Genomic DNA, 223307 nt, shown 5'->3' with positions numbered 1-223307 from the left:
GACAATGCTTAACCACTAGGCCACCAGAGTACCTCTCTGCCTGGTCAGTTTTACATTCTCTTGTTACATCATACTTCCAATATCTTCTTTTATTTCTTTTTTTTTTTTTTGTCTTTTGTCTTTTGTCTTTTTTGTTGTTGTTGTTGTTGTTATTATTGTTGCTATTTCTTGGGCCGCTCCCGCGGCATATGGAGGTTCCCAGGGTAGGGGTTGAATCGGAGCTGTAGCCACCGGCCTACGCCAGAGCCACAGCAACGCGGGATCCGAGCCGCGTCTGCAACCTACACCACAGCTCACGGCAACGCCGGATCGTTAACCCACTGAGCAAGGGCAGGGATCGAACCCGCAACCTCATGGTTCCTAGTCGGATTCGTTAACCCCTGCGCCACGACGGGAACTCCTTCTTTTATTTCTGTAAACATACTGTTTTCTGATCTATGTGAAATAACTCTAATAGCAGTCGCCTTTGAAGATCTAACTTTGCAGTTAATTATTTCTGCAGTTCTTTGTCTCATGCTCGCTTGTTTTGTTGTGTTTGATGTTTTTTTTAAAACTGAGATCATCTTATTTGGAAGTTAATTTGTGGGGATTCCTTGGGGCCTCAGTGTAAGTGCCTTCCTGCAGAGGGGATGTGTGTTCACATCTGCTGGGTGCAGGGATACTCCTCATGGAGAGTCACCTCAGTGAAAGTGTGGGGTATTCTTCAAGCCTCACAGGCAATGTGAATCCTGGCCTAAACCCTTGAGAGTGTGCGTGAGGGTGAGGGATACTCCGGAAGCTATTTTTCCTTCTTTTCTCTGCAGCTGTGGCTGAAGAATCAATCTCACTCCCTCCCCTTCATGGTGGCTCTTTTCCTTCTAACTCAGTATATGAGGGTCAGTGTTTTAGGGGCCTGGCTTTATGCAGAGGTCTCATCTGATTTCTCTCTCCTGCTCTGGCCCAGACTTTGTCTCTTGTCACCGGGGATGCTGGTTGACATCCTTTGGATGATTGATGATTGATGATTGATGCAAGGTGTCTTCCAGGGTACATTCATTTGCAATTTGCCTTTACTCTAGCAGTATTGTGATTGGTAAGAAAGACATTTTGTCATTCACATGACTAAGATATATTTCTTATATATATCTGGCCTTCATCCACAGTTCCTGAATCACAGCTCCTAAAACCTTAGGAATTTCCTGAGCCCTAAGAGTCATGACAGCATCTTTTCTTATAATATTTGATCTCTTGTTCTCAGTTCTTGACATTGTTTCAGAGCCATAAAGGTGAAATGGGTCGAATTTCACCTTTATGCATTTGAACTTTTTGAGATTAATTGTTCACCAAGCTGGGTTTATGTTAATGAGGTTACATTTAGAAATCACCTGAGGAGTTCCCATCATGGCACAGTGGTTAACGAATCCGACTAGGAACCATGAGGTTGCGGGTTTGATCCCTGCCCTTGCTCAGTGGGTTAATGATCCGGCGTTGCCGTGAGCTGTAGTATAGGTCGCAGACGCGGCTCGGATCCCGCGTGGCTGTGGCTGTGGCATAGGCTGGTGGCTACAGCTCCGATTCGACCCCTAGCCTGGGAACTTCCATATGCCTCGGGAGCGGCCCAAGAAATGGCAAAAAGACAAAAAAAAAAAAAAAAAAAAAAGAAATCACCTGAGGATGGGGGCTAGTTGCCAGGGGAACCAACCATGAATGCACCCCTTATTTCTGTGGTAGGTGGAGGTACTGGCTGTTGAATTAATCACCAAGAACCAATCCTATTTACATAATAAATGTTCCAGGAATTCCCATTGTGGCTCAGTGGTAATGAACCCATCTAGTATCCATAAGGATGCAGGTTCGATCCCTGACCCTGCTCAGTGGGTTAAGGATCTGGCATTGCCATGAGCTGCAGGGTAGGTTGAAGATTTAGGTCAGATCTGGTGTTGCTGTGACTGTGGCATAGGCCGACAGCTACAGCTCTGATTCGACCCCCTAGCCTGGGAACTTTCATATGCCACAGGTGTGGCCCTAAAGAAAATAAGCAGTCCATGACACCCCAAAAGTTTGAGGTTTGTAAGACTTCTGGGATGGTGAATATGAGGAGGTGGCTGGAATAGCACTCTGAGAGAGCATGGAAAATTCTTGCCCTTCCCCCATATCTTGCCCCAGCATCTTTTCTATCTGATGCTCCCTCAGTTATATATCCTTTCATGCTAACCTGGTGATCCAGGAAGTAAAATGTTTCTCTGAGCTGCTCTAGCAAATTAACCAAACCTGAATCACTGAAACCTTCGGTCCATAGCTGAAGGGTCAGAAGCCCAGGAGGCAACCTGAACTTGGAATTGGCACCTGAAGTGGGGTATAGTGGGAGGAGGTCTTACAGGACTGAGCCCTTAACTTGTGGAATCTGACCCTGTCTTAAGTGGATTGTGTCAGAATTAAGTTGAATTGTAGGATATTCAGCTGGTGTCAGAGCATGGCTTGGTGTGTAGGGAAAACCCACCCACACTCAGAACCCTTTTTAAGCTTACACTATGATTTTGAGATGTTTATCCCATGTTGACAGATGAACTGGAGTTCATGTTAAATGCTGCTAAGTACTTCACTGGGAATATTTACCATGATCCATTTATCTGTTCTCCTGTTGATGGGCATTTAGTTTATTCTGTTTTTGACTATTGTAAATAATGCTGCAAGAAACATTTTTTATATGTTTCTTTGGATACATGTGCAAGAGTTTCTCTAGTGTATATACCTAATTGTGGACTTTCTGGATCAGACTATGTGCATTTGAACTTTTTGAGATTAATTGTTCTCCAAGCAGTACCAAGACATGCTCCCACTACTGTTCACATTGCCTCCAACATCTAACAAGCCAGACACTTAAATTTTTATGCGTCCGATGTGTGTTAAAATGGCTGTTTTTGGCGGCGTGTCCTTGGTGGTGAGGGAGAAGAGCCTTTCTCAGGTTTTCACCCATTTTGGTTTCCTCCTCTGTGAATTGCCTCTTTGTATTTATCTTTTGTGGATTTGAAATTGATTATAATTCGATCCATTATGCCTGTAACCTGCCTTCACTGCTCAAGCTCCCTTCAACTGTTGCTCCTTTAAAAGGGTTGCGTGTCCTTCAAGCCTCAAGCCGCCTTGACAATAGAAATATTTGCCCACGTTGTTTTTAAGGAACCCGGGGTTGGCTGCGTCCAGTTTGAGCTTGAGCCAGTTAACACGGCTAAGAGCCCTGACCCTCCAGTGGGCATGTGTGAGTGTCCACTCCGGGGCCTTCAGACCCCCGAGGGCCCAGAACTGCCCTCTCAGGGCATGGTAACACCCATAGTCCCACCATTTTCTGAGCTCGTGTCGGGTGAAGAAGCTTAGGAGCTTATCGCACCTGTGGCAGGAGGCCAATCGCCTCACCTTTTCCTTCTTCCCAATCGCCTTTCCGAGCTCCACGTGCCTCAGCTTTACCCCATCCCTCTCCTGAGCCCCTCCCCTTCCAGGAGGCATACTTGAGGGCCCTTCTCCCCTCTCTCCTTGCTGCTGGGCTGCCTGGGGAAGAAGCGTCTTCTGTGCTGCAGATCTCGGCGTCTCCATGTTTGGCCTGCTGCCTTCCAGCAAACGAACCAGGTTTGGAAACATCTTTTTCTGTCTTTCAATTGGTTTGCTGTCCATTTGCTATTTTGAATTCTACTTCTTTGTCAATGACATATGTTACAAATGTCCTCTTTCTGTTGGTGATTTGTTATTTTACTTGAGTGTATTTTGAACTATAGAAATTTCTTTGTCATTTTAAGAAATCCTGTCCTACTCTTTTTTTTCTTTTTCTTTTTTGGTGTTTTTAAGGCCAGGCCCATGGCATATGGAGGTTCCCAGGCTAGAGGTCGAATCGGAGCTGCAGCCACTGGCCTACACCACAGCCAAGATGCATCTGCTACCTATACCACAGCTCATGGCAATGTCGGATCCTTAACCCACTGAGCGAGGCCAGGGATGGAACCCACATCCTCATGGATACCAGTGGAATTTGTTTCCGCTGAGCCACGCCAGGAACTCCCTGTCCTACTCTTAAGGTCATGAAGGCAGTCTCCTGTATTTTATGCTAAAGACAAAGTTTGCTTTTCATATTCAATTTTTTATCTAATTGGAATTCATTTTAGGGTGTGAAGTTGGAATTTAATTTTTCAGGATGGATAGTCAATTATCCTGGCCATCCTTTGTCTGTAGAATTGTAATGACATCTCTCTAATATGCACAGATTCCCCATGTGCATTGATTTATTTCCAGGCTCCCTTCTCCCTCCCTGCTCTGTTTGTGCCAAAGCACATTGTCTTAATTTCAATAACTCTAATTAGTACCAATATGTGAGACCTGGTATATAAGACCCTTAGCTAATTTTGGTTCTTCAAAATCTCACTTAGGATGTTCCCTCATGGGTCAGCAGGTTAAGGATCCGTCATGGTTGCAGCTGTGGTTCGTGTCCAGCTGCAGTGCTGGTTCGGCTCCTGGCCCCAGGGATCTTACATGTGCTGCGGATATGGCCAAAAAAAAAAAAAAAAAATCTCATTTAATCTAGGTGTTTTGCTCTTCCATTTGCATTTTAAAATCCGCTTGAGGTTTGCATGATAAAAATTGTTGTGGTTTTTATTGGAATGGTTTACATTTCTGGACTAAATTTCAGTAGTTTTTGAAACAAAAGTTCTCCATATCTTTTACATTTATTCATTTCATTCCTATTAGCACTTTTCTTGTTGTTTTATATAGTTGTCTTTTATAAATTGAGGCCTATTGTGGTATAATTTATATACAGTAAAATTTCTGCCTTTTAGGTATTACAGCTCAGTGAGTTTGAAAAGGCATAAAGTTGTGTGGCCACCATCACAAGACACAGTATATTTCTCTACCACGAGTTGCCTTGTGCCCCTTTGTAGTGATTCCTCTCACATTTCTAGCCCTAGGTAATCCTTGCTCCAAATTCTGTCTGTATAATTTTGCCTTTTCCAGGGTGTGATATAAATGGAATCATACTGTAAGTAGCCTTTTGAGTATGGTTTGTTTTTTACTTAGCAAAATAACTTCTGCCGTTGTTGTTCAGGAGGCCAAAATTTAATAGATTTGATTACAATGGTTGTTCTGTTCAACAAACAGCACCATGAACAAAATTAATAGACGATGGGGTTCCCATCATGGCTCAGCAAAAACGAATCTGACTAGTGCCCATGAAGACGTAGGTTCAATCCCTGGCCTTGCTCAGTGGGTTAAGGATCCAGCATTGCCGTGAGCTGTGATGTAGGTTGCAGACGTGGGTGGGATCTGGCATGGCTGTGGCTGTGGCGTAGGCTGGAGGCTACAGCTCCAATTAGACCTCTATCCTGGGAATCTCCACAGGCCCTAAAAAGGTGCAGCCCTAAAAAGACAAAAATAAAGAAATTAATAGATGAATGACAAATTGGGGATATATATCTGCAATATATGCAAGACAGGAGACTAATAACTAGAATACAGAAACTCTTGAAAATCAAAAAGAAAAATCTGTCCAGAAACCCCAGTCCATCTACATCAAAATATATCCAGAATCGGAACACTTCTCACTCCCTTCACTCTGTCAGGGTGGTCTGAGCTGCTGTCATTTCCTACCTGGATTAATCAAATTCCCTTGATCACTTTTTTTTGGTGACTGTCATCAGTAGTCTTTTTATTGAAGCATGATCTTTGAGATAGTTGGTGAGAAGGCATAGGAATTTGGAATTAGGAACTATAAAAATCCAAGTTTGTCTCATTTTTGTGAGAAAGGAAAATTGCATAACCCTCTGAATGTGTATATTTTAAGGAGTAAAACAGCAGTGATGTTTAAAGTGGTCGAGAGGATTACTTGAGGTAAAGCTTTATGTGTAGCGTGCACGCACATGTTTCTTTCACTTTCTTCTCTTGACGCCTGCATATAATTAAAGCATTCCCATGGTGTGTAAATATTTGCACTAAATTCTTGTGCGTTCCTTCTGCCCATTTTTTCGTTCTTTTTGTATGTTTGATTTTCAAAATTGGTGTATAAAAGCAGCACCTGAATGCATGCTCTTGGAAGAGATTCAAAACAAGACAGTTCAGAAGCATGTGGAGTAAAAGTAAAAGATCCTTTTTAGCCTGAATTTAGCATCTTATTCCCACCACTTCCTCTCTTTCGAGATAACCATGATTATAAATTTGGAATATTGTTTTCAGACTTCTTTTTTTGGTCTTTATTTATGCGTGTATGGCATTTACCGGATGGAATTCAGTCAAGCATGTTACTGTAATTTTTTTAAAAATTAACTGTAACTGTATATTTTGGCGAGCATTCTGTGTGACTATACGTGAATTTACTGTTTTATTTAAGCACTATATAGTATTCTATACCTTGGAATTTATTTGACCTTCTTCATATTGCTGTCCAGAAGCTCAGAAGTAATAAGTGAAATAGGAAAGTAATTTTTCAAATACCAAATTAACATATTTTAAATTTCAATATGCCATATTTTTAAGAAAGTATAATAACTTCTTACACATTGATTATGAGAGTATAACTTGGTACACTGATTTTGAAGGGGAATTTGTTGGTACTAATCAAAATTCTGAAATGCATAATTTTTAATATAATGTTTTTTTCCATTTGAGCTGGTTTACAGTGTTCTGTCAATTGTATAGCATGGTGACCCAGTTACACATACGTGTATACATTCTTTTTTCTCATATTATCATGCTCCGTCATAAGTGACAAGACATAGTTCTCAGTGCTACACAGCAGGATCTGTTGCTAATCCCTTCCAAAGGCAATAGTCTGCATCTGTTAACCCCAAGCTCCCCCTCCATCCCACTCCCTCCCCCTCCCCCTTGGCAACCACAAGTCTATTCTCCAAGTCCATGACTTTCTTTTCTCTGGAAAGGTTCATTTGTGCTGTATATTAGATTCCAGATATAAGTGATATCATAGGGTATAAAATGGTTAATTTTTAGATTCAGCAATTCTACTAGTATGTTACATAGAAATTATACTTCTAGGTATTTGTGATACAGAAATACTTGCACATGTGTAAAAAGATCATCACTGAAGCATTATTTGAAATAGTGAAGTGTAAGCACCTTAAATGTTGATGTATATCATACTTTCTACTAACTGTACATATTTTTCTGGATTCTTTTAAGATTTTTTTAAAAATTGAAGTATAGCTGATTTATAATGTGCTAATTTCTGCTGTACAACAAAGTGACCCAGTGATACCATATGCATACATTCTTTTTCTCATTATCTTCCATGATGTTCTAGCCCAAGAGATTGGATATAACTCCAATCCAATTGCATAACTCCCTGTGTGAAACAGTAGGACTTCATTGTCCAGATAACTTTATTTATTTATTTATTTTGCTTTTTAGGGCTGCATTGGCAGAATGTGGAAGTTCCTAGGCTAGTGGTCCAATTGGAGCTGTGGCTGTTGTCCTACACCACAGCCACAGCAATGTGGGACCACAGCTCACGGCAATGCCAGATCTTAACCCATTGAGCAAGGCCAGGGATTGAACCTACAACCTCATGGTTCCTAGTTGGATTCGTTGACCACTGAGCCACGACAGGAACTCCTACACCACAGCCACAGCAATGTGAGATCTGAGCCATGTCTGTGACCTATACTACAGCTCAAGGCAACGCTGGATCCTTAATCCACTGAGCGAGGCCAGGGATCAAACCTGCATCCTCATGGATACTAGTCAGAGTCATTTCTGCTGTGCCACAATGGGAACTCCCCAAAATAACTTTCGAGGTTTGTCCATATCATCATGAGTATTGGTAGTTGACTGCTTTTACTACTAAGGAATATTTGTTGTATGGCTGTACCACGGCTTGTTTACACACTCAACAGATGACGGAAAAATTTTTCCTCCATTTCAGATGACTATGAAGAAAGTTGCTGTGAATATTAGCATACAAATTTGTGTGAGAACATGTTTTGATTTTTCCTGTGGTTCGTTGAGTCAATATAGTCATTGTATTTACATTTATAAGAAATTGTTGAAGTGTTTTTTGACATGGTCATCCTATTTTGAATCCCCATCAACAAAATGAGAGTTTCATCTTCACCACTTCTCAGTATTGTTGTGGTAGGTCATTGTGGCTTTAATTTGCATTTCCCAATTGAATAATAACAAAGTTGCCTAGTTTGAGCATTGTTTTGTGTGATTGTCATCTGTATCTCTTTTTTTGTTGTTTTTTAAATTATTATGATACTATGAGACATTTAGACATGAGAAAGAGCTGGGGGGAGGAATGTGGGAATAGGATGAGTTAATATAACAATGCGCACTGTTGACCAACAATTAGCCATTTTTTGAATAAATGCTCCCTAGATGGCTGGTAGCCGTTGGTTGATTTTCAGAGCTATGAACAGATGGGTTCTGACAATTTCTGCCAGGGTTCTCGCTGTCTTGATGGAGGAGAGGGTTTCTGACATCCTTATTGTTTCATTTTCACTGATATTACCGCCTCATTTTTGTTTCTGTATTTCTTGTAGTGCGGTTTTGCTGGTAATGAATTATCAAATTTTACATGTCTGAAATTTGCCTATCTTTATTTTGCCTTCATTTTTGGGATATATTTCACTGGACATAGAATTCTAGTTTGATTTCCCTGTCCTAGTATTTATTTATTTATTAAAGAATAGTTAATTACAATGTTGTGCCAATTTCTGCTGTATGGCAGAGTGACTCAGTCATACATATGTGTGTGTATATATATATATATACATATATATTAAAAATATTATTTTCTTAAGTATTCCTTTTAAAATATTATTGTGGTCTATCACAGAAGATTAGATATAGTTTCCTGACTGATACAGTAGGATCTTATTGCTTACCCATTCTAAATGTAATCATTTGCATCTATTAACCCCAAACCCCCAGTCCATCCACTCCCCCACCCCCTTGGAAATCACAAGTCTGTTCTGTCTGTGAGTCTATTTCTGTTCTCTAGATAGGTTCATCTGTGCCATAGTTGAGATTGCACGTATAAAGGATATCATATAGTATTTGTCCTTCTCTTTCTGACCTACTTCACTTAATCTGAGAATCTCTAGTTCCATCCATGTTGCTGCAAATGGCATTATTTTGTTCTTTTTTATAGCTGAGTAGTATTCCATGATGTATATATACATCGCATCTTCTTAATCCAATCATCTGTCTTGGACATTTAGGTTGTTTCTATGTCTTGGTTGTTGCGAATAGTGCTGCAATGAACATATGGGTGCATGTGTCTTTTTCAAGGAAAGTTTTGTCTGGGTAGGATTGCTGGGTCATATGGTAGTTCTATGTATAGTTTTCTAAGGTACCTCCATACTGTTTTCCATAGTGGTTGTACCAATTTACATTCCCACCAACAGTGTAGGAGGGTTCCCTTTTCTCCACACCCTCTCCAGCATTTGTTATTTGTGGACTTACTAATGATGGCCATTCTGACGGGTGTGAGGTGGTACCTCATAGCAGTTTTGATTTGCACTTCTCTAATAATCAGTGATGTTGAGCATTTTTTCATGTGCTTGTTGGCCATCTGTATATATTTGGAGAAATGTCTATTCAGGTCTTCTGCCCATTTTTTCAATTGGATTGTTGGCTTTTTTGTTGTTGAGTTGTATGAGTTGTTTTTATATTTTAGAGATAAAGCTCTTGTCCATTGCATTGTTTGAAACTATTTTCTGCCATTCTCTAAGTTGTCTTTTTTTTTATGGTTTTGTTTGCTGTGCAAAAGATTGTAAATTTGATTAGGTCCCATTGGTTTGTTTTTGCTTTTATTTCTGTTGCTTTGGGAGACTGACCTGAGAAAACATTTGTAAGGTTGTTATCAGAGAATGTTTTGCCTATGTTCTCTTCTGGGAATTTGATGGTGTCTTGTCTTATATTTAAGTCTTTAAGCCATTTTGAGTTTATTTTTGTACATGGTGTGAAGATGTGTTCCTATTTCACCAGTTTACATGCAGCTGTCCAGTTATCCCAGCACCACTTGCTGAAAAGACTGTCTTTTTCTCATTTTATATTTTGCCTCCTTTGTTGAAGATTAATTGACCATATGTTCCTGGGTTTCTCTGTTCTGTTCCATTGGTCTGTATATATGTTTTTGTACCAGTACCACACTGTCTTGATTACTGTGGCTTTGTAAGATTGCCTGAAGTCTGGGAGAGTGATGCCTCCTACATGTTTTTGTTCCTCAGGATTGCTTTGGCAATTCTGGGTCTTGTGGTTCCATATAAATGTTTGGATTGTTTGTTCTAGTTCTGTGAAAAATGTCAGGGGTCATTTGATACGGATTGCATTGAATCTGTAGATCGCTTTTGGTAGTGTGGCCATTTTTACAATATTAATTTTTCCAACCTAGAAGCATGGAATATCTTTCCATTTCTTTGAATCCTCTTTAATTTCATTGATTAATGTTTTATAGTTCTCAGCATATAAGTCTTTTACCTCCTTGGTTAAGTTTATTCCCAGGTATTTGATTTTTTTTTTTTGGTTTATTGCCATTTTAAACTTTGTTTTCTAGTTGATTCTGTTTCTCCTTTGTTCTTTTCTTTTTCTTTTTTGTGGTTTGATGATTTATTTTATGCTTGTGTCCTCTGCTTTTTGGTTTTCATGAATCTATTCATTTTGGAGTTGTGGTCACCCTGTTTTTCAAGTGTGTTAATTTCTTCCTATATTTGCTTGCATTTTAGACTGATAGGCTCAAACATATTCTAAAAAAAAGTCTAGATTTTTTACCCCTTTCCCCACATTTTATGATTTTGATGTTCTTTTTGAAATCTTCCTGTTTATCCTTTTGCTGTTATTTGTATTTATCATTGCTTTCACAAATAGGTGTTTTTTCTAAATTGTATACTGGTTTATTTAAGTGATTACTTTCCAGTTGTGATTTCCTCCATCCTATATCTTGCTTCTTTCCTATTTTTAACTTTTAATTTTTTTAATAAAAATTATAGTTGATTTACAATGTTTTGTCAAATTCTGCTGTACAGCAAAGTGACCCAGTCATACATACATACACTCTTCTCACACTGTCTTCCATCATGTGACGCAGTCATAAATAGATACACTCTCTTCTTTTCACATTATCTTCCATCATGTTCTATCACAAGTGATTTGGATATAGTTGCCTGTGCTATACAGCAGAACCTCACTGCTTATCCATTCTAAATGTAATAGTTTGCATCTATTAACCCCAAACTCCCAGTCCATCCCACTCCCTCCCCATCCTCCTTGGCAACCACAAATAAGCTGTCCATGTCTGTGAGTCTGTTTCAGTTTTGTAGATAGGTCTTCTGCCAATTTTTCAAATTTTTTTCAATTTTTTTTTTTTGCTGTTGAGTTGTATGAGTTGGTTCTGTATTTGGATATCAAGCCCTTGACGATATTTGCAACTACTTATCTCCCATTTCGTAGGTTGTCTTTTCATCTTTTTTATGGTTTCCTTTGCTATGCAAAAGCTGATAAATTTGATTAGGTCCCATTGGTTTATTTTTGTTTTTATTTCTGTTGCCTTGGGATACTGACCTAAGAAAACATTAATTAGTACAGTCGATGTCAGAGAATGTTTTGCCTCTCTTCTTGTCTAGGAGTTTTATGATATCGTGTCTTATGTTGAAGTCTTTAAGATACTTTGAGTTTATTTTTGTGCGTGGTGTGAGGGTGTGTTCTATTTTCACTGATGTTACATGCAGCTGTCCAGTTTTCCCAGCACCATTTTATATTCTTGCCTCCTTTGCCAAAGATTGATCATAGGTTTCTGGGTTTATATCTGGGTTCTCTATTCTGTTCCATTGGTCTGTATGTCTGTTTTTGTACCAGTACCACACTGTCTTGATTACTGTAGCTTTATAATATTGTCTGAAGTCTGGGAGAGTTATGCCTCCTGCTTGGTTTCTTTTCCTTAGGATTGTTTTGGCAATTCTGGGTCTTCTATGGTTTCATATAAATTTTAGGGGCCCTTGGCAGTAGTAACGGCAGGGTATGTGTGTTCCCAGGGAGGTGTGGGCAATGGGTGGTGCTCAGTTGCAGGGCCATCTGTGGTGGTGACCCCTGGGGTGAATGGGGTGGCAGGGTATGCTTGGTCATGAGGCCCTGGGTGGTGGTGGGCCATGCTCACCTCTGGAGTCTGTGATGGCTGCAGCAGTTTGCACTCACACTTGGAGCCCACGTAAGAGGCACCCTGCTGCCTGAGGGCACGTATGTGTGCAGGGAAAGAAGTTCCTAAGGCAGTCCCATCTCTACTCATCTTGCAATGGTGACTTGCTTCTCTGGCAGGCCCAGGCTTCCTCCCACACACCCTCAGCTGTGGCACACTGCTCCCTTAGCCTCTTCAGGCTGTTTCCACACAGCTAACCCTAGTCTCTCCTTGGAACTTACCTCTGAAGCCCAAGCCTCAAAGCTTAGCCCCCACTGGAGTGTTTCAGGCTCTGGTGCACCAGGCGGTGGTATCAATCATCTGTGTGATTCTATGCTTTACGCTTCTCAGACCAACTGCTGTGCTTCTCTCCTGTGACTTGAGGCTCCCCCTTCATCCTGGCTGATCTACCTGTCAGGTTGCCTTCCACTGCGCAGATTCCTTCCCTCTTTTATAGCTCCCTCTCAGGAGTGCTGGTCCTGTCCAGATGTCTTTTTTCTCTTTTCTCTCTCTTGTTTCCTCCTTTCGTTCTACCCAGTTATGTGGAGGGGTTCTTGCCCTTTCAGGAAGTGTGAGGTCTTCTGCCAACATTCAGTAGATATTCAGTACAAATTGTTCTTTATGCAGATTTTTCTTTTTTTGGTGTGTTTGTGGGAGAAGGTCAGCTGCACATTCTACACATCTGACATCTTGTGCCAGGATCTATATCTCTTCTTTGATTAAATATTTGTTCAGGAGTTCCCATTGTGGCACAGTGGTTAACAAATCTGACTAGGAACCATGAGGTTGCGGGTTCGATCCCCGGCCTTGCTCAGTGGAAGGACCCGGCGTTGCCGTGAGCTGTGATGAAGGTTGCAGATGTGGCTCGGATCCCGTGTTGCTGTGGCTCTGGTGTAGGCTGGTGGCTACAGCTCCGATTGGACCCCTAGCCTGGGAACCTCCATATGCCGCAGGAGCAGTCCAAGAAATGGCAAAAAGACAAAAAAAAAAAAATTTGTTCAAATCTTTTGTCCAATCTTAAAAAATAGGGATTTTTGTTACTCAGTATTGAGAGGTCTTTATATGTTGTGATTACAAGTGTGTGTTTTACAAGTATTTTCTCTAGTTTGCAGATGATTTTTAAAATTTTAATAGTGTCTTTTGAAAAGCAGAAGCTGATAATTTTGATAAAGTCCAGTTTATCAATATTTTTCTCTAATGAATCATGATTTGGGTGTCAAATTTAAGAAAGCTATGCTTAACTCAAAGATTTTCTCCTATTTTTCTTTCTAAAAGTTTAGTAATCTTAGATTTTACACTGTTTATAATCTAAGTTTTAAAAATAGATAGTGGAAAGTATGGGTGAAGGTTCATTTTTATTTTTGCACATGGATATTCAGTTGTCTCAGAACCACTTGTTAAAAAGAATATTCTTATCCAATTACATTGGCACTTTGATTGCAAATCAATTGTCTATACAATCCCTTGGTATCTGTGGAGGGGATTGGTTTCAGGACCCTCTCTGAATTAAAAAATCCCAGGATGCTCTAGTCCGTTATATAAATGGCATGGTATTGGCATGTAACCTACATAACCCTCCTATAAATTTTAACTTTTCATAAATTTTTATTGAAATACAACTGTATAATGTCTTAGTTTCAGGTATATGACATTGGCATACGTTATTAAATGATCATCATAATTCTAATGACCATCTGTCTCCATACAAAATTACTACAATATTATTGACCATATTTCTTATGCTGTGTATTACATGCCCATGAATTATTTATTTTATGAAAGGGGGTTTGTTCCTCTTAATCTCCTTCACCTGTTTTGCCCTCATTCCCAACCTCCTTCCCTAAGCACACATTTATTCTTTGTATTGATGAGTCTGATTTTTTTTTTTCAGATTCCACATATGCATTCATGGTGTTAGTCTTTTCCCTGTCTGACTTATTTCACTTAGCATAGTACCTTGTACATGCATCCAGGTTGCTGCAAATGGCAAGATTTTGTTTTCTATGGCTAAGTAATATTCCATTGTTTATATATACCACATCTTCTTATACTTTCATCTATTAACGGGCACTTGGATTGCTTCTATATCTTGGCTATTGTAATTAATGCTGCAGCGAACATGAGGGTGCATGTCTTTTCAAATGAGTGTTTTTGTTTTCTTCAGATAAATACCCAAAAGTGAAATTGCTCTATCATATCCAGTTCAAATTTAATTTTTTGAAGAATCTCTAAACTGTTTTTCATAGTGGCTGCACCAGTTTACATCCCCACCAACAGTTCATGAGGGTTCCCTTCTCTCCACATCCTTGCCAACACTTAGTTGTTGTCTTCTTGATGACAGCCATTCAGGCAGATGTGAGGTGTTATCTTGTAGTTTTCATTTGAATTTCTCTTCTTAGTAATGAGCATTTTTTTCAGTTGTCTGGAGGCCATCTGTAGGACTTCTTTGGAAAACTGTGTATTCAGGTTTCCTGTCCATTAAATTCTTTTCATGGTGTTGTTTGACTCTTTTTGGGGGGGGGAGGCACTCCTGTGGTATATAGAAGTTCTCAGGCAGTGGCGCAGTGGTTAATGAATCCAAATAGGAACCATGAAGTTGCGGGTTCGATCCCTGGCCTTGCTCAGTGGGTTAAGGATCCGGCGTTGCCGTGAGCTGTGGTGTGGGTTGCAGACGCGGCTTGGATCCTGCGTTGCTGTGGCTCTGGTGTAGGCCGGTGGCTACAGCTCCTATTAGACCCCTAGGCTGGGAACCTCCATATGCCTTGGGAGTGGCTCCAGAAAAAGCCAAAAAGCCAAAAAAAAAAAAATACCATCAATGCACGGAGCTGGCAGTGTGGCTCAGTATTTCCATACAAATTTTAGAATTATTCTAGTTCTGTGGAAAGTGTCATGGGTGTCTTTTTTTAGGTGCACTTACAGCATATGGAAGTTCCTAGGCTAGGGATCTAATTCAAACCACAGCTGTGACCTGTCACAGCTGCAGTAACACCAGATCCTTAACCCATTGTTCCAGGCTGGGGATGGGTAATTTGATAGGGATTGCACTGAATCTGTAGATTGCCTTGGGTGATCTGGTCATTTTTAAAAATATTCGTCCATTCCTGGACATGGTATATCTTTATATTTGTTTGTGTCATCTTAATTTTCTTTCATCAATGTTTTAGTTTTCAGAGTACAAGTCTCTAACTTCTTTGGTTAAATTTATTCCTACCTAGGTACTTTATTCTTTTAAATGAAATTGTAAATGGAATTGTTTTAACTAAATTTTCTGATAGTTCATTTTTATGTATATTAAATTTGTATCCTTGCACTTTGCTGAATTCATTAATTGTAAGGTTTTTTTTAATATCATTTTAGGATTTTCCATATGCAGTATCAATCATGTGACAACATTGATAGTTTTACTACTTCTTTTTTTTTTTTTTTTTTTTTTTTTGTTGTTGTTGTTGTTATTGTTGCTATTTCTTGGGCCGCTTCCGCGGCATATGGAGGTTCCCAGGCTAGGGGTTGAATCGGAGCTGTAGCCACCAGCCTACGCCAGAGCCACAGCAACGCGGGATCCGAGCCGCGTCTGCAACCTACACCACAGCTCACGGCAACGCCGGATCTTTAACCCACTGAGCAAGGGCAGGGACCGAACCCGCAACCTCATGGTTCCTAGTCGGATTCGTTAACCACTGCGCCACGACGGGAACTCCAGTTTTACTACTTCTTTTGCAATTTGGATTCTTTTTATTTCTTATCTGACTTCTATGGCTAGGTTTTCCAATACATTATGTTGAAAAAAAGTGGCAAGGGTGGACATCCTTGTCTTGTTCCTGATCTTAGAGGAAATGTTATCAGCTTTCAGACTTTTGGTGTGGTGACCTTTTTGCAGACAATAGAGTTGTAGCCTCTCTTGCTTCTGATGTCTGCTCCCCTTGTGGCTGAAGTTGGTGCAGGGGCTTGCTGTAGGCTTCCTGATGGGACCGGCGTCATCTCACTGGTAGGTGGAGCTGATTCTTATCCCTCTGGTGGGTGGGACTTTGTGTCTGGGTGAGATTTGAGGTAGCTGTGTGCCTTGGGGGTCTTTAGGCAGCCTGTTTGCTGGTGGGTGGGGCTGTGATCCTACCTGGATTATTGTTTGGCCTGGCGTGTCTCAGTGCTAATGGGTGTGGTCAGATTTTTCCAAAGTGGCCACCTCTGGAGGAACACATGCTGATGATTTATTCTGGAGACTTTTGCCTCCAATGTCCTTCCCTCACAGGGAGCCACAGTCACTTAGCCATAGTTTTAGCACGAGCTTCTCCAAGATCTGCAGTCAAGTCTGACTCAGATTCCTATGGGGCCTCTGCTTTTCCCTGGGACCCAGTGTACATGAAAGACTGTGTGCACCTTTGAAGAATGGGGTCTCTGTTTCCCCCAGTCCCACAGAGCTCCTCTGCACAAGCCCCACTGGCCTTCAATGCCAAATGCCCTCAGGGCTGCTTCTTCCAGTGCCCGATCCCAGGCGTGGGGACCTGACGTGGGGCTCAGAACTCTCACTTTTGTGGGTGAGTCTCTGTGATACAGTTACTTTCCAGACTGTGGGCTGTCCACTTGCCGGTATGGGGTTGCTTATATCGCAAAATCACTCCTCCTACAGTCTTGATGTGGCCTCCTCTTTGTCTTCTGGAGTATGATATCTTTTTTGATAGTTTCCAGTCTATTTGGCTGAAGGTTGTTCAGCAGTTGGTTGTAATTTTGTTGCTTTTATGAGAGAAGGTGAGCTCTAGGCCTTCTACTCTGCCTTCTTAATCACATTTGTTTGTGTGTTATGGAGATTAGGCCCTTGTTGGTTGCATGTTTGCAAAAATTTATTCCAATTATGTGGTGGTCATTTTTTAAAATGATTGCCTTTGCTGTGCAAAAGCTTTTGAGTTTAATTGGGTCCCATATTTGTTTTTTTTCTTTTTAGGGTGGCACCTGAGGCATATGGAAGTTTCCAGGCTAGGGGTTGAATTACAGCTGCTGGCCTATGCCACAGCCACAGGAATGCCAGATAGGAGCTGTATCTGTGACATACACTGCAGCTTGTGGCAACTCCAGATCTTTAACCCACTGAGTGAGGCCAGGGATCAAACCTGCATCCTCATAGATACTAGTTAGATTCTTAACTAACTGAGCCACAACAGGAACTCAGATTTATTGTTGTTTTTATTGTCATTATTCTAGGAGGTTGATCAAACAAGTTGTTGCTGTGTTTTATGTCAGGGAGTTCTGCCTATGTTTTCCTCTAGGAGTTTTACTGTATGTAGTCTTATGTTTAGCTCTGTAATCCATTTTGAGCTAATTTTTTTATGGTATTAGAGAGTGTTCTCATTCCATTCTTTTACATGTAACTGCCAAGTTTTCCCAGCACCACTTATTGAGATTGTCTTTTTCTTCCACTGTATATTCTTGCCTCCTTTGTCATAGATTAGTTGATCATAGGTACTTGGGTTTATTTCTGGGCTTTCTATCCTGTTCCACTGATCTATATTGCTGTTTTTGTGCCAGTACCATACTGTTTTGATGACTGTAGCTTTGAGTAGAGTCTGAAGTCAGGGAGCCTGATTCCTCCAGTTCCGTTTTTCTTTTTCAATATTGCTCTGGCTATTTGGGGTCTTTTGCGTTTCCACACAAATTTTACAATATTTTGTTCTAGTTCTGTGAAGATGTCTTTGGTAATTTGATAGGTATTGCACTGAATCTTTAGATTGCCTTGGGTAGTGTAGTCATTTTGACCAATTCAAGAGCATGGTATATCATTCCATCTGTTTGTGTGATCTTTGATGTCTTTCATCAGTGTCTTAGAGTTTTCAGAATACAGGTCTTTTTTCTCTTTAGATATGTTTCTAGGTATTTTATTCTTTTTTGATGAATAGTAAATGGGATGGTTTCCCTAATTTCTCTTTCTGATCTTTCATTGTTAGTATATAGAAATGCAATACATTTCTGTGTATTAATTTTGTATCCTGCAGCGTTACCAAATTCATTGATGAGCTCTAAGAGCTTTCTTATAGATTTTTTAGGATTTTCTAGGTATATTATCATGTCATCTGAAGGAGTGATAGTTTTACTTCTTTCCCAGTTTAGATTCCTTTTATTTTTCTTCTGATTGCTGTGGCTAGGACCTCCAGAGCTATATTGAATAATGGTGGTGAAAGTAGAATCCTTGTCTTGTTCCTGATCTTAGAAATACTTTCAGTTTTTCAACATTGAGAATGATGTTGGCTGTGGATTTATCATATATGGCTTTTATTGCGTTGAGATAGCTTTCCACTATGCCCACTTTCTGGAGAGTTTTTAAATCAGAAACATGTGGAATTTTGTCAAAAGCCTTTTCTGCATCTATTGATATGATCATATGGTTTTGTTTTTCAGTTTGTAATATATCATACTGATTGATTTAAGGATATTGAAGAGCTCTTGCATCCCTGGGATAAATCCCACTCGATCATGGTGTATGATCCTTTTAATGTATAGTTGGATTCAGTTTGCTAATATTTTGTTGAGGATTTTTGCAACTATGTTCATCAGGGGTATCAGCCTGTAATTTTACTTTTTTGTTGTATCTTTGGTTGTGGTGTGAAGGTGGTCTAGTGGTCTCCTAGAATGAGCTTGGGAGTGTTCCTTCCTCTGTGATTAAAAGAGTTTCAGAAGAATAGGTATTAACTCTACTCTGAATGTTTGGAGTTCACCTGTGAAGCTATCAGGTCCTGGACTTTTGTTTTTCTTGGAAGCTTTTATTTTATTTTATTTTATTTTTATTTTCCCACTGTACAGCAAGGGGGTCAGGTTATCCTTAGATGTATACATTGCAGTTACAGTTTTTTCCCTCACCCTTTCTTCTGTTGCATCATGAGTATCTAGACAAAGTTCTCAATGCTATTCAGCAGGATCTCCTTGTAAATCTATTCTAGGTTGTGTCTGATAAGCCCAAGCTCCCGATCCCTCCCACTCCCTCCCCCTCCCATCAGGCAGCCACAAGTCTCTTCTCCAAGTCCATGATTTTCTTTTCTGAGGAGATGTTCATTTGTGCTGGATATTAGATTCCAGTTATAAGTGATATCATATGGTATTTGTCTTTGTCTTTCTGGCTCATTTCACTCAGGATGAGATTCTCTAGTTCCATCCATGTTGCTGCAAATGGCATGATGTCATTCTTTTTTATGGCTGAGTAGTATTCCATTGTGTATATATACCACCTCTTCCGAATCCAGTCATCTGTCGATGGACATTTGGGTTGTTTCCATGTCCTGGCTGTTGTGAATAGTGCTGCAATGAACATGCGGGTGCATGTGTCTCTTTTAAGTAGAGCTTTGTCCGGATAGATGCCCAAGAGTGGGATTGCAGGGTCATATGGAAGTTCTATGTATAGATTTCTAAGGTATCTCCAAACTGTTCTCCATAGTGGCTGTACCAGTTTACATTCCCACCAGCAGTGCAGGAGGGTTCCCTTTTCTCCACAGCCCCTCCAGCACTTGTTATTTGTGGATTTATTAATGATGGCATCTCATGGTAGTTTTGATTTGCATTTCTCTTATAATCAGCGATGTTGAGCATTTTTTCATGTGTTTGTTGGCCATCTGTATATCTTCTTTGGAGAAATGTCTATTCAGGTCTTTTGCCCATTTTTCCATTGATTGATTGGTTTTTTTGCTGTTGAGTTGTATAAGTTGCTTATATATTCTAGAGATTAAGCCCTTGTCCGTTGCATCATTTGAAACTATTTTCTCCCATTCTGTAAGTTGTCTTTTTGTTTTCTTTTGGGTTTCCTTTGCTGTGCAAAAGCTTTTCAGTTTGATGAGGTCCCATGGGTTTATTTTTGCTCTAATTTCTATTGCTTTGGGAGACTGACCTGAGAAAATATTAATGATGTTGATGTCAGAGAGTGTTTTGCCTATGTTTTCTTCTAGGAGTTTGATGGTGTCCTGTCTTCTATTTAAGTCTTTCAGCCATTTTGAGTTTATTTTTGTGCATGGTGTGAGGGTGTGTTCTAGTTTCATTGCTTTGCATGCAGCTGTCCAGGTTTCCCAGCAATGCTTGCTGAATAGACTTTCCTTTTCTCATTTTATGTTCTTGCCTCCCTTGTCAAAGATTAATTGACCATAGGTGTCAGGGTTAATTTCCGGATTCTCTATTCTGTTCCATTGGTCTGTCTGTCTGTTTTGATACCAGTACCACACTGTTTTGATGACTGTGGCTTTGTAGTATTTCTTAAAGTCTGGGAGAGTTATGCCTCCTGCTTGGTTTTTGTTTCTCAGGATTGCTTTGGCGATTCTGGGTCTTTTGTTGTTCCATATAAACGTTTGGATTGTTTGTTCTAGTTCTGTGAAAAATGTCATGGGTAATTTGATAGGGATTGCATTGAATCTGTAGATTGCTTTGGGTAGTATGGCCATTTTTACAATATTGATTTTCCCAATCCAGGAACATGGAATATCTTTCCATTTCTTTACATCTTCTTTGATTTCTTTGGTTAAAGTTTTATAGTTGTCAGCATATAGGTCCTTTACCTCTTTGGTCAGGTGTATTCCGAGGTATTTGATTTTGTGAGGTACAATTTTAAAAGGTATCGTATTTTTGTATTCCTTTTCTAATGTTTCATTGCTGGTATACAGAAATGCAACTGACTTCTGAATGTTAATCTTATATCCTGCCACTTTGCTGAATTTATTAATCAGTTCAAGGAGTTTTGGGGTTGAGTCCTTAGGGTTTTCTATGTATAGTATCATGTCATCTGCATACAGTGACAGTTTGATCTCTTCTCTTCCTATATGGATGCCTTTTATTTCTTTTGTTTGTCTAATTGCTGTGGCTAGGACTTCCAAAACTATGTTGAATAGCAGTGGTGAGAGTGGGCATCCCTGCCTTGTTCCAGATTTGAGTGAGAAGGCTTTCAGCTTTTCCCCATTGAGGATTATATTTGCTGTGGGTTTATCATAAATGGCTTTGATTATATTCAGGAATGTTCCTTCTATACCCACTTTGGCGAGGGTCTTGATCATGAATGGATGTTGAACTTTGTCAAATGCTTTTTCTGCGTCTATTGAGATGATCATATGATTTTTGACTTTTTTTTTGTTAATGTGGTGTATGATGCTGATTGATTTGCGTATGTTGAACCATCCTTGTGAACCTGGGATGAACCCAACCTGGTCATGGTGTATAATTTTTTTGGTATGTTGTTGGATTCGGTTGGCTAAGATTTTGTTGAGAATTTTTGCATCTATATTCATCAATGATATTGGGCGATAGTTTTCTTTTTTGGTGGTATCTCTGTCTGGTTTTGGAATGAGGGTGATGGTGGCCTCATAGAATGTCTTTGGGAGTATTCCTTCTTCTTCAACCTTTTGAAAGAGTTTAAGGAGGATGGGCACCAGTTCCTCTTTATATGTTTGATAGAATTCACCTGTGAAGCCATCTGGTCCTGGACTTTTATTTGTAGGGAGTGATTTTATGACCTCTTCAATTTCATTTCTAGTGATTGGTCTGTTCAGTTGGTCTGTTTCTTCTTGATTCAGTTTTGGCAGGCTGTAAGATTCTAGAAAATTGTCCATTTCTTCCAGATTGTCAAAGTTGTTGGCATATAGTTGTTCATAGCATTCTCTTATGGTTTTTTTGTATTTCTGCTGTATCCGTTGTGATTTCTCCTTTTTCATTTATAATTTTGGTGATTTGGGTTCTTTTTCTCCTCTTTTTAGTGAGTCTGGCCAGGGGTTTGTCAATTTTGTTCACCTTTTCAAAGAACCAGCTCTTGGTTTTATTAATTTTCTCTATTTTTTTGGAGTCTCTATTTTATTGATTTCTTCTTTGATCTTTATAATTTCCTTCCTTCTGCTGACTTTAGGACTTTTCTGTCCTTCTTTTTCTAATTCGTTTAGGTGGAGGGTTAAGTTGTCAATTTGGGATCATTCTTCTTTTTTGAGAAAGGCCTGGATTGCTATAAATTTCCCTCTGAGCACTGCTTTCACAGCATCCCATAGATTTTGAGAGGTTGTGTCTTCATTATCATTTGTCTCAAGGTATTTTTTAATTTCCTTCTTGATTTCCTCATTGACCCATTGGTTTTTTAGTAGCATGTTGTTGAGTCTCCATGTAGTAGGTTTTTTCTCTTTGCTTTTCCCATGGTTGATTTCTAATTTCATGGCATTGTGGTCAGAGAAGATACTTGAGATAATGTCTACGCTCCTAAATTTATTGAGATTCGCTTTGTGTCCCAATATGTGGTCGATTCTTGAGAATGTTCCATGAGCATTTGAGAAGAATGTGTATTCTGATTTTTTTGGATGTAGTGTCCTGAAGATATCAATGAAGTCTAACTTTTCTATTGTTTCCTTTAGGATCTCTGTTGCTTTATTGGTTTTCTGTCTAGAGGATCTGTCCATTGGTGTGACAGGGGTATTTAGGTCTCCTACTATGATTGTATTCTCATCAATATCTCCCTTTATGTCTGTTAATATTTGTTGTATGTATCTGGGTGCTCCTATATTTGGGGCATATATGTTTATGACAGTAACATCCTCTCCTTGGATGGATCCCTTAATCATTAAATAGTGTCCTTCTTTGTCTTTCTTTATGTCTTTTGTTTTAAAGTCTATTTTGTCTGATATGAGCGTTGCGACTCCTGCTTTTCTGTCATGTCTATTGGCGTGAAATATTTTTCCCCACCCTTTCACTTTCAATCTATATGTATCTTTTGTCCTAAGGTGAGTTTCTTGTAGGCAGCATATTGAAGGTTTTTGCCTTTTTATCCACTCAGCCACTCTGTGTCTTTTGATTGGGGCATTCAGTCCATTGACATTTAAGGTGATAATTGATAGATGATTATTTATTGCCATTTGAACCTCGTGTTCCAGTTGATTCTATGGTTCTCCATTCTTCCTTTCTTTTTTTGGTTGGATGGTCTCCTGTTATTATCTGCTTGAGTGTATTTTTTTTTCATTTTTTGCAAATGCAATATTTGGTTTTGGCTTGTGGTTGCCCTGTTTTTTAAGTATGGTAACCCCTTCCCATAATTGTGTGTTTTAGCCTGATGGTCCTGTAAGTTCAAACACTTCATTACTATATTAAAATTAAGAAGAGAGACATACATATAAACAAAAAGGGTTATTTACCTCCTGACATCCCTTGCCCACATTTTATGGTTTTGATGACTCTTTTTTATTTTTTTCTTTTTAATTTTATTTTGTTTGAAGCATGTTCATGATTAAATCTGTATGCTGGCTTATTTGAGTGACTGCTCTCTGATTGCGGTTTCCTCAGTCCTAGTTCTTCCTCTTCTTCTTCTTCTTTTTTTTTCTTGTCTTTTTTCTTCCCTTTCCTTCCTTTCTTTTTGGTTTAGAGGATCCCTTTCAATATTTCCTTTAACCTGGGTTTTGTGTTGCTGTATTCTTTAAGTTTTTGTTTGTTGGGAAAAATTTTTATTTCCCCTTCTATTTTAAATGATATTCTTGCTGGACAGAGTATTCTAGGTTGCATATTTTTTCCTTTGAGCACTTTAAATATCTCTTGCCATTCCCTCCTGGCCTGTAGTGTTTCTGTAGAGAAATCAGCTGATATTCTTATGGGGGTTCCCTTGTAGGTAACATTCTGTTTTTCTCTTGCTGCCTTTAGGATCCTCTCTTTATCACTCACTTTTGCCATTTTTATTATGATGTGTCTTGGTGTGGGTCTGTTTGGGTTCAGTTTGTTTGGGGCCCTCTGTGCTTCTTGTATCTTGAATCCAGTATCCTTTAGATTTGGGAAGTTTCCAGCAATAATTTCTTCAAATATATTTTCCATTCCCTTATCTTTTTCTACTCCTTCTGGAATTCCTATTATGCGTAGATTGGCCCGCTTTATATTATCCCATAGGTCTCTTATATTGCTTTCCAGTTTTTTGATTCGGTTTTCTGTCTGTTGACCAGATTGAGTGATTTCCATTATTCTATCTTCCATATCACTGATTCGTTCTTCTGCATTATTCATTCTGGTTTTTACTGCCCCTAGTTCAGTTTGCATCTCTGAAAATGAATGTTCTAGTTTTTCTTGGCTCCTCCTTATATTTTCTAGTTCCTTTCTGAGGGTATCTGCATAACTGTTCATATCTTCTCTTAATTCCTTCAGTATTCTCACTATTTCTCTTTTGAACTCCAGGTCTGTCAGACTGCAGAGATCTGTTTCATTGTTGACTGTTTTGGGTGAGTTCTCCTGTTGGTTTGACTGGGGGTGGTTTCTCAGCTTCTTCATCTTGCTTGTTGTTTTCTTTCTCCTGAGGGAGTTGTACTCTCCTTGATCGGGCAGTGTTTGCCTTGTCACTGCCGTGGAATATTTCCTGAGGGCTGGTGTTGTTGGTCAATCTTTTTTGAGGCAGTGTGGCTTTTCTGAAGTGTTGATGGAGCTAACAGTGTTTCTTTGAAGCAAAGGAGGACTTCCTGAGGCCAGACAGGACCGGGAGGTCCGCACCACGATGGTAGCAGATTTCACTTGGTCATGCAGAGCTTGCTCTGGTGTTTTTAGGCTGTGGGGTTCTTGCAGGGGGTTGGCGGTGTTGGGCAGCTGCTCTTCAGGGGTGCATCACCCCCTGGGGGCTGGAGCAGCTATCTGGGTCACTGAGAACCTAAGAGGCTCTTCCCTAGGGTAGCCCAACTCAGAAGGACAGCCTGAGAATGTGGGCGGATCTTTTCACAGTCTGGCCGAGCTTGTTGCAGCTTTTCTGGGCTGCAGGGGCTCTTCCAGGGGGCTGGTGGTGCTGAGCAGTTATTTCACGGGAGTGGGGCACCCCCTGGGGGCTTGGGCGGGTAGCAGGGCCGTTGGAGATCCAAGAGGCTCCTCCCTGGGGCAACCCGACTCAGAAAAACCGTCCGAGAATTAGGCCAATCTATTCACAGCCTGGCTAAGCTTGTTCTAGCTTTTCTGGGCTGCAGGCCTTTTCTCGGGGGCTGGTGGTGTTTGGTGCTGCTCTGCGGAAGTGTAGCCCCACCAAAGGGCAAGCAGGCCTGTGCAGGGACAGCCCCTGCGGTGGTAGGCTTCAGGCAATTGTTGAGGCCAGCCCTCCTGGATGGCAGGCAGCCCCAGGTCCCTGAGAGCGTAGGGCGTGGTGGGGGTGGGGGGAGGGGATGCACTGGGAAGCACAGTTTTCAGCTAGCTAGCGGGCCTGTAAGCTTGCTGTGGCGTGGGGGGTATTCTATGGGGACCCACCCCTTCTTTTCTCCCCTCCCCAGCACGGGCACAGACCAGGCTCTTCTCCCAGGTTCCCTCTGATGTGGCTTTCCACTTCCCCGCCCCTGGAGTATTGCTCCCTTCCTCTGCGACAGCTTTGTTTTCTAGTCTCCCAGGCAGTCTCTGCCCCGTCAAATGGTTTCTAGACCTCCCAAGCAGTTTCCGCTCTGCCCCGCCCCCCTAGCCCGGGGACTAATCTCTGGAGCCGAGGTCTCAGTGCCCAGCCCCCACCCAGGCGGCGCCCCCCGGCCCTTTCTCGGGGACTAACCTTCTGCAGCGAGGTCTCGGTGCCCAGCCCCCCTCTCAGGCGTCCCCCGGCCCCCTCTCAGGGACTAACCTTCGGAGGTGAGGACTCGGTGCCCAGCCCCCACCCAGGCGTCTCAATTTTTGGTGACTGTGCCCGTAGTTCAGATGGTCCGTTGGGTTCTTGATCGGCTTTTCCGTACTCCAACTTACTGCTACACTCTTCTCTGCATCTGGAGATTCCTCCGGTTCGTTTGGTCTTTCGCCCGGTAGGTGACTTTCCAGGGTGCGGGATCCCTTTCTCCTCTGCAGTTCCCTTTCGGGAGCGCCCGTCCCGCTCGGATTCACCTTCTCTCACTCTCCTCTTTTCTCCCGTTCTGCCCAATAATGTCAGAACGGAATTTCTTGCCGTTATTGGAGTTTAAGTTCCTCTGCCAGCGATTGGTTGCTGTTCTGTGCAAGTCATTTATTCTGTAGATGTGCTTTTTTTGTTGTTTGTGGGAGAGGGCGAGCGTGTCCTCCTACTCCTCCGCCATCTTGTCCTCCTTCCTCCTTGGAAGCTTTTAAATCACATTTTCAATTTCACTACTTGTTATTGGTCTGTTCATATTTTCTATTTCTTCCTTGTTGAGTCTTAGAAGGTAGTGCCTTTGTAAGAATCTGTCCACTTCTTCTAGGTTGTCCATTTTGTTGGCATATCATTGCTTATAATAGTCTCTTATGGTCCTTTATATTTCTGTGCTGTAATTTGTAATTCTCCTTTTTGATTTCTTTTTTAAAAATTTTTTTAGGGCTGCACCCATGGCATGAGGTTCTCAGGCTAGGGGTCCAGTTGGAGCTGTAGCTGAAGCTGCTGGCCTACACCACAGCCACAGCCACGGCATATCTGAGCTGTGTCTGCAACCTACACCACAGCTCATGGCAATGCTAGATCCATAACTCACTGATCAAGGCCAGGAATCAAACCTGCATTCTCATGGATACTAATCAGTTTTGTTTCCACTGAGCCATGATGGGAACTCCACCTTTTTTCCCCTAATTTTATTGATTTTGGTTGAAAGAGAGAGGGTTATCCTTTTTTCTTGATGAGTCTGTCTCTACCTCATGCTCTGATCTTTATGATTTCTTTCCTTCTGCTAGCTTCTTGAGATGTTTTAGATGTAAGTTTATGTTGTTTGAGATTTTTCTTGTTTCCCTGAGATAGTATTGTATTGCTATAAATTTCCCTCTTAGAACTACTTTTGCTGCATACCCTAGGTTTTGGATTGTTTTTATCTTGGTTGTCATATGTCTCTAGGTATATTTTGATTTCCTCTCTGGTTTCTTCAAGGATCCATTGGTTGTTTAGTTGCATATTGTTTAACTCCCAAGAGTTTGTGTTTTTTGCTGTTTTTTTTTATAGTTGATTTCTAGTCTCATAGGAATGTGCTCTGAGAAAATGCTTGAAATTATTTCAACTTTTAAAATTTTACCAAGGCTTGATCTGTGGCCCAAGATGTGATCTACCCTGGAAAATATTCCATTTGCACTTGAGAAGACTGTATATTCTTCTACTTTGGGATAGAATATTCTATAAATATCAGTTAGGTCTATCTGGTCTAAGGTGTCATTTAAAGCCTGGGCTTCCTTGTTGACTCTCTGTCTGGATGATCTGTCCACTGTTGCAAGTGCGATGTTAAAGTCCTCCATTATTAATGTGTTCCTGTTGATTTCTCCTTTTATGGCTGTTTGCAGTTGCCTTGTATATTGTGGTGCTCCTATGTTGGGTGCATGTTTGTTTACAATTGTTATATCTTCTTGGATTGATCTTTTGTCATCATTATGTAATATCCTTCTTTGTCTCTTGTAACCTTCTTTATTTTAAAGTTTAGGTTGTCTAATATGAGTATTACTATTCCAGTTTTCCTTTGATTTTCATTTGCATGCTATACCTCTTTCTATCCCCTCATTTTCAGTATGTATGTGTCCTTATGTCTGAAGTGGGACTCTTGTAAACAGCACATACATGAGTCTTGTTTTTGTGTCCATTCAGCCAGTCTATGTCTTTTGGTTGGAGCATTTAATCCACTGACATTCAATGTAATTAGACAAGTATGTACTTATTGCCATTTTCTCAATTGTTTTGGATTGTTATTTTAGGTCCTTTTTCCCTTCCCTTCCTCCTTTGTTGTCTTCTCTTGTGATTTACTGATGATCTTTAGTGTTCTGTTTGGATTGCTTTTTCGTTATATGTGTGACCATTGTAGTTTTTTGGTTTGTGGTTCCCATTAGATTTTGATATAACCATCTACGTGTTTACAGACTTGTTTTTGGTTGCTGGTCTCTTAATTTAAAATGAATTTTTAATGTTCTGCATTTTTCCTTTCCTTTTCTCATGCTTGCTAGTTTTGATATCATATTTGTCAATGAGTGATTTTCTACCTTTATATTATTTTTGCCTTTACAAGTGAGTTTTCTCATTTGTAATTTTCTTGTTTCTAATTGTGGCTTTTTCTTTTCTGCCTAGAGAATTTCCTTTAGTAGTTATTGTAGAGCTTACCTGGAGGTGCTGAATTCTTTTAGCTTTTCCTTATCTGAAAAGCTTTTGATCTCTCCATCACATCTGAATTAGAACCTTGATGGATAAAAGTATTCTTGGTTCTAGGTTCCTCCCCTTCATCACCTTAAATATATCTTGCCATTCCCTTCTAGTGCAAAGTTTCTCCTGAAAAATCAGATGTTATCCTTTTGGGGGTTCCCTTTGTAGTTTTTGCTTTTACCTTGTGGCTTTTAATATTTTTTATTGTATTTAATTTTTTCAGTTAGGTTAGTATGTGTCTGCAGCTGTGTTTCTCCTTGGGTTTATTGTGTGTGGGATTCTCTGTGCTTCTGGAACTTGAGTGAGCATTTATTTTCCCATATTAGGGAAGTTTTCAGCTATAATCTCTTCAAATATTTTCCCTGGCCCTTTCTCTCTCCCTTTTCCTTCTGGAATCCCTATGATGCGAATGTTGGTGTATTTAATGTTGTCCCAGGGCTCTCTTATACTCTCCTCTGTTCGTTTTGTTATTTTCATTATTTTTTCTTTATTTTCTGTGGCAGTGATTTCCATCACTCTGTCTTCCATCCTACTTATTTGTTATTCTGCCTCTGTTATCCAGCTACTGATTCCTTTTCTGGTATTTTTCATTTCAGATACTGTGCTATTCATCTTAGTTTGCTTGTTTTGTGAATTTTCCACCTCTTTGTTAAATATTTCTTGTGACTTCTCTATCTGTTCCTCCATTCTTTTTCCAAGATCTTGGGTCATCTTTACTATCATCACTGACTTCTTTTTCAGGCAGATTGTCTATCTCCTCCTCATTTAGTTGTTTTTGTCTTTTTCCTTTGGAAGCTAGTTCTTTGTCAGCTCATATCCTCTAACTTATGTTGATGGTCCATTTGATAGCAGGTACGTAGATGCAGCAGCTTGTGCCCAGTCCTGGAGTTCTCTGGGATGGTAGCAGCTCATGTGTACACAGAGCACACGATGGGAGCAACAGTTTCAGGCTACCTCCGCTGGCACCAAGTGCCTGCTAGAAATAGGGTCTGTGAGAGAGGTGACAGTGGTTCACAGTTCACAGAATTGCTTTTGTAGCAGGGGGGCAACAGTGACTTCACTATCAGTTCACTCTCAGAACAATTTTCTGTAGCTGGCAACATCAGCAGCTACTCCTGCAGCCCACCCCTTTGCTAGGGAGGCTCTTTGGACTACTCTCTGTAGCTGCAGAGGCAGGCACCATTCTGCAGTCACTCCCTTTGTTTAGTTCTCTTTACCCCAGGGTCAGAGGCTGCTCCCTAACTGTTGCTAAAAGGCTCTCAGTAGCTCTAGGACCTGTGTTGTTCCTGCAGTTCTCCCCGCCACCTGCTGCTGCCCTGATGGCAGATTGCTCTCTGTAGCTTCCTCAGAGCAGAAAGTGCACCGGTGTCCCCTTTGGCCAGCTGAGCAATGTATTCCACTTTCATGTTCCCTGCTTGGCCACTGACAGGAGTCATGGAGCTTGTGCTATTCCCGAGGTTACTCCACCTGTCCACTGGGCTGTTTATGGCTGCCAGGGCCATTTGTGGTGTTTCTGTCATCAGTCTATCTCCCTACCAGGGTTTTTGTGGCCCTTCACCTTCCCACCAAGTCTTTTGAGGTTTATGGGGCCATATGTACCACCTCCAGTCACTCTGCCTGCCCACTGGGCCATTCGTGGCTCCTGTGGCCAGCTGAGGGACATACACTGCTGCTGCATTTCCTTCCCCAGCCACTGGAAGGAGTCATGAGGCTTGTGCTACTACCAAGGTCCCTCTGACTGCTTCACATTCTCTGTTGCCCTGATGGCCGGGGCCTGTTCCCCACTGTTGCTAGGCAGCTGCTACTCCCAGGTGGCTCCTGGAGCTGGAGCAGTTGGTGTCTTGCAGCCTGAGATCACGTGCAGGAAAAAAGGATATAGTGATGGATCCTGCCCCTTCCCTCCAGCATCCCCAAATAATGACACCTAGCCTCTAAGCCTAAATGGGTTTCCTCAGATGTGGTCAGTCACGCTAGACACCAGTACCTCCAGGCTTTCTCTGTGCGGCCATTTGCAATTTTTTTCCTACATCACCAGTCCTAGTGCTCTTTCAGAGTCTGATCTCCGAAGCTGGGGTTGCAGTTCCTGGCCTCTGCCCCACACTGGCACACAGTTGGGAAGTGCAGGGATCGTTTGTGGAAGACTATTTCCATCTTAACTGCTTCACACCGATTGCTGTGTTCTCCAATATTCTAAAGTTCCTCCTCTGTTCTGGCTGATCTCCTTGCTGGTGGGGGGACTTGCAAGGTGCAGGCACTTTTCATTTTTCTAGTTTCTTCCTAAGGGTGCAGGTCCCATCTAGTCTCCTTTCTTATTTTCTTTTTCTTTTTTCTTCTTTCTTGTATCCTACCCAGTTTCATGAAGTTTTTCTTGCTCTGTAAAAATCTTGAGGTCTTTGTCATCATTCAGCAAATGTTCTACACAAGTAGTTCCACATGTAGATTGATTTTCAGTGTATTTGTGTAAGTAGGTGAACCTCACGTCCTACTCTGCGACCCCCTGACATTCAAAGTGATTATTGATATGTGTGTACTCATTTGCCGTTTGTTACTTGTTTTCTTGTTGTTTTTGTGGTTCTTCTCTGTTCTTTTTAGTTTCTTCCTTTTTGGCTTGATTTCCTTTAATGGTATGCCTGTGTTCCTTTCTCTAGTTTTTTGTATCTGTTGTAGATTTTTATTTGTGATTACCATGGAATTCATATGTTGACTTATAGGCTATACTTGTTTTAAACTGGTAGTCATTTAAGTTTGAACACATTCTAAGTGTTCTGCATTTAAAAAATTCCTCTCTACAATGGAATACTACTCATCCATAAAAAAACCCAAAATAATACCATTGGCAGCAACATGGATGCAACTAGAGATTCTCATACTAAGTGAACTAAGTCAAAAAAAGACAAATACCATATGATATCACTTACATCTGGAATCTAGTATACGGCACAAATAAACCCTTCCACAGAAAATTGGAGAATAGACTTGTTGCTGATGGGGAGGGAGTGGGATTACTGGAGTCTGGGGTTAGTAGATGCAAACTATTGCATTTGGAATAGATAAGCAGTGAGATCTCACCGTATAACGCTGGGAACTATATCTAGTCACTTATGATGGAATAAGATGGAGGATAATGTGAGAAAAAGAATGTATGTGTGACTGGGTCACTTTGCTGTGCATTAGAAAATGGACAGAACACTCTAAACCAACTATAATGAAAAAATAAAAATAATTGAAATGCAAAAAAAATTCCTCTCTGACATTTTGTGATTTGGGTGTCATATTTTACATCTTAATATTTACCCCTTTGTTGCTTATTGTGCTTATAGTTCATTTTATATTTTTTCCCCTTTAATCTTTGTACTAGCATATTAAATGGTTAATCTTCCATCTTTACTATATATATTGCCTTTATTTTCTTTTCCACTTAGAGAAGACCCTTTAACTTTTCTTTTAGTATAGATTTACTATTGACGAACTTTTAGTTTCTGTTTGTCTGAGAAGGTCCTTATCTCTCCAATTCTAAATGATAATCTTGCTGGTTAGAGTATCCTAGGTAACAGCTTTTTGCCTTTCAGGACTTTAAATATATTATGCTACTTCTTTCTAACCTGTAAATTGTGTGCAGAAAAATTAGCTAATAACCTTAGAGGGATTCATTTGTATCTGAATCTTTACTTTTCGTCTTGCTACCTTCAGTAGTCTATGTTTAACTTGGGCCATTTTAATTATGATATGTAGTGTGGGTCTGTTTGGGTTCATCTTGTTTGAGACTATCTTCGCTTCCTGTACCTTGTTATCTATTTCCTTCTTCAGATTTAGGAAGTCTTCAGCCATAATGTTATCAAATACTTTCAACTTTTTTCTCTCTTCTCCTTCTTGGGATCCCTATAATGCAAATATTAGTACCCTTGATGTTGTCCAATAGGTCCTTTAAACTGTCCTCATTATTAAACTTGTTTTTCTTTTTGCTCTTTTAATTGGGTGATTTCTATTATTCTAGTTTCCAGACTACCTGTATGTTCTTATATATCAGCTAGTATATGCTAATTATTTCTAATGTGTTTTTCACTTCAATTATTTTATTCAATTCTGGCCCTTTTTTTTAATATTTCTAGTTCCTTATTAAATGTCTGTTTTAATCTATTCTTTTCCCTAATTCAGTTAGCATTCTTATTACTAATGCTTTGAAATCTTTATCTGGTAAATTAATTTCTGTTCATTAGTTTTTTAAGGGATTTTCTCTTTTTTAAAAAACTGAAACAGGGAGTTGCCATCGTGGCTCAGTGGAAACAATCTGACTAGCATCTGTGAGGAAGCAGGTTCAATCCCTGGCCTTGCTCAGTGGGTTAAGGATCTGGAGTTGCCGTGAGCTGTAGTGTAGGTTGCAGATGTGGCTCAGATCCCACATTTCTGTGGCTGTGTTGTAGGCTGGCAGCTGCAGCTCTGATTTGACCACTAGCCTGGGAACCCCCATATGCCATGGGTGTGGCCCTAAAAAGACAAAATACAAAAAAAAACAAATTTGTATTCATTTTTTGTTTGTTTTTAGGGCTGTACATGCAGCATATGGAAGTTTCCAGGCTGCAGGTCAAATTGGAGCTGCAGCTGCTGGCCTACACCACAGCCACATCAATGCCAGATCTCAGCCATGTCTGCAACCTACACCACAGCTCATGGAAACACCAATCCTTAACCCAGTGAATGAGGCCAGGGATCAAACCTGCATCCTCATGGATACTAGTTGGGTTCATTACCACTGAGCCACCATGGGAACTCCCAGTTATTACAGTTTTGAACTTATGTTCTTCTGTGAGAACATCCCTATATAATATACATGTGCCCAGTGGCTTAGGTGGGAGAGCTGGATCTGATATGAATATGAGTCATGTCATATTGGTAGGGTGTGCTTGCAGCTATCACCTTGGTAAGAAGTGGGGCTGAAGATGGAGGGGTTAGAGCCTGATGCGGTTGTGAGCCAGGGCTGCTTCTCTGCTCAGTATCCAACATCACCCTATTAGGGAGTACTGGAGCAGAAGCCCTGAGGGTTAGTCTGAGCTGGCTCTGTTTCCTCTGTGCAGTCTCTCTTCTCCAACCACTGGCATATTTGCCCCAAAGTGAGGCAGTACTGGATCTGGGCATGAGCTGGCCCCAGTCAGAGTGCCAGACGGCTTGTGATACAGTGCTTCTGTAAGCCCAAGTAGTGGCTGTCCCTGATCTATTCATATGCTCTTCCAGGTCTGGGTTGTCTCTGCCCGCACCCCTGCCCCACCAACTGAGCACTCCCTTCAGCCACTGTAGCCTTCACCCTAGTGTAGAGCTGCGACCTGGAGCAAGTGGGACTGGTGCAGGTGCTTGGCTCAGGCTGGGGTACATGCCAGGGTGGCTGCAGGAACCTGGCTAGAGTCCCATGTAGTTTCAATGGTGCTTTTTCTGCCTTGTTTTGAGCAAGCAAGTGTGTGCACCTTATTTATGAGAGGCATCTAAGTTTCTCACAGCCCTCCTGTCATCCCCCTGGTTTTCTATGAAGCTAAGAGAACTCATCTTCCCAGTGTTGGCCCCTGGGGCTGGGGCACTATATATGTGGCTTGTACGGCTCATTCTCCTGTGTGGATTCCCTTCTTCTTCTGTGTCCCCTCCCAGGGGACATGTTCTGGCATGATCACTTCTCTTTCCGTCCCACCCAGTTCTGTGTGGATCTTTCTTACAGCTTTGGTTGTATTAGTCTTTCAGCCAGTCTCTACTTGGTTATTGCTGGGAGTTGCTCCACGTGTAGATGTATTTTTGATAATGTTTGTTGGGTCAGGTGAGTTCTGCATACTTTGCTCCACCATGTTGCTCTTTGTCTTCCCTTTTATGTTTGTTAATACTTGGTTTATGTATGTAGATGCCTCCGTATTGGAAGCATATATATTTACAATGTTAAATCTAGTTGGATTGATCCCTTTATCCTTAGGTAATATTATTGTCTCTTGTTAGTTTTGTTTTAAAGCCTATTTTGTCTGATACAAATATTTCTTTTTTTCCCCTGCCTTTTGCCTTTTTAGGGCCACACTCAGGGCATATAGAGGTTCCCAGGCTAGGGGTCAAATCAGAGCTGTAGCTGCCAGCGATGCCACAGCTACAGCAATGCTAGATCCTTAACCCACTAAGCAAGGCCAGGGATTGAACCTGCTTCCTCATGGATACTAGCCATGTTCCTTAACCACTGAGCCATGATGGGAACTCCAAAATAGTTTTCTTTTTGTTTCCATTGCATGGAATACCGTTTCCTATCCTCCTTTTATTTTTCTTTTAAATATGGGCTGTTTTTTAAATATCTCTCAATTTCTATTTCTTTAACTGCAATTCATTTAAAATTTTTATTTATTTGTTTGCCTTTTTAAGGCTGCACCCACAGCATACAGAGATTCCCAGACTAGGGGTCGAATCGGAGCTGCTGCTGCTGTCCTACACCACAGCCACAGCAATGCTAGATCCAAGCCACATCTGTGATCTACACCACAGTTCATAGCAACACTGGATCCTTAACCCACTGAGTGAGGCCAGGGATGGAAACTGTATCCTCATGGATACTAGTCAGACTTATTTCTGAGCCATAACAGGAACTCCCCCATACTCTTACTTTCAGTTTGTATCTTTAGATCTGAAATGAGTCTGTTGTAAGCAACATGTATATGGGTCTCGTTTTTATCCATTCAGCCATTCTCTTTTGATTGGAGCATTTAATCCATTTGCACTTAAAGTAATTACTAAGTATGCACTTACTGTCATTTTGTTAATTGTTTCTGGTTGTTTTTGTAGTTTTTTCCTCTTTTGCTCTTTTCTCTTGTGATTTTATGACTCTTTAGTGTTATGTTTCAGTTCTTTTTTTGTGTGTGTACCTATTACTGATTTGGAGTTTGTGGATGTCTTGGGGTTCATGTGTAACAACATACATATTATGATTTATTTTAACTTGGTGATCTCAAGTTTGAGTGCATTCTAATAACCCTACATTTTTACTCCCTGCTCAATATTTGTTTTCTTTGGCTTTTTAAAAAGTTTTGTTGAAGTATAGTTGATTTACAGTGTTATAATCTACTGTACAACAAAGTGATTCAGTTATACCCAGACACACATCCATTCTTTTTCAGATTCTTTTCATATATATTATCACAAAATATTTTGTAGAATTCTCTGTGCTATACAGCACGTCCCTATTGGCCAGTCATTCCATATACCACTGTATGCATGTGCCAATCCTAAGCCCCTAGTCCACTCCTCCCCCACAACTTTTCCCCTTTGGTAAACATAAATTTGTTTTCAAAGTCTGTGAATATTTCTGTTCTGCAAATAAATTCATTTGTATCCCTTTTTAGATTCCACATGTAAGTGATATTATATGATGTTTGTCTTCCACTGTCTAACTTCACTTGGTATGATAATCTCTAGGACCATCCATTTTTCTACAAAAGGCATTATTTCACTGTTTTTATGGCTGAGAAATATTCCATTGTATGTATGTACCACGTCTTGATCCATTCCTCTGTCGATGCACATTTAGGTTGCTTCCATGTTTTGGCTATTGTATAATAGTGCTGCAATGAACACTGGGGTGCATGTATTTTTCAAATGATGGTTTTCTCTAGATAGACGCCCAGGAGTGGGATTACTGGATCATGTGGTAGTAGTTCTATTTATAGTTTTGTGTGCAACTTCCATACTGTTTTCCATAGTTGTTGTACCAATTTACATTCCCACCAACAGTGTAAGAGGGTTTCATTTTCTTGACATCCTCTCTAGCATTTATTGTTTTTACACTTTTTGATAATGGCCATTCTAGCTGGTGTAAGGTGGTACCTCATAGTAGTTTTGATCTGCATTTTGTTAACAACTAGTGATGTTGAATATCTTTTGATGTGTTTTTTGGACACTTTGTATGTCTTTGGAGAAATATCTATTTAGACCTTCTGCCCATTTTTTGATTGGATTACTTTTTGATACTAAGGTTCATGAGTTTGTATATTTTGGAGATTAATCCTTTGTCAATCACTTCATTTGCATATATCTTCTCCCATTCTGTGGGTAGTCTTTTGGTTTTGTTTATGGTTTCCTTTGCTGTGCAAAAATTTTAAGTTTAATTAGGTTCCATTGGTTTATATTTGCTTTTTAGTTTCATTACTCTAGGAGGTGGATCTGAAAAGATATTGTTGTGGCTTATGTCAGAATGTTCTGCCAGTGTTTGCTAAGAGTTTTATAGTATTTGGTCTTACATTTAGGTCTTTAACCGATTTCGAGTTTATTTTTGTGTATGGTGTTAGAGAGTGTTCTAATTTCATTCTTTTACGTGTAGTTGTCCACCTTTTCCAGCACTACTTTTTGAAGAGACAGTCTTTCTTCCCCTGTATATTCTTGCTTCCTCTGTCATAGATTAGTTGACCATAGGTGCATGGATTTACTGCTGGGCTTTCTAGCGTGTTACATTGATTTTTATTTCTGTTTTTGTGCTGGTACCATAATATTTTGATGATTATAGCTTTGTGGTATATCTGAAGTCAGAGAGCCTGATTCCTCCAGCTCTGTTTTTCTTTCCCAGGATTGTTTTGGCTACTTTGGATATTTTATATCCTTACAAATTTAAATTTTTGTTGTTGTTGTTGTTCTAGTTCTGTGAAAAAGGCCATTGGTAATTTGATAGGGATTGCATTAAATCTGTAGATTGTCTTGGATAGTATAGTCATTTTGACAATATTGATTCTTCCAATCCAAGAACATGGTATATCTTTCCATCTGTATCATATTTGCTTTCTTTCAACAGCATTTTATTGTTTTCAGAGCACAAATTTTTTGCCTCCTTAGATAGGTTTATTCCTAAGTATTTTAATCTTTTTGATTGGGCATGGTAAATGGGATGGTTTCCCTAATTTCTTTCTGATCTTTCATTGTTAGTATATAGAAATACAAGGGATGTCTCTGCATTAATTTTGTATCCTACAACTTTACCCAATTCATTATGAGCTCTAGTAGATTTTTTGTTTGTTTGTTTTGTCTTTTTAGGGCTGCACCTGAGGCATATGGAAGTTCCTAGGCTAGGCGTCAAATTGGAGCTGTAGCTCCCAGCCTAAACCACAGCCACAGCAATGCCAGATCCTTAACCCACTGAGGCCAGGGTTTGAACCTGTGTCCTCATGGATACTAGTTGGGTTCGTTACCACTGAGCCATGATGGGAACTCCTTGTTTTGTTTTTTCAAATGGCTGCACCAGCAACATAAGGAAGTTCCTGGGCTAGGGGTCAAATTAGAGCTGCAGTTGAGGCCTATGCCACAGCCATGGGAACCCTGGATCCAAGCTGCATCTGCAACCTGTGCTGTGGTTAATGGTGAAGCCAGATCCTTAAACCACTGAGGCCAGAGATTGAACTCCATATCCACAGAGACAATGTTGTATCCTTAACCTACTGAGCCACAATAGGAACTCCACATCCCATAGGTTTTGGATCATTGTGTTTTAGTTTTCATTTGTCTCTAGATAGTGTTTGATTTCCTCCTTGATTTCTTCAGTGATACATTGGCTGTTTAGTATCATATTATTTAATCTCCAATTGTTTATGGTTTTTATTTTTTGCAGTTTTTTTCCTGTTGGTTGAGTTCTAGTCTTAGTGCATTGTGGCCAAAAAAAGATACTTGATAATTATTTCAATTTGTTGAAATTTACCAAGGTTTGATTCATGGCCAAATAAGTGATATATCTGGAGAATGTTCTGTGTGTGCTTGAGTAGAATGTATATTCTGCTGCTTTCAGATGGAATCATGTAGGAGTTCATGTCATGGTGCAGCGGAAACAAAACTGACTAGGAACCATGAGATTGCAGGTTCTATCCCTAGCCTTGCTCAGTGGGTTAAGGATCTGGCATTGCTGTGAGCTCTGGTGTAACTCACAGACATAGCTTGGATCTGGCATTGCTGTGGCTGTGGTTTAGGCTTGCAGCAACAGCTCCAATTAGATCTCTAGCCTGGGAACCTCCATATGCCACAGGTGCAGCCATAAAAAAGACAAACAAACAAAAAACCAGACAGATGGAATCTTCTATAAATATCTATTAAGTCCATCTAGCCTATTGCATCGTTTAAAGCCTATGTTTCCTTGTTGATTTTCTGTCTGGATGATCTGTCCATTGCTGTAAGGTGGGGTGTTAAAGTCCCCCACCACTGTTATGTTATTGATTTCTTCTTTTATGGCTGTTCGCAGTTGCCTTATGTATTGAGGTGCTCCTGTGTTGAATGTATTTATTTATATTTAAAATTGTCACATCTTCTTGGATTGGTCTTTTGATCCTTATGTAATGTCCTTTTTTGTCTCTTGTAACTGTCTTTATTTTAAAGTCTATTTTGGTCTGATAGGAGTATTGCTATTCCAGTTTGCTTTTGATTTCTGTTTGCATGGAAAATCTTCAATCCTCACTTTCGCCTATAAGTGTCCCTAGAACTGAAGTGGATCTCTTGTAGACAACATATATCTGGGTCTTGTTTTTGTATCCATTCAGCAGTCTATATCTTTTGGTTGGAGCATCTGGTCCATTTATATGTATTTTTATTTGGGGGAGGGCACATAGATTATTTATTTATTTTTAATTTTTTTATTTTTTTTAATTTTATTTTCCCACTGTACAGCAAGGGGATCAAGTTATTCTTACATGTATACATTTTTTCCCCTGCCCTTTGTTCTGTTGCAACATGAGTATCTAGACATAGTTCTCAATGCTACTCAGCAGGATCTCCTTGTAAATCTATTCTAGGTTGTGTCTGATAAGCCCAAGCTCCTGATCCCTCCCATCCCCTCCCTCTCCCATCAGGCAGCCACAAGTCTATTTTCCAAGTCCATGATTTTCTTTTCTGTGGAGATATTCATTTGTGCTGGACATTAGATTCCAGTTATAAGTGATATCATATGTTATTTGTCTTCCTGGCTCATTTTACTCAGTGTGAGATTCTCTAGTTCCATCCATGTTGCTGCAAATGGCATTATGTCATCCTTTTTTATGGCTGAGTAGTATTCCATTGTGTATATATACCACATCTTCCGAATCCAATCATCTGTCGATGGACATTTGGATTGTTTCCATGTCCTGGCTATTGTGAATAGTGCTGCAATGAACATGCGGGTGCAAGTGTCTCTTTTCAGTAGAGTTTTGTCCGGATAGATGCCCAAGAGTGGGATTGCAGGGTCATATGGAAGTTCTATGTATAGATTTCTAAGGTATGTCCAAACTGTTCTCCATAGTGGTTGTACCAGTTTACATTCCCACCAACAGTGCAGGAGGGTTCCCTTTTCTCCACAACCCCTCCAATACTTGTTATTTGTGGATTTATTAATGATATCCATTCTGACTGGTGTGAGGTGGTATCTTGTGGTAGGTTTGATTTGCATTTCTCTTATAATCAGTGATGTTGAGCATTTTCTCATGTGTTTGCTGGTCATCTGTATATCTTCCTTGGAGAACAGTCTATTCAGGTCTTTTTGCCCATTTTTCCATTGATTGATTGGTTTTTTTGCTGTTGGGTTGTATAAGTTGCTTATATATTCTAGAGATTAATCCCTTGTCAGTTGCATCATTTGAAACTATTTTCTCCCATTCTGAAAGTTGTCTTTTTGTTTTCTTTTGGGTTTCCATTGCTGTGCAAAAGCTTTTCAGTTTGATTAGGTCCCATGGGTTTATTTTTGCTCTAATTTCTATTGCTTTGGGAGACTGCCCTGAGAAAATATTCATGATGTTGCTGTCAGAGAATGTTTTGCCTATGTTCTCTTCTAGGAGTTTGATGGTGTCCTGTCTTCTATTTAAGTCTTTCAGCCATTTTGAGTTTATTTTTGTGCATGGTGTGAGGGTGTGTTCTAGTTTCATTGCTTTGCATGCAGCTGTCCAGGTTTCCCAGCAATGCTTGCTCAATAGACTTTCTTTTTCCCATTTTATGTTCTTGCCTCCCTTGTCAAAGATTAATTGACCATAGGTGTCAGGGTTTATTTCCGGGTTCTCTATTCTGTTCCATTGGTCTGTCTGTCTGTTTTGATACCAGTACCACACTGTTTTGATGACTGTGGCTTTGTAATATTTTTTGAAATCTGGGAGAGTTATGCCTCCTGCTTGGGTTTTTGTTTCTCAGGATTGCTTTGGCAATTCTGGGTCTTTTGTTGTTCCATATAAATGTTTGGATTGTTTGTTCTAGTTCTGTGAAAAATGTCATGGGTAATCTGATAGGGATTGCATTGAATCTGTAGATTGCTTTGGGTCGTATGGCCCTTTTTACAATATTGATTTTTCTAATCCAGGAACATGGAATACTTTAACATTTCTTTACATCTTCTTTGATTTCTTTGGTTAAAGTTTTATAGTGCTCGGCATATAGGTCCTTTACCTCTTTGGTCAGGTGTATTATGAGGTATTTGATTTTGTGAGGTGCAATTTTAAAAGGTATTGTATTTTTGTATTCCTTTTCTAACATTTCATTGCAGGTATACAGAAATGTGACTGACTTCTGAATGTTAATCTTATATCCTGCTACTTTGCTGAATTTATTAATCAGTTCAAGCAGTTTTGGGGTTGAGTCCTTAGGGTTTTCTATGTATAGTATCATGTTGTTTGTGTACAGTGACAGTTTTATCCCTTGCTATATGGATGCCTTTTATTTCTTTCGTTTGCCTAATTGCCGTGGCTAGGACATCCAAAACTATATTGAATAGCAGTGGTGAGAGTGGGCATCCCTGTCTTGTTCCAGATTTGAGTGAGAAGGCTTTCAGTTTTTCCCCATTGAGTATTATATTTGCTGTGGGTTTATCATAAATGGCTTTATGTTCAGGAATGTTGCCTCTATACCCACTTTGGCTAGGGTCTTGATCATGAATGGATGTTGGACTTTGTCAAATGCTTTTTCTGTGTCTATTGAGATGATCATATGATTTTTGACTTTTTTTTTGTTAATGTGGTGTATGATGCTGATTGATTTGCGTATGTTGAACCATCCTTGTGAACCTGGGATGAACCCAACCTGGTCATGGTGTATCATTTTTTTGATATGTTGTTGGATTCGGTTGGCTAAGATTTTGTTGAGAATTTTTGCATCTATATTCATCAATGATATTGGGCGATAGTTTTCTTTTTTGATGGTATCTTTATCTGGTTTTGGAATGAGGGTGATGGTGGCATCATAGAATGTCTTTGGGAGTGTTCCTTCTTCAACCTTTCAAAAGAGTTTAAGGAGGATGGGCACCAGTTCCTCTTTATATGTTTGATAGAATTCACCTGTGAAGCCATCTGGTCCTGGACTTTTATTTGTAGGGAGTGATTTTATGACCTCTTCAATTTCATTTCTAGTGATTGGTCTGTTCAGTTGGTCTGTTTCTTCTTGATTCAGTTTCGGCAGGCTGTAAGATTCTAGAAAATTGTCCATTTCTTCCAGATTGTCAAAGTTGTTGGCATATAGTTGTTCATAGTATTCTCTTATGGTTTTTTGTATTTCTGCAGTATCTGTTGTGATTTCTCCTTTTTCATTTATAGTTTTGTTTATTTGAGTTCTTTTTCTCCTCTTTTTAGTGAGTCTGGCCAGGGGTTTGTCAATTTTGTTTACCTTTTCAAAGAACCAGCTCTTAGTTGTATTAATTTTCTCTATTGTTTTTTGAATCTCTGTTTTATTAATTTCTTCTTTGATCTTTATTATTTCCTTCCTTCTGCTGACTTTAGGTCTTTTTTCTTCTTTTTCTAATTCATTTAGGTGGAGGGTTAAGTTGTCAATTTGGGGTCTTTCTTCTTTTTTGAGAAAGGCCTGTATTGCTATAAATTTCCCTCTGAGCACTGCTTTCGCAGCATCCCATAGATTTTGAGAGGTTGTGTCTTCATTATCATTTGTTTCAAGGTATTTTTTAATTTCCTTCTTGGTTTCCTCATTGACCCATTGGTATTTTAGTAGCATGTTGTTTAGTCTCCATGTAGTAGGTTTTTTCTCATTTCTTTTCCCATGGTTGATTTCTAATTTCATGGCCTTGTGATCAGAGAAGGTACTTGAGATAATGTCTATGCTCCTAAATTTGTTGAGGTTAGCTTTGTGTCCCAATATGTGGTTGATTCTTGAGAATGTTCCGTGTGCACTTGAGAAGAATGTGTCTTCTGATTTTTGTTTGGATGAAGTGTCCTGAAGATACCAATTAAGTCTAACTTTTCTATTGTTTCCTTCAGGATCTCTGTTGCTTTATTGGTTTTCTGTCTAGAGGATCTGTCCATTGGTGTGACAGGGGTATTAAAGTCTCCTACTATGATTGTATTCCCATCAATTTCTCCCTTTATGTCTGTTAATATTTGTTGTATGTATCTGGGTGCTCCTGTATTTGGGGCATATATGTTTATGATAGTAACATCCTCTCCTTGGATGGATCCCTTAATCATTAAGTAGTGTCCTTCTTTGTCTTTCTTTATGTCTTTTGTTTTAAAGTCTATTTTGTCTGATATGAGTATTGCAACTCCTGCTTTTCTGTCATGTCTATTGGCATGAAATATTTTTTCCCACCCTTTCACTTTCAATCTATATGTATCCTTTGTCCTGAGGTGAATTTCTTGTAGGCAGCATATTGAAGGTTTTTGCCTTTTTATCCATTCAGCCACTCTGTGTCTTTTGATTGGGGCATTCAGTCCATTGACATTTAAGGTGATAATTGTTAGATGATTATTTATTGCCATTTTGAACCTCGTGTTACAGTTGATTCTATGGTTCTCCATTCTTCCTTTCTTTTTTTGGTTGGATGGTCTCCGGTTATTACCTGCTTGAGTGGTTTTTTTTTTTTCTTTCATTTTTTGCGAATGTAATATTTGGTTTTGGCTTGTGGTTGCCTGTTTTTTCAGTATGCTAACCCCTTCCTATAATTGTGTGTTTTAGCCTGATGGTCCTGTAGGTTCAAACACTTCATTACTATATTAAAATTAAGAAGAGAAACATACAAACAAACAAACAAAAAGGGTCATTTATTTCCTAACATCCCTTGCCCACATTTTATGATTTTGATGACTCTTTTTTTTTCTTTTTAATTTTATTTTGTTTGAAGCATGTTCATGATTAAATCTGTATGCTGGCTTATTTGAGTGACTGCTCTCTGATTGTGGTTTCCTCAGTCCTAGTTCTTCCTCTTCTTCTTCTTTTTTTCTTTTTCCTCCCTTTCTTTCCTTCCTTTCTTTCTGGTTTAGAGAAGCCCATTCAGTATTTCTTTTACCCTGGGTTTTGTGTTGCTGTATTCTTTTAGCTTTTGTTTGTTGGAAAAAATTTTTATTTCTCCTTCTATTTTAAATGATATTCTTGCTGGATAGAGTATTCTAGGTTGTATATTTTTTCCTTTTAGCACTTTAAATATCTCTTGCCATTCCCTCCTGGCATGTAGTATTTCTGTAGAGAAATCAGCTGATAATCTTATGGGGGTTCCCTTGTAGGTAACATTTTGCTTTTCTCTTGCTGCCTTTGGGATCCTCTATTTATCACTAACTTTGCCATTTTTATTATTATGTGTATTGGTGTGGGTCTATTTGGGTTCAACTTGTTTGGGGCCCTCTGTGCTTCCTGTATCTTGAATTCAGTATCCTTTAGATTTGCGAAGTTTGCAGCGATAATTTCTTCAAATATATTTTCCATTCCCTTATCTTTTTCTACTCCTTCTGGAATCCCTATTATGCGTAGATTGGCCCACTTTATATTATCCCATAGGTCTCTTATATTGCTTTCATGTTTTTTGATTTGGTTTTCTGTCTGCTGACCTGATTGGGTGATTTCTATTATTCTATCTTCCATATCACTGATTCGTTCTTCTGCATTATTCATTCTGGTTTTTACTGCCCCTAGTTCAGTTTGTATCTCTGCAAATGAATGTTCTAGTTTTTCTTGGCTCCTCCTTATATTTTCTAGTTCCTTTCTGAGGGTGTCTGCATTACTGTTCATATCGTCTCTTAATTCCTTCAGTATTTTCACTATTTCTCTTTTTTTTTTTTTGTCATTTGTCTTTTGTCTTTTTGTTGTTGTTGTTGTTGTTGCTATTTCTTGGGCCGCTCCCACGGCATATGGAGATTCCCAGGCTAGGGGTTGAATCGGAGCTGTAGTCACTGGCCTACGCCAGAGCCACAGCAACGCGGGATCCGAGCCGCGTCTGCAACCTACACCACAGCTCACGGCAACGCCAGATCGTTAACCCACTGAGCAAGGGCAGGGACCGAATGCGCAACCTCATGGTTCCTAGTCGGATTCGTTAACCACTGCACCACGACGGGAACTCCACTATTTCTCTTTTGAACTCCAGGTCTATCAGACTGCAGAGATCTGTTTCATTGCTGACTGTTTTGGGTAAATTCTCCTGTTGGTTTAACTGGGGGTGGTTTCTCAGCTTCTTCATCTTGCTTGTTGTTTTCTTTTTCCTGGTGGAGTTGTACTCTCCGAGGCCGGGCAGTGTTTGCCTTGGCACTGCCGTGGAATGTTTCCTGAGGGCTGGCGTTGTTGGTCAGTCTTTTTTGAGGCAGTGTGGCTTTTCTGGAGTGTTGATGGGGCTAACAGTGTTTCTTTGAAGCAAAGGAGGACTTCCTGAGGGCAGACAGGACTGGGAGGTCCACACCACGATGGTAGCAGATTTCACTCGGCTGGGCAGAGCTTGCTCTGGTGTTTTTGGGCTGTGGGTCTCTTGCAGGGAGCTGGCGGTGCTGGGCAGTTGTTTCTCAGGCGTGAAGCACTCCCCACGGGCTGGAGCAGCTATCTAGGTCACTGAGAACCCAAGAGGCTCTTCCCCAGGGCAGCCCACCTCAGAAGGACTGTCTGAGAATGTAGGCAAATCTTTTCACGGCCTGACCAAGGTTTTTGTAGCTTTTCTGGGCTGTGAGGGCTCCTGCAGGGAGCTGGCAGTCCTGTGCAGCTGTTCTGTGGGAGTGCAGCACCCACCCCCCCTTGCCCCAAGGCCTGGAGTGGCTAGCTGGGCCACTGCAAACCCAAGAGGCTCTTCCCTAGGGCAGCCCGACTCGGAAGGACTGTCCGAGAGTTAGGCAGTTGTTTTCATGGCCCGGCCAAGCTTGATGTAGCTTTTCTGGGCTGGTTGGGGGAGGGGGGTCCTGCAGGGAGCTGGTGGTCCTGTGCAGTTGTTCCGCGGGAGTGTGGCTCCCTGTGAGAGCTGGAGCGACTAGCTGGGCTGCTGCGAACCCAAGAGGCTCTTCCCCAGGGCAGCCCGACTTGGAAGTAGTCCATTTATATTTAAGGTAATTATCGATATGTATGTTTTTATTACCATTTTGTTAATTGTTTTGGATTTGTTTTTGTTCTTTTTTCTTCTTTTGTTCTATTCTTCTGTGGTTTGATGGCTGTCTTTAATATTGTGTTTGGATTGGTTTTTCTTATTTATGAGTGTATCTCTTGTAGATTTTGTTTGTAGTTACTATGAGGTTTTGAAATAGGAGTCTATATGTATATGCAAGATTGTTTTAAGTTGTTGGTCTCTTAATTGCAAATGCATTTCCAGTACCTTGCATTTGTATCCTCCTCATCTCATTGCTATTTTGGGGGGGTTGTTTTTGTTTTTGCTTCCACTTGGCATATGGAGTTCTGGTCCAGGGATCAGATCTGAACTGCAGTTGTGACCTATGCCACAGCTGAGGCAACACTGGATCCTTTAACCCACTGTGTCCTGGTGCTGCAGAAACACTGCTGATCCCACTGCACCACAGTAGGAACTCCATGATTGCTAGTTTTTATATGACATTTTGTTTTTGTCTTTTTGCCTTTTCAAGGGCCGCTCCTATGGGATATGGAGGTTCCCAGGCTAGGGGTCAAATTGGAGCTACAGCTGCCGGCCTATGCCAGAGCCACAGCAAAGCGGAATCCAAGCTGCGTCTGGGACCTACACCACAGCTCATGGCAATACTGGATCATTAACCCACTGAGCAAGGCCAAGGATCAAACCTGCAGCCTCATGGTTCCTAGTCAGATTCATTAACCACTGTGCCATGATGGGAACTCCTTGATATCATATTTGTGTGTGGATGATTTCCTACCTTTGCTATGTTTGCCTTTACCCGTGAGACTTTTCATTTGTAATTTTGTTTCTAGTCATGGCCTTTTCTTATCCACCTAGAGAAGTTCCTTTAGTATTTGTTGTAAAGCTGATTTGGTGTTGCTGAATTCTCTTAGCTTTTGCTTGTCTGTAAAGCTTTTGTTTTCTACTTCAAATCTGAATGAGGGCCTTACTGGGTAGAGTATTCTTGGTTGTAGAATTTTCCCTTTAATTGCTTTAAATACATCATGACACTGACTTTTGGCCTGCAGAATTTCTGCTGTTAACTTTATCTGGGTTCCCTTGTTGTTATTGTTGCTTTTCTCTAGCTCCTACTTTCAATATTTTCTCTGTTTAATTTTGGTCAGTTTGATATGTGCCTTGGGGTGTTCCTCTTTGGGTTTATTCTATATGGTAATCATTGTGCTTCCTGGATTTGAGTTAGTGATTGCTTTCCCATGTCAGGAATGTATTGGCTATTACCTCTTCAAATATTTTCTCTGCCGCATTCTCTTTTCTCCTTCTAGAACCCCCTATAATGGGAATGTTGGTATTATTGTAGTCCCAGAGTTCTCCCTCTCTCTCTTTTTACTTAATTATTTGATTTTATTTTCGCTTCTTTAAATGATTTTTACTTTTGCCATTATAGCCGGTTTACAGCATTCTGTCAATCTTCTACTGTACAGCAAGGTGACTCAGTCACACATACATATATACATTCTTTTTCTCACATTATCATGCTCCATCATAAGTGACTAGATATAGTTTCCAGTGCTATACTGTTGTCCCAGAGTTCTCTTAGACCATTCTCATTTCTTTTCATTCTTTCCTGTTCTGCAGCAGTGATTTCTGCCAGTTTGTCTTCCACATTGCTTAGTTGTTCTTGTGCCTCCTGTATTCTGTGATTTGTTCCTCCTAGTGAAATTTTCATTTTGATTATTGTGTTCATCTCTGCTTATTTAGTCTTTATTCTATTTCTTTGTTACACATTTCTTGTAACTTACCAATCTTTGTCTCCAGTTTTTTTTTCTTTTTTTCTTTTTTTGACTGCACCCCAGCATATGGAAGTTCCTGGGCCAGGAATTGAACCCTGTGCCATAGCTTTGGCAATGCTGGATCCATAACTCATTGACCTGAGCTGAGGATTGAACCTGTGCTGCCACAGAGACAAGGCCAGATCCTTAATCTGCTGCACCACAATAGGAATTCCTGCCTCTAGTTTTTTTCTGAGATCTTGGATCATCTTTACTATCATCACTCTAAAGTCTTTTTCATGTAGGTTGCTTATCTCGACTTCACTTAGCTGTTCTTCTGGGGTTTTGTCTTGTTCTGTCATCTGGCTCATATTTCTCTGCAATTTTTCTGTGTAGTCTTTTTGCAGGGTACAGCATTGTAGCCTCTCTTGCTTCTGTTGTCTGCCCCCTTGTGAGTGAAGTTAGTAAAGGGGCTTGTGGCCAGCTTCCTGATGGGATACTGGTGCCTGCCTACTGGTGAGTGGAGCTGAGTCTTGTCCCTCTAGTGGGTGGGGCTGTATCTCTGGGTCTGATTTGAGGTGGCTGTGTGCCTAGGAGGACTTGAGGCAGCCTGTTGGCTGATGAATGAGGCTGGGTTCCCACCCTGTTGGTTGTTTGGCCTGGGGCTTTTCAGCCTTGATGGGTGGGGCCAAATTTTTCCAAAATGGCAGCCTCCAGGGGCACTCATGATGGTGATTATTCCCTGAGACCTCTGCTTCCAATGTCCTGCTCCCATAGCCAACCACAGCTGCCCCCTGCTTTCCCAGAAGATTCTCCAAGACCCACAGGTAGTTCCGACCCAGATTCTTTTTTCTTTTCTTTTTATTTTTTAAGGGATGCATCTGCTGCATATGGACTTTCCAGGCCAGGGGTTAAATTGGAGCTTCAGCTGCCAACCTACACCTCAGCTCACAGCAATGCCAGATCCTTAATCTACTGAGCAAAACCAGGGATCAAACCCACATCCTCATGCATACTAGTCGGGTTCATCACTGCTGAGTCACCATGGGAACTCCCATGACTCAGATCTTTATGGAGTCCCTGCTTTGCCTTGGTACCCAGTGCACATGAAACACTGGGTGTACCCTCAAAGAATAGAGTCTCTGTTTCCCCCAGCCCTTTTGGAGCTCTTGCACTCAAGCCTCACTGGCCTTCAACACCAAATGCCCTGGGAACTCCTTCTCCCAATGCCAGACCCCCAGACTGGGGAATCTGACATGGGGTTTAGAACTGTCACTCCTGTGTGAGAGCCTCTGCAATATAGTTATTTTCCACTTAGTGGGTATGGGATTGCTTATATCATGGAAGTGCCCCTCCTACCATTTTGATGTGGCTCCTTCTTTGTCTTTGAGTATGGAATATCTATTCTGGTATTTTCTGGGCTATTTTGTGGATGGTTGTTCAGCAGTTAGTTGTAATTCCAGTGTTTTCATGAGAGGAGGTAAGCTCATGTCCTTCTCCTCTGCCATCTTATCTGGTATCTGTTTAAAGTTTTGTTTGTTTGTTTGTCTTTTTAGAACCTCACCTGTGGCATATGGAGGTTCCCAGGCTAGGGGTCCAATCGGAGCTGTAGTTGCCAGCCTACACCAGAGCCACAGCATTGTGAGATCCAAGCCATGCCTGTGACCTACACACAGCTCAGGGCAATGCCAGATCCTTAACCCACTGAGTGAGGCCAGGGATCGAACCTGCATCCTCATGGTTCCCAGTCAGATTAATTTCCGTTGCACCACGACAAGAACTCCTGTGTAATGTTTTTGACATCCTATTTTAAATGTTTTTGTTTTGGGTTTTCCCTAACTACTTATTGTGGATATAGATGAATTAACTACTACTGTTTTTAACCTTCCTTCTAGCTTTGTAAGTGGTTGGCCTACTTCCTTTTCTCTATGTTTACCTTTACCTGTGAGAGCTTTCCTCTCATAACTTTCATATTCTAGTTGTGGTCTTTCTCCTAGGAGAAGTTACTTCAACATTTCTTGTAAAGTTGGCTTCATGGTGCGGAAATCTGTTAGCTTTTGCTTGTCTATAAAACTCGTAACACTGCTTCAAATATGAATGATTACCTCGCTGAGTAGAGTATTGGTGGTTGTCAACTTTTTCCTTTCATCCTCTTAAGTGTGTCAGGCCACTCCCTTCTGGCCTGCAAAATTTTCTGCTGAAAAGTCACCTGATAGCATTACAGAAGTTCCCTTGTATGTAAGTAGTTACTTTTACTTTTTTTTTTTTTTTTTTTTTTTTTTTTTGCACACCCCCTGCTCCACCAGCGTATGAAATTCCCAGGCCAGCGATCAGATGTGAGCTGCAGTTGCAACCTACAGCACAGCTGTGGTAATGCTGAATCCTTAACCCTGTCTCCTGCACTGAGGATCAAACCTGCATCCTGGTGCTCCAGAGATGGTGCTGTTCCCTTTATGTTGTGCCACAGTGGGAACTCCTACCATTCATGAGATCTTCTTTTTATCTTTAATTTTTGCTGTTTTAATTGGAATGTGCCTTGATGTGGACCTCTTTGGTCTTTGATGGGACTCTGTACTTCCTGAGCCTGGATGTCTGTTTGCTTCTCCAGATGGTGGAAGTTTTCAGCTATTATTTCTTGAAATAAATTCTCTGCCCTGATCTCTCTCTTGTCTCCTGGGACTCCTTTAATGGGAATATTGGGCGTCTCTTAAACTATCTTCGTTTAAAAAGTTTTTACTTTCTTTTTTGTTCAGCTTGGATGATTATTTCCACCACTGCCTTCTAGACGGCTGACTTATTCCTCTGTATCATCTAATCTATTGATTCCTTCTAGTGTCTTTCTTATTTCAGTTACTATATTCTTCGGTTCTGTTTTTCTTTTATTCTAACTTGTTGAAATCTTACGGCCTTCATCCCTTCTTCAAGTTCAGGAAGCATCTTTATGATCATTACATTCAGTGCTTAACCAGATTATTTATCTCCATTACATTTAGTTCTTTTTCTGAGGCTAAGGCTTATTCTTCATTTGGAACATTTTCTCTTCCATTTTGCCCAATTCCCTCTGTTTATTTCTATGTATTAGGTAGGTCAGTTACCTTTCCAATCTTGGAGAAGTGGACCTATGTAGGAAATGTTCTATGGGGCCCAGCAGCAGGCTCCCCTCTGAGGCATATGTTCTAGGGTGCCCCCTATATGTGCTGCCTAAGCCCTCTCGGTAGCAGTGGGACTGACTACTATGGGTGTGCTGGTAAGCAGGGCTGGTCCCTGGCCTAGTTGGCTTCAAGGCTGTGCCCTGTGTGGTGGCTGTGACCCACCAGATAGTGAAGTAGATTTCCACTGTGATGGGTTGTGCAGCCTGAGGTGAGACCTGAGGCGGCTGCTGGTCTATTGGTGGGCAGAGCGTGGTCCTCAACATTAATAGGTAGAGGGAGGATTCCAGAATGGTGCTTGCCAATGCGGGTGTTATCACAGTAGAATGAGGTCCACAAGTGGCTGCTGCTAGCATCTCCATCCCCAGGAGGTGGGGGGGTCCCAGTTGCATTCTGTGCATTCAGGATCAGCAAGTGGGTCTGACCTAGGCTCCTTTGAAATGACTGCCTCTGTGCTGGGACTCAGTGTGAGATTTTGTGCTTGCCCTTCAAGAGTGAAGTCTGTTCCCTATAGTCCTCTTGATCTCCTGAACCTAAGCCTGCTTGTTTTCTTTTCTTTAAAATTTTTTAGGAGTTCCCGTCGTGGCACAGTGGTTAATGAATCCGACTAGGAACCACAAGGTTGTGGATTCAATCCCTGGCCTTGCTCAGTGGGTTAAGGATCCGGCGTTGCCGTGAGTTCTGGTGTAGGTCACAGACACGGCTCAGATCCCACGTTGCTGTGGCTCTGGCTTAGGCTGGTGGCGACAGCTCTGATTAGACCCCTGGCCTGGGAACCTCCATATCCCGCAGGAGCGGCCCTAGAAAAGACAAAAAGACGAAATAAATAAAATAAAATAAAATAAAATATTTTATTATAGGAGTTCCCATCTTGGCTCAGTGCTAACGATCCCAACTGGTATCCATGAGGACGCGGGTTCGATCCATGGCCTTGCTCAGTGGGTTAGAGATCTGGCGTTGCTGGGAGCTGTGGTAGAAGTCACAGATGTGGCTTGGATCCCACATGGCTGTGGCTGTGGCGTAGGCTGGCTTCCAACTTGACCCATAGCCTGGGAACGTCCATATGCTGTGGTGTGGCCCTAAAAAGAGGCAATAATAATAATAAAATTATTATATTTGATGTGCAGCGTTCTATCATCCTGCTTGTTTTCACAGTCAGGTGTTCGAGGGGTTGTCTGCCCAGGGCAGACCCTCTGGGAGTGGGGAGCCTTATGTGGGGGTTGGAGCTCCTCCTCCTTGGGGAGGGCCTCCAGGATTGTGATCCCCTTTCCGTTTGTGGGTCGCCGAGCTGGGAGTGGGGGTCCTGACTGTATCGTGTGTCTGCCCCTCCTGCCCTCCTTGCTGAGGATCCTCCTTCATCTGGAGTTGAGGAAAATCTTTTCTGCTGGTCTTCAGGCCGTTGTCATAGATAGTTGCTCTGGAAGCAGTTGTAATGTTGGCCTACCCACGGCAAGAGGAGAATTCAGGGTCTCCCTTCTCCCCCATCTTGGCCACCTCTCTCCCATACACTTGAAATCATCTCTGCTTATAATACCTAATACAAGGTAAATGCCGTGGAAATCTTTGTAAATATAAGTGCTGTATAAACAGCTGCTCGTATGTGGCTATTTCAACTTTTGCTTTTTGGAACTTTCTGTAATTTTCCCCCAAATATATTTGATCCGCAATTGATTAAAATCTGCAGATGCAGAACCTAAAGACACAGAGGGCCGTGTGTGTGTGTGTGTGTGTGTGTGTGTGTGTGTGTGTGTGTGTGTGTGTACATGCATGTGCAGGGATCTATTTCTGCACTCTTTATTCCGTTCCATTGATCTACGTCTGATCTTTGTCCCTACACCTCACTGGCTTGATTATTTTAGCTTTATATATAAATTTTGAATTCAGTAGTATAGGTCTCCAACTTTGTTCTTTTTCAAAATTGTTTTGGCTTTTCCAGTTACTTTTGTTTTTCCCTCTCAGTTTTAAAATCAGCTGGTCAGTTTCTACAGTGCAGCCTTGGCGAATATCAATTAAGAGTTCTTTGATTCTGAGAGTTCTGGCTCAGCAGAAATGAATCTGATTAGCATCCATGAAGATGCAGGTTCGATCCCTGGCCTTGCTCAGTGTGTTAAGGGTCCGGTGTTGTTGTGAGCTACCGTGTAGGTCGCAGGTGCAGCTTGGATCCTGAGTTGCTGTAGCTGTGGTTTAGGCTGGCAGCTACAGCTCCAATTGAACCCCTAGCCTGGGAACCTCCACATGCCATGGGTGCAGCCCTAAAAAAGACCAAAAAAAAAAAAAAAGCTTTGATTCTGTAGATCCATTTGGGAGAATTAATCTCAACAATGAGCCTTCTGGAGTTCGGGCTGTGGAGCAATAGGATCAGCCTCATCTCTGTGGTGCCTGAATGCAGGTTCCATTCTTGCCCGGGCACAGTGGGTTAAAGGGCTCCAGTGTTGCCCCAGCTGTGGTGTAAGTCGAAATTGTGGTTCGGATCTGATCTCTGGCCCAGGAACTCCATATGCCTCGGGGCAGCGAACTAAACGGAAAAAAAACCCACAACAAATAAAATGGCCTTCTGCTCTATAAATATGGTATTTCTCTCCATTTATTCAGAACTTTGATTTCCCTTTTTGTTATTTTGCATATAGTTCTTGTCCCTTCTTAAGACGCTGCCTGAGCTTTGTGGAGGCACTGCCATGCCTCCATGTAGTTTGTTCTCAGGCATCTCAATTTAAGATGACTTTTTTATTCTCTAGGGCTGCACCCATGGCATATGGAAGTTTCCAGGTTAGGGGTCGAATGGGAACCAAGCTGCCAGTCACAGCCACAGCAATGCCAAATCCAAGCCACGTCTGCAACCTACACCACAGCTCGCAGCAACGCCAGATCCTTAACCCGCTGGGCAAGGCCAGGGATTGAAACCTGAGTCCCCATGGATCATAGTTGGGTATGTTAACTGCTGAGCCATGAAGGAAACTCCCTCAACTTAAGCTTTTATTGGCCCCTTGTCACCCCTCTCCTGGAACACGCTGCTCTCAATCTTGCGTCTCAGTGAGTGGCATCTCCCCCTACCAGCTGTTCAAGCTAGAAAACTGGGCTTCCCCTTGAGACCATCCAGATCCCCTCTTCCCACAGCCAGAAACAACTAAAACTACAAAATGCATTTTGAATCCATCTACTTCTTTGCATCTGCATTTTACAAGACACCCCATCTCTCAGTGGCTTCCTGATTGTTCTTACTTCTCTTACTTCCTCTGTCTCATCAGAGTGTTCTCTACTCAGCACCAAAGTAAATTTTCTATAACATGTAAATCTGATCACTTGAATTCTCTGCTTAAAACCCAACAAGAGTGACAACTGCCCTCATAATAAAGTCCAAATCCCTTCTGTGGGCTTTGCCTGCTGCTCGCGCCTTGTTTCAAACACACTGACCTTCCTTGGGCCATGCCAGTGGCAACTTCTTTTTAACCTGAGGGCATTTGTACATGTCTTTTCCTGCCTGGAGTGGTCTCCCTGCAATCCTTCCACTTATGTTTAGGTTTTAATTTTTTTCTTTTCACCATATCCATGGCATATGAACATTCCTGGGCCAGGGATTGAATCCAAGCTGCAGCTGCAACCTACACCACAGCTGCAGCAATGCTGGATCCTACTGGCCACAGCAGGAACTCCCAGGTTTTACTTTAAATGTCACCTTGCAAATCAAAACCACAATGAGATACCACCTTACTTTCACCCGCCAGAAAGGCTGTCACCAAAAAGACAACAAATAACAATTTTGGTGAGGATGTGGAAAAAAGGGAACACTTGTACACTCTTGGTAGGAATGTAAAATTGGTGCAGCCCCTGTGGAAAACAGTGTGGAGTTTCCTCAAAAAATTAAGAATATAACTGCCATGTATGATAGAACAATGTCATTTCTGGGTATTTACCCAAAGAAAGTAAACACTAATTTTGAGAAAAGTTTATGCACACCAGTGTTCACTGCATCACTATTTACAATAACTAAGATACGGAAGCAACCTAAATGCCCATCGATAGATGAATGGATAAGGCAGATGTGGTGTGTATATACCATAATGGGATATTACCCAGCCATGTCACAAATGAAATCTTTCCATTTGTAACAACATGGATGGATCTAGATGGTATTATGCTAAGTGAAATAAGTCCAAGTCATATGGTATGAAATATGAAAATATGAAAGCAGGTTCATAGGTACAGGGAATAAACAGGTGATTACAAGAAGGGGGGTGGTGAAGGCAAAATAGGTGAAGAGAATTGAGTGACAGACCTCCAGTTATAAAATAAGTCACGGGCACGTAATATGCAGCATAAGGAATATGGGCAATAACGCTGTAATAACTTTGGAGAGGTTGTTTCTAGACTTACGGCGATTAATACCCAAGTACGCAAATGTCGTCACCACATAGTACACCGGGAGCTACCGTAATGCTGTTCGCCAATTATATTTCATTTTTTCCCCCCTTAACAATGATTCCGCTGGTAAATTTTATGTTACATATATATTTTCCACTAAAAAGAAAAAAATCAGGAAAAAGTCATCTCAGAGGAGCCCTACCATTCCTTCTCAGAGCACCCAGATCTTTTTAACATTTGTGATGTCTGTTTATTTACTTTTATGGAAATAGCCCAGCTTTCTGACCCATGACAGATACTGAAGTGAAGCTGGAAATTCCAGATAGCACTGCCCCCCTCAGTGGGGTTTGAGTGAAACCTGAGGCTGGAAAGCTTCCCCGACCCATGGCTGGGCCGACAGACCTAGTATTCTGTGCTTTCGTGGGTCCTTGTGTTGGGGGTGGGGCTCAGCATGTGGTTTTTCTCCGGGGAGTTATCTCCCCTTGAGGCCTGGGAGAGGCCCGGGGACCAGGAGGGAGGCAGGAGGCTCTCGTAGCTCAACTCTGGCCCCTTCCAGCCCCCAGCTCATCCTGGCCAGCCCTTCTCTCTGTGCCCCGCTGGCGGAGCCTTCAGACACCCAGGATCCTCTCTCTTCTTGCTAAGTCCCAGGCGCTTCTCTTCACTGTTGAGGCCAGACCTGACTAGGGGTGCCCGGACCCGACTAGGGGTGAGGCTGTGACGTGGCCCAGCCTCTGTAGTGAACCCAGCCAGGGTCTGAGGCCCTGTGGGCCCCCAGGCTGCCTGAGGTCACACAGTGGGTGGGTGGCCGAGATGCCCAGGGTCCACGGCTCCATATGGCCACGTGTCAGTGCGAGGCGGCAGAAGCTGAGAGTCCAAAGCCGAGACAAGTGGCCCCAGCGTGCTGAAGGGAGGGGAGAGGCGGTGCCGGTCCACCGGGGCCAGGGGCAGGCGCTGACGGGAGCTGGGGACCACAGGGACGGGGTGGGACCCGAGTTGGGAAGGGCTGTGGTAGGCTAGGGAGTGGGGCCAGTCTGGAAGTGGGGCCGCGGGGCCAGCCTGAGGGTGGGTGGAAGCTGGACTCCAGGAGGGCACCAGGGTCACTGAGGGCAGAAGGTTGGGGTGGGTGCGTTCTCAGGGACCTGCTGCTGGACCCCAGTGGGGTGAGGGGGGGAAGCTGATGGGGGTTGGGGTGGCCACTGGGGAGGGAGGGTCCTGAGGCGGTCTGGGGAGGGTTGAACTCTGGTGGGACTCCTGGGTGGGTCACCCCTCCGTCACCGCTCCCACCACCACCCCTCTTGGAGTGCCTCGCACTTGTCCTTCCTCAGCCACCCCTGAGGTGCCTCTAAGGATGCTCTTCTCTCCGGCTGGGCTGGCATTTTCTGCAAAGGGACCTTCTGGGATGCCTCACAGGTGGCTGCATGGTCATATTGGTGGTGCCACCTGGTGGCGTCCACGCTCCCGGCCCCTGGCAAGATGAGGCTGGGAGCCTAGCAGAGTGTCTCCAGGGCCCGGGTAGTGGCGCTGTGTCTCCTCTCTTTCTGCCTAAAACACCCCTGCCTCCCTGGCTGTGCCGTCTTGGGCTCAGGCTCCTCATCTGTTAAATGGGCTTATGACAACCTCAAGGGGTAGGTATTTTTGGTCAGTACTAAATCCGCCACTCCATGCCAAGGTGCTTAGTCCTCGGTGCCGGCTGACGATCTTCACATTCCCCTCAGGGCTCGCGTCCCCTGTGTGAGGAGCAAAGCCGAGAACCACTCAGGGTGGAGGCCTGAACCTCTTGGAGGCCGAGAAAACCACTCAGGGTTCCACGGCCAGGGAGCGGCCCCCGGGATCCAAGTCAGGTCTGTTCAGAGCCAAGTCTCATGCCAGATGATGCTGAGGGCATGTCCTGGATGCCTGGTGGAGCTGCTGGGGCGGGTTCTGTCTTGTTCTCTTGGGCAAACCCTCTCCTCGTGGGCCTCCATTTCCCCACGTGTTGGATGAAGGAAGAGGACAGCATGACCCCAAGACTGGGTTCGGAGAGCGGCGCCTGGATGCTGCTCCTGGGGGCTGTGTGTGGGCCCTTCAGTGCTGCTGGTCCTGGCACTTGGGGAGCAGGGGAGATTGCCCGGGTCCGAGGATTTATTTAGGTTTCATGTACTGCAGGATCAAATTGGGCTGTGGCCTCCGGAGCTTGTGGGAGATGGCTCGGGCCAGGGGGTTCTCCCCTGACTGTATGGTGGGCAACGGCCTGGCTGGGAGCCCTCAGAGCTGCCCCCCTTGTCCCATGAACTGTCTCTTCCTAAGGAAGTGAGGCTTTCTCCAAGCCCTGCCCTGAGCCCCGCTGCCCCCACACTCCTGTCCCTGGTCTCGACATGGTTCCAAGGCTGCCTGGCCCCCAGCTACTGCCTACCTTACTTGACATCTCCCTGGCTTTCCTTGGGGACCTCCATAGCACCCTCCATTTATCTCCCTTGAACCTCTGGCCCTGCAGGGACCACTGAGCCGACCAGGCCAGTGCTGAGAGCTCCTCGGGGGATGATGGCCACCACTGGCTGAGGGGCGCAGGCCTCATGAGCCTAACCGCCTCCCCGCCCTGTCTGTTCACCCTCTCCCGAGTGTGGCCTAGAGCTGGTGGCTGGATGGGGATGGGTTCTGGGAGCACCATGTCTGAGCAATGCTGCAGTAGTAAGCTGAGTTTCTGGAAGATTCTGTGGTTAGACAGCCTCTGGGCGGGCCTCCCTAAGCCAGTGTGTGACCACTGGGGAGGGGCTGGAAGACGCCACTTGGGAGAGCCGAGGAGGGTCCCCTACCTAGGAATATCCTCTCTGTGGAGGGGGGCATCGGGGCCCACCCCCAGGCCACCTCAGGGAGCCCTTGACACAGGGATGCCCAGTCAGACCACAGGAACTTTTTTCTGGGGTAGAAGCCCCATAAGCCCTTGCTACTGTCCTAGGATACAGAGGGATGTGAATATGAACCATCCTGTCTGGGGTCCAACAGCCCCCAAATGCCGTCTTCCCACTTGGTGTCCTTCAGCAGGGTCTGCAGGACCAGGACCTCCCTCCCGCTTCAGGGGGCAGAGGCGAGATCCTGGTGCTGAGGCTCCCTCCCCGTCCCCTCCCCTCCCCTCCTCTCCCTCCACCCCCTCCCCTCCCCCTGTCCCCTCCCCTCCCTTCTCTCCCCTCCCCTCCCTCCACCCCCCTCCCCTCCCCCTCCCCCTCCCGAGGCGACTCCCGCCCCCCAGGGGATGAAACTCTCTCAAACCTCTACACACACACACACACACACACACACACACACACACACACACACACACACACGAGCCCACACTCGACCCCTCCGCACCCCCACCTGCCCCCTAGAGAAGAAAAGGCCCAGCCAAGGCCCAGGTCAGAGAAACCACTTTTGTTGACTTCATTATCACCCTCACTTGGAAGCGTTGGGGACTTGAAAACAGGAAACAACCTGGGACTGGGTTTTATCATCTCGCATATGCACACTTGTGCACACAGGGGCACATGTGCTGACCACATCCGCAAGTGGGCCCGGCCGGGTTGTGTAGACATTAGAAACCTAAGGACAAAACACGCTGTGCCCAGACAGGACGCAGACACCGCGCCCAAGGGGGTCCCCGAGCCCCGGGAGGCGAGAGAGGTGGACCGGGTTTGGGTCCTTCTCAGCGAGCCGCTAGGTCCTCCTTGGTGGCCCTGGGCCCCAGAGGGCCCAGGAGAGGGCTGGGGGTGGCACGGGCGTGGAGCGGCCTCGTTCCTGCCTGAGCATAGAGCCAGTTCTCCATGGAGACGAAGCTGCTGCGCACGGAGCCGGGCGGGGGCGCCCAGCGGGCCAGGCTCTGGGGACGACGTGCCGGGTGGGCGGGCAGCGTCGCCCACTTGGGCAGTGGCTGGGGCGGGAGGACCGGGTGCAGACTTGCCGGACAGAGGTAGCTGGTGCTGATGGTGGCGCAGGGGCCGTGGAGAGAAGTCAGGGAGGCCTGGCCGGCTGCCTGCAGGGGTGTTGGGGAAGGAAGCCCGCGTCAGGCTCCACCTCATGGCCCCCGGCCTCAGCCCGTTCTGGTCGGTCCCCTCTCCAAAATGATCCCCAGCCCACTCTGGTCCCCTCTCCAAAATGACCCCCGATCCTTACGCTTGCTCGCCTCTGTGTCTGGGGGCTGTTCTGTCTGGGTGGCTGAAGCTTGGTGACAGACCTGGGAGAAAGTTAGGAAGGTCAGAGGCAGAGCCAAGGCCGGCCCAGTGCCGTGGGGCTTTGGACTGGGTCCCGCAGGGGCCGAGTCTCACCAGTGCCTTTGTCGACGCAGGAGGTAGAGGAGGTAGATGGAGCCGAAGAAAAAGACCCCGGAGACCCCCAAGATCCCTGCCAGGTCAGCCCGCAGCACAGGGGCTGGAGTAGGAGCAGCGAGCCCTGTGCGCAGAGAGACGAACCCGTCAGGTGGCTGGTGCCCCAAGTCCCTCCCTGTCCTCCCTCCTCGCCAGCCCCACCTTGGTCTGTGCTGAGGGAGAGGTTCCCACAGGCCTCCTGGGAGCCCTCCGGGAAGGAGGTAAATCTGCAGCAAAAGGTGGTGTTGTGTCTGGAGCTTCTCCCCTCAGACGCTTCCAGGGTGAGGGAAATGCTGCTTCTGGTCTCCCAGTGGGCCTGGCAGGCTGGGGCCCAGTGCTGGGTGCCCAATGTCGGGTGCAGCACTGCCAGCTTGGTCCCTCCGGCACCATCAGGGCCCCCGTAGCTCACAGTCACCAGGGAGATAGAGCCGGATCCCAGGAATCCACAGCGGACAGTGAAGGACAGGGACTCGGTGGCCTCCATCCGAACTTGCACCCACACCTCAGGAGTCCCTGGGGGATACAGGCATAGCACTAAGGCCCAGGGCTGGTCTCCACCCCGCCCTGCAGTCTTTGGGCCTCTCCGGCCCCCACTCACCAGCGGTGATGCAGAGAGTCAGCAGCGCCAAGAGCAGGCCGAGGGCCCGGGGCCTGTCCATGGCTCCCCTCCTGCCAGGCTCGGGGGCTGCCGTGGTGGGGACAGCACCTGGGTTTCCGTTCTCATCGCAGGAAGTCTGTGTGTGCGAGGAGGCCCCGGGAGCACTGCCGAACCTGCCCCACTTCCTTCTGTCTCCCTCAGGGTGCCGAACCCAGGCTGAGGACCCCCTCCCTCAAGAGACTTAAAGGGACAGGGACAAGGTTTTCCCTGTCCCCATGCCGAACTTGAGTGTGAGCAGGGTGGGCGGCTCAGGTCCCCGAACCAGCCCTGGGTGGGCCGGACCCTGAGGAGGAGCGGGGAGGGGCCCTGGCTTCCCCTTAGGAAGGAGGCCCTGACCTCGGGCCTCGCCCCGCGAAGCAGGGGGAGAAGGCGGCAGAATTTGGGAAGAGCAGGACGTGTGGGTGTGGGTGGGTGTGTGTGTGTGTGTCAGGGGGACACCAGCAGGGGGGCTGCCAAAGGGCCAGGCGTAGCTTGACCCATCGCTTGCCTGCTGAGGACACCTGAAGCTGCCGGCCGCAGCACCCAGTCCTGCGTGGACCCCCCCAGCCCAGGCCTCCCTCCCGAGGCCCCTATCCAGCTGCCCCACGGAGCACCTTGTCCTGAAGCCTGACCTCAAACGGCCCCCAACGGACCTCTGCCCCCGCAGCCTCCCCGGCCGCTGAGGGCTGCTGGCTTCCAGTTGGTCAGGCCAGAGGCGTCGTCATCTGTGGCTCTTCTCTTATCTCCAGGCCACGAGGAAACTCTGAAGGCTTCACATCCTGACCACCTGACCTCGTTTCACCACAACCTCAGCCACCTCGCTGACTCAAGCTGTCTTTCCCCCCCAAGCGCGGCTCTCAGTTGCTTTCTTGTGTTCGTTGGTTCGTTCACATACAGAACGCGAACCGACTGGAACACTGCTGTAAGCAGTAACAAGTGAGCCTGGTGCTTCGGTCCTGTCTTATCCTGGGCCGGGCTTGCATCTGGGGTGAGAGTAGCTTGGTGAGCTCAATGTTAGAGCCACAGATCCGTGTTGAAGACTCTCGTCCAGGGTGTGGTGAGACCTGAGAGGTGGCCCAACCTCAGGGCTGTGGGCCCCCGAGGCCTACCCTGTCCACGTGCCCCTGACCCAGCATCGCTTTTAATCCTGTGGTGCCAGCTGTAAGCCACTGGGTCTCTTGAGTAAATTCTTGGTTGCTCCATCCACACCTGAGAGCCTGGATAATCAGACCCTCCAGGTTAATAACGACACTGCTCCTGTCCAGGGAGCATTCATTCTCTTGACCTCCAACCTTCTCTCAGGCCAGGTGGACCAATCGCCAAACCTGACTCAGACCTGCTCTCACCACTTCCTCCTCCACTGTTCCCGACTCCAGGGAGACCTGGGCAGGGCTTACCTATTTCAAGGAGGCCCAGCCTGGTGTGGGGGCTGCCGCTCCTGTCTCCCAAGCCTGGAAGACTGGAAGTCTCCCTGTGTGCAAGGCCCAGGTCAACGCCCACCCCCTCCAGGAAGCTGTCCCCAGCGACCATTTCCTTCCTGGACAACCACGGCACAGAGGGCAGGCCCTGGGTGGCAGCTCTGCTCTGTCTTTTATTCAACCTCCATACATTCCAAGTACATAGGGGAGCTCAGTACTTGGTGATCAAGGGATGAAAAGCCTGGCACAAAGTTAACTACTTACCGTTTTCCACTTTTTCAGTCTTGTAAGCCACCCTGTCCCCAGTAAGTTTTCACTGTGTAAGATTCAGGCAACACAGAAGAGGAGAAAAACATCACTGTTCTCCTTCACCTGCCTGCCCATTCCCCTTTCTCTCCCCATTTTAATTTTCAATGAGGTTAAAACTGTCCATCTTTCATTATTTCTGGATTTCAATCTTTCACTGTTTCTGGATTTGGAAGGTCAAATTATGAAAATAATTTATAGTTTTGTTTTTATGCTTACTCTATGGGTTTGTTTTTAGCCCATGAAGAATTTTAAACGAGGTGGTATTATTTTGCAATTTAGGTGGAAGCCAGATGTCCCCAAACCATTATTGAAGAGTCTTGCCATATTTTTTGTTACTGTTGTATAGCTGAGTTACAATATTAGTTTCAGGAGTACAGCATAATAATTCAAAATTTTTATAGATTATACTCCATTGAAAGTTATTATAAAATACTGGCTGTATTGCCTGTGTTGCAAAGTCCTTCTAGCCTTATTTGATACACAGTAGTTTGTATCTCTTTATTCCCTATTTCTACCTTGTCCCTCTCCACACTTTTCTCTCTCCGCTGGTAACCACTAATTTGTTCTGTTTCTGTTTTGTTATTATTCATTCATTTATTGTTAGATCCTGCATGTAAGTGATAACCTACAGTATTTGTCTTTGTGACTTATTTCTCTGAGTATAATACCCTCCTGGTCCATCCATGCTGCTGCAAGTGACAAAGTTTCATTCTTTTTTATGGCCAAGTAGTTTTCCATTGCTTATATGGAACTTCCTTATCCATTCATCTGCTGATGGACACTTAGGTTGACTCCCTATCCTGGTTATTCCAAATAATGCTGCTATGAACACTGGGGAGCTTGTATCTTTCCAAATTAGTATTTCATTTTCTTTAGATATATGCCCAGGAGTGGAACTGCTAGATCAAATGGTAGTTTTAGTTTTTTGAGGAACCTCCAGACTGTTTCCACCAATTTGTTGCACCAATTTTCATTCCCAACGACAGCGACAATGGTTCTCTTTCCTCTACCTCCTCACCAATATTTGTTATTTGTGGTCTTTTTGATAGCCATTCTGATAGGCATAAGGTGGTATCTCACTGCAGCTTTTATTTGAATTTCTTTGATTAGTGATGTTGAGTATCATTTCAGGTGCCTGTTGGCCAATGCTTATCTTTTTTGGAAAAATGTCTATTCAGATTTTCTGCTCTTTTTTTTTTTTTTTTTTAAAGGGCCATACCTGAAGCATGTGGAGGTTCCCAGGCTAGGAGTCAAATTGGAGCTGTAGCCGCCGGCCTACACCACAGCCACAGCCATGTGGGATCCAAGCCACGTCTGGGACCTACAGCATAGTTCACAGCAATGCTGGATCCTTAACCCACTGAACGAGGCCAGGGGTCAAACCTGCATCCTCACAGATACTATTCAGATTAATTTCTGCTGAACCAGGACGGGAACACCATCATTTTAAACCATTTTTTATATTGAGTTATATGAGCTGTTTATCTATTTTGGATATTAACCCCTTAACTAACAGTCTTATCATCTGTGAACATTTTTCTCCCACTCAGTGGGTTCTCCATGTTGTCAATGGTAGTTTTTTACTGTGCAAAAGCTTTTAGGTTTAAATAGGCCCCATTTGTTTACTTTTACTTTTATTTCCTGTGCTTTAGGCAACAGACTGAAAACTACACTGTTACAACTTATATCAAAGAGTGTTCTGCCCAAGTTCCCCTTGTGGCTCAGTGGCTTAAGGACAAGATCTGACATTGTCTCTGTGAGGGTGTGGGTTTGACCCCTGGCCTTGCTCAGTGGGTTAAGCATCCAGCATTGCCACAAAGCTGCAGCATAGGTCAAAGATGTGGCTCAAATCTGGTGTTGCTGTGGTATAGGCCACAGCTGCAGCTCCAGTTTAACCCCTGGCCCAGGAACTTCCATATGCCATAGGCGCGGCTATAAAAAGGAAACCAAAACAGTTCCGCTTGTTTCCTTCTAGGAGTTTTATGGGTTCCTGTCTTATTGGTGTTTTGTTTTGTTTTGTCCATGCCTGGTGCATGTGAAAGCTCTTGGGCCAGGGGTCAAACCTGTACCACAGCAGCAAACAGAACCACAGACAGCAACGACACCAGATCCTTAAATAGCTGCACCACAAGAAAACTAGTTTCTGGTCTTATGTTTAGAGTTTAAAAATGTTCTAATTTTATTCTTTTACATGTAACTGTCCAGTTTCCCCAGAACCACTTATTGAAGACATTCTTCCCCCACTGTATATCCTTGCCTCCTCTGTTGTAGACTGACTGTAAGTGAATGGGTTTATTCTCCGCTCTCAACTCATGTCCATTGATTAATGTGTCTATTTTTGTGCCGGTTACTATAGTTTGTAGTATGGTCTGAAGTTAAGGATTGTGATACCTCCAGCTCTGTTCTTCTCAAGAGTATTTTGGCTATTCGGGGTCTTTGTGTTTTCATACAGATTTTAGAATTATTCTATGAAAATGCCTTTAGTATTTTGATTGCAACCATACTGAATCTGCAGATTGCCTTAGGCAAATATGGTCATTTAAACAATATTAATTATTCAAACCTAAGAGCATGGTGTATCTTTCCACTTGTTTGTGCTGTTTTCAACTTCTTTTATTCAGTGTTTATTTACAGTCTTCTGAGTACAGGTCTTTTATCTTCTTAGGTAGACTTATTCCTAAAAATTTTATTTTTTTTTCTTTCGTGTTTTTAGGGCTGCGCCTATGGCATATGGAGGTTCCCAGGCTAGGGGTCTAACTGGAGCTGTAGCTGCTGGTCTATGCCATAGCCACAGCAGTGTGGGATCTGAGCCGCATCTGCGACCCCCACCACAGCTCATGGCAATGCTGGATCCTTAACTCACTGAGCGATGCCAGGGATTGAACCCACAACCCCATGGTTACTAGTCAGATTTGATTCCGCCGTGCCACGATGGGAATGCCTAGAAATTTTATTTTTTGATGTGATTACAAATGGGATTATTTCCTTAATTTCTCTGACAGTTAGTGTATTGAAATGCAGCACATTTCTGTATATTGATTTTGTATCCTACAACCTTTCTTTTTCTTTTTTTTTTTTTTTTTTTTTTTTTGCTTCAGCATATGGAGGTTCCCAGGCTGGGGTCTGATTAGAGCTGTAGCCGCCAGCCTATGCCAGAGCCACAGCAATGCCAGATCCAAGCCGCGTCTGCGACCTACACCACAGCTCACAGCAACACTGGATCCTTAACCCACTGAGCAGGGCCAGGGATCAAACCTGGAACCTCACGGTTCCTAGTCAGATTCGTTAACCCCTGAGCCACAATGGGGACTCCATCCTACAGCCTTTCTGAATTCAATGAGTTCTAGTAGATTTCTTGTGGCATCTTTATGATTTCCTATACATAGAAAGTCATTTATCATGCCAGCCGCAAACTTGGCAAGGACTTCCAATGCTATGTTGAATAAAAGTGGTGAGAGTGGGCATCCTTGTCTTGCTTCTCATCTTAAAGGAAATTCATTCAGCTTTTTACTATTATGATGTTAGGCCTTATTATTACGTCAAAGTATTTTTCTCTTCATGGGGAGTTTATATTGTAAAAACATGTTGAATTCTGTCCAAGTGTTTTTCTGCATCTATTTAGATAACGTGACTTTTATGCTTTGTTAATATGGTGTAACACTGATTTTGTAGATACGGACCCATTCCTGCATCCCTGAGGTAAACCCCACTTGATCATGGTGTATAATCCCTTTACTGTATTGTTGGATTCAGTTTGCTAATATTTTGTTGAGAATCTTTGTATCTATGTTCATCGGTGATATTGCCCTGTAGTTGTGTGTGTGTGATATCTTTGTCTGCTTTTGGTATCAGGGTGATCTTAGCTCCATAAAATGAGTTCAGCAGCATTCCTGTCTCTGCAATTTTCTGGAGTAGTTTGAGGATAGGTGTTAACTCTTCTCTAAATGTTTGTTAGAACTCATCTATGAAGACATCTGGTCTTTTGTTTATGGGAGTTTTTTTTTTTTTTTTTTTTTGTCTTTTTAGCTATTTCTTTGGGCCGCTCCCACGGCATATGGAGGTTCCCAGGCTAGGGGTTGAATCGGAGCTGTAGTCATCGGCCTACGCCAGAGCCACAGCAACGCGGGATCCGAGCTGCGTCTGCAACCTACACCACAGCTCACGGCAACGCCAGATCGTTAACCCACTGAGCAAGGGCAGGGACCGAGCCCGCAACCTCATGGTTCCTGGTCGGATTCGTTAACCACGGCGCCACGGCAGGAACTCCTGTTTATGGGAGTTTTTAAAATTACTAGTTCAATTTCATTTGTGGTCATGGGTCTGTTCCTATTTTCTATTTCTTCCTGGTTCAGTCTTGGGAGATTATGTATTTCCAAAACAAATATTGTCCATTTGTTTTAGGCTATTTTATTGGCATATAGTTTCTATGGTAATCTCATAATCATTCTTCTGTGGCATTGATTGTAACTTTACCATTTTCGTTTGATTTTATTGATTTGAGCCCTTCTTTTCTTTGAGTCTGGCTAAAGCTTTATCAATTTTGTCTTTTCAAAGAACCAGCCTTTAGTTTCACTGATCTTTTTTATTGCTTTTAAATTTCTATTTCTGCTCTCATCTTAATTTCTTTCCTCCCACTAACTTTGGGTTTTGCATAGTCTTTTTCTAGTTTTAAGTGTAAGGTCAGGTTGAGATTTTTATTTCCTGAGGTGGGATTATATCACTATAAACTTGCCTCTTAGAATTGCTTTTGCTGCATCCCAGGGATGTTGGATTGTTGTTTCCAATTTCATGTATACGGTTATGGCTGATTTCTTCTTTGATTTATTTCACTCACCCACTGGTTGTTTAATAGCATTTCTTTAGTCTCCATGTTTGTGTTTTTTTTGCAATCGACTTCTAACCTCACAGCACTGTGGTTGGAAAAGATAGTTGATATGATTTCAATTTTTAAAAATTTACTGAGGCATTCCCATTGTGGCTCAGCATAACAAACCCAACTAGTACCCATGAGGATGGGTTAAGTATCCTGCTCACTGGGTTAAGCATCTGGTGTTGACGTGAGCTGTGGTCACAGATGTAGCTTGGATCCTGCACAGCCATGAGCAGCGCTGTAGGCTGGCAGCTGCAGCTCCAATTCGACCTGTAGCCTGGGAACTCCCATATGCCATGGGTGCAGCCTTAAAAAAACAAAACAACACTGAGACTTGTTTTGTGGCGTAGCATGTGATCCAACCATAAGACTATTTCATGTGCCCCTGAAAGCATATTCTTCTGATTTTAGGTAGAACGTCACATACATGTACATTCTTTGTGTGTGTGTCTTTGTGTGTGTGTACACACACACACACACACACACACACACACACATATTATTTATGTATATTAGTGTGTGGAGCTGGTTCCTGACTTGTCTGGCTGCAGGTTATAGGCTGTCCCAAAGCTGGTGTTGGCCTGCTAAGTGGGCCTGGATCCCCAGCTGGCTGACTGAAGAGTCCATGGGATCAGAGCAGGTGTAGTCTGCTGGTGGGTGGGGGTGTGGCCCAGGAGGCCCTGAAGTTGGTGTCAGCCTACTGGTGGGTGGTGCTGGATCCTGGTTCTTGGGCTAAGAGGCTGAAGAGTCTCAAAGTTGGAGTTGGCCTGCTGAGGGGCAGGGCTGGGGCACAGGAGATCCCAGGGCTTGTGCCTGCCTGCTGGTGGGTAGACTGGGTCTTGTCATGGCAGGCTGCAATGATGCAGTGGTGTGTGGCTGGTCCTGAACCTAGTGCCAGCTCACTAGTAGGTGGACACAGGAACTAGAGTGTTCTAGGTCTGGTACCTGCCAACTGGTGGGTGGATCTGGGTCCCAGGTCTAGTGTGTGAAGTAAGGCCAGGTTCTGTGCCACCTAGTGGAGAGGGCAATGTCCAAAGGGTGGCCATAGTTTCAGGGGGTCTTAAGGCAGCCTGCCTGCTGGTGGGTGGGGCTGCCCTGGACCCCAGTCTGGTCCACTAGTGAGCAGACACCAACTCCAAGACCACCACAGCCATGGAGTCTGCTGTGAAAGGACCCAGCCAACATACCAGCAGCAGTCAGGCACCTACCCCAGGACCCCCAAAGGCCTCCCAAGCCATGGCTAGTTTGGTGAGTAATGAACTAGTGGAGGACTCCAAAATGGCACCTGCCAGCAGTTTCCATGTGGCAGAACAAGCTCCCTCTAATGGTTGCTGCCAGGATTATGTCTCCAGGGTGAGCTCCACCTGCCTCTTGCCTCTTAGGGAGATGTTCCAAAATCAGCAGATGGGTCTAACTTAGGCTCTTTTCCCATTACTGCTTCTTCCCTGTGTCCCAGAGTGTGTGAGATTTTGTGTGCACCCTTTAATGAGAGTGGAATCTCTTTCCCACAGGCCTCTGGCTCTTTGAAAAGTAAGCCCCATTTGCCTTCAAAGCCACTCTAGAGGGGACTCATCTTCTTGATGGCTGGGAAGCCCGATGTGGGCCTCAGACCACCTGCTCTTGGGGAGAAGCTCTACACTATAATCATGTTCTTTGGGTACTGAATGTACTGCAACTCTGCCTCTCCTACCCATCTCGTGGTTCTTTGTATCTTTAATTGTACCCATCTCGTGGTTCTTATTTTGCATCTTCCTGGTAAATTCTGGTCTTTGTCATCAAGGACTGCTTTGTAAAGAGCTGTATTTTTTGTGTTCCCATGGGAGGTGAGCTCAGGGTCTTTCTATTCCACCACCTTGGCCAAGTTCCCTCAGTCTCCTGATGTATTAACCATAAATTCTTACAAACGGGTCTACTTCTGGATTCTCTCTCTTAATGCATTCCCTGATTTATTTAGATATTCCTGTGTCAGTATCACATGGGCCTAAGTAGAATGCTTTTATTTTTTATATCTATACCGGAAGGTCCTCATCCTTTCTCAGAACTTTCTGGGCTATTCCTGAACAGTCTCCAGAATTTTGAACTCTGGAGACACAAAAAGTCATTAAACCTAACTACGCAAGCTCTGTGTTCATCAGTATGCACTGTTGGCCTTTCTTCTTTGGCCTGGAGGTACAGGTTAAGTTGACACAGGCCTGGTAATAGCCACTTCCTGTTCTAACATTTATTCGTGAAATCTCTGCAGCCACAGCCCAAGTCCTGTTGCAGAGAAAACAGCCCTGTGGCCAGTGTCTACCTAGAATTAGGCCCTTGAGGGTTTGAATTGGTGCCAGAATTTCATAGATCATTAAGTTTAAGCAAAACAACTTAACTTCCCCCAAAGCAGCAATACTCCAATAGGGACCACACTCTGCTTCAGTGTAACTGACAGTATTAAGTAAATTAGCGTAGGTGTAGCACTCTGCTCCTACTAGCTCAAGCCCTCCCTCAGGGAACCTTCATGACCATCCTTTTCTATGAGATATTCCTTATGTTGAGTTTGTGGGGTGGGACTCATTTTATTTTTACATCTATTTTCATGTTATGTAAAAAGCTACTTAAGTTCCCACATTCAAATAATGTAAACAATAAGAGAGAACATACAGGTATGTGACAATTTTTTAACTATGAAGCTAACATATTTTAATCACTCACAACGATCACCTTATGAGTAAATAACTTGTCCAGAGGTACAAGGCTCGTACACAGTGAAGCCGGGGTTTGAACTCATGACAAACTATCAGTCCTGAATCCACACTAGTAACAACTATGCTGAGCTGCTTCTCTCAATGAAAAATTTAAGCTGAATTACAAGGGTTCTGTCACAAACGCAGCAGCTCCTGCCACATCAGTGGAGAACTTCTGCTGAGTTCCCAGCTTGGGCTGCCTCCTCATCCCACGTGAGAGGCTACTGCAACACAAGATGCTTTATTTTTGAGCTTCTCCTAGACCACAACCTCATCACTGGGTGTAATCTACTGAATCAAATACATGTTCCTTCAGGTTTCCCCCGGATTCTGAGCTCCTGTTCTCTACGGTTTCCTGAGGTTCATCTTTGGTGGGTTTGCTGATCTTCTCACTACTTCTCTGCTCCTTCTTGACCATTCTTTAGAGCCTGGTTCTCATCCATCCCAACTCAAATACAGTCAGGGTTTTCAGTGAATCTGTGCTAAAGAACGAACTGTTGTGTGGATCCTTTCCAGGATCCAAATGTTCCATCCACCCTATTCCCTGGGGAGGAACTACAGAGCTCAAGGAAGACTTCAAAGCGTCTTCATGTGAAAATTACCACCCCACCCTCACCAACCCTAGCACCTTATCCTCTCATGTCATCCAACCACAAATTCTTTCCTCCTCAGTCAGTACTGCCTAGAGTTCAAAGGACTAGGTGACTTCCTAGCTGAAGACTTTTCTCAGCAGTTTGGAAAAAACCCTCTTCAGTTTGTAATTTAGGAGAGAACACCAACAACTCACCTGCTGGCTCAGTACATGGTTACAAGGGTTAAAAAAGAAAAAGCTTATTGAAAAATACTTAAAATAATTTAAAAGCAATGATTCAACAGTAAGTTAACAGGCCACACACAGCAATGCCAGCCCCCTGAAGAGCATTCCCTGGTGTCACTTACCAACACAGGGAAGGTTAAATAAGCCCTGATCTGGGCCTGACCAATGGGAGCTGCTGCTTGTGAGGCTGACAGCCCTGCCTCTGCCAGCAAGGGGCTTCTTGGCACAAAGCCATGGTTGTCAAGGTGGGGTGTTTGCACCCTCAGATGACACGAAATACACACTGGTGTCATGAAGGAAAAATGATTAACATTTCTACTTTTTAAAGGATACTATAATACAAGTTAACTTCACTGTATTTTTAAATGGCACTAGTGCCCTCACTGGGATCCAAACGTCATGGTTCACCTCTTACAAGATCAGTTAAGTATCCTAAGGTCAGAGAGGCACACTCCTAACTTACTATAACCAACTGCGACATATGCGAGACAGGATGTAGTGGCTTTCTGGTCCCAAACAATGTGTACCCCTCCAAGAATGCTATTATTTTTATTTGGAAGCCATTTTCTGACATGGTGACATGTCTTCCAAATGAAGAATCTCAGTGGATTATGGCTTGTCTATTTAAAAAGTAATAAATGCAGACACAGCATGGCACCTATTCCATTTGGATTTACATGTTTGAGAGACAGACACTCTTCAGTTACAAAGATCATTTAAAACTATCAAGACAGAAATTCCCTGGTGGCTCAGAGGGTTAAGGCTCTAGTGTTATCACTGCTCTGGCACTGGTTACAGCTATGGCATGGGTTTGATTTCTGGTTTTGGAATTTCCACATGCTGTGGGTGCAGCCAAAACAAAACAAAACTATTAAACTGAATTTTCAACTAGAACTTCATAAAATGTTAAGCCATGATTTTTAAAAATGTTTCTCACTTTGCTTCTGCTGTTTCTTTAAAGCAAAAACAGGGTTGTTTTGGTACTGTAAACCAACAAATTATTTTAAAAATTTCACCCAGATTTCCCACTGTGGCTCAGCATGTTAAGAACCTGACACGTTAGTGCCCATGAGGATGCGAGTTCAATTCCTGGCTTTGCTTAGTGGGTTACGGATCTGGCGTTGCTGCAAGCTATTGCGTAGGTTACACGTGTGGCTCAGATCTGGCGTTGCCATGGCTGTGGTGTAGGTTAGCCGCTGTACCTCCAATTTAACCCCTAGCCCAGGAACTTCCATATGCTGTTGGTATGGCCATAAAAAGAATAAAAGAACTTATTTCACCATAACTCATCCATTACATTTTAAGGTATATGATAAATAAAACAAGTGGTAAATGTTCACTCAGTATAAAAATAATTCTCTTTTAAAGCCATGCCCAGGGCATGTGGAAGTTCCTGGGCCAGGGATCAAACCTGATGCCAAATCTTTAACTGCTAGGCTATGAGGAAACTCCTATAAGTAATTTTTAAACTGATAAATACATCGAAACTTCTGGTAACTTTTGACTCTAAAGTTCTGTTTCAGTTACTAGTGCTACATAACAAACCACCCCAAACTTAATCTTATAAATACCACCATTTTATCACACTCATGGATTATGTGGGTTGGGAATCTGGAAAATGTACAGGAAAGATGGCTTGTCTCTGCTCCCTGATGCCTGGGACCACCTCAGCTGGAAGACCCCAAATCTAGGTGTTGGAATCATCTGAGTCACACCTATGTCATGCCTGCTGGTTGACACTGGACATGGGACCTCAGCTAGGGCTGTCGGATGGACATCTACATGCAGCCTTTCCATGTGGCTGCTGGGGATTTCTCACAGCATGGTGCTTCACTGCCAAGAGGGAACATCTTGAAAGAAACAAAATTTGGAACCTGCCAGTTTCTTCAAGGTCTGGGCTCAGAAACTGGCCCTGCACTACTCCACCATATTCTGTGAATCACTCACAGAGCCCATACTCAAGGGGAGACGACCTAGACCCAAACTCACAATAAAGAGTGGCCAACAATCTAGGGAGCATGGTATAAAACTTGGACAGATTCTAAGGTTGGGGCTCAATCCACACACTGGTGTCTGGCTGCATAAAGATCTCCATATTTACAGAGCTTCCAAGGACTCTCATGACTGTGAAGTACTGGCTTGACTGGTTATTTAAATAACTTGGGACTCTTGCCCTGGTGACCTCTACATCTTCACCTTATTTTTCCCACTCTGCTTTCAGACCCACAGAAAAAAGGCTCCTCTCAGAAAGGAAGGCTGTCACTGGAGATCAGATTTGGAAAAGAAGGAGCAAGAGAGGCAATCTGAAGAAAGACAGCTGTAGATGCAGGAAAGAGCTAGTTTTGAGTCTCCAAGGAAGGAGGGACCTCCCTGACCTGTTTGAAGGATGCAAGAAGACAAAGTATGGACCACAGTGTCATGGTTTGCAGAGGCAGACAGCAGTGGTGGGCTACAACTCAGGAAAATACTTGGTGACAAAAGCTCATTTATAGCACCTCTATGGACCAGACCAGTGCCATTACCAACAGCACCAAGTACTGTCAGCAGTATGTCTCCTATTAATGCAAGAGGTCAAAGCTGTTGAACACCTCACTTTATAGAGGGAGACAAGATGGCAGAGAAGAAGGAGTTGGCTCATCTCCTCTCATGAAAACATGTAATAGTCACTGCTGAACAACCAACAAAACCACTGAAACCTACCAAAAAAGCTATTTTGCATCCAAAGATGAAGAAGCCACAAAGAGATGGTAGTAGGGACACGATATAATCAAATCCCATATCCACTGGGTAGGCAACTCACAAACTAGAAAATAACTATCTCATAGGTACTCCCACAGGAGTGAGAGTTCTGCGCCCCACATCAGGCCCAGGCTGAGAGTCTGGTGTCAGGAGAAGCCCCCAGAGTATTTGGCTTTAAAGGCCAGTGGGGCTTGAGTGCAGGAATTACAAAGTACTTGGGAAAACAGGGACTCCACTCTTTGAGGGTGCATACAACAAGGTTTCACATGCACTGGGACCAAAAACACAGAATGTTAAAAAAAAATGGCAGAGAAATATGTTCCAGATAAAGAGATGAAATAAACCCCCAGAAGAACAACTAATTGAAATGAAAATGGGCAATCTCTCTGAAAAAGAACTTAAAGTAATGATAGTAAAGATGATCTAAGATCTCGGAAAAAGAATGGAGGCACAAATCGAGAAGAATTAAGAAAAATTAAGAAGCTAGAAGATTTAATGATCAGAGATGAACAACACAATAACTGAAATGAAAATCACACCAGATGAATCAATAGCAGAATAAAGGAGGCAGAAGAATGAATAAGTGATCTGGAAGACAGATTGGTGGAAATCACTCCTGTGGAACAGAATAAAGAATATACACCACTGTATATATTTATCCATAATTACACTGAATTTAAATGGATTAAATGCTCCAACCAAAAGACACAGACCGGCTGAATGAATACCAAGATGAGACCCACGTATATGCTGTTTCTAAGACACCCACTTCAGACATAAGGACACATATAGACTTAAAGTGAGGGGATAGAAGAAAGTATTACATGTAGATGGAAATCAAAGAAAAGCTGGAGTAGCAATACTCATATTAGATAAAACAGTTTATGAAAGTCACAAGAAACAAAAAGGACACTAAATAATATCAAAGGCTCAATCCAAGAAGATGTAACAATTGTAAATATATATACCCAACACAGGAGTGCCACAATATAAAAGGCAACTGCAAATACCCATAAAAGGAGAAACTGACAGTAATACACTAACAGTGGAGGACTTTAATACCCCACTTCCAACAATGGACAGTTCATCCAGACAGAAAGTCAACAAGGAAACTCAGGCCTTAAATGATATCCTAGAAGATAGACTTAACTGATACTTATAGAATATTCCAACCCAAAGAAGCAGAATACACTGTCTCCTCAAGTGCACATGGAACATTCTCCAGGAGAGATCACATCTTGGGCCACAGATCAAGCCTTGGTAAATTTCAAAAAACTGAAATAATTTGAAGCATTTTCTCTAACCACAGTGCTATGAGACTAGAAGTCGACTAATGAGGGGGAAAAAAACAGCAAAAACACAAACTCCTAAAAGCTAAAACAATATGTTATATTAAACAACCAATGGACCACTGAAGAAATCAAAGAGAAAATCGAAAGATAGAGACAAATGACAATAAAGACATGACAAGCTGGAGTTCCCATTGTGGTTCAGCAGTAATGAACCTAACTAGTATCCGTGAGGATGTGGGTTAGGTCCTTGGCCTTGTTCAGTGGGTTAAGGATCTGACATTGCCATGGGCTGTGGTGTAGGTCACAGACACAGCTCAGATCCTGCATTGCTGTGGCTATGGTGTAGGCTGGCAGCTGTAGCTCTGATTTGACCCCTAGCCTGGGAACTTCCATATGTCATAGGTGTGGCCCTAAAAAGCAAAAAACAAAAAGATATGACAATCCAGAACCTATGGCACACAGCAAAAGCATTTCTGAGAGGGAAGCTATAGCAATACAATTCTGTATCAGGAAACAAGAGAAAACTCAAACAACCCAACCTTCACACCTAAAACATACACAGAAAGAAGAACAAAGCTCAAAGTTAGTGGAGGAAAGAAATCATAAAGATCAGAGCAGAAATAAATGAAATAGAGGTAAAGAAAACAATATAGAAGATCAATGAAACCAAGAGTTGGTTCTTTCAAAAGATCAACAAAATAGATACACCTTTAGCCAGACTCACCAAGAAAAAAAGGGACAGGGTGCAAATCAATAAAATTAGAAATGAAAAAGACGTTACAACCAACACTGCAAAAATACAAAGGATCACAAGAGACCACTATAGGTAACTATATATACTAAAATGAAAAACCTAGAAGAAATGGACAGATTCTTACAAAGGTATGACCTTCTAAGACTGAACCAGGAAGATAAAAGATGAACAGGCCAATCACAAGTACTGAAATTGAAAATGCGATTTAAAAACTTCCAAAAAACAAAAGTCCAGGACCTGACAGCTTCACAGGCAAATTCTATCTAACTTGTAGAGAAGAGTTAACACCTACTCTTCTGAAACTCTTCCAAAAAACTGCAGAGGAAGGAATACTCCTAAGCTCATTCAGAGGCCACCAGCCCCTCATACCAAAACTAGACAAAGATACCACAAAAAAAAAGAAAATTACAGGCCAATATCACTGATGAAAATAGATGCAAAAATCCTCAATAAAATACTAGCACATCGAATACAACTCTACATTAAGAGGATATACACCATAATCAGGTGGGATTTATCTCAGGGATGCAAAGATTCTCTCAGTATCCACAAATTAGTATAACACACCACATCAACTGAAGAATAACTCCAATGATCATCTCAATAGATGCAGAAAAGGCTTTTGACAAAATTACACACCCATTTTTGATTTTTAAAAACCCTCCAGAAAGTGAGAATAGAGGAAACCTACCTCAACATAATAAAAGCCATGTATGACAAACTCACAGCCAACATCATTCTCCAGGTGAAAAACTGAAAGCAATTCCACTAAGATCAGGAACACGACAAAGATGTATACTTTCACCACTGTTATTCAACATAGTTCTGGAGGTCCTAGCCACAGCAATCAGAGAAGAGAGAAAAAAACGGAATCTAAACTGGAAAAAAAGAAGTAAAACTATCACTGTTTGAGATGACATGAAAATATACCTAGAAAATCCTAAACACACTACAGGAAAACTGTAGACAAAAAGACCTGTACTCTGAAAACTATAAGATGCTGATGAAAGAAATCAAAGATGATATAAACGGATGGAAAGATACATCATGTTTTTGGTTTGGAGGAATCAATATTGTCAAAAGAACTATACTTTCCAAGGCAATCTACATATTCAATGCAATCCCGATCAAATTACCAAGGACATTCTTCCTAGAAATAGAACAAAATATTTTGAAATTTGTATGGAAACACAAAAGACCCTGAATGGCCAAAGCAACACTGAAGAAGAAAAAACAGTTCCTGTCATGGCACAGAGGAAACGAATCTGACTAGGAACCATGAAGTTGTGGGTTCAATCCCTGGCCTTGCTTAGTGGGTTAAGGATCCAGTGTAGCCATGAGCTGTGCTGTAGCTTGCAGACGCAGCTCAGATATGGCATTGCTGTGGCTCTGGCATAGGCCAGCAGCAACAGCTTCAGTTAGACCCTTAGCCTGGGAACCTCCATATGCTGCAGGTGTGGCCCTAAAAGGACAAAAGACAAAAAAAAAAGTAAAAGCAAAAGAAAAAACAGGACTTTAGGAATCAGGCACCCTGACTTCAGACTATACCACAAAGCTACAGTCATCAGAACAGTGTGGTACCAGCACAAAAACAAATACGGATCAATAGAAAGGATAGAAAGCCCAGAAATAAACCCAAGCACCTATGGTCAACTAACCCATGACAAAGGAGGAAAGAAGACACAGTGGAGGAAAAACAGTCTCTTTAATAAGTGGTGCTGAGAAAACTGGACAGCTTACATGTAAAAGAATGAAATCACAACATTCTCTAACACCACACACAAAAATAAACTCAAAATGGATTAAAGACCTAAACATAAGGCCAGATACTATAAAACTCCTAGAGGAACACATAGGCAGAATGCTCTTTGACATAAGTCGCAGCTACATCTTGTTTGATCCACCTCCTAGAATTAATGACAACCAAAACAAAAATAAACCAATGGGACCTAATGAAACTCAAAAGCTTTTGCAGAGCAAAGAAAACAATTAAAAAGTGAAAGGACAACCAACCTAAGAGTAGAAAATCTTTTCAATCAGTGCAACCAACAATGGCCTAATCTCCAAAATATACAAAGAACTTACACAATTCTACTGCAAAAAACAACCCAACTGAAAATGGGCAGAAGACCTAAACAGACATTTCTTCAAAGAAGACAGAGAGATAGCCAATAGGCACATGAAAAGATGCTCAACACCTCTAATTACTAGAAAAATGCAAATCAAAACTACAATAAGGTATCACCTTGCACCAGTTCCAACAAGTCTACAAATAACGAATGCTGGAGAGGGTGTGGAAAAAAAGGAAATCCTCCTATATTGCTGGTGAGAATATAAATTGGTTTTTCATTTCCACTATGGAAAACAGTATGGAGCTACCTCAGAACAGTAAATATATGACTACCATGTGATCCAGCAATCTACAATTCAAAAGATACATGCACCTCTATGTTCACTGCAGCACTATTCACAATAGCCAAGACATGGAAACAACCTAAACGTCTAACGACAGATGAATGGATTAAGAAGATGTGGTAATTCTATACAATGGAATATTATTCATCATAAAAAAGAAAATAATTCCTTTTACAGCAACACAGATGCAGATAGAGATTCTCACACTAAGTAAGAAAGAGACAAATACTATATATATCACTTACATACAGAATTTAAAATATGGCAAAATGAACCTTTCCACAGAACAAAAACAGACTCACAGCCACAGAGAACACACTTGTGGTTTCCAAAGGGGAAAGGTGGGGAGGGATATATTAGGAGTTGGGATTAACATATACACACTACTATTTATCAAATAATCAACAAGGACCTACTATATACAGCAAATGCAATGTTCTGTAATAACCGATATGGGAAAAGAATCTGAAAAAGAATGGACACATGTATACATATAACTGAATCACTCTGCTGTACATCTGAAACTAACACAACATTGTGTATCCACTGTGCTCTCAAAATCTAAAATAAAAATTAAATCAAAAAAGAAAAGGCTCCTCTCTCTGGAGTTGTTCCACTGATTATAAGGTAATGATCCCTAGGGCACTGGTAAGGCTGGCTTTCCAAAAGAGACTCACAAAAAGCTTCTAGCTTTTATCTGGGAGGGAAGGAAAGGAAGGCTGAAGGAGGAATAAATGAGTCTGACTGAGTGACCTAATCACAGGAAACGATGGTTCCTTCTGCAGAAATCACTAGCTGGATGACTGCTGTCTGGCCTGGGAGACTATACAGATAAGCTGATATTAAAGCAGATGCCCAGACAGGGAAGAACTGAAGCTCGTGTCTAAAAGAAGAAGCTGAAGAATTCCTTAAACCACTGAAGCAAACAGTGAAAGTACAAAGTGACAACAGGATGGAACTAGAGACGCTCATACTAAGTGAAGCAAGTCGGAAAGAGAAAGACAAATACCATATGGTATCATTTTATCTGGAATCTAATAAATGGGACAAATGAACCTTTCCACAGAAAAGAAACTCATGAACTTGGAGAAGAGACTTGTGGTTGCCAGAGGGGACGGGGAGGGAGTAGGACGGACTGGGAGTTTGGGGTTAATATATCCAAACTATTGCATTTGGAGTAGATAAGCAATGAGATCCCACTGTATAGCACAGAGAACTATATCTAGTCACTTGTAATGGAACATGATGGAGGATAATGGGAGAAAAAAATATATGTATGACTGGATCACTTTGCTATACAGTAGAAATGGACAGAACACTGTAAATCCCCTATAAAGGGAAAAATTAAAATCTTTGAAAAAAATAAAGTGACAACAGCATCTTTATGTATTAGATTGCTTTTCAGAGAGAAAGGAAAGAACAGAGGTTCTGTGCTGTTCCAAGAAGCAGAAGGAGAACAAGTCAGCTTCAAGGAGGCAAGGACCCAGAGGCTATTTTGTGGCAGTCTAGGTGAGAGATGATGGTGGCACAGAGAGAGGACACAGATCAAAGATGTACTTTGGAGAATGACTTGCCAGTACTGGTGAGAAACTAGCTGGGGAAGCAAAGATCAAGAGAGGGTGGGGTTGAGGACTTGGGCATTCAGAATAACTTATGAAAGTTCAAGTTATGACAGGTGTCTTTGGGATATGGGCAGGAAATCATTTCTGTAAAGAACCCTTAGGTGAAAGCTACAATGATATGTGGACTGCCCTGGCCTCAGTGGAGATGAGATAGGAAGGTCTACCCTACATCCAATCCAATGCTACCTACCTCCCCTCGTTGGCCTACACTGTCTCCACGAGATAAACTACTTTAAGGTAACCAGTTTCCCAGTTACAAAGCTGTATGTCCTTGAGAGCCAGCCTACCTGGGTGGTGTGCAGTGCCGGCCCCTGTACACTGGACCATGGGGTAAGGCAAAGCCACTTAAGACTTCAGCAAAGAAACTGACCTCCATCAGTTTAACAATTTCAAGCCACATCCTGGAACTGACTCCAATGTGTTTATTCAGCTAACCAGAAGTGCACAAAACAGGCCAGGAAAGATGTTCCCCAAATACAGAAAAACTATCAGGTTCCTTTCATTCAACACAGGCAGTGACCCTCTCCAATGCTGAGGTAAAGCGCCTGCCCCTCCAAACAGCAGAAAACAGTCACTCTGCTCAAACACAGAGGGACAGAGCCACAATGCATCAGGGAGGACCGGGGCTTCTGCTTCTCTATCCCAGCATCATCAGAGAAAGGTCAGGTTAGAAAGGCACAGCCCACCTCTCCTTCCCTTGAGAGATGAGGGGAGGGGAAGTAATGATTCCTTTCACTCTCTCTCCTGTTTGCCTTTTCCAAGTGGTCATGTCGTGGAGATGGGAGGGGCACGGGGTCATGTCAGAAATCCTGTGATGAGAAAGATAAAAGTAAAATACAGAGGCATGACAACAGACCAAAGGGTAAAGAGATGACTGCAAGGTCCTCTAGATAACAATTCTCATTCTCTTCCTGCACAGCCCCTCCCCCCAGGATACCCCTACAGCCCTAAGACAGCAGAGACAGTGGGCCAGGAGCTGTGGCCTTTCTTTCCACCTATGTGACAGGTACGTGGGTTCCTTGCCAGCATCTCCCAAGGAAGCACGACTCCTCTTAACTTGCTTTATAGTCTGTTTTGGGGACACTCACCTCAATGCTCAGTTCTGTAGAATCTAAGAGGTCCAGCCTGTGCTCACTGGAGGAAGACTGCTAGAAAGAATGGGGTCAAAAGTCAAAAAGGTCCCTCCCCACTCCCTTCACCTGCAAACAATAACAAAGGTCCTTTCCGGTCTCACGTGACAGGGAGGGAAGAGAAGCAAAGTCAGAGTGAACAGCAGGATCAGAGTCATCAGAGAAGTGCCTCCTTTCCTGGCCTGCTGACTGCAACTCTTATTAAATTCATTCATTTCTGGAACTACAGAATGGGATTTTTCCTAAGGGGACTTTAGGAAAGACTACTTTAACAGATGCCCTGCTGTCTGGTCTTCCCTTTGCACATAAGACCTCCACTCGCCTCTGCTCTCTGTGCCCTTTCTCCTCAAAGAGCAGACAACAGAATGTAACAGCAACATAACCTTTTCCTGTTTAAAAGGTGCCTTCACTTTGTATTTTGTGTAAGAGGTCCATTTTAAAGATAAGATTGAGAGGGGTTAAGGAGCTAACTTGGTAAAGTGGTGGATCTGAAGACTCTAAGGTCCCCTCACTCTGACTCCATGCTCTTCCTACTGAACTGGCAGCATTTCCTCCTCCAACTGATCTACAATGTTGTACTAGCTTCAGCAGGCAAGCTAGGGCAGAAAAGGGAGTGAGTGGAGGAAGAGGCACTGCGGCAGCCCATCAAGGGGTGTGCCTGTTGTGCGCATGTGTTATGAAGACTTAGTGAATGGGCTGCAAGGCTGGACTGGGTGACCTTCCATCCCCAGCTCTAGGAGTACCTTTAATTCTTAACAGAGTCAGAGGCAAAATATTTATATGAGGATTGAGAGGGAGACTGCTACCTCAAGTCCCTTTTGATAACTAAAATTTCCTTTCTCTATTTCTTTAATAAAAGTAAGGTCCACACAAAGTGAAAGGCTACTTACAAACCTCCCTCCTCCTTTATGATTCTTTCAAAAGATCCTGGGCAGTTTCTAGGATAAGGCATCAGCGAGACTGACAGAGGAGAGTGATTCTAGATCCTCAACTGCTTCTACTTCTAGAAGAAAAGGGCCCGTCACTCTGCTTACCTTGGCTGGATCTTGCCACTCTTCACTGGACTCATTCTGAATTTCTACCTCTTCATCGTCTTCCATCAGGCTCAGTCTGGAAGCGGTAGCAAAGAGCAGGGGTTTTCAAGAACCCCTGAGAATTTCGCAGAGGCACCCAGGGGAGCAGGGTGGGCAGTAAGCAGAGTAGGGCTCCAGGTCCCCACCCGTGCTTCAGTCAGAGCAGCTCTATTTATATCAGTTTTACACACTAGGACTCCATATTATACTGGAAGGAAGTGTGTGTTCTGTGGTTAAGACAAGTCCACAGAGACCATCACAGAAGCACTGATGAGAGGAGAATCCCCTCACAGTGGGTGACAGATCTGAAGTGAGGACAGAAAATGATGGGAAAGGCTCACCGGGTCAGTCGGTTGCCCAGCCCAGGGCCTGAAGGGTTGAGTGGAGTCTCAAAATGCTGTGGACTTGAGGGCCTTGACCTCTGGGTACCTAAAGGGGGCTGGCTGTGGGAATGAAGTAGGATCAACGACAGGGGTTAAAAATAAAGAGTAAAAAAAGGAGGTAAAGCGACCATCAAAAAGGTGAGAATGGAGAGAAAAAGAAAATATTAAGGCTAAAAAAGTGGGGAAGGACCAGAGAACGTGAGAATGAAGGGGTGCTGTAGGAGGGAACAACACGAAAGAAATGGTGAGACACCAAACTGGGAAATCACAGCCAGGCTCTCCCCGGGGTGTACCTTTGGGTAAACGCCAGTTCTGAGTTGCCTTCTTCTTCCCTCTCTTCCAACCCCACCAGGGGCTGCCTACTCTTCACAGCAGTCGAGGTGAGGGTGGGTGTGGGTGGGATGCTGATCAGCTGTACGCTTTCCTCTTGGGATGCAGAGATGTCCTCTCTGTGCTGCCTGGAGGGGTCTGCAAAACAGCAGAGGCTCAAATTAACTGTAGACCAAGTACTGCCACAGATGCTTTTAGCTTTTCAAGACCTGCTCAGGATTGATAAGGGAAAGTTAGGAAAGAAGAGAATGGAAAACCTAGATGGCCTCATTATGTTATGACTAAAAAATGAGCACAGCCTACGTACTAAAAAGTAAGGCTTCTAGAATGCTATCTAGGACCTGTCCAAGAAAAACTCACTACACAGCTTAGAAAACAAGATGAAAGAGACATAAATATGCATTCCACCACACAAACAGTAACATACAAACCTAAATGTGAGCAAACACTTGAGTCCCTGAGACTGAGAGGTCTTGGTTAATCAATGAAGACATTTGAGATCAGGATTTCATTCAAGAGTTCTACAGTGAGAAAAGCTTAGAATGGCCAAAATCTAGGGAGGAAGTATACAGGCTAAGGAGAAAGAAAAATGGGAGACGGGACTTTATAAAAGCCAGAAAAAAATGAGATGACTGCAATGTCAGCATAGTTCTAATATGAAGGATAAGTGGAAGAAATGGGGCTCAAAATGTTGACGACTCTTCTGAAGCCATCTAAGGAGGTGGAGGAGGACAAAGAAGCCCTAATGTCTTAGAAAATCCAGGTAATGATAGTTTAAAACATAAGTCAAATTGATATTAGTTATCTGTCAACTTTAAATATTCATACCCCCACTATCTTCCCTCCCATGGCCTTTTTGGACACCGAAACAAATAACCAGAAAGCGAGCTGCTACTGGTTTAAGCAGAAGGCTATAGAAACAGGGAAGAGCCACACCCATGAACTTGTGTTCCAAAGAAATCTTGGGCCCCCACACAGCTCCTCCTAATCTCCCCAACCTATTATTATTTGGGTAATATCAAAGGATTCAGCTCTGGAACCTCTTCTTGTCTCCATCTTCACTGGCTTCCTCAGCCATTCAGGTTCAGAGCTTTAAAATACCAACTTCCACATCTAAAGCTTCTGCCTCCCTCTTACACTCCCCGCCACTTCGCTCTAGGTTCCTATCCCCAGCTGCCTGTCCAACATCTTCACTTGAAAAAAACATGGCTCATGCCAAAGCCCTGATCTTACTTCATACAGCCTTCCCCACTTCATTTGCTATCAATTCTATCCTTTCAACTGTTAGGCCAAAATCCTTGGAGTCACCCTTAACCGCCTTTCTGTCTTATCTCCCACATGCACTTTGTCAGGGAGGTACTATCTGTGATATCTTGGAAATATGTCCAGAATCTGGCCACTTCTCACTACCCTGCCACCTCACCCTCCTGCCTCCCCCACCCTCCAGTTCGCCCACTCTCATCTCTTGCCTGGGCCCCTACTGCAGTCCCCTCACCAGCTCCTTGGCTTCCACCTCTGCCCCTCCTATAGTCAGTTCTCAAAATATCAGTCAGAAGGAACCCCTTAAAATATAAAGCAGATCGCTCTCTGCTCAAATCCTCCAATGTTTGCCCATTTCACTCTGAGTTTTATTCTAGCTCATAGGCTCTGGACTCCCACAACCTCTTTGGTCTCATGTCTATACAATCTCCATTCAGCAATATTGGCCTTCTTGCTATTTTCTGAACATGCCAGGCACATCCCACCATGGCCTCTGGACTAGCTGCACCCTCTTGCCTGCTATTCTGATATACACCAGGCATCCCCCTCACTTCCTTTAGTTTTTTGTCATTAATTCATGTTCTCTGTGAAGCTTTCCCCTGATCACTCTTCACAAGGTTGTAATCCCCACCTCACCAGTATTTCCCCATCTTCCCTGCTTCACCACCACTGCACATATCACTACCCTACATGATTCTAAAGAACGTTCCCTGCTGTATTGCCAGAACAAGGTGTTCATAAGCACCTGCTGAATGAACAATGGAACTAATCTTTTCAGTTTTATCCTACCTTTACAAACCCCCTGTTTCAGGTAGGCCAACTACATATCTATGTGCTTGGGTGAATGCTTACCTTCGTTTTGCTTATGCTATTCTACTAGCCCATCATACTCATTTTTCCACTATTTAGCTTATATAAATCTTACACATTTTTCAAGCTCCAGCTTAAATTCCATCTTCTTTATAGATCAACTAAACTTGAAATGATACTTTCCTTCCCCGAATTCTATAGCATTCATCTGTCAAACCCTCTCAAACCCCCAGGAAATTATCACTTACTGGTGACATAACTCAGATTTTCTATAAATGTATCTTCTTTCCTATTAGATGGTAAGCTGCTTGAAGAATTTCATGGCCTCTAAAACACCTAACACAATATCTTGCATATAGTAGGTCCTTAACAAGCATTTGTTAGTTATTAAAGACAGAGTTTCCTGGTATATAAAGGATAATTTTAGGTGGTATACAGAAACCATTACAAAGTCATGCACTAGGAGTTCCCATTGTGGTGCAGCAGAAACAAATCCAACAAATATCCATGAGGACATGGGTTTGATCCCTGGCCCTGCTCAGTAGGTTAAGGATCTGCCATTGCCATGAGCTGTGGTCTAAGTTGCAGTTGCGGCTCAGATCCTGCATTGCTGTGGAGTAGGTCAGCAGCTGCAGCTCCGATTCAACCCCTAGCCTGGAAACTTCCATATGCCACAGGTGTGGCCTTATAAAGGAAAAAAAAAAGAATCTGGGTCAGACCTACCTGTGGGTCTCTGATGGTTTCCTGGGAAAGCAGGGGTAGGCTGTGGCTCACTATGGGGGCAGGACATTGGAGGTAGCAGTCCCAGGAATCATCATTGGAGTGAGTGCCCCTGGAAGCTGCCATTTTGGAAAAATCTGGCCCCACCCATCAAGGGTGAGAAGTCTCAGGTCAAACAACAAACAGCATGAGAACCCAGCCCCATCCAACAGCAAACAGGATGTCTAAAGTCCTTCCAGGCACACAGCTGCCTCTAATCACACCCAAAGACAAAGTCCCACCCACCAGAAAGCAGGCATCAGTCCCTTCTAATCAGGAAGCCACCACAAGCCCCTGTATCAATTCCAACCACATGAGGGCAGACGCCAGAAGCAAGAGAGGCTACAACTCTGTAGCCTGCAAAAAGGAGATCACACAGAAAGCTAGACAAAATGAAAAGGCAGAGAAATATGAGCCAGATGAAGGAACAAAACAAATTCCCAGAAGAACAGCTAAGTGAAATGTAGATAAGCAACCTACATGAAAAACACTTTAGGGTAATAGTAAAGATGATCCAAGATCTCAGAAAAAAAATTGGAGGCAAAGATCAATACATTACAGGGAATGTTTAATAAAGATATATAAGACTTAAAACCAGCAAAGATGAACACAACAGCCACAATAAAAAATTTACCAGAAGGAACCAATGGCAGAATACTGGAGGCAGAAGAATAAGTAAGCTGGAAGACATATTGGTGGAAATCACTGCTAAGGTACAAAAGAAAAAAAGAATGAAAAGAAAGGAAGACAGTCTAAGAGAACTCTGGGACAACTTTAAAAAAACCAACATCAGAATCACATGGGTGCCTAAAGGAGAAGAGTAAGGGCTAGAGAAAACATTTGAAGAGGTAATAGCCAATAACTCCCCTAACACGGGAAAGGAATCATTTATTCAAATCCAGGATGCACAGAAAATACCATATAGAATAAACCCAAGGAGGAACACCCTGAGACATATATTAATAAAACTGACCAAAATTGAAGACAAGGAGAAAATGTTGAAAGCAGCCAGGGAAAAGCAACAAATAACATACAAGATAACCCTGATAAGGTTACCAGCTGATTTTTCAGGAGAAACTCTGCAAGCCAGAAGGAGCGATATTATAAATATATTTATATTTTATATTATATTATATTTTATATTTAAATATAAAAGTGATGAAAGGAAAAAAATCCTACAACCAGGAATACTCTACCCAGCAAGGCTCTCATTCAGATTTGAAAGAGAAATCAAAAGCTAATTCAGTACCACTAAACCACCCTTACAACAAATATTAAAGGAACTTCTCCAGGTGGAAAAGAAAAGGCCACAACTAGAAACAAAGTTACAAATAAGACGACTTACTAGTAAAGCCAAGCATATAGTAAAGGTAGGAAATCATCCATACACAAATATGCTACCAAAACTAGTAGGATACATGCAGGATACTGCAAATGCATTTGCAATTAAGAGACCAGGAACTTATAACAATCATACTACACACACACACAGACTCCTATATCAAAAACAAAACCTCGTGGTAACTGCAAACCAACCATCTACAACAGATACACAAATAAGGAAAAAACCAATCCAAGTACAACACTAAAAACAGTCATCAGACCACATGAGAGGAGGACAAAAGGGAAGGAAAAATAACAAATCCAAACAATTAACAAAATGGCAATAAGAATGTACATAAACCATAAACAAAAGGACAACCCACAGAATGAGAGAAAATATTCGCAAATGAAGCAACTGACAAGGGATTCATTTCAAAATATACAAACTCACGCAGCTCAATATTTAAAAAAAAGATCTAAATAGACATTTCTCCAAAGAAGACATACAGGTGGGGAGTTCTAGTTGTGGTACAGCGGAAACAAGTCCGACTAGTATTCATGAGGATATGAGTTCAATGCCTAGCATCATTCAGTGGGTCGGGGATCTGGTGTTGCTGTGAGCTGTGGTGTAGGCTGACAGCTGTAGCTCTGATTCCAGCCCCTAGCCTGGGAACATCCACATGCTGTGGGCACAGCCCTAAAAAAGCAAAAATAAATGAATAAGTAAAGTTTTTAAAAAGCTAAAAAAAAAAAAAGACATACTGATGGCCAAAAAACACATGAAAATATGCTCAACATCACTAATTATTAGCAAAATGCAAATCAAAAGTGCTATGAGGTACCACATTACACCAGCCTGAATGGCCACCAACAAAAATCTAACAAATGCTGGAGAGGGTGCAGAGAAAAGGGAATTCTCATACACTGTTGGTGGGAATGTAAATTGGTACAACACTATGGAAACATTATGGAGGTTCCTCAAAAAACTAAAAATAGAACTACCAGATGATCCAGCAATCCCACTCCTGGGTGTTCATCAGGAGAAAACCATAATTCAAAAAGATGCATGCACCCCATTGTTCACTGTACCACTAATTACAACAGCCTAGCCATGGAAGCAACCTAAATGTCCACTGACAGAGGAATGGATAAGGTTGTGGTACATATATACAATGGAATATTACCCATCAATAAAAAGAATATTTTTTATAATGCCATTTGTAGCAACATGGATGAACCTAGAGATTATCATACTAGATGAAGTCAGTCAGTGAAAGACAAACATGATATCACTTACATGTAGAATCTTAAAAAAAGGATACAAATGAACTTATTTGCAGAACAGAAAGAGACTCATAGACTTGAAAAGCAAAACTTATGGTTACCAGAGGGGAAAGGTGGGGGGAGAGGAATAAATTAGGAGTTTGGGATTAACATATAGACACTACCACATATAAAATAGTCAACAAGGACCTACTGTATAGCACAGGCAATTCTATTCAAAATTCTGTAATAAACTATATGGGAAAAGAATCTGAAAAAGAATGGCTATATGTATAATCGAATAACTTTCCTGTATACCTGAAACTAACAACACTGTAAATCAACTATACTCCAATATAAAACAAAAATTAAATTTTAAAAGAATAAAAAAAGATAAGGTGAGTATCATCAAAATTAAGACCTTTTGTATTTCAAAGGATACCATCAAGAGGATGAAAAGATAATCCACAGAATGGGAGAAAATTTTCTCTATCTGGTAAGGAACTTTTATCTAGAATATACAAAGAACTCTTACAACTTAATAAAAGACAACCCAGGAGTTCCTGATGTGGCGCAATGGGATTGGCAGCATCTCTGCAGCACCAGTAGGTAGGTTTGATTCCCAGCCCAGCAGAGTGGGTTAAAGCACCCAGTGTTGCCACACCTGCGGCACAGGTCACAACTGTGGCTCAGATCTGATTCCTGGCCTGGGAACTCCATGTGCTGTGAAATGGCCAAAAAACCGGGGGGGTGGGGGGGAGAAAGATGACTAAATTTTTAAATGAGCCAAAGATTTGAACAGACATTTCTCTGAAGGAGACATGCAATACCTAACAGCATGTGAAAAGATGCTCAATACGACTAGTTTTTAGGGAAATGCAAATTTAAATCACAATGAATAAGACACCAATTCACTAGTCGATGGGTAACATAGACAATAACAAGTGTTGGCAAGACTATAAAGAACCTGGGGCCTCATATGTTGTTGCTGAGACTGTAAGATGATATAGGCCCTTTGGAACACAATTTGGTAATTTCTCATAAAGTTACATGCATAGTTTCCATATGATCTAGCAATTTCACTCCCAGGTATATCTCAAGTGAAAACTTACATCCATGCAAAAACTTACACTCATGAATGTTTATAGCAGCATTACGTATAACAGAAAGTAAAAACAACCCAAATGTCAATAAACTGATGAAGTTACAAATAGAAATGTGGCATACCTGTACAATGGGATATTATTTGTCCATAAGAAGTTATCAGGGGAATTCTCTTGTGTCACAGCAGGTTAAGAATAGGCAATGTCACTGCAGTAGCTTGGGTGGCTGCTGTGACACAGGTTTGATTCCTGGCCTGGGAACATCCACATGCTGTGGGTGTGGCCAAAAAATTAAAAAGTCATGAAGAGGAGTTCCCATCGTGGCGCAGTGGAAACAATCTGACTAGGAACCATGAGGTTGCAGGTTCGACCCCTGGCCTTGCTCAGTGGGTTAGGGATCTGGCATTGCCATGAGCTGTGGTGTAGGTCACAGACGCGGCTCAGATCCCACATTGCTATGGCTGGCAGCTGTAGCTCTGATTTGACCCCTAGCCTGGGAACCTCCATATGCCATGGGTGCAGGAGCTAGTAAGAATAATAATAATAATAAAGTCATGAAAAACTGGTAATTGCTAAGCATGTTTGAAACTGGAAAGCATCATGCTAAGTAAAAGAAGACATACAAGGCCACATATTATATGATTCCATTTATACAAAATGTCTAGAAGAGGCAAGCTCAGGAAGTAAATTAGTTATACTGTCTAGGCTGAGGGAATGGGCAGGATGGGGAATGACTACTAGTATTTTCAAATGTACACTAGAAAACACTAACACATCAACGTGTGATTTCTAGGATATTACTGCTCAAGATGAGACTATATTAAAAAAGAAAATTTAAAAAACAGGAAAATTACAACAGGTAGTGACCCGAAAGTAAAAAAAAAATGAAGGTTGTGTAAAAATCTTTAAAAATTGGAAAATAATATGTCAAGGAGGGGCATCCTAATTATACAGATTTCTTGTTCAATCTTTGGTTTTATCATTAGTTTCTATTTTATTTTTCATGTTGGCCATCTTTAGTTAGCTAGATAAACCATGACAAAAATGAGTACCCTTAATGATATCTGGTGCTCAATGGGATATATGACCAAACACAAGACTTTGAAGGAAGCAAAAGCCCACATGCTGCTTTTCTAGGTAGCAGTGATCAGGAAGCGGCTCTGAGCCCCCGATACCCACATCCACAGCACTTTACCTTCAATGCGCCTCTTCTTGGAGCGGGGGTAGCCCTGAGGACTGGCCTCCGCTGTGTTCTCCACAGGGCTGAGGGAGTGGCAATAGGTGGTGACGGGGCCCCATGGATGGCCAGGGGCCTGGGAGACACGATGCAGACACTTCTCCAGGTAGGACAGTCTAAGGAAGAAGTGGAATGGAGAGGCTGACATGGTCACAGCCACCTTCTCTAACCCACATCTTTACCCAATTACCCTCTGACTTACAGCAGCTGCTTGTCCTGATGGAAGAGTCGGGGGGAGAACTCTGAAAGGAGCTCCAGGAATGCAAGATTTGGGGGCTGACTGGTGGAGCCAGCTGGAGGAAGCTCTGACAAGGAGAACTTGATGCCTTCCCTTGGTTGAGCAGAATCATTTTAGGAAGATCGTCCCTCCCCACTTCCCTCCCAAGGCTGAGGCATCCTGTCCAAGTACTTCCTTCCTTCCTGGTCCAGGACCCAGTTTGTCTTCCAGAAACTACCCCCTCACCAGCTCAACTGCTGCTCCTCGACATGCCTGCCCCCTCCCTCCTCCCTCCTAGCCCTCCCTGTACACAGCCTCTGGCTCAGCCCTCTCAGGAAGGTTCAAGTACCCTGCCTTCCAACCGATACTTCCTTACTTGTGTAGTGTGACCACAAGGTCACGGTTCTGTAGCTGTTGCGGCCCAAAGCTCAAGGCAAACCTCCTGGCCAGGTCCCTCATCTCGATGAAGGCCGGAAGCTCATTCAGGCCCTGGGGCCCCTGTTCCTGCAGTAGTTCTGTGTATAACTATATCCAGGAGACAAGGCATATGGCACATTTGGGAAAAGGAGAAACAAGGCAGAAGTAGAGAAGTACAGCATTCCCTTTTCTGCCGAGAAATCCTAAAGGGTTCGGGAAGCCATCTGCTATTTTTTTTAACTCCTTCTTTCCTCCCAGGACACTGACCCTATTCCTCTATTCCTGATCAGCTGCAGCAGAGAGGGGCTTCACCCTGCTCTCTAACAATAAACAAATATGTCTGTAGTAACTGAAAGGGTGAGAAAGACCAGACTTGGAAAGAAATTAGGAATTCCCTGTCACTTGATTGTTGGTGCTCCCATGTTCTACCTGACATGGGGTTTGTATGGATAGGGGTGGAGACTGCCCACTTAAAAAAGCCTCTTTTTACTGGTCTATTAGTTATGAGGGAGACTGTCATGTAAAGTAGAAATCAAAATAAATTAGGAAGTTCCTGCTCTGAAGGATCTCACATTCTGAAGGGCTAAGCACAGGACAGCTTGTGGGCTGCAGGAGGGCACATCAGGTCTGAGGCTCTCTAGGCAGAAGAGGGTACCTGCTTGAGGCTCAGCAGCAGAATTCGGGAACAGTGACTTCGGTCAATCTGCCTTGCTCTAGTTAATGTTTCCTTGATAATGTCACCATAGTCATTGTAGAACTGACGGAGAGGAAGTGGAGAAGATAATGTCTAACCACAGGAAGAGACTGTTTCTGCTTTGTTTCATTATTCATAGCCCTAATCATGTCTCCTTCCAAAGGAGCCTTAGGTAGGAAAATGTGAATCTATGCATTAAACAACTCATACCAGATCACATCTCTAGAGTTCAGGCAAATAAATAAGAAGCTCGGCCCTGAGCTCATTTCTTGGAGAAGAAGGGTCGTAAGCCTGCCAGTGCCCCCTGTCATCTTGCACTGAAGTCTTTGCTATTTGCCTCTTCCCACCAAAACAGAAGCTCCAGAAAGCAGGAACTATTGTCTGTTTTGTTCACTGAGGTGCCTGGGATAGTAGGTACTCAAGAAACAGCAATCAACACAATGGTGGGTTGAGGGAACTGAGGTACATTATCTAGGTATCTTGTGAGGATTGTACCCTGGTCCATTCTTTTTTCCTCTTCCTTACATTACCTTATCCCATAGACTAGGTTCAGAGAAAAAAAAAAAATTTCTAGCCAGGAAGACTAAGACATTTCCTCTCCAATGAATTTCTTCCTCCTAACAGCTTTTTCTCTGTAATTATTTACTGCTAACTCTCTTTGACCTTTTATTCTCAACTCCTATTGGTCCTCCCCCGCTGCTTCTCCTTAAAGCCTGATACTGTCCTCTCCGCACCCTCCTTTCTGTAGTGTCCTCAGTGAAGGCTGCGCTCAGCTTGGAGCCTTGGTGTACCTTGTTGTAGTGTTTGAAAACATCTGAGGCTGCGTCCATCTCCAGCACCCCATACAGCAACAGCTTGCAGAACCCAGCCAGGAGGCGGCGCCGCTGGTGCAGCTGCTCGATCTGTAAATGATCCTCCTGGGAATGGCCTGGCTCACCTCAAATGCAGAACGGAAGTATCAGAATCACAGATTTAGGCTTCCTGCCCTCTGTGCTCGAGGCAGGCCCAAGCCCCCAACCCTTCCTGAGCCCCAAGTATAGAGTCCCAGTACCACTGCCCAGTTCTCCTGGCTGGATAAAGACATGGTCCATGAGGAAGCTGGCTAGCTCTGACTGGAGAGTGGCTTCAGGAAAAAAGACAAGTGGTCTAAGAAAATCTCGTCCCCCTACGATCATCTGAGGGCTGAATATGAGAAGCAAGTCACTTAACAAGACAAAAGCCTGTTGGAGAAAAAAAAGAAAAAAAATGTTTAAAAAGGAGAATACTGACCAAAACAGAAATGACATTGTGATTTCCCCTCAGAACAGGGTTTCCTCAGGCCCAGGCAAAGGTGGGGAGGGGCACGGGCAGAGGGGAGACTTGTGCTCTCCGTCCCACTTGAGTAACCGCTCACCTGCTCCTGGATCTCAGGATCGACATCTGAGAGGCAACTCTGGCAGAGCTCGCAGAAGGCCACCATCCTGCCCTTCAAACTCAACAACTGCTTCTGTGGAAACAGTGGCTTCAGGGGGAGGAATGAAGGAAGACACAGGCTCAAATATTCCCATCGCCCCTAATCAGATCCATACTCACCTGGGAAGCACCTGATCCAGAAATGTGGGTTAGCATCCAGAGAATGGAAAAATAAACAAGAGTCAAGGCTGGCAGGGTCACCTGTAACAACCAAATGTTACAAAAATGAGGCGTCAAGAGAGTAAAGGGCAGGCGGAGAGAGAGAGAGACAGGGGGACACTCACAAAGCAAGGAAGAAAAAAGCAGCTAAGAAGAGGTAAAGTAAGATTAGGAGAGACCCCCAATTCCTTTTCTGGTAGAAAAGAACTGATTCTGGACAATCTTCAGAGGATTCTATCCTGGGTAGGAATACCACCTCTCCCTAATTAAAGTCTCCTAGAATCCTGAGAGTTAATAGCATCCTTGTCTCTCAGGAAAGCAAAGAGAATGGATGTTTTCAGGTGTTTAAAAGTACCTCCACCTTTCAAGAGTGGGAAGGAAGGAAGGAAGGACACACATGCTTGATCGATCTCTCGTCCACTCCACACCCCTGGGACTGGAACTGCCTGCGGGGGACGGCCGCCTAGGACATAGGGCCCCTAAACCTCCTCCCCTGCCTCCACATCTCAACTTGTCTACTTGCCTGGTGAGGAACCTCTCCTGTGTCCACGGCCTTCCGGAGGAGTTGGTAGCAGGGCTCATAGAGCTCCCAGCGGGTTAGGTCATGGGCACTTGGGGGGAGGGAGGGAGAAGAGGGACATGTTACACTTGGACAGAAAGAGAGGAGGCAACTCCACAGACACCAGAGGAAATAGAAGGTAGGGAGCAGAAACGGAGCTCCTCACTTGTAGAAGGCAGAGAGGCGCTTCAGAGTGGCCGCCAGACTGTACACCTCATCCTCATCTAGGAAGGACGACTAAGGAAGAAAGAATGTCCATGACGGGCTTTTCCCAAGAACTCAGGTCCAGGTCCCCATCTCATGGCTTCTCCCACACGAGTCTGGGGTGTCCCATCTTGCAGCCCCACTTCCTACCTGCAGCAGCTCTTCAAGCTCCTGCTGGAAGCGGTCAGTCAGCAAATCCACCAGTTGGCTTCGGGCAAAGTCCACTCGGCTGAAGAAGGTGAACTCAGGATTACAGAGCAGATAGAGGGCGTGAGCACCAGCCTCGAGCACTGCAGGCTCCGCATGCTTCACCACTACCTCCTGGAGCTGCTGCAGGAGCAGCTCCAGGTGCTGAGAGAGAAAAAAAGTGGGAGAAGACAGTGCTGTAGGACAACTCTTCCCGAGGGGACGAGGGGTGGGGAAGAAAAGAAATAGAGCTGAAAGCATTAAACTTCAAGAATAAAATGCCTGAGAAAGGGAAAGCTTATTGGTTTTTCTGGAACCTAGGTTTTTTTTTTTTTTAAGTTTTGTGTGTGTGTGTGTGTGTGTGTGTGTCTTTTTGCCTTTTTCTAGGGTCGGTTCTGCAGCATGTGGAGGTTCCCAGGCTAGGGGTCGAATCAGAGCTGTAGCTGCCAGCCTACGTCAGAGCCACAGCAATGCGGGATCCAAGCCGCGTCTGCAACCTACACCACAGCTCACGGCAACGCCAGATCCTTAACCCACTGAGCAAGGCCAGGGATCGAACCTACAACCTCATGGTTCCTAGTCAGATTCGTTAACCACTGCTCCAGGACGGGAACTCCTAGAACCTAGGTTCTTGAGAAAACCCAGATTCTGGCAGTAGAACCTTTGGCCCTAAGATGTAAGCAGCAAAGTATAGGGAAGGTATCTTCCTGTCTCCTCACCTTCTCCAAGCGCCTGGTGCAATAAATATTGAGGTCAAAGTAGTTGAGAAGCTGCAGCAGTGGAGCAACCTTCTCTGCATCAGCTGAGAACTGTGGTGATTGAGAGGGAAGCCTACTTACTACCTGCTACACTGCTCCTCTGGAGGCACTGCCTTCCACCCGCTCATTCCCAGAGGCCGCGCAGTGGGGCAGGGCGGCTCTACCTTGGCCAGGAGTTGGGGGAGCAGAGGGATGAGGTGCTCAGTCAGCTTCACCTTGTCATCGGCCTGGATCTTACGTTCTTTGAGGGTTAAGCCCTGGAATGAGAGTTATTTGAGGGTGGGAGTAAAGGTTTCTTTACATGTATATAACAAGCTTATCTTCCCAGGACAGAAAAAGAGAATTTAGCAGTTTCCTTCAGATTTCTTTTTTCTAGAAATGGAACTCTCTGAGGGGCAGAGGAGCACATCCTAACATAAGACTCAAAGACAAGGACAGACAATACCTGTCCAGATGTTTTTGTTGTTGTTGTTTTGTCTCTTCAGGCCTGTACCCTTGGCACATGGAGGTTCCCAGGCTAGGGGTCTAATCAGAGCTGTAGCTGCCGGCCTACACTAGAGCCACAGCAATGCCAGATCCAAGCTGTGTCTGTGACCTAAACCAAGCTCACAGCCAACACCGGGTCCTTAACCGACTCACCCAGGGATCAAACCCATATCCTCATGGATATTAGTTAGGTTTGTTACCACTGAGCCATGATGGGAACTCCCTTGTCTGGATTTAATACTGGTAACCAACCCACCCCCACTCCTCATGCCATACCTTCCTCCCTGTCACCCGCCCCACAGGCGGGTGACCCTCTGAAGCTTGCCGGACGCTAGACACAAGGATTTCTATCAGCGTGCTCTCCTGCACATCGCCCAGGTCTAAGTTGGCAGAAGGATGAAAAATACAGAACAACAGATTAACCACTCTCTAGCTCCAAGGCCCCCTTGCCTACATCCCCACTGCCCACGACACCTATGCTTTTTACAAAGTCAGGAGAGAAATCTCTCTGGGTTTCCTTCTAGGAGGTAAAAGGCCCCGACCCCTGGCTACCAGGCGGCACACACTCTGGTCCTTCTCCAGTAGCAGGCTTGTCAGACTCTCCCAGTCCTTCAGCTGAGGCCCTGCACAGTCCCACAGGCTGTCTACTAAGTATGCAGCGTGATCATGGAGCTGTGGGAAAAGGCAAATGTTAAGTCACTAAAGCTACATTTTATCTTTCATTTAAATTTTTTTTTTTTTTGCTTTTTAGGGCTGCACCCACGGCACATGGAGGTTCCCAGGCTAGGCGTCAAATTGGAGCTACAGCTGCCAGACTACGCCAGAGTCACAGCAATGCCAGATCTGAGCCGCATCTGCAACCTACACCACAGCTCTTGGCAACGCTTAACCCACTGAGCGAGGTCAGGGATCGGACCCACAACCTCATGGTTCCTAGTCGGATTTGATTCCGCTGCGCCACGATGGGAACTCCAAGCTACATTTTAAAACTCCAGTAAGTGGCTACTGATGAATCATTTTTCTCCTTCCTGCAGTGCTAGCTCCCATCCCTCCCTACAGGTCTTATGCACAACAGCCAAAGTGCTTCTTTCCATACATCACCTCACTCTCCACAAAAAAGGACAGGAGAAGGTGGAAAAAAGTCCTCTGGGCGCGTGGACTTCGGCGTCGCTCTCTCCCACCCATCATTCTTGTCTCACACTCAGGATAGAAGAGCCTGGTAGAAGGGACACAGGGAAAGAGCACAGCACAGGAGGCAGTAAGGAGTGCAATAATTACTATGGACAGAAGAAAACAGTCCTAGGAGAGGAGTGAAAGAAAGAGAGGCCCAGAGCTAAGGAAAGCCCCAAAGAGTTGAGAAAGGAAAGGGGATCTCCCCAGGGGGATTTTTCTAGGTATGGGGAGCCCTTAGGAAGAACAGCAGCACAAAAAAGGATGGTGCTCGAGGAATGAATGAAAGGAGCCCCACTCACTTCCAGTACAGAAACTCCCCTGCAGCAGAGGCCAGGGCTCTGTTAGAGGCATACACAACAGGATAGATGCTCTCACAGTCTGTATCTGTTAGCACCCCTTCCATGTTCCTGCCAGGGGAAAAGCAGAGCAGATATGAATGCTGTCCTCTAGCACAACTAAGGCTAGAGATGAAAAGGCAAAACCAACAAGAATTAACTCACAAAAAACTTTCAAATGGGAAGTGTGGAAGACAGAGGGATATGGAGAGTTAGAGAAGAAAGGGACTGTCCCCCCCTCCCCAGAGATCTTGCACTCAGGAATGACCTCTGTTTTTCAACCTGTACATAAACAAGAGTCAACCTATAATTGGTGGAGGAATGGGACTCTGGAAGGGTCTGGTGCTGAGAAGGTAAGTCTGAGATGCTTGTCTCTCCATGTCCCAGGACTCACTTAAGGATGACTGTTAGTAAACTGACGGCTTCCACTGCCACGTCGTACTCTCGGTCCATGACCATGGAAACCATCCGCTCCTGTAGGAAGGAGAACATTGCTCGATACCTCACTGCACCCATCGCCAAATACTATGTTCTCTTAGAATCTGAGGGATTCCTAAAAATGAGGTGTAGAAGCAGATACTGGGAGTGCTATGGATATATAAAAGCACAGAAATGGGAAAATGAGGTGGGGAAATGGGAACCACAGAAGCCAAGCACAGGAACACTCCCAATTTTACCTTAAATCGGCTGGTAAAGAGCTCCAGGCGTGCAGTCAAGTCTCTGTTGCTATACAGCCCTTTAAGAGCCTTCAGGCATTTCAGACGGACTTCTCGATGCTATTAAGGAGAAAAGGAAATATGAGTGACTCCTCCTCTACTCTCCCCCCACTGGTCCTCCAGACTCCCCTCGCCCATTCTGGCCTGGGTGTCCTCTCATGGCGAGGACTGTGAGATGTCTCAGAGACAACAAACAGCTGCTGTCTCACTTGAAGTCCAAAAGGATCACAGCAGAATTTAGCAAGGGTAATGGAAAGGCTCTTTTGGCCGCTGCCCTAACACTTTATTACCACTCCATCAGTAACTTTCTTGCCTTTATACAGGGAAAGTCTTTCTCCCTGTGGTTTTGAGGCATATAATTTCCTAGATATGGCATCTCTCTCCTAACTTATCCTACCCCTCCCCAATACTGGGGGAATTTTGAAGTTCAGTGTCTTGATGAGTTTGATCCAGTGGCAGGACCAAGAAGAGTTGAAGCATCCTAAGGCCAGAAAGAGGACTGACCCAACTCTTCACCTTATCATGCAGGGTCCAGCCAATATATTTTAAATAGCTGTCAGTGAGGAAAGAAGTACTGTAGCTTTGCATCCAAGACCCAATCTCCTCGATGCAGATAGCACGGATCTCAGGAAGGACATCCCTAGGCACAGAGGGAGAAATTGACTCGTACCACCTTCTCTCCAAACTTACTTTACATTCTAGCAGGTATCTCTTTGTCACAGAAGAATCTGTTTTCTTGACTAAACACCAGATACCATGACTTTCATTTTCTCCTCCCAACGTGAATGCAATATATTAAAAAATGAACTCTTTTCTTTCTGTAACCAACCCATAAAATATTTGAACTCATCCTACATACCCCTTTTATTTTTAAAATTTTTTTTTTAAGGGCTGCACCTGCAGCATATGGAAGTTCCCAGGCTAGGGGCTGAATTGGAGCTCCAGCTTCTGGTCTGTGCCACAACCACAGCAATGCCAGATCCGAGCTGCATCTGTAACCTACACCACAGCTCATGGAAACGTCAGATCCTTAACCCACTGAGCAAGGCCAGGGACCAAACCCACAACCTCATGGATACTAGCTGGGTTCATAACTGTTGAGCCACAATGGGAACTCGCCTACATGCCCCTTTTAAAAATTGATTTTGGAACTTATTTTAGCTGTTGGCCAAACTGCATGTGTATGTTTTTAATGGAGATACCACAGACATACGATATCACAAAAGATTTAGATATATAACACAGCAACTCAATTTTTAAAGGTTGTATTTCATTTACAGTTACAAAATATTGGCTATATTCTGTGTTATACAATATATCTATGTGTATTCTGAGTCTACTTCAAGTAAAGATTAAATCAGCAGAGGGGTTCTGGAAAGGCAGAGGTTGAAATCCAGTTAAGAATAAGACAAAATGGAATTCCCGTCGTGGCACAGTGGTTAATGAATCCGACTAGGAACCATGAGGTTGAGGGTTCGGTCCCTGCCCTTGCTCAGTGGGTTAAGGATCCGGCGTTGCCATGAGCTGTGGTGTAGGTTGCAGATGCGGCTTGGATCCCGCGTTGCTGTGGCTGTGGCGTAGGCCAGTGGCTACAGCTCCAATTCGACCCCTAGCCTGGGAACCTCCATATGCCGTGGGAGCGGCCCAAAGAAATAGCAAAAAGACAAAAAAAAAAAAAAAAAAAAAAAAGAATAAGACAAAATGGAAAAAAAGAAAAAAAAGAGTGAGACACAAATTCCAGTGCTCAGAGGTTCCCTGATGGGAAGTGGTTAAGGACCTGGCATTGTTACTGCTATAGCTCTGGTCTGATCCATGGACCAGGAACTACTGCATGCTGCAGGTCCAACCAAAAAAACAAAAAAACAAAAAACAGGAGTTCCCATCGTGGTGCAGCAGAAACGAATCCGACCAGGAACCATGAAGTCGATCCGGGGCCTTGCTCAGTGGGTTAAGGATCTGGCGTTGCCATGAGCTGTGGTGTAGGTCATAGACACGGCTCAGATCCTCTGTGGCTGTGGCCAGCAGCTGTAGCTCCGATTGGACCCCTAGCCTGGGAACCTCCATATGCTACAGGTGTGGCCCTAAAAAGCAAAAAAAAAAAAAAAACAAAACCAACAAAAAAAAAACCTTCTCAATTCTAGGTTTTTTTTTTTCTTTTTTTTCTTTTTTAAATTTTATTGCAGTATAGTTGACTTACATTGTTGCATTAGCTTCACAGGTATACCAAAGTGAATCAGTTATACATATATCCATTCTTTTTCAGATTCTTTTCCCATATAAACCATCAAAGAGTACTGGATAGATTTCCCTGTTCCGTACAGTAGGTCCTTGTTACTTGTTGATTTTGTATATAGTAGTCTGTATATGACAATCCCAACCTCCAATTTATCCCTCCCCACAACGTTTAATTCTACCAGTTCTTTACCTAGTAAAAAACTCCCCTTCCTTTAGCACAGTGAAAGACACAGTGAAGTGGGCTTGGAAAAGGCTTGTCAGGGTGTACACCCTCAGAAAGGACCTGCCTTTCGGCTCTCGGGTCTTGTCCTCTCAAAGATCAAGCCCTGGGAAGATGAGGAAGGGGAGGCCCTGGGCAAAACTGGAGTAGAATACTCAGAAATGTTTTACCCTCTTTATCTTCTCTCTCAGAAGAGCTTACACGATCCTTTATGGGTGTGGATAAATTAAAGCTAATTTTGTATATTTGTTAGGATTTTTGCTCCAAGTGCATTAGCAATGAGACTAACCAGATAACTCAGGATTAGGAGGGGGTCTTGTCACTTCTACTTGTCACTCCATAACCAAGGACCAAGCTGCTTCAGTGAGAGAAACCTAGTAACTCACCTGTACCGATGTACAAAGACACCCCTGAAGAGGGCATTCATCATTCCCTCAATCTCCTCTTGATGCTCTTGGAGCTGGAGAACAGGGAGAAATAGGTCAAGCTCTCTTTTTGTCCAATAGTATAAGGCCACAAAAATGTAAGTATGTCTTCCTCCTACTTATTAGAGGACACAATCTGAAGTCCTGGTATCTTATTTTCCCTTTTAAAACTTATAATTCTGGAAGAAGCTGTATAGTCAGCTAATGGCTCAGAGATGTCTTTGTGTTTAGAAAAATTTTCTGGTTATTGTGACTATCTTTGGCTACTCACAGACCCTGGCTGGCATGTGTTTTTAACTAACAACATGTGTTTTTAACTAACAACAACTGAGGAAAAATTTTTGATAAATGTCGTCTGTTTGCAAAAAGGAGAATTAACAATAAAAAAGAGAAGGAAGAGTAAGATCAGTGATCATCAACTGGATGCTCCCAGGGAACATTCAGCCGTGTGTGAAAACATTTTTGGTTGTCACAACCTGTGAAGGTACTACTGCCATCTAGAGGATAGAGGCCTGGGATGCTGGTAAACATCCTGCAATTCCAGGACAGCCCTCTACTTGAGAAACCCTATATTAGATGAATAACAGATAACAAGGAGCAGAATTACAAGGAAACATTCTTTACTGACTCAATTCTTCAATAAATCAACATAATGGGGAAAAACAGCAGAGGAGGCAGAGGTTCTGTATAAGACTAAAAGAGACTTAAGAAACACAATGGGAGTTCCTGTTGTGTCTCAGTGGTAAGGAATCCAACTGGTATCCATGAGGATGCAGGTTCGATCCCTGGCCTCATTCAGTGGGTTAAGGATCTGGCATTGCCCTGGGCTGGCAGCTGCAGCTGCAATTTGACCCCTAGCCTGGGAACTTCCATATGCCACACATGCGGTCCTAAAAAAAAAAGAGGGGAAAAAACCCCACAATAACTAAATGTAATGTATAGTCCTTCATTAAATCCTTGCTGGAATTAACCAGATATAAAAGGCATTTTGGGGACAAACAGAAATTTTTAAATATGAATTGGGATTAGAAAACATATTGCTAATATTTTTTGGATATAAGGAGTTCCTGCTATGGTGCAGGAGACTAAGGATCCAGTGTTGTCTCTGTGGCAGCTGGGGTCACTACTGTGGTGTGGGTTTGATCTCCAGCCCTGCGCAGTGGGTTAAGGATCTGCTGTCGCTGCAGCTGTGGCATAAGTCACAGCTATGGCTTAGATTCAATCCCTAGCCCAGGAACTTCCATATGCTGTGGGTGCAGCCACCAAAAAAATAAATATATGCCAATAAAATGGAAAACCTAGAAGAAATGGACACAGTCTTAGAAAAGTACAATCTTCTGAGATTAATCCAAGATGAAACAGAAAAGATGAACGGGACAATCACAAGCACTGAAATTGAAACTGTGATTAAAAAACTTCCAACAAACAAAAGTCCAGGACAAGATGGTTTCATAGGTGAATTCTATCAAACATTTAGAGAAGAGTTAACACCTATCCTTCTAAAACTATTCCAAAACACTGCAGAGGAAGGAACATGCCCAAACTCATTCTATGAGGCTGCCATCACCCTACCAAAACCAGACAAAGATACCACAAAAAAAGAAAATTACAGGCCAATTTCATCAATGAACACAGATGCAAAAATCCTCAACAAAATACTAGCAAACCAAATCCAACAATTCATTAAAGGAATTGTACATCATGAAGTGGGATTTATCTCAGGGATGCAAGGATTCTTCAATATTCGCAAATCAATCAGTGTGATACACCACATTAACAAACTGAAGAATAAAAAATCATATGATCCTCTCAACAGATGCATAAAAAGCTTTTTACAAAATCCAACACCCATTTCTGATAAAAACCCTTCAGAAAGTGGGTACAGAGGGAACCTACCTCAACATTATTAATAAAGGCCATATATGACAAACCCAGAGCTAATATCAGCTGAAAGAATTCCCACTGAGATCAGGAACAAGACAAGGATGTCCACTCTTGCCAGTACTATTCAACATAGTTTTGGAAGTCCTAGCCACAGCAATCAGAGAAGAAAAAGAAATAAAAGGAATCCAAATTGGAAAGGAAGAAGTAAAACTATCACTATTTGCAGATGACATGATACTATACCTAGAGAATCCTAAAGACACTACCAGAAAACTGTTAGAGCTCATCAATGAATTTGGTAAAATCACAGGATATAAAATTAATACACAGAAATCAACTGCATTTCTATACACTAACAATGAAAGATCAGAAAGAGAAGTTAGGGAAACAATCCCATCTACCACTGCATCAAAAAGAATAAAATACCTAGGAATAAACCTACCTAGAGACAAAAGACCTTATTCTGAAAACTCTAAGATGCTGATGAAAGAAATCAAAGATGATACAAACAATTGGAAGGACATACCATGCTCTTGGATTGGAATAATCAGTATTATCAAAATGACTATACTACCCAAGGCAATCTACAGATTCAGTGCAATCCCTATCAGATTACTAAGGACATTTTTCACAGAACTCGAACAATATTTTAAAGTTTGTTTGGAAGCCCAAAAGACCCAGAATAGCCAAAGACATCCTGATAAAGAAAAATGGAGCTGGAGGAATCAGGATCCCTGACTTCAGACTATACTACAATGCAAAGTCATCAAAACTGTATGGTACTGGCACAAAGACAGAAATAAAGATCAGTGGAACAGGATAGAAAGCCCAGAATTCAACTCACGCACCTACAGTCAACTAATTTATGACAAAGGAGGCAAGAATATACAATGGAGAAAAAGACAGCCCCTTCCATAAGTGGTGCTGGGAAAACTGGACAGCCACATGCAAAAGAATAAAATTAGAACACTTCCTAACATCATACACAAAAATAAACTCAAAATGGATTAAAGACCTAAAGGTAAGATCAGATACTATAAAACTCTTGGAGGAAAACACAGGCCACTCTCCAACATAAACCACAGCAACATCTTCTCAGATCTACCTCCTAGAGTAATGACAATAAAAACAAAAATAAACAAGTGGGGGACTTAATTAAACTTAAAAAGTTTCTGCACTGCACAGGAAACCCTAAACAAAACAAAAAGACAACCCACAGAATGGGAGAAAGTATCTGCAAATTAAACAACTGACAAGGATTTAATCTCCAAAATTTATAAACACCTTCTGTAGCTCAATACCAAAAAAAACCACATAACCCCATCAAAAAATGGGCAAAAGAGGAGTTCCCATCGTGGCTCAGTGGTTAACAAATCTGACTAGGAACCATGAGGTTGTGGGTTTGATTCCTGTTCTTGCTCAGTGGGTTAGGGATCCAGCATTGCTGTGAGCTGTGGTGTAGGTCACAGATTCGGCTCAGATCCGCATTGCTGTGGCTCTGGTGTAGGCTGGCAGCTACAGCTCCGATTCGACCCCTAGCCTGGGAACCTCCATATGCTGTGGGAGCGGCCCAAGAAATGGCTAAAAAGACAAAAAAAAAATTTTTTTAATGGGCAGAAGATCTAAACAGACAATTCTCCAAAGAAGACATACAGATGGCCAAAAAAAGCATGAAAAAATGTTCAACATCACTAATTATTAGAGAAATGCAAATCAAAACCACTATGAGGTACCACCTTACACTGGCCAGAATGGCCATCATCAAAAAGTATACAAACAATAAATGCTGGACAGGGTTTGGAGAAAAGAGAACCCTATTACACTGTTTGTGGGAAGGTACAACCCCTGTGCAGTCACTGTGGAAGACAGTATGGAGATTCCTCAGAAAACTAAAAGTAGAATTACCATTTGATCCAACAATCCCACTCCTGGGCATCTATCCAGAGAAAACCATGACTCGCAAAGACACATGTACTCGGATGTTCATTGCAGCACTCTATACAATAGCCAAGACATGGAAACAACCTAAATGCCCATTGACAGAGGAGTGGATAAAGAAGATGTGGTACATATACACAATGGAATATTACTCAGCCACTAGAAGGAAAGAAATAAGGGCATTTGAAGCAACATGGATGGACCTAGAAATTATCATGCTAAGTGAAGTTAGACAATGAGACACCAACATCAAATGCTATCACTTAAATGTAGAATCTAAAAAAAAGGACACAAAGAACTTCTTTGCAGAACAGATGCTGATTCACAGACTTTGAAAAACTTATGGTTTCCAAATGAGACAGGTTGGGGGGTGGGGGATGCACTGGGGGTTTGGGATGGAAATGCTATAAAATTTGGTTTTGATGATCATTGTACAACAATAAATGTAATAAAACTCATGGAGTAATTAAAATAATCAAATATACATATATATTATATTTTGGATATGAAAATATTACTGGGATTATGTAGGAGCATGTCATTTTTTTTAGAAGACATATTTAAGTCTTTAGGTTGAAATATCAGTATGTCCCTATTTTACTATAAAACAGCAAAACAAAAGATAAAGCAAATACAGTGAAATATTGTTAAATCTAGATAATTAGTATATGGTATTCATTCTTTCAGGGTATCTATTGTCTTTTTAGGGCTGCACCCACAACATACGGAAGTTCCCAGGCTAGAGGCTGAATCAGAGCTAGGGCTGCAAGCTTACACCACAGCCACAGCAACTCTGGATCTGAGCCGCATCTGAAACCTACACCACAGCTCATGGTAACAGCAGATCCCCGACCAAGTGAGGCCAGGGAGGCCAGGGATCGAACCTGCATCCTCATAGATACTAGTCAGATTCATTTCTGCTGCGCCACAATGGGAACTCCTCTGCTATTTTGCATGTTTGGAAAATTTCATATTTAAAAGAAAACAAAGGAGAAAGAGGGAAGGAGGAAAGGTGGGTAGGTCATCAGTACCAAATTCTACGTAAGTCTGAAAAAGGGACATTGAGAGAAGGCCACTGGCTATGGGAATTAAAAAGTCACTGATTTGGAAAGAATAATTTGAAAGAAAAAAAGAGGACAGAAGCTAGGTAGTGAAAAGGATTCAGATGGATATCAAGGAAGTAAGGAAATACTAAAAGGGAAGGATAGCTCATAGAAGATTGAAGGAAAGATTCAAGGGCTTACATACATTTATAAGTGGAGTGAGGAGAACACTGGGGAGGGAGAGATTAAAAACAAAAAGCAGAATGATAACTGATGAAGCAAGAGCCCAGAGAAGTCCAAATAAAGGATTCACTCTAGAGTATATAATTTAAGATTTGAGACATACCTAATACACATAGAGTTTAAGATCATACTGACAGTGAAAACAGCAAAAGAGAAGCAGGGAAGTAGAATGTTTCCTTTTCTAATGATTCAGCGTGGAAGAGATCTTTGGTGAGAGCTGGACAACAGTCAGTTGGTACAGTTAGACATGGTGAGGCCTGCCAACCTCATGGTGGGGAAGGTCTCAAGATATTTAGGAGAAATGGGGGGAAAGTCAGTGTTAGCTTCACAATAGACATAGCTGTTGAAGGTTTAATCAGTGTAAAAGATTTTGTTAGGGTTTACATCCTCCAGTGGTCTTCTTCAAATTTAAAAGGAAATAAAGCAAGTACCCACTATGTGTCAAGCCAGGCAACTTACCCATTATTTCATTTAACCTTCATTCAAAAAATTATGCCCTTTTTAAAGGAAAGGAAACTGAAGCTTAAAGATTACATAAGATCATGGAGCTAATAGCTAACTGGAACAAAATTTAAACCCAGGAATGACTTTAAGGCCTACGTCCTTTCCATTCCTAGAGAATTTGGCCACCCTCAGCAGTGGTTGGCCCTCAGTACTCCTGTGGTAACTTGTATACTGTACACCTGACAAGTCAATACTTAACTCCTTGCACAAGATGCAGGCACAACACTTAAACAGTTGTGATGATGAATGTAGCCATGGAAACTGAGCAAAGTGGAATTATAGAGAACTCTAAAATTTTCTCTAAACTAGAAATGATTTATTGAGCCCACAATGCAGAAACAAGATGAGCATGCAATGACCACTGACAGGATGGGTCTATTAAACTATTGCCAGACTCCATCATTTATGTTCTGAAAGATTGCCTGGGAGCCTGTGCCTTAGAAGAGAGAAGTGCTTGAGGACTGATAAGGTGGGCAGCAGCAGTGGAAGGAAGCCAGGAGATGGGGAGAGAAGAGGCAAGGAGCACTTCTCACCTCTTTGCGTTTCTCCAACAGGCTCTCTAGTCGCTCAGGCGCTCTCAGTCCTGGCCCCTTGTTTCGTTCAGCCTCATACTGACGCTGATTGTTGTCCTTGTGCAGACTCAGCTGGAGGGCAACTCTTACCAAGGAGGTCATCAGCTTCATGGCTTTGAGTCAGTAAAAATAATATAGGGAAATCATTACTTAAATCAGATGAGGAAGGGTAGGTTCAAAAAGGGCCTATGAATAAAGAAAAGCTAGAGTAGGGTGACCCTAAAAACCTAAAACTCCCTGTTCTGGAGTGGACTTTTTCTCTCCCTAACTCTACTGGGCTTCTTTTAATCCTTTGCATATCCCTATGCATGAGAAACAAGGTAAGGCAGGAAACTCGCTGTGATCCACCTCTTTCTACAAATCCATTAGCAAGAAACTGTATGAAAGTTTAGGATAAAAAAAGCATGACCTTGAAGTAAAGAGCTAGAATGCAAGGAAGAAAGAAGATCCAAGACTAGAGAAGAAAGGCAAGTTCCACCAACCCCCAGAACACTTACACAGTAAAAATGACCACTTACCAGCCAGGGTGCTAGTGTGACGGAAGGCACGGACTTGGGAGTCTGAGAGGCCAGTGAGCAGAGAGATGAGGTTGTCCATAGGAAAGCCATCATAGAGGAGGCTGTACTGGCACTGATAGACCAGTGTCCTTATAAATTCACAGAAGCTGCCCTGGAACTTCTTCCAGGATGGGCTGGGAGCTGTCAGAGGATAGTCTCCTGAGTCCTATAGAAGGGTTTATGAAAAGGATGGAAAATTTATTACTCTATTTACCATATAGTTATTATTATGACTATGAAGTCACAGGGACTGAATATCAAAACCCAATAGTACAGGGGTTCCCTTGTGGCACAGCGGGCTAAGGATCTGCTGTTGTCACTGCAGCAGCATGGGCTGCTTCTGTGGCGCAGGTTCAATTTCTGGCCCTGAGAACTTGCCTATGCCACAGGAGCAGCAAAAAAAAAGAAAAAAAAAAATCCCAACAACAACAAAAAAACCCCAACATACAATAAAGATGTATCACTGTTATACCTCGTTTTCAACTCTAGAGGTATATTCAGATAATGTGTATAAGTCATTTTGCTCCTAAGAGATTAAATTTCCTCTTCTAAAAGCTATCCTATTTCCCAGAATCAGGAAAAAGGGGGTAAAAGGCCTTGTATTTTGAAATAAGAGTGGCAAGAGGATCCTGGATCATCTTCCTCCACCTCATTAAACTGTTCTGTTAGGTGCCGGATGATCTCTGAGTTGGACATCTTCTTGAACATCTCGTGGGTCACAGTGCCTGAAGAATGGAGGGGATCAGGTACTTAGAAGGAAAATAACAGGACACCATGACCATTTACATATACATTTGATGATGAGCTAGGGAATATAATGAAAAGAGCTTAGGTAGCAAATCAGAAGACCTGAATCCTAGTCATAAAACTGCTACCACCTGAGGATCTGGTATAACGCAACCACGCTAGAAAACCCAAGGGAATCAAACAGTAGAAAACTGTGGTTAAAAAAAAAATATTCCAAACAAAAAACAAACTTAAAAAACTAGGCCAGATTCTGGATTCTTATAATACAACCCTACGTCTTATAAGACTATCTGCCCTGGTAAATTAGGTCATGGCCTCTGGGTACCTGGAGGCCCACAGCTTCAGTGGAGAAATATGAGATGAAGTGGCTGAGAAATAAGGAATAAGAAAACAAAAGACTATTTCATTTAGAGAAAGAAAGGCTAAAAGTCTGATGGTCCATTTCCAAATATGTAAACGCCATATCATCACATTAACATGATTATTCTTCTCCAAAGTGTCTTGTCTTCAAACCAATACAGTTTCTTACTAAATCACTACCCTATTTACGAATCAAAATGTAGGTGATACTAGTTAAATACATGAACTTTTCTTACGCTTTAAAACTTTCTCCCTTTATTTAGGATATGCCTAATCCAACTCACCTAAATGGAGGAAAAGGTTCATAATATAGGAGCAAAAGGGTGGGGATTAGAAGAGGGCAGGGGTTTCCTCACCTTTACATCCACAAGATCGGATGAAAAAGTTAATGAGCTCCAGGAATCCTGCATCCTGGTCTTGCTTGTAGCTATCCAGCCACTCATCTACCAAAGACTAGGAAAATAATGTGGATGACTTCTAGTTCTGGCAATATGACAGACTAGAAATTTGGTATAATCTTCCCAATTAAAGTATCTAAACTTCTGATTAAAATACTTAAAACATCTTTTAAAATGCACAGCTGAATTACAATGAAAGGTAGAACTCCATAAAATCCAAAAATGAAGTGAAGGTAGCAATTCTGGGAGACAAGCAAACTTTTGATCTGAGGGTTCTATTAAGGCCTGGGAACCCTTTCTATCCAAATGGCTGCAAGGAATGTAGAGCATACGAAGCTAGAGACTAAAGGGCTTCCAATATGTGTAGTCCAAAGACAGGGTCCTACAAAGAGTCACATCCTCATGAAAGAAAGAGAAATAAACCTATAGGTCAAAAGAGGACAGCAAAGAAACTAGCTTTTTATGACCTTACTGTGGGAGAGAAGGGAAGAAAAGAAGTGTCCCCTAAGAATTCATTACCACAAGCCAGCTCTCAGATCTGTATTTGCAGTTCAGATCCATATTACCTATATGATCAAAATAATCTCAATCAGAGAATTAAAAGTGATTCTGGAATGTCACCATTCAACCACCAGAAGAAAACAAGTTTCCTCTCTTAACCACTTTCAATCTAGGCCCCAAAGAATTCCAACACATAGAGCTACATGGAAAATGAGTGGCTCACAGTAAGACCTAGTAAAGAAACAGGGCACTGAAAGTTAGAATTAGCAGAAAAGCAGTCAGAATTATATTCACAGGCTTTAGACAATAAAGTTATAAAATTATTGTTTCTATGATTAAATAAATTTAAAAAAAGCTTGAAAGAGCCAAGTAAGTTTGAAAAGGGGTCAAATAAAATTTGTAGAAATGGTAAATAAAATTTGAAGCTTCAATGAATGGATTAAAAGCAGACTGGACATAGCCCAACGTAAGATGAGTGAACTGAAAGATTAAGTCAAAGAAATGATCCAAAATGCAGCCCAGAAGAGACAAAAAGAAATAATGAAAGAGCTATTAAGACATGGAGAATAGAGTGAGAACTTCTAATGATGTCTAAATAAATTCTACAAGTAGATAACAAAATGAGAAAGAGGCAATATTTAAAAACAATTTTCCATAGTTGTCAAAAGGCACCAATCCTCAGAGCCTGGAACCTAAATGAATCTCAAGCTCGATAAATAATAAAGAAATGTACACCTACAAACATCTTGTAATAATCAGAACACAAAAGGAAAAAAGTCTTGAAAACAGTCAAAGCAAAAACAAATCACTTACAAAGGGTCTGCATTTAATATTACAAATGAAAACATTTACAAGTTAGATATGGACAAGTACATCAGCCCCTAGTCATATGTGGTAATTAAAATTAAACCAAATAATGACCATTAAAAATGTATTTCCTCAGCCACATTTCAAAATCCACATGTGGCTAGTGGATACTGTACCAGACAGCAGTCATACCATACATCTCCATCACTACAAATTGTTGTATAGACAGCACTTAGAAAGATAGTCGACTTTCAGAAGCAATATGGGGCGTTAGAAGGCAGTGGAATCATCTTTTCATGTGCTCAGACGAAGAAGTCATCTTAGAATCTGATACCCAAAAAACAGTCTTTTAAGAACAAGGGTAAAGATTTTATACAAGCAAAAAATGACTTTGTTAGTAAACTCTAAAGGAAATTTTAAAGGATAAACCTTGGACAGCAAGAAAAATCTTTGTGGAAGATTTGAGATTTGAAAAGAAATAACAAAGAAAATGACTAAATGTAGGTAAGTATAAACAAACATTTAGAACTTTGATGTATATTTGTTGGCAGAGGAGGAAAAGACAGAACTAAACACTCCATGATAAATAGCATGTAAGTTGGAAGGTGCAAGTGGAATTAAAATGTGCTTAGGTTCTTGTGGAAGATAGAAATTCGAAAGAAAGCAAGCAAAGGGAAAAAGAAACAGAAAAGGCAAGATAAAGTGAAAACATTAAATGGTAGGTATATATTGCAGAAGTGACAATAAATGTAGATGAATTAAGCTCTCTTGTTACAGGAAAAATTGGAAGAATGGATTAAGGAACATAACACAGATAAATTTACTATATGCAGAAAACACAGACTCCAAACATGCACAAAAGACTGAAACTGCAAGGACAGAAGAAGATACAAGGCAAATACTAACCAAAAACATAGCTATTGTAGATAAAGCAACATAAATTTTTGTCTTAAAATCTGAAGATTAAAGAAGTGTCAGTACATAACAAAAGGTTCAATTTACTAGGAAACAAAGCCTCAAGATATTTAAGGCAAAAATGGGTATGAATACAAAAGGAGTAACTGAAAAAGTCACCTTCATAGATTTTAACACACCTCTGTAACTGATATATCAAACAGACAAAACAAAAACTCCCCCCCAAACTGTAGAAATATCAATGTAGTATCACATTTAACACTTTTTAATCTCACCCAAGAGAACACTGCACCCAACAAATGAAGAACACACATCCTCTTCAAGCACATGTACAATAGTTTTAGAAACTGACTAAATGCTACGTCATAGAGCTAGTCACCGTATTTTCTGACCACATGCAATAAATAGAAATCAGTAACAACAACAAAACAGAAAATCTCCATGTGGTTGAAAATTTTAAACTTTTCTAAAAAAACTTTTCTAAAAACTACAAAAATCTACCTTATACATCAATATGGGTAAATTAGAAACTGAAATAAGTCACGGGAGATCCTATAAAGAATAATTCATTTGTTTAAATTGGCAATAAAACTATAATAAAAGACAAGGGAATGACTGACAGAAAATTGACTAATACTAGTGGTTATCTCTGGGTAGTCAGGGGACTAGGGGAGCAGGGTGGAAGGAAGGCACACAGGGTCTCTGCAACACCATAATGTTTCATTTCTGAAGCTAGGGCTAGAGACCTGAGTGACGGCTAAAAAAATTTTAAAGTACATATAAGCCTTACACATTTTAATTTTTATTTTATTTTATTTTATTTTTGTCTTTTTGCTATTTCTTGGGCCGCTCCCGCGGCACATGGAGGTTCCCACGCTAGGGGTCTAATCGGAGCTGTAGTCTCCAGCCTATGCCAGAGCCACAGCAACACGGGATCCGAGCCGCGTCTGCAACCTACACCACAGCTCACAGCAACACCGGATCGTTAACCCACTGAGCAAGCGCAGGGACGGAACCCTCAACCTCATGGTTCCTAGTCGGATTCATTAACCACTGCGCCACGACGGAAACTCCCCTTACACATTTTTAGATAATGGAATTACAATACAATTATTGAAAAAGAAATGTGGGGAGGAAAAAAGAATTCAGTATAATTGTCAAAGTGAAGCAAAAAAGTGACAACGATAAACAAGCTGCCACCTGAATCTATGCTGCTTCTCTAGATTATCTAATGCCTCTCCTTGCCTCTTCCATTAATCGACAAAAGCAAAAATCTATCCTGTTCTGTGATACTTTTAGGAAAGGAATATTTCCTCTCATGTGAGAGTCCCCTTACATCACTCCAAGGATTCACTGTGGTCTCATCTGCCTTCCCTGATATACATTATGTTCACTAAAATGTCTACATTAAACCAAGTTTGTAGACACTTATCTTTCCACCCAACAAGGGGTGAGATGGTATCGAAAAACAGAGGTGAGGCACTTTTTACCTGCATGTCACTTTTGGCAGCTTTCACAGCATCAAAGAGATTACTGGTTGGTGGCTCTGACTCTTTCTGGCCACGAGCATGTACCATTCGGGATCCCTTCTTTGGATGTTTTGCCACCTAGTAAATACAAAGAGATCACGAATATTTTTAAAATGTGAAAGTGGCATTAACACTTGGTCTCATCATTAGCACACAGGTAAGCTTACATTGCCAATTCCACAGCAGAGTTCTGAGTTACTGACTCTGCTTAGAAACAACTGATTTTTAAATTGTTAACTTTATCATTCCTAACCTCTTCTCCTTTTAAAATTCCCTTAGCCCCATTCCCATTCCTCTATATCCTAACACCCTCTCCTCTTATTTGCCCTTCAAAATCTGCCTCCTTCCTATGTGTGTCCCTTAACACTCTCTAAGTCTTGTCTTTTCATCAAACCTATCAAGCCTCTTCTAGGTTTTATGTTGCTGCTTCCCAGACCAGGTTTAAAAACAAAAGAAAACTGACTGACTCACTGGGGTTGTCTTGAGTGGTCGTTTTGCTGCTCTCTTCTTCGCATTTCGTCTCAAGCTGTCTTCAAAGTCACTGTCTTCACCAGATGACAAAGATTCACTATCCCTATGAGGAAGTGTAGTTCTGCTTAGATACAACGCCCCAGTCCCTATACATAAGAGTGTAAATGAATTATAATTTCTCTGTTTCTAACCATACACCCCCTCCATGAGAAAAATATACTCAGATTTTAAGAAAAGATGAGCTTACTGTTGCCATGTCACAGGAACAATGCCTTAAAGGAAAACCTTCACTTGAATAAAGCATTTGAGATAAACAATGAGGAACTAAAGTTGGTAAAGGACAACCCTTTTCTAATATCCTCTCTGAATAAGAATATCAAAATATAAGATATTCACGTTTAAAAAAAAAAAAGATATTCATGGAAGCAGGCAGGGAGACCACTGCTATGAAGAGAAAACTCAGCATGGCTCAGGAAGTCTTGCATCACTTACTACAAACAGGAGATTAATATGTGCCTGGGGTTAAATTTCACCCCTTGAAACAAATTCACCATGTCTTACTCATTAGAGTTAAGTTTTAACATAGATACAACCTGGTCCCAAAGAGCAGCAATGACAGAAACAGAAATGATTCAGAAAAGACCAATTAAAACTACCAGGGCTTATTTTTATAATTAAGTATAACTGTAAAAATTGTGAAACACTATGTTGTACAACTGAAACGTATATAATATCACACATTAACTATAACTCAATTTTAAAAATACCAGGGGGAGTTCCCCCTGTGGCTCAGTGGAAACGAACCCAACTAGTATCCATGAGGATTCAGGTTTGATCCTGGCCCCGCTCAGTGGGTTAAGGGATCTGGCCTTGCTGTGGCTGTGATGTAGGCCAGCAGCTGTAGCTCTGACTCAATATGGGAACTTCCATATGCTGCAGGTGCAGACCTAAAAAAAGGCGAGCGGGGGGGGGGGGGGGGGGGGGGGGAGTGTAAATCATACCTTGTATGGGATTATTTTTTCCTGGAAGAGACTGAGGGGGAAAAAAAATCCAACCCAAAGTATACTTACACAAAGTATGCTATCATAAATATCATATATGATAACAAATACGGACCTGTTTATAAAATTCCCAAATAAAGCAACTACAGACCACCAATAAAAACTATATACTAGTTGTCAGGGAACAAAGAACTCGATTCCCTTTTCCCCATCTCTTGGCCCCACCAGAAGCTGCCTGTGCTGAGCATACAAACGTGTTCGAGAAAGGGTTAGGTAAGTTGAATGACGGCTTTACAACAGGATGGATTATTCTCGACGCCGCCAACATGCAGGGCAGCTGAAAAAACAGCCAGCAGAGCTGGGGGAAGAATCACCGTTCTTTTTTTTTTTTTTGTCTTTTTGCTATTTCTTTGGGCCGCTCCCACCGCATATGGAGGTTCCCACGCTAGGGGTCTAATCGGAGCTGTAGCCACCGGCCTACACCAGAGCCACAGCAACGCGGGATTCGAGCCGCGTCTGCAACCTACACCACAGCTCACGGCAACGCCGGATCATTAACCCACTGAGCAAGGGCAGGGACCGAACCCGCAACCTCATGGTTCCTAGTCGGATTCGCTAACCACTGCGCCACGACGGGAACTCCGAAACTGTCAAGGAGTTTGGTTTGTTTTTTTTTTTTTTCCCCCCCACTGTTCTGAACCAGCCCAGCATCTCCTATCTTTTTTACAGTCACACGCATGTTACTATCCCCGCCGCAAAATGACCAAAGGGAAAGCTGCGGACAATGCAATGGCTTCTCACTGACTCCACTCACCCCTTTGAAGCCTGGTTCGAGTCCCAGTCATCACAGGGCACGGAGACAGATGAACTAGAAGACGCAGACAAGCCCCTCGGCCCAGGCCCCACGGCTCTCTGCAGCGGGGAGGACTCGCTGCTGGGGGAGGAGGAGCTCTGGGGCCGGGAGGAGGATGACCGCAGGGTGGGCATGCTGGTCCAGCTGGGAGGAGAGGGAGGGAAGGCTTCCTGTCCACCCACCGCGTCCCCAGCCCTGGCCCCTACGACCCCTTTCTTTCCAAGAGAAGTGCTCCGGAACTGGGTGGGGGGCGGGGGACCCACCAAAAGCCAGACGGCGAAAGAGCCCTGACCTGAGGCCTCAGGGAGGTAACCACCCCCCGCCCCCGACGCCGACCTTGGCCTCAGAGCTGCTCTCCAAGCTCGGAGCAAGGCGCGCACCAGGGCAGCTGTGGAACCAGCTCACCTGTTACAAACAATAGACGAAAACAGCAACAAAAACCAAAACCCTAAAAGCACCTAGACTTGAGTTTCTACAACGTTAGAACCTGATGCCCAAGGACCAAGTGGGACGCGCTTAACGCTTTTGCGCCAGAAGCGCCCTGAGAACCTAGCGGAAACGCCTAAGGACTCAGGGAAAGCCTGCGTTCTCCACTTTTCCAGAAGGGGGGCCGGCGGGGGGACCTCTGCTCCACCCCAGGCCTCTTTTCTTGGGATTCAGGAGCCGTCTAACCACTCAGGAGCGACCACCAGCCCTTTGGGTTCCTGGTCTCTGAGGTACAGAGGAGAGAGGGTCCCCTCTCAAAGTCAGAGTGCTAACGGAAAGGGTGAACGCTTGGGTCAAAGATAAGTCTCACTGTCTGAGCCCGGAACAGCGACTTCTGGCGGAGCAACGTTGAGGAAAAGCCACTGCCTCGGGTCCCCCGGGTCTCTGTAGTCCCCTCCCGTCCTGGACAGGCGCCCACCGCTTCCCTTCCTGCGGTGGAAGAATCCAGAAAAACGCGGGAAGGCGCGAGCTGCGTTGTGCGCAGGCGCGAGCCCAACGGCTAGTCTCAGGGCCGACAATTGTCGCGAGGCTTGGGCGTGTGCAAGCTCGTGCTCAGCACGTTCCAGTCAGGCCGCTCCCACAGCCTCGTGTGACCACAAGTTGTCTAGCGTGCCTCCGTGTCACGTGGGTTGCGGCGCGTTGGCCGCCTGGTTTGGCTGAGGTTCCTCCCAGCCCTGTCCAGGCCCCGCCCGGGCCCCGGCCCCGCCCCCGCCCCTCCGCCTCCAATTTCCCTCTCCACTGGCCGGGGTTCACACTAGGCTAGTAGTAGCGCCTTTAATCTGGCTTCTCAACTGCCATAGGCTGGGTTCCACCAGGCCCCGCCTTCCGAACGGGATCGCCACGCCCCTGAGGAGGGCCACGCCCCTCCCCCACCAACCCCCTCAGTCCGGCCGAGTCCCACCCCCATGCTGAGCTTCCCCAGTACATTGGCTTAATTTCTCTCTTCACCCCGCCCCTGAGGCTGGCTGCTAACCATTATTGGCGGGCCCCCGCCTCGGTTCCCGCCCCCTGTCCGGCTCCCAGCTCCCATTGTCTCGGCAGATGCCTCCTGGTCCCTCTATTCTGCCAGTGTTCAGTTTTCGGAGGTCGCGCTCTTTCTCTGGCCGACAGGGCGGTCCCGCGGCAGAGAACCGGCTTCCCGAGTTCGAGGGGCTCTTCTTTCCTCCTTAGCACCCACTTTGCCGTCCCGAGGTGGCAGCAGTTATGTACGCTCTGCGATCTCTTCTGCTTCTGCTGTTGCCTCTGTGTCCCGGTCCTGGTCCTGGACCTGGTATCGAGGCAAAGGTCACCCGGAGTTGCATTGAGACCCGGCAGATCCTGGGGGCCCGGGGATATAGCTTAAGCCTACTCCCTCCCGCCCTGATCTCAGGTGAGGAGAAAGAGGAAGACTAGAGAATTGGGGCGAGGGAGGAGGGCGGGGGCCGGTCCTCCTCATCTCATGACTCTCTTGCCTTTAAGAGTAGCCGTTGTAATAACCTTTCATCTCATAGTAATAATGTCTCTTCTCCTGAACTTCTTTACCAGGATCACAGTTACACCCCTCACATAATAGCTCTCTACTCCACCCCCACCCCAGGAATCCCTTTCTAGTAATTAGCACCCCTGTTTCTTTCTTTACATCCTAATTTCCCCCTGGCATTTCTCTGAGCCCCTTCTGTGATAATTCTTTCGTACCCGAGTAACCCCACTCCTCCAAACCCCATTCTTCCCATTGAAGCCCTCCTGTAAGTCCTTAGAGGGCTGGGGTGTGCCATGTTAGGGAGGCTACCTGAGGACCCTCTAAATCACTAAATCGGCCCATCCCTGCTTGAACCCAAAGCTAATGGCAGTGGATCTGCGATGGTCGAGGTGACAATAAGGAAGGGGTAGGGCCAGGTGGGAATGAGGTGGCAGACAATAGAAAAGAAACAAGGCAGGTGGAAGAGAAAGACTGGCTGCCAGAGATAGGCAGAAGGAAGGAATTTCACATCACCTCCTGCCATTCTTTCATGTCTCCCCTGTCCAGGTGAGCACCTCCGGATCTGTCCCCAGGAGTACACCTGCTGTTCCAGTGAAATAGAGCAGAGGCTGACCTGGGAGACTGAGACCACCTTCCGAGGCCTGGTAGAGGAGAACGGCTCCTTCTTGGTTCACACACTGGCTGCCCGGCACAGAAAATTTGATGGTGAGGACCTGGCATCCCCAAACGCGGCATCACACCTCCTCTCTGTGCTCATGACTCCAGCAAGCATCCTGTCCCCATGCCCTACTCCATCCCTAAGGCCCTCTGGCCCTGGCTTAGTCCAGACATCCCCACTCTAGGTTCTCTCAGGGTCCTGTTGCCACCCCGCCCCATCCCCAGTCTGCCCAGGACTCTGAGAGTTGCTTAATTTCTAACTCACTTGCCTTTTTTTTCTCTCCTCATGCCCATCTCTTCCTGCCTCTGCTACTTCTCTTTCCCTTCCTTCTCTCACCCCACCTCTCATCCCTTTCTCTGCACTTGCCACAGATGTTTTTCGGGAGATGCTGTCATCAGCTGAGCACTCCCTGTCCCTGCTCTTCCACCGCTCCTTCGGCCGCCTGTATGCCCAGCACACCCTCTTATTCAGTGGCCTGTTCTCTCGGCTACGGGACTACTATGAGAGGTCCGGTGCGGGGTTAGATGATGCCTTGGTGGATTTCTGGGCTCAGCTCCTGGAGAAAATGTTCCCCCTGCTACACCCACAGTACACCTTCTCCCCCGACTACCTGTTCTGCCTCACACGCCTGGCCTCCTCTGCTGATGACTCTCTGAAGCCTTTCGGGGACTCACCCCGCCGCCTCCGCCTGCAGGTGAGGGGCCCCAAGGCCTGAGCTTCAGCTACCTCTGACATAGTGACCTCTGAACTGTGCACTCACCTCTAACCCAGTCACCCCCTATCCCTGCATGGCAAGGTGACCCCCACCTTGAGCCGCTGTCACCTCAGCCTAACTCAGTGCTCCTTGGTCTGCTTTAATTGAATGCCCCTCTCAACCCCCCTGCCATTCTGTGTCCTAGTTTCACACAAGTCACTGATCCACTTACCTGCTCTTGCCCCCCCCCTTTCTGCCACCTCCTCCCTAATCCCTAAGATCTTGACTTCCTCTGGTTCAACTGAGAACTAGACACAATATTTGAGAAGGACTTCACTTATAGTATCTCATTTAATTGAAATCATAACTTGACAAGGTAGATATTAGCATTCCTATTTTATAGACGAGAAAACTGAACCTCCCAGAGGTTAAGGCTTCACAGCCAATAAGTGGCAGAGCTGTATTTCATAGCCAGGTCTCCCAGCATCAAGTTCAGAATTTGTTCCGATACAAGTCTCTCTGACTCCAAGCCCTGCAAAACATAATCCCTCCACCTCTTCCCAAGCCCAGTTTCTCTTGATCCTTCTAGACTAGGATTCCTTTGAGCCTCTCAAACCTGCCTCCCTCTGCCACTTGACATTCCTAAGAATCCCAAGATAACCCAACAAACCTCACCCCCAACTGCTCATCCCCTTGGTGCAGTCTCTTGGCCCCAGTGTTGACGGACCCTCGACAATGCTGTGCTTTTTCTCACCTTCTTTCCTCTTCCCCAGATAACTCGGGCCCTGGTAGCTGCCCGGGCCTTTGTCCAGGGCCTGGAGACTGGAAGAGATGTGGTCAGCGAAACGCTTAAGGTTAGAGGCGGCAGGGCCCAGGGAGGGAGAGGAAGAAGTAGGAGAGGCCCCATGTGAAAGAGTCAGGTGCCAACTGGCAGGATAGGGAGGGCCTGGGCCTTCCCATATCAGCCTCAAGGCCCTGGCATCCCCGAGTAAAACAGGAAGGCTAGCGTCTCCCTTGTGCTATGACCCTTGACCTCCTCCCACCTCTGACCCTCTGATGACTCTTACCCCTGCCATACGCTGGGGGCCTGCTCCGAGCATCTCTGAGATTGGAGTACTGGCCCTCCTGGTTTTCCCCAGGACCCCTCAGTGGCTCCCTCTTCCCTGCTGCTGGAGGCCAGATTCCTGGCCTGGCTTTCAAGGCCCTTTCTCAACTGCCCATTCTTCTCTAACCTCCCAGCCTTACCTCCTGCATCGTCAGTCTCCTTTCTCCACAACCAGGATGGGCTCACTCTTTTCCTTGAACCTTTTCTCAGACCCCCACCCTCACCCCCACCACCCTTCTAGTTCCATCTTTCCCAAGAAGCAGTGTCTGCACCCTGGCCCTTAGGAAGCTCCCTCCTCAGATCTGTGGCAGTCTTGGGATCACTCCTGATGCCGCATGGGGTCATCAATTCTAGATGTTCATGCCCAGCTCTAGATGTTCACGTGCAGAGCTTGGGAAAAGTGGGGTGGGAGGTTTGGTTTCTCTCCGTGCCCGGCACCAGGCTTGGCTGAAGGTAGCCACGGTGTCTGTGGATGACACAGCCCTGCTCTCTGCTCCCAGATGCCGATGTCCGAAGGCTGCAGGCGGGCTGTGATGCGTCTGACAGGTTGCCCCCTTTGCCGGGGGGTCCCCTCGCTGCCACCCTGCCGGGGCTTCTGCCTCAACGTGGCCCATGGCTGTATCGGCAGCCAGGGATTGGATCCTGACTGGGGGCCCTACCTGGGTGAGGGGATTCAGGAAAGCCTGGGAGGGGGCTGTCTGCGTGGGGGTGGACAGTGGGGACTGGGGAGGGAGTTTTAAGCAGCATTGAGGGGAGAGGACGGGGCTCTTCTCCTGTGAGTTGCCCCCATCTAAGACTTGCTGCTTCCCTCCGGGCCAGATCTGTGGGAACTTCCCAGTTCAGTGAGAATCTCAGAAATGAATGTCCCTTCATTTCACCTTTTCTCTCTTCCTCTCTTTCAAGATGGTCTCCTGCTCCTGGCTGAGAAGATCCAGGGCCCCTTTTCCTTTGAGTTAGCAGCCCAGTCCATCGGGGCGAAGATCTCAGAAGGTTTGATGCATCTGCAGGAAAACAGTGTGGGGGTGTCAGCCCAGGTACAGGGGCCAGGAGAAGGGAGGGGGTTGGAGGGAGGACAGGAGAGAGATGAGTCGGGGGAAAGTGGGGTGTCAGGGAGTCACCGTAGGGTCTCCGGATAAACTGGGGTGTTGCGGGCGACTGGAGTGTGGGTTTGTCCACAGGATGACTGTTTGTGGGGGGTCGGGGATCTCTTCCCGATGCCGCAGGTGTTCCAGGAGTGTGGGAGCCCCCAACCCACGCCGGCCCGCGCCCGCCGAGCCCCGGCCCCCCGGGAAGAGGTGAGCCGGCTCTGGTCGGCGGCGGCGGCGGAGGAGCGGCCGGCAACCGCTGCGGGCTCCAGCCTGCCCCAGCTGGTGAGTAGGGGGCGGGCGTGGCGGGGGCGGGGGCGCGGGCGCGGCGGGGGGCGCGCGCTCCAGCTCCGCCCGGCTCTCTCTTTGCGCCCAGGTGTGGGAGCTCCGCGAGCGGCTGAGCCGAGTGAGAGGCTTCTGGGCCGGGCTGCCCCTGGCGGTGTGCGGGGACCCCCGCATGGCGGCGGACCTCTCGCAGGAGGCGTCGCCCTGCTGGACCGGAGCTGGGCAGGGCCGGTGAGAGCGGGGCGGCAGTGGCAGCGGCGGCGGCGGGCGGGCGGGCGACCCCGGGGGCGGGGCGGGAGGCTTTGGGGCTGCTCTGCTCGCAGGTACTTGTCACCCGTGGTTGGGGGCTCCCAGGCTCAGCACCTCGACAACCCAGAGCTGGATGCGGAAGCCTCGAGCCCCGACCTTCAGACGCGGAGGCGGCGGCTGAAGCTGCGGGCGGCCACGAGCAGGATGAAGGCGGCCGCCCAAGGACGCGACTTGGAGCAGGAGGACTGGGGTGAGACCCCGGGGGCGGAGCGAGGGCCTCGCTCCTCCCAGCTGTCCGTGATTGGACCCCGGCCAAACCGTAACCCCGCCCCCTGCCTTCTGTAGCTCCTCCCCTGGCATCTCAGTTACCGTTCATTCATTCCCTCACTCAATTTACACGCACGTACGCAACGCTTATCTCAAAGGAAGGGGCGTAGAAAACCAATGCGCGGGAAGACACCAAACATTCTTACAGAACTGGACGGAAGCTCCTGAGAGTGGGCAGTGGGCTGTGAGAGACTGGGGAGGGCGGCGATCCGGGGCGGTGGGGAAGTGGGGTAGGGGTAGAGTTTGCCAGAGAAAAACAAGGCATTTACATTTTTTTCTTTTCTCCCACTGTCTCTGTCTCTCCTCCCCACCCCTTCCCGTCTGCTCGCTGCTGCCTCTGTGTCTGTTTTCTCTGTCTTTTTCTGTTTATCCTCTCTCCCCATCTGTCTCTCTTTTCTGTCTCTGTCTCATCGTCTCTTCCTGTCTCTTGTTTTCTTTGCCTATTCCCATGTCTGATCTCTCACTCCTTGCCTTCCTGCCACTCACTTTCTCCCTCCTCCCAACCTGCCTGCTCCCCTCCTTCACTGTTTTTATCACGAGTTCTTTTCCTCCCTGCCTGCATTTCTTTCTCTCTCCCCATCTCTTGCTACCTCTCTTTCCCATCCCTGTCTTCTTCTGATCTTCCTCCACCCTGCAGAGGACGCTAGCGGCTCCGGAGAGGGACAGCACTATGCAGATGACTGGATGGCTGGGGCAGCAGCTGCGGCCCCCCCAGGCCGGCCTCTTCGCCCTCCTCGAAGGGATAGTGCTGGGGGTAAAGGAGGCAATGTCCTTATCCGCCACAACCAGGACAGGAACAGGACTGGAGGGACATCTATTGGTTTTCATGCCCAACCTCTCCTCATTCTCTTCCTCTCAGCCCTCGCCCTGCTTGGACCTCGATAACAGGGGAGGGGTGCCCTGGCATCAGAAGGGTTCATGGCCCTTCCCCTCCTCCCCCCGCCCCCCAGAGGGTCTGGGGAGGAGTCGAAGGGGGCTGCAGAGAGGCTAGAAGAAGGACTTTTTGGGTGAATGGCTGGGGCCCCAAATCCAGAAGATTTCCATTGGTGCGTTGGGGGAGGGTGTTCACAATGTTTATTTTTTCATTTAGTATCTGGGGAGGAGGGGCTGCGGGTATTTATGTAGGAAGGAGGTGTGGTCTCTCCAGCCCAGCCTCTGTGGTTGGGCTGGTGGTCAGCTGCAACCAGGAGAGAGGGAGGGGTGGGTCTGAAGGAAGTTGGAAGTAGGAATGGGTGGGGGCACCCAGTCTCAGAAACAGACAAAGCTGGGTGCTGATGGGGTGCAGGGCAGGGGACCAGGGTGGGTGTGAATAGGATGTCAGGCTCTATGGACCTGGGTTCTATTGAGTTTTTTCAGTATCAATTTTTTAAACTAAATGCCAAAAAAAAAAAAAAAAGTTCATCTCATGGCCTCTGCCATCCACCACATCCTTCACAAGCTTACTCATTTCATGCTTCAGTGTTTATTCCATAAATAAACTGCTAATTTATTGAACACTGTGTGTGACTTTCTGTACCTTCAGCCCCCAAGCCTCTGTGACTGACAGCTCATTTTCTGCCTGCTTCTTGCCTCTCTTGGAACCTCTTCCCCAGGGATTGAGTATGGGCAAGCTGTCCACCCTCCGGATCTGAGCACCTTCATCTGCAAAGTGGGGAGAATTGTGGGCACTGGCAAAATTCTTTTGGAGCCAATGCGTCATTAATATGACCACACCACTGCCCCCGGCAGCCCCTGTTCTCCGTATCGGCCTCAGGTTACCTTGTTCACATCCTGCTTTCAATTCTTGTCTGATAACTTTCTCCTTCTTTCTTTCGGTCGCCTGAATGAGTCTTTTGTCCTGCAGAAGGCAGAGGGAAAGGTACAATGGATTCCTGAGTGTGAAGGGAGGGTGGAAATGGTGTCTTGCAAGGGCAGGCTGAGTGTCCTGACAGCGAGGGAAAGATGCAGGGAGGGAGAGACCCAGGGACGCGATCAAAGCTGAATCAGCTACAGAGACTGGCGGGACAAAGGGAGGGAGGGGGAGGAGCTTGGGCGCCGAGAAAGTTTATGGGGAGAGTTGAGCCGAGCGAGGAATCGGGCGGTGGCTGGGGCAGGCGGGAGGACGAGACCCTGATTTCCCTGCTGCTCCTCAGGTGGCCTGGTGAGTGGGCAAGTGAAGCCGAGGCCGAGGCCAGTGGAGGGAGGATCTCTAGAATTTATGGGAAAGAATCCTGGTGGGAGCCAGCCCAGGGCTGGAGACAGACTGAGCAGTCACCAACGCTGGAGGGGACAGCGGGCTGGAATGGGGGTAATGGGAGGAGACAGAGATGGATGGAAGGATAAGAAGAAATCTGGATACAGAGGGGAGTCCAGTGCGGGGCTGGATCCTGGGGGCTGGGCTGGGGGATGATGCCAGAGGGGGCGGGTCTCTGGGTAGCAAGTGTGGGTTCTCCGCCTGGGGTCACTCTGGGCTCGTCCTGGAAGAGGGTTCTCGGGGCTTGTTGGAGGGGCTGTGGCCCATGGCTGTGCATTGTAATTTGAAGGGTCAAGTCTGGGCTCCTGGTTGATTGAGAAGCTGGGGCCTGGGAAGGAATTCCAAAGCTCAGCGTTTGCGTTTTTCTCTAGTTATCTTTGTGGCGCAGAGGTCCCCCCCGCCCCCCCCCCCGGCCTCCTCCAGCCCCACCCGCTCAATCCCCTCTGGGTGCACTGATGGGGGTGGGAAATGGGAACGGGAGTGGGTCCGGGATCTGGGCTTCATAAGCAACCCTACACCACCAGCCCCCACCCCTCTCACAGACTGGGGTCTGCCGAGCGCTGAGAGAGAGAGGATGCCTGAGCTTGGCCGAGATGGTCGACTCTTACTCTTTACAAAGTCGCTCCAGCAGTCTCACCTCCCCGGGTTCCTAAGCCGGTGTCTTGTGTCTTGTCGGGCCCTCATTCCCTCCTCATGGCTCCCGCTCTCAGCCTCAGAATGGGGCTCTTCATCCCAGCTTATCACAGACGGGGGCTGAGGAGGCGGCCGGGGGACTGGTAATGGCCCTACCTCACTGGTATGAGCCGACTGGGCTGAACTTTCCCCTTTTCTTCTAAATCCCCGATGCTCAGGACAAACTGTCGGTGGGCGCTGGAGGCTGACGGCACCTAGAGGAGCAGTTGCGGGGCACCTAGAAGACCCGAGGGTAGAGAGGCACCTCCCCGACACATACTGCCCCGCTGCCCCTCCCACCCGAAATGAAGTTTCAGCTGCAGTAGCAGCAGGAGAGCTAGCTCTACCCTCTCCTTAGACTCCCCTTCTTCCCCCTCATTTCCCTTCTAGACGCTGACAGAGGCAAAAATCTGCTAACTCAGGGGGCAGACTCAACCGGGGCTGCGAGCAGATCTGGGGAATGACCCCCCGATCTCGAACCGGCGCCTTCTGCGTCCGCACGGCTGTCTCAAGCTGTCTCTGCTTCTGTGCCTGTCCCTGTCCCTCAATAGCATCACCCTTCCCGGTGCCACATGGGCCATCTGTCTTCTACCAGGACCATGCGCCTCTGGGGGCCCCGGAGCCTGGGGGTGGCTCTGGGAGTCTTCATGACCATCGGATTTGCCCTCCAGTTCTGGGGGGGTCCCTTCCAGAGGAGGTGAGTTCTCATCTTGTCTTAATGCCCCTGCAGATGCCCCCCCCCACGTGCTCCTCCCCATCCACCTAGGGCTGCGACCCTTGGGGACTCAGAGGATGCTCCACGTCCTCTGTCCTTACTGCACAGACACCCATGCACCTGTTGCCGAGGGACAGGACACTTCCCCTCCTGTCTCTTCCCAGGCTCCCGGGGCTGCAGCTCCGACAGTCCTGGGCTCCATCCCCGGGACTAGCTCTTCCATCCTGCTCACCACGACAGCGACTCGTGTTCCTCAAGACTCATAAATCCGGGAGCAGCTCTGTGCTGAGCCTGCTGCATCGCTACGGGGACCGGCACGGGCTGCGCTTCGCCCTCCCTGCCCGCTACCAGTTTGGTTATCCAAGACTTTTCGAGGCCTCTCGGGTCAAAGGCTATCGCCCTCAGGGTGGAGGCACCCAGCCCCCCTTCCACATCCTCTGTCATCACATGAGGTTCAACCTGAAAGAGGTGAGGGGTGGAGACGGGGTGGGTGGGACTGGGGAGAAATGGGCTCCGGGCTGCATGGCCAGGACCACCAGGGGAGGAGGCCCAGGCCTGGGGACTCCCCAAGCAACCTCCTCCCCAAGAGTTGGGTGTGGGTGCCACAAAGGTGAGAGTCCTGTTCCCCTCTCTTCTGGTGTCTCTTGCTTAGTTTTCTGGCAGCTGAAGTTCTGCCCTCTCCCACCTAGAGTTTACTCCAGTATCTTTCCTGGACCAATCTATCATCAGTGCCCCACCAACCCTGATCCCACCCCCCTGAAACTCTGCCTCCAGGTGCCCCCTTCCTGGCACCTTCCACTGAGACTAACAGGGCCCCTGCTCAGTCGCTGCCTTCCGACCAGTCTTCATCTCACTCCCCTCACCATGTCTGCCAGATTTTGAGGTCAGCTATATGGCAAGCCCTAGCCCAGTCCCAGTGGAGAGCCTCAGTTCTAACAGGGGAGATGAGTGCACCCACTCTCATGTCCTCCACACACATGGGAGCCTGAGAGCTCCTGGAGGAAGAAAATCCATGTGCAGATGAAAACACAGGCAAGGAGAGGACTTTCATGGAAAACGTCATGTGTGCTGGGTAGTCATCGCAACACCACCTTGCCTGGAGGGCTTATAAGTCTCCACGACACAGATGAGGAGAGCAAATCTCAGAGAGGCTGTGACTGGCCTCTGTGAACAGAAAGTGGCAGAGCTGGGATTTGAACCCAGGCCCAGCTGCTCCAAGGTCAAAGCACCTTCTGCGATATGTGTGTGTGTGTGTGTGTGTGTGTGTGTGTGTGTGTGTGTGTGTGTGTGTGTGTGTGTGTTTGTATCTGGAACTGTGGAGAGGATATTCATCAAAACAAGTGGGGCTTTCTGGAGTGGTGAGTTTTACAGGAAAGAGGGAACATGACTTTGTAGGAAGGAAAGTATTAGGCAGTCTTAGAGCAGAATATCTCAAAGATGTGGTGGTGAGACGGGGGTGTGTGTGTGTGTGTGTAGGTGGTAGAGCTCCAGCGGTGGCTGCAAAGACAGTCCTGTTGAAGCTGGAGAAAGCAGCTGAGCCCATGAATATGATCGAACTGGCAGCAAGGGGCACTGTTGGGGGTGAGGTGAGGCTAGCGATCACCGATGCAGGATTCTCTGGAGTTTACGATCATGTCCTTCATTGGTACCACCATTCACTGAACATCTCCCATGTTCCCTGCTCTTCCACATTCTTCAAGGTAAGTGTTAACCCAGACTTACGGATGGAGGAATGAAGGCTCTGAGAAGTTCAATGACCTGCTCAAAGGTACACCATTGGTAAATGGCTGAATTGGGAGTTTATTCCAGGTCCAGCTGATGCCACAGCCTGTTCTCTGCACCGCTCCCCTATGCCTTCAAAGAGACACACAGTTTGTGGATTCTGCCCTGCGGCCATGCCCACATCTGCAGAGCAGATTGGAGGACTTGTCAGGAAGTCAGGTTCAATGACAGCTGTGACCTTCCGAGGCAGAAACTCTTTAGGGAGCCCCAGAGCTGGGTTCTGATGTGGACCTGCCTGCAGGAACATGTTAGGGCGTGGCTCAGCCCAATTCCCTCCTTCCCTCTTGCCCAGAAGTGAGATCACATGTCCCAGGCCTCAGAGCGGCACCCAACCAAGTGGCCATGGCTCCCCAACATCCATTCCAGGGGTGTCTCTTGCTCTCCAAGATGTGAAGGAACCCCCCAAGTGACCCATCTTTCGGCCATCCTGGGCTTGGCCTGCCCCCGAGACAGCATTATGGTTGTCCCCTCTCCTCCCTATTTGCTGCCCGTGATCCCCCTGAGGAGGTCTGAGGCCGATTCCTTTCTTGGAGCTGTGACCAAGAGTCCCAGGGTAGGCACTTAATAGGTTTTCATTGACGAACTGAACACAGAGTTTAATTCCCAGAGGTTTTACTGACCAAGGCAGACAGAAAGGCCCAAGGAAATTAATGTTCTCCAGGAGCTTCCCACGTTCCAGGCTCCTTCACATCCTTACCTCATGTAATCTCTGCAATCGCATACCTCTGCAAGGAAGGTAGGATGGCTCCCCTTTTGCAGATGAGCAAACTGAGTCTCAGAGATGTCAAGTGCCTTACCCAAGATCTGTGCAGCTAGTGAAGGAAGCTGAGAGGTTCCCAGCAGAGCTGTCAGAAGGAGGCTGGAAGAGGCTGGGGGTTCAGCAGGCACTGGGTTTGCTCTTAGTTTGTTCCTGGCCTAGTTCTCTCTCCCTAAGTCTGTTTTCTCTCCTCTGCAGGTACTTCAGGTCATGCCTTCTGACAGCTTCTTCTTTTCCATTGTTCGAGACCCAGCAGCTCTGACCCGCTCTGCCTTCTCCTACTATAAATCCACCTCATCGGCTTTCCGCAAAGCACCCTCCTTGGCTGCCTTCCTGGCCAATCCTCGAGCCTTCTACCGGCCAGGGGCCCGTGGAGACCACTATGCGCGCAACTTGCTATGGTTTGACTTTGGCCTCCCCTTCCCTCCAGAGATGAGGACCAAAAGAGGGAATCCTCGCCCCCCCAGAGACCCCAAGGCCCCACAGCTGCGTGTCTTGCCTTCTGGTGCTGGCCCTCCAGCCCACACCCTGGATCCTAACGCTCTCTTCCATCCTGTTCCCACCCTTGCTGACGGTCACAGTAGGACATCCAGCCCTGCTTCTTCAGATTTGGGATCTTCATCCTTCATCCAGTGGAGTCTGGCCTGGCTGGACTCTGTCTTTGACTTGGTCTTGGTGGCTGAGTACTTCGATGAGTCACTGGTCCTGTTGGCAGATGCCCTGTGCTGGGGGCTAGATGACGTGGTGGGCTTCATGCACAACGCCCAGGCTGGAGGCAGGCAGAGTGGAAGTGCTGTCAGTGACGATGGGCTGACTGCTGAGGACAGGCAGCTGACTGCACGGGCCCGGGCCTGGAACAATCTAGACTGGGCTCTCTATGTCCACTTCAACCACAGTCTGTGGGAACGGATAAAGCAATACGGCCAGAGCCGGCTGGACAGTGCTGTGGCGGAGCTCCGGGCTCGCCGAGAGGCCCTGGCTAAACATTGTCTTGTGGGGGGTGAGGCTTTAGACCCCAAATACATCACAGACCGGCGGTTCCGCCCTTTCCAGTTTGGGTCAGGAAAGGTTCTGGGCTACGTGCTTCGGAGTGGACTGAGCCTCCAGGACCAGGAAGAGTGTGAGCGCCTGGCTACCCCTGAGCTACAGTACAAGGACAAGCTGGATGCCAAGCAGTTTCCCCCAACAGTCTCTCTGCCCCTTAAAAATTCAAGGCTATCCTCTCCCTAGGCATCAGACCACTACATCTTAAGCTGAAGAGCCGCCAAGCCACAGGGCACATGTGATGAGTGTGGGGCAGTCAAATGCCCTGTTTCCCTCAGAAAGCATATCTGCTCCCTAGAGGACCAGTGGAACTTTGCATGGACTGGTCTCCATGACCTACTGCCTGTGCAGAGGAATCCCAGTCCTACCAGTAACCTCCTCCCTCCCCCTTTCGGCCCCTTCCTCTTTCCAGCACGACCCCCACACACTGCAGTTCCAAGTAGCACTCTCAGAGGTGCCCTGGAGGAGCAAACCTTGGAGTATGTCAGAGAAAGCTTGGAACCCAAAGGACTGGAATAATGAGTCCATTTCTATATGAAATATTTGTTACTGGGCTATGCTCATTTCACCATGAAATGTTTGTTGAATGAATAAATAATTTGGAACTTCGACCTGCTCTATGTAGGGTGGAAAGGGAAGGGGATGGAGCATCTTCCTAAGAGAAACGGGATAGGAGGGGGTTCTTTTAACATTTTGGGGGGGGGGGTTAGGGCCGCAGGTACAACATGTGGAAGTTCCCCGGCTAGGGGTCGAATTGGAGCTGCAGCTGCCGGCCTACACCACAGCCACAGCAATGCCAGATCCCAATACACCGCAGCTGGCAAAGCCACATCCTTAACCCACTGAGCGGGCCCAGGGATGAAAACCGCATCCTCATGGATATAGTCGGGTTTGTTTCTCCTGAGCCACAAAGGGAACTCCTAGCAGTTCTTCTTTAAGAAGTCTGTTTGCAGTATCTCCTAAACCCTTCCTCCCGCAGCCTAACCCCAGCCGCACCCCGCCCCTCTCCTTCACGGTCCGGTCACCCACAAATTCCGGGGCCTCGGAGGCCACGCCCCTTCCCTTCCGCTTCCGGTTTCTCGCCAGTCATTCGGCCCTGCACCCCGGTTCCGGCCCCCGCGGGGTGTCGGTTCCGGGTTCGTTGTCCCGGTTCCCGGTCCCGGTCGGTTTCTCGGGCCGGCCCGGCCGCGCGCAGCACCCGTCGGGGGTCGGGGCTCCCCGGGCCCACCCCGTCGGCCCCCTCGGCCTCCTCCGGCCCCACCTCGCCCCTGGCCCGCGCTGTCCTCGCAGCCCATGGAGTCCCAGTGCGACTACTCGATGTACTTCCCCGCCGTGCCGCTGCCGCCCCGCGCCGAGCTGGCTGGCGACCCGGGCCGGTACCGGGCGCTGCCCCGGCGCAACCACCTCTACCTGGGGGAGACTGTCCGCTTCCTGCTGGTGCTGCGCTGCCGGGGCGGCGCGGGGTCCGGCGCTGGGGGCGGCCCGGGCTTGGGCTCGCGAGGGGCCTGGGCAGAACTGGCGACCGCCCTGGCCGCCCTGGCCTCAGTCAGCGCCGGAGGCGGGGCTCCTGGGGGCGGCGGCTCCGGAGATCAGGATCCCGAACCCCCGGGGGGCGGGGATCCCGGCGGTGGGGGGGTGTTTCGAGGCTGCAGCCCCCTCCTCACCCATGGCCCGGGCCCTGCTACCTCAGGGGGAGCGACCACGGTGAGGAGCTCGGGGTGACACGGCAGAGGGTGGAGGGGCGGTGTGCTGGGCTCCAAAGACCCGGAGGGGAGAGGGAAGCCCGTAGCGGGAAGAGAATGACGGATGAGGAGAGGGGAGGGCAAGAACCACGTACCGGGCAGATCTTAAAGGGGACGCTGGCGCCGCGGGCTGCCTCTGACTCTCCTGACCTCTTCACCTCTTTCACCACCCAGCTGCCTGTGGAGGAACCAATTGTGTCCACAGATGAGGTCATCTTCCCACTCACCGTTTCACTGGACAGACTGCCCCCAGGGACACCTAAGGCCAAGGTAATACTGGCAAGGGGTAGAGCTGTTTCCTTATTTCAGACAACTGGCCTGTGTCTCTCCTCTCGACTGTGGTCCTGTGTCCCCTGTGCTCAGATTGTAGTGACCGTGTGGAAGCGGGAGGTTGAGGCACCAGAGGTCAGAGATCAAGGCTACCTGCGCCTGCTGCAGACCCGATCTCCTGGGGAGACCTTCCGGGGCGAGCAGAGCGCTTTCAAGGCCCAAGGTGGGGAGGAGAGTGCAGAGAGGAAATGTGGGAGCCTGGAATTTGGGGGACAGTGGAGGGGAGCTACTGCCAAGTGCCCAATCCCGGGAGAAGAGGAAGATTAGAACTGTGGGATGGAGGTGAGGTGTGCCCAGTCCGCCATCCCTTGCCTCCGCCCTCTCCTGCAGTGAGCACCCTGCTGACTCTGCTGCCCCCTCCGGTTCTGAAATGCCGCCAGTTCACTGTGGCTGGAAAACACTTGACTGTGCTCAAGGGTAAGCAGATTGGTGGCTCAGGTCTTGGGTAGCAGCCAGGGCACCGACTGGGTAACGGTCACTCTGGCCGGTGGAGGGGGGTGTCCATTTTAAGGAGGAAAAGGTGGGGTCCAATGGGTCCAGGCCCTCTGAGCCGAGCTGGTTGCCTTCTACAGTGCTGAACAGCTCCTCCCAGGAGGAAATTTCCATCTGGGATATCCGCATTCTCCCAAACTTCAATGCCAGTTATCTACCTGTCATGCCCGATGGCTCTGTGCTGCTGGTGGACAATGTCTGGTGAGGTCCTGGAAGGGGCAGGGCCACGAGGTGGTGGGGATGGGGCAGGGCGGAGAGCCCTGGCGTGGACAGATCGAGCTCTGACCCCTTTCTTCTGAACTAGTCACCAATCTGGGGAAGTCTCCATGGGCTCCTTCTGCCGGCTCCCTGGTACCTCTGGCTGCTTCCCCTGCCCGCTTAGTGCCCTGGAGGAACACAACTTCCTGTTTCAGCTGAGAGGGGGTGAGCAGCCCCCTCCAGGGGCCAAAGAGGTGAGTATAAGGGACTGATGGGTTCAAGGAGGAAGGCTGAGAAAACGCCGTAGGAGGGAAAGGCCAAGAGGCTAAGAAGAGAGGAGACTTGTGAGACATGTGACATCTCCCTGTGTCCCTCTGGCAGGGCCTGGAAGTACCCCTGATTGCTGTGGTTCAGTGGTCCACCCCGAAACTGCCCTTTACCCAGAGCATCTATACCCACTACCGGTGAGTTAATGGGACATCCCCCACTCGGCACCATCCTGTTCATCTTTGTTTGGAAACACACACATCCCGCTTCCCTCTCTCTCACTGCTTCTAGCTTGCCCAGCATCCGCCTGGACCGCCCGTGCTTTGTGATGACTGCTTCTTGTGAGTCCCCTGTTCGGACTTACGAGCGTTTCACTGTCACCTACACACTGCTCAATAATCTCCAAGACTTCCTTGCTGTGAGGCTCGTGTGGACCCCAGAGCATGCTCAGGCTGGTAAGTGGCTGCCAGGCTAGGACCTGGTCCCAAGGAGAGGAGGGGAAAGGAAGAAGTCATGAAGGTACGGGGACTTGTACTTAGGCTGCTTTGGCTCTTGTTCTTGGGTGGTGTCCACAGTGTCACAGTGGTGAGTTTAGAGAGGCCACAGGGCAGAGTGATTTTTAAGGCCATTGACATTGGGGCTGGAATCCCTGGTATGTTTGACTTTTACTTCTCCCATTTACTAGCTGTGTGACGTTTGGTAGGTTACTTAACCTCTCTGAGCCTCAGAGTCTCATCTCATTTTAAAGATTCTCATCTTTAAATGGAGACAATAATACCTCATGGGGCTGTGACGGCAACTTAATGAGTTAATGTACGTGAAGTGGTTAGAATGGATCTCAATACAAAGCATTAGCTATTGTTGTTTCTAAAATTCAGCGACCAATAGCATATACTCAGTTCACCTCACAGAGTGGCTCTGAGGATCAAATGAGACTATGCGAACTGAGCAACAGCATACAGATGTGTCCCCGGCCCCTGTCTCTGCTCGCCAGGAAAGCAGCTGTGTGAAGAGGAGCGCCGGGCCATGCAGGCAGCCCTGGACTCCGTTGTCTGCCACACGCCCCTCAACAACCTCGGCTTTTCCCGGAAGGGCAGCGCACTCACCTTCAGTGTGGCCTTCCAGGCTCTGAGGACGGGGCTCTTTGAGGTGGGCTGGGTGAGGCAGAGGGTCGGGTGGGAGGCACCTGGGTCACCAGCTTCTGTAGCTGAAGTACAATGAGTGGTGCCACAAAGCCGAGCAGAGGGAAGGGGGCATTTAGATCTGACTTGGGCCTGGCAAGCCAGAAAAACGACCTGAAGGGAGGACCAGCCAGATGGCTGATCTGCGTCTCCCACCCCAGCTGAGCCAGCACATGAAACTGAAGCTGCAGTTCACGGCCAGCGTGTCCCACCCTCCGCCCGAAGCCCGGCCCCTGTCTCGCAAGAGCAGCCCCAGCAGCCCCGCTGTCCGGGATCTGGTCGAGAGGCACCAGGCGAGCCTGGGCCGATCTCAGTCCTTCTCCCACCAGCAGCCCTCCCGCAGCCACCTCATGAGGTACAGAACCGCAGGAGGGGTGCCAGAGGGCTTGGTAGAGGCCAGGATTGGCGAGGGCACGGGAAGGGGTCCTGGGGTCCGACCGGAGCCTGCAGCCTCTGCCTTCCCCCAGGTCCGGCAGCGTGATGGAGCGCAGGGCCATCACGCCCCCCGTGGCCTCCCCTGTTGGCCGCCCCCTCTACCTGCCCCCGGACAAGGCTGTGCTCTCTCTGGACAAGATCGCCAAGCGCGAGTGCAAGGTCCTGGTGGTGGAGCCCGTCAAGTAGCTGCCTCCCTCCTGCACTTCCGGAAATGGACAGCCCCCAAGGGGGTGCACCCTCCAGGCTGGGCCTCCTGGGGATGCCTCCCAGCTCCTTAGAGGCCCTCAGGGCTGCCTGCCTGTGTCTGCTGATGAGGGACCAGGGAAGAAGCTGTGAAATGGGCGGGGATGGCTGCAGGGGGGCGCCAACAGTATTTCCCCGACTTCCTGGGGGGGCTGGCCCCTCCCCTCGGCCAGGGCAAGGGCTCCGGGAGCTCCCCTGCCCCTCGCCTTGTACCCTGGTTCTAAGTTTACAAAGTGTTTTCCTCATTCCTCTTAAGTTGTCTTCCCGCCTCTGACATTCCCTCCCTCCTTCCCACCCGCAGGGCTGAGATCAGAGGGTGGTGATGGAAAAGGGACCTGACAATGACATGACCCTCCTGTCTCGGGTCAGGGGAGCCAGCTACGTGGCCTCCCCTTGCCCTCATGTTTACGTTTGCAGCCTGAAGCACTTTAAGTTGTGTGGGGGTTTTTGGTGTTTCAGTTTTTCTTTTTCTTGGGGGGGGGCTCTCTCTGTTGTTCCTATAAATTATTCTCCAACTACTGCTTCCAACTGAAATAAGTCTATTAAACGCCTGTTCAGGAGGGAGAAGAATGACTGTTGTGTGTGTGTTGGTGGCAGGAGCAGAGACCCAGGGGCTTCAGCATGTACACCAAACAGCTCCCTTCCCACCAATTTTTCCCTTCTGATTCTCAGTGTTAGATGCCTAGAGGTGGCCTTACCCCAGCCCTCTGGGCTGAGGCCCTTAGAAGGTGGAAGACACATGGCGTGTGACCCTCCGCCCCCAATATGCACAACACGTCCCTGGGCCCTGGAACATCAGACTCATGTTTATTAGGAGGGAGGGTGGGAAGAGGGAGGGCCCCTTGCCCTCACTCTCCTTAACAAAGTCCCCAAACCCCTGCCCTGCCAGGTAGGGGATGGAGAAGTGGGTGTGCAGATGGCTTAGCTCTAGCAGGCAAGGGAGAGGCGGGGGGGCTTGTGTCCTCCTCATCACAGAGGCTCCTGGCCCCATCCGCCTCTGCCCCTCGCCCTCCGGCGGGCTCAGACGTCAATGGGCTCCCGGCCTCGGTTCTGCCTCTTCACCACAAACACCCTCTGTCCCGACACGGTCACGAGCAATGTGTGTTCTCCAAAGACCACTGGAGGGGAGACAGACCTTCCCCCACCCCAGGAGAGGGAAGGGAGCAGAGAGTTAGGGGGGGTGTGCCAAGGCCTCCATGGCGGGTGGAGGGAGTTACAAACTGGCTAGAATGCAAAGCCAAAGAATTTCATAGTTCAAGGCTGAGATTTGAAGATGGGAGGTCTCTGTGAAACCCTCTGCCTTCTCTTACTTTCTCATAATTCTGATGCTGGGGTGAATATCAAGGGGAGGAGAGGAATCCCAGCAGGAGATGGTGGCAGGGTGGTGGGACAGGTGTGTTTCCCTGGGAAGCCTCGGGGAGCACCCACCCACAACACAGGGGCAGGGGCTCACCCGACAGGCGCTTGAAGGGGATGCTCATGCCGTGGTGCAGCCGGAAACCGCAGGCAGTGCTGACCAGCTCAGAGATGGCACTGGCTGCCTGCTCGTCATTTTCTAGATCCCCAGATGACTGCATGCAGATGGAGAGAGGGTGACAGGAATGAGGGAAACAATTAGAAGAAAATTCTAGGAGGCGACTTTGGCGCTAGCATTGTTAACCTCTGCTCTCCGCTTTCCAAAACCCCAAGGTCACCCCCAGTTTGGGAAAAATCAACCTAAAACTTGCCTATGACATTGGTGCCCCTGTTGCTATCATCCTGTAATACCAGGCTTCTCTTGGGAACCAGTGACTTCCACCCATTTCTTTGCTGACCCTGCTCTCCTAATTCCTTGAAACTTGATAAAAGTTATTTGATAAAACCACATTCTCAAACATCAGTGCCCACCTGCCATGGACTTGGTCCAGGCTCCATCTTTTCCTCAGTCTTCCCACTTGTTGCTCTGTCTGCAGAATTCGATACGTAAACATCCCCTTTGTCCCTGAACCCCTTCCTACTACTGAGCCCTTGGGTAATGATGTCACAGTGGCTGGACTTCCTCTTTTCTGGGGACCATCTCAACCTCTTCTGCCTACCTCCTCAATATGGGCCTCCCATTAGGCCAAATTCAGTGCCCTTTGCTCTCTTGGACATTCTGTACCTCAGTTTCCTCATCTGTAAATTGGGGACAACAGTACCCATCTTAGGGGTTCACTGTGAGGGGTACAAGAGGATATTGGTAAGGTGCTTAGAACAGCTCCTAGCAATACATATTTAACTGCTATTATTCTATATCAAAGTCAGTGTTTAAAGCTGAGCCATCAAAATCCTCCTTACCTTTCCCCCTCCTCAGCTTCCTTTCTTAAGTTCCTGATAAGGCATCATCATTCTAGGCTTGAGTTCAAAGTCTTACAGGATGAAAAACTATCTCCTCTATTACTTATTTCTAGTCATTACCAAGGCATTTTGAACCTTCCTTTGAAATCTCTTCCCTCCTTGCCACCAGCTTAGTTTCATACCTAGATTTTGCCTTGCCTCTATAGCTAAACTGAATAACTCTGGTAACGTCCATTATCAACCAATCTGTAAATAGTCCGACACTGGTGAAGTTGGTTAACCTCTTTTACCTCAGCATAGTTACAAGACTAAGACTGCAGAGATTGATTTAATTCCTGAGAGCTTACTACTATGCCAGGCACGATACCAGGTAAAGATCAAGAACAGACAAATCAGGCTGGGTAAGGTTAGAGGGCATCCCTGGGCCACGTGTGCTTGGAGTGCCACCCCCCCCCCTTTCCAGAACGCACCGCCAACACCGCGCCTTCACTCAGCACCAGGTAGCCAAGCTGGTCTGGGATTCGCTCCAGCCCCTGGGTCAGTGCAGAAGTCTAGCGGGTAAAGATGCAGTCAGTGTGAATAGCAGCCTAAGAGGATGGTCCTTGGCAAACCCAAGTCTCTCTCTTGACAATGCCCCTCCTTCCCAAGCCTCTCTCCCCAGCCAGGGCCCTTCCAGACCTTCTTCCTTCTACACGGTTGTCAACATTGATCTTCCTGAGCCTCCATCAGTCCTCACCCAATGCCCCTGGCTTCCACCGGCCCTAAACACCCCACCTTTGCTATCCCACTGGCCCTTCCTCTCAGGCCCCTCTCCAATTTCACTTATGGCCCGCCCCTCCCCCTCAGGCTACTCCAAAGACCCCTCTCAGCCTTCTGCGTCGCCACCCCTCCCCTCTCCATTCCCTCAGTCCCGGGGGGCGGATAGCAGGTGAAGACCGAGTGCAGGCTCAGGACGGGGCAACCAAAGAGATTAGGGACAGGGCCACGGAACCCCCCGCGAATAGTCCCGCGCATGCGTTCTCACTCACCATCGCAGCCTTAGGTGCTGGGGGGCGCTCCCTGCCAGAAGCAGCTTCCGGCTCCAGATCCAGGTCACGTGCTACCACTCGGCGGCCCTCCTCCTTCCTTGCACCGCCCGACTTTAGTCCCGCCCTTAGAATGCGGATTGGAGAGTGGCTACGTCATCAGGACTAATCTGCCAGTGCGGAGCGCCATTTCCCGGAGACGCGCGCGGATTGGCTGTAGTCTCTCTTTAACACTCATCTCCCCGCCCCTCAACCCCAGACGGCTGAGCGAACGGGGCGGGTAGCTGGAGGTACGGCTTGCAGGCCGGCCGAAGGAAGGAGGCTAGACTGACGGTGTGCGCCTGCGTACACAGGAGGGTCCGCTGGGTTCCACCTCACCTGGGCTAGACTGCAGGTGGAACCCGGAGAGAATAGAGCTAAAGGACATGAAGCGCAAGTTTAGAGCTATTCAAAAGCTAATCTTGTAGTTGCAGTTGCTGCGCTCCGGAAACGAATCCGACTAGTATCCGTGAGGATGCGGGTTCGTTCCCTGGCCTCGCTCAGTGGGTCTGTGACCCGGGGTTGCTGTGAGCTGTGGTGTAGGTCGCAGACGCGGCTTGGATCCTGTGGCTGTGGCTGTGGTGTAGGCCAGCAGCTGTAGCTCCAATTCAGCCGGTAGACTGGGAGCTTCCATGTGCCATGGGTGCGGCCCTAAAAAGCAAAACAAAATACAAAACAAACAAAAAAGCTACCCTTGTGACTACTCCAGGCAACTCTCTAGGACAGGAATTGTTTTCCAAAGTGGTTTTTCGTCCCAGGATTCTGTAAGAAATGGTGTGATAATGCATTGAGTTTCTTGCTGGCCAAGACAGCTGCAGTGCTGAATATTCTGAGCCGGGAATAATTAGAAAATGACCTTGGAATCATTTTTCATATATGTCACACAGACATTTTTGACTTTAATTTAGTTTTTAGACCTGCGGCAATATTAATGTGAGGCAATGTTGGTAAGATGATGATCAATAGTAATAAACAATAAATACTTGATGTGGTGGAGAAATTGGAGCCCTCACACATTGCTAGTAGGCATGTAAAATGGTGCAGTTGCTGTAGGGAACAAATAGTCCCACTAAAAGTTAAATATAGAGTTACTATATTTATAAATCAAAGTTAATTATAGACAAGTTAAATGTGACCCAAAAAGATTCCACTGGAGAGGGATAAGTAAGAATTGAAACCATGTTCCCACAAAAACTGGTACACAGATGTTGACAGCAGCATTCCTGACAGTAGACCCAAACAGAAACAACCCAAATATCCATAAACTGAAGACTAGATAAATGAAATGCGGCACATCCCTACAATGGAATATCATCCAGCTGTAAAGAGGAATGGAGTACTGATCTATTTTACGACATGGGTAAACCTTGAAAACATTATGCTAAGTGAAAGAAATAAGACACACAATTCACAGATTGCCTGGTTATATTTATGTGAGATGTCTACACTGGATGAAGCCATAGAGACAGAAAGCTGATTAGGGGTTGCTAGACCCTGAGCCGAGGGAGAAATGGGGAGTGACTGCTGATGGTGTGGGGTTTCATTTGGGGTGATGAAAATGTTCCGGAATCATAGGGTGATGATGGTTGTACAACCTTGTGAAGGTAATGAAAACCACTGAATTATGCAGTTTAAAAGGGTGAATTCTATCTCAATAAAGCTAACTGCTGTTGTTTGAGAAGAAAACTAAAGAAGAGGGATTCCTTTTTTAAAGGGAGGTATGATTATAAAATTTAAATTGGAGGAGGATGTAGAGAGAGAAAGTTCTGTGGAGATGTTTCATTTGCAAGGCCTTCCCTGGCCTGTGACTTTGATGATAGTCTGTGGTATCATTTTTTCTGCACATTCTTGTTCAGAGCATTTTCATCCATACGCTGGCCTAACCCACTCATTAACCACCCTGTAATAGTATCCCCAGATACTATAGAGATGAGGAAGTGGAAATTCAGGAGAGACTGAGCCTTGCTCACGGCACGCAGCTGGCAAGTGACAGAGCCAGATTCCAGTCTAAGTCTGCTGACTCCGAGGCTGATGGTTTTTCCATTGCTGCATTGGCCAACTATTTTTTTTTTTTTAAAGCTACATTTAATTTTACCTCAGAAATTCCCTGTTCTCATTTTTCTTGACACAGAAGAATCCTTCACAGGACACTGCTCCCCAGCCATCTTTAGAACTGGTTCATTTTCACAAACAGCTTGAATCAAGCTCCTCATGTAGGGAGGAAAGTCTTTTGTTCTTTCATTCAATGTTTATTGAGCACCTTCTATGTACCAGACACTTCTTGGAATTGGAGGTATGGCAGTGAATAAAAATAAGGCATTTTTTTTCCTGTTTTCCAGGAGCTGTGAGCCAGTAATAAATAAGTAAATAAAATACATATATTAAGTGGTGAGAAGTGCTATGAAGAAAAATAAAGCCGAGTTCCATCAACAAGACCTAAGCCTAGAGAATCCTGTAAAACAGACCCTACTAAAATAGTTGCTATCTTTCTTTAGCATCCGCACAGTTTGCTTCTCCACAATTGCCTCTCTTTGCTCAGTCTGGTATAAAAGCATGTAGACTTCCCCAGTTCTTTGGTTCTTCATTTCCGGGTGAGGACTCCCATGTCACGCAACACTTGTGTCAAGGAGATTTTTACCCTTTGCTCCTGTAATCGGTTTTATGTCAAGTTAATTCGCAGACCCAGCTGAAAACCCTAGGAAGGGAGAAGTGAAACATTTTGTGAAGGTGCATCTTAAGATAGGATGAGTATTTAATTTTGAATAAAGCATGTGAGCCTCCATAATGTGGACAGGCTTCATCCAACCGGTTGAAGGTCTGAAAAGGAAAGACTGAGGTTTCCAGAGAGGGAGGAATTCTCATTAAGACTTTAATAACATAGCAACCCCGCTGCGTTCCAGCCTGTTGCCCTGTGGATTTCAGACTCAAAACTGCAACATCAACTCTTCCCTGAATTTCCAGCTGCTGGCCTATCCTACAGATTTGAGACTTGCCTGCCCCCACAATTTGGTGAGCTAGTTCCTTAAAATAAATATTCGCGCTCTCCCTTTCTTTCCCTCCCCTGTTCTCTCTCTCTCCCTTACTCTCTGGAGAACCCTGACTAACACAGTGGTTGACTTAGGGCTGGTTTCTGTGTGTTTGGTGTCTTTGCTGCCCCCCTTAGCATTCCTTGTCCTTTTGATTCTGATTTTTTGTGCTGGTTGTTGTTTGCTTGGAAACTAGATCTCCTGGCCTCTCACACACAACCTCCTTTTCTCTTATTTTCCTAGTACCAATTATGACCCTATCCAAGAGCCATCGACAGATTTCCCAAGCCCAACTCTGCCTTTCTTGGTTTTCTTAACCCAGGGTTCAACCAGGGTACGAGTCATGTGCTTTGAGGATAAAATGCTGAAAATACCACATTCCTGACCCCGATGCTGCCCAGCCTGGAAACCAACGAGGCGGGCAAACAAAATGTCACAGCGAAGTGTAGCAAGCGCTGCGCTAGAGAGAAGCCCCTTAGATCCCAAGGGATGAGGTGCGTGTGTTGGGAGCGGTTGAGTTGGGGGTAAATAAAAGAAGGTGTGGTTTCCAGTCAGGATGGTCCATTAGGTTGAAAGAGGGAGTGTTGGGGTCCTTTGGAAACGGCTTGGACAGGAAGGAGGAGGGAACTGGGATGGATGAAAACATGTCACTTCACATTGGAGAATTTGTTCCCTCCTTTGCCAAAAAAGGAAGGGCAAGGAGCAAAATAAAAAGTCCCTAAAACCAGAAGGAAGTTCTGGGAGCAGCGGGGACAATATAGAAAAAAAACAGTTCAATGTGTGGGTTAGCCACATGCTAGGTGCTGAGGTAGACACTGGAACAGCTAAGGCGGACCAGGTCCCTATCTTCAAGGAGCTCACTGTCTAACACAAGTGCAAGGCGCTCTCCCTGGAGTCTTCTTCCCCCAGGCAGATTGATACCCTCAAGTTTTCAATTCAGTTGTCACCTCATCAGAGAGGCCGATCCTGCCCACTTGATATGACGTCACCCACCAGCACCCGACCTTCTACATCCTCTACCTGACTTTGCTTTTAAACTTTATTAAAGCATAATATACATTTGGGAAAAGTTCACATATCATAAACGTACAGCTCAGTACATCTTCACAAACAGAATGCACACACAGCAGCATCCAGATCAAAAAATGGCATTACTGGCGTTCCTCTCGTGGCTCAGCAGTAACAAACCCAACTAATATCCATGAGGACCCAGCTTCGATCCTTGGACTCGCTCAGTGGGTTGAGGATCTGGCGTTGCCCTGAGCTGTGGTGTAGGTCGCAGACCTGGCTCACATCTGGAGTTGCTGTGCCTGTGGCATAGGCCGGCAGCTGCAGCTCTGATTCAACCCCTAGCCCGGGAACTTCCATGTGCCACAGGTGACGCCCTAAAAAGACAAAAAAAAAAAAAAAAAAAAAAAGGCATTACAGCCCCAAGAACCCTCTCTTGTCCAGTCTCAACCCTTTTCCCATGGACAACCCCCACTCTGATTTCTAACAGGATTGATTTGTTTTACCTGTTTCTGTACTTAACATAATTGGAATCACACAGGAAGTATTCTTGTGTGATTTCACTCAACGTCAAGTTTGTGTGAGTCATTCATGTCGCCATGTAGAGTGTTGGTTTGGTCATTCTCATTGCTCTACAGTGTTCCATTATGTGACACAATTTATTTATCCATCCAACCATTAATCATTTCGAGATAGCTAGATCCCCAAACAATATATTGTTTTGTTTTTCATGTTTTTTGTCAAAGAAGTGGTAAAACCTACATGCTTTTATACTGGGTTGGACAAAGTAAGGCAATTGTGGAGAAATAATTAAACTATGGGGAGGCTAAAGAAAGGAAGGAATTATTTCAATAAAGTCCATTTTACAGAATTTTAGGTTTAACTTCTCATCTTTGGTGATAAGAATGACTTTCCTTCTGGCTTCTGCCTAACGTCATCCATGTTAAGGTTTTATCTCCTGCTTTTACAAAGAAAAAGAGGAGAGTCGGAGCACCATAACTGCACCTGCTTTTGTTTTTGTTTTTGTTTTTGTTTAATGGCTGCACCTACAGCATATGGACGTTCCGGGGCCAGAGAAGGAATGCAAGTCACAGCTGCAACCTACATCAGAGCTGCAGCAATATCTGATCCTTAACCCAATGTGCTGGATCAGAGATCGAACCCGCACTACTACAGAGACAACACCAGATCCTTAACCCACTGTGGGAACTCTGCACGTACTGTTTTTTAAAAAATACCTTTAATGCAAAATAATTTTTATGTCAAAGTGGCATATTTTGGGGCAACATATTCTGGTTTCGTTTAATAGCAACATCTAGACTGGTATTGAAGTCCAGGTTATCACCTGTGTTTTTGACCAACTGGCTACAGACTGGAGGTTCCAACAACCCTCTCCAAGGCTTTGATTAATTTGCTGGAGTGACTTACAGAACTCTGAGAAACATTTCACTTACTAGATCACTGGTTTACCATAAAAGGATATAACTCAGGAAGAGCCAGTTGGAAGAGATGCACAGGACAAGGTATTGGGAAAGGGCAGTAGTTTCCATGCTCTCTCTGAGGACACCGTTCTTCCCAAATCTCCATGTGTTCACCCTGCAAGAAGCTCTCCAAACCCCATTCTTTTGGGGTTTTATGGAGACTTCACTACATAGTCATGGTTGACTAAATCACGGGCCATTGGTGATTGAACCTCAGAGAATTTCTAAAGTCACCTCATTAACATAACAAAAGGCACCTTTGAATACTACTCAGCCATAAAAAAGATCAAAATGATGCCATTTGCACCGTGGAGGCAACTAGAGACTCTCAAACTAAGTGAAGTCAGTCAGAAAGAGGAAGACAAATACCATATGATACCACTTATATCTGGAATCTAAGATAGGGCACAAATAAACCTTTCCACAGAAAAGAAACTCATAGACTTGGGGTTGCCAAGGGGGAGAGGGAGGGAGTGGGATGGACTGGGAATCTGGGGTTAAGAGATGCAAACTATTGCATTTGGAATGGATCAGCAGTGAGGTCCTGCTGTAGAGCACAGGGAACTATTATATCCAGTCACTTGTGATGGAACATGATGGAGGGTAATGTGAGAAAAAGAATTTGCGTGTGTATATACATATACATATATATATATATATATATATATATATATATATATATATGACTGGGTTACTTTGCTGTACAGTAGAAAGTGGCAGAACACTGTAAATCAACTATAATGGAAAAAATAAAAATAATTTTTAAAAAAGGCACCTTTGTGGCTCTCCCCCTTAGGGAACACTAAGGTTTTAGGAGCTTGTGCCAGAAATGGGATGAAGAGCAGATACATATTTATTACAAATGACAATATGCTGCACTCCTGGGTAAACAATATACTGGCTTTCCCTTTTTTTATCCCCGCCCACATCCAGGAGTGTTTTGAGATAAGTGAGTAAGCAAAAGGGGAGGCATCTGCTTTGGAAATACATTATCTTGGGGGAAGAGTTGGTGAGCCAGAGGGGAGGAGGCATTTGGGGTCTGGGACCCAGCAGGCGGCCTGCAAGCACCAGGTAGTATTGCAGAGTCCACTTCCTTGGTTCTTGGTGGCCAAGAGGGGTCCAAGCCTATCTGCTCTATGCAGGTTCTTTTTTTTCTTTCTTTTTTTTTCCCCCTGTCTTAATGCCAATAATAATGTTTATTTTTCAAAAAAAGTCGATTCAAGACTTGGAAATTTGAAATTAATGAATCTGGAATATCCTAATAGTCACATGAGAATAGCAATAGTTCTTACACAACTGAACACATGTTCTATAATGTAAATTATCTGCAGCTAACTTCATGTTTCTTTAATTTTTTGACAAATATTTATTATAAAAGTAAGTATTCAGAGTCTAAGTCTTCCATAGGGTAAAAAAGTATCATTAAGACATTACTAAATCCATTATTTAAAGTAATACCAACAATGCAATTTGCCTTATTACCTCAAACCCCTTCCTTTTTTCTCTTTCTTTTTTTTACAGCTGTACCTGTGGCATATGGAATTTCCCAGGCTATGGGTCAAATTGGAGATACAGCTGCCGGCCTACACCACAGCCACAGCCACTTGGGATCCCAGCTGCACTTGTGACCTACACTGCCGCTTGCAGCAACACTGGATCCTGAACCCACTGATGGAGGCTAGGGATCAAACCCACATCTTCATGGTACTAGTTAGGTTCTTAATATGCAGGTCCTTTTAAAGCCATGGCCACTTCCATTTCTCAAATGTAGTAGTATGTGAAAACCAAAGAGAAGCAAAAGCAGGGATCCAAGACGGTGGCACAATTGAAAAAGTTACATTTAACAAATGAATGCTTTTAATGTGGAGACATTACAATCTTTATGATTTTAACAGTCATGCAGTAATTACAGGCTTACAGAGTTAGCCCGTGGGTAGAATATTGTAATGAGACACCGGTTAAACTCTAAGCTGAAAGTTTCCTTCCTTTAGAGCAGGCATGTCTCTGGCTGGGTATTTAACCAAACCCCTTTAGAGGGAATGTTCAAAACCTATATTTGAGGCTCTTCGTGAATTTGACCCAAGCAAAGAATCTCTCTTGCTCTGGGCTAGGCTCCAGATACAGTTTTAACATGCCTCAGTTTCTAATTATTCTTATGACCCTGCGGAGGGCGTCCCAGACAGAATGAATAATGTGGCCATGAGTCACCCTCAGCCTTGGCCTTGTGCTTTTTTCCCAGTTACCGATTCACACTCAATTCAATCTATGGTTCCTTTTGAGACTTAGATTTTCCCCCTAGGGCTGGAAAGGATTCATTCATTCATAACAGAGCTCCTCTGCGCCAGGCACTGTTCTAGGGGTTGTGGATAAAGATCTCTACCCTCACGGAGCTTAGACTCCAGTAGATGCGGATAGAAAACAAGCAATACAGGAGTTCCCATTGTGGCGCAGTGGTTAACGAATCCGACTAGGAACCATGAGGTTGCAGGTTCAACCCCTGGCCTCGCTCAGTGGGTGAAGGATCTGGTGTTGCCGTGAGCTGCAGTGTAGGTTGCAGACGTGGCTCAGATCCTGCGTTGCTGTGGCTGTGGTGCAGGCTGGCAGCTACAGCTCTGATTAGACCCCTAGCCTGGGAACCTCCACATGCCACAGTTGCGGTCCTAGAAAAGACAAAAAAAAAAAAAAAAAAAAAAAAAGCAATACATGAAAAGAAAAATTAAATAGTATATTAGAAGATGATAAGTGTTATGGAGGAAAAAAGCAGGTCAGGGTAAATGGGATCCTGCAGTGTTAAATAGGCTGGTCGTGGTAGGTCTCTCTGGGGTGACACTGAGAAGAGTCAAGCAAAGACTGGAAGGAGGTGAGGAAGTCAGCCTGGAGGAAATCCGGGAGATGAGAGAACACAAAGGCTCAGTGTGTGCACGTGTGTATGTGCCTGATGTTCTTGAGACTCAGCAAAGAGGCCAGTGTGGTTGGAATTCCCTGAGCTCAGGGAGGTAATGGGGCCCAGGTCATGTAGGGGCATGTAGGAATTTGATTTTTCCTCTGAGTTAGTGGCTGTCAACCCTTACAAAACCTTCCAGACAATTTTATTTTCCTAATTGCTATCCTCTCATAAAAATCATAATACGAGAGATATAACGTATATTTGTTTATAATACTGTAATAGCCAAGATTCTCATCACTCCCTGCCTCTCCAGGAAAGAAATTTTATCCCCTTGGAGGTGATACTGCTCTTGTTAAGCATATATGCTCTGGGGACTCTTCTTCCCCCTCCCAGCTGTCTGGGGAGCTGTTTGCTTTCCTGTAATAGACTTTGCTTGCAAAAAAAAAAAAAAAAAAAAAAAAAAAAAAAAAAAAAAAAAACATGCTCTGAGTGAAATAGTGAGTCACCAGGGAGTCTGAACAAAGGAATGACATAATCTCACTTTTTTTTTTTTCTTTTTACAGCTGCTCCTGTGGCAGATGGAAGTTCCCAGGCTAGAGATCGAATCAGAGCTGCAGCTGCAGGCCTACACCACAGCCAGAGCAGCTGGGGATCTGAGCTGCATTTTCAACCTACACGGCAGCTTGAAGCAACAACGCCAGATCCTTAACACACCGAGCAAGGCCAGAGATTGAACCTACGTCTTCATGGAGACTACACTGGGTTCTTCACCTGCTGAGCCACAATGGGAACTCCTGGCCTCACTTTTAAAAGGATCATTCTGGCTGTTTTTTTTTGAGAAAAGACTACTGTAGGACCCACATGCGGAAGCAAGGAGACCGATTATGTAGGAGATTATGGTGGGGAAGACCAGGGTGCTAGCAGCGGAGGTAATGAGAGGTAGTCAGACTATTAATATGTTTTGAAGGTAAACCAGTAGGATTTCCTGATGCACCTGAGGGTAAGATGTGAGAGAAAACAAAGAGAGGAGAAAGATTTTAAGGGTTTTGGTTTGAGCCACTGGAAGGATGGTATTCTCTTCAATTTAGATGCAAAAGGCTAAAGGTGGAGCAATTTATTTGGAAGGTGGGTGGTGGTGGGATCAGGAGTTCAGTTTTCTATGCATCTATTTGAGAAATCTGCCACATGTCCAAGCAAAGATTATGAGTAGGCAGCTAGACAAGTCTGGAATGCAGGAAAGAAGTCTAGGCTAGAAATATCTAATTGGAAGCTGTTGATAGATAGACGGTCTTTAATCCATGAGAACGCATGAGCTCACCAAGGGCGTGAGTATAAGTAGAAAAGAGAGCCAGGGACTGAGCCTTGGGGCCTGCTGACATCAAGAGGTTAGGAAAAGAGGAGGAATCAGCAAAAGAGCCTGAGAAGGAGCAAGCTGTGAGCTAAGAGGAAACCAGGAAAGTGAGGTGCCCTGGAAAATAAGTGAAGAGCACATGTGGGGGAGGAAGTGACCAGTGGAAACAAATGCCTCTGACAGGTATGAGAACTATCAATACGGGATGGAGGCGTTCCCATGGAGGCTCAGCAGTAATGAACCCGTCTAGTATCCATGAACCCAGGGATGGGTTCAATCCCTGGCCTTGCTCAATGGGCTAAGGATCTGGCATTGTCATGAGCTGTGTTGTCTGCAGACGTGGCTCAGATCCCACATTGCTATGGCTGTGGCACAGACCAGCAGCAGCAGCTTCGATTAGATCCCTAGCCCGGAACTTCCATATGCCGCAGGTGTGGCCCTAAAAAGACAAAAAGGAGTTGCTATTGTGGCGCGGCAGAGACGAATCCGCCTAGGAAGCATGAGGTGGTGGATTCGATCCCTGGCCTCACTCAGTGGGTTAAGGATCCGGCCTTGCCATGAGCTGTGGTGTAGGTGGCAGACGTGGCTTGGATCCCTCATTGCTGTGGCTGTGGCTGTGGTGTAGGCTGGCAGCTGTAGCTCCAACTGGACTCCTAACCTGGGAACCTCCATATGCTGCGGGTGTGGCCACAAAGAGCAAAAAAAAAAGAAAAGACAAAAAGGGGGGGGAGTTGATCAATGAATTATGCACTCTAAAGGTCATTGATAATGTTGAAAGGAGCAGTTTTAGTGGAACAGTAGGAACAAAGTCTGACTGGACAAGATTAAGAGAGAACAGCAATAGAGAAATCAACAACATTGAGTAAGGCTCTGCTTTGAAGAGTTTGACTGCAAAGGGATCAGAGGAATGGGCCGAAGCTGATAGAAGGAGGTACAGATACATCAGTGATCAGAACAGGGCTCAGTGATCACAGAGAGGAGGGAGGGTTTTGTCAAAATGAGAGAATAAAAGCACAGCTGTATGCTGATGGGAATAACTCAGAAGAGAGGAGAAAAATGATGTGGAGAGCATGGAGAATTGCTGGGCAATGGCCTTGTGCAGGTGAGAAAGGGTAGGGTCCAGGGGAGGCGTCTTTAGGTAAGAGAATAGATCATCATGGTAGCTGATAGGCAGGCCACTTCTATGGTTGTACAGATGCAGATACTGATAGATGGATACAAATGTGATTGGGAGAGTCGGTGGGATTTTTTTTTCAGAAGGGGGAACCGGGAACATTGGCTGAGAGAGTATGTGAGAGGGGGTATCTGGAGTTTGAGGACTCCAGGGGTGAAACAGTCGGCCTAGAGTGAGTGGCTGAGCATGGATGGATAACAGGATCACTGGTGGAGAGCAACTCACGGAACTGAAAGGCTGTCGCGTTGAAAGGATCACCTACACGAAATGCTGAGAGGAGGACAGGTGGGGGATTGAAGAGAGTGGGACTAAGCCAGGAACTGACATTGTTAAGAAATGAAAGGACCGACATGGCAGCTGGTAGACAGTAGGAACAACCACCTGCTATGGGCTCTGAAAGGGCCTGAAAAAGGTCCTGGAAGGTCAAAGAAGGCACAGCTGGGGGTGAGCCTGGAACAGGTGAGCAAATGCGACCTCACAGAATTAGCGCTGTGAGGCCCAGGGCCAGCCAGTCAGCCACAGTCAAGAGACCAGGCAGTCTGGGAGCCAGGAAAGGAGAGCCTCTCTTCCTGGCTTTGTTAGAAGGTGAGTGTGTACTTATTGAGGCAAACACTGTATTTAAAGGATTCTAGCAGTTCCTGCTGTGGCTCAGTGGCAACAAATCCAGCTAGTATCCATGAGGTTGTGGGTTCAATCCCTGGCCTTGCTCAGTGGGTTAAGGATCCAGCATTGCCGTGAGTTGTAGTGTAGGTTGAAGATAAGGCTTGGATCCTGTGTTGTTGTGGCTGTGGCTGTGGCTGTGGCATAGGCTGGCAGCTGAAGCTCTGATTCAGGCCCTAGCCTGGGAACCTCTGTATGCTGCAGGTGCAGCCCTAAAAAGACCAAATATAAAAAAAATAAAAATAAAGGACTCTGACGGCAAGATAGAGATGTATAAATTCCCAAACTGCTGGTACACACGACCTCATAGAGGCTGAATGGATGGGAGTCCAGTTGGTTCACTGTCACCCCTGTGGGCACATTAAATAACACTTTTGTGCATCTGTAGAGGAATAACCATATATCATTTATATTTAATACTATCACTTATCCTGAATTCACTCCCTGAAACTTCAGCTCAGAGCTGCTATTAGAAACTTGCAAACTGGAGTTTCTGTCGTGGCACAGTGGAAACGAATCCAACTAGGAACCATGAGGTTGCGGGTTTGATCCCTGGCCTTGCTCAGTGGGTTAAAGATCTGGCGTTGCCATGAGCTGTGGTGTAAATCAAAAACGCAGCTCGGATCTGGCATTGCTGTGGCTGTGGTGTAGGTTGGGGGCTACAGCTCCGATTGGACCCCTAACCTGGGAACCTCCATATGCCATGGGTGCAGCCCTAAAAAAAAGAAAAAGAAAAGAAAAAAACTTGCAAACCAAGAATATGCTCATAAACTGGGGCCATACTGTCTCAAAATTAGACAAAACAAAACCAAATAAAACAAAGTTCAGGCCCACAAACAATTTCCACCTACCTCCTCATCATTCCCTCCTCCCTCTCCCATAAGAGGTAAGAGAGCTGAATTTGGGGACTTTTTTGCTCTCCTCAAAGAAATGAGAATGTAGCTATTGCAGAAAGAGGGGAGAAGGCCAAGACTGAAAAGAGAGGAAGAATAGGAGGCAGGGAAGAGGTAGGAAGGGAATGTGAACCCAGAGAGGTCTATGGGCATGAAGGAATCTACTGAACTCCAGATTATCTCAGAGAGATGGAAGGGGTTAGACCATCAGATCTTTCCTGGTTGGACATAGGAAAGGCCTTTCCCATCTTGGCTTTCCCCTCAAAAACTCCTCCCAAGTTGGCTAGATTATAGAGTGATGAGATGAATTGATTTTATTTCATGATTATTCTTGTTCTTTTTTGGGGGGCCACACCTGCAGCATCTGGAAGTTCCCAGGCTAAGGGTCAAATCAGAGCTGCAGCTGCTGGCCTACACCACAGCCACAGCCATGCAGGATCTGAACCTCGTCAGAGACCTACACCACAGGTCAGCACAACACCAGATCCTTAACCCACTGAGGGAAGCCAGGGATGGAACTTATATCCTCACAGATACTAGTCAGGTTCATAACCTGCTTGAGCCACAATGGGGGCTCCTATTTCATGATTCTTACCTTTTCATTGCCAACAACCAACCCGCTTCATTACAGACTGAATGTCTGTGTCCCCCCCATATTCATATGTTGAAATTCTAGCTCCCGGTGTGAAGGTGTTAGGCAGTGGGACTTTGGGGATGTAACTAGTCGAGGATGGAGCCCTCATCAGTGGGATCAGTGCCCTTATAAGAGGAGAGGGAGAGAGCTCCTTCCTGTCTCTGTTCTCCACTACGTGAGGGTAAAATTAGATACCTGCAACTCCGAAGAGGCTCTCATTGGAACCTGGCCATGCTGGCACTCTGATCTGACTCCCAGCCTCCAAAACTAAATTTCTGTAGTTTATAAGCCACCCAGTCCACAATAATTTGTTAACAGCAGTCAGAAATAAGACACTCTTTTTAGTCTCTTTTTACAAAGTTGCATTTTTTTTTTTTTTTTGTCTTTTGTCTTTTTAGGGCCACACCCATGGCATGTGGAGGTTCCTAGGCTAGGGGTCCAATCAGAGCTATAGCTGCCAGCCCTCACCACAGCCACAGCAATGCCAGATCTGAGCCACATCTGTGACCTACACCACAGCTCACAGCAACACCAGATTCTCAACCCACTGAGCAAGGCCAGGGATTGAACCTGAAACCTCGTGGTCTCCAGTCAGATTCATTTCCGCAGCGCCATGACAGAAGAAGAAGAAAGTGAGAAGACTCAAATTTATAAAATCAGAAACGAACATTCCTACTGACTTTTCATGTAAAAAAAAGGATTATGAACAATTGTATGCCAACAAAGTAGATACTTTAGATGAAATGGACAAATTCCTAGAAATATGCAATGTGCAAAATTGATGCTGGGAGAAATAGAAAATCTGAATAGGAGATTCAGGTAGGAGATTGGATCAGTAATAAAACCTCTCCCAATAAAGAAAAGTCCAGGACCAGCACTAGGAACTATATCTAGTCACTTAAAATGGAGCATGATAATATGAGAAAAAAGAATGTATACTTGTATGGGTAACTGGGTCACCCTGCTGTACAGTAGAAAAATAACAGAACACTGTAAACCGGCTATAACAGAAAAAATAAAAATCATTATAAAATTAAAAAATAAAGTCCAGGATCAGATAGCTTCACTGATGTCATTCAGTAAAAATTCTACCAAACATCTAAAGACGTATGAATATTAATTCTTCTCAAACTCTTCTAAAAAGCAGAAAAGAAACACTTCCTAATTCATTCTATTAGTATAGCGTTTTTCTTATGCCAAAGCCAAAAAATACACTGCTACAAAAGAAAACTGGGAGTTCCCGTTGTGGTGCAGCGGAAACGAATCTGACTAGGAACCATGAGGTTGTGGGTTTGATCCCTGGCCTTGCTCAGTGGGGTGGGGATCTGGCGTTGATGGGCCATTGGGTTGTTTCCAATTTTTAGTTATTACAAATAAAGCTGCTATATTTGTGCACAAGTCTTTCTATGAGCATATGCTTTCATTTCTCTTGAGTAAATACCTTAAAGTGGAATGGCTAGATCATATGATATATGTATGTTTAACTATATAAGAAACTGCCAAAATGTTCTCCAAACTAGTTGTACCGTTTTCTATTCCCATTATAACTGGGTAGGACCTCCAGTTGCTCTATATTCTCACCCATACTTGGAAAAGTTAATCTTTTAAATTGTATTTATTTTTTGTCTTTTGTCTTTTTAGGGCCACACCTGTGGAAGTTCCCAGGCTAGGGGGTTGAATCAGAGCTACAGCCACTGGCCTACGGCACAGCCACAGCAATGCAGGATCCAAGCCATATCTGCAACTTACACCAAAGCTCATGGCAATGCCAGATCCTTAACCCACTGGAGAGGCTAGGGATTGAACCTGCATCCTCATGGATACTAGCCAGGTTTGTTAACCACAGAGCCGCAACGGGAACTCCCTAATCTTTTAAATTTTAGCTACACTAATAGGTATGTAGTATTCGTAATGGCAGATAAAGCTTTTTTTTTTTTTTTTTTTTTTGCAGCTGCACCTGCAGCATATGGAAGTTTCCAGGCCAGGGGTTGAACTGGAGATGCAGCTGCGGCCTAAGCCACAGCCATGGCAACACAGGGTCCTTAGCCCACTGAGTGAGGCTAGGGATTGCATCTGCATCCTCAGAGAAACAATGTCAGGTCCTTAACCAACTGAGCCACCACAAGAACTCCCAAGCTTTTTTTTTTTTTTTCAACTAAAGTATAGTTGTTTTACAATGTTGTGTTAGTTTCAGGTGTACAGTAAAGTGATACAGTTATATGTGTATATATATGTATTCATTGTTTTTCAGATTCTTTTCCATTATAGATTATTACAAGATACTGAGTATAGTTCCCCAAGCTATCTAGTAGGTCCTTGTTATCTGTTTTACACATAGTAGTGTGCACCTGTTAATCCAAAACTCCTAATTTATTCCTCTTCTCCCATTTCCCCTTTAGTAATCATAAGTTTGTTTCCTATGTCTATGATTCTATTTCTGTTTTTTCTTTTTTTGTTTTGTTTTGTTTTTTGCTTTTTTAGGGCCGCACTTGCAGCATATAGAGGTTCCCAGGCTAGGGGTCTAATTTGAGCTACAGCTCCTGGCCTACGCCACAACCACAGCCAAGCCAGTTCTGAGCAGCATCTGTGACCACAGCTCAGGGCAACGCTGGATCCCTAATGCACTGAGCAAGGCCAGGGATCAAACCTGCATCCTCATGGATGATAGTCAGATTCGTTTCCTCTGAGCCACGATGGGAACTCCAATCGGAGTAATCTTGGTCTTGGCATCTGATGATTGTCTTTTTTCTTTCAGGTTGTGACTGTCTTGTCTTGGTGTGGTGAGTGATTTTCTATTGTAAAATGGACATTTTAGGGGAGTTCCTGTTGCGGCTCAGTGATAATGAACCTGATTAGTATCTATAAGGATATGGGTTAAGCATCCAAAGTTGCCATGAGCTGTGGTGTAGGTTACAATCATGGCTCGGATCCTGTGTTGCTGTGGCTGTAGCCCTGATTCAACCCGAAGCCTGGGAACTTCCGTTTGCTGCAGGTGTGGCCCTAAAAAAGAAAACAAAACAAAAACCCTGGACATTTTAGGTATTATATTGTGAGACTCCAGGTCTTTTTTAGCAGGAAGCCACCCTGTTTAGGTGTAGTATTGTGGAAAGTAGCATAATGTCTTTTCTATCAAAGGAAATCTTGGTGACTTCATTTTGCTCCTGTTCACCTTACTGTGACCACCTGCCCCCCCCCCCCGCCCCAATCTTTCTCGCTTCTCCCTGGAACAATCTGTTTCAAATTAGCCAACCAGGAAGAATGTGCACCCTGACCTGTCCTATGGGAAGGGGACAGGTACATCACCTGCATTAGGGATAAGTAGGAGAGGGTCCTTAGTTCGGCGCGTGCATTTTTTGGAGTGCCCGCGCCCTTATGCAGAAGTAAAGAGACTTGTCGAGATCTCCCCATGTTCATGTGTCTCGTTTTTCGACATTGATGATCCGAGCCATGTCCCCAACAGTATGTAGGTCCAGGTGGGGTGGTAGTTCAGCTCCCTTTTGGGCCCTGCTGAAGCCGCCCTGGTGTAAGGGGAGCACATGGCCTTGGTGCCTCCAGATGAAGATAGAAGTTCAGGTCCACACTCTGCCCTACTGACATCGGGGCCGGGGAGTGCAGTGCAGCAAGCATTTCTTCACTATACCTTTTCCCACTGTTTCTGCTGCCAGGTGGGAACAGAAGCTCAGCTCCCTCCCGGAGTCAACTTTACTTTGATTAGTATATATGTTACTCTGAATTCTTTATATCTTACAAAGAACCCATTTGATAGGGACCACAACCTCCTCACAGTCCAAACAGGGCATTTGGGAAACACCACCTTCCGGAAGAGAAGATGCGGTGGTAAGGACCTAGCGAGCCTCCACGTCCCATCACTCTAATGGCTTTCCATTCATTTTCGATGTAATAAGCTGTGTTTACAGTTATCTACTTACATGTCCTTCAGAGTCAAAACTAATCGTGGGATTTACTTTCTTGTGTAGTGATTTGCTTTTCCTTCTCTTTTTCTTCTTCCCTCCCTCTTTCCTTTCCTTCCTTTCTTTCTTCTTCTTTCCTTCTTTCTCTGTCTCCCCCTCCTTCCTTTTTTCCTTATCAATAAATATTCATTAAGTACCTGTGGTGCCCAGGCACTAAGTTCTAGGAATGTAGCAGTGACCACTACCCACAAGAAAAGATCACTGTTTTGTGGTGCATAAACTCTACTGAAAAGACTCAGAAACAAGTAATGAAATAAATCTGTATACAATTTGGAAGAACAAAAAGTCCCATGAGAAAAAATAATGTGAAATGGCAAGATGGTGAGGAGGAAGATGCTTCTAAGGCGGTTTCATTTGGGCTGAGTCCAGAAGGATAAGAAGGAACCAGCTCCGTGATGATCTTGGTGATAATCTCTGGCTCATTCAACCCTCTGCCTCTTTTGCAACTACACCTGTGCTGCTGAACATGCCTAGAGAAAAAGTTCAGCTGCACTGAATGCTCTCCCCTTAGGGTAGGGCCACAAACTTCCAGGGGGCTCAATGCTACACAGGAATCAGGGTGGTTCTGAAAACATGGTCCCCAGACCACATCATCAGTATCACCTGGGAGCTTGTTGGGAAATGGACCGCTCAGCCCCCACCCCAGACACACTGAATGGGAAATCCTGGGAAGAGCATCCTCATGGATACTAGTCAGGTTCTTAACCTGCTGAGCCACAACGGGAGCTCCCATAAATATGCCCGCATGTAACTTTCAAGTCCATATGAGCATGTGTTTCTGTAGGGTGTCACCTGGCCATGGTTTTGCTGATCAGAGAGTAGGTGTACCTTTAGACTTATTGGATTTTGCTGATTTTTAAAAAGTGGTTTTACCTGTTTACTCTTTTACCAGCAGTCTCTTGTTCCACATTCCTGTGAGCATCTGATATTATCATTTGTAAACATTTGGCAAAAATTATGGGTATCAGTGACTCATGTGGTTTTAATTTGAATTTCTCTGATTACTTATGACAGATTTTTTTTTTCCCGGCGTTTTAGGGCCACACCCGCAGCATACGGAAGTTCCCAGGCTAGGGATCAAATTGGAGCTTCACCTGCCGGCCTACATCACAGCCACAGCATCGAGCCGCATCTGCAAACTATACCACAGTTCACGGAAACTCTGGATATTTAACTCACTGAGTGAGGCCAAGGGTTGAACCCGCGTCCTCATGGGTACTAGTCGGATTCATTCTGCTGCGCTACAACAGCAACTCCAGAAGATTTTTTCTACGTTTTGAAAATCTGGATACCTGATTGATCTGGCACTGCTGGCTGAGTTCATCATCCTTTCCCCACATGTGGAAGTTTCCAGGCCAGGGACTGAACCTGCGCCACAGCAGCAACCCAAGCAGCTGCTGTGACAACACTGATTCTTAACCCGCTGTGTCACAAGGGAACTCTGAGACTACGTGGCTGAAACAAGTGAAATTTATTTTCTCAGTTCTGGAGGCTAAGATCCAACATCAAGGTGCCAGCAGGGTTTGTGTCTGGTGAGGACTCTCTTCCTGGCTGGCAGATGGCCACCTTCTCACAGGTTGGAAAGACAGGTCTCCAATGTCTCTATCAGATTAGCGCCTCATTTAACCTTAATTACCTTCTTAAAATCTCTGTCTACAGGAGTTCCCGTCGTGGCGCAGTGGTTAACGAATCCGACTAGGAACCATGAGGTTGCGGGTTCGGTCCCTGCCCTTGCTCAGTGGGTTAACGATCCGGCATTGCCGTGAGCTGTGGTGTAGTTGCAGACGTGGCTCGGATCCCACGTTGCTGTGGCTGTGGCGTAGGCCGGCGGCTACAGCTCCCATTCGACCCCTAGCCTGGGAACCTCCATACGCCGTGGGAGCGGCCCAAGAAATAGCAACAACAACAACAACAACAAAAAGACAAAAAAAGAAAAAAAAATCTCTGTCTACAGATAGGCTCTTTGAGGGCAAGGGCCTCAACATATGAATTTTAGGGGGACACAATTCATTCCATAACAAATGGTAAAGTGAGAACATTTCAGACAAACATAAACTGATAGTGGCTTTACCAGGAGATCCTTACTAAAGAAAAAATTTAAGGCATGTACTTCAGTCAGAAATTAAATGACTTCCTATCCTTCTATCCAGATGTGAATGACTTGAACAATGAGAATCCATTTTGCTCGGGAGGGTGGAAACGGATCCAAAAAAATATTGCTGCAATTTTTGTCAAAGAGTGTTCTATGTTTTCCTCTAGAGTTTTATAAATGAAAAGATAACCTACTGAATGGGGGAAAATATTTGCAAATGATATGACCAATAAGGGAGTGATATCCAATATATATAAACAGCTCACACAGCTCAGCATCAAGAAAACAAACAACCAGAGTTCCGCTGTGGGTACAGCGGAAACGAATCTGACTAGGAACCATAAGGTTACAGTTTCAATCCCTGGCGGATCCAATCAGACCCCTAGCCTGGAAATCTCCTCATGCTGTGGTTGCGGCCCTTAAAAAAAAAAAAAAAAAAAAAAAGGAAAGAAAAGGTACATGTACTCCAAGGTTCATTTCAGCATTATATACAATAGCCAAGACATGGAAACAACCTAAATGTCCATTGACAGAGGAGTGGATAAAGAAGATATGGTACACATACACAATGGAATATTACTCAGCCATTAAAAGGAAAGAAATAATGGCATTTGCTAGTTAGTCAGACAGTGAGACACCAACATCATATGCTATCACTTACATGTAAAATCTAAAAAAAGGACACAATGAACTTCTTTACAGAACAGATACCGACTCACAGATTTTCACTAACTTATGGTTATCAAAGGAGACAAGTTGGGGGTGGGGTAGTGGGCTGGGGGTTTGGGATGGAAATGCTATAAAACCATGTTGTGATGATCATAGTACAACTATAAATGTAATAAAATTCGTTGAGTAAAAAAAAAAAAAAGCAAACACTAAAAAATATCAGAAAGGGAATTCCCGTCGTGGCGCAGTGGAAATGAATCCTACTAGGAACCATGAGGTTGCAGGTTTGATCCCTGGCCTTGCTCAGCGGGTTAAAGATCTGGTGTTGCCTTGAGCTGTGGTGTAAGCTGCAGATGCGACTCGGATTCCGTGTTGCTGTGGCTGTGGAGTAGGCTGGTGGCTACAGCTCTGATTAGACCCCTAGCCTGGGAACCTCCATATGCCACGGGTGTGGCCCTAAAAAGACAAAAACACAAAAATAGTAGTAAAAATAAAAAAAGAACGATATTTTGACTTTTGAAGCAACATGCATGGACTTGGAGTGTGCATTACATTAAGTGAAATAAGTCAGAGAAAGACAAATACTATATGATATCATTTATATGTGGAACCTAAAAAATTCAGCAAGCTAATGAATATAACAAAAAAGAAGCAGACTCAGATATAGAGAACAAACTAGTGGTGATGGGGGGGAGGGGAGCACTATAGGGGTGGAGGAGTGGGAAGTACAAACTATTGGGTGTAAGCTAGGCTACAAGAATGTATTGTACAACACTGGGAATACAGCCAATATTTTGTAATAATGGTAAATGGAGTATACCTCTTAAAAATTGTATAAAAAGGAGTTGCCTTGTGGCTCAGTGAGTTAAGGACCCAACATCGTCTTTGTGAGGATTCGGGTCTTGCTCAGTGGGTTAAGGATTTGGTGTTGCTGCAAGCTGCAGTGAAGTTCGCAGATGTGGCTTGGATTGGGTGTTGCTGTGGCTATGGTGTAAGCCGCAGCTGCAGATCTGATTCAGCCCCTGGCCTGGGAACGTCCTGCGCCCTAAAAAGAAAAACTTTTTTTTTGAAGTATAGTTGATTTACAATGTTGTGATAATTTCTGTCACATAAAAAAGTGATTCGATTATACATGTACACACATCCATTCTCTTTCAGATTCTTTTCCCACACAGATTATCACAGAATATTGGGTAGAGTTCACTGTGCTTTACACCAGGTCCCCATCGGCCAATCATTCCATATACTTCAGTGTGCATAAAAAGTAAAAACCGTAAAAAAAATGTTAAATCTTTAAATGAAAAATGTTGTTGGGAAAATGGCACTGATAGACTTGCCCAACACATGGTTACCACAAATCTCAGTTTGTAACAAATGCAATATCTGCAAAGTGCAATAAAAGAAATATACCTGTACACTACCTTCTCTGCTTTCTTTCTGTTGTTTTGTTTTTTTGTTTTTGTTTTTGTTTGTTTGGGGGGTTTTTTGGCTGCACCCACGGCATATGCAATTTTCCCGGCCAGGGATCAAACCTGAGCTGCTGCAGAAACAACATTGGATCCTTAACCTGTTGTGCCACAGCAGGAACTCTCCCTCTCTGCTTTCTGATTTTATTTCTGTAAGTTATTCTTTGTCTAATCAAGTGACCTGTATAATATCTTTTGTAGAGAGAATCAAAATAATGTTTTCCTTTGTGAACCCTGGATTTTGAAGTTTCTCTTTACCCCAACCTCTCTCTCTCTCTTTTTTTATTTTTGTCTTTTTAGGGCCTCACCCTCGGCATATGGAAGTTCCCAGGCTAGGGATCCAATCAGAGCTGTAGCTGCCGGCCTACACCACAGTCACAGCAACATGGGATCCAAGCCGTGTCTGCGACCTACAGCACAGCTCACGGCAACGCCAGATCCTCAACCCACTGAGCAAGGCCAGGGATTGAACCCATGTCGTCATGGACATTAGCTGGGTTCATTAACCGCTGAGCCACGACGGGAACTCCCTCCCCTAACCTCCCATTCATTTCCTGCAGCCATGGCATTTGGAATCCTTCTCCCTGCTTCCAGCTTGAGCCTCTTTTCTCCTCTTAGTGCTAAATGTTACACAGAAGACAATAAAAATTCAGAGTCAGGGAGAAAGCACTCAGTCTTCAAGCAAGAACACCACATAACATCCCCTGCCCTTTCCCTCATCTGCTTAGGAATGGACTCAAGTCTAGTTTCCAGAAAGGAGAAAAGTATGGCCCTCTCCCAGGCCACTGCTTTGTTCTGCAGACATTAGTAGAAAATGCTCCCCGGTGAGTGGGAAGAGGAAGTTATTCTTTGTCTGGGGGTTTGGCCCATGGTGTTCTACAGTAATTAAGCACCTCTTGCTGCAACCTTATTCCCACATTTCTTCTTTACTGTTGTGTTCTCAGCCACTAACTTTATTCTGCTAAGAGCATGGCTCTCTCCTTCCTACCACAGCGATGCTCTCTCCACATCTGACCTCATTCTAGGTGTCTGGCTGGCCACAGCATCCACATGTATAGAGATGCTGTACTTCGGCAGGACATTATCTTGTGAGTTATGACGTTGTGAGCTATGAAGAGAGGAAACAAGGCTTTGGGGACTTGGCAGAAGATGGAGAGAAAAAACAAGAAGAGTTGAGAGGTATCCTGTAAAGAGGTAAGGGGGCTTAGGCTTCAAGAAAGGAAATGTGAACACAGGCAGTGGACTCTAGGGCAGACTCAGGTAGAAGGAACATGGCAGTTAGTCTATTTGTCATGTAACCAGTATGGACTGAAATCACAGTCTGGGCAAATCACCATCTTTAGTGTTGTACAGGACATGGAAAGGGTACAAGATAAGGTGATAAAGTGATATGCACAGTGCTGAACAAATAGAATGCTGGGTTCTGTCCACAGATGGGGATATGAGCAATGTCTAAGTGGTCGGGAAGACACAAGACTCAGGTAGTCATAAAAACGAGGATTGGGTAAGGCTACAGGCTGAAGAAAGTGGTCAACAGTTTAAAATAGCACTGAGAATTTGAGAAAGATAATAGTGAAAGAGACCACGGAGGTGACAGTTAACACTGGGAGACTTGAAGGGAACTAGAGGTGGATTCATGGTTGGGAGGAAAGTAGGATGGATCTTTTATTTCCAGAAGATACGGAATATCTCCAGGATAGAATACGGGGTGTCTACCCAACAAAGCCAGTAGCCAGTGTTCAACTAGAGAATGCTCAGGGATGCAGGCCAGAGTATTTTATAATACGGTGCTATACCAGTGGGCCCATAGCTGACCCCTGGTTCTGTAGCCCACCTCATGGTAGGTCTGTGTGCTCATTCTCATTCATGAATTGGGCCGAAGGGGAGAGGAAGGTGGCATTGGACAGGGGCACAGGATCCAACCACTAGGGCTCCCTTTTCGCTTGTACTGACCACTGCCTGATGTATGGCAATTTATGTAGATGGTCCTGACTACACTGTTGGCTGGGGAACCATACACACTGATTGCCACCTAAATTCCAACAGCAACTTCAGGTCTATGCACAGCAGTGACTTCATTCATCAGCTGAATAAGCTTCCCTGAGATGGCTTCCTTTGCTAGCAACCTTTTGGGGTTTGAGTTATGATATCAAATTGACTCCATCCTGGGCATCATTTTTTTTTCTTTTTAGGGCTGTTCTTGGGGCATACGGAAGTTCCCAAGCTAGGGGTTGAATCAGAGCTGCAGCTTCAGTCTATGCCACAGCCACGACAACACTGGATCCAAGATGCATCTGTGACCTATGCCACAGCTTGCAGCAATGCCAGATCCTTAACCCATTGAGAGAGACCAGGGGTTGAAAGAATGAATGAATCAGGGATTCAAGATACTAGTTGGGTTCTTAACCTCCTGAGCCACAATGGGAACACCCCATCATTTCTAATTATGCGGCTTGATTTCTCTTCTTGGTCTGCTCTAGCCAAATGCACCTACCAAGGTCCTAAGGCTGTGTTGGGATGAAAAAATGAAGCCTGCAACCTAGTCCCAGGAGTGAAAGGGGTCAACTGAGTGGTAGGATGTCTGGAATTTCTAAGGGAGGATGGTCTGGACTCCTGGGTTTTCCATTAGCCTCAAGAAGTAAGTGCTGAGGAGGATGTAGCTTCCTACTCAAGAAAGGACTGGAGGAGGAGGGATAAAATAGGCAGCAGCTACTTCATGAAGCTGAAGAAGAGATTGCCTGCTCTGTCCCAAGTTAAATTCTTAGTATTTGTCTTAGTTTTGTTCAGATGTTGAATAAACATGATGCTGTACTGACTGGAAGCAGATGCCTAACAGTGTGGGATGACTGTATTTATTAGAGCAGTGTGGGTGGCTTTTAGAATTTAAGGAAGTCTGTCCAACATTATAGGTACAAGGAAGAAGGGGTGGAATTTCTAAGTGATTAAACAGAGGTGAAGGAGGTGAGTAGGTGGGTGGAATTGGTGACTAAGATCACTATGTTTCAAGAAAAGACATGAAATGGGAGTGTATTTGGAGTTTGCCAATAGCAGTTGGGGGACTGAATCTCTTTCATACACTTCTCCCTGCCTCCCATCCTTATTTGGGTGGAAGATTAAATCTGCCCAGGACACCTGAGTTGCTGCTGTGTTTTTTTGTTTTGTTTTGTTTTGTTTTTGTCTTTTGTCTTTTGTCTTTTTAGGGCTGCACCTGCCACATAGGGAGGTTCCAGGGCTAGGGGTTGAATTGGAGCTGTAGCTGCTGGCCTACACCACAACCACAGCAATGCAGGATCAGAGCTGTGTCTGTGACCTACACCATGGCTCATGGCAACACTGGATCCTTAACCCCTTGCGCAAGGCCAGGGACTGAACCCAAGTCCTCATGGATACTAGTCGGGTTTATTAACCACTGAGCCACCATGGGAACTCCGTTGCTGTTCTTGCTTTGCATTTTTATGGGGTCTGCACTTGCATATCATATACCTATTCAACCCCCGCATGCACATGTTGGGATCAATAATTTGGGAAATTACAGTGGCACTGGCGACACTACTCACTTGCTGTACTGGCCCCTGGCTCTTTGCTGCTCTGAATGAAAGGAGAGGCAGAAGTTAATGCAGAAGGTCAAGAGGAGTCTCAATTTATTCTCCAGCTTGATGGTCCCCCATCTTCACCAATAGCCAGGTTGTCACTGAATCTAGCAATCTTAGCTCTTTGCCTCTCCCAGGATTCATGTTGGACAGTGGAAGCCTGGTTTTCAAGCTCCAGGCCAGGTTTCCAGTGGATACATATCTCTCTAGCTCTAGATGATCTAAAAGAGCCCTCATACCCATATACCCCATATAAGCAGTCTTCTGGGCTCTCCCTCAAATCTGCTCCTGGGCCCTCAGGTGTTTCTTCAACCCCTGCCTCAAGGCCTTGGTCCTCTCCCACTTGAGCATGGCTCCAGCCACCAAGGCAATATATGGGGTATGCCTGTCTTTGCGCCTATTTAATCTTGCCCTTCTTTGGGGTCCAGCCCCAGAGAAGGAAGAAGATAACTCCTCCATAAAAGTACACTTTTTAATTTGGGAGAGAATAGGTGTGGTAAATCCAGCTCAGCTCCTTCTCTGTGCTTTCTGGGGAAGTGAGATGTCCACTAAGAGCATATATTCTTGATTGCATTCCATTATCTTTTAATTGGTGAGTTTAACCTTTTTACATTTATTGCAATGACAGTTTCTTGCTCCTTCCAACTTGTTTCAATTTCCCATTTGTTGTATTCTTTTTCTTTCCCTACTTTACAATAGATGAATCCATTTTTTTTCCATTGGTTTAAACATTTTACATTTTTAGTCCTATGTTGGTTTTTGATGTTTACTTAACCCTGTTGATTTCTTAAGCTTATCAATATCTATATATTTCCCCTGAACAATACCAGTATTTTAGTGTGCTCTCACATCCCTTAGTCTTTCCCTATGCAACACCTCTAGCATGTTGATATTGCCTATAATTTAGTTATGAATATACATATTTTTCTTTTCTCATCCTTGTTTTTTAATTCTTTTTATTGAGGTATAATTTATGGTCAAATGCACAGATCTTAAGGGTATAATTAATTGGGACAAATGTGTATACCCACCACCCAATTTAAGATAAAGGATTTTCTAGAATGCCGTAAGTTTCTCTCATATCCCCTTCCAGTCAACTCCTTCCACCAGAGCCAACTGCCATTCTGATCTATCTTCTATAATTTATTAAAAGAATCATGTAAGAAGAAACTTTTGTGATTGGCTTTTTTTCTTCACTCAACCTGATGTTTTTGAGGTTCATTTATGTTGTTGTATGTATCAACAGTTTTTTTTTCTTTTTGTTGCTGAGTGGTATCCATTTATATGAACATAGCAGACTAGCTTATCTGTTCTTCCATTAGTGGGTATTTTTTTTCAATTTGGGAATATTATGAATAAGGGTGCTATGACCATTCTCATGTATATTTTTGTGAGCATGAATAGAACTGCCGGATCATAATTGCTCCAAGTGTGTTCTGGAAATTTCTTCACTGGACCCCTGAACTTCTACAAAAGCCTTCTCAGCCATGGGTGATGTCAGAATTGAGGTTCTTTGGTGGGGAAAAGGGAAGAAACTCCCATTTCATCATGTTTATTACTTCACTCCTTTTGCTTTTACACTTTTATCTACCTAGGGTCTTGGTCACATACCAGATGTCTAATAAACAACTCCAAGCTTCCAAAGACCTATTCATCAGACAGTTCAAGTGGCACAAGATTGTGGTTGTGGCATCAGTCATTGCAATCTGTGTAAGTATACCCCTTCTCACTCAAGTTCCATAGAGCTTGACCCAGTTACTTTCATCTAGGAGGAGGAGGCTGAAGGAAGCTCTTGTATTTTGGCATTCCATCTTCCTGTTTCTAATCCAGGCAGTGCCATGGTGGGACAAGTTCTTAAAGAAGGAATGAGCGCAGTCTATCAGGCAGGGGTAGCTTTAGAGAAGTCAAAAACACTAGTCCAAAAGACTTTGAGCAGAAGGTAGAAACCTCAGCTGTCCGTGCTTTCTCTTTCCCTTAGCTGTTATATTTCTGCTTCAGCTTACCTGTCTCCTTTCCAGTTCTTAAAACTGAGAAGACCACTGCAACTGCTACACCTTGTCTCGAAAGTTACCCTGTTCCCCCTCCCTACCTATCTCTAGTACATATGTAGAAGTTTCCTTTCCCCCATGGTTTTGCTGGGGGGAAAAAAGCTGACTTCTTCAAAAAGAAGCTTTACCAGGAATAAACAGAAGGGACAAAAAATAAAAACAACAACTACAAAAAAAAAAAAAAACCCACAAAGATATAAATCTCTGTATTTACAAAGGGCAGTTAACAAACTGTCTTCAAACCAAAATGTCTTAACAGCTCCTTTTTCCGGGCATCAGCTTAGACTGTTCACCATTTAGCCTGCGATATGTTTACGTTGTTGCTGTGACTCCTCCTGGTGAAAATGAGAATTTTTTCTTGAACATCCTTTCTTGTTTTCTAGTCCAACTCAGATCTTTATCAGAGAATGGCAATAGGAAATCAGTAGAGAAGTGCTGTCTCAGAATAGAGGCTGTATCTGAGGGATAAGACCCTGTGTGAGGAAGAGATTATTCCAAGGGACAGCATTTCCTGATACGACTGTAGGGCTATACACCCTTAGGCCACCTGATTTGTGTTATCCTGCAACCCTCTTGTAAAATCCCAGTGCACCTAGGACCTGCCCTCAAACCTCTTCACTTTCTCCCGGTCAACCAGGTGGTTCCATACTAAAGTGAAATTCAATTTCTTCACCTACTGTCTTATACCTTTTAGAATCCAAGACTTGCCGGGTTTTTGGTCATGACTATCTGCCTCTTAACAAAAATATCTTCTCTGTCTCTCTGTCTCTCTCTTCTTTCCTTCTCTCTCCCACCCTTTTCTCTCTCTTCAATGAAAATGATGACATCCTAAAAGATGACTTACCTGAAATCTCTATTAATCACACATCACCTTGAACTATAAGCACCTATTTCCTGTCTGTTACCTTTTGGCAGGGCCACTTCCTATTCAGTTCTGTATGGTCAGTGCTTAGCATATAGTAGGAGCTCATTACATATTAGCTAGAGCTAATTGAACGGAGAAAGGGAATGAACATATGTTAAAATACCTAGTGAGTGCCAGGAGATTTATATGCATGATTTCCTTCTCTCAAGCTTGAATAATATATAGGTGTGTCTACCACTAGTTGCTTTTTTTTCTGAGACTAATTCCTAGGTTGTATAGCACTTTAAAAGGTATTTTCTGAATGGTTAACAGTAGAGAAATAGTACCTAAATACATTAAGAATAACAGGTCTACAGAATGAAGAACAGGATCTCTTTAGGAAACAGACCTCCTATCCTTCCTGACTAAGTCAGTCAAAAAGCCATTTGGTCAGGACTGAGTAAGAGAAGTAGATAAATGGAACTGAATAGGAGTTTACAGACCCAGTTTCCAACAAGCAATTCTCAGACACCAGCAGGATGTCTAAGAATTCAACTCAGTTCTGATACGACCTACTTAGAGATAAAATTAGATTCCACAGGTAAATGGCTTGGTCCCATAAGACCACCCTCCACTTGAGATGCCAGTCATACCTACCAACTACAAACTGAATGCCCTCCTTGGGTTCAATTAATTTGCTAGAATGGCTCACATAACTCAGGAAAATCCATTTACTCACTAGATTACCTATTTATTATAAAAAGATATTAAAGGACACAAATCAATAACCAGAAGAAGATATGGACAAGGTGAGGTCCCATAAAAAGGAGCTTCTGTCCTCATGGAGCTTGGGATCCCACATCACAGTATATGGAAGTGTTTTGATTCTCCAAAGTAGATTTCTGAAAAAGGACCAAAAAGCTGTCCTTTTGCTTTTTTTTTTTTTTTTTTTTTTCTTTTTAGGCCCACACCCACGGCATATGGAGCTTCCCAGGCTAGGGGTCGAATTGGAGCTGCAGCTGCCGAGGCCTACAGCACAGCCACAGCCACACTGGATCCAAGCCACATCGTCAACCTACACCACAGCTCACAGCAATGCCGAATTCTTAAGCCACTGAGAAAGACCGGGGATAGAACCCACAACCTCATGGTCTCATGGTTTCTAGTGGGATTTGTTTCTGCTGCGCCACAGCGGGAACTCCTGTCCTTTTGGTTTTTTGTGGGTTTTTTTGGTGGAGTCGTTATAACACAGTCATGATTGATTAAGCCATTGGCCAATGGTGGCTGAGACACCCCACCCTCTAATCAGGTTGTTGGTTCTCCTGGCAACCAGCCCCCATCCTTATATGCTTCCTTTATCATTCTCAACAGGAACTTAAAAAGGTTTGGGGAGCTGTGAGCTCCCAAACATATACACACACACACACATATATACATATATATATATAACACATATGTACGTATGTGTGTGCATATTTATAAATGTATAAATTTATGTATGTTTTATAAGTCACATCACAGTTCATATAGTAGAGATTGGAGATATGGAGGCAATCAAGAAGGGTGGCAGCTGTGGAAGAGAAGGAAAGACTGGGAAATTGGTTTCATACAGCAAGCACAGCAAGTAAGTAACTGCATTGAGGATAATGAGAAGCTAGTTTCTCATTGTTGAAGGAGTTACAATTATGGAAAGGAGAAGACTAGAAAAGAACCTGAGGTGTTTGGTGAGAATTTCAGAGATAAAGGGAGTTATTTCATAACATTAAAAGCATCAGTTCATCAAGAGGACATAAAAAATCTAACTGTATATGCTCCTAATAACAGTTTCAAAAACCATGAAGTAAAAAAACTTAAAGGATTTCAAAGAAAAGTAGACATATTCACAATTATAGTCAGATTTCTGAACCCCTCTATCAATAATTGAAAGTACAAGTTGACAGAAAACAATTTTATGTATAGAAGACTAGAACAACAGACTCAACCAACTTGACCCAATTTACATTTATAGAACACGCCACACAACAGCAGTGGAGTAAATATTCTTTTCAAGTGCACATGGAACATTCACCAAAATAGATTGTATTCTGGATCATAATATTTATCATTTGATGAATTTAAAATGTTTCAAATAATACAAAGTTGTGTTCTTTGGCCACTATTGAAATATATTAAAAATCAATAACAGACAGATTTCTAAAAAAATTCTCAAATATTTGGAAACTAAATAACACACTTCTTACTGGCCCAGTGGGTCAAAGGGGAAATCTGAAAGGAAATTAGAAGGTATTCTGAATGGAAGGAACAATTAAACCAGACCTATAAAAATTGGTGGGAATGTTCAAGAGGGAAATGTATAGCATTAAATGTTTTGTCAGAAAAGAAGATCTCAGATCAATGAATTGTTTTCTACCTTGGGAAACTAGAAAAAAAGAAGTGCAAATTAAACCTTACATAAGTAGAAGAAAATAAATATCAGAGCGGAAATAAATAGAAAATAGAAAAATACAGATAATGAATTAATTGAAAGCTGGTTCTATAAGATCAGTACGTTGATTAGCCCCTAGACAGATCAATCAAGATAAAAGAACAAAAACACAAATTATCAATATCAGGAATGCAAGAGGTGTCATCAATACATATTCTACAGATATTAAATTAATAATGAGATACCATGAACAACTTTAAGCCAATAAACTCTAAAATGCTGACATAATTGACAAGTTTCTTTAAAGACAAAAACAGCAAAACAAAAAATGACTCAAAAAGAAAGACACAACATGAATAGGCCTATATCTATTGTGGAAATTGAATTTGTAGTTTAAAAAAAATCTTCCTGGGAAATGCATCATTACCAAGATTCAAACATCAATAAGTATAGTTCACCATGTTAAAAGCCTCAGAAAGAAAGAAATGGTTATCTCAATAGATGCTGAAAAAGCACTTGATAAATCTCAATATCTATTCATGATTAAAAGTCTTAGAAAACTGGAAATAGAGGATAGCTTAAGCTAATGTAGGAAATCTGCTTAATCATACTTAGTCGTGAAGACTGAAGCTTTCCCCCAAGTCAGGAGCACAGCAAGGATGTCTGTCCTCAACATGGTACTGGAGGTCTGACAGGGAGATAAGGCGAGGGGAAAAAAAGCACAGTTTGGAAAGGAAATGATACTTTCTATTCACAGAAGAAATTATTTCCTATGTAGAAACCCCCAAGAAACCTACAAAAAAGCTCCAGGAAGTAATATGTTTAGCCCTTAATGTGCTACTTCTGGACATCTTGTTATGTGGGAAAAATAAGACCATCATTTGCAAGCCACCATGTGTTGGGTTTTCCATAATTTGCAGCAAAACTGTTTCTAGATCATATAATTAGCATAGCTGAGCATTCTTTTTGTTTGTTATTTTTATAGTTCCCTTTCTGTAAATTGCCTGTTGGTTTACTTTGCCTATTTTTCTTTTGGACGCTGCCTTTTTCATGTTGGCTTGTGGCCAATCCTGTTTTCTGGATATTCATCCTTTGTTTATCAAATGTGTTGCAAATATTCCATCAGTTCTAAGATGTTCATCTTTTCACATTTGAACATCTCTGAAATTGAGATGTGTCTTCTAAATTATGGTAGCTCACACTGCAGTCAGCTGGGGGCAGAGGTTATGATGTGAGGCATATCCGCCAAAATGCCAGTGAAGCAAAGACCCCTTCCAAGGCCCTGGGTGGGGCACTAGCAATGTCACGTGTGCTTACAAAATGTGCAACAGTAAAATATTTTGACCTCAATCTGTGAAGGTCATGTATCTTTTTATTACAACTTCCTCCATGTCAGGGGATGTTAGACTGGTTACAGACTATTTTTAGAGCCTGATAAGGGAAATTTGAGTTAAGGAACATTTAGTTCTGATTTAATATGGTTTTCAGTTATTTCTCTGCGTAGTTACAGCTAAATGTCTCAGTGCAGGAATCGCTTTCAGGAATACTCCTACCCCCACTATAGAACCCAGCATCAAGGCAAGAAGAGACAGCCAGAGGTCCTATCACGATATGACTGTTTCCTATGACACCCAGCACCAGATGTATGTGGGCAGTGTAGGAGAAACAAGGTTTGAAATAGCTTTTCCCTTCTTATCTCAAGAAGATTGATGGGTTGTCACACACTGAATCCATATTGCAGGTGGAAATAAAATAGAGGCATCACTAGCTTCATTGGTCCTTTTCATTAGTGAGTAAAAGCTGTCCCTGATATTTCTCATCAAACCCTTTCCTCCTAGCTTATTAGAACTGAGAAACTCCCCAAAAGACTGAGAATGTGTGGGATGTGAGTGTCAGGATTGGCTGAGACCAATAACAATACACATCATGATAATAGTGTATCACCATTGGCTACATTCTGCCCCCAAAGAAAATGGGATCTTGGATAGACAACCAGCAGTGTCTGTTACAGGCACCCTCCTCAAGTCTAGACCTCCAATGATCCGCCTGCAGGACCACCTGGATCTGCACAGGAGACACACTTCTACAGAATCACTGTCTCGCATAACACCAACCTTGAGAGTTCTGAGATGGTGAAGAGAGAGGAGGACAAGGAGGAGCCCCAGAGTCATCAGGACTCTCAACTATCACTGCCACACACACATACACACACAGAGTTGGAAAATGATAGCAAATTTCCACCCTTCAAGCAGTTAGCCCAGAAAACAGTGTTCCCAGAACCTGGTACTTAATACAGCCAAGTCTCTGGTTCTGCCAAAGACCAGAGCTGAACTTCAGAGGTAGCTGAAGTCAAGTGAGGAGGCAAAGAGAAAAGCTTCTCAGGTTCAGCCTTAACTGATCACCAGGTGGTCTACACTGCTTGTCTGAAGTCTACAACCTAGGGACCTAAAGTTCATTGGGGAATTTCTCCCCCAGACAGTGATCGCGTCCTGAGAGTACAGTGGTAGAGGAAATCCACCTCTGTCTACCGCCTCCTTTCCCAGGGAACGGGGTGTGGGACATTGCCTTCTTTCTGAAAATGTGGAAATGGGCAATAACAAAACCTAATCATCAGATCTTACTCAAGGGGCCCATCTTTCCCATGTCATATCGGTTTAAAACATCTGAATTTCCTGTTTCCCATCAAGTTCTGTGGTTCAGACGTTCAGCTGCTGTGTAAAGTGTGGCACAATAGTGAGAACTATATTACCATATCTTTTTTTTTTTTCCTTTTTAGGGCTGCATACGTGGCATATCGAAGTTCCCAGGCTAGGGGTCAAATCAGAGCTGTAGCTGCTGGTCTACACCACAGCCACAGCAATGCTGGATACTTAACCCACTGAACAAGTCAAGGGATCGAATCTGTATCCTCATGGATACTCGTCAGGTTCGTTAACTGCTGAGCCACAAGGGGAACCCCCTATATTATCATATCTTGTTTACAGACATCTTCTGTGCCCTGTTCAAAGGCTGTAGCCTCTGCTTCTTGCACAGAATTGCTTTGGCCCGTGAAATATGCCTCCTGGCAGGGGTGGGGAGCAGGTGTATGGCAGAAGGTGGGCCATGCCTCTCTGCCCCATGTTGGTTTCACCTTCTGCAGATTCCTGAACTGGATCTTGTAGCTCCAAGGTTCTTGCCTCACTTTAGAAATATGCTCCCACTCTCCCCTACTAATTCAAATCTAGGTAAGGTTCCCAATGGAAAAAGGGGGAAGACCATGTCCAGGTTCCGTCACAGAGAGGAGCGGTCAATGATTTACAAACAGGTGTTGTTGGGTGGGATTTTTTAAAGCTATTTTGATGCTCTGACTTTCCTCCTTCCTGCTATCCTAAAAGCGAATATGATGGTTGGAGCTCCAGCAGCCTCTTTGGGACCATGAGGGAGATGCCAAGAGAATCACAGAGATCCTGCCCTGACACTAAACCAAGGCCACCAACTGTTTCCTTCCAGACACTCACTTTGAGAAAAATAAACTTTTTTTTGCTAATGCCCCTGAAGTTAGTATCAATCAGCCAAAACAATTCCTAACTAACACATACACTTTTCCTCTGTTTTTGAGTTTTCCAGTAATTGAGTAACTTGTGTTATTTCTTATATGTCTCTCTATTGTTCCCTGATCATTTCAGAAAGTTTCAACTAAGCTTCCAAAATTTTAACATGCAAGATCAGTCCATTTTCCTCTCCTTCATTATAACCTTCACATGTCATCTTTTTTTCTGCATTCCTTTGTAATAAATCCTAATCCCTCTAGACAGACGAACTCCCTCAAGCTGACCTGGGTGGAGGTAATATACTCCAAAGCAAAATCAAGCAAACAAAACAAAACAAAAAAACCCATATGCCCTCAGAGAACAAACAGATGCTGGGTAGATAAACACTAGAGACCATCAAATGCTGATGGACCATCAAACTGGATTAGCTTCCTTCCCCAGAAAGAACTGCTAAGCATTTGTGCTGTGCTTTCAAATCATGTTTGTTTCCCATGATCCAAGGCCCTCTTAGGCTTGTGCTTAACTGAGACTTGGATTTTTGTTGGGAGCTAGAAAGAGCTGGAGCCATAGCCCATTCCCTCCTGAGCCCCTTCCATCTACATGTCTCTCTCCTGCCTCTTGTACAGGGAAACGCCATGTGCCTAGTTCCATAGGAACCCCATGTGCCTAGTTCCATAGACTCTAGCTCCTGCTTCTGCTTGTGAATGCACCATGGAGATGGTAGAGGTCGGCTGTAGAAAGAGGAAACAGGAAGGAACAGGGGGATTTACTCTGAGTTTGGGAGTCCATGCAGAGAAGGACTTATAAACGGTGGGGAGGGCTACAGATGTGGGTGTGTCCAAGCCTGGACCCCCTTCCCCTGGTGGCAGGAAGTGTGTGTGCATTTGGGTAAGCCGATGGGGCAGAAGCTAGCAGGGACAGAGGAGGGGTGGAGAGAGATACTATTTGTTCGTCGTGGGAATTTTAGCAAAACTCACAAACATATGGTTTTAAACACAAGGTGGTAAGGGGGAGAAGGGCAAGGTAGGGGTGGGGGCTTAAGTGGTACAAACTACTCTGTTTAAAATAAATAAGCTACAAGGATGTATTACATACCACAGGGAATATAGCCAATATTTTACAATAACTATTTTTTTCTTTTTTTTAGAGCTGCACCTGCAGCATATGGAAGTTCCCGGGCTAACGGCCCATTTGGAGCTGCAGCTGTCTGCCTATGCCACAGCCACAGCCACGCCAGATCCCAGCTGCATCTGTGACCTACACGGAAGCTTGTGGCAATGCCAGATGCTTAACCTACTGAGCAAGGCCAGGGATCGAACCCACATCCTCATGGAAACTAGTTGGGATCTTAACCTGCTGAGGCACAGTGGGAACTCAACAATCACTTTAAACAAAGTATAATCTATAAAAATACTAATCACATTATATACCTGAAACTAATATTATAAAACAACTGGACTTCAATAAAAAATACAAAATAAACACCAAGTGGTGTCTGCAGGTGTGTGTGGTGGTGACTCAGACTCCAGCTTTGGGACAGAAGCAGCCTGAGGCAGCGCAGGCGGATTGCTACCAGATAAGTTTGGTGAATTGAGAACTTCTTCCCAGAAGAAGGATGGAGAGACACAAACCACTGACGGGTTCTTTTTTCTCTGTGTGCAGATCTACCTCAGGGTTTCCTGGCCTGACAGCGCAGTCCCTCCACCCCCAGGGCCCCGCCCTGCCCCCAAGTGCTCCAGCTCTCTCCCCCAGGAGCTCTCGGACTTGACCCATCTTCTGCGCTGGCCTCTGACCCCAGGAGATGGGGGAGACCTTTCGGCCTCCACCAGCCCCCAGACTTCTACCTACCACCTGAGGCATCCTGCCCAGACCAGCTACCCACTGGGAGGCTACCTAGAGGCCATTCTTATCGCCAGAGACCACCAGGGCAGATGCAAGAGCCACGGAGGGGATCTGTTTCGGGCCCAGCTGCTGGGTCCTGACCTGAAGGCAGGGGTCCCCGGAGACGTCAAGGACCTGGAGAATGGCACATACCTGCTGACCTTTCCACTGCTCTGGGCAGGGCAGGCCCAGGTGCAGGTGCGGCTGATCCATTCCAGCGAGGCAGTTGGGGTTCTCCGGGGGATCTGGAGAGACCAATGGGCCACCATTGATTTCACGGGCTATTTCCGGGGACCCACAGGACATGAGGAAACTGTGACTTGCAATGTTAACCCCCTGTTGATTGGGAAGGAGGAGTCCACCTGTCACTACAGGGATGAAGATTCGGGGGAGCTCTGGTTCTGCGCTCAACCCCCCACCCTTCCCTGTGACTCACTGGTAGGACATTCAAGTGGACGCTACTGGAACGTGACCACACCACACGAGGAGGCCCTGCTGGCACGGTAAGAGACCCAGAATCGTCTGGGATGCCTGCCCCAACCCCTGAATCCAGATCCCTGCGATTTTTCTGCCTGAGCCTCTATCCTTATCATTCCCCTGTTCATGTCTATTAAACACGTTTCCCCAGCACCTTCTATCTGCCGGGTTTCACACTAAGCACTGACGACATTTACGTCATAGCTGACATCCCTGCCCTCTGCAAGTCTTCAGCGTGGGGGCACGTGGCAATTTAGAACATACACTGTAGGGTGGGCATCCCTGCGGCACATGCCAAGTGGTTTGCAGACACAGAGAAAAAGCACCCCACCTGGTGTATGATGGTCAGGGTAGGTCATCAAAGGTCCATAAAACTCCGGCCAAAGAGAAGCGTCCCAGTCCCTCCGCTGTACTCACAACCCCTGTAGGGAGAGATGTCGATTTAGAAATCACCAGCATATGTGGTCAGGCGGTAGGGTGGACGGATGTGACCCCACTGAGTGAGAAGCGAGCAGAGGTGCAGCCTAGAAACCAAGCAAAATCCAGGCTGAGAATTCTCCTTAGTCCCAGGGAAGCAAGAATGGGAGGATAGAGGGAAACTGGACTGGCTGCTAGTGAGCCCTGCTTACTGGCCTTGAGATCGGAGGCAAGGCTGGGCCAGAGAGACCCCAGGACGAGGAAAAGACAATAAACAGTAAGTAAATTACATAGGATGTTAGAAACAGAGATGCGCTATGGAAAGATCTTAAGTACAGAGGCGGTGAGGACTAGGAGTGTGCAGAGACATGCAATAAAGAGGCTGGGGAGAGGCGGCTTGCAAAGGGGGCTCTCAGGTGAGTGAAGTGTCATGGCAACCAGACAAAGGGCATGTCTCAGGGAGGAGGGAGCAACCGCTGGGCTGATGCAGGGATGACAAGGACTGAGGAGTGACGCTGGTCATTGCCAGTTCTGGTGGGAGTGAGGGTCCAACGGCAGTGAGCTTGGTGAGACCAACAGGAAAATTAGTACTTCTTGTAAAAGGCTCCAAGCGCCTTCTTGTATTAATTGTATTTTTAATTTTCTGTATTTGGTGAGGCTTTGCCATCTTGGGGCCTTGTGGGACTGCCCCTCCCAGGACTAGCTGACTCCCAGGAAGAGCAAAAAGCTTGCCTTGAGTATAACTTTGATATGCAACCCACCCCCTACCCTGAGGCCACCGTGCCTCCTTTTATCAGGATCTTGCAGCTGCTCCAAATCACCCCTGAGCCAGGGACTAGACAGCTAAAGACCATCTCTCTAGCCCAGAGCTCACAGAAATTATGCAAACTATCCCACCTAAGCCTGCTCAGCTCTCAGCTGCTTACCCACCCTTGCCCCTTGCTTTCTTTTTTTTTTTTTTTTTTTTGTCTTTTTGCCATTTCTAGGGCTGATCCCACGGCATATGGAGGTTCCCAGGCTAGGGGTCGAATTGGAGCTGTAGCCGCCGGCCTACGCCAGAGCCACAGCAACGTGGGATCTGAGCCGCGTCTGCAACCCACACCTCACGGCTCACGGCAACACCGGATCGTTAACCCACTGAGCAAGGGCAGAGATCGAACCCGCAACATCATGGTTCCTAGTCGGATTCGTTAACCACTGCACCATGACGGGAACTCTGCCCCTTGCTTTCAATGAAAACCCACTAACAGCTCTCATCCCTTTATTTATGTACCGTCCCCCTGCTCTTTATGCCTCCTGACTAACCCTGGTGTTTCCCCAGGTGGCCGTGCATGACCTGCAGGTCCCCACCTCTTGGGAACTGTGAGTGACATACTGTCTCTTCCATGGCAACCATCTCCTGATCGGTTGGCCTCACCATATCTGAACAAAAACAAAGTCCTGAGTACATTTTTAAACAAATTGTGCTTTCTGCACTGATCATATCCTTGAGGCCAGGAAATTCAAAGAACCTGGATTCCTGAACTCCAGCTTCCAATCCCTCCCCTGAGCCCCTACCTCACTGTCTCCCAGGAGCCCTGACACTGGACAGATGCCCTTGGCATTGAGACTGCCTTTCCTCCAAGAAGCCCCATTCACCTCAGTCCAGGATTCCTTCTCATCACACGTTCCCCTCTTGCCCATGGGTTTCTTTTCAGGAATGTGACAGACAAGGCCCTCCGCCAGGGTATTTCTCCAATCTGGGTGGCCAAGGAGAGCAACCAGAGTCTGGGTAAGTGACGCTGGGACTGGCAGGAAAGGCAGCCCTTAGGCCATATTGTGGCTTTAGCCTCATGTACCCACTGACTGTTTTGCTTACAAACAATTGCTTACAGTTCTGTCCCCTCAACAACCATGCCGCCCTGGGATCCCAGGCCCAAAGCCCTCTGGATTCTTCCACCAAAACACGTGGCACTCCCTGTCCTGCTCCAGCCGCTCCTTCTCCACTGCTGACAGCATCCTGGGCTGCCTGGCTGGCCGCATCATCCACATGATGGGGGACTCCACGCTCCGGCAGTGGTGGGAGTATCTGTGTGACATCGTGCCCTGTGAGTGGCTGTGACGGGACAGGGCAAGACAGGTTTTGCTCTCCCTAATCTAGAATATTGCCAGTGACCTCCTAGTTACCAGGTCTGGAGACCCAGTCTCAGGGCGCAGCCTCCCCAGGCCCTGTAGAATTTCGTCTCATTGGTCTTCCTTTGGAAACCGGCTCCTTTCTTAGCAGGGCATTGTCACTCTCTGCAGCCTCCTTTCTGACTGACCTCTTCAGCTTGGAATAATGTAGCATTACCCAAGGCAAGAAGGGAAGCTTTCAGAAGAGACCCACCAGCACGCGGAAATCAAGGCCGCAGAGAATTACAAGAGAAACAAATGGATAGTAGAAAGATTCTTGGCAACCTTGAAAACTTGAGTGGGGAGCAGGCTTAGGATTTAGGGGGAAGCTTTATGTCCGGGGAGAGGGGGCAATTTTTATTTCATTCAAGAGGGTGGCACACAGTCCCATATTAAGCCCTAAGCCTTCTCTCTCGCCCTCGCACAGCCCTGACGCCGGTGGATCTACACACCACGCATCAGACGGGGCCCCTGCTGGCCGTGGACGCCTCGCGGGGCATCGTGCTGCAGTGGCGCGCACACCGCTGGCCGCTGCGCTCCCTCCGCACACCGGTGGCCTCCCTGCATTCTGTGGTCCGGGAACTGGGGGGCCTGGCCGGGGGCCCCCATACCGTGGTGGTGCTGAGCCTGGGCGCTCACTTCACCACCTTCCCTCCGACCATCTTTGTGCAGCGACTGGCGGGGATCCGGGCAGCCGTGGCTTCGCTGCTGACCCGGGAGCCCCGCACTCTTGTTGTCATCAAACTGGCCAACACTGGCTACAAGTCCGTCTACGGCAGCGACTGGTTCACCCTCCAGGTGAACCGGCTCCTCCAAGCCGCCTTTGCAGACCTCCGCGTGGCCTTTGTGGATGCCTGGGAAATGACCTCCAGCCTGGCGCTGCCTGACAGCATCCACCCAGGGAAGCACATTGTCCGAAGCGAGGTGGATTTCCTGCTCTCCTATGTCTGCCCCACCTGAGGGTCCTGCCCAACCTGCGGCTCTGGATGGAGAAGCAGGTGTGATGGTCAAGCCTAGGAGCCCTGCCCCTCAGCTGTGTGCAGCCTCCTCTTACCTCCTTCTAACGCACAGGTCCTCATGTCCACAAGTAAGAACTAGAATGTGAGTGGTGGCGGGACAGGGAAGCCCGGCGGTCGGCCAGTGCATCCTAAGAGCTTTCGTCCCCACCTAGAAAAGTTGGCTGAACTGATGAGCCGTTGGGACAGAGCCAGCAACACCTACTCCATCCATGCATGTGAGGATTGTGCTCTTGGGTGCTGGGCTCTCTGTTTAGAGTGTCAAGGAGCCCTGCAAAGATTTAAGCGATGAATCCATTTCATTTCATCAGAGCCACCCAAGTGGAAAGCCTGACTCTCTGTATGAAGACTATCATGGACTGATTTGTAAAATAAAAATGTCTTCTAATTTTAAAAAGCAAAACATGCTCTTTGTAGAAAGTTGGAAAAAATACCCCCAAATGAACAAAGAAGTCTTTGTCATCCAGAGAATGAACTGATATGCTTCACTGGGGTGAACGAAGAGCCGGAACACAGACTTGCTTTTCGGTGTGAAGATGTTAGAGCTAATAAAAAGATTGGTTATTTTCCTTACAGGGAATCCACAGATGATGTTTTGATAACCCTTGTCTCACCAGTGAACCATACGGCCCCTATTTACAAATAGATATGGTTGAAATATTGGAGAAATCATGTTACAGAGAAATCTCTATGGTGTACTGACTCCTGTTGCTTGCCTAAGCATTAAAGCATAGGTGTTTTATAACACTGGAGAAAGAAACAAAGAAAAGGAGAAATGCAAAGGATACCCCCCCTTTTTTTTGTCTTTTTAGGGCCATACCTGGGGCATATGGAGGTACCCAGGCTAGGGGTCAAATGGAAGCTGTAGCCCCTGGCCTATGCCACTGCAATGCAGGACCTGAGCCGTGTCTGCCACCTGCGGCACAGCTCACCACAATGCCAGAAGGGATCCCCCATTTTTATATCCACTTAATTTCTGCTGTGGAGCTACTGCGTCCATATTTCCCTGACGTGAATCTGACTAAGGATGATCAGCGCTGCCTGAGAACCTGTCCTGTGGTGATTCTAGGCATTGCCAGGCTTCCAGCGAATCCTGGGCAAAGCAAATGAAACCCTGACTACAGAAACGTTTTTAGAAAATCTGTGTGCATGGGGTAGCTAGGAATTTTTCTTCTTGTTATATAAATGGTACAGAAGGGTAGCATAAACGTGTGGAACCGTTCATGAATCACAAATTAATTATATTAGGGAAAATTACATTTTCACAATCAAGTATGGTTTCCTTTGCGACTTGCTTATTTCTGTTCTAATTATTATGTTCCTTCTTTCAGATCAATTTGTAAATACATCTTTTTATTTTCTGTAAGATGAACTTAGTGTGTTACGGAAGTTATAATCTAAATAAAGTCTGCAAGTGAAGCCACCACCCCTCCCCAACCCTGCGCTTGGTGAAAAAGTCACATTTCCCAGACTTTTTTTGCCACTAGGGATTGCCACGTGACACACTTCCAACTAATAACATACGTAAGCTGACATCCCGGAGCTGGGCTTCAGGCAAGTTCTTTTAGCAGGCAGAGAGCCCGTTTCTCTTTCTCAACCTCCTAAAATGCAGCTATGGTGCTGGGAGGAGCAGACATCTTGTGACCATAGGAAAGGAAGCAATGCTAAATTGGTTGAAAGGAAAATATACAGGGAGCCAGGGTTTCCACTGGTGCCACAGATCTGTAGTGCAAGTCAGTCCCACTCCCAGGCTGCCTACCTCCAGACTCCTCCTTATGTGACACAGACAACTCTTTTTGAATTTGTTTAAGCTCCTGGGTTCTGTTTCTGTACGTCAAAGCTGAACCCATCATATTTCACACAATCATGGATCTTTCAGCTTCTCATTCAAACCATTTTTCTTTCACTTGTTTGAAAACTATATTATACACATACCAAAAAGTTTGACTCAAAACATCCAGCATCAGGGAATCACTGGTAAAGTCACTGAATTTAAAGGTAAAGAAAGAATCCTTTGGGCATTTCAGCAAAACAGATTTAAGTCAATCTATAAGAAAATTTTAGTTTGACGTAGATTAATAACATCCAACGCTGGAAGACAATGAACAATGCTTGCAACACCTGCAAATGAAACTCAACAAAAACACCCAAGAATTTTACACTCAACTAAGGTATTACACGGCTATGAAGGCAACAAACATTTCCAACATGTAATAATACAGGAAATAGAGCTGACTTTCTAAAAGAACAACAAAAGTCAAATTTCAGTCAAATAAGAGATTACTGATATGATCCAGCGATTCCACTTCTGGGTATTTATCCCAAGGAAAGGAAAACAATAACTCAAAAAGGTGTCAACCCTACGCTCATTACAGCATTATTTATAATGACCAAGACATGGAAGCAGCCTAAGGGTCCATCAGTAGATGAATAAAGAAAAAAGGCTGTAGGAATGCCTGTTGTGGCACAGTGGAAACAAATACCATGGTTACTAGGAACCATGAGGTTGTGGGTTCAATCCCTGGCCTTGCTCAGTGGGTTAAGGATCTGGTGTTGCAATGAGCTGCAGTGTAGGTCACAGATGTGGCTTAGATCTGGCATTGCTGTGGCTGTGGTGTAGGCCGGCAGCTGTAGCTCCGATTAGACCCCTAGCCTGGGAATCTCCAAATGCCTTGGTTGCAGCCCTAAAAAAAAAAAAAAAAAAAAAAAAAAAAAAAAAAAAAAAAAGACAAAAGAAAAGAAAAGAAGCTATAAATACACAATGGAACATTATTACTCTGTAAAACTGAAAGAAACTTTGCCATTTGTGGCAATGCAAAAAGACTTTGACAGCCTTATGCTAAATGAAATGAGTCAGAGAAAGAAATTATTGTATGATCTCACATATAGGTGGAATCCAAAAAAAATAAAAAATAAAGAGAGACAGAGACAGAGGGTGCTTACAGATACAGAGAACAGATGGATGGTTGCTGTAAGTGGGGGTGGGGGATGAGCAATGTGGAAGAAGGGGGTCAAAAGGCACAAACTTCCAGATATAAAACACGTAAGTTCTGGGGGTGTAATGTACACACAGTGACTATAGCTACTAAGACTGTCTTGCTTATGTGAAAGTTACTAAGAGAGTAGATCTTAAAAATTTTTATCACAAGAAAAAAGTTTTGTGACTCTGTGGTGATAGATGTTAGCTAGATTGATTGTGGTGACTGTTCTGCAGTAATACCAATCCCAGAACATTATACTGCACATTCGAGACTAATAAAATGTTATATGTCGATTACATACCGATTTGGATATGTAATTATGGGTTATGTCAAGTGTGGGTTAGTCATCTGATAGACTTTCCCCCGGGATTTTCTTTTTCCTGCCATAACTTTTTTTTTTGTCATTTGTCTTTTTAGGGCCACACTGGCGGCATATGGAGGTTCCCAGGCTAGGGGTTGAAAAGCAGCTGCTGCTGCCAGCCTACAGCTCATGGCAACTCCGGATCCACTGAGCAAGGCCAGGGATCAAACCCGTGTCCTCAAGGATACTAGTCAGGTTCGTTAACCACTGAGACATGACTAGAACTCCGTCTTCACAACTTTTTAAAATCAAATCGAAAAGGTAAAGACGTTGCTTTATAGCAATTTATAAATCCTTAGCCTCACTGATGAAGTAACGCTAAGGAATAAAGATGAGGAGAGTACCTATCAGCTTCATCTTCCATTGTCAGGAGAGTTATTTTCCCTTAACACGTTACAACCTGTCACAGTCACACCTACATCTTCTCAGCTTGAGTCTTAGATGATGCCTGTGTTAACTTCAGTTTCCTTCAGATTTCTTGCATAAGAACAAAATAAACGTTAAAAAAATGTATTCACAGTTTCTGCCTTTCAACTCCAAAGGCAAAAATGCATTTTTTTTTTTCTTTTGAAACTTGTAAAGAAAAGCTCCCAGTTCCCTACTGCTCAGGACATGGATTTCCATTGTCCTGGCTGTCTATGGCTTCTACTCATTTATTCAAAAACATTGACTGAGAACCTATCACATGCCAGGCTCTGTGCGACATGCAGGGGACGCCGCAGAAAGCAAAAGCAGACACAGTCTGTCTCCTGTCTAGTGGGGAGAGAGGGTTCGATGCAATAAACAGAAGAGTAAACTAGGATCGGCGTTAGGGAGAAAGAGCACCAAGTACACCCCAAGTACATTGCCAGGTGCCTCACAGGGTACACTGATCTGGTTTCAGGAACCAGGGATACTTCCCTGAGAAAGTGAGATTTGTGTTGAGGTCTAAAGAGGCCACAGGAGTGAATAAAAGGAGGAAGTGGGTTAGGGAGAAGCAGCATTCAGGGAAGGCAAATGTCAGACAGGTGCCTCGTGGGGGAAAGCTGTGCACTAAGTATGAAGAACAGCAGAGGTCTGGACCCAGAGAGCGAGAGAAGGATGCAAAGATGAAAGGCAGGGTTGAGGAAGGTGAACCAAGACGACATTGAAGGCCATGGCCTGAAAGGTGTGGGCTTTCACGTAATAGAACGCCATCAGAGTTTTTAGCAGAAGTTGACACTCATCCTCAGAACTCTCAGTACTTTGGGATCATTTTTGGTAAACCTAAAACTGCTCTAAAAAGTCTATTCATTTTTTTAATTAAGGGGATAAAAAACAATGCTAGGATTTCCATTTGCTTCTTAGCTCCCTAATCCCCTCTCCCACCTTCTCCATCCTACATACCCCAGGAGGCTGATTCCTGTGGACCACATCACCCAGGTGCTCTGCCTCCTGGTTTCCTACTGGGACCTGCCAATGGGAAAGAGCTGCTCATCAAGGTCAGGGAATCCCCTCCTTGCTAAGTCACCCTGGGTTGCTGTTTTCCTCCACCAAAGTCTCTCTCCCTACAACAAGGGCGACTCATTCCAGGTTCTGGTAATTGTTCCCTCTTTGCTCCTCTAAACACAGGGACCACAGGGACTCCACTCTTGCTAGCCAGATATGCTCCACCTTCCCTGTTGCATCCCATAATCCTTCCCACAACTTTGGAAATGGTCCCATTATTAAACTCTTCTCCACTCCCTCCATTTGAGCATGCCATCTGTCTCCTGCTCTGACTGATACTAATAGAAACTGATCTCACAGAATTAGCTTGAGTCACTTATTTAGAAAGAGAAATGGCTTGATTGCATGGGCTGGTTGAGCGCCCATGAGGAGACATAAGGAAAATACATTGTCACATTGTAATGAAAGATAAGAATATAAAAGACGAAGAAAATTCTAAGAACTTTTGAGTAAGAGAGAGCCATGTGCAAACAACAAGATTCAAATTGTTATCATGATAGTGACGATGAAGTAAAGTATTATACAAAAGAATTTTGAGCCAGATGCCCAGAGCCAGGAGCTGGGTGTGGGGTCGCCACTAGCTGGAGCCACTAACACAAGCTCCCTAGGGGCCCTTCAGCTTGTTGCCCCTAAGAGGTCCTCCGAGGGTTCTCTGCAGAAGAAGCCAGCCCTGCTGGAGAGAAAAGTATCCTGGGAGACACTCAGTGTCACAGGGCGGGAAAGACAGAGTTGTGACCCATCTTATATCCAAGATGCCCCAGATACACAAAGGACTCATACAATTCAATATCAACAAAACAAACCCAATTTAAAAATGGGCAGAAGGCCTGGATAGACATTTTTTCAAAGATGACATACTGAAGGCCAACAGCCAATGAAAAAGATGCTCAACATCACTAATCATCAGGGAAACAAAAATTCAAACCACAGTGAGCTACCACCTCTTACCTGTCAGAATGGCTATCCACAAGAAGGCAACAAATGGCAAGTTCTGGAGGATGTGGAAAAAAGGGAAACATCATGCACTGTTGGTGGGAATGTAATTTCTACCATGGAAAACAGTATGGAGATTCCTTAAAGACTAAATATAGAACTATCATATGACCCAGCAATCCCACTCCTGGACCTATATCCAGAGAAAACCACAATTAAGATATATGTACCCTAGTGTTCATTCCAGCACTGTTTACAATAGCCAAGACATGGAAACAACCTAAATGTCCATCAGCGGAGAAATGGATAAAGAAGATGTGGTACATATATACACAATGGAATATTACTCAATCATAAAAAAGAATGAAATAATGCCATCTGCAGTAACATGGATGGACCTAGAGATTAACATATTAAGTGAAGTCAGAGAAGCACAAATATCATATGATATCACTTTTAGGTGGAGTCTAATAAAAATGATACAAAGGAACTCATTTACAGAACAGAAACAAACTCAAAGATTTCAAAGTTAAACTTAGGGTTATGGGCAGGGGGGAGACTGTGAAGGGGAAGAATAAACTGTAAGGATGGGATTGGCATGTACACACTACTATATATGGGAATAGATAACTAACAAGGACGTACTCTATAGCACAGGGAGGTCTGTTCAATATTCTGTAATAACTTATGTGGAAAAAAGAGTGGATAAATGTTTAATTACAGCTGATTCATGTTGCTGTAAACCTGAAGCTAATACAATATTGGGAATCAAAATTTTTTTAAAGGACTCAACTGGAGTTCCAGTTGTGACACAATGGGATCAACAGCATCTTGGTAGCATTGCGACGTAGGTTCGATCCCTGGTGCTGTACAGCGGGTTAAGGATCTGGCATTGCTGCAGCTGCAGCTTAGGTCCCAGACAGGGCTCAGATCCTGCATTGCAGCGGCTGTGGTGTAGGCCAACAGCTATAGCTCCAATTTGACCCCTAGCCTGGGAACCTCCATAAGCCCAGGGTGCGGCCCTAAAAAGACAAAAAAAAAAAAAAAACTTCTAGAAGGAAAAATAGAAAATATTTGTGATCTTGATTTCAACAAAGATCTCCTAGATTCACATCAAAACCATGATCCATAGAAGGAAAAATCGATAAGGTAAACTTTACCAAAATTAACAAGTTCTACTCTCTGGAAAGAATCAATTAAAAATAAAAAAAGATATACAGATTAAATACATGCAAAACACACATTTGATAAAGAACTTATGGCCATGATATATAAAGATATCTCAATACTCAATAACAAAAATCCCAATTTTTAAAAAAAATTGCACCAAAGATGAGAACAGATATTTTACCAAAGAAGAGATACAGGTGACAAATCATGACATGAAATGAAGCTTAAAATTGTTAGTCATGGGTATAGATTAAAACCACCATGAGACACCACTACAATACCAAGAACTGGTGAGGATACAGAACAACTTAAATTTCATACTTCACTGATGGGGATTCAAAATGGTACAACTACTTTGAAAAACATTTTGACAATTTCTTTTAAGGTATTACCATATGACTCAGAAATCCCATTGCTAGGTATTTACTCAGATAAAGGAAAACAAATTTATGTGAGAACTTTGTGCACTGATGGTCATAGCAGCTTTATTTGTAATCATCCAAAACGGAGGGAAAGGGAGTTCCCGTCGTGGCACAGTGGTTAACAAATCTGACTAGGAACCATGAGGTTGCGGGTTCGATCCCTGGCCTTGCTCAGTGGGCTAAGGATCCAGCGTTGCCATGAGCTGTGGTGTACGTTGCAGACGCGGCTCAGTTCCCACGTTGCTATGGCTCTGGCCTAGGCCAGTGGCTACAGCTCCAATTGGACCCCTAGCCTGGGAACCTCCATATGCTGTGGGATCGGCCCTAGAAAAGGCAAAAAGATTAAAAAAAAAAAAAAAAAAAAAAAAAAAAAAAAAAAAAAAAAGGGGGAAGACTCTCCTTCAACTGATCAACTAGCAAGTGGGTAAACAAGTCACAGTACATCTACAGAATGAATCCTGCTCAGTAGTAAAAAGGAATCAACTACCAACACACATAATGATGTGGACAAATCTCAAAAGTATTTTACCAAGTGAACAACGTCAAACTCAAAAGGCTACACACTGTATGATTCCATTTATATGACATTCTGGAAAAGGCAAAATGATAGAGACAGGATTTGGAGCAGCGATTGCCTGAAAGTGGAAACGGGAGAAGAGGCCTGCCTACAAAAGGGGCATGAGGGACTCTGGTAGCGGAATGTTCCGTCTTGACTGTGATGGTGACCACACAGCCCCATCCTTTTAACACTCACTGAGCTGTAATATCTAAATCGGACGAATTTCACTGTATGTAAATTACGCAATAGGCATGAATTAATGAAAAAGATAGAAGTATCTAAAATAACAAACAATATGCTAATAGAAAAAAATGGATACATCTAGTAAAAGAAATAGAAGATCTTTTGGAAAAAACATAAAATTATTGAAATTACTGAAATCTACTTAGTTTCACACCATGTCATGGTCAGGTTGTAAAGCAGAAAGCACCAGAAGCTTATCAATTCTCTGCTCTTCAAATCAGTCCACAAACGCACACCATCCCAATGAGCAGCCCAAAGGTTTTGGTCATGCAAATCGGCAGATTCTTCAAAACCCATGGAAGAGCAACACACCTAGACTAAATGAGATTTTTGAACAACAAAAATTTTAAAAAGGATAAAAAAAATAAAACAAAACAAAACAAAAAACCACAAAGGATCCGGTGTTGTGGTGAGCTGTGGTGTAGATCGCAGATGAGGCTCAGAACTGGCGTTGCTGTGGCTCTGGCGTAGGTTGGCAGCTGCAGTTCCAATTCAGCCCCTGGCCTGGGAACGTCCATATGCTGCGGGTACAGCCCCAAAAAGAAGAACAATAAAAAAAATCTCCCTGTGTATTAGGATGAAAACACAGGAAAGGGAAGCCTTGGTGTTAGTGTGGTCAGAGGCTGTGGACTCTTGTCGCTGCACGTGGAAGTGGCTGCGACCATGGGGTCTGAGCTGAGACCCAACACCACAGCAAACATTTGCATGTGATGTGACCTCAGCTGAATCTCATAATCTCACTTGGGATCTGAGTCTCTTCCTGCATCAAATGAGCATCCAGAACCCTGCTTACCTCCTGGGGTTGTTGGGTGAGGTAATATTTTCACACATAACCTGGATTTGGTAAATCAGTGCAACCACTACGGAAAACAGTATGTAGGTTCCTCAAAACAACTAAAAATAACTACCATGTGATGCAGCAAGTCTACCCATAGGTACATATCCAAAAGAAATGAAAACACTAACTTGAAAAGATTCATGCGCCCCAATATTCACAGGAGCACAACTTACAATAGCCAACACATGGAAGCAACCCAAGTGTTTATCAACAGATGAATGGATAAGGATGTGTTACATATACATACAGTGGAATATTACTCAGCCTTGGCATAAAAAAGAATGAAATTCTGCCATTTGCAACAATGTGGATGGACCTAGAGAGTGTTACACTCAATGAAATGTCAGAGAGAGAAAGATAAATACTCTATGCTATCACTTATACATGGAATCTAAAAAATAACACAAATGTATATAACACAATTAAAGGATTAAAAATTAGGAACTACTAGGTAAAAAGAGATAAGCAACAAAGATACATATATATGAGTAATGGTAAGATGCACAGACATGAAATGGACTGTTACAAAGGAGGCAGTTTATATTTACAAATCCAAAAAAACCAGAGGCCAGACACTGCAGGCAGGGCCACGTGCGGAGGCACCAGGATCAGTCAGGAGACAAAAGGAGAGAGGGGGGAATGTGGGCAGGAGCCTTTGCTGTAGGGTCGATGAGAAAAGCAAGGCAGAATCTACACCTTTACTGCAATAGCTTTATAGAAAATCTTGTTCTGGTGTGTGTGTGTGTCTTTTTGCTATTTCTTTGGGTTGCTCCCGCGGCATATGGAGGTTCCCAGGCTAGGGGTTGAATTGGAGCTGTAGCCACCAGCCTACACCAGAGCCACAGCAACACGGGATCCGAGCCATGTCTGCAACCTATACCACAGCTCACGGCAACGCCGGATCGTTAACCCACTGAGCAAGGGCAGGGACTGAACCCTCAACCTCATGGTTCCTAGTTGGATTCGTTAACCACCGCACCACGATGGGAACTCCTAAAATCTTGTTCTTGAAAAATCCTTCAATTTTGTTCTTCATGTTCAAAGTTGTTTTGGTTGCGCTTTTGAATTTCCATAGGAATTTTACAATTGGCCTGCCAATTTCGTAAAAAAAAAAAAAAAAAAAAAAGTGTACTGGGATTTGGGGTAAGATTGTATTAAATCTACGGATTAATTAGGGAAAATGTGACATCTTCACAGTATTGAGTCTTCTCATGTAACAATGCATATCCTTTTAAAATTTCTGTCAGTACTGTTTTGTAGTTTTTCGGTGGACAATCTTGTCATAGGTCCTCCTAAGTATTGCGTTTTTGATGCTATTGGTTTCATTTCGATTTACAGTTTCTTCTGTTAGTGCAGTCGGTCCTGGAACAACATAGGGGTATGAGGATGCCAACCTCATGCAAAGTCTAAAACCTGGATGGAGTTCACGGTTGGCCCTCCATACCCACAGGTCTGCCTTTGCAGGTGCAACCAACTATGGATTATGTAGTATGGTTCTATCCATAGAGTGTAAAAAATCCTCTTAGAGTGGACCCAAGGAGTTCAAACCCACGTCACTCAAGGGTCATCTGTACATAGAAATACAACTGACTTTTGTATACTGACCTGGTATTTCACAACCCCACTTAACTCACTTAAGGGTCTAGTACCTGCTTGGTAGATACATTTTTTTTTTTTTTTTTTTTTTTTTTTGTCTTTTGCTAGGGCCATACCTGTGCCACATGGAGGTTCCCAGGCTAGGCGTCCAATCGGAGATGTAGCCGCCGGCCTACCCCAGAGCCACAGTAATGCGGGATCCGAGCCACATCTGTGACTTACACCACAGCTCACGCCAATGCCAGAGCCTTAACCCACTGAGCGAGGCCAGGGATCGAACCTGCAACCTCATGGTTCCTAGTCGGATTCGTTAACCATTGAGCCACAACGGGAACTCCCTGCTTGGGGGATTCTATTGTACCTTCTCCGAGAAGAATCAAGTCATGAACAAAGATGGTTTCTCCTTCTTCCTTTACAATCTGGATGGCTTTGGTCTCAATTGTTGTACTCACAGGATTTCAATTTATAGAGGCAACAGTGATGACTCAGAGAGGCTGATTCCAGTAAAGAAGTTTTTACTACTTACATATCCCAAGGGGATGGGGCACACTACCGCTTATGGGGCTACATGGGGAAGCACCAGGGTCACTAAGGAGTCAGGAAGGACAAGGGCAAAGTAGAGGCCGCCTGTGTTTTCCTCAGGAAGATCAAGGCAGGGCAGGGGAAACAGCTCAGGATGGCTTAATTTGAAAAGTGCTCATGGACTTTGGGCTGTAGATGCTGCCCTCAGGGCCTGGTACTTGACCCGGGGTTCATTTTGGGTAGGGAAATATAGGGTTGGGAGTTAGAGACAGGAGGTGGTTAGAGTATGGGCCCTAGATTTGTTGCTTTGCATATGAAAGGCATGCTCCCAGGAGAGCCCTTTGTTACCTCTGAGAACTGGTGAGTCCTGGGTGGGGCAGTCTCTCCCATCAGGCCAGAGCACCAAGAACTCAGAAAATAAAACAGAGGTAGTACAACTGGCCCTGTGATGAATGGGTGCCAAACAGATAAATGCAGAATCTAAGAAAGTACCCTTAGAATGCTTTCATTTCTTTGTCTTGCCTTATTGTATGAGCCAGAACCTTCCAGCATAATGAATGGAGGTCCTGGCCTTATCTCTCAGCTGGGGGTGGGGGGGGGCTGGGGGGACAGAAGGTGCCATGGAGGGGCAAGGGGCTGAGGCGGTGATGGATGTGGTCCATGAGGAAGGGAGAATGGAAGCTTGGGAGAAGGTGGAGAAGATCTAGGGAGCTGGTTCTCACAGTGTGGTGCATGGCTCACAGCTCTCACTCTGTCCAAGCTCCTGATCACATCACCACCCTTCCACCATGGCCACCTGCTGGGCTAGAGAGCAGCAGTTCCACTCTGCTCATGCTTATTTTATTTTATTTTTTTGGCTTTTTAGGGGCGCACCCGCAGCACATGGAGGTTCCCAAGCCAGGGGTCCAATTGGAGCTGTAGCTGCGGGCCTACACCACAGCCACAGCAACGCCAGATCCGAGCCACTTGTCTACGACCTACACCACAGCTCATGGCAATGCTGGGTCCTTAACCCACTGAGCAAGGCCAGGGATTGAACCCACAACCTCATGGTTCCTACTCGGATTTATTTCCACCTCACCACGACAGGAACCCCCTCTGCTCATGTTTTTTATTTATTTATTTTGTCTTTTTGCCATTTCTTGGGCCGCTCCCGTGGCATATGGAGTTTCCCAGGCTAGGGGTCAAATCGGAGCTGTAGCTGCCAGCCTGTGCCACAGCCACAGCAACGTGGGATCCGAGCCACGTCTGCAACCTACACCACAGCTCACGGCAACACCGGATTGTTAACCCACTGAGCAAGGGCAGGGATCGAACCCACAACCTCATGCTTCCTAGTCGGATTCGTTAACCACTGCGCCACGACGGGAACTCCTCTGCTCATGTTTAAATCACTGAAATCCAGGCCATCGTCCTCCAAGAAGCCTCCTCTGTGAGTACAGCCATAGCACCAGGCAGATTTCCAAGCCTTCCCATTCTTTCCAGGGGAAGGAAGAATGAACAAACCAGGAGACCACATGCCACCCCTGAGCAGAAACTACACTTCACAGTTCCTAGCCTCAGGGGGAGCTGGTCGGGTCCAGGGGCCTGAATATGACATGAAACGTGCCCCTTGTGTTTAGGGAGGCCTTCTGTGGAAGCAGCGGGGGCTACGGGCACTTGGACAGCAGGTGCTCTGAGAAGGTTACCCAGAGCTTGTTTCGTAAAAGTGCTGTGCTGCCCAAGAAAACGGGCGATGTTGCCCCAGGTGGGGTCCGGCCCCTCCTCTGGAGGCCAGGCAAGGAGACGTTCCAGGTCCCGAGCTAGTGGAGAGAGGCAGGAGAGGAACACCGATGTCACCACACACGCAGGGCAGGGGCCCCCGGAGGCCCTGCCAGGAAACAAGCAGGTCCCTTGCCCACGTGGCTGCCCTACTTGCCAGCTCTTACCCATTCGACCCAAGCATTTTTGCACAGCCCAAAGGACTCCACAATATTAAGGATCTGGCCTTCAGTTTCCTCAGGAGAAAATGGAGATAAAGATACATCCACCGCAGAAACCTGGAAAGCTGACAATGAGAAAATGGATGTTTGAAACCTGACTCAGATAAAAACATTCCACGAAAATATGGAAACTCCCTTCTTGGGCCTGGGAGGACAGGTGAGAAAAGGAGGGGCTGAGAGGGCAGGGCGGTGGGCGGTGGGTGGGAGGCAGGGGAGGATGCCTGGCTGGCCATGGGAAAATCACGGGGAAAAAACTATTAGAATTGGGGGAAAAAAACTGAGAAAAGGCCAAAGGAAGTCGTCAGTGGACTTGCTTCCGCCTCTAGAAATGAGGCCACTTCTTCTGATGCAATTATGGCCTCCCCACCACCACCAGCACCTCCACCACTGCATGGTCCACTCAAGAAGCCAAGGCCCCGGCTCGCAGCCAGCTCTGTGGGGCACCACAGGTCCCAGTCCCCCAACTTTCACCCCATCTACCACCAGTCACAGGCTGGCAGTGCCTCCATCACAGCCGGTCCCAGGGACCGTCACCAGGACAACACACAACTGCTCTGAGCCTTCGTCCCCTCTGTCCAAAGAAGGCTCTGGATGAGCCAGGGTCTCAGCTGTGGATGAAATTCCCTGAGGAGCATTAATAAATACAGCCTCATGGGGCTCACTCCCCAGAGCTCTGACTTAGAGATTCTGGGGTGCAACCAGCAGGAAGCATCCAGAAGAACCAGAAGGCTCTGTGGGCTCAGCAGCCTGGAGTTTGAGTCCTGGACCTGCCACTTCAGAGCCCAAGATCTGGTGACCACTGTGGACAGAGGGCCCTGCAGATGCAGTCTTGCATCTGGGGGTGGAGGCGTGGCCTCCAGAAGGCCCACTGGCTGGGGAGGTGGGCATGGGAGCCCAGCACCCACTCCTAACCTCAGGGAGGGGGTGAGACTGCACAAAGGGAGCAGACCAGGGCGGGAGGGGGCCTGGCCATCCTCGGTTCTGCCTGGGGACTGCAATGGGGGGACTGCCATGGGGGGACTTCAGGGGAGCCCCTGCCTGAAGGGAAAGGGACCAGGAGCAGACTGGGTGCCCCTGGGCCTGGGCTGGGGGCTGAGGCTCTGCCCATCAGCGGCCCCCTCCTCCTCCTCTCTGAGGGGCAGGAGCTGGGCAGAGACTCATGGCTGCCAACCCCTCCCTCAAAGAGCCTGAGCTGGTCCTGCTGCCAGTCCTTCCCCTGGGAGGAGAGAGACACCAAGGGGGTGGCAGAAGCAGGGGGCTGAGGGGACAGAGGACACGCCCCTCAGTGGGAAGATGGGGGCTGAGAGCCCTGGGTCATGGCTCCCTTTGCACTGACCACAGGGAGGACCTTTTGAAATACAAGAAAAGAAGAAGCAAGACTGATAAAGGAAGTGACGGTCGCCATGGGGGTGGGCAAGTTTGGGGAAGGCTGCCACCCCCCTCGGTCCTCTGAAGGAGCCTGGTCCTCCCTCTCCTGGGGACCACACTCTCCCCAGCAGCCACCCCAGAGGCCTCTCCTCCGGCCTCGAGGGCTCTGCTTGTCTTCTCATCCCCGGGAGGAGAGTGAGGCCATGGGGCTGCCCCTGCTGCTGCCCCTGCTGCTGCTGCTGCTGCTGTTGCTGCTGCTGCTGCCACCGGCATCTCTGCAGGGTGGTGAGTGGCCAGAACTGCCCGGCTCTGCCCAGGACCTGGGGAGGGGCCGTGGCCAGCTGGCTGTGGAAGGGGTCCCCTGGGGAAGCCGGCCAGGCCTCCCACCCCCAACAAACAAAGGGCTGGTCCCACAGTGCTGGGGCCCCCAACCCCTCACCCACCTCCCTGCCCCAAGCCTGGAGAGGGGCACATCCAGGCCGGAGGGCCAGTCCTACCATCTGTCACACTAATGCCCCTGGTGCAGGTGCCAGATGGTCTGGGGTCACCTTCACTGTCTCTCCTGGTGGCTTCAGAGTCTCTCCCTCTCCCTCCTCTAGATCACTGGGCACAACCCAAAGCACTCTTTCACTTTGGGATGAACCAGCAGAAACAACTCTCAGCCCCTGAGGGTGGCTCCATCCGCATCCCCTTCTCCTTCGACTACTCCCAGGACTCAGGCAGCGTTTCCAATGTGAAAATATCCTGGAGATGGAAACACTTCCATGGGGATTTCATCTACAAAACGACCCCCCGACTCATCCATAAGAACTTCAAGAACCGACTCCTCCTGAACTGGGAAGAGGATATGAAGAACGGCTCCCTCCAGATCTCGAACCTGCGGAGGGAGGACGAGGGTTCGTACTTCTGCCAAGTGGAGATGATCACAGAGAAATACGGTGAACAGAAGTGGCAGTCCATCCAGGGGACCGAGCTCACGATCACACACGGTGAGTCCAGCTGTCCTGCCTGAGGCTCCTGGAGGCCACGGGTGCCTCAACCCCAGGCCTGGCCCCTCTTCCTGGCTCTTCTCAAAAACTCCTCTCCCTGCCCCTCCAGCTCCTCTCTAGGCCTCCGCCAACCTTCCGCTTTTCCCCTGCATCTTCCCCCAAGCAGGGCTGCCTTCCTTGCCCATCCCCCCCAGCCCCTCCAGATCCAGCCACCCCCCAGCCCCAGTCCCCAGCACCTTCCAGGCCCCCAGCTCTCCTCCCTCCTGCTGCCCCTGTCCTCGCCCCAGTCCTCCGAGTGGACAGGACACCTTCAGGATGCGGCTGCCTCCCCCGTCACGAGTTCCTATGTGGAGGCCCAGTTACCCCATGTCTGTGTCTCCCCCACAGCCCTGAGCTCAGCCTGGCACACAGAGTAGGTACCCACCAGTGGCCTGAGGAGCCCCATCTCCTGGCCACTCCCCATCACCTGCCTTCCCAACCCCCCCCCCGCTCTGCCCCCCAGAACACAGCCCTCAGCGCTCCGCCCCCAGCCCCCCTCTCCCCCCTCATCTCCTCTCCCCCGCCTCCGTCCTCTCTACCCTCCTTGCCTCTCACTCCCCCCACCTCTCCCTGGGTTGTTCTAGTCACACTGTCCCCCTCATCCAGCCTGGCCTTGCTCCTCTGTCCTGGTCATGAAGCGGCACCAGCAGCAGTAACGACAGCTCCCGCCGACTGCGCTCTGCGTCCTGGCTGGACAACAGGGGGCAGCGCCCCAGCTAGCCTTCCCCACGACCCCCAGTGACAGTCGGCACTGCTGCCACCCTCCTGTTATGGGAAGGGAAAGTGATGCTCGCAGAGCAAACACCTGCCCAAGGTCACTCCTGGTGCAGGTGGGATCTGACCCCCCCTCCTTTTAACCCCAGAGCCTCCTCTCTTAACCACTGACTGCTCAGCCTCACCTACTGACCTGATCATCTATCTTGACCTATTTTAACCTACTAATGTACACGCAGCATTCACAGACCTGCCTCCCTTACTCAGTGGGCTATCAGAACTTGAACCTCAGTTCATCATTCTCCAGGGCAGGGAAGGGTGGGGTCTTCCCCAGGGGCAGGCAATAAGGGGGTTAGTCATCTGTGGATTTTTTAGAAAAACTAAGAATTGCCTAAATGGGTGTGCTTTTTATAATCACCTGTGCTGGCAGTTCTATACATTGTCAGGCCCAACCTGTTTCCTAAAGAAAAAGGGTGATTCTTTAACGGCACTGTGAAAGCAGAGGCTGCCTGGGGCCAGAGGGAAGGATGAGTGTCCTGGCCCTCCTGTGGCCCATGCATGGTTCTGATGCCACAGCTCTGTCTGGAGAACTCTGCTCTGCTCTGGTGTTTGGTCCTAAAGGTTAAGACTCCACTGAGTCTCTAAGATCACGGCTGGTTGAGAAGATAGGGAGGTGGGGTGGGGTGAGGAAATGGATAAAAATTCTTTTTGACTGTCATCTGATCTGTCAGTACCTTTGTCTCTAGGACAACCTTTGGGCTTAAATACCTGCTCCCTCCCTAGCCTGGGAACCTCCATATACCGCAGGTGCAACTCTAAAAAGCAAAACAAACTAACAAATATTGTTCTCAACAAAGTCATGAATGTCTCTGTTTTTTTTTTAAAAAAAAAAAAAGAAAAGAAAATGAAACTTTAGGGCAGCAGGCTAGGGGTCAAATCGGAGCTGCAGCTGCAGGTCTACGCCACAGCCACAGCAATGCAGGATCTGAGCCACGTCTGTGACTTACACCACACCTCACAGCAACAGCTCAAGGCAATGCCAGACCTTAACCCACTGAGCGAGGCCAGGGATCAAACCTGCATCCTCATGGATCCAAGTCGGGTTTGTTAACTGCTGAGCCACAAAGGGAACTCCCAGGACTCCAGTTTCTTAATTTTTCAATTCTCAATTAAGGGATGGTCTTTACACTTTCATGATTAATTTCTACTAAAAGTGGACAATGAATTTGGTCCACAGTTACATGAAGATTTTATTGGAATTAGAATTTTTTTCTCCTTAGCTGAGTATTTGCTCAGTTTTTAAGGGTCCACTAAAGGAAAGCACATGATGCTTGAAGAATTAAAAATGTTTTTAATCTTAAAAAAAAAAAACCCTCCAATATACATTGGGTGCCTTACGGATAATTTCTCCTTTATCAAAACCATTGTGTATAAGGACGAATATTGCTCAGCTCCACCTATACGGGTCCCCAGAGCAGTCACATTCGTGGGGACAGAGAGCAGATGACTGGGCGTCAGGGCCCGGGGGAGCGGGAGGTGGGGAATTAGTGCTGGATGGGGACAGAGTTTCAGCTGATGAGGGTGAAAAGTTCTGGAGACGGATGACGGTGGGATTTGCACAAGAGGACTGTCTTTGACGCCACTGAACTCTACACTTCCATGCTGTCAAAAGGCAAATTTTATGCTATGTGTGTTCACTACGTAAAGAAAAATTTAAATCCTGTGATTCAGTTATTTCTACTTGTAGGTGATGAAATGAAGTTCTGAGTTCAGAGCACTGATCAGTGGCAGAGTCAGGATGTAAACAGTGAGGTGGATGCTAAGCTTCCAGCATCTCCCCTTGTCCCGCCCCTCCCTCCCGGTGGGAGACCTTCAGACACTTGCTCCCCACCCCACCCCACACCCCCCAACAAGGGACCAAGATGTGACAGTTTCACCCAGAGAATCTGCCTATTTCTCATGTCTTCCCAGCTGCCAAGACGGCCACCCCGGGCCCCACCACTTCTGCCAGCACCGCGGCCACCACTGCAGCTGACCTCTGGGACCTGGAGGGGAAAAGGAGTTCAGGGTCTTGGCTCCTGAATAAGGAAGCAGTGGTCAGGTTGGCCCTGCCCAGCGCTGTGCTCAAGATCGCAATTTTGGGACTGATGGTCTTCCTCAGGTGGAAGAGAAGCAAAGGTAAGTTGTCCGGGATCCCCAGTCTCTCCCCAAGATTCCTAACTGGGTATTTCTTTTTGCTTGTTCCTTTCTTTTCTTTTTTTTGCTCTTTAGGGCCACACCTGTGGCATATGGAGGTTCCCGGGGGGGGGGGGGTGTCTAATCAGAACTATAGCTGCCAGCCTACACCACAGCCACAGCAACACCAGATCCGAGCCACATCTGCGACCTACACCGCAGCTCACGGCAATGCTGGATCCTTAACCCAGTGAGCAAGGCCAGGGATCAAACCCACAACCTCATGGTTCCTAGTCGGATTCGTTTCCATTGCGCCATGACAGGAACTCCCCTAACTGGGTATTTCTCCCCTAACTGCATCAGAATGACTCAGGGACCTATTAAAAATGCCAGCGTTCTCACTGTGGCTCAGCGGAAATGAATCCGACTAGCATCCATGAGGATGCATGTTCTATCCCTGGCCTCGCTCAGTGGGTTAAGGATCCATCGTTGTCATGAGCTGTGGTGTAGGTCACATATGCGGCTTAGATCCCAAGTTGCTGTGGCTGTGGCATCGGCCAGGGCTACAGCTCTGACTCCACCCCTAGCCTGGGAATGACCACATGCTGCGGTGTGGCCCTAAAAAGACAAGGAAAAAAAAGGATAAAAAATTAAAAAATAAAAATGCAGGTCCTTGTTGGGCTTGAGATCTGGGCTTGGGAATCTGCATTTTTTTCATGGTCTCCTCTAGTGGTATCTGTGCGTCACCAAGTCTGGGAACCACTGCTCTACACCAATCCCTCTCCACAAATCTCATCAGTGCCCAGTTCTTTTCTCTCGATTGAATTTCTCATCAGTCCTCTCCTTTTGTTTTATGAGGAGGAGGGGAAAGCAGAAGGGACTGGAAGTTGGCTCCACTCGGCCAGCTTGGGTGGGCACTCACTCTCCAGGGCTGGACTTGCACCTGAAGATGCAAAAGGAAACAAAGCCCAGGTCCTGCTTTCAAGGAATCAAGGGACGGGGATGGGGAACTGCGAGGAACAAATGACTGCTTGACTCATTTCGGAAGAGCTATCAAAGGCCGAGGGGAAGGGTGGGTAATCAAGGAGGACTTCCCAGAGGAAGTGACACCTGCAAGCGTCTCAAAGAACGAAAAAGAAAGCCAGGCAAGTGCTGAGCATGGAGTAGAAGCCACTTTCCTTGCCCTGAAGGGAAACCACACGGGCAAGTGGAAGTAGCTCAGAGCTGCGGAGGAGGCAGGAGATGAGAGGAGAAGACACTGCAAATCACACCCCAGAGCCTCTGGTCCCAGAGGCAACACGAAGCAGGGACATGGCAACCTCAGCTTGGCCTGCAGATACACAGTCTGCAGTGAGGGGCTGGAAGTGGACCAGGCCGGGGTCAGTCTAACACTGGGGCCGCGTGGGTGGAAGCAGAGGGCCAGATCCTGGGACATTTAAGAGGGAAAACCCGCAGGACTTGGTGGTTGGACGGATACATGGGTGATTCAGGAGCAGGACTAAGCCCCATGCTTTCACCCATGTTGGGTGAAGGAGGCCACAGTGAGACCAAGTAAATTCAGGGGCCTAGGAGGTCAGAGACCACGACTAGGAGAGGAGGGTGACTCCTGAGTTTGGGACAGTTTCTATTAGAGCAGCATCTGAGTCGAGGTGTCCACCAGAGATGGGGAGGTGTACATTTCCAGCTGAAAGAGAGGGCATCGCTAGAGGCACTAACTGTTTTTGCTACACCACCCACCCAAGGTGATTTCAAATGACTTTAAAGAAAATGCCCAGGAGTTCCCATGGTGGCGCAGTGGTTAATGAATCCGACTAGGAACCCAGAGGTTGTAGGTTCCATTCCTGGCCTTGCTCAGTGGGTTAAGGATCCGGTGTTGCTGTGAGCTGTGGCCTTGTTCGCAGACGCGGATGGGATCCCGTGTTGCTGTGGCTGTGGTGTAGGCCAGCGGCTACAGCTCCGATTTGACCCCTAGCCTGGGAACTTCCATAAACTATGGGAGCGGCCCTAGAAAAGACAAAAAGACACACACACACACACAAAGTAAATGCCCAACAAGAGATAATTAGGACTCTCAGATTCATTAAAGCACAGGAGTGAAGAACACAGAACCTGAACTGCCTGCAGTGAAATGTGCTTCACACCCTAGCCAGGCAAATGAGCTCTGAAACAGTGATCCTACTAGTCCAAGCCTCCACTTCCTCTGATTAATAATAGCACTTCCCTGGGAGTTTGCATAACAATGAAACACAAGGCATTTAGAATAGATCCTGGCACAGAGTAAGAACTCAATGAGCTATTAAGCTACAAAAATTTAAGTGATGCAGTACTGGCATATGATAAACATGGCACACGTAACAAGTACAGCAATGCAAGAAACGAGAAAACCTCAGCTATCAGCAGGACGAAAACAGATCCAAATACATGTGAGAATTTAGTCGAGTAAGAGGTAGCATTTCCAATCCATGGGGAAGGAGGAGTAAGTCAAGACATGGTGCTGGAACAAAGGAGCAGCATCTGAGAAAAACAGTGTTATCGCCCTACCTCGTAAAGCAACAAAATTAACTCCACGGACATCAAACATTCAGATGAGGAAAGAAATAATTTGGGTACCACAAGAAAGCATGCGAGACTACTTTATAACCATGGAGTGGGAGGATGACCCTAAGCAAGACATAAATCCCAAAAGTCATGAATAAAAATACTGATACAGAAAAACTGTTTTCTGGAGCTTCCACCAGGGCACAGCAGAAAGGAATCTGACTAGGAACCATGAGGTTGAGGGTTCAATGCCTGGACTGGCTCAGTGGGTTAAGGATCCGGTAGGTCGCAGATGTGGCTCGGATCTGGCGTGGCTGTGGCTGTGGGGTAAGCTGGCGGCTACAGCTCCAATTCAACCCCAGCATGAGAACCTCCATATGCCGCAGGTGCGGCCCTAGAAAAGGCAAAAAGAAAAAAAAAAAAGGAAAGAAAGAAAGAAAAATTGTTCTCTTAAATCTACACAGCAACCAGGGTTGTGTCCTGAGAGTGAGGATGAGGGCTGAAGATACAGAGAAAACGTGACATAGTCACTGAGGAAATGCAAGATGGTATTTGTGGATTCAACTCACATAAGAAGCCACATGTGTAAAAGTTATCTATCACTGCACACGGTTCTACCTTCCCAGCGATATTTGACCAAGCAAGTTTAGAAACCCTGAGGAATTATTATTTAGAAGTTGTGTCCAGGGGTTCCCTTTGTGGCTCAGCAGGTTAAGAATCTGACTACTATCCATGAGAACATAGGTTTGATCCCTGGCCTCACTCAGTGGGTTAAGGATCCATCATTGCTGCAAGCTGCAGTGTAGATTGAGGATGTGGCTCAGTTCTGGCATTGCTGTGGCTGTGGTGTAGGCTGGCAGCTGCAGCTCCGATTTGACCCCTAGCCTGGGAACTTCCATATGCTGCAGGTGCTGCTCCCCCCACCCCCCCGCCCCAAGAAAAAGTTGTGTTCAGCTGCTACCACCAGAAAACAGAAGTAACCATGGGTTAAATAACATAGAGGTTTTTATTTTTTGTCCTTTCATCTAAAAGAATCTGGAGGCAGACAGCAGAGGCCACTGTCCATATGCGCTCAGGCTCCCACCTTTCTGCTCACTGTCCTGGCTACTGGCATCTATTCCGAAGGCTGCCTCATGGTCCAAGATGGCTGCTGGGACTCCGGCCATTATTTCTGAATCCAAACTGGAAACAAGAGGAAGGAGGAAAGGACAAAAAGACTATGTCCCAGCTATCTGTCCTCCTTTTAAAGAGCCTTCCTAAAAGTCCTACCCCCAACCTCCCCTTATCTTATTGGCTAGATTTAGTCATAGGTCCCACATCTATCTGTAGAAGGGCACACGGTCAGTCCAAATAAAATCAAGGTTTTGTCATTTAAAACATGAGCGGATACTGGGTCAGCAAATAGCATTCCCTACTTTAGGACACATCCAGGACTGGAGACATGTTAGCGAAGTGTGGCAGAAGGACAGAGGAACAGAGGAGGTTAGGGAGCCAGGGAGAGGACATAAATGGAGACTAGAGGGCTCAGTGGGCGACCTGGATAACCTGAAAGAAAGTAGATCATTAGGGACAAGAGTTCGGTGAAATCCAGCATAGGTCTAGAGAGATAATGACAAAAAAAAAAAAAAAAAAAAAAGATGGAAGGAAAGACAGGTGTAGTTAAACAAAAAAAAACCAAAACCCAAAAACCTAGCACTTACTATGTCAGAGATCTCAGTCCCAGTGATTAAAACTTTAAAAATCCAGGGTGTGGTTGAGTAGGGCACAAGTCACTGGAGCTGGGGGGATTGGGGAGGGGGCACCGAGCCCAATGTGTCAGACAGTGAAGGGGCAGAGGGTGATGCTTTTCTGATTGCTGCCAAGGACAAGGCAGGACAGGTATGGGTGGCCTTAGGGTGCCAGCTGGGTCCGGCTCTGAGTCCCAGGTCCTTCCCAGGGGGGTTTCAGCAGCTCTGGTCCCTCCAAGGATGGACTCAGAGTGGGACGGGGCAGGGCAGGCAGGGAGGGCACAGGCCTCCGTGGATGGCACACTGACAGGCTGTCCGTCCCCCTGCAGGTCTGCAGACTAAAGCCAGAACCCCCGCCAGGTGAGCACTTGTCCTCCAAGGGGTGGGGGCGGGGGGTCTGGTTTCGGGAGCCTCTCACAGCCGCTGCCCTCCTGGCCGCTGCATCCCCTGACCGGCCAGGCCCTCCCCTTCCTGAGCTGCCACCTCCTTAAGAAATCAAGAGCAGTGGACCAGCACTGTCACTGGTGCTGTCCCGGAATGGCTCCCCTTGTCCTCCTCTGGTCCCCGTTTCTCAGCTTTCCTCCCTTTCCATCCTGGTTCTCTCAGCCTTGAACGTCACCCCGCCTGGACACACCACTTCCACTCCTCCCACTCTGGTTCCTCCCTCCTGCACCTCTTCTAACCTGTCCTTTCCCCCTGTGTCGTGGCAAAGGGCCCCTTCCTTTCCCGAGCACGCGCCCTCCTCGCCCACCCGCCCTTCTCCTCTCTGCCCCCGCCCTCCACCTCCACTCTCTTCCTTCTCACAGCCCCTCCCTCCTCCTCTCCCTCCTGACTCTTGCCAGCTGCCCTCCTCCCAGGATGCTGCCTCCTCCAGGGACCCTGGCCTGAGCACCGCCCACAGACCCGGATTAGCTTCCTGGGTTTCATCCTCCACTTGGAACCGAGGCGCTGCAGCAGAGAGGACAGCAGCTCCCCCCACCCCATTTCTCCTCCCTGTGCCCCTCAGATAAAGCCATTTCCCTAGAACAATCCACCTTCAGTCAGCTCACAGGGACGGGGCTACACCGCAAATGGCCCCTCAACCCCGGCCTCAAACCTCTGCCCTCATCTTCTCAGTCAGTCCAGGAGGTCACAGAGCCCCCCACAAGGAGAACCAGCCCCAGGTGGGTGTGAACTCTGTCCTGCCCAGCCTCTAACCCATCACCCACCCTCCTGTTCCCATGCAGAGGATCCTTCCAGAATCTGGAGGAGAAATACGAGAACATTGGGAACAAAGGTAAGTCCCGCCACCATGGTTCCTGCTCTCCACCTGGGCCTTCCTTCCTCCCCACACCCCCTCCCCACACACCTGCCCTCAGCATCCTCCTCTCTCCCCTGCCTCACCCACCTTCCCCCAGACGACCTCACCCCTGGAACCCCCTGCCCATTTCTCTACCCTGCCTGCCAGCCCACCTGACCTGGAGCTTCTTGACTGGTTTTAGAGCAACAGACAGACCCCAAGGAGTGTCATAAGAGAAGCAGCTCAGACCTGGCCTGAAATATTACGGGGAAGTCTGGAGAAGGTGGGGTGGAAGGAACAGAGGGACTGTGGTGTGGGCAGGGCACTCAGCATGGGATCCCTGCTCTAAGAGGGGACAGCCCCCACCCCCTGTCTAACCCCCTTCCCTCTCCATTCTCACCCAGAATGATGGCATCCTCTATGCCCCCCTCACCCTTCACAACGTGCCCTCACCGGCCGCACCTCCATGCCCTCCCGCCCACGGGGGCCCCCAGGAAGAGACCCTGTTCTCTGCCCTGAAGACCTAAGGACTGGGACAAGTGATGACATCCTTAGGGTCAGCCGTGCACGGGGATCTCACTTCCCCATAATCACAGCCACACAGACCGCTCCGAAGCCAGCAGGTGCCAAAGGCCACCAAGGACCTGAGCACCTACCTGCTCCAATTCCTCTTCGACTGCCCAGCCCTTGACCACATGAATAAAAGTACCTGTGCGATTTGCCCCACTGCATCTAAGGAGAAAGTGGTGTCACCCGTAACTTCTGTCCCTCTGTCCAAAAAGGAACCATAATATACAGCTCACACCCAGACCCCTGCCCTTGTATGTCTGCTCAGTGACTGCTCAGGCCAGGGACCAGTACGTCCCCAGCACTAGTAGCCCGTCTGGAACCCACGTCTGCCCTCCTGATCTGACCATTCTACTTCCCTTATGATAACAACCAGCAATTTTGTGTTTTACAAGCATCGGCCCACGTAAGCATCATCAACAGCCCCATATGGCACTGGATGTGCCCTTGGAGGCAGGATAACAAGGACCTGAACAGGTACAGGGCCTTTCCCAAGGCCACGCAGCTAGTAAGTGGCGGAGCCAGGATGGGACCCCAGAGCCGCCCTCTCAATGTCCTTCTCCCGGGACTCGGGTGTCATCACCTTCCCAGGTCCCCATACTGACAGGCCTCCCATTAGAAAGCGAGGTGGGCTACAGTGACACGAAGGAGGACGGGAAGAAGCCAAGAGAAAGCATGTGGTTAGAGGTGAACCCAACCCACTAATCCAGGCTTATTATGTATATAATTGTATCTATCATGTATATATCATGCATTGCATATATATATATATATATATATATATACTCACACACACACATTATATACATCAACTAGTAACCTGGTTTATTTATATTTTATTTATTTATTTATTTATTTTTATTTTCCCACTGTACAGCAAGGGGGTCAGGTTATCCTTACATGTACAGTTTTTCCCCCACCCTTTCTTCTGTTTCAACATGAGTATCTAGACATAGTTCTCAATGCTATTCAGCAGGATCTCCTTGTAAATCTATTCTAAGTTGTGTCTGATAAGCCCAAGCTCCCGATCCCTCCCACTCCCTCCCCCTCCCATCAGGCAGCCACAAGTCTCTTCTCCAAGTCCATGATTTTCTTTTCTGAGGAGATGTTCATTTGTGCTGGATATTAGATTCCAGTTATAAGTGATATCATATGGTATTTGTCTTTGTCTTTCTGGCTCATTTCACTCAGTATGAGATTCTCTAGCTTCATCCATGTTGCTGCAAATGGCATTATGTCATCCTTTTTTATGGCTGAGTAGTAATCCATTGTGTATATATACCACATCTTCCGAATCCAATCATCTGTCGATGGACATTTGGGTTGTTTCCATGTCCTGGCTATTGTGAATAGTGCTGCAATGAACATGCGGGTGCACGTGTCTCTTTTCAGTAGAGTTTTGTCCGGATAGATGCCCAAGAGTGGGATTGCGGGGTCATATGGAAGTTCTTTTTTTTTTTTTTTTTTTTTTGTCTTTTGTTGTTGTTGTTGTTGCTATTTCTTGGGCCGCTCCTGCGGCATATGGAGGTTCCCAGGCTAGGGGTTAAATCGGAGCTGTAGCCACCGGCCTACGCCAGAAAAGGAATCCCGCCACAGCAACGCGGGATCTGAGCCGCGTCTGCAACCTACACCACAGCTCACGGCAACGCCGGATCGTTAACCCACTGAGCAAGGGCAGGGACCGAACCCGCAACCTCATGGTTCCTAGTCGGATTCGTTAACCACTGCGCCACGACGGGAACTCCTGGAAGTTCTATGTATAGATTTCTAAGGTATCTCCAAACTGTTCTCCATAGTGGCTGTACCAGTTTACATTCCCACCAACAGTGCAGGAGGGTTCCCTTTTCTCCACAGCCCCTCCAGCACTTGTTATTTGTGGATTTATTAATGATGGCCATTCTGACTGGTGTGAGGTGGTATCTCATGGTAGTTTTGATTTGCATTTCTCTTATAATCAGCGATGTTGAGCATTTTTTCATGTGTTTGTTGGCCATCTGTATATCTTCTTTGGAGAAATGTCTATTCAGGTCTTTTGCCCATTTTTCCATTGATTGATTGGTTTTTTTGCTGTTGAGTTGTATAAGTTGCTTATATATTCTAGAGATTAAGCCCTTGTCCGTTGCATCATTTGAAACTATTTTCTCCCATTCTGTAAGTTGTCTTTTTGTTTTCTTTTGGGTTTCCTTTGCTGTGCAAAAGCTTGTCAGTTTGATGAGGTCCCATGGGTTTATTTTTGCTCTAATTTCTATTGCTTTGGGAGACTGACCTGAGAAAATATTCATAATGTTTATGTCAGAGAGTGTTTTGCCTATGTTTTCTTCTAGGAGTTTGATGGTGTCCTGTCGTATATTTAAGTCTTTCAGCCATTTGGAGTTTATTTTTGTGCATGGTGTGAGGGTGTGTTCTAGTTTCATTGCTTTGCATGCAGCTGTCCAGGTTTCCCAGCAATGCTTGCTGAATAGACTTTCTTTTTCCCATTTTATGTTCTTGCCTCCCTTGTCAAAGATTAATTGACCATAGGTGTCAGGGTTTATTTCCGGATTCTCTATTCTGTTCCATTGGTCTGTCTGTCTGTTTTGATACCAGTACCACACTGTTTTCATGACTGTGGCTTTGTAGTATTTCTTGAAGTCTGGGAGAGTTACGCCTCCTGCTTGGTTTTTGTTTCTCAGGATTGCTTTGGCGATTCTGGGTCTTTTGTTGTTCCATATAAACGTTTGGATTGTTTGTTCTAGTTCTGTGATAAATATCATGGGTAATTTGATAGGGATTGCATTGAATGTGTAGATTGCTTTGGGTAGTGTGGCCATTTTTACAATATTGATTTTCCCAATCCAGGAACATGGAATATCTTTCCATTTCTTTACATCTTCTTTGATTTCTTTGATTAAAGTTTTATAGTTCTCGGCATATAGGTCCTTTACCTCCTTGGTCAGGTGTATTCCGAGGTATTTGATTTTGTGAGGTGCAATTTTAAAAGGTATCGTATTTTTGTATTCCTTTTCTAATGTTTCATTGCTGGTATACAGAAATGCAACTGACTTCTGAATGTTAATCTTATATCCTGCTACTTTGCTGAATTTATTAATCAGTTCAAGGAGTTTTGGGGTTGAGTCCTTAGGGTTTTCTAGGTATAGTATCATGTCATCTGCAACAGTGACAGTTTGATCTCTTCTCTTCCTATATGGATGCCTTTTATTTCTTTTGTTTGTCTAATTGCTGTGGCTAAGACTTCCAAAACTATGTTGAAGAGCAGTGGTGAGAGTGGACACCCCTGTCTTGTTCCAGATTTGAGTGAGAAGGCTTTCAGTTTTTCCCCATTGAGGATTATATTTGCTGTGGGTTTACCATAAATGGCTTTGATTATATTCAGCTTCCATAAATGGCTTTGATTATATTCAGGTTCCCTCTCTATACCCACTTTGGCGAGGGTCTTGATCATGAATGGATGTTGAACTTTGTCAAATGCTTTTTCTGCGTCTATTGAGATGATCATATGATTTTTGACTTTTTTTTTTTTGTTAATGTGGTGTATGATGCTGATTGATTTGCTTATGTTGAACCATCCTTGTGAACCTGGGATGAACCCAACCTGGTCATGGTGTATAATTTTTTTGGTATGTTGTTGGATTCGGTTGGCTAAGATTTTATTGAGAATTTTTGCATCTATATTCATCAATGATATTGGGCGATAGTTTTCTTTTTTGGTGGTATCTCTGTCTGGTTTTGGAATGAGGGTGATGGTGGCCTCATAGAATGTCTTTGGGAGTAGTCCTTCTTCTTCAACCTTTTGAAAGAGTTTAAGGAGGATGGGCACCAGATCCTCTTTATATGTTTGATAAAATTCACCTGTGAAGCCATCTGGTCCTGGACTTTTATTTGTAGGGAGTGATTTTATGACCTCTTCAATTTCATTTCTAGTGATCAGTCTGTTCAGTTGGTCTGTTTCTTCTTGATTCAGTTTTGGCAGGCTGTAAGATTCTAGAAAATTGTCCATTTCTTCCAGATTGTCAAACTTGTTGCCATACAGTTGTTCATAGTATTCTCTTATGGTTTTTTGTATTTCTGCTGTATCCGTTGTGATTTCTCCTTTTTCATTTATAATTTTGGTGATTTGGGTTCTTTCTCTCCTCTTTTTAGTGAGTCTGGCCAGGGGTTTGTCAATTTTGTTCACCTTTTCAAAGAACCAGCTCTTGGTTTTATTAATTTTCTCTATTGTTTTTTGAGTCTCTATTTTATTGATTTCTTCTTCGATCTTTATAATTTCCTTCCTTCTGCTGACTTTAGGACTTTTCTGTTCTTCTTTTTCTAATTCGTTTAGGTGGAGGGTTAAGTTGTCAATTTGGGATCGTTCTTCTTTTTTGAGAAAGGCCTGTATTGCTATAAATTTCCCTCTGAGCACTGCTTTCGCAGCATCCCATAGATTTTGAGAGGTTGTGTCTTCATTATCATTTGTCTCAAGGTAGTTTTTAATTTCCTTCTTGATTTCCTCATTGACCCATTGGTTTTTTAGTAGCATGTTGTTGAGTCTCCATGGAGTAGGTTTTTTCTCTTTGCTTTTCCCATGGTTGATTTCTAATTTCATGGCATTGTGGTCAGAGAAGATACTTGAGATAATGTCTACGCTCCTAAATTTATTGAGATTCGCTTTGTGTCCCAATATGTGGTCGATTCTTGAGAATGTTCCATGAGCATTTGAGAAGAATGTGTATTCTGATTTTTTTGGATGTAGTGTCCTGAAGATATCAATGAAGTCTAACTTTTCTATTGTTTCCTTTAGGATCTCTGTTGCTTTATTGGTTTTCTGTCTAGAGGATCTGTCCATTGATGTGAGGGGGGTATTTAGGTCTCCTACTATGATTGTATTCTCATCAATATCTCCCTTTATGTCTGTTAATATTTGTTGTATGTATCTGGGTGCTCCTATATTTGGGGCATATATGTTGATGATAGCAACATCCTCTCCTTGGATGGATCCCTTAATCATTAAATAGTGTCCTTCTTTGTCTTTCTTTATGTCTTTTGTTTTAAAGTCTATTTTGTCTGCTATGAGCGTTGCGACTCCTGCTTTTCTGTCATGTCTATTGGCGTGAAATATTTTTCCCCAGCCTTTCACTTTCAATCTATATGTATCTTTTGTCCTAAGGTGAGTTTCTTGTAGGCAGCCTATTGAAGGTTTTTGCCTTTTTATCCACTCAGCCACTCTGTGTCTTTTGATTGGGGCATTCAGTCCATTGACATTTAAGGTGATAATTGATAGATGATTATTTATTGCCATTTGAACCTCGTGTTCCAGTTGATTCTATGGTTCTCCATTCTTCCTTTCTTTTTTTTTTTTTTTTTTTTTTGGTTGGATGGTCTCCTGTTATTATCTGCTTGAGTATATTTTTTTTTCATTTTTTGCAAATGCAATATTTGGTTTTGGCTTGTGGTTGCCCTGTTTTTTCAGTATGCTAACCCCTTCCCATAATTGTGTGTTTTAGCCTGATGGTCCTGTAAGTTCAAACACTTCATTACTATATTAAAATTAAGAAGAGAGACATAGAAACAAACAAAAAGGGTTATTTACTTCCTACCATCCCTTGCCCACATTTTATGGTTTTGATGACTCTTTTTTATTTTTTTCTTTTTAATTTTATTTTGTTTGAAGCATGTTCATGATTAAATCTGTATGCTGGCTTATTTGAGTGACTGCTCTCTGATTGCGGTTTCCTCAGTCCTAGTTCCTCCTCTTCTTCTTCTTTTTTTTTTTTCTTTTCTTTTCTTTTTTCTTCCCTTTCCTTCCTTTCTTTTTGGTTTAGAGAAGCCCTTTCCATATTTCCTTTAACCTGGGTTTTGTGTTGCTGTATTCTTTAAGTTTTTGTTTGGTGGGAAAAATTTTTATTTCCCCTTCTATTTTAAATGATATTCTTGCTGGATAGAGTATTCTAGGTTGCATATTTTTTCCTTTTAGCACTTTAAATATCTCTTGCCATTCCCTCCTGGCCTGTAGTGTTTCTGTAGAGAAATCAGCTGATATTCTTATGGGGGTTCCCTTGTAGGTAACATTCTGGTTTTCTCTTGCTGCCTTTAGGATCCTCTCTTTATCACTAACTTTTGCCATTTTTATTATGATGTGTCTTGGTGTGGGTCTGTTTGGGTTCAGTTTGTTTGGGGCCCTCTGTGCTTCTTGTATCTTGAATCCAGTATCCTTTAGATTTGGGAAGTTTCCAGCAATAATTTCTTCAAATATATTTTCCATTCCCTCATCTTTTTCTACTCCTTCTGGAATTCCTATTATGCGTAGATTGGCCTGCTTTATATTATCCCATAGGTCTCTTATATTGCTTTCCAGTTTTTTGATTTGGGTTTTCTGTTGACCGGATTGAGTGATTTCCATTATTCTATCTTCCATATCACTGATTCGTTCTTCTGCATTATTCATTCTGGTTTTTACTGCCCCTAGTTCAGTTTGCATCTCTGCAAATGAATGTTCTAGTTTTTCTTGGCTCCTCCTTATATTTTCTAGTTCCTTTCTGAGGGTATCTGCATTACTGTTCATATCGTCTCTTAATTCCTTCAGTATTCTCACTATTTCGCTTTTGAACTCCAGGTCTGTCAGACTGCAGAGATCTGTTTCATTGTTGACTGTTTTAGGTGAGTTCTCCTGTTGGTTTGACTGGGGGTGGTTTCTCAGCTTCTTCATCTTGCTTGTTGTTTTCTTTCTCCTGAGGGAGTTGTACTCTCCTTGATCGGGCAGTGTTTGCCTTCTCACTGCTGTGGAATATTTCCTGAGGGCTAGCGTTGTTGGTCAATCTTTTTTGAGGCAGTGTGGCTTTTCTGGAGTGTTGATGGGGCTAACAGTGTTTCTTTGAAGCAAAGGAGGACTTCCTGAGGGCAGACAGGACTGGGAGGTCCACTGTTTGATCTTTCCCCCGGTAGGTGACTTTCCAGGGTGCGGGATCCCTTTCTCCTCCGCAGTTCCCTTTCCGGAGCGCCCGTCCCGCTCGGATTCACCTTCTCTCACTCTCCTCTTTTCTCCCGTTCTGCCCAATAATGTCACGAACTTCTTGCCGTTATTGGAGTTTAGGTTCCTCTGCCAGTGATTGGCTGCTGTTCTGTGCGAGTCATTTATTCTGTAGATGTGCTTTTTTTGTTGTGTTTGTATGAGAGGGTGAGAGTGTCCCCCTCCTCCTCTGCATCTTGTCCTCTCTGGTTTATTTTATTTTATTGGTCTTTTTGCCATTTCTAGGGCCACTCCCTCAGCATATGGAGGTTCCCAGGCCAGGGGTCGAATCAGAGCTTAGCCACCGGCCTACACCACAGCCACAGCAACTCGGGATCCGAGCCGCTTCTGCGACCTATACCACAGCTCACAGCCGGGTCCTTAACCCACTGAGAAAGGCCAGGGATCCAACCCGCAACCTCATGGTTCCTAGTCGGATTCGTTAACCACTGAGCCACGACGGGAACTCCAGGCACCTGGTTTATTAACACATCAACTGGACAACTCTGCCTTTCGCCATTTAACCTCATTGTGAACGAACAACCCCAACACTTCTCAGGTTCTCGGGGACCCTGGGAGAGCCGGCCCTCCTGCTTCCGGGGAAGGGGTGAGAGCACAGGGAGGAGGTGCGAGCACACCACTATTCCTCAAAGAAGGCCATGGTGAGCTCCCCTGCGGCATCTCTGTGCTGCGGCTCCTCCCTCGGCTCCGGCTCTTTTCCAACATCCTCCATGAGCTGCTCCAGGTCCAGGTCCCTGGAGGCTTCATCGTCAGAGGGGACACTTCCAGCCCCCAGAGGCCATGCCTCCTGGGGTTCAGGCCCCTCCCTCCCCACCACGGGACAGGCCCCACAAGGAGCTGGTGGAGTCAGCCCCTCAGGCGCTATTCTACCTTCTTTTTCCTCAGACGAGCTGCTTAGTGAGACCTTGCTTTGGGGAGCTTTGAAGTTTTTCTTAGGGCCTAACTGAAAATGTGACAAAACTAAGTTTTTACGTTCTACAAGTCAAACTCCTGATTTTCTCATCCCAAAACAATCTCTGAAAAAGATGACATTTTTCACGGGCAGTTCCCATTGTGGCTCAGCAGTAACAAACCCAACTAGTAGCCATGAGGATGCGGATTCAATCCCTGGCCTTGCTCAGTGGGTTAAGAATCTAGCATTGCCGTGACCTGTGGTGTAGGTTGCAGGCATTGCTTGGATCCCATATTGCTGTGGCTGTGCTGTAGGCCAGAGGCTACACTCCAACTCAACCCCTAGAGGGAACTTCCATATGCCACAGGTGCAGCCCTAAAAAGCAAAAAAATTTTTAAAAATGACGTTTTCAGTTGAAAGAAACTAGGTGGCTTTGGAGTCAGAAAGACCTAGATTTAAGCCATGGAAAAGCCATATGCTACACTGGTCTGAAGCAACACATTTTAAACCCTTTGAGCTCAGTCTCTTTCTCTCTAAAATGCCACATATCCATTCATCGAATGAATCAAACAAATAAAGGGAATAAGCATAGATGTAGCTATCTAGCCAGCCCACAGAACTGCTAATAAACGTTAGTTCCCGCCTTCTCACCATTCGCCTGTCCCTAGAACAAATACAGTCAATAACCATTATGTTTCTAGAACATGTGTTGCATTCATACAAAATGCTTCCTTAGGATCACAAAAGGCAGAAAAAGTGCAAGGCAAAAATAGGAACAAAGAACAAGGGAAACAAAAACAGCAGAGAATACTATACGTATCACTCTAACTGTACTGATAACCACACTGAATGCCAATGGTCTAAGTGCACCAATTAAAAGACAAAGATTGGCAGTTCCCTTGTGGCTCAAGGTTAAGGACACAGCGTTGCTATAGCTGTGGGGCAGGCTGCAACTGCTGTTGGATCCCTGGCCTGGGATCTTCCACATGCTGAGAGTCCGGCCAAAACAATAATAATAAAATTAAATAAAAATAGGGACTCCCATCTCGCCTCAGCCGGTTAAGGACACACTGTTGTCTCTGTAAGGAAGTGGGTTCGATCCTCAGCCTTGCTCAGTGGGTTAAGGACCCAGCGTTGCCACAAGCTGCAGTGGAGGTCACAGATGCAGGTCACATCTCGTGTGGCCAAGAGCATGGTGTAGGCCTCAGGTGCAGCTCCTGGGAACTGCCGTATGCCTCAGGTGCAGCCATAAAAAGAAAATACTACTACTAATAATATAACAAAGGACTAAGATTGTCAAAGTGGATCAAAAAAAATTACCCATGGTGCTTCATTGGGTTGAGGATGCAGCATTATAACTGTTGTGGCTGAGGTCACTGCTGCGGCACAGGTTCAGTCCCTAGCCCAGGAACCTCCTCGTGTCACGGGCATGGCCAAAAAACAAAAACAAACAAACAAAAAAACACTGCCTACCTATACCCATAGGTTGTCTACAAGAAACTCACTTTAAAGATAAAGACATACAAATTGAAAGCAAATGGATGGAGAAAAATAGACTATGCTGACACTAATGAAAAGAAAGCAAAACAGCTACATTAATTTCAGACAAAGAAGACTGCAAAGTAAGGAAAGTAATCAGAGATAAAGAGGCCACTACATAATGACAAAGGGAGCAATTCTCTAAGAAGAAATAAAAATGTCCAACATATATGCCCCTAATAACAGAGCGTCAAACGAGGCAAGGTAAAAAGTGATGGACCTCTAAGGAGAAATAAATAGACAATCCACTGTCATAGCTGGAGATGCCAATACCCCCCACTTTCAGAAACAACAGAAACTCAGTAAGGACATACTTGAACTCAACAAATGAGTATAATTCACATCAAGAGACCACTTCAGGCAACAAATGTAGAATACACATTTTTCCCAAGCTACATGGAACATGCACCAAGACAGACATTCTGGGCCACAAAACACACCCAAACAAATGTTAAAGACTAGAAATCATACAATTTCTGCTCAGATCACACTGGAATTAAACTAGAAGTTTGTAGCAGAAAGATAACAAGAAAATCCCAAAATACATGCCGATGGAACAGCACACTTCTAAATACACATGGATCAAAGAAGAAATCTCCAGAGAAATTTTTAAATATTTTGTTCTTGTTAGGGGTTTTTGGTCTTTTTTATTTTTCTTAGGGCTGCACCTGTGGCATACAGAGGTTCCCAGGCTAGGGATCCAATCAGAGCTGAAGCCTACACCATAGCCACAACAATGCTGGATCCAAGTCACATCTGCAACCTACACCACAGCTCACGGCAGCACTGGATCCTTAACCCACTGAGCAAGGCCAGGGATCAAACCTGCCTCCTCGTGGATGCTAGTCAGGTTCACTGACCACTGAGCCACAATGGGAGCTCCACATACTTTAATTTAAAAAAAAAAAAGTTTTACAAAGAAAAATCAGTAGAAAAAAATAAAACAAAAAGATCAATAAAGTTGACAAGCCTCTGGCTAAGCTAGTAAGAAAGAACATAAAGAACACAAATTTCTAAAAATTACTAATATCAGAAATAAAAATGGGGATATCACTACAGATCTCATGGACATTAAAAAGATAATAAAGGGGAGCTCCTTGGTGGCCTAGCAGTTAACGACTCTGGTGTTGTCACTGCTGTGGCTTGGGTCACTGCTGTGGCATGGATTCAATCCCTGGTCCAGGAGCTCCCTCATGCCACAGCCTCAGCCACACACACACAAAAAAAAAAAAAAAAAAAAAGGAAAGGAAACGTTTGAACAATTCTATTCCTACAAATTTGTTAACCTAGAAGAAATCAACCAATTTCTTGAAATACACCATCTGCCAAAACTCCAACAAGGGAAAAAAAAAAAAAAACAGACAATCCAAATAGGCCTTTGTGGGACTCTGGGCACCCCTGCAGGGTGCTCTCACCATGTTGCTGTCCACAGTCACCTTTGCCAAGAGCTTGTCAAAAACAACTCTGGTGAAAATGATGAGCAAAGCTGCAACAGGCTATTCCTTCCACACTAAGAGAAACCGACGACGGGAGAAAATGACTCTACTGCATTATGACCTAGTTGTGAGGGAAAAAAAAGTCCTCTTTGTGGAAGAGAAAAAAATACGCTCCCTCTAAACAATGGACTGAAAATCAATCTGATGGATAAATGAAAAAACTGAGGACATGATACTGATTCAGAAATTCTGCAGCATGTAATGAAAGAAGTAGAAATGGCCCAGAGTCACTGCCTCCTGTGATGTGAAGGCCATTTGAAGGAAAACAATGCAGTGAAAGAAAGTTCTTTATATTAGGACGTATAGCACTGTATCACATTTATTTATCTTTCTGGATATTTTATAGCCCTTAATAAAAATATTAAAATCGCCAACAAATAAATTGGCCTATATGTATTAAAGCAATTGAAAACCATTTGTAACCTCTCAAAGCAGAAAATACCAAGAAGCTCCCAGTGCGGCTCGGCAGTAAGGAACCTCACTAGTACCATGAGGACGAGGGTTCGCTCCCCGGCCTCACTCAGTGAGTTAAGGATCCCGTGTCACTGTGCCTGTGGCATAGGCCAGCAGCTACACTTCCAATTCGACTCTTAGCCTGGGAACTTCCATACGCCATGGGGGCAGCCCCATGCCTCCCCACCCCCCCCCCAGCAAAAAAAGAAAACTCCAAGCCCAGATGGGTTCACTGGTGAATTCCACCAAACACTGAAATGAAGAAATTACGCCAATTTTCCACAGTCTTCCTCAGAGAATAGAAGCAGAGAGACTGATTCCTAACTCATTACATGAAGCCAGCATTGCCTTTATACCAAAATAGACAAAGACACACTGCAAGGGGAAAAAACTACAAACCACTATCTCTCATGAACTGAGATGTAAAATTCCTCAACCAAATATTAGCAAATTAAATCCAACACATATTTTAAAAATTATATACCATGAACGAGTGGAAGTTACCCAAGTCACGCAAGGTTGGCTCAACACTTGAAAATCAATGAATGTAGTCCACCACATTAACAGGCTATGAAGCCAAAGTACAGGAGCATAATAGATGCAGAAAAAGCATTCAACCAAATCCCACACTCATTCATGATTTCTTTTCTTTTTTTTTTGCTTTTTAGGGCTGCACCCTCAGCACATGGAGGTTCCCAGGCTAGGGGTCAAATCGGAGCTTCATCTGCGACCTACAGCACAGCTCACAGCAACACCAGATCCTTAACCCACTGAGCAAGGCCAGGGATCGAACCTGCGTCCTCATGGATGCCAGTCAGATTTGTTAACTGCTGAGCCACGACGGCAAGAACTCCCCATTTACAATTTTTTAAAAACTCTCACTAAACTAGGAACAGAGTGGAACTTTCTCAACTTGATAAAGAACATCTACAAAAAGCCAAAAGCTAATATTATACTTAATGGAGGAAAACCTGAATCGTTCCCACTAAGATCAGGTACAAAGCAAGGATATCCCCTCTCACCACTGTGTTTCAACATCATACTGAACGCCTGAGATAATGCCATCTGGCCATAAAAGGAAATCAAAGGTATACTGATTTGGAAGGATGACATAAAACTGTCTTTTTTCACAGATGACATGACTATCCATGTAGAAAATCTGAAAGATTTGGCAAAACAAACAAACAAAAACTCCTGGAACTAATCAATGATTGTCGCAAGGTTACAGGATACATGTTTAAGATAAAAGTCAGTTGCTTTCCGGAGTTCTCATCATGGCTCAGCGGTTAATGAATCTGACTGGCAACCCGGAGGACACAGGTTTGATCCCTGGCCTTGCTCAGTGGGTTAAGGATCTGGTGTTGTAGGTCGCAGATGCAGCTCGGATCCTGCATTGCTGTGGTGTAGGCCGGCAGCCTTAGCTCCCATTAGACCCCTAGCCTGGGAACTATGCCTTAGGTATGGCCCTCAAAAGACAAAAGGCTAAAAAAAGAAAAAAATACAAGATACCACCACACATCTATTGGAATGGCCAAAATTCTGAACACTGATCACATGGAATGCTGGCAAGGATGTGAAGCAATAGGAACTTTCACACATTGCTGGTAAGAATGCAAAATGGGACAGCCACTTGGGAAGACAGTTTGGTGGCTTTCGCAGATCTGAACCCCTCGTATTGTCAGATCCATTTGTTGTTCATTAACTGTATGAGTCTTTTCAAAGAGTCAAATTGTGGCTTTCTCTCTCCTCTCTCTGTTTGTTTTCTGTGACATTGATTGGTTTATATTTATTATTGATATCCTTTGATTTGGGGGATGATTTTGCGCTTCTTTGTCTAACTTTTTGAATAAATCTATATATAGCTCCATCCATTTCAGCTATTTTTCGCTTCAAAAAGAAGTATTAAGGATAAAAAAATCCCTCTGTGTCCTGTTTGAATTGTATTCCGCAATTACAAATCTCAAAAGTATTTTACCAAGTGAACAACGTCAAACTCAAAAGGCTACACACTGTATGATTCCATTTATATGACATTCTGGAAAAGGCAAAATGATAGAGACAGGATTTGGAGCAGCGATTGCCAGAAAGTGGAAACGGGAGAAGAGGCCTGCCTACAAAAGGGGCATGAAGGGACTCTGGTAGCGGAATGTTCCGTCTTGACTGTGATGGTGACCACACAGCCCCATCCTTTTAACACTCACTGAGCTGTAATATCTAAATCGGACGAATTTCACTGTATGTAAATTACGCAATAGGCATGAATTAATGAAAAAGATAGAAGTATCTAAAATAACAAACAATATGCAAAAGATAGAATTATCTGAAGTAACAAACAATATGCTAATAGAATAAAATGGATACACCTAGTAAAAGAAATAGAAGATCTTTTGGAAAAAACATAAAATTATTGAAATTACTGAAATCTACTTAGTTTCACACCATGTCATGGTCAGGTTGTAAAGCAGAAAGCACCAGAAGCTTATCAATTCTCTGCTCTTCAAATCAGTCCACAAGCACACACCATCCCAATGAGCAGCCCAAAGGTTTTGGTCGTGCAAATCGGCAGATTCCTAAATGCCAGTGGAAGAGCAACACACCTAGACTAAACGAAATTTTTGAAGAACGAAAATTCGATGAGGGTCTCGCATACCAGATATTGGGACTACTTATAGAATTATTGAAATTAAGAAAATGTGGCTTTGGCACATAGACAGATAGAGTGAGAATAGAGAGCCTAGAAACAGATCCTTGCACCGTGGAAACTTTACATATTAGACAGATGGCATTGCAACTCTATGGACTAAGGATGCCCAGGACAATTGGCTATATCTCTGGGAAAAGTTAAAGTCTAGCCCCAGGAGTTCCCGTTGTGGCTCCCTGGAAACAAATCTGACTAGTATCCATGAGGACCCAGGTTTGATCCCTGGCCCCACGCAGTGGGTTAAGGATCCGGCATTGCCGTGAGCTGTGGTGTAGATCGTAGACTCGGCTCATGTCTGGTGTGGCTGTGGATGTGGCTGTGGCTGGCGGCTACAGCTCCGATTCAACCTCTACCCTGGTGGAAACCTCCACATGCTTCGGGTGAGGCCCTAAAAAGACCAAAGGGGGAAAAAAAAATTCCAGCATCATACCTTCCACAAAAACCAATTCCAACTGGATGTAAAACTTTAACAGGAAAAGCAAACTTTTAGTGTTTAACAGAAAACACAGGTGGCTGTTTTTATGACCTTAAGAGTAGGACAGGATTTCTTAAAAAGATACACGACGAGATAGATCAATCTGAGATTCGATTTAAACTTCAATAATTCAAAATACCATAAAGTGAAATAACAACACACCAACAATATTTGCAACGTATGTCACTGACAAAGAAGTAGAATTCAAAATAGCGAATGGACAGCAAACCAACTGAAAGATAGAAAAAGATGTTTCCAAACCTGGTTCGTTTGCTGGAAGGCAGCAGGCCAAACATGGAGACGCCGAGATCTGCAGCACAGAAGACGCTTCTTCCCCAGGCAGCCCAGCAGCAAGGAGAGAGGGGAGAAGGGCCCTCAAGGCTGCCTCCCGGAAGGGGAGGGGCTCAGGAGAGGGATGGGGTAAAGCTGAGGCACGTGGAGCTCGGAAAGGCGATTGGGAAGAAGGAAAAGGTGAGGCGATTGGCCTCCTGCCACAGGTGCGATAAGCTCCTAAGCTTCTTCACCCGACACGAGCTCAGAAAATGGTGGGGCTATGGGTGTTACCATGCCCTGAGGGGGGCAGTTCTGGGCCCTCGGGGGTCTGAAGGCCCCGGAGTGGACACTCACACATGCCCACTGGAGGGTCAGGGCTCTTAGCCATCTTAACCGGCTCAAGCTCAAACTGAACGCAGCCAACCCCCGGGTTCCTTAAAAACAACCTGGGCAAATATCTCTATTGTCGAGGCGGCTTGAGGCTTGGAGGACATGCAACCTTTTAAAGGAGCAACAGTTGAAGGGAGCTTGAGCAGTGAAGGCAGGTTACAGGCGTAATGGATCGAATTATAATCAGCTTCAAATCCACAAAAGATAAATACAAAGAGGCAATTCACAGAGGAGGAAACCAAAATGGGTGAAAACCTGAGAAAGGCTCTTCTCCCTCACCACCAAGGACACGCCGCCAAAAACAGCCATTTTAACACACATCGGACGCGTAAAAATTTAAGTGTCTGGCTGAGCAGGTGTTGGAGGCAATGTGAACAGTGGTGGGAGCGTGTCTTGGTACTGCCTGGGGAACAATTAAACATAATTTCTAAACGTCCACCTGCACATACTCTGTGATCCAGATATTCCACAGTTAGGTATATACACTAGAGAAATTCTTCTATGCACCCAAAGAGACATGTAAACAGACATAGAGAACAGATTTGTGGTTGGCAAGGGGGAGAGGGAGGGAGGGAAGGACGGACTGGGAGTTTGGGATCAGTAGACACAAACTACGATCTATGGAACGGATAAACATCAAGGGCCCGCTTAGAGCACAGGCAACGATATTCAATATGCTCTGAGAAACTCTAATGGAAAGAATATGAAAAAGACTGTGTACATATATGTGTGTGTATAACTCCCTGTGCTATGCAGCAGCAATTAACACACCATGGTAAACCAACCATATTTCAATGAAGTAAATTTTAAAAAAGAAAGAAAATGTGGCTTTGACACACACAGCAACAAACAGGAAGAGAGAGCCTGGAAACAGATACCTCGCACATGTGAACATTTACACATCGGCGAGATGGCACTACAATTCCATGGGGAAGGATGGCCAGGACAACGAGCTATCTATCCAGAAAATACCAAATTCCGACTTCACAGCTTCCCCAGCGACCAATTCTTTTTCATTTTTTTGCTTTTTAGGGCCACACCCACAGCATGTGGAAGTTCCCAGGCTAGGGGTCAAAGCGGAGCTACGGCTGACAGCCACGGCAAAGGCCGGATCTGAGCCACATCTGCGACCTGCACCACAGCTCACCACAATGCCAGATCCCCAACTCAATGAGCTAGGCCAGGGATCGAAACCACATCCTCTTCGATTCTAGTCGGACTAGTTTCTGCTGCGCCACGAAGGGAACGCCTCAAAAAACAATTCTAACTGGGTAAAAAGCAAACGTTTAGTCTTTAACATAAAACACAGGAGGCTGCCCTCATGACACAGGATTTCTCAAAAAGACGCCGTTCAATAGACCTGCGATTAAACTGCCATAGTTCAAAAGGACAATAAAGTGACATAACAAGTCACCAACAGAAGGAAGTTTACAACGTATACAACTGACAAAGAATTAGAATTCAAAGTATCTCATGAACTGCAAAGCAATTTGAAAATAGAAAAATACATTTCCAAACCTGGTTTCTTTGTACCACTTGCAGCAAGCCAAACCCTGAGATCCCAAAGTCTGCCCACAAAAAAAGTTTCTTCGTCAGGCAGCCGAGTGAGGAGTGGGGAAAAGGGACCTCAGGCTCACTGCCGGGAAGGGGAAGGGCTCCGACTAGGAATAGGATGAACCAGGGCATGGGGAGCTTGGGGAAAGGTGACTGGAGACAAGAAAAAGGTGAGGCACTTGTCCTTCTGCTGCAGGGGAAACTAAGCTTCAGTACCTTTAAGAAGTCACCTTATTAACAAAGCCCCAGTTGTGGTGAGAAGGCGCTTGTTAAGAACACAAGATGCCCATTTCACCTTTATGGCTCTGACCCAATGTCAAGAACTGAAATCAAGAGACCAAATATTACAAGCAAAGATGTTCCCATTGCTCTTAGGGCTCAGGAAAGTCCAAGGGTTTTGGGAGCTGTGAATCAGAAACTGTGGACAAAGACCAGATATGCATAAGAAAGATATATTTGGTCATTCAAACGGCCAAATATATCTTTCTTGCCAAGCACAATATTGCAAGCTGCAAATGAATGTATCCTGGAGTTCCCATCGTGGCTCAGTGGTTAACAAATCCAACCATGAGGTTGTGGGTTCGATCCCTGGCCTTGCTCAGCGGGTTAAGGATCTGGCATTGCTGTGAGCTGTGGTGTAGGTCGCAGATTGGCTTGGAACCCGCGTTGCTGTGGCTCTGGTGTAGGCTGGTGGCTACAGCTCCGAGTTGACCCCTAGCCTGGGAATCTCCATATGCCATGGGAGCAGCCCTGGAAATGGCAAAAAGACAAAAAAAAAAAAAAAAAAAAAAAGAATCTATCCTGGAAGATAGCTTGCATCCATCATCCAACATCCAGGGACCCGAAGGTAAAGCCTGGGCTACAACCAGCCTCCACATCCCTGGTGACAAGAGACAAAGTCTGGGCCAGAGCAGGAGAGAGAAATTGGATGAGACCTCTGCAGAAAGCCAGGCCCCTAAAACACTGACCCTCATACACTGAGTTAGAAGAGAAAGAGCCACCATGAAGAGGGAGGGAGGGACACTGATTCTTCAGCCACAGCTGCAGAGAAAAGAAGGAAAAATAGCTCCCAGAGCATCCCTCACCCTCACGCACACTCTCGCGGGTTTAGGCCAGAATCCACATTACTTATGAGGCTTGAAAAAGACAAAGCCAAAATTTTCATTTAAAGTGACCCTTGGAGTTCTCTTGTGGAGCAGTGGGTTAAGGATCTGGCGTTGTCTCTGCAGCGGCTTGGGTCGCTGCTGTGACACAGGTTCAATCCCTGGCCCAGGATGCCACAGGTGCAGCCAAAAGACAAAAAAAAAAAAAAAAAAAAAAAAAAAAAAGTAACTCATGAAGTTCCTGTGGTGACTCAGCAGGTTACAAACCCGACTAGTAACCATGAAGATGCATGTTCGATCCCTGGCCTTGCTCAGTGGGTCAAGGATCTAGCTTTACCTTGGCTGTGCTGTAGGCTTGCAGCTGCAGCTCTAACTCAACCCCTAGCCTGGGAACTTCCATAGGTCATGTCTTTGGCCCTAAAAAACAAAAACAACAACAAAGTGACCCTCGATGGGGAGAATCCCTGCAACCAGCATATGTGAACACAGATCCCCTCTGGAGGAAGGCACTTACACCGAGGCCTCAAAGAATTCCCATAGATTAGTTCTAAGTAAGATGATCTCAGTTAAAAAATCATTCAACCAAACAAAACAAGTGATCATGAACAAAACAACCACAGAAACAATAAACGTCAGAGTTAGGCCTTTAAAGCCTACTGATATTACTATTATCAGACACAGCTCATAAATCAATATATGGAAAGAAATAAAATATTGGAAGTATGATGAAATAAGAGAATGTACAACTGACAGGGTGGATTTGGGGGAAAAAACAAACAGAAACTCTATACATGTAAAACATAAAAACTGAAATTAAAAGAGTTAATGGATAAATTAACAGCAAATTAAATACACCTGGAGATAAAATTAGTGGGTTGGCTTAAGACAGATCAGACGCTGTCAGAATGCAGCACGAATGCACAGAGAGAAAATATGTAAAGAAACAAGTCAAACATAAAATACAGTGTAAGAAGATCTGACAGGCCTCATAATAAGATCTCAGAATGAGAGGCCAGAGAAACTGGAAAATAAGCAGTATTTGATGAGACAATGGCTAAGAACGTTCCAGCATTGATTCAGAAAGACCAATAAATTCCAGGCATAATAAATAGAAGGAAGTCCACAACCAGAAACACTTTATGCTAACTATAAATTTCCAAAGACGAGGAAGAGGTAATAGCAGGTAAAATGAGGGAGTTCCCTGGTGGCTCAGTGTGTTAAGGATCCAGCATTGTCACTGCTATGGCTCTGGTTACAATGGTGGCATGGGTTCAATCCCTGGCAGTGTAACTCCTGCCTGCTCCAGGTTTGGGGAAAAAAAACCGAAAGCAAAATGAAAAATCAGTATCTACAGAAGAGCCAGCTAACTCTTTGATGGAACCCAATAAACAAAAGACAATGCAATGTTATTTTCGAAGTATTAAAAAAAAGGCAATCTAGAATTATATACCCAGATAAATTATTTTCAAGAATACTAGGAGTTCCTGTCTTGGTGCAGTGGTTAACGAATCTGACTAGGAACCATGAGGTTGCGGGTTCGATCCCTGGCCTTGCTCAGTGGGTAAAGGACCTGGCGTTGCCACGAGCTGTGGTGTGGGTTGCAGATGCGGCTTGGATCCTGAGTTGCTGTGGCTCTGGTGTAGGCCGGCGGCTACAGCTCCGATTAGACCCCTAGCCTGGGAACCTCCACATGCCATGGGAGCAGCCCTAGAAACGGTAAAAAGAAAAAAAAAGAACACTAGCAAAATATAGCTATTTCCAGACAAAATAAAAGCAAGAGAAGGAATTACAGTCTGAGATGCAAAAGGAAATGGTGAGGCAAAAAGAAATAAGCATGTAGGTAAATCAAAACTAATACTGAGCTTATGAAACAGCAATCATAATGCCTCATTTGTGGGACTGAAAATCCAAGGTAGGCGGTCCCTGGTCTGGTTAATATGAGTACACACACTCCACCCTATCTTTCCCCCACTGAGTACAACCAAAACCCTGGACAGAACACATGAAGTGACTATTGCAAGACTCTGAAAATAAGGAAGAGCAGAGAGGTTGGAGAGAGAACTCAAAGCTCAACGAAAGGCATGGCAGCGAGTTGATGGTCTGGTTTGGTTTTGTATCCTCACACATCTCTCGGCTCAGACTCGGAGCATCCTGAATCCCAGAGCTGCACAGCAGGCCCAAGAAGGCAAAGCTCCAACAGAAACCCTCCTTTTCTGATCAGAGGCCTACGATGAAGAGAGTACGAGGAGAAGCCCAGTTTTCACTGTAATCCCACCCAATCCTGCCTGAGGCCAGACCCACTTTCACGGCAGCAGCCAAGCCCACCCTGATGGAGCAACTAGGAGAGAGAAAGTCCGTCTCTCTGAGCGTAGATTTCACTGCAACCTATGCTCTTGAGGTGGTTGTGCTATTGTAGCTGCATGGCGGGAAGACTGTATAATGACACGTGCTGCACATTTACTCCTGACTTACATTCAGTGGCCTCCTGGTGGTAGTTGTATTGTCTGCTCAGGCTGCCAGAGCAAAGTAGCACAGACAAGGTGGCTAAAAAAGCAGAAATGTACTTCCCACAGTTCTGGAGGGTGTGAAGTCCAAGGTCCTGGTGCTGATGACAAGATGGGTTTCACTCTGAGGCCTTGTCCTTTGGCTGCCTTCTTGCTGTGTGTTTACATGGCCTCTGACTGCAGGCATATGGAACAGACAAAGACGGAGCTCTGGGGTCACTTTTTGTTTGTTCGTTCTGTTTCGTTTTGCTTTTTGGGGCTGCACTTGTGACATATGGAGGTTCCCAGTTTAGGGGTCACATCGGAGCTGTAGCTGCCAGCCTACACCACGGCCACAGCAATGCAGGATCCGAGCCATGTCTGTGACCTACACCACAGCTCACGGCAATGCCAGATCCTTAACCCACTGAGCGAGGCCAGGAATGGAACCCACATCTAGCAGGGCTCGTTACTGCTGAGCCACAGTGGGAAATTCCCGGGGCACTTCCGGTGAGGACACGAATCCTCCTGAGCCAGCCCCGCCTCCTCATGACCTCATTTAACCTTAACTACTTCCTTAGGGCCCTTCTCCAAATACAGCCACTAGGGGTTAGGTCCTCAACACATGACCTTGGGGCAAGGGGGGAACACAGTCAATTCATACAATTCTTCAATTGACCTGTGGGCATATTTACCCATGGAACCTGGCAAATGCCACACATCAGGGCTTCTTTTCTGCAGACTGTTTGGTGAACGCTTAGCAGCACACTGCTGCTCTGAGGGGATGGGCAGACAATGATTCTGCATGAGCATCCTTTACTCTCCCAGCCTGGGATCTCATCAAGGTCAGGGTTCGGTCTTTGCTCCCCAGTTCTCTGCCCTCTGCTCTCACTTCCTCAAAGCTCAATCAGCATGTGTCAGATTGAGCAGGAGCTGAAATGGATCCTGGCGGCATGAAAAGGAGGCTGGCAAGTCAGAAAGTCTCCGTCACACAACAGATGAAACCTGGGAATATGACAGAGGCAGGCACTACAGACATGGACATGGACTCCCTTCCCTGAGCCTCAGGTTTCTCATCGGCAAAGTGGAGATAAGAACAGGACCTCCCTTGGAGGGTCTGAGTGAGGACAGAAGAAGGAAACATACAGGACCCTGAACCCAGCCTGGAAGACTACCTGGATCATCACACTGATACGCACCCTTTATTTTAATTTATTTGTTTTGGCTTTTTTTAAGGGCCGCACCCACGGCCTATGGACAGTCCCAGGCTAGGGGTCGAATCGGAGCTACGCCTGCTGGTCTACACCATAGCTGAGCAACATGGGATCCGAGACGAGTCTGTGACCTAGACCATAGCTTCACGGCAACACCAGATCTTTAACCCACTGAGCAAGGCCTGGGATTGAACTTGCTTCCTCATGGATGTTAGTCGGGTTCATAAACTGCTGAGCCACAATGGGAACTCCTCATGCTCCTCCTTTAAAGATCTCTCCTTCTTTCCATAAACTTTTCTGTCAGCACTGACTGCCCCACACACTATGTTGTGTGACAAGGACCCAAAGTTCCATTAGCCAGTGCTCCAGTCAGGCCTCAAACATCTCCCTGTCTGGAGTTCCCGTTGTGGCTCATGGTAGGGAACCTGACTAGTATCCATGAGGACTCATGTTCGATCCCTGGCCTTGCTCAGTGGGTTAAAGATCCGGCACTGCCGTCAACTGTGGTGTAGGTCCCAGACGAGGCTCAGAACTGGTGTTGCTGTGGCTCTGGCGTAGGCTGGCAGCTGCAGTTCCAATTCAGCCCCTGGCCTGGGAACGTCCATATGCTGCGGGTACAGCCCCAAAAAGATGAACAATAAAAAAATCTCCCTGTGTATTAGGATGAAAACACAGGAAAGGGAAGCCTTGGTGTTAGTGTGGTCAGAGGCTGTGGACTCTTGTCGCTGCACGTGGAAGTGGCTGCGACCATGGGGTCTGAGCTGAGACCCAACACCACAGCAAACATTTGCATGTGATGTGACCTCAGCTGAATCTCATAATCTCACTTGGGATCTGAGTCTCTTCCTGCATCAAATGAGGATCCAGAACCCTGCTTACCTCCTGGGGTTGTTGGGTGAGGTAATATTTTCACACATAACCTGGATTTGGTAAATCAGTGCAACCACTACGGAAAACAGTATGTAGGTTCCTCAAAACAACTAAAAATAACTACCATGTGATGCAGCAAGTCTACCCATAGGTACATATCCAAAAGAAATGAAAACACTAACTTGAAAAGATTCATGCGCCCCAATATTCACAGGAGCACAACTTACAATAGCCAACACATGGAAGCAACCCAAGTGTTTATCAACAGATGAATGGATAAAGAAGATGTGCTACATATACATACAGTGGAATATCACTCAGCCTCGGCATAAAAAAGAATGAAATTCTGCCATTTGCAACAATGTGGATGGACCTAGAGAGTGTTACACTCAATGAAATGTCAGAGAGAGAAAGATAAATACTCTATGCTATCACTTATACATGGAATCTAAAAAATAACACAAATGCATATAACACAATTAAAGGATTAAAAATTAGGAACTACTAGGTAAAAAGAGATAAGCAACAAAGATACATATATATGAGTAATGGTAAGATGCACAGACATGAAATGGACTGTTACAAAGGAGGCAGTTTATATTTACAAATCCATAAAACCAGAGGCCAGACACTGCAGGCAGGGCCATGTGTGGAGGCACCAGGATCAGTCAGGAGACAAAAGGAGAGAGGGGGGAATGTGGGCAGGAGCCTTTGCTGTAGGGTCGATGAGAAAAGCAAGGCAGAATCTACACCTTTACTGCAATAGCTTTATAGAAAATCTTGTTCTGGTGTGTGTGTGTGTGTCTTTTTGCTATTTCTTTGGGCTGCTCCCGCGGCATATGGAGGTTCCCAGGCTAGGGGTTGAATTGGAGCTGTAGCCACCAGCCTACACCAGAGCCACAGCAACGCTGGATCCGAGCTGCGTCTGCAACCTACACCACAGCTCACGGCAATGCCGGATCGTTAACCCACTGAGCAAGGGCAGGGACTGAACCCTCAACCTCATGGTTCCTAGTTGGATTCGTTAACCACTGCACCACGATGGGAACTCCTAAAATCT

General features: G+C 45.2%; 8 protein-coding genes and 1 pseudogene across 26 annotated transcripts; 6 read left to right on the top strand and 3 right to left on the bottom strand.

Annotated features, from left to right (window-relative positions):
• Positions 58049–60578, bottom strand: PVRIG (poliovirus receptor related immunoglobulin domain containing). Of its 3 annotated transcripts, none has more exons than XM_021085659.1 (6): positions 60244–60578; positions 59591–59726; positions 59155–59505; positions 58954–59077; positions 58802–58862; positions 58049–58661 (listed from the first exon to the last, which is right to left on the bottom strand). In XM_021085659.1, exons 2-6 carry the CDS (start codon positions 59649–59651, stop codon positions 58335–58337), a joined length of 924 nt encoding a protein of 307 aa, XP_020941318.1. In that variant the 5' UTR covers positions 59652–59726; positions 60244–60578; the 3' UTR covers positions 58049–58334.
• STAG3 (stromal antigen 3) lies at positions 78991–114981 on the bottom strand. 4 transcript variants are annotated; one of them, XM_021086216.1, is made up of 34 exons: positions 114615–114981; positions 113780–113962; positions 111965–112067; positions 111455–111571; positions 107700–107796; positions 106885–106961; positions 106198–106402; positions 105641–105792; positions 99457–99530; positions 97132–97255; positions 96577–96675; positions 96294–96373; positions 95864–95971; positions 95493–95607; positions 94958–95063; positions 94668–94771; positions 94070–94162; positions 93867–93956; positions 93112–93312; positions 92924–92994; positions 92722–92809; positions 92160–92240; positions 91981–92073; positions 91639–91807; positions 91379–91524; positions 90549–90650; positions 89853–90001; positions 89462–89590; positions 89218–89375; positions 81468–81642; positions 81133–81234; positions 80753–80828; positions 79677–79733; positions 78991–79397 (listed from the first exon to the last, which is right to left on the bottom strand). In XM_021086216.1, exons 2-34 carry the CDS (start codon positions 113950–113952, stop codon positions 79389–79391), a joined length of 3723 nt encoding a protein of 1240 aa, XP_020941875.1. In that variant the 5' UTR covers positions 113953–113962; positions 114615–114981; the 3' UTR covers positions 78991–79388. The 4 variants fall into 4 exon arrangements, with proteins under 4 accessions (XP_020941875.1, XP_020941874.1, XP_020941876.1 ...); XM_021086215.1 differs by having other exon boundaries at positions 79677–79736; positions 114615–114980; XM_021086217.1 differs by lacking the exon at positions 90549–90650 and having other exon boundaries at positions 79677–79736.
• Positions 115041–121660, top strand: GPC2 (glypican 2). Its single transcript, XM_003124340.4, has 10 exons — positions 115041–115673; positions 116310–116468; positions 116793–117115; positions 117889–117969; positions 118721–118883; positions 119124–119254; positions 119444–119590; positions 119682–119821; positions 119914–120089; positions 120804–121660. The coding sequence occupies exons 1-10, from the start codon at positions 115508–115510 to the stop codon at positions 121049–121051; spliced, it is 1734 nt and encodes a 577-aa protein (XP_003124388.1). The 5' UTR covers positions 115041–115507; the 3' UTR covers positions 121052–121660.
• Positions 119099–171551, bottom strand: LAMTOR4 (late endosomal/lysosomal adaptor, MAPK and MTOR activator 4). 7 transcript variants are annotated; one of them, XM_013995418.2, is made up of 8 exons: positions 171421–171551; positions 135602–135725; positions 135044–135124; positions 133711–133828; positions 129207–129289; positions 121925–122003; positions 121683–121807; positions 119099–119221 (listed from the first exon to the last, which is right to left on the bottom strand). In XM_013995418.2, exons 1-8 carry the CDS (start codon positions 171534–171536, stop codon positions 119204–119206), a joined length of 744 nt encoding a protein of 247 aa, XP_013850872.1. In that variant the 5' UTR covers positions 171537–171551; the 3' UTR covers positions 119099–119203. The 7 variants fall into 7 exon arrangements, with proteins under 7 accessions (XP_013850872.1, XP_013850874.1, XP_020941867.1 ...); XM_021086208.1 differs by lacking the exon at positions 119099–119221 and having other exon boundaries at positions 121509–121807; XM_013995420.2 differs by lacking the exons at positions 121683–121807; positions 121925–122003 and having other exon boundaries at positions 119128–119221.
• GAL3ST4 (galactose-3-O-sulfotransferase 4) lies at positions 122079–127980 on the top strand. Of its 2 annotated transcripts, XM_013995412.2 has the most exons (5): positions 122079–122306; positions 123251–123324; positions 123462–123768; positions 123951–124254; positions 126524–127980. In XM_013995412.2, exons 3-5 carry the CDS (start codon positions 123644–123646, stop codon positions 127553–127555), a joined length of 1461 nt encoding a protein of 486 aa, XP_013850866.1. In that variant the 5' UTR covers positions 122079–122306; positions 123251–123324; positions 123462–123643; the 3' UTR covers positions 127556–127980. The 2 variants fall into 2 exon arrangements, with proteins under 2 accessions (XP_013850866.1, XP_005661947.1); XM_005661890.3 differs by lacking the exon at positions 123251–123324.
• On the top strand, positions 128151–132827 carry C3H7orf43 (chromosome 3 C7orf43 homolog). 2 transcript variants are annotated; one of them, XM_003124338.4, is made up of 11 exons: positions 128159–129073; positions 129286–129381; positions 129475–129604; positions 129772–129858; positions 130014–130134; positions 130238–130385; positions 130513–130595; positions 130690–130853; positions 131393–131547; positions 131741–131934; positions 132047–132827. In XM_003124338.4, the coding sequence occupies exons 1-11, from the start codon at positions 128663–128665 to the stop codon at positions 132198–132200; spliced, it is 1743 nt and encodes a 580-aa protein (XP_003124386.1). In that variant the 5' UTR covers positions 128159–128662; the 3' UTR covers positions 132201–132827. The 2 variants fall into 2 exon arrangements, with proteins under 2 accessions (XP_013850865.1, XP_003124386.1); XM_013995411.2 differs by lacking the exon at positions 131741–131934 and having other exon boundaries at positions 128151–129073.
• Positions 170839–176743, top strand: LOC110259877 (NXPE family member 3-like). Its single transcript, XM_021086214.1, has 4 exons — positions 170839–171770; positions 173859–173932; positions 174036–174248; positions 174740–176743. The coding sequence occupies exons 3-4, from the start codon at positions 174191–174193 to the stop codon at positions 175270–175272; spliced, it is 591 nt and encodes a 196-aa protein (XP_020941873.1). The 5' UTR covers positions 170839–171770; positions 173859–173932; positions 174036–174190; the 3' UTR covers positions 175273–176743.
• On the top strand, positions 189705–200041 carry LOC110255267 (paired immunoglobulin-like type 2 receptor beta). 6 transcript variants are annotated; one of them, XM_021086203.1, is made up of 7 exons: positions 189705–190055; positions 190370–190759; positions 193484–193690; positions 198282–198312; positions 199069–199228; positions 199434–199514; positions 199636–200041. In XM_021086203.1, exons 1-7 carry the CDS (start codon positions 189806–189808, stop codon positions 199756–199758), a joined length of 1242 nt encoding a protein of 413 aa, XP_020941862.1. In that variant the 5' UTR covers positions 189705–189805; the 3' UTR covers positions 199759–200041. The 6 variants fall into 6 exon arrangements, 5 of the variants coding, with proteins under 5 accessions (XP_020941862.1, XP_020941863.1, XP_020941864.1 ...); XR_002342274.1 differs by having other exon boundaries at positions 189768–190055; positions 199179–199228; positions 199400–199514; positions 199636–199759; XM_005661888.3 differs by having other exon boundaries at positions 189782–190055; positions 199179–199228.
• Positions 210079–211882, top strand: LOC100525914 (annotated as a pseudogene).

The sequence above is a fragment of the Sus scrofa genome, chromosome 3 (genome assembly GCF_000003025.6).
Source record: "Sus scrofa isolate TJ Tabasco breed Duroc chromosome 3, Sscrofa11.1, whole genome shotgun sequence".
Classification (NCBI taxonomy): Eukaryota; Metazoa; Chordata; class Mammalia; order Artiodactyla; family Suidae; genus Sus; species Sus scrofa.
This window is presented reverse-complemented; position numbering and strand designations above follow the sequence as displayed.

Excerpts from the sequence above, each read along its gene's own strand:
- PVRIG (XM_021085659.1), bottom strand. The coding sequence starts at position 59,651 with ATGGACAGGCCCCGGGCCCTCGGCCTGCTCTTGGCGCTGCTGACTCTC. Across the intron at positions 59,078-59,154 it reads CTCCCTCAGCACAGACCAAG|GGCTCGCTGCTCCTACTCCA; the intron begins GTGGGGCTGGCG and ends CTCTGCGCACAG. Across the intron at positions 58,662-58,801 it reads AGACACAGAGGCGAGCAAGC|GCAGCCGGCCAGGCCTCCCT; the intron begins GTAAGGATCGGG and ends ACACCCCTGCAG.
- GPC2 (XM_003124340.4), top strand. The coding sequence starts at position 115,508 with ATGTACGCTCTGCGATCTCTTCTGCTTCTGCTGTTGCCTCTGTGTCCC. Across the intron at positions 117,970-118,720 it reads TGGTCAGCGAAACGCTTAAG|ATGCCGATGTCCGAAGGCTG; the intron begins GTTAGAGGCGGC and ends CTCTGCTCCCAG. Across the intron at positions 119,255-119,443 it reads GTGTGGGGGTGTCAGCCCAG|GTGTTCCAGGAGTGTGGGAG; the intron begins GTACAGGGGCCA and ends CCGATGCCGCAG.
- GAL3ST4 (XM_005661890.3), top strand. The coding sequence starts at position 123,644 with ATGGGCCATCTGTCTTCTACCAGGACCATGCGCCTCTGGGGGCCCCGG. Across the intron at positions 123,769-123,950 it reads GGGGGTCCCTTCCAGAGGAG|GCTCCCGGGGCTGCAGCTCC; the intron begins GTGAGTTCTCAT and ends GTCTCTTCCCAG. Across the intron at positions 124,255-126,523 it reads TGAGGTTCAACCTGAAAGAG|GTACTTCAGGTCATGCCTTC; the intron begins GTGAGGGGTGGA and ends TCTCCTCTGCAG.
- C3H7orf43 (XM_003124338.4), top strand. The coding sequence starts at position 128,663 with ATGGAGTCCCAGTGCGACTACTCGATGTACTTCCCCGCCGTGCCGCTG. Across the intron at positions 129,605-129,771 it reads GAGCGCTTTCAAGGCCCAAG|TGAGCACCCTGCTGACTCTG; the intron begins GTGGGGAGGAGA and ends CCTCTCCTGCAG. Across the intron at positions 130,854-131,392 it reads CCCAGAGCATGCTCAGGCTG|GAAAGCAGCTGTGTGAAGAG; the intron begins GTAAGTGGCTGC and ends TCTGCTCGCCAG.
- LOC110255267 (XM_021086203.1), top strand. The coding sequence starts at position 189,806 with ATGGGGGTGGGCAAGTTTGGGGAAGGCTGCCACCCCCCTCGGTCCTCT. Across the intron at positions 190,056-190,369 it reads ACCGGCATCTCTGCAGGGTG|ATCACTGGGCACAACCCAAA; the intron begins GTGAGTGGCCAG and ends TCCCTCCTCTAG. Across the intron at positions 199,229-199,433 it reads CGAGAACATTGGGAACAAAG|AGCAACAGACAGACCCCAAG; the intron begins GTAAGTCCCGCC and ends GACTGGTTTTAG.
- LAMTOR4 (XM_021086208.1), bottom strand. The coding sequence starts at position 171,536 with ATGGTGGCCCATTGGTCTCTCCAGATCCCCCGGAGAACCCCAACTGCC. Across the intron at positions 135,726-171,420 it reads AGCAGTGGAAAGGTCAGCAG|GGCGGGACTAAAGTCGGGCG; the intron begins GTATGTGCCATT and ends CCGCATTCTAAG. Across the intron at positions 121,808-121,924 it reads GAAAGCAGGATGTGAACAAG|ATGAAGGTGCTCAGATCCGG; the intron begins GTAACCTGAGGC and ends CCCACTTTGCAG.
- LOC110259877 (XM_021086214.1), top strand. The coding sequence starts at position 174,191 with ATGATGGGGGACTCCACGCTCCGGCAGTGGTGGGAGTATCTGTGTGAC. Across the intron at positions 174,249-174,739 it reads TCTGTGTGACATCGTGCCCT|CCCTGACGCCGGTGGATCTA; the intron begins GTGAGTGGCTGT and ends GCCCTCGCACAG.
- STAG3 (XM_021086215.1), bottom strand. The coding sequence starts at position 113,952 with ATGCCCACCCTGCGGTCATCCTCCTCCCGGCCCCAGAGCTCCTCCTCC. Across the intron at positions 107,797-111,454 it reads CTGCCAAAAGTGACATGCAG|TCTTTGGTAGATGAGTGGCT; the intron begins GTAAAAAGTGCC and ends TTATTTTCCTAG. Across the intron at positions 105,793-106,197 it reads TCACACTAGCACCCTGGCTG|CCATGAAGCTGATGACCTCC; the intron begins GTAAGTGGTCAT and ends ACTGACTCAAAG.